Source organism: Vicugna pacos, chromosome 5, assembly GCF_048564905.1.
Source record: "Vicugna pacos chromosome 5, VicPac4, whole genome shotgun sequence".
Lineage (NCBI taxonomy): Eukaryota > Metazoa > Chordata > Mammalia > Artiodactyla > Camelidae > Vicugna > Vicugna pacos.
Window position 1 is genome coordinate 3,950,155 of NC_132991.1, and position 287,274 is coordinate 4,237,428.

General features: G+C 42.8%; 5 protein-coding genes, 8 long non-coding RNA genes and 1 other non-coding gene across 20 annotated transcripts; 7 read left to right on the forward strand and 7 right to left on the reverse strand.

The window, feature by feature from the left end:
• The first annotated feature begins 13,644 nt into the window (after positions 1 to 13,644).
• IWS1 (interacts with SUPT6H, CTD assembly factor 1) lies at positions 13,645 to 53,194 on the forward strand. 4 transcript variants are annotated; one of them, XR_004190165.2, is made up of 14 exons: positions 13,645 to 13,986; positions 16,009 to 16,124; positions 28,021 to 29,092; positions 30,170 to 30,362; positions 30,925 to 30,982; positions 33,120 to 33,217; positions 34,387 to 34,537; positions 35,739 to 35,821; positions 36,843 to 36,972; positions 37,865 to 37,982; positions 44,763 to 44,888; positions 45,508 to 45,564; positions 47,968 to 48,079; positions 52,828 to 52,895. XR_004190165.2 is itself a non-coding variant. In XM_072960797.1 (14 exons), the coding sequence occupies exons 1-14, from the start codon at positions 13,953 to 13,955 to the stop codon at positions 48,649 to 48,651; spliced, it is 2,463 nt and encodes an 820-aa protein (XP_072816898.1). In that variant the 5' UTR covers positions 13,645 to 13,952; the 3' UTR covers positions 48,652 to 51,017. The 4 variants fall into 4 exon arrangements, 3 of the variants coding, with proteins under 3 accessions (XP_072816898.1, XP_006196139.1, XP_015094352.1); XM_072960797.1 differs by lacking the exon at positions 52,828 to 52,895 and adding an exon at positions 48,523 to 51,017 and having other exon boundaries at positions 44,763 to 44,874; XM_006196077.4 differs by having other exon boundaries at positions 13,646 to 13,986; positions 44,763 to 44,874; positions 52,828 to 53,194.
• A 12,623-nt stretch (positions 53,195 to 65,817) lies between these two features.
• On the forward strand, positions 65,818 to 68,221 carry LOC140696312 (uncharacterized). Its single transcript, XR_012072463.1, has 3 exons — positions 65,818 to 65,870; positions 66,080 to 66,214; positions 67,280 to 68,221. It is a non-coding gene; the product is annotated as an uncharacterized lncRNA (long non-coding RNA).
• Positions 68,222 to 71,800: 3,579 nt separating this feature from the next.
• On the forward strand, positions 71,801 to 71,874 carry TRNAV-UAC (transfer RNA valine (anticodon UAC)). The gene has a single exon. It is a non-coding gene; the product is annotated as a tRNA-Val (tRNA).
• Positions 71,875 to 73,023: 1,149 nt separating this feature from the next.
• PROC (protein C, inactivator of coagulation factors Va and VIIIa) lies at positions 73,024 to 81,638 on the reverse strand. Its single transcript, XM_072962074.1, has 8 exons — positions 81,569 to 81,638; positions 80,042 to 80,208; positions 78,641 to 78,665; positions 78,386 to 78,523; positions 78,111 to 78,245; positions 75,870 to 76,285; positions 74,871 to 74,988; positions 73,024 to 73,716 (listed from the first exon to the last, which is right to left on the reverse strand). The coding sequence occupies exons 1-8, from the start codon at positions 81,636 to 81,638 to the stop codon at positions 73,136 to 73,138; spliced, it is 1,650 nt and encodes a 549-aa protein (XP_072818175.1). The 3' UTR covers positions 73,024 to 73,135.
• A 2,222-nt stretch (positions 81,639 to 83,860) lies between these two features.
• LOC140696311 (uncharacterized) lies at positions 83,861 to 93,852 on the reverse strand. Of its 2 annotated transcripts, XR_012072462.1 has the most exons (4): positions 93,550 to 93,852; positions 91,252 to 91,386; positions 85,070 to 85,791; positions 83,861 to 84,530 (listed from the first exon to the last, which is right to left on the reverse strand). It is a non-coding gene; the product is annotated as an uncharacterized lncRNA (long non-coding RNA). The 2 variants fall into 2 exon arrangements; XR_012072461.1 differs by having other exon boundaries at positions 83,861 to 85,791.
• A 140-nt stretch (positions 93,853 to 93,992) lies between these two features.
• Positions 93,993 to 95,955, forward strand: LOC140696310 (uncharacterized). Its single transcript, XR_012072460.1, has 3 exons — positions 93,993 to 94,331; positions 94,708 to 94,787; positions 95,501 to 95,955. It is a non-coding gene; the product is annotated as an uncharacterized lncRNA (long non-coding RNA).
• A 3,264-nt stretch (positions 95,956 to 99,219) lies between these two features.
• LOC140696313 (uncharacterized) lies at positions 99,220 to 101,489 on the reverse strand. The gene is made up of 4 exons (XR_012072464.1): positions 101,412 to 101,489; positions 101,035 to 101,248; positions 100,114 to 100,212; positions 99,220 to 99,403 (listed from the first exon to the last, which is right to left on the reverse strand). It is a non-coding gene; the product is annotated as an uncharacterized lncRNA (long non-coding RNA).
• Positions 101,490 to 102,160: 671 nt separating this feature from the next.
• LOC140696315 (uncharacterized) lies at positions 102,161 to 104,278 on the reverse strand. The gene is made up of 2 exons (XR_012072466.1): positions 103,781 to 104,278; positions 102,161 to 103,231 (listed from the first exon to the last, which is right to left on the reverse strand). It is a non-coding gene; the product is annotated as an uncharacterized lncRNA (long non-coding RNA).
• A 1,299-nt stretch (positions 104,279 to 105,577) lies between these two features.
• Positions 105,578 to 111,520, reverse strand: LOC140696314 (uncharacterized). The gene is made up of 3 exons (XR_012072465.1): positions 111,200 to 111,520; positions 110,560 to 110,670; positions 105,578 to 106,682 (listed from the first exon to the last, which is right to left on the reverse strand). It is a non-coding gene; the product is annotated as an uncharacterized lncRNA (long non-coding RNA).
• Positions 111,521 to 111,667: 147 nt separating this feature from the next.
• On the forward strand, positions 111,668 to 173,778 carry MAP3K2 (mitogen-activated protein kinase kinase kinase 2). Its single transcript, XM_072960798.1, has 17 exons — positions 111,668 to 112,163; positions 134,687 to 134,755; positions 139,188 to 139,306; positions 139,927 to 139,967; positions 141,413 to 141,512; positions 146,490 to 146,603; positions 146,978 to 147,065; positions 149,903 to 150,033; positions 150,975 to 151,054; positions 152,185 to 152,252; positions 152,426 to 152,518; positions 153,241 to 153,447; positions 154,302 to 154,450; positions 154,827 to 154,958; positions 159,132 to 159,261; positions 163,646 to 163,823; positions 164,774 to 173,778. Exons 2-17 carry the CDS (start codon positions 134,752 to 134,754, stop codon positions 164,997 to 164,999), a joined length of 1,860 nt encoding a protein of 619 aa, XP_072816899.1. The 5' UTR covers positions 111,668 to 112,163; positions 134,687 to 134,751; the 3' UTR covers positions 165,000 to 173,778.
• Positions 173,779 to 178,748: 4,970 nt separating this feature from the next.
• ERCC3 (ERCC excision repair 3, TFIIH core complex helicase subunit) lies at positions 178,749 to 200,579 on the forward strand. The gene is made up of 15 exons (XM_006196079.4): positions 178,749 to 178,847; positions 179,183 to 179,388; positions 180,233 to 180,469; positions 182,133 to 182,182; positions 182,600 to 182,735; positions 182,908 to 183,072; positions 183,502 to 183,706; positions 184,925 to 185,239; positions 187,839 to 188,023; positions 190,090 to 190,292; positions 192,732 to 192,828; positions 193,960 to 194,077; positions 196,126 to 196,244; positions 198,282 to 198,434; positions 200,111 to 200,579. Exons 1-15 carry the CDS (start codon positions 178,820 to 178,822, stop codon positions 200,240 to 200,242), a joined length of 2,349 nt encoding a protein of 782 aa, XP_006196141.1. The 5' UTR covers positions 178,749 to 178,819; the 3' UTR covers positions 200,243 to 200,579.
• Positions 198,599 to 202,645, reverse strand: LOC140696316 (uncharacterized). Its single transcript, XR_012072468.1, has 2 exons — positions 202,583 to 202,645; positions 198,599 to 201,045 (listed from the first exon to the last, which is right to left on the reverse strand). It is a non-coding gene; the product is annotated as an uncharacterized lncRNA (long non-coding RNA).
• Positions 202,646 to 218,301: 15,656 nt separating this feature from the next.
• CYP27C1 (cytochrome P450 family 27 subfamily C member 1) lies at positions 218,302 to 238,993 on the forward strand. 2 transcript variants are annotated; one of them, XM_072960800.1, is made up of 9 exons: positions 218,302 to 218,865; positions 223,219 to 223,409; positions 224,544 to 224,743; positions 225,994 to 226,203; positions 227,929 to 228,092; positions 230,727 to 230,893; positions 232,171 to 232,249; positions 232,746 to 232,949; positions 236,432 to 238,993. In XM_072960800.1, the coding sequence occupies exons 1-9, from the start codon at positions 218,584 to 218,586 to the stop codon at positions 236,546 to 236,548; spliced, it is 1,614 nt and encodes a 537-aa protein (XP_072816901.1). In that variant the 5' UTR covers positions 218,302 to 218,583; the 3' UTR covers positions 236,549 to 238,993. The 2 variants fall into 2 exon arrangements, with proteins under 2 accessions (XP_072816901.1, XP_072816900.1); XM_072960799.1 differs by lacking the exon at positions 236,432 to 238,993 and having other exon boundaries at positions 232,746 to 233,428.
• A 15,375-nt stretch (positions 238,994 to 254,368) lies between these two features.
• LOC140696552 (uncharacterized) lies at positions 254,369 to 276,528 on the reverse strand. Of its 2 annotated transcripts, XR_012073015.1 has the most exons (4): positions 276,373 to 276,528; positions 269,242 to 270,059; positions 255,532 to 255,622; positions 254,369 to 254,579 (listed from the first exon to the last, which is right to left on the reverse strand). It is a non-coding gene; the product is annotated as an uncharacterized lncRNA (long non-coding RNA). The 2 variants fall into 2 exon arrangements; XR_012073013.1 differs by lacking the exon at positions 276,373 to 276,528 and having other exon boundaries at positions 269,242 to 270,356.
• Between the last annotated feature and the right edge of the window lie 10,746 nt (positions 276,529 to 287,274).

Sequence of the window (287,274 nt, forward strand, 5' to 3'; positions counted from 1 at the left end):
GAAAAGCCACGGAGGTGGAGACCACATGGCCCCAGAGACCACTTTCTGTGCTGCCTGCGCTGGGCTCCGCGGAGACCCAGATTCTGCTACGCACTCCATTGCTGAGATAGCTCGAAGGAATTTCTATTTCGTTTTGCAGGGGGAGGTTACTAGGTTTATTTATTTAATGGTGGCACAGAGGATTGAATCCAGGACCTCATACATGCTAAGCATGCGCTCTTGAAGGAGTTTGTTTCTTACAACCAATGACCCCGTGACCCAGATAGGGAAGCGAGTTGGGAGATAACTTAAGGAAGAAACTTTTGGAGGAAGCATGGGCTCTGGGACTTTCAGCCAACCCCCAGCCCACTCCCTGCAAGTTCCATGTTCAAATTCTGCCCGGCTCCAATTAGCCTCCTGCCCCCTAAATCTTCATCCAGTTTCTGGGCCAACACTTGCTTTGGGTGGGGGGCTTCCCATGACAGGCGGCATCTCTGATTTAGAAAAATACCATTTCACTCCTAAAGGATGGGCACTGCCGATTCCAGCAGCTCTGGAAATGACGAGCTCCATACTCTGGGACTCCGGGAACCAGGCTAGGTCCTCTGTGGTGCTTATTACCCTGCCCTCTTGCAAAAAAATCGTGGAACAGAGTATCTGTGTAGAACGAAATGATTTATAAGATGTCTCTATCCATTTGGGGGGGTAGGGGTAAAGGTATTTATTTGTTTAATTTCTATCTCCCTGTGTGAGCATCTGGGCTTCCCTTGTTGGCGGTGACATCACCAGTGGGGCACACCATAGGTCTTTCATAAATTATGAAAGAATCATAATTATGATTAATTATGTATGAATTAATAAATGGCCCTTGGTTTCCTGACCTTGGAGCCCAGGGGAGAGGAATTCAGGGTAGGCCCCCATGTCTGTCTTCCACCTGCTTGTGGCTACATCCCGAGTAAATTTGGCCTCTTTGAATGGCAAGAAGGTATGGCCTGTCTTAAACAAAATTTGATAGGAACACATTTTGGAGACCTACAAACTTGTCTTCTGTTTTTTTTTCACATTTGATATATTACTGTAAGCATTTTCACTGTACTGAGGTGGGAAGCCCCATGAAAAAGACCGGCAGGATCCCCAGTCAGGGCCACTACTCTCCTGCCAGCTCCATCCGGTTCCCTGGCCCGGCAGCATTATCTTGCTTTTCGCTTCTGAAACGGCTCCTAAGAAAGTGGAACTTACCCCTAAGATTATATTAGTTCCCTGAGCTAACTCCTGATTGGTCCATTTGTGGTGCCTCATTTGCATGGAGCTCACTCCTGGTTGGTCCATTTCTATCATTCCTGATTGGTCCATTTCTACAAAGCTCATTCCTGAATAGTCAACTTTGTTATACCTCATTTGCATATGATGTTGCAAAGTGTAAACTGGCAGCCTATAAAAGCCTGTGTAAACCTACAGATGGGATCCAGAGCTTGGAGTGTTAAGTCCTCTGGGTCTGCTGGCATAATAATTCTGAGTCCTCCAACCCTCTGAGTGCTGCTTGGTCTCTCATCAGGATCCAGGTTGCTGTCACAACTGAGTTGTAACACTGAGCTGTAACACACTTTGCTGCAACAGTACCAAACTTTAACCACCAGTCTTTATTTTTTAAAATTTTTTTCAGTTGAAGTATAGTCAGTTTACAATGTGTCAATTTCTGGTGTACAGCATAATGTTTCAGTCATACATATATACACATATATTTGTTTTCGTATTTTTCATTATAGGTTACTACAAGATATTGAATATAGTTCCCTGTGCTACTGTTACAGTATAAACTTGTTTATCTGTTTTATATATAGTAGTTCCCACCCTCTTTCCCCCCAGTAACCATAAGTTTGTTTGCTATGTCTGTGATTCTGTTTCTGTTTTGTAGATAAGTTCATTAGTAATTTTCTTTACACTCTGACTAGATCATTGACTTTTAATTCTTTCAAAACATGTTTTCATTCTCTTCAACCACCAATCTTTAAAACAGCAGGTGGTCCATCCTACAAGAGCTCCATTGTTTAGGTAACCATCATCCCTGGATGAACATCAGGCAGCCAGTCTGCTGCCATCATCCACAGCACTACAGCGAGCAAGTCTGTGCTCACAGCTTTGTTTGCATCAGGTCATTACAGGGAGAGTCCAGAAGGGAACTTGTTGAAACAAGGGGCATGGACGTTTTGTCGCTAACCTTTCTCAAATGGCATGTCAAGTCTTCCCTCCCAGCAAACGGTGTCCATGTGACTGCATGTCAGGACCAGGCCTGACAGCTGTGTCACTTGGTGGCACTCGAAAAGGGGTTCTCTGAGAGCCTCGAGTTTTCTGTTGCCAGGATGCTTCCAGCCCTGGAAGTCAAGAAGAGAGGCTAGGTATCCACAGCAGGCTCTTCCCTCTCACATGTTTGCCCAAACTTGGGTTTCTGACTTGAGCCAAAATGCCTCCATGGGACAACCTGTGTTTCATTCCATCCCTGTCCAATGATCCAGTCCACTGCAGCATCACCATAGTAACTACAACAGAGCATAGCGAGTATTGTATTTCAGCTCCACCGACACATCATAAAGCGACCCTAAGAGGCTTGTTTCCTGGCGACCCTGACCCTCCCATCTGCCCTATGGCAGCCAAGTTACCCATTAACGCTATAATACAGCCCAGTTGAAAGCCCAGACCTCTGTGACCGAGACACTCCTTCTTTTTCACTTTTTTCTTCCCCCCCCTTTTGTTTGTTATTTTTGGGGGAGAGATAATTACATTTATTTATTTGCTTGTTTTTATTGAAATATAGTCAGTTACAGTGTGTCAGGTTCCAGTGTACAGCATATAATTTATTTTTTAATGGAGGTACTAGGATTGAACCCAGGACCTCATGCATGCTAAGCACACACTCTACCACTGAGCTCTACCCTCCCCTGTGAGTTACTCTTTAGAGAATTTTATAATTCTCCATCTCAAAGAGGAGTGAGCATTTAACGTGTATTTGCTATGTGCCAGGCTTGTTATATGTGCCTTCTCACTCATTCCTCATCAAAACCCTACAAATTTGGGGTGCTTAGCCTCATTTCATAGTAAGGAAACAAAAACCAAAGAAGTTGGGAAACTTGCTTAGGTCACGTGGCTAAAAGTGGCAGGGGCAAGATTTGAATTGTGGTCTCCCTGACTCCAGGGCCAGTGCCCACTGCCCTACATTACACCACACCAGCCCTAAACCAACCCGACTCCCTTCTCCACCTCCCTCAAGGATGGATAAGACACCATTTTTAGAGATTTTTCAGGGCAAGTACTTCCCCAACTTGCTCACACTAGCCCAGGATCTGAAGGGCCTTTCCCCTTTCATTTCTGCAGTTTCCGAGGTTCAAGGGCAGAGGAATATCTGGGAAGAGGCATATCTGGGAAGAGGCAGGGCTTAAATGCTCCCCTGGAAACAATTCTGCACAGTACAGGACTGTATGTCATGGTATACATTCTAGCTGGGTAGTTCAGAGCTTCTCATTCTTGGCACTGGTGACTTTTTGGAATAGATTATTCTTTATGGGGGGTTGGGAGGAGCTGTCCTGTGCACTGTGGGATTTTCAGCAGCATCCTTGGCATTGGCCAACTAGATAAACTCCCCTGGTGACGCAGTCAAATTGTCTTCAAATAGTGCCAAGTGTCCTTGGGGGACAAAATCATCCTCAGTTGGGAACAAAGGTATACCTCACAGATCCAAGCGTGATTAAGGCTGGGAGAAGGAGGCCAGCAAGGGTCAGAACAGAATGTCTTCCTGGAAGAGGTGACACCAAACTTGGCCTCCTTGAATGGCAAAAAGATACAGCTCAGAAGTTCGGGGGTGGGGGGATGACAGCCAGGGAAGGAGCTACTGGACTCGCGCTCCCTAGTGGATCTTGGTTCTGACACAAGGAGGAAATGGCTGCACCATCAGGCAAGTCCAAGCACTTGATCCTCCTCGGATCAGCAACTGTGAGTTTGACATTGCTAGAATGGGCGGGGCTCAGATCCGAAGTCCTGATGGGCCGGAGGGAGGTGGGGTGGGTGGAGTGGGCGTCCACCATCTCAGTCCAGGAGAAAACAACTCATTTCTGATTGTGCTTTATCCCCATTACCTATTCGAGTAACCCACCCAAAGGTCTGCTGGAGGCAGCAGTACGGGCACAAAATCTAAGAGCCATAAAGAGTGAATAAATCTGAGTCTTGGGCCATGGCATTTAAACCCAGGCCACTGGTCATAAACATGGGGACCTCTGCCCCATGACCAGGATCAATGGCATCCCAGTGACTAATTTGATTGCCCTGGGGATGTTGAAGGAATGCAAGGAGAAAGCAAAACCTGATTACGTGGCAACTCAATAAACCAGGAATTGATGCTGATGACGCTGATTCTGATGATAACAATACTGTGTCCAGCTCTTGGGAGAGGCCCAAGGAGAGAAGCTTTACTTCTGAAAAAAAGAAACATTAGGATGGATTTCTCTTTTTTTTTCAATTTATTTATTTTTTGTTTTTGTTTTGGATGGAGGAAATTAGGCTTATTTATTGACTTATTTATTTGAATGGGGGGACTGGGGATTGAACAGGACCTCATGCATGCTAAGCGCATACTCTACCACTGAGCTACACTCTCCCCACAGGATGGACTTCTTCTCCCAGGGCTGGAAATCTCTGCGTGTACCAAGGTCAGTTTCTTTTCCTCCTGGTCCTGCAGCTGGGATACCCTTTCCAGCCTCACTCACAATTTGGATTGGCCTCTGAATGAGAGTAAGTAGGATGTTTCACTTCCAGGCCTGGCCCATTAAAACCTCCGGTGCCTTCCCGCACTGTCTTTCTTCTCCCCTTGGCTGCTAATAGCATGCATAGCAGTGGATTCTGAGGCCCCAGGGGATAGCAGAGCCACAATATGAAAAGAGCCTGGGTTCCTGAATGACTCCTAAAGGCAGAAAACCACCTCCACCCCACCACCGACCCCACTACCCATTTATAAGAGAAAGAAATAATTTTTTTGTCTCAAGTTACTGACATTGGTTGTTGTTATACTAATTAACTCACCGTGATGAAACCTGATGCCTCTCCCATCCAAATCTGCCTTTGTCTTTCAAATATCAGCTCAAATACTCCTCCCCCAGGAAGTTGGCCCTGACTGCTACAGTTCACTCTGACTTTGACGACCTTTTAATTTCGATGGCACTTGTGACTCAAATCGCGTAATTTACCTGTCAGCATGTATTTGTTTTTCTTTCAGAGTAGGGCTTCCTGATGGATTGTAAGTTTCTACAAGTAAGAATCATATGTTAGATTTTTTTTTGTATCTTCCAAGTGCCTGATAATAATAATGACCAGTATATATACTATGTCCCCGGAATCACTATTTACAACATAAACACACTTACTCCTCATAACAACTCTATGATATAAACACTACTATTACCCCTAACTTACAGATGAGGACACAGAAGAACAGGGACATTACACAACTTTTCCCATGTCACAAGCTAGAAAGTGATAGAACCAGGATTCAGATCCATGCACTTGAGTGATGAATGTGCTTCTGGTAATTACACCATCCTCACCATAACTGTTTCAGGACTGTGAGGTTGGATGTCCAGTGAAACTGCAGCCCCTTTTGGGCAGGGAGCAATGATATTGACAATATTTGTTCTGATACCTGAAGCTATGGTTCTTGCACAGACACTGAACAAATGGAAAGAACTTGCCAGGCAATCCTCTGCTTGCTTGTCTGATTGTACTTTAAAAATTCTTATTGAATTATAGTTGACTTACAATGTTCTGGTGTACAGCATAGTGAGTCAGTAACATACATATGTTCTTTTTCATTATAAGTTATTAAAAGCTATTGAATATAGTTCCCTATACTATACTGTAGGGCTTTGTTGTTTATTTACTTTATATACAGTAGTTTGTATCTGCTAATCCCTAACTCCCAAGTTATCCCTCCCCACTACCTTCCCCTACAGGTAATCATAAGTTGGTTTTCTATGTCTGTGAATTGTTTTTGTTTTGTAAATAAGTTCATTTATATCATTTTTAAGATTCCATATATGAGTAATATCATATATTTGTCTTTTTCTGACTTACTTCACTTAGTATGATAATCTCCAGGTCCATCCATGTTGCTGCAGATGACATTTTATTATTTTTATGGCTGAGTAGTATTTCATTGTATAACTATACCACATCTTCTTTATCCAGTCATCTGTCGATGGACATTTAGGTTGCTTCCATGTCTTGGCTATTGCAAATAGTGTTGCTATGAACACTGGGGGGCATACATCTTTTCAAATTGGAGTTTTCTCTGGATATATGCCCAGGAGTGGGATTGCTGGATCAGATTGTTCTTGATCAAAGAACTCCACACATCTCCTCTTGTAAACTGGACTTGGTGACTCACTTCCAAATAATAAAGTATGAAGAAGGAAAAAGTAACTTTCCATTAGAAAAACATAGAAACCACTGTCCTAACTAAGTGTTATGAGCTGAATTATGTGCCTCCAAAATGCATGTTAAAACCTTATCTCCCCCAAAACCTCAGAATGTATTGTGTTTGGAGACAGGGCCATTAAAGAATTAATTAAGGTTAAATGAGGTCATTAGGGTGGAGCCCTAATCCAACCTGACTGATGCCCTTAGATATTAGGACAGAGACATGAAGAGAGACAAGGCAGAGACAGAGGAAGACCGTGGCTATCTACAAGCCAGGGAGAGAATCCTTAGAAGAAACCAACCCTGCTACCCTGATGATCTTGGCCTTCCCGCTTCCAGAACTGTAAGAAAATAAATCCCTTTTATTTAAGCTGCCCAGTCTGTCGTGTTTGTCACAGCAGCCCTAGCAGACTAACACACCAAGTGATCAAGTTTAACATCCTCTGTGAAGTGTCATATTCATGTGCTGTGATGAGAAGTGTACTTCACCTCTGTGATCTTCTTCCCCAAAACCCGTAACCCCAGTCTAACACTGAGAAAAACATCAGACAAATCAAATTGAGGGCCATTCTACAAAATATCTGACCAGGATGCCTCAAAACTTTTAAGATTGTGAAAAACAAGGCAAGTTTGGGAAACTGTCATAGACCAGAGGAGACTGAGGAGACATGACAAATGCAGCATGGGATCACAGATGGGGTCCTGGGCCAGAAAAAAAAAAAAAAGGCCATTAGTAGAAAAACTGGTGAAATCTAAATAAAGTCTAGAGTTTTGTTAATACTATGTATCAGTGTTGGTTTCTGGGTTTTGACAAAGATAACGGCAGATGGTAATGTAGGTTGTTAGTATTATGGAAAATTGGATGAGGGATATATGAAAACTATATTATCTTTGCAAATTTTCTATAAATCTGAAGTTATTCCAAAATTAAAAGAGTATTAGAAAACAAAGAATCCATAGCACAGGGAACTATAGTCAATTTCTTATAATAACATATAATGGAAAACAATCTGAAAAGAAAAAATACATATGTATGTATATGTATAACTGAATCACTTTGCTGTACACCTGAAACTAACATTGTAAGTCAACTACACTTCGATAAAAAATTAAATAAATAAATAAATTTAACTTTTGTTCTAAAAAAAACACAAAAAACAAACAAACAACAAAAATCCCCAAAGAATCCATTTGAGCCACTGCTTTCAAGTTTTTGAGATCCATATCAAGATTTCTTGGGTCGTATGATCATCCTATGTTTAAACTTTTTGAGGACTGGCCAAACTATTTCCCAGCAGCTGCACCATTTTCTATTCCCACTAACAACTGTTTAAGATTTCAGTTTTTCTACCCCCTCACCAACACTTGTTTCTATTATTTTGATTACAGTCATTCTAGTTGGTGTGAAGTATATCCCATGGTGCTTTTGATTTGCATTTTTTCTAGTGACCAGTGACACTGAGCATCTTTTCATGTGCTTATTGTCCACTTGTATGTCTTCTCTAGAGAAATGTCTATTCAAGTTCTTTGCCCATTTTGAAGCGGGCTGTTTGTCCTCTTGTTACTGAATTGTAGGCACTCTTCATATAGTCTAGATAATAAGCCTTTATCAGCTAGATGATTTGTCAAAATGTTCTCCCATTTGGTGGGCTGTCTTTTTACTCTCTTGATAGTGCTCCTTTGAAGTACAGAAATTTTAGTTTGAATGAAGTCCACTTTACCTCTTTTTGTTGTTTTTGCCTATGCTTTTGGTGTCATAGTTAAGAAACCATTGCTAAATCCAAGGTCACATAGGTTTGCTTCTATGTTTTCTTCTAAAAGTTTTAAAGCTTAACTCTTACATCTAGATCTTTACCCATTTTGAGTTAATTTTTGCATATGGTGTAAAATAAGGGTCCAACTTCATTTTTTTTTTTTGGTATGTAGATAACCAGTTTTTTCAGCACCATTTGTTGAAGAGACTGTTCTTTTCCCCATTGAATGGTCTTGGCAACCTTGTCAAAGATCGGTTGACCATAGATATGGGGGCTTATTTTTGGATTCTCAATTCTATTTGGTCTGTATGTCGATCCTTATGCCAATACTGTTTTGATTAATGTAGCTTTGTAGTAAATTTTGAAATCAGGGAGTGAAAGTCCTCCAACTTTATTCTTATTCAAGATTGTTTTGACTCTTCAGGTGTTCCTTGCAATTGTATATGAATTTTAGGATGGGTTTTTCCATTTCTGGAAAAAACAAAGCCACTGGGATTATGAGAGGGATTGCACTGAATCTGTAGAGGCGAAACCCTTGATGACACACAGTAGTTGCTGCTCCCACCATTCCAGTGATGTGGTGCTCACCACAAACCCAAACCAAAACAAACTAAAAACGATACAAAAACAAAGACTCCTTTTGTTACTTGAATGATTTTCAGCCACACACAAATAATTGTGCACTGAGGTAGGCTTTGCTCAGTGCAGGGCACACATCTACGGTTTCTATACAAAGCAAGACCAGAATCCATGAAGAACTCTCTGCCTGGATCATTGGGCCTAGCTATGCGGCCCAACCATGGCAAACTGGTCTGGGTAGCTTCTACACCATGGGCAACAGGAGACCAGCACTTCCAGTTTTCAAATTATGGGCTGTAACCATTAGGGGGCTGTAAACTTATTTGATATGTTGACCTACAACAATAAAACCACCAGTTAGTTCACCAGCAAAATGGGTTTATTCAGGAACAGCAAAGAATTGCAACTCAGGACATGCACTCTATGGCAAACCACAGGCAAGTCTAGAGAACAAAGGAAACGAGCGTTCTGTAACAGAGGAGAAAGGGAAGTGGGAGGGGCTGTTAAACAGAGTCCACTGGAAGGAACTGGGAGTTTGAAGCACAGTGGCTTTTCATCGGTTGAGTTGTGACCATCTTTCATTGGCTGGGCTGTTGCCAGGCAAGCAGAAACCCTTCCTTCCTCCTGCTAGGTAGTAAAGAGTAACCTTCCTGCTGGAGATGCAAAGACGCTCCTCTTTCTGTTGGGTCTGCAGTTGACATGGAGCAGTAGGGTATAAGAGCTCTCTTTTGTAATTTCCTGGCTCCATTTTAAATAATGTTCTGCTTAACAATTTTTCCAGATACAATATGACAAAATTATCACGTGGAGTAAGAGTAAGTGTTCTGTGTTATTAAAAAACTTAAAAGCTTATTCCTACTATCTTTCCTTGTCCTCCTTCCCCCATCCCCGACAGACAATTTGTTTCTTATACAATTGTTTGTTTCTTATACAATTTTCAAATTTTAAAAATATAGTTACAAGCAACAACAAATGCATGTTATCCTCCCCTGTTTACAAAAGATGGCACAGCTTAACACTGTTCTGCACTTTGCATCTTTTTACAGCTTAGAAATCTTTTTATGTATCAGTACATAAGAGAGTTTCCTTGCTTTTTGTTATAACTACATAACATTCCATTGTACAGATGTATCATAATTTTGTGATCATTCCTGTTTGCACATCTGGGTTATTTCCAGTATTTTGCTGCAGTGAATAATTCTGTAGTCAAGTATATTTGTAGGATGCATTTTCTGAAGTGAAATTGCTATGCGGACGGGCATATGCATTTGTAATATTTATAAATATTGCCAGATTGCTTACTGTAGAGGGCTGTACTAGTATATCCCCAACAGCACCTTATGAAAGGGCCTCACCAGTGGAATGTTATCAGATTTTTGCAATCTGAGAAGTGAAAAATAGTATCTCAATATGATTTTAATTTGCTTTGACCTTATCTTAGGGTGACTATCTTTTCCTGTATCTTAGAGCCATTAATATTTTCCCTTTTGTGAATTGTCACATTCTTTGCCCACTTTCCTATTGAGTCATTAGCCTTATCGATTTCTAGCAGCTCTATACTCATTAGGGAGATTAGCCCTTGGTCTATGATACAAATTGAAAAAAAAAATTTTTTTTTTTTACTTCCTAATCATTTACCTTTTGGTTTTGCTAATAGTGCAATGCTTGTGCTATGCATGTTTTTACTTTTCCTTTTTATTCTTTTAAGGTTTTTATTTATTTATTTACTTGCTTGCTTATTTATTTATTTATTTATTTATATTGAAGTATAGTTGGTTAAAGTTTTTGTTTTTATGTGGCCAAATTTTTCAATCTTTTATGGCTTTTCAATCTTTGTTGGAAAGTCCTTCCCAACTTTATTCATTTCAGAAATTTTTAGGTTGGGTTTTTGTTTGCCGTTTTGGTTGTTCACATAAATAAAGTTGTGCTGTTTGTAGTCTTCTATGACTGTTTTGTTCACTTGATATGCTCCGGCCATCCTTCCACGTGAGAGCTAAAGATCCAATTCAGTTGTATCAGTGCCTGTGTGATGTGCCTTGGTACTGACGTAGTGACTCATTATCCACTATTAATGGGCTTTCAGGCGAGCCCCACTTTTCACTATCACAGACGACTTGGCAGGACAAATCTCGCACGTGTCCTAGTGAGCTGTGAGGCCGGGATGTGTGAGAACAGCACACACAGCCGGGGAGCAGGTTTAGAACGCCCTTGTTTCACTGGTTCCTTCACCAGCAGCGCCCTCTATGGGCTCAAGCACAGGAAGGAGGGTCAGACTTGGAGACTTGGCTTCTCTGACATAGAATAATGAAACTAAGGAGACTTGAAATCTGATTCAGACTCCTTCATTTGACACAGTAAACTCAGAGCTTGACCGAGAACCCGGATGTCTCAGCTCCCAGCCTGAAGCTCTGCCGGTGCCGGACTGTTCCTTGTATCATGTGACATTTAACTCCCAGACACATTCAGCAATTGACAGGGTCTGGCAGAATAAATCCTACATCCACCAAGGGCACTCAGTGTCTCTGGGTTATCAGTCAAGGGAAAGAGAGTTCTGGAATGCTCCAAGCTCACCTCTCCCTTCCTCTCTTCTCTGCCCTTAGTATCCTTGGTGTGAAAAACAGCCTCCCTTCTGGGTGTCTCTCTGCCCCTACCAGCATGGACCAGCTGTGCTGGGGCTGGAGTCAGGTAAGAGGACTGGAAAAATGTCAAAGCAGCCAAGACTCAGAGAAGTACATGTGTGCTGCTCCAGAATTTCTCCACTGGGAGCTCTGAGGGACAGCCGGCTGGTGAAAGGGGGGGCTCTAGAAAACTCTCCTGGAGCTGTGCTTGCATTTATAAGTGCAATACTTTAACTAAGACTCTATGTGTATTTCCAAAAGTGTGCCCCGTGTCACTGAATTATTGGCTTCTTCAGTACAAAAACTAGATCTGATGCTTTCTTGCAGCCTTCTGGGGCTCAGCACATTACTGTGTGTTCAGTCTACTTCAACCTCTCCATTCTCCAAACCAACAGGACAGTTAAAATCTTTATGTTAAAATTCAGCAACTATTCTCTTGTAATTGTATTGTTTAGCCCAATTACTTTTATGGCTGTTGTCATGTACCTTTGGTGAAATTACAACACTTGTATTAGCAGGATTTGCACTGGGTTCCCTCCCACTGAACCTCTTCCTGGACTTCTGCCCTCCTCACCTTGCCTTATTTTCACGGGTACACCCTCATGCACTCACTTTGAAAGAGGGCTTAGATCCTGGTGTCTCTTCTACCAAATGGAAGGAAGTGAATATTTAAATTCTGTACCTTTGGTTCCAGACACTGTTAATTCCTTGCTCTTACGATTCTCGCAACAGCCTGAGAAGTCATCCCTTCAACTAAAGGTCAGACTTGGAATTCAAAGCTGGTTTCCCCTAAACAGGGAAAGAACGCCCACGAAATCTCTTGCAAGAAAATGAGAATTTCCAGAGAGAAAGGAGCCCTCTCTCCTCCTTCCCTTCATGTTTCCTTTTCTGGAGCCGAGAACTGGGTTCTGCCAGCATGTTCTGACTGGCTAACGAAGGGTTCCAGAATTATCAACGCTGGGATGTAGATTAACTAAGGCCATTCTGAGAATTTACAGCAGAGCTAGCATCAGAGAATCCACATATCTCAACTCCAAGATAGGAGGTGGACCTTTCAGGGCACCCCCATGAGGCCTTACAACAGGCTAGACATGCCCAGAGATTCAGGCCAAGATATATGCTTTGCCAACTAACAAAAGGCCCTATATCTGCAAGTTTACACCTCCTGGGGGATATTTGCTTACACTTCCTCTGGCTCTCCTCCAACCAAAAGGCAGTAACATTGTCCTCTTTATTTAAGACAAAAACAAACGAGCAAGGAAGTGCACTTTATTTGGGGTACTGCAATAGAGAGAGCACTCCAGATACGAAGGTCAGAGTGCCTAGGCAAGGTAGTTTTGTCTCCGGCTTTCGTAGGGAGAAAGGTGGATGATTTATAGTAGGTATTGGTTTGCAATCAGAAGTTTCCATCAGTCAGGTGAAGAGAAAATGTTTATTTCTGTATTTAGCTAGTTTTGAAGTGGCAAAGGCGTGAACAGGAAGTTGGGGGATCTGAGCTTGACCTTATGAGCACGTTCAGAAGAAAGGTGAAAGGTCTTTGGCCTTGGGGGTCATCTATAAGTCTTATGGGACTCAGAATGGAGAGTGAGTTTTCTCTAAGAGATAGGGAGAAGGATGTTCCTTGCAGTGAGCCATCCTGGGAACACTGATAGGTCAGGAAGTTTCTTAACCACCAATGTTTCCCAGGAGCTTATAGGGCTCAAGTAAAATTCAACAATATCACTCTTGCCAAGACGTCATCAGAGGGCCCTTCTGGCGGCAAAACCCTGTACTTCTTATTGTTGACCAAATGGCTTCTTAAGATGGAAATTACCTCGTTATTCTAAAGAAGAAAGGAGGAAAGAGGCCTTGACAAGGAGCCCTTTTGATCATGCGGGTTAGTAACGCATCAACCCTCCCGGCCAGTCACAGGCTCCGAACTACAAGTCCCAGAGTGCAATGCGCCACCGCCTCCCGTCCTCAGGGCGGGAATCGAGCGCCTCGCTGCATGACGGGAACGATGCTGGCTCATGGTGGAAAATTTAATTTTAGGAGTTCTTCATTTTCTCGGAAGAGTAGCTCAGAAGTTGCTGAAACAAAGGCGCGGACGGAGAACCAATAAAGTAACATCATCATCTCCACGGGGAACAGACCTGTTTCCCCTGAGGGAAGTCTTTGCCACCAGAGCGCTCCCTCAATTTCCCGGCAGTCTCCCTTCCGGCCTGGAGTGCGTCATTACCGCTGCGCCTTCTCATTGGCCGAATGAGGGGCGACTGCGCCTGCGCGCTGCGTTCTTTTGAGGGTCGCGGGTAGACTCCATTTTGGCCCCAGAGGTGTTTCTGGGAAGTAGAGCGCCGACCCACACGCCTGGCCGGCCTGCCGGGTCCTGCCTTTTGCGCCCAAATATCTAGGTCCGAGTGTTGGCGTCTGCAGTTACTGCTGTCTTCCTCTCCGCAGCCTCCAAACCCTCCGATCGGGCGGGAGCCTGTGAGCGCTGGGCCGCGCCATCGGTGGTCACCGCGCCGGGAAGGAGGTGACGGGGGCGGCGCGGGGCGCAGACACTCCCCGCCGAGAGCCGCCTGCCATGGACTCGGAATATTACGGTGGCGACCAGTCAGGTGGGGCCGGGACCTGGGGACAGGGCTGGGGGCGGAGCGGTCACTCGGCGGAGCTTGACCTCGCACCCCGCAGGAAGGGAGGGAGGCCCCGGAGACGTTCCCTCCCCGGGTTGGGCCCTTTGGGGTCTATGAGGCCCAGCGCGGACCTTCCGCCTGCCGGCTGCGGACCCAGTTAGAACCTCGGAGAGGGGATTCTAGAGGGACAGCCGTCTTCTGAATCGGGGAGGGATTTCGCTGAACTTGGAAAGCCACTTCCATGTATTTAGCGCTCACTGCGTGGAAAGTAGTGGGGAAGGTCTCTCCTGATAGGGGATTTTTTTTTTCAGGAGTTGAGTGTGTTTTTCGAGAATCCAAGGGAGGTGTCCTGTCTAGACTTTTCACTCTGAGTTGGGACTAGTTTGGTCTCGCGTGCAAACTAGTTTTTCCGTTAAAAAAAAAAAAGCGTAGAACCCTCATTTTTGAGTTGTATAAATACTTTAAGGCGCGTACCTCTGAGACTTACTGGTGGGTTTTGTGCCTTTTCTTCACCTTGAGATCTTTCTTCTGCTCACTGAAGTATGTTCTCCTTTCTTTCCTGTTTACTTAGTAAACACCGGGCCCCCCCTGAGCTAATACTGTGCTAGTAACCGGAGATCCAAAGACGGAATAAGACAGGACCTTGTGGGAAATAAAAACGTTAAGTTTGCTTTCCCTTTGTGTCCTAGTTCCACTGAGTATTCTAAATTAAAAGTGCTTAAATAATTTTCTAAACGTTAACCTCTTTTCTGTTTCGGGTTCACTTCTTATTATATGACAGCGAATAGTAATGAGTGCACATTTCCAAACATACCCTGCTGTTCTGCTTTAAACGTTTCCCTAAAGTTTTCAAGACAGTTTGCATTTCTGTTTTTAAATTATTTGGAAGTCATACGTAATACGTGTATATAAGTGCTGAAAGACATGAAAAATTAGCAGTTCCCTGACTTTTTCATTCTTTTAGCCACTTTTTGATGTTTACCTCTGTATTCCTAATTTATCCTATCTCTTGCTGCATCATTTTTAGGCATTCTGTAATGATTTCCTGTTACACTGGGACAAGATTTTAGCCTCTTCTGTACCCTCTTCTCCCCCATATTCTAACCGTTGGAGCATAATTGTTGCATTTCAAAACTTTTAACTATATAATTAAAGTATTAAATATTATATATGTATATTCTTTACTCTTTAGCCAAGTAGAGTAGCTCATTAGTATGATAGTAATTCCATTCTTACACAGTTATTTGGTTTTCCTGTAGTTGTCTGGTTCATTTAAAAATGTATTATTTTTATTAAACATCTAACCGAGTCTACCCACATCCTCCAACAGCCCTAAATTCCTCAGTACGACTTTGCTTTGTATTTTTAAAGTATCAGTTAAAAGTAGGTAGCAGTTCGTTTTGTAGTAGTATAGTCGTGTAAGCTTTACTTTAAGGAGGTTACACTATTTCTGAACTGGAGTGCCTTGTGCTCTTCGCTCATAAACGAATACTTCCTGTACATCACGTCCCAGGCAGTGTTCTGGGCTCCAGGGATTCAGCAGTGAACGAGAATCCCTGCTCTTCTGGCACTTGCATTCAAGTGAGGAAAGACCCACATTACACAGAATTAACTTGGTAAGTTACGTAGTACATTAGAAAGTGGTAAGTAAGTGCCGTGGAGAAAATAGACTCAGTTATTTTAACAGAAGGTCGAAATAGAGTGCACGCTGTTATCTACAGTTTGTTGACTTGGCCTTAGTGATACTTCTGAAGTGTCATATTCCCTTAATGATGTATTCGCTGCCACATGATTCAACAGTACACGTTATGATTGTTGTGATACTTATGATGCTTATGATTCATATAAGTATGATAGTGTTGCCTTGTTCACCACTTAGCATCGTTAGTTATGCTTCACGAGTGGTAACCTTTGCTCTTACATTGTTCTTGATTCATTGTATTCATTTCAGTTGTAGATGTCACCCATCTTACACCTTAAGTGGGTTTTTGTTTTATTTTTGAGCAGATGATGGTGGCGCTACCCCAGTACAGGATGAACGGGATTCAGGGTCAGACGTTGAGGATGATGTAAATGAGCAGCACTCTGGATCAGACACTGGAAGTGTAGAACGTCATTCGGAGGTATTGGCTGAACAACATCTTTGGGGAGCCTTTTCCCTTGCGTTCTATGAGATCTGTTTTACTTAGGAGTTGTAGAGACCCTGTCAAGGGGTCTAGACCTCAAACTCTTGAGAGTAAAGCATTATAAAATAATAGAGAACTGCTTTAAAAATAAATAAATAGGGATAGTCTGGTTATTTATGAAATCACAGGGAATTAACTTCTGATTGAGTCCCATTTCCAATATTAGGCAGTTTGAACTGTGGTTATTGATTCAGAATATAGGCCAGGCCTTTGATATTTGGCTAGGCTTCCCTATTCCCAGAATGCTGTCTTAGTGGGACAATGAGCATTTGCAATCTAAAAAAATAGCAGTTGAAATCGAAATTTATGGGGGTTATCACCTATTAAATTTGTATCAGGATTTGGACTTTCTCGATATGAACTGTTCCAATGTATATAAGTATGTAATAACAGCAAACATAATTTTAGAAGCTGTTTTTGCTTAATAATCCAGAACAGAACTGGGTCTTGTGTATAGCATTTCAACATATTTGGCCTGATACATAAACATTCTTTTTAATTTGCTTCCCTGGTTATACAGTCTGTACTGCACAATGTTAACAAAATTAAATTGGTACTTTTTCAATAAGTCGGCTGCAAGTTTTCAGTAAACACAAACTGAAACACGGAGGAATGATAAAGATGGCCAAACTTTCTTTTAAGAACTCATGCCATATATTTTGTTTGACTGCACATGCAACAGAAAATTGTCTGATTTTAAGCGGTAGATGCAGTTGTTAGAGATTGTGTTATTGACTCTGTCCCTTGACAGATCATTAGTACATGCATGTATCCAACAAATATTTATTGAGCACCTGCTGTGTGTCAGACTCCTTTGACATATCAGTGACCAAATCGGCAGGTTCCACTGCCACCAAAATCCTCTTCCTGGATTTACTTTGCAGTAGGAGGAGAAAGACATTAAGTAATGGACACTTTTTTAAATGTAGTTTGTTAGAAAATGATAAATGCTGCCGAGAAAGAGGAAGGAACAAAGTGAAGGGTGGCAGGACAGAGGGCAGGTTTTGGTGTTAGACAGGGTGGTACATGTAGGCCTTATTAAGAGAGTGACATTTGAATCAAGACGTGAAAGGAGGTGAAGGAATAGCCACGTGGCTCTGTAGGGAAGAACATTCCAAGCAAAGGTCCTAAGGTGGAAACCACTGGCTAGAGTAAGCAGGGGCAGATGAGATCAGAGGCCAGATGGACTGGGAGGAAGGCTTATCTTTTCATTATTTTGATGTCATTCAGTTTTTCTGTATGCCCTTACGCATTTAGACTGAACTCTAATTAATATACAATTGATAGGTAGAAATTATTTGATAATGTAAACATTGCTGCAATATGCTTAGTGTGTGATGTCTTAACTTTCCACTTTGGCAAATAGCATTAGGAGATTGACTCATGCTTCAGTTATAAGTGTAGTTAATGTTGGCTTTCTTTTTTTCAACTACTTTTTTGTGACGAGATGGATTCTAAATAAATAAATGTGCATGTTGAAAATTTGGAAATCATCTAAAAGTCTAAAGGAAAAAATAAAAGTCAGCATACTCCTATCGTGGAAATGACTAAACTTTTTAATGTTATTTCTTCTGTACTTTTGTTCCCCTTCTTATATATAATGTATATGTACACTTCAAGTTACTTGAGATTTTAGTGTGTATATTTCATATCTATTTTTATCTCTTCACTTAATCAGGATTACACTTAAATATTTCCTTGTGTCATTAAAGATTCTCACCAAGTGTAATTTTTAATGGTTGCATAATAGGTCGTAATATGAATGGACCATTACTGATTCCTAGTTAACATTTAGACTGTTTACTTCTTTGTGATCTTAGAGGAAAAGCTTTCAGCTTCTCACTCTTGAGTGTGATGTTGTTTTGGGCTTGTCAGATGGCCTTTATTATGTTGAGTACATTCTCTCTTTTACCCAATTTGTTGAGAGTTTTTATCATGAATCAATGTTGAATTTCGTCACTTTTTTTTTTTACATTTATTTAGATGATCATGTGATTTTTAGCCTTCATTTGTTAATGAGGTGTGTCACACTGATTAACTAGTGGATGTTTACCCATACTTGCGTCCCTGGAATAAATCCCATTTGACCATGGTGTAGGATTTTTTTAATGTATTGTTGAATTTTGTTTGCTAATATTTTGTCAAGGATTCTTGTTTCTATGTTCATCAGGGATGTTAGCCTGTGATTTTCTTTTCTTGTGTCTGGTTTTGGTATTAGGGTAATGCTGACTTCATAAGATGAGTTTGTTTTTTGGCAGCATTTGAGGAGGACTGTATTAATTCTTCTTTAAATGTTTGTTAGAATTCACCAGTGAAGCCATCTGGTCCCAGGATGGTGAAAGGTTTTTGATTGCTGACTCAGTCTCCTTACAATAATCAAGTCTGTTCAGATTTTCTGTTTCTTCTTAATAGGTTGTATGTTTCTAGGAATTTATCCACTTCTTCTAGATTGTCAAATTTTTTGGCATACAGTTGTTTTCAGTTCTTTATGATCCTCTGTGCTTATGTGGTATCTGTTGTAATGTCTCCTTTTTATAGTTTTATTTCTTTGCATCCTCTTTTTTTTTCTTTTAAGTCTAGCTAAAGGTTTTGTCTGCTTTTGTTGATCTTTTTTTTAAAAAAGGTCTTAATTTTGTTGACCTTTCTATTATATTTTTAGTATCCTTCATTTACGTCTGCTCTGTTTTCTGTTATTTTCTTCTAAAAACCTTGAACTTTGTTCTTTTTTCTAGTTCCTTGAGGTATAAGGTTGTTATTTAAGATATTTCTTTTTCCTTAATGCAGGCATTTATTGCTATAAACTTCTCTCTTAGAATTGGTTTGCTGTATCTCATAAGTTTTATTCATCCCATTTGTTGTATTTCCATTTTCATTTCTCTCAAGATATTTTTTGAATTCTTCTTTGACCCGTTGGTTGTTCAATAACTTGATGTTTTATATGTACTTAATTTGTGAATTTTTCAGTTTTCTTTTTGTAACTGACTTCTAGTATCATACCATTGTGTTCTGAAAAGATGTTTCATATAATTTTGATCTTTTTAAAAATTCATTAAGGTGTGTTTTATGGCCTAGTATATGATCTATACTGGAGATTGTTGCATGTGTGCTTGAGAATATGTACTCTGCTGCTGTTGGATGGAATGTTCTGTTAAGTCTATTTGGTCTAATGTGTGGTTTAAGTCCAGTGTTTCCTTACTGACTTTTTTTGTTTGGATAATCTCTTCATTATTGAAAGTGAGATATTAAAGTCCCCTGCTGTTGATGTATTGATATATTATTTCTTCCTTCAGGTCTGTTAATATTTGCTTTATATATTTAGGAGCTCTGATGTTGGGTGCATAAATATTTATAAATGTTAGATCCTCTTGTTGGAATAACTTTTATCATTACGTAATGACTTTCTTTGTACCTTATTGCAGTTTTTGGCTTAAAGTCTATTTTCTTTTATTATAAACATAGCTACCTCTGCTTTCATTTGATTTCCATTTACATGGAATATCTTTTTCTGTTCCCTTTTTTCAGTCTGCACGTGTCCTAAAAGCTGACTGAGTCTCGCAGGCAACATGTAGTTCAGTCTTGTCTTTTTCCAGCCATTTTGTCTTTTGGTTGGAGAATTGAGTCCCTTTACATTTAAAGTAAATATTGCCATTTCATTCAGTGTCTTCTGACTGTTTTGTCGTTCCTTTTTTCCTTCTCTTGCTCTTTTCCTTTGTGATTTGATGATTTTCTGTTGTGGCATGTTTAGATTACTTTCTAAAAAAAATTCTTGTGTATCTAATGTATCTTTTTGCTTTATGGGTTACCAATGAGGCTTACATAAAATATCTTATACTATCTTAAGCTGATAACTTCAAATACATACTAAAGTTATACATTTTTGCTCTCCCCCTTCCCACATTTTATGTTTTTGATGTTAGACTTCATGTCTTTTTACCTGTCTATCCATTAGCAAATTATTATAGTTATTTTTAATAGTCTGTGCATTTTAGCTTCTTTAATAATATTTTCACTGTATGTGTGTGTGTGTGTGTGTATATATTTTAGTGTTTACTCTAGGGTTTACCACATATAACTTAGCCAGAATCGGCTTCAGATTACAATAGCTTAATTGCAATGCTATGTAGAAATGTTAGTGTAGCTGTGTTCTTTTTCCCTTTTTATAATATTATTGTTATACATATTGTATTTGCTAATGCTTAAACCCCAGCAATATATTGTTATAATTATTACTTTACCATCTGAAGTTACTGCCTTAGTGTAATACAGCTTTGTTCCCACATACCTTCTTTGTACTGTCACTGGAAAATGTATTATACATATATTACATTCTTATTTATTCCAGGCCCAACCCTACATTATATACATGTTACTTTAAACAATTGCTATTTAAATAGTTTTTAAAAAAGAAAATACTCATTTATACTGTCTCATAATTACACAGATACCTTTACTGGTGCCCATTGTTTTTCATGCGGATTCACCGAGGTCACTTTCAGCCTGAAGAACTTCCTTTAGTAGTTCTTGTATGGTGGGTTTGCTAGACGAATTCTTTCCTTTTTTGGTTATCTGGGAAAATTTTTATTTCTTTTAAGTCTTTTTATTTTTTAAAGATAGCTTTTTTGGATATAGGCTTCTTGATGGACAGTTTTCCTTAGAGCACTTTGAACATGTTATCTCACTGCTTTCTGGCCTCCATTGTTTCCAGTGAGAAATCAGCTGTTAATCTTACTGGGTTACTCTTATAAGTGATGAGTTGTTATTTCTATTTCTGTTGATACTCTATTTGATGCAGTATTGTTACCATCTCCTTTATTTCTTTAATCATGGTTTCCTTTAGTTCAGTGACCATGTTGACAGATGGCCATTTAGAAGTCTTTTTCTGGTGAATCTAATACCTGGTTGTTTGCACAGACAGTTTCTATTACCTGCTTTTTTCCCTAGTTATAGGTCATACTTTCTTGTTTCTTTGCATGGCTCTTAATTTTTTGTTGGAAGCTGAACATTTTCGATTAATATGTTGTAGCAGCTCTGGATACTGGTCCCACCCAGGACACGGGCTTGTTTTTGTTATTTGCCTATTTGTTTAGTGACTAGCTGGATTATTTTAGTGAATTCTGTTTCCTCATCCACAATTTTCACTCTCTCGTGATGCATCTTCAGGGACATGCAGCTTGGGGCATGCCCACAGTTCCCTGGGATGGCAGCAGTATTACATTAGTAGGGCTCTCTTTTTCCCTTTCCTGACCACAATCAACTGTTAAACTCCACTGATTGCTCTGTTATTTTCAACAATGCTCCCATGGCACAAATTGCATAATTTGCTCAACAAGCAAAGGTGATCAAATTATGGATCCTTTGAAGGGATAGTTTCTGAAGTCCATGTTCTGACCCCAGGATGAGTCCTCCTAGCTGTCTCATTCCCTGGTTCTCGCCTGCAAACCAGCTGGCCTACAGTTTACCCTGTGTCTTGAATCTCCCCCCAGGCGCCTTCCACCACAGCTTTCCGTGTTACTGAAAGTGCCTTAGCCCAAACTTCCCCAGGCTTGGTTACAAATGAAGTCAGTTTCTTTGGGGGAAAAGTAGAAACCATCTGGTTTACTGCCTGTTTTCACATCCAGCAGAATCTCTGAGCCAGGGCTCTGGAGTCTGGGGAGGGAGGTGATGGCAGGTTTCTCTCTGAGTGCCATCCCAGCTCTAGACTCTGAGCTCCCACTGCAGGGTAGGGATTGGGAGCAGCCCGCAGTGCTCCTGGCTTGCCTCTTTTGGCGTAGAGCCACTGTCTCACAAACTGGGGCAAAGATGATCAAGGCCCCTGTATACTCAGTGTGCTGAGCCTCAGCTTTACCATCTTGACAGTGGGCTACAGAATTTATCATGAGGGTTAAATAAAACTTAGAAACAGCTTTGAAAGCTGTAATACCAATTCTGTTGAGTAACAGGGGAGGCAAAATTTTATCCCTCCCCATCTCAGGTTTTCAGCTTTCTGTCTTTTTAATAAAAAGACATTAACAAGAGAAAAAGAAGTTTATTAGCATGTACAGCACATGTTACAGAGCAGAAAACAGAGAGTAACTCAAAGCAGTAGCTGAGAATTCTAGCTCATACAGCATCCTCAACAAAGACTGGTGCTTTTGTGGAGAAACAGCAGGACAGGGGAAAGCAGTTTTAGGCTTCCTAGGGTGGCAGACTGGGAAAGTGAATATAAGGGAAGAAACTACTAAGTAAATGTTATTTGCTGATTCCTCCGCTGCTGTCTCTGGGCTGATAACAGTCTGTCTCCAGTCAAGGGATTATCCTGCCTTTAGGCAGAATAGGGCAGAAGATGGAGCTACTCTTGGGTTTACTGCTGATTAATCGCCTTCAGGTCAAAATTTTTATGTCAAAGAGGCATACTTTGCGGTGATGTAATCCGGTTTCCTTTAATTACCTTACGATTATCCTCTGTAGTAACTAGGCAGATTATTTCTTAGGGAGCTAGTCCAGAGCTAATCTTCATGAGGTTGAGGCCACGTTATTTTAAAGCAAGAGATTTACCATATGAAATAAAATGTAAAAGCAGTGTTCTTAAGCTTAGGGCTTGACTTTTAAAAGAAATCTATATATGATAAACAATGGCAGTAGTAAGTTAATTACGTATTTAAATTATTTGTTTTGGGTTATTAACACATTTTTGGCTAGGTCCCTAAAAGAGATGTAAGCATCATCAAGTGTATTTTTTCTACGTAGAACACTTTGAGAACTCAGAATCTTCACTCTCATGATAAGGAATATAGGGAAAGGGGGAGAGATTTTTGGTACTATTTTTGAATAGTCATCGCTGAAAACAGAATTTTTTTAATAAGGCAATCTGATCATGAATGTGACCTGGTTATAACTAGTTGCCAGTTCTGATTTTTGTAGTTTTACTTGAACAGTATGAAATTAGTTGTGGATTGTGGTCAGCTGGTTTTTGTCCAGCGCAAGTATATTGACAGGCATGTGCATTTTAAAACCCAGAAGTGTATAGATTTCACCTGTGTAGAAGAGTAGTGTCCCCTCCTGGTGTCTCAGGAGCACCGAGTGCGAGCCTGTTGGGAATGGTGCCTCACTTCTCGCTGTGTCCTGACTGCAGGCAGAGCCTTGGGGACATGACCTGCTGCCTGTGGTCCACGTTGGTGACGGCCCTGCCAACTCCATCCTAACTTGGGATTGGCTGAAGGAGGCAATCTGCTGTCACTTTCTGCAAAGATGTTGTCTAGTCCAGGGGAAGCGTTCCTCCGGGGAAGGCTCAGAGCGCCTGCAAGACTCTTCTTGGCCATTGCTGTCCTTGTTTGCCCTATTTCTCACCGGTTCTTTTGATTCCATCTGCACATCCATTGTTAGGTTTCAGCCTTTGTCTTTGAGTCTGCCAGATTGAGGAGACAAACATTATTTTGCTTCGATTCCTTTCTGTTAAGCATTGTCTTGTGGGGTTTCTGTTTTATTTTAGTCAATTTAATTTGAGTGTCATCTGTATACTGACTGTAAAAGATAACGACTTTTAAAGTGTTCTCTGACCTTAAGGTCAGTGTATGGTGAAGATAAATGTGTGAAAAGTCACCTTTCAGTGAGGTAGAGGTTTGGGGACACGAAGAAGGAATGGCTGACCAGCTCAGCCTGCACAGACAGTGTATGTGAGTTGAGTCCTGAAGGGTGAATGTTCTGTAATTAATTAGTAATTAACAAGAAATTTTGTTGTGAATGATTAACAGTGTTTACTGAATGCTCCCAGACCCTGTGCTAAATGCTTTACATACATTTGATCCTCAGAACAGCCCTCTAAGGTGTGGATACTATCCCTGGCTCCATCAGATTGACGACACTGAGGTCTTCGAAAGTTAAAATTTCCCTCGATTACACGATAGAAGGTGGCCCACCTAAGGTTTGGACCCCAGATCTTAGATTGACTCAAAAGTCCACTTAGTGAATTATCACATTCTACTGCAGAAAGTCCGTTCTTCCTAGAAAGAAAGATGGAAGAAGCTTCAAGAGGGGCTATTTTTGCCCAGCCTTGAGCTATGAAGAGGACGAGGTGAATGAAGGATGTTCTAGGCAAGGGGAGTGGCCTGCGTGAAAGTATAGCGGTGACGCAGTGAAGTTAGTAGTTCTCTGTGTCTGCAGTAAGATTTTAACATGTGGTTAGAATCACTTGGATTAGATGTCAAAATATAGATTCTTTAACCTCTTCCACAGGCTTACTGTATTAATATCTGGAGGTGAGAAGTGCAAAAATCTGTATGTTTTTTACCAAAGCTCCCCAAGTGATTCTTTCTCAGAAGTTTCGAAACGGCTGGTGCAGTGCATGGGGCTGCTGCTGTGAGAGGCAGACATGCGTCTGGAGGGGTCGGCGGGCGTTTGCTGCATCGTTAGGTACTCTTAAGCTTTGTGCAGAAATTTTCTTTTTCCAGTACTCATCAGGAGTGCTTTTGTTTTTGACTGATTCTAAAATCAACTAGCTTTTGACAAAGGAACTCTGGTATATAGCTTCATCTTATTATGTGTATGCTTGCTGTAAAACTGGAGTTTCTCCAAGTCAGAACCTTGTGGCACTGCAGAAACTACACTGGATTAACAGCATTGTGTAATGAAAACTGGGTTTCTCAGATTCTTATGCTGTTGATGTGTATTGACAAACTCTAAGATGAGAATTTCAAATATAGCTTTTGGAACTAAGGTCCAGTGAAGTGTGTTTCTGAAAACGTGCCTAAGATATTTCCTCAAGGAATTTACTGTGTGACTTGGTGCTAAATGTTTTACCAATTTATGATAAAAGGTTAGTATACAAGTTCAACAGTTTTGAGTTTAGCTCTTTGAATGGATAAGGAAGAAGCAGGTGTCTTCCTTAGTTGAGTTGTTTGGTTCTTTACAAGGACTTCTATTTGACATTCATATACTACTTTGAAATTTACAAATTGATGTCTGTTCTGTTGGAGTTTCATTATTTACTTCGCAATTTTAAAATGTTCATTATCTCTGTGTGTATGTAGCTTGACTGGTGCTGGTCCATCAGGAAGGAGTGTGTTGCTGCTTATGTGCTGAGATAAATGACCAGATCACTCATTATCTGTCACCAGTAGTTCGTTTTAACTACAAGGTGAATGATTGGAAGAGGGAGGTGTGAGGTATTACTCTTTTCCCAAATCCTATGATGTCTTCACCTAAGTGCATTCTCTAACTTGAATCTGTCGCCCGGTACTTTCTTCCTGCTGTGATTTCCTTCTTTTTTCCCACTATGCCAGGTTTTTATGAAAAAATTGATGGGAATTCGTAAGTTTCACAATCATCATATGTAACATCCTTGCTATGGTTGCTTGTTTTGGAATGCATACACCATGTGTTAGCAAATCTAGGGTAGAGTGTAGCAGATAAGTTTTGGAATCACTGCCAAGGTCATGGTATCTCTCCTTCCTTTGCGAGAGGCTCCCAGTGCTGATCCTCTGCTCTGACTGTAACCCACTGAGCCTTGGAGTCAAGACATACTCTATTGCCATGACCAGTTAGATCTTGTCTCCTGGGGATTTAAAATTTAGTTCCTGGGCACTGAAATTTAGTGTGCTGAGAGCTGTGTCATGTTACTGATTGTGCTGTAGTGAAAGGTCCTTTACATTTCCTTTTCTAAGCTGTCTGAGCTGCATGAGTTCCTACCTTAGAGGCTTTAGCCATTCATTGCACTTTCATTCTGGTAAGATTGTTCTTTATTTCCTGGAACTAACATGAGATAATTTCTGTTGTTGGCAGCTAGAATAAATCGAGTCACACACGAGCATGTCGTTAGAGAGTTGTGTCATGGGTGTGCCATGGAAAACATCCCAAAAGCTGGCTACAGTTTTCCTTTTTGCCTCCTGCTCTAGTTGCCTTTAGGTTTAGTACCTGCATGGTTCGCCTTCTGTCCCCAGTAATGTAGTTAACATCTTAATAACTCAGTTATCACAAACTAATTGCAAATACCCGTCGTCTACCCACCTTTCATAGCTCAGTCTCATATAGACCACTTTCTGTCGGCTCTTAGCTTATCACTCTTACCTTCATTATTAAGAGTGCGTAGTACGCTGTATTGTGATGTGTTTGGCTCATTAGACAGTAGTTCCTTAAGTTCAGGACTGAGACATGTTAAGCCTTGATTCCTAGCACCTTGCACACAGTAGACATTAAACAAATACTTGAGTTAACTATTCCTCGCTTTAAATTATTCTTATTAACTGCTTTATTATTCATTCAACAAATTCTTACTGTGAATTTTTTATATACCAGCCACCATTCTGTGCTCTGAAGCATAGAATGTGCCTTCTCAGTGAAAAAAGGAGACCCCCAAAATGCTTGCCTTCTTAGAGCTTACGTTCTAGACAGTTAATTTTCCCATCTGTAGTCTTTTAAAATATAAAAGAATTAAATTATGACGTATGGCCAAAAGTAAGCTTTTAGCAATATGTGGAGTATGGTACTGTATCACAAGATTCTGTGTTATTTCTCTTGTCCTAATATGCCATTTAATAGATAAATGCCAGTTTAATTGGGATAATGGGATTTATGACTAATGAGGAATCCAGTGATATGCTGTGATAAAGAAAAATACCTTTGGGAAATTTGAAAAGTTTATGATTTTAGAAAGTTTCCTGAATATGTTATATTTGAATGAATATGTATCACAGTTACTGTTACTTATGAACTCTGTGCTGTCAAGATGGTAGTAAAATATGGAAGGGAAAAACCCTGAAACTTTTATAAGCTTATTTTGTAATTTTTTGTACTTTTTTTTTTGACGTTGTAGACACAGCATACTTAATCTTCATTAAATGAGCCTGCAGCAAATCAGAGTATGGGTTTTGTGAAAACATTTTCACGCCATTTAGCTTGTCACCATATTTTCCTACTAATTATTTCATTGCATGATATGGTGGGCATGTACTTTGCTCCTTGAAAATTGATCTGTGGTAAGCTCAGGTAATGTCAGTCATATATTCTAAAGAGAAATGTTTGGTTCAGTAAATTTTTAAAGAGGAAAACTCAAACACAGAAGTATCTTCACTTTTTAAAGCCAATAATTTCTACGTGACTGAAAGTTCAGATAGTACAAGGGAAACAACTTCTGATATTCTGGTTATTAGCATTTGGGAATGTTTAGTTTTGTGTATTTCTCTCTGCATTTTGAAAAACATAGCTATAATATGCTTATATATTGGTACCCTTAGAGTTTTCAGATTATTTCACGTAACATTCTAAGTTAGTATATAGATTGATCAGTGTTTTCTGTAAAACTGAAACTTTTGTGCCAGGGTTGCTGGATGCATGACCATATTGCTCAGTCTGAGCCTCAGTTTTCTTATCATGAAAACGCCCATTGGAAAGAGGAGACTGCCAGGGAAGCCTAGTTCTCTCCCTTAAAATGATTCTTGCCTTATAAAACCCAGGGAGGCTCCTTTTTAAAAGAACTTGAGTACATGTTTGCTTGTATTTATTTGAAAAATATATTTAAGAGCTAGAGTTATATGAGAAAGTTAGGGATTTTGTTGTAATTGTCTTTTAATCTAGCTCTTCAAAATATAGGTGTGCTGTGTAGTTATCTGGGGTGCACATGCTTTACAGTTTTGGTGAAGACGGATTATCTTTCCCCCGTTTTGGGGGCTAGACCATGTTAGCCATTTCACAGATAAATGGCCTCCCTTAAAGTGGGGCGTTTCTGTATAGGTATAGGACCAGAATTCTGCATTTAAGTATGTATATTCCTATGTTTTAAAGAAATAGTTGAAATTTTTTACCATTTCTACTGCCAAACTTGTTTTGCACTTTTCCAGTGTTTTCTCCCTTGTTGTTTCAGAATGAACCTAGTGATCGAGAAGATGGCCTCAACAAAAGACATCCTGCAACAGACTCGGAGAACGAGGAGCCATCCAACCTCAACGCCAGTGACTCGGAAAGTGAGGAGCTCCAGAGGCAGAAGGACAGCGACTCCGAGTCTGAAGAGCATGCAGAGCCACCTGCGAGTGATTCTGAAAACGGGGGCCCCAGTCGCCATGGGAGCGACTCCGAGAGCGAGGAGACCCGGAAGCTGCCGGCCAGTGACTCTGAAAACGAGCAACTTCTTAATGGGCACGCAAGTGACTCCGAAAATGAAGACGTTACAAAGCACGCTGCCAGTGACTCCGAGGGTGACGAGCTCCCAAAGAGTCCCGCCAGTGACTCGGAAACAGAGGACGCGCTAAAACCTCAAGTTAGTGACTCCGAGAGTGAGGAGCCCCCAAGGCACCAGGCCAGCGACTCTGAAAATGAGGAGCTTCCCAAACCCCGGATCAGTGATTCGGAAAGTGAGGAGCTTCCCAAACCCCGGGTCAGTGACTCCGAGAGTGAGGAACCTCAGAGGACTCAGGCCAGTGACTCTGAAAACGAGGAGCTTCCCAAGCCCCGGGTCAGTGACTCCGAGAGTGAGGACCCGCCGAGGCACCAGGCCAGCGACTCGGAAAACGAGGAGCTTCCCAAACCCCGAGTCAGTGATTCAGAAAGTGAAGACCCCCCGAGGAACCAGGCCAGTGATTCTGAAAATGAGGAACTTCCCAAACCCCAAGTCAGTGACTCTGAGAGCGAGGGGCCCCAGAAGGGGCCTGCCAGTGATTCAGAAACCGAGGATGCCTCCCGACACAAAGCAAAGCCGGGCTCCGACGAGGACAGTGATGGGGAGAACAAGGGGGAGGACGCGGAAACACAGAACGCGTCCTCTCTCTCAGACGCGCGTGTGGACCGGAAACGGCTCAGCAGTTCTGACAGCGAGGAGGAGGGACCTAAAAGGCCCAAAATCGACAGTGATGAGGAGGAGGAAAAAGAAGGGGAGGAGGAGAAAGTAGCAAAGCGAAAAGCCGCTGTGCTTTCCGACAGTGAAGATGAGGAGAAAGCATGTAAGGAATTGTTGGGGCTGTATATCCAGAGCTCTGCTTACTGTCTAAGCTGATGGTGGGAAGCGGTATTTCCTTTTCTGGACTGTCAGATCTGTATTCTCATTCAGGTTTGCGTTCTGAAATACCACCAGAACACTGGTTTTCCATTGGCTGATCTTAATGTTAGATGTCCTTTGAGTTGTTCTAACAGCACGTGTTAAATTCTGGCGGCCCCAAGGTGACAAACCAGACTGAGTTGCAGTGGCAGCGTGAAAAACTTTATGGGGTTTTGTTGTTAGTTTGGGTGGTTTTTGTTTTTGTTTTTTTATTTGTTCATTTGCTGGAAAGGATACTGTTTCAAAGAAATGTGTTTACATGAAAACCCAGCTGTACCGAGACTTAGCTGTGGGTCTTTGACAGCTGAAGCCCTCCATCCCATCCAGTGACTGAGCCCCCACGGGTACCTGTCTTCCTCTGTTCAACTTTTGTTGAATGTCCAAATTCAAGGCAGTTTGTGAGGGGCTCTGTTTAGAGACTCCACGTCTCTGCAGAGGATTCCAGTCTTTACTACTAGATTACTTTTTGTGAAATATTTTTTTTTGGAAAAGCTGTAGCTCCTTAGAACCCGACAATTGTTACAGGAGAAGGAGAGAGAGGACCGCGTGTGCTGGTTACCGAGGGAGATGAGAAGGCCAGGATGAGCATAGCTGGACGGTTGAGGAAGATGGGCATTCCACAGGAGAACATCCTTTTCAGGCCTTTTCAGTTCTGCTAACACCAGGCAGCTTAAAGGGGTCCTAATCCCACACCTCAGTTTAGTCTTTCTTTCTCTGTTCCCCAAGAGGACAGGTAGCTATCGATACCCGCTTTTATGTTGATGATTTATTCTTGATCTTTTGGCCACTTTTTCCTAAACAATAGCAGGTAATTGTAAGACGACTCTGAATGAATCTTTTAGTTTAGATTTTGTTCTTGTTTTGTTTTAATTCTAAACTATGTGTCAGGAGGCCTTTGATTTCTGCCTTAAAGCACCTGCTGTACTGACTGATACAGTTACTAGGGTGGAATTAGACTAATGATAATTTTCTTTTTCACCAGCAGCAAAGAAGAGTCGAGTTGTCTCTGATGCAGATGACTCTGACAGTGATGTTATATCCGACAAGTCAGGAAAAAGAGAGAAGGCAATAGCCTCTGACAGTGAAGAAGAAGCAGGGAAAGAAGAGCTGTCTGACAAGAAAAATGAAGAGAAGGACCTGTTTGGGAGTGACAGTGAGTCAGGGAATGAGGAAGAGTAAGTGCCAGCGTAACGTGAACTTCCAAGGGTTCGGGGAAGGGGGTCCAGAGGGGTTTGTCTTTCAAGTTTTGTAAACTTGTGTTAAAGTTCCGTGTTGCTGTGTAGTAACAGTATACCTCGCCTAATCGCATGACTTTGAGGGATTCGGGATTTTAGTTACTGAACGGTCACCACACACTTCAACATGGGTGAATCTCAAACATGTTATCTCCAAGAAGTAGAGAGGACATGTCTGGTATCACTAGGGTGAAGGTCCAGAACAGGCGAAGCTGATCTGTGATGATGGAGATCAGAGTGGTGGTCGCCTGCAGGATGTTGGTGTGGGGGACTGACTAGAAAGGGCCACAAGGGGACTTTCTGGGGAGAGGGAATTGTTCTATGTCTTGATTAGGGTAACGAGTACATGAATGTGTACTTTCATCAAAACCCATTGAAATGGACACTTGAGATCTGCACCTTTCACTGTATTTAAATTATACCCTGTTGGAAAATGACTTACGGTTCCTATGCAGATGAGAAGGAAGTAAATGACAGTTTTTTATGTTTCATTCTTTTCTAGAAATCTTATTGCAGACATATTTGGAGAATCTGGTGATGAAGAGGAAGAAGAATTTACAGTAAGTATATGGTGGAAGTATTTCCTCATTGGCTGTGCCTGTTTGTTTTTTGTGGCAGTGGGTCTCTAATAGGTTATTCCAATGAGTAGAAATAAACAGCTCTGATGTAGCCACTAGAAAACTCTGAAGCAGAGGGATTCAGAAGGTGGAATAAGCGAGTCTACAAAGGCTTAAAGGAGAGTAACAGGCAAAATTGAGTTAAGGGGAGGCAGGAACACATTGAGAGACAGTGAAAGGCGCTTCTATGCTAAAGAGAGAGACAGGAAGTTATGGTACTTCGAATTATAGCAACGTGGGTGACGTAATCTGGACCAACCCTCCTGCTAAGGACAACTGCAGAAGCTGGACAGAATGTTTGAAAAATCTGCTCATCATTGTTATGAACAAGATAACAAAGAATTACTAAGCCAAAAACCAGCCAAAGGTAGAAACCTTAAAAGGTAAGCTCAGCGTTTAGAACTGCTTTTTCTGGGATGGTCACCTATTTACGCTGAGAGGCTGGATGTAGTTTTGATTGCCTCAAGGCTCGAGAGACAAAAGCTGGAGGTCAGCGACCCTGAGAACCTCTGGATTGGGATTCCTGGGATTAAGGGTGAACTGGAAGTTAAAATAGCCTTCACTCAGATTTGAGGCCAGCTTTGAGTCCTCTAGCAACATGGAGAACCTCAGTCTCAGAAATTTGATTGTAATGATTCTTACCCCATTGATCAGGTCTCAGGGACCTGGCATATGCAAACAGCATTCCTTTCGGGACAAAAGTGACATCATCGTTGCGGGGAGGCGATAGCTCAAGTGATAGATCACATGCTTAGCATACACAAGGTCCTGGGTTCGATCCCCAATACCTCCTCTGAAAATAAATAAACCTAATTACCTCTCCCTGCCAAAATAAAAATAATTAAATAATACAATGATAGACAAAATATTTTAAAAAACACAAAACCTCGCCACCCGGAAATTTAAAGAGAGAATGAAGAAGATGTATTTAGAATTTAATTCAAGATGGTAGAAAGACAAAGTAAACCTATAGAAAAGAAGAATTAATTCAACAAATATTTGAGAGCCTGTGTGTCAGAAATAGTTTGGACATTGCCCTTATGTGGCTTATACTCAGTTAAGCAACATCTTTCAAGAATAGGATGTGTTTCTCTAGTGTGGAGAGTGACATTAACTTGGTTATACGTTCAGTTCAATGAGATAAACAATATACTAGGTGAACCATTAGGAAGACTTTTCTAGGTATAAGACAAAAGTTAGAAGCTATAAAGAAAAGACTGACCATTTCAATTACACAAAAAATACTATGCCTGGAAAGCATTACTTTAAAATCAAACCGTACAGGTGTGAGGACTGTGCCGTGCCTGTCACATGGCAAGGGCCAATTTCCCTAATTTTTAAGATTTTCCATGCTAATAAGACAGAGATGCAACAGAAAAATGGGCATGAAATGTTAAGAGTTCACAGAGAAATAGTAACAGATGGCTTTTAAAGCATGAAAGACGCCCAGCCTTACTCATAATAGGAGAATGCAAAGAAAGCTACAGAGATGCCTTTTGATTTTCAGTCCAGAGATTGCAAATACCAGTGCTTGATAGCCAGCTATAGTAGCAAGATGGTGGGGGGAGCCTGGTTCATTTGTGCATGGCTGAAAGGAGAGTTAATTGGTATAACCTCTATAGAAGACAAATACACAGACCTAAATGTCAGTAGGGAAACGTATAAATTATGGTTGCAGTTTTATGGTGAAATTGTCTAAAGCCTTAAAAAAAAAATGAAGCTACGTTATGCTGATATGAATTGGTCTCCAGATTCTGTTGTTAAATGTGGAAAGTGCAGAACAGTGTCCTGTATTCAGTGTGTATAGCGTGATATCTTTTGTATAATAGAAGGGTGTTATGTAAATATATGGGTGTAGAAATGCTTCTATAAATGTAGGCTGTTTCTGGAAGGACACAAACTAATAACACTGATGGCTGGAGTGGAGGGGGGCTTTTTTGATATATATATCTTTTGATTTCTACTTAATTTGTGTTCTTTATGAATGTATTACTTTAAAAATGCAAAAGATTAAGTGCAGTCACAGAAGAGAATCTATGATGAAATTGTAATAACTCTGGCTAACTTACCCTGCCCTTAGGGTTTTAACCAGGAAGATTTGGAAGAAGAAAAAAGTGAAACACAGATAAAAGAAGCAGAAGATTCAGATTCTGATGATAACATTAAGAGAGGAAAACAGTAAGTTTGTTCTATTTTATTTTTTTAAGGGTTTTATTAAAGTGACCTTTAAAAATGAAGGTAGAGACCACCAAACTTTGTTTTCTTGATGAAGTACAGGAAAGTCTCTTCCATTTTTTCCCTCCCTTCTGCTTCTCTGTGTACAGTGCTGACCAGAAATCATTAGCTGTTGTGATTTTTCTTTCATTTGCCCTGTAATCAGCTGTCTGAATTTGTGGAGCCATGTGGTGCCAGGGTTTTCATTTATATCTCATCAAGTAGATTCTTCTGAAGATAACCTAACAAAAACTTTTTTGGGGAAGAGAGAAAGCTGATTTGGGGCTCCCGGGGTAGGGGAAGTTTTAGATACAAAATGTTAATTGATTGTATTTCATGTACTTTTGTTGAGATGGTTTGACTCTATTCAGAAAAACCTGGTGTCTTAAAATCTGCCACACATAGAATGATTTGTTTGTTGCTGTTTATAGTTGTAAAGACGATGCTTTAAAAAATAGTTTCCTTCTTAATTCCTAGTGACATGCAAGAATTAAGCCGAGTGAGTTTGACGATACCTTTGGAAATTAACGTAAATAAATTATATTTTCTAACTTACATGACAGTGGCAGACAGCATGTTAGTTGCCTCATTAAATATACAAATTCAGGGGGAAGCTGTAAGCTCTTAGCAGGTTTGTAGATTTCCATCTTTATCTCAGTTACATCATGTTTTGAGAATTATACTTCTTACCACTGAAAAAACGGCAGTTTTTCTTTTTTCTGCTTTTGCTATAAAAGACAAAAATATTCAAATGATTGAACACCAACTCTGTTCCCCCACATAAGGCAATGCAACTAAAGCTGAACCGTGGAGTGGCAGGCAGTGTTCCCTGAATGAGAACTTGAGGTTTGAAATGTTCATTCTCGGGCTGATACATGCAAGTGTGGACACAGTTTATGAAAAGTTTAGGCCAGCAGTATTTAATGTATAACAGTTGGGGTCGTGCAAAAGCTGAGCATAAAATCTATGACCACACGTTCTGGCAAAAGCAATTTTTAAAAAGTCCATTCACTTTGAAAGGAAGTGCACTTCAACGAATTAGAATTAGGAAAGTGGGTGGTTCTTCACTGTGACAAAAGGGAGTGTATTTAAAAGGGCATTTGTATTTCACTTGATTTTGTGCTGCTGCTTAGCATGGACTTCCTGTCGGACTTTGAGATGATGCTGCAGCGGAAAAAGAGCATGAGTGGCAAGCGTAGGCGTAACCGCGATGGGGGCACTTTTATCAGTGACGCAGACGACGTCGTGAGCGCCATGATCGTCAAGATGAATGAAGCGGCCGAGGTGAGACGGGGCTCCGCTGCCTTGTCTTCTCCCATGGAATTGGTCATGGGGATTGTTTAGGCTTAATCTTTGTTTGGACTACAGTAAGATTACTTTGTTTTTTATAATAATATTTACTGTTCTAAATTTTAAGAATAGAAGTACTTTCAATTTTTCAGCCATGTGCTTAGGGAAAAGATGAAAAGACTAAGTATTAAATAAAATGAGCCCTTTTAGCTGAGTGGCTTTGCTCGTTTTTTAGGGGGTGATTTTGCTCTCAGGTTTGGCTGGTTTACAACAAAGTGATGTTTTTTCACATATAAAAATTATAAACTCATGTTCATTATGTTATATGCTCATGTGTCATTCTGATCAAGAGATTACATTTAACTTGTTGCATTTTAAAATTCTCAAATGGTAAAAATTTGGCTAGGTATTATGTTTAAAAACAAGTCCTGATCTTCTAGAGGCACTTGTTGAAGTATTCATGAATCCAGTGATAACATGTCTAGGATTTGTTCCAAAATAATTCAAGGGTGAAGGGAAAAGTAGCTAGAGAGATGGCTAAAATAAGACTAGTCTTGTGTGTTTAATTGTAGAAATGTATAAGACAGGAGTTTTATTATTTTGTTTTCTATCTTGACAGAATTTAAATTTTTTTATAATTGAAAAAGTAGGGAAAAAATACCCAAGAAAATACTAAAACCCTAATAACGTATTCTGTTATCTTTCTTACAAGCCTCATAGCTGGAAAATTATTCCTGACATTAACCAAATTTTTCCATGTATAATATGTACCTTGACTGAATTCTTTGAAAACTCGACAGTTATGCCAGTGTTTTAAATTAAAATTGTTCCACTTGTGGGGTGGGTATAGCTCAGAGTTGAGAGAGTGTGCTTAGCATGCACAAGGTCCTGGGTTCAATCCCCGGTACCTCCATTAAAAAAAAATGAAAGAAAAAAGCTTAATTACCTCTCCCACCCCGAAAAAATTGTTCCACTTGATTTATAGTTGTTAAAACTAATTCTAACAGTTTTGTGGGTTTGGGCACTACAAAAAAATCTATTCTTTATTTAGTTATTCTTTCCTCAAGGAAAAATTGAAGATTCTTAGAGAAATTGCTGCTTTATTATATTTAAAATATATTGTGGTTATAATTCACTATTAACAATTGCTTTTTTGTTTTGCTTTTTTTTTTTAAATCTTTTTCTTACTGGGTAGGAAGACAGACAGTTGAATAATCAAAAAAAGCCAGCACTGAAAAAATTAACATTATTACCTACTGTGGTCATGCACCTTAAGAAGTAAGTATTCTGTTTTCTTGGGAAAATGCTTTCCTTTTAATGGAATAATATCAAAACTGTGTACTGGCGTTCTGGAGATGTTAAAGAATGATTGCCTTCTGTCAATTCGCAAAAATAATGATGACTAGAATTTCCTTAATTATGTTACTTCCAAATTTTTCTTAAACTTTGATGCCTGATGCAAATAACAAATAGCAAATTGATATTAATGGGAAGGAAAAACCTTGAAAACCACTAATTTTGTTCTTTATGGATTGTTTAGAGTGTGGTAAAATCGCATCATTTTCCCAATGTGATTGAGACAGAATGAATCCTGGGAGACTAGTTGAAGCACGTATTGTACAAGGCTCGTGTGTCCTGTTGTATCACAGATTGTGTCAGTGGTGCCTCTGCAGGATCTTTCATTGGTTTTGGTTTGCTCCCATTCCTGAGCGACTTTGACTTCTCCTTGAACCTAGCCATGGCCTACTTTTGATGGCTGAGGAAATGCATTAGTACGCCAACGAGCCATGGTCTAGGACTTTCTACTAGAAAATTGCTGCCTGTGTCCCAGCAGACAGAGTTATCTGTGCCAGATTTCAAATATATGTCATGGGATTCTCCCAGGTGTCCTGCAAAGAGTAGCACAGTTCTGGATCCTCTATCACTTGGAAGAGTTTGAAGGCCACTGTTCTCAAAGATTAAACATTTTTGTTGTTATAATAATTAGAGCTCATTCTTACTGTTGGTACCATTTGTAACAGCATTAGCCTACCTTGTATAATTTGGGGTTTGGGGTTTTTTTTTGGTTTTCAGCAAATCATCTTTGCCTTACCAAATTTGCTTCTTGAAAACAGGAACTAAATTTCATATTGCTGTTGAAATCTATGAATAGGTGCTCAGTAAATGATGTATATGAGAAGCTTTTTAAAAGCAAGTTTTGGAAACATCACTAAATATGTAAGAAAATCCAAAGGAAGCTACAGTAGAACCAACATTCATAGACTTGACTTTTTTTTTTTCCCAATTATTACTGTTACAGGCAGGACCTTAAAGAAACATTTATTGACAGTGGTGTGATGTCTGCCATCAAAGAGTGGCTCTCCCCTCTGCCAGACAGGAGTTTGCCAGCACTAAAGATTCGAGAAGAGCTGTTGAAGATTCTGCAAGAGGTTAGAGGGAGATAATCTGACTTGTTTGCTCTTCATTAACTATCTAATGTGGTTTGTGTTACCATAACCTCTGTATTTTTTCCATATATTCTTTATGTTGTAGCCTGTCAGAAGAGGAGCTTTATTAGATATGTTTATTAGGAATATACCAGATAAAATGGGCATCAAAAGAAGGCCTTTTAAAACTTCATGTAACTATAGTATTGAAGGAAAGAGGTCTTGGGGTAGCTGTGGTTTATCTGAGAAGAGTAGTGTAAAGTAGACATGTTCTAGGAGTCACTCGAAGGAGAAAGAGCACCAACTTCACCAGCAGATAAATTTGCATTTGAATCTTGATCTGGGCCACCTTTATGTGGCTTTGACACCTTGGGCAAGCTATTTAACTTCCGAAGGAATTCCCAAGGTACCTTTTATATGCTAGGTGTTTTTTATTTTTTTTTAATGTATATGTGTATATAAAATGTTCATTTATTCCTCACAACAAACTTGCAAGGTAGATGTATTGTCTCCATTTTACAGATGAGGAAATTAAGACCCAGGGAAGTTAAATGACTTGTCCAAGGTCACATAGCTAGCAGCAGGCTGTGCTTGGGTTCAGATTTTGGTCTGTTTTCTTCGGAGGCCTGTGCTGACACTTTAAACCAGTAACCTCCAAGGATGCTCAGTTTACAGTTTCTCACATTGTTTTACTTCAACTCAGTGGTGGTACTGAGCTTTCAACTCCTGATGCAAACACAAAGTACCTTTGTGTTCAGTGTGTGTAGGTCCTGAAAATGAAACTTTTTTGTTATTTGTTCTGTTGTGAATGAACCAGTTCCTGGGGGCCCTCTAGAGTAGACTGGCAGAGTGCCAGCTTCTGAGTGATTAATATGTGTGTGTTTCTGTTCCCCAGCTACCGAGTGTGAGCCAGGAGACCCTGAAGCACAGCGGGATTGGACGAGCAGTGATGTATCTGTACAAGCACCCCAAGGAGTCCCGGTCCAACAAGGACATGGCGGGGAAGTTAATCAGTATGTACCTTTTGCTTTCTGTTCATGTTTGTATAGAGAGACACCATATTTTTACCAGTATTCATTTAAAATGAGTCAATGAAATAAAATAGAAAAAATTTTGATAACTTCTTATAGGTACCCAGCTTTTTCCCCTTAGACTCAAAATGCTTCTCAGTATATTTAAGTGTGCTATCTAGTATTAAATACAGCGGGTAAAGTCATGCATTTTCTAATCATGGATCAAGAGCCTGTAGTGGGGGATTAGGATGCAGGCCTTACAGTCAGCCATGCCTGTTTTCAAATCCTGGACTCACCACCTACCTTACTGCATATCCTTGGACTAGTGATTTAAGTTCTAAGCTTTGGTTCCTTCCTCTATAAAACAGAATTATGTGTTTCGTTTGGGTGGTTGTAGAAATTAAACAAGAAGATAAAGTATGGCTTAAAACTTGCTAAGCCCTCAGGAAGTGTTAGGCTGCCGTCGCTGCTGGTTGTGTAATAGTCTTCAGAACCTTTTGTGTCTTACGATTTAACGATGCTGGAGAAAGCCAGAGGAGTTACTGTCTGTGAGTAGTACACGTGTCCCCATCGTCCTCCTTAGCTCTGCCTGTGCTTCATGTTGGAAAGGAATTTTTAAACTTCAAGGCTGGAGCAAAGAAGTATTTCTGTATCTGAATACAGTACAGTAGTTATTTTTCTGTTGAATTTTTAAGATTATCAAGAGCTTTCAGAGAAATTTACATTTTCCCCATAAACTAGAGAAGTATTACATCTTTGGTCCTGTTGATAATCTGTAGTTTATTGCCTGTTAAGTAATAAACTTTTGATGCTTCAATGCAGTGATTCTTGACCGTTTTGCCCTAGACTGAGAGAAGCAGACTGTTCCCACTGGTACCCAGGACTCACTGTGAGAGATTCTAAATCCAGGGTTGGGGACAACGGGTCAGTTTTTAAAGAGATAAAGCCCCCATGAGTCTCCTTGCTTCCTTAGTTTAACAACACCTGTGTTCTGTCTGTAGTGATCCTTTCTTATTTTGATAATGTATACAGCGCAACAGTAAGCTACATTATGTTTTGTAACTAAAAGATTAGTGGGCACCCCTGAACTTTTACTGACTAAACAGTGCACCTGTAGTACTTTTTTGTGTGTTCACCTTAGCAGCTTTCTTAGACTCAGTGAAGTACAGACCTACGCCTGCACTATCAAAATGTAGTTTTTAAAGATTTAGACCATTTTGACAACTAAGTAATAAGGGAGCTTGTTTTTGGTTAGAGTAAGAAAGTAGAAGAATTTTAAGATTTTCTGTTTTCGTTGTTTGCAAATGATGCAGCCAACAATGGGTTAATATCCAAAATATACAGGCAGTTCATCTAACTCAGTTTCAAAAAAAAAAAAAAAAACCCAATCAGAAAATGGGCAGAAGACCTAAATAGACATTTTTCCAAAGAATACATACATATGGTCAACAGGCACATGAAAAGATGCTCAATATCGCTGATTATTAGAGAAATGCAAATCAAAAACACAACAAAGTATCACTTTATGCCAGTCAGAATGACTATTGTCAAAAATTCTGCAAGTAATAAATACTGGAGAGGGTGTGGAGAAAAGTGAATTCTGCACTGTTGGGAATGTAAACTGGTGCAGCCACTGTGGAAAACAGTATGGATGTTCCTTAAAAACTAAAAATTAACTTACCATATGATCCAGCAATTCCACTACAGGAAAAAAAAACAACTCTAAATTGAAAAGGTGTATGACCCCAATGTTCATAGCAGCATTATTTACAATAGCCAAGATGTGGAAGCAACCCAGGTGCCCATCAACATACAATTGGCTTAAGAAGTTGTGGTATATGTATACAATGGCCTATTACTCAGCTATGGGAAAGAATGAGGAAGGGCTTCAAGAATGCGGAATAGAAAGTCACAGAACTCCTCCTCTCCCACAAGTACATCAAAAATACATCTACATGTGGGACAGTTCTCACAGAATCCCTACTGAACTTTGGCAGATAATCTTGTACAATTGGACAAACCTGGTAGGATAAAAGAAAAAGGAAATTGGGGCAGGACCTGTCCCCCAAGGAGGGAGTGGCAAAGGAGGAAAAGTTCCCTCACCCTAGAGAGCCCCCTCTCCAGTGGGGAGGTGAACTGGGACAGAAGAGGATTTCAGAGGCTTGGAGGAGAAAGCAGACAGAACAGAGAGAAACCAGCACAGAGGGTTCATGTGATCCGTAGCCTGAGACTTGAGCTGGCTGGTGCAGGCCGGTACTCGGTGCTGGGGGTCGGGCTTCAGAGGACAGACCCTGGAAAAGGCCTGAGGCTGACTGAGCACAGGGGTCTGGAGTGTGGTGTGGGCAGAAGCTGCGAGCGTGTGTATAACACCTGGGTTCACCATAGAAATCTCCACTGCTGACGCACGTGGAGAGAGGGGTGCAGTGCAGCTGGCCATAGCAGCCTCCTCTGCTACCCCAGAGGGTGTTGCTGCGCCACCCCATTGTTAATGTGTTCTTTTGAGAAGAGAGTTGGATCCAGACATAGTAGTCTTCTCAGCTTGCTCTGGAGGGGCACAGTCGCAGGTGGGCAGCTCCCAGGCAGAGGCAGAGCTGTCAGCTGAAACCTGGACCCATTCCCAGGGGTAACGTGATTTCACAGGTGTGGCTGAAATTTTAGTCGAGCTCCAAGTGGCTGTGGCAGATTTACTCCACTGGTGCCTTTATAAACTCAGCATGTGGAACATCTGAGCAGAATACTGGTGCACAGTAGGGGCAAGTCTGACATTGATAGCAGGTATGTGTATGTGGAGGTGTGGGTGGGGCCTGGGTTGACCCTGTTGCCCATGGTGGATCCAAATGCATGACTACACGTGCACTATAGCAGGTCCTGGTGCCTGACATCAGTGGATCTGAACTGGTGACTTTGAGCACAGAGCCTAAGGGATACCAGGGCAGGTTCCCAGCCAAGGTAGGACAAGGGCAGCTTTAACAAAGTAAACTTTGTAAGCCCGCATGAGTGACAGGGGACACCACAGAGGGTGCTTCCCAGTGGACATCTCCAGAGGAATGCTTAGAGACTCCTCTCCCAGCAGAAGTGCCCCGGTCCTGCCTACCTCACGTCGCAACTTAGAAATGGATCTTGGGGCCTCCAACAACAGGGGAGCAGACCTGGTCCCTTTCAGGGTCGTAACGATGACAGAGCAAAAAGGAGAACACACTCAACATCCAGTGCAGCCTGTGGTCACCACACCCCCAAATCACATCCCAATCATGGGGATAACAGTCAGCACACACAGAGGAAACATGTGGCAGCCACCCACACTAAAACAGCTCTCACGGCAAAATTATGAGACATCCATGGTCTACACAGGGACGCTCCCATGTAAAAACAGCTCTTCAAGACCACTGTGATACCTCAATTCACAGAGTCAGAAATGTAAGTAAAGTGAAAAAGCGGAGGAACCACTACCAATGAAAAGAACAAGAGAAATCCCCTGAAAGAAAGAACATTGAAATAGACCTCTACAGTTTGCCAGAACTTGAGTTCAAAGAGGAGATGGTAAAAGCACTGAAGGAAATGAGAGGCTATCAATAGAAATAAAGAATATTATAAAAAGGAAATAGAAACTGTAAAGAGGAGCCAGTTAAAATCAGAAAACTCAACTTCTGAGATAAAACCCGAGCTAAAGGCAGTCAATAGCAGACTAAATAATTCAGAAGGATGAACAAGTGATTTTGAAGACAGAATAACAGAAATCACCCAATCAGAACAGCAGACAGAAAAGCAAATGAAAACTAAAGAAAGCAATTTAAGAGACCTATGGAATAATACAAAGCATGCCAATCTACACTCGTAGGAGTCCCAGAAGGAGAAGAAAGAGAAAAGGGGACTGAAATGCGTTTGAAGAAATCATGACTGAAAACTTTGCAAACCTAAAGAAGCAAACCAGATACCCAAGTACAGGAAGCACAGAGTCCCAAATAAGGTGAACCCAAACAGACCTATACCAACACATACTATAATTAAGATGGTCAAAGTTTAAAAAAAAATGATTCTAAAGGAAGCAAGAGAAAAACAGAGTTAGTTACAAGGGAACCCCCATAAAGCTATCAGCTGATTTCTCTACAGAAACATTGGTGGTCAGAAGGGAGTGGCAAGATATAGTCAAAGTTCTGAATGAGAAAAATCTGCAACCTAGGATACATTACCCACCAAGACTAGCATTTAGAAGAAGGCAAGAAAAAGGATTTCTCAGGCAAGCAAAAACTAAATGCAGTGATACTAAACCTAACCTAAAGGAAGTATTGAAAGATCTCTAAATTGAAAAGAAGCAGGAATCTATTTAAAAAAGAAAAATCACAATTAGAAATGCAGTAACTATGGTGAACAACAAAAGAATAAACATGAAGATGTAAAAGAGAGCATCAGAATCATAAAATGTGGGTGAGGGGAGCAAGAAATACCAATTTTTTTTCATTCTTTTTAGGATGTGTTTGAGCCTACATGATTACCAGTCTAAAGCAAATAGATAAAGTAATGGAAAAACAGAGTAACAACAAATCAAAAGCATGCAATAGTCACAGAAACTAAAAAGAAAAGAAATCAAGCCAATACAAAAGAAAATTATCAAACTGCAGAAGGAAAAACCAAAAGAAAAATAAAGGAACAAAGAAGAAATACAAAATCAACTGGAAAACAAGGTTTAAAATGACAATAAACATATCTATCAATAATTACTGTAAATGTCAGTGGACTAAAAGCTCCAATCAAAAGACACAGAAGCAGATTGAATCATAAAATGAGCCTACAGTGCTGCATACAGGAGACCCACTTTAGGGAGAAGGACACACATAGATTGAAAGTGAGGGGATGGAAAAAGATATTTCATGCAAATGGAAATGACAAGAAAGCGGGAGTAGCAATACTCATCAGACAAATTAGACTTTAAAACAAAGACCATGAAGAAAAATAAAGAACACTATATAATGATCAAAAGAGCAATACAAGATGAAGAATTATACTCATTAAAATGTATGCTCCCAGTATAGGAGCACCTAAATACATAAAACAAATACTAACAGATGTAAAGGGAGAAATTGATGGGAATGCAATAATAGTAGGAGACTTTCACACCCCACTAACATCTTTGGACAGGTCTTCCAGACAGAAAATAAGGCAATGGAGATACTAAATGACACAATAGAACAGTTAGACTTGATTGATATTTTCAGGACATTACCATCCCCAAAAAACCAATATACATTCTTTTCAAGTGCATATGGAACATTGTCTAGGATAGACCACATACTCGGACACAAAACAAGCCTCAACAAATTTAAGAGAATGGAAATTATTCCGAATATCTTTCCTGACCACAGTGGCTGAAACGGGAAATCAACCACAGAAAGAAAAATGAGGAAGAATTGACTGTATGGAGACTAAACAACATGCTACTGGGAAACCAGTGGTAAATGATGAAATCAAAGAAATTTTAAAAAATACCTTGAGACAAATGACAATGAAAATACAGCCACACAAAATCTATGGGATGCAGCAAAAGCAGTCCTAAGAGGGAAGTTCATAGCAATACAGGTCTTCGTCAGAAAACAAGAACAATCTCAAATAAACAACTTAACCTACCACCTAAAAGAATTAGGAACGAACGCAGCATAAAGTTAGCAAAAGGAAAGATAAAATAAAGATCAGGGAGGAAGCAAATAAAATAGAGATTTTAAAAACACAAAAAATCAATCAAACCAAGAGCTGGTTTTTTGAGAGAGTAAAAAGAGTGAAATATTGCCATTTGCAGCCACATGGATGGACCTAAAGAATATTATGCTTACTGAGATAATTCAGGCAGAAAGACAAGTACTATGTGATGTCACCTATATGTGGAGTCTGAAAAATAATACAAATGAATCTTTATACAAAACAAACAGACTCACAGTCATAGGAAACAAACTATGGCTACTGTAGGGGAGAGGAAGGGGGAAAGGAACAAATTAGTGCGAGATTAACAGACACAAAATAGTGTACATGAAATAGATAACCAACAAGGATTACTGTATAGCACTGGAAATTATACCCAGTATCTTATAATAACCTATAATGGAATATAATCTGTCAAAACATGAATCTTTTATGTTGTACACCTGAAACTAACACAATATTACATATCAACTATACTTCAATTGAAAAAAAAGGTTTTCTGATTTCAGGAGAGTAAATTTAGAAATGAGACAAATAACAGCTGGTTGATGACTATCAGAGTCAGATGTTACTTTCTTTAAACCTCTGTGGTGACTACAGGTTTAAATGATCTTTTTTTTTTAATTGAAATATAATCCGTTTATAATATGTCCATTTCTGGTGTACGGCATGCAACCTAAATGTCCATTGACAGATGACTGGATAAAGAAGTGGTATATTCATACAATGGAATACTACTCAGCCATAAAAATAATACAGTAATGCCATTTGCAGCAACATGGATGGACCTAGAGAATGTCCTTCTAAGTGAAGTCAGCCAGAAAGAGAAAGAAAAATACCATATGATATCACTCATATGTGGAATCTAAACGATCTTTTTATAGTGAATGTTCTGAATCAGCTGGAGCATGTTGTGATGCTGTTGTTATGCTGTGTTGATCCTACAAAGGGTCCTGAAACAGTGGTATCTTTAAGGAAAGAATATTTTAAATACCTAAAATATGACATTACCCTCGGGTGTGATTATTTCAAGGAATGGTGATAGAAATGCTACCATATGGACTAAATAATTAATTTTCTTTGTTATAGATGAATGGTCTCGGCCTATATTTGGTCTTACCTCAAACTACAAAGGAATGACAAGAGAGGAGAGGGAGCAAAGAGACCTAGAGCAGATGCCTCAGCGGCGAAGAATGAGCAGGTATGAGGGAACAGGTATGAGTAAGTGCAGTGAATATTGTTGCCGTAACTCTGGGTGATTTTTTTTGTTGGTGGTGGCTTTTTTTGTTTGTTTTTGTTTTGTTTGTTTGTTTGGGGGGGTTTTGGTAAATAAGATCATTAAGAAACCTGCAGGATTTTGTCTTTCCTTTCAGCCTGGTGTGTCTTGTAATTCGGGTACAGTAAAGGTGCACCACCCTCGCCACCAGGCTTTCGGGCAGGATCTGGCCTCTGCCACCGCTCTGGAGGTGGTTGTGTTGTTCCAGCCACCTGCCAGAAAACCTTTCTCTTTCTCAGTCCCATTTTCAAATTCTCAAGAGGGAAAAAAAAGTTACTGGTTCAGTTTGTGTCCGTAAACTGGGTGCAGTTACATCCGGGACAGCAGGGTCATTAGTTGCAAATACAGGGGGAGCTGCTCACCGGTGCTCGGTGAGACCTGGTGCACAGGTGACCCCTGGATAAGTAGTACTTTCTACTCCCAGTAAGTACGGGGTTAGGGATCACTTTCCCTGCTCCAGTGTAATTGTGGTCTAAGTTGGATATTACATTTTGCTCTGTCTTTCTTAGTTAAAAGGTTCTAACATTCCTAGTATCTCATCAATTGCTTTTTTCCCAGCACTGGTGGTCAGACACCCCGAAGAGATCTGGAAAAGGTGCTGACAGGAGAGGAAAAGTAAGATTTTTGTATTGATTTTTCTTTTAGACAAAGTAGCGAATGTTGTGCTTGCTGCTAATTTAAGAAAAATAGCAGATTCGATGATGCTGTGTTCACATTGGCAGGGGATGATTTTCAGAGTGACATCTGTTGACTATCCACATGGTATTGGGTGCTCTGCAGGATGTAAAGAGATTGAGAAATAGTCCACTCAGTAAAAATTTTGTTGCTGCTTGCTCTGTACTAGACTGTCTGTTAAGCTCTGGAAATCCTGAGTCAAACTAAAAATAGTCCATTCTCCCAGAAAGTCTTGAGAAGGGTTCTGTAATAAGGGGAGAGATTAAGCACAGATGTGTGCAAGGCCTGTTTTAGGGACGGCAGGTAGACTGAAGTGGCCAGGTGGCGATGTGTTGCCTGAGATGGTGGAAGGTGAAATTGGAAGTGCAGGTGTTACCAGATTTTGAAGTGCTTTAAATCAGGATGGGGACTTTTCACTTCTCTTTGTGATTTCCTAGAAAGCTTTGAGCATGGACACGAAGTCACCAGATTCTGTTGGGAATACTGATATGGTGTAGGGTGGGTCGCAGGGCAGAGGGACTGAAGGCAGGGACACAGTTAAACTGAGACTGTAATGGAGAAGCAGCTGAGTGAGGGGACCAAGCAGGGCAGAATGGCCAGGAGTGAGTGGCTCACTGGGTGAAGATTCCAACCAGAATTTTAACTTAAGTAACTGAGATGGTGGTATTACCAGTCACTAAGATGGAGAGGAGGAATAGATTTGAGGACAAAGGTGACTTCTGTTTGGAGCATATTAAATACAAGATGCCTAGTGAGATAGTCCTATAAATATCATGAATCTAGAACTTGGAATTTGGGCTAGAGACAGAGACTTGATAGTTTATCATCTCCATAGACAAGGTTTTGAATCAAGGAGGTACAGAGTTAAGTTAAACTGAACAGCTTTGAAAAAGGGTGTAGCTAGAGTAGCCAGTGAGCAGATGTGGTCCTGCACGTTGGAGGGGAACCTGGAGGAGGCGGTGTTGCTGGGGGGAGGAGCAGTGGTGGAGAGGGTGCCGCCCAGGGGTCTGCGCAGTGGGAGCCGGCATCAGGCAGCACCCGGACTGCAGAAGGAGAGCGAGAAATGAGCTGGAGGGAGCAAGTGTAGTGTGCTTACAGGGAGGTTTACTGATGAGACGGACAGTGGCTTCAGAGGGAAAGTAAAAGTTCTGGGAAATTTTCTAGTCAGTTAATCTGTTCATGTATTGAAAGTTACAGAAGCTTGATGTTAAGAATAGAGTAAACCAAACAAGGAAATAGAAAAAATTTTGAAATTTTTAGTCTCCTCTTCCTCTCCACCCCGCCAGATGCACACACACACACGGGAAACCACCCAGATATCCTTCAGCAGGTGAATGGTTAAACAGACTGTAGTTTATTCATACCACAGAATACTGCTCAGCCACTGACAGGAACAAAATACTGACACATGTGCCAACTTGGGTGGATCCTTGGGCATTAAGCTGAGTGGATAAAGCCAGTCTAAAGGTTACATGGTGTATTGTTCCCTTTATATGACATTCTTAAAATGCCAAAATTACAGAAATGAATAGGCTCGTGGTCACCAGGGCTAGGGACTGGGGCACACGTGGTAGGGAGGTGGACGTGTTTATAAAAGGGGAACTGGAGGGGTGGGGTCGTGGGGTGGATGCCCGAACCTGCACGTGCGATCAGATTGCATAGAACTAAGTGCACCCACCCACCCACCGACACCCACAGATAGACCCGTGCAAGTAAAACTAGGGAAATGTAAATAAAGCTCGATGGATTATATTAACGTCAATATCTTGGCTATGATACTGTTTTGTAGTTTTGCATGTTGTTGCCTTTGGGAGAGACACTGGATCTCTCTGTATTAATTCTCACAACTGCATGCTAATTGTAATTTTCTTGAATTTTTTTAAGAAAGCTAGAAACAGATAAGGGAATTACTGAATGCATTAAGTGTGCAAAACCATGTAAGCTGCTTGATGGGCATACTCAGTTTGGGGGGTCATTTTGATTACCTGGTTTGTTACCTCACAAGTGGCCATGTGGGCGACTCCATTAGACCAGAGAAATTGAGATTCAGAGTCCTGGTGGAGGAACCAGCCTTAGAAGGGAGGGAGCCGTGGTGATTCCTGAAGCCGAGGAGAGGTGACAAGGAATCCTGAATGTGCAGAGGAAGGAGGCTTTGGGAGCAAGCTCGAGGAGTTTATAACGGCAGTAGGAGCGATGCTGGGGCCAGCTAAGACGGACGACTGGAGGGCATAGGGGCAACCGTGGGAGGGCAGAGGGGGCTGAAACAGACCTGCAGCTGGATGGGATCGGCCCCCCTCCCCGTTCTTGTCTGCATAAGCAGCGCGCTCCTCTTCCCCTTCGCAGGGCTCTTCGCCCTGGAGATCCTGGATTCTGTGCCCGCGCGAGGGTCCCCATGCCCTCAAACAAGGACTACGTGGTCAGGCCCAAGTGGAACGTGGAAATGGAGTCGTCCAGGGTAAGCGAGCAGGGGCACAGCAGGGCGGGTCTCAAGCGCGAGGCGCTGCTGGGTCTTTCCTCTCCTGTTTTATAGCCCTTAACGCTCTTCGGGCTTGTCTGATGTAAGGAGAGCTGTTTTCTGGTCTCCTGTCCGCCAGAGCAGTTACTGCTGATGAGCTTTCACTTCAGACTAAAAGCAGCAAGTTGGGAAGTTTCTTTTTATTGATCCCTGTATTTCGACTGAATCTGGACACCTGGAGTGTTCTGGTCCAGTCATTATTTTTCGAGCCCTGAGAAACAGCTCGCCTGCTTCTGCCACCTGCCCCTCTGGTTCTTCACGTTTTAAGTAATTCTGTTGTGAGTGTGCAGATGCGTCCTCTGCCATCACTGTAAATACTGTTGGTGATCCTCATTGCTTGTCAGTAATCTGTTTTTATTCTTCATTCAAACTACTCTTTCTAGCCTGGTATTCTTAAAAAGGGCCTAAGCCGATTGGAAAAGCATAAGAGGCGATTTGCAGAACAGAAACGACTCAGCAAAGTGCACCGTGCTGTCAAGTTCAGCATCGAAGGCAACAGGATGCCCCTGTAGGCCTGGCCCTACCGGAGCATCCGGGAGGTATCCCCAGGGAAGCATGCTGTGCGCACGGGCTTGAGTTGTCCGCAGCCAGAGACAGGGCAAGAGTGTGTGCTGTCGTGACCAGACAGGGCCAGGACTGCTTTTAGTTTCTGAAATAATGACCTAACAGGCACTTAGCGGCCTTCTGGTCCTCTGGAGTGTTTAGACATTGATATGGAATTCTCTTCCTTTATCTGCATCCTAGAGACTGAAAGATAAGCCTTGTGGTCTTTCTGACTGGTACCCTGTTTATTTAAAAGGTTTCTCTTAGGGCCCGGAATCATTGTGGTCTGCTTTGCAGGCGTGTCAGCTGGTTAGTAAAGTCTTGCTGGAAGGGAGGTGGCTTTTCCTGTTGTCAGTGGTGCAGTAACATGCATTTGAGAGCTCATCACATAAAGCCTGACACTGAATATTCAGGAGATACACTTAATTATACACATTCAGTACGTGGTCGGAAACGACAAATACTTTGAAACGTTCATAAAGCTGGACTTGCTGACCTGCTGTGCTCTGCGGTTGACAGTGGCCCTTTGGTGGCAGTGGACTCTTGAGAGTCTGAGCACACTTGCCCACCTTTTGTGTCTCCTCTGTAACCCCTGCGCTGGCAGCTGCTTCCACCGACTGCACTCACCTTCCTGCCGGTTCGCTTTGCTGTCAAGCTTTTGTCAAAACAAAGCACACGTTCTTACTGACTAAGACAGCACAGAGGTGGGAGAGCGCTGGCGCAGTGCTAAGAACGCCTTCCTCTGTACTTCCTGCCTTTTTCCTTACCTTTATCCATTTCCACATCCCTTGAGAGTCCTCCCCCATCCCCCGACCACCCTGTTTCTCTTCCGTCCTTTTATTCCTCTTTCATAGTACTTTTTCTTCCCCAGCACACTTATTTTTGAGAACTGAGCACTACAGTGTGGCAAAGAAAATATAGTAAAAAAAAAAATCTCCATGGGCAGTCTTCTTCGGAAGCATGCCTTGTGTCCCGAAGGGCATGTGCCTGTCTGCTGGTGTTGCTGGTCATGAGACCACCCTCCCCAAAGGCGAGGGGGGCAGGAGGGAGGAGGCAGCTCAGCCTCCCACTGGAGCAGAGAGGTGATAGCCTGAGGACAGGGAAATTCAAGCAGACTTCTTTGCCTTCACCCCACCACTCCCAGACCAAAGTAGGCTGAGATTTATCTTGGCCTGTGTCTGGCATGTCCAAAAAAATAAGTAAATAAGGCAGGTTTGGGGGGCTGGGAGTCCCATGTTTCCATAAATTGGCCCTAAACCACCCGACCCTATTTCCCAGTTCAAGACGATTCATTACGTAAGTACATACACTATAGAATAAACCCCATTCCCAGGGTCCTGTTCATCCTCCACCTAAGTCACCACTGTTAACAATTTGATGTATTAAATGTACTTTCAGTAACACTTTAAGAACACTTAGTTATTTCTGCTTCAAATTGTAGAAAATTTTGAGATTATAAAGAGAAAAATCACCCACCACTCAAAAGCAATTTGATAGAATTTTTGCCTTTTTTCTATTGATACTTTTACTAAAATTAACATTATACTGTATATAATTTATACCTTATAGATTTATCATTTGTAATGGCTGCATAATAGTCTGTCATGTGAATATATGATTTGTTTATTTCATTCCTCTGTGGTTCTGATTTTTCACTCCTAAATTATGCAGTAACCTGCTTTATATTGTATGTTTATATGTTAATTTATTCCATGGAATGTTTTTAAAATAACATTAAAATGACAAAAGCAATGCATGTTTTTATATAAAAACTTTTAAATACAGAAAGCACAAATAAAATTAATGTCACTTATAATCCCACCACACCTTAATATTAACATTTTGGATTATTTCTTTTTGGTCCTTTTTATATGTGTACATAAACATTATTACTGGTGTGGAGTTTTTTGTTGATGGTGGTGGGTGTTTTTTTAGCAGAATTGTGATTATGTTCTTTTATACCTTGTTAGGTTTGTGTTTTACTTAACTTATTCATTTGAGTAAACTTTCTTCAATGACAATATTATATTGTGATTATACCATATTTTTTTTAAAGCAAACCCACCTTGCTAATCTTGTAGGCTACGTTTGTTTTTTCACTGATAAAGCAATGCGGCATACACTTTTACTGTCCGAAGAGAGTGATGTTGGGTTGACAAATTGAGAGAGAAGTCATGGGGGTGGGGGTATAGCTCAGTGGTAGTGTGTGTGCTTAGCATGCATCAGGTCCTGGGTTCAATCCCCAGTGCCTCCATTAAAAATAAATAAATAAATAAATTTCTAAAAAAAAATTGTGTTTAATTTTAAAAAAGAGAGAGAAGTCATTGAATCTGACGTGCCAGGTACTAAGTTCTTTGTGTTTTCAAGCTGGGGGTAAGCAGGCATCTGCCAGCTACAAGTCAAGAGCTGTAACTGGGAGTAGATGAGCACAGCCTGAGTGTGTCCCAGTGGCTGAGGCTGGAGGGCTCAGACTCGAGAGAGGTCCTGGGAGTGGACAAGGCGGAGTCCAGGCTGATGTGTAGAGCTGCTGGGAGTTGGGTAATAGCAGAAATCTGAGCAGGTAAAGCTTCTGATGTGGACTGACTGCAAGTACAAAATCAGGACATACTGTGTGAAAGGAAGTCAGGTATTTGGGACTGTCCAGAAATCTGGAGTATTCAATAGGGTGATAGCTCTTTCTCATCTGATAATGAATTTGTACGCTCTCTCGGAGCACTAGTGGCAAGTATTAAAATTTGACATAAAATAATATTTGGAATTGGGATGTACCTAGAAAACCTAGGATGGATGATCAACATAGCTCTTGTTGAAGAATGACTTGGAGTTAGCTCTTGCTTATATCTGAGGTGGGAGCTGAGTCCAGAAGTGAGATAAGTCTTGGGGGACTCCCCAACTCAAAAGGACTTCACACACTGGGACCCATCCGAGTGTCTCCCAGGCTCTGCCTTATTTTAGCATTCTTTGAATAAATGAGCCTTGCAGGTGACTCAGTAGTAAACATCTGGGGGGAAGAGTTAGACAAACTCATCTCGTTTTAACCACTTAGCATCCTTAAAGATTGGAATTGTCAGCAACATTGCAGTCAGCAAGGAGTTTGCCCTGAGCTCTGACATAAACAGCAGACCTTTTCAACATTTCTAAAACATGTCGATTTCTTAGAGGCCACATCTTTTCAAGACATAGTCTTTTCAGGTTATATGAGAAATTACCTAACAAGCAGGCCACATCTTTTCAAGACATAGTCTTTTCAGGTTATATGAGAAATTACCTAACAAGGCCACATCTTTTCAAGACATAGTCTTTTCAGGTTATATGAGAAATTACCTAACAAGCAAATTATCTAACAAGCAGACTTTGAACAGAAAGGGCAAGCAGGAAGAGATGAAGTAATAAGCCCCTTGGATCAAGAGACAGTTTACTTTTATTTTTGTGTCAAACTAATGATTGTGAAGTAGCAATAATAGTAGTAATTGGTGATACTTCTTTTGAGCACTGCTTATGTGCTGGCCTGTGTGGTTGTATTTGGCATTCTTACCTGATTCACGGCTCCCAGCAGTCCTGAAGGTAGTTAAGACGAGGGGGTGACTTGCCCAGGTTACAGAACCCTGGCCAGTTTCTCATCTGAGTTTAGAGCCCCAGCAAGCACGTAACAGGTTCGCTTTTCTAATCCTCTAACCTTATTCTTATGCTTGAGGCGTTTTCTCGAGGACTTTCTCTGCCTTTTAGAAGATCATTGTTCTTTGTGCCAGCACTGTTTGAAGGTGTCTGCCTCGAATGGTTAGCCCCACGTTTGGTCTTTGAAAGGAAGGAGCATACAGTCAAAATGTAATCTGATGGAATTAGAAGGGTCACAGTTTCCGTTTCTCCCCCTTTCTCTCATCTAGCAGGTGTCCATGGACTTGAGGCAAAATCTAAAAATAAGGCACAGATAACAGTGGAATTGTGCTTCACTGAGAGAGTTTCATACGCTTTTCTAACACTGCTGTGTACGCTTGCTCTGTCTCCTGAGGTCACCAAAACATAATCTGGGTATTCCAGCGCTAGGAGCACTTCTGACTGCCAACTTACAGATAAAAGAAGATGAAAGACAGAACTAGAGTTACTTGTTTCAATAATTTGCTCTTTAATTTTCACCCCACTCTTAGTTTCAGGGGACGTCCAAGAAGGGTATCAGTCGGCTGGATAAACAGATGAGAAAGTTCACAGACATCAGGAAAAAAAGCAGATCTGCACACGCAGTAAAAATCAGCATCGAGGGCAATAAAATGCCGTTGTGACTTGGCCTGGGATGTTTCCCCATCTCTGCTAAGAAATGCGCAGTGGACTCTTTGGAGAAAGATGATATTTTAAAAAAATTTTTTAGTGTAAATGATTCAGCTTGTATGAAATGTCATAGGACTCACATTTCTCTCGGTTGTATTTAAAACCATTTGTTGTGCACTTTGTACAGAGGAATACTAGTCGTACGTGCTTCTATAAACTTTACACAATAAAATTCCATTCTGGTTTTGGGGAGCTGTGTCTTCATTGTCTTCAAGGATACTTTCTCCTTAGGAGTGAAAATTGGTTATTGGTGAGTGGGAAAAAAAAATCTTAGATACTACAGTGATTTGTGACCCTGCAGAGGTCAGTCTACCCAACTGCGGTACAGCAAGGAGTTTGCTTGGTTCCTGACAGTGAGCTTCCAAAACCCTGGGGATTTCCTGGGTGACAGGAGTGTCTTTGTGATGCTAGTGAGGTGAGTCTCGGTAGACCCTAGAAGCTGTAGGATGGGGGCTGGTCGCCAGAAAGACCTACCACACGATCAGAGGCTGCCGCTCGATGACAGGGTGATGCTCATGCTCAGATGACTTCGCTGCATCCTGGATGACGTAGCCGGCAGCGCCCAAGGAGTGAAACCCCAGTTCAAAACTCTGGACACAGCTCAGTGGAGCTTCCTGCTGGGTGAACACACTGATGTGCTGAAACGATGATGTGCCTTGACTCCACAAAGAAAAGGTGTGGAAGCCCTGTGTTTCCTCCCAGACTCCAACCCTGTGCATGTCTGCATTTGGCTGATCCTCCTCATTTGAGTCCTTTATAATAAAACTAGTTACAAATGCAGTGCTTTCCTGAGTTCTGTGAATCATTTTAGCCAGTTCTTGAGGGTGAGGGGTTTGTGGGGATCCCGCATTTGTCAGTCAGTCTGAAGTGGGGAGGGACCCCACTTGCAGCCATCTGCTCAGGGTGGGGCAGCTTGTGGGGGACTGAGCCCTAAACCTGTGGGGTCGGATGCTGACTCCAGGTGGTTAGTGTCAGAATTGAACTGCAGTGTCCTAGTAGGTGGAGGGTGGAACAAAATACTGACAACCTTATTTCTTAGTATTTCTCTCAGGGAAATTTTTAATTATTTGATTTTAATTCATTTTAATCTGTTTTCTCCTTGAGGTGTCCTACAATGAAAAAAAAGATTGAGAAATACCGTCTTAGAGGAAACATGGATGTCATTGAAAATGACTATACTAATGGCTGATAATCAGTTGGGCAATCGGGGTAAAGAAAATACAGCTTACAGGTATAATAATCTATTTTTGTGATTTTTAAAGTCATTTTAACAGTCTCTGCAGACTTATGAGGAATCTCTGATAAATCAAGATGACTAAATCTAAAAATCAGTCATTGATTTTAATTATAGAAATTTCATGATCCAAATTGTGATAGGGTTATTTGGCAACCTTGATTTTGAAAAACACCTGAGAATCTTACTGGCCATAAAAGCCTTTCAACAACCAAAATAGCATGAAATGCATTTTACTTATAAAAGAAACTGTCAGGATCTCTTTACCCTTTCAACAAATTTAAAAGGTCAAATGTAATACTTGTAAACAGCAGGTGTGTAGAGACAGCAGCTAAGAGCTAAATAACCACTAGATGGAGGCGGAAAAACTATCCTTCAACGTCGTCTTGCTTTAGATTGATAACTGCAAAAACAAAACAACAAAACGGACACCTACTGAAGCAGATGTTGATGGCCCTCATCGTTAAAAATTCTAACCAGAAAAGGAAGTAGTACTTTAAAAAGATTTAAAAATTATTAATACAGCATTTTGGCATTTACTGAGGTAAGCTCCAGTCATCCAAAAATTTCACCTAGGTAGGGTAAAACGTGCCATGTGTTAAAGTGACAGTCACACCTGAGGAATTCAAAATGTTAAAAAGTTACTAGTTTCTGTAAAAATGATTATTGGTGCTTGGTTTATTTCAGTCTCAAAGCTGGCCAACAAGAATAGCTTTTTTAAGAAAAGCAAATTGGAAATGTTAACAATTTATAATAATACTGCAAGAATGGAAAAGTAAGTTCCCCCATCCTCTTCACCTATATACACCAAGTGTTAACGTTTTGCCATGTTTACTTTGTCATGTAGGAGTAACTTGCTGACAACTTGCCTCCAATCCCCCAACACTTCAGTGTATTTTTCCCAAAAAACAAGGACTTTAGTTTCTCCCAGTGTTAATGGTGTTAACTTTGATCACTTGTATGTAATAGTGCAGAATCACATTTTTTCAGTTTTAAAAAAAGTTTTAATTGATTAATTAGTTATAAATTAATTGTGCATAAAAATATAAAATACACGTAAAATTTGCCATCTTAAGGGCCAGTTTAAGTACGCAGTTAGTGGTATTACAGGTATTCACTTCATTGTACAACAGTCACTTCCATCTCCAGAAATCTTTCCACATTGCAAAACTGAAACTGTACCCTTTGGACAGTCGCTTCTAATACCCCTCCCCTCCGAGCCTTGGTAAGCACCAATCTACTTTGTCTTTGATTTTCGACTACTCTAGGTATCTCTTATAAGTGGAATCATTGCATTATTTATCCTTTTTGACTGGCGTATTTATTCACTTAGTATAATGTCCTCAAGGTTCACCCATATTTGTAGCATGTGAAAAAATTTGCTTCCATTTTAAGGCTGAATAATCTGTTGTATGTATATATAACATTTTGTTTATCCATTCATCTGGGGTATTTTTGGTTTTGTTTTGTTTCAGGGAGAGGTAATTAAGTTTACTTATTTACTTATATATCTTAATAGGGTTACTGGGGATTGAACCCAGGACCTTGTGCATACTAAACATGCGCTCTACCCCCTGAGCTACATCCTCCTCCAATCCATTCATCTATTTATGGACCCTTGGGTTTCTTGCACCTTTTGGCTATTATGAATAATGCTGCCATAGACATGGATATACAAAAATTTCTTTGGGACTATGCTTTCATTTCATTCAAGTATATACCCAGAAGTGAAATTTTTCTGGGTCATATGGTAATTCTACTTTTAATTTTTTGAGGAACTGCCATGCTGTTTTCTATAATGCCTGCACCATTTTACATTTGCAACAGTGCACAAGGGTTCCAATTTGTCCACATCCTCACAACACACATTTTCTGGACTTTTGATAGTAGCGGTCCTAATGAACATGAGATGGTATTTCACTGTGGTTTTGATTTGCATTTCCCTAATAATTAGTCATATTGAGCATCATTTTGTATTATTCACACTTTCAGTGTCTTCTTTGAAGAAATACCTATTCAAATCCTTCGCCTGTTTTTAAAGTAAGTTTTTTCTTGTTGAGTTTTTCTTTATGTATTCTGGATAATAACTCCTTATCAGGTACATGATTTGCAGATTTTTCCCATTCCTTGGATTGCATTTTCACTGTTTATTGTACCCTCTGACACACAGTTGGTTTTAATTTTGATGTAGTTCAATTTATCTGTTTCTTCTTTGATTGCTCTGTGCTTTTGTGGTATCCAAGAAATAACTGCCAAATCCAATGTTATGAAGCTTTTCTTATGTTTTCTTGTAAGAGTTTTATAGTTTTAACTATTACATTCAGCTCTTTGATCCATTTTGAGTTGACTTGTGTTTGGTTTAAGGTAAGCATACAACTTTTCTTTTTCTTTATTTTTTGGCATGTAGGTATCCAGTTTTTCCAAAACTATTTCTTTAAAAGGTTGTCCTCTCATTGAATGGTCTTGGCACCCCTGTCAGAAATTATTTGACCATATATGTCTATTTCTGGACTCTACTCCATCAGTCTATATTCATCTTTTCACCAATATGATACTACTTTGACTACTACTGTAGCTTTGTAGTAAATTTTGAAATCAGAGAGTGTGAGTCCTCATACTTCATTCTTTTTCAAGACCATTTTGGTTATTTGGGGTCCTTTGAGATTTCATACGAATTTTAGGATAAATTGTACTGTTCCTGCAGTAAACATTGGGATTTTGATCGGGATTGCATTGTTTTGGTAGATAGATCACTTTGGGTATTATTGACATCTTAACAATATTAATCTATGAACACAGGATGTCTTTCCATATATCGTTATCGTTAACTTCTTTCAGCAACATTTTGTAGTTTTCAGGTGTACAAGTCTTTCATCTCCTTGGTTTAATCCTAAGTATTTTATTCTTTTTGATGCTATTATAAATGGAATTGTTTTCTTAATTCCCTTTTAGGATTTTTCATTGTTAATGTGCAGAAATGCAACATTTTTGTATAATGATTTTATATCCTTCAACTTTGCTGAATGTGTTTATTCTAATAGGGGTGTGTGTGTGTGTAGAATCTTGGCATGTCTACATATAAGATCATGCCTGCAAATAGATGATTTTGCTCCTTCCTTTCCAGTTTGGATGACTTACTTCTTTTTCTTGCCTAATTGCTGCAGCTAAGACTTCTAGTCCTGTATTGACTAGAAGTCTCAAAAAGTGGGCATCCTTGTCTTGTTCCTGATCTTAGAGGAAAAGCTTTCAGTCTTTCATCACTGAGTATGATGTCATTTCTGAGCTTGCCGTATGTGGCCTTTATTTTGTTGATATAGTTTCATTCTATTCATAGTTTGTTGAATTTTTTTGTCATGAAAAGATGTTGAATTTTGTCAAACACTCTGTAGCAATTGAAATGGTCATATGGTTTTTGTCTTTTATTCTGTTCATGTGGTGTGTTATGTTGATTGATTTTTGTAGTTTGAACCATCCTTGCATTCCAGGAGTAAATCCCTCTTGGTCATGGTATATAATCCTTTCAATGTGGTATTGAATTTTGTTGCTAAAATTTTGTTGAGGATTAAAAAAAAAATTTTTCTAGAAAAAGCCATGATTTTATTGTTGTCATTGGCATTAATCAGAGTGATTAAAATTATCTTCACTACTCTTTATTAATGTTACTCAAATATTCTCTTGTTTTTAGTGTTAACATTGAACTCCTGTGATACCTAATGAATATATTGTCTTATCTATAGTATATGCTATAGTCATATGATTTCTAGACTCTGGTACTGACCTTCTTGCATATTGATATTTCTTATACAACAAATAGCCTAAAAATCATTCTAATAGCAACCTGTACTTTAACTTTAATTAGGCAAATTTGTTTTTCTAGCTACTCTGACAGTGAGGCCTAATTTAATTTCTTAATTTGGTATAATGCACAATGCTATTGTATGTAGCAAAAGAATTATCATAACACACTCTTTCCCACCTCTACTGGTAGGAATAAAGGGTTAACAATTAGCCAAATATCTGTAATGAAGAAAATTCAGAATTTCAACAGCTATCTCTTATTACTCTATTCTAAAATTTAATTTCATACAACTTCTTTATTTTTGAAAATGTGATAAAATAAACAGTTTATCCACATACAAAGTTGATCATATGAAGCGAAGGCTAAGGAATAATTGTTTGATATCTTATATAACTTTGTTTTTCTTACTAACAGCTTGTTTTCTTAGTCATAATACATGTTTGAAAATAATTTGCAAGCTTGGAGAGTTTTATATGAGTCCATTATAACATGAGAAATAGATTGTCTTTTTACTTCAATAAATTTTATTTTCTTAGGGTTTGAAAATAAAAGACCATGAGCTTATGCAGTCAATTCAATTTAATAAACATTTATTTTTAGATTATGATACTTGATGATGTAGGAAATCTTAAGGTGTAAAAAGTATGACTCCAGTTTCAAGTAGTTTATAATCTTGGAAATAATTAGAAATGCCTCACTCTAAGGATAACTCTAATGGGCATCAGTTAGAAATTGTTACTTTGAACAACCTCGCAATCACCTAATACATTTTTGTTATGCCGATATTCAGAAAGTCATCTGAAGAGGGCCATCACTGGGTTACATGTAATAATAAAGGCTTACAGATTTTATTTACTTTATTATAAGACATGGACACAGGAGGAATTTTTTCACCTATGTCGAGGGTGTTTCCACTTACCTTGTTCAGTATCCCCATTTAATTTCCTTTGTAAGAATTCTTTTAAACATGTGGATCTGTTAAAGAATTGATATACTTCCTTATACTGAAGAGTGACAATTTTGAAAGCCAATATGCTTTACTTTCTTTTGCAGCATGATGGAGTGTGAATTACTAGAATTTAAGTTATTTTTAAATAACTTTTTAATATTTTAGCCTAAAGCAGTGTGGGTTTTTTTTTATTAAATATAATTGGCATACAACATTGTTTGTTTCAGGTGTATAACATAGTGATTCAGTATTTGTTTGCATTGCAAATGATCAGCACAATAAGTCTAGTTAACATCCATCACCGTACATAGTTACCATTCTTATGATTAGAACTTATAAGATTTACTCTATTAGCAGCATTCAAATATGCAATACAGTGTTATTAACTATGGTTGCTGTGCTGTACATTACATCCCCATAACTTATTTATTTTACAACTGGAAGTTTGTACCTTTTGATCCCCTTCACCTACTTCACCTATACCCCCACCCTCCACTTCTTGAGAATTTTTGAAAAAGTATTCATCAGGGATATTAGTCTGTAGCCCTAGTATGTGGGGTTGGATCCTGTGGTGTCTGGCTGAGGGAACCAGGATATCTCAGAGGTGATGTCAGCTGGCTTGGGGGCGGGACTGTGGCCCAGAACACCCCCAAGCTGGTGTTGACTTCCTGTGGGTGGAGCCAGGTTCTCAGGTCTCTGGCTGCAGGACTCCGACGGCCCCAGAGCTGATGTTGACCCACTGGTGGGTGGGGCCAGATCCCAGGGTGGCCAGTTGAGGGGCTGGGATGGTCCTGGGGCTGGTGTCCACCTGCTGGTGGACGCGGCCAGGGTCCAGAGACTCCTGGTGCTGGTTCCCACCTGCCGGTATGTGAGGCCAGGCCCTGGGGCTAGTGCCAGCTCATTGGTGTGCAGGGCCAGGTCCCAGGCCCTCTGGTGGGCGAGGTCATGTCCTGGGGTAGCTGTGGATGTCATAAGTCAGCCTGCTTGCTGGTGGGTGGGTGAGGCTGTGTCCCCACCCAACTAGTTGCTTGGTCTGAGGCATCCCAGTACTGGTGCTGACAGACTGGTGGGTAGCCTGGGTCCCAGAACGAAGCTCCAGAGAATATTCCAAAATGGTTCTTTCCAGCACCAGTAGCCACATAGTAGAATGAGTTCCCCAAAATGACCGTGTCTGTGTCCCCAAGGCAAGCCCCAGCTGCCCTCTACCTCTCCAGGAGGCGCTCCAAGCTCAGCAGATCTGTCTGACCCAGGCTCCATTCAAATTACTGCTTCTGCCCGGGGTCCTGGAGTGTGAGATTCTGTGTGAACCCTTTAAGAGTGGAGTCCCTATTTCCCACAGCCCTCTGGGTCTCCTGAATGTAAGCCCCATCGACCTTTAGTGCCAGACATTCTGGGGGTTCATCTCAGCACAGGACTCAGTCTGGGGAGCCCAATATGGGACTCAAACCCCCTTTCTCTGTGGGGAGAACCCCTGCAGATGAAATTACCCTCCTGTTTGTGGGTTGCCCACCTAAGAGTATGGGTCTTGATTGTACCAGGTCTCTGTTCTTCCTACCTGTCTTACTGTGGTTCCTTCTTTATGTCTTTAATTGTAGAAGATCTTTCCTGCTAGTCAGTAATGTTTCTGTCAGTAGCTGTAATTTTGGTGCACCCATAGGAGGAGATGAGCTCAGGGTCTTCCCACTCTTCCATCTTGGCTGCTCCCCATTTGTCTACCCTTTCACTTTCAACCCATGCATGTTTTTAAATCTAGAGTTAGTCTCTTGTAGACAGCATATACAGTTGGTCCTTCACATGTGTGGATGCAAACCCCGTTGACATGGAGGGTCCACTGTACTACACCACTCTGTATAAAGAACTTGAGCATCAGTAGACTTTGATATCCATGGGAGATCCTGGAACTAACCCCCAACAGATGTCATGAGACAACTGTAGCTGGGCTTGGGTTTTTTTAAATAGCCATTTTGGCCAATCCATGTTCTTCTAATTGGGGGTTTAGTCCATTTATATTTAAAACAATTACCGAACGGAAAGGACTTACTATTGCCATTTTGCTACTTGTTTTTCTTTAAGTCTTACAGCTTACTTTCTTTTTAGATTTTATCTTAAAAAGATAAAATAGTTTTAAGATTACAGCAAAATTGAGAGAGATACAGAAGTTTCCCATATACCCTCTGTCCCCACACATGAATAGCCTCCCTCGTTTTCAGCCTCATTCTCTGGAATAGTGCTTTTTTTTTTTAACCAAGGCTGAACCTACATTGACCCCTATGTCATAATCACCCAAAGTCCAAGCTTACCTTAGGGTTCACTCTTGGTGATGTACATTCTGAGGGTTTGGACAAATGTACAATGACATACATCCATAATTAAGTGCATACAGAATTTTCTCTGCCGTCTCTTAAAGCTTTTTATCCCTCACTTCCTGCCTGCCTTCGTGTTCAATTTTTTTGTAGTCACATATTTGATTCCCTTCTCGTATCTTTTTGTGAATATTCTATAGATGTTTTCTCTTTTTTTTTGTAAACAAAGTTTATTCTAGGAAGAGCAACTCATTAAGAGAGAAAACCATTTTAAAATTTACATACATGTACTGTTCCTGTTTCTAAGAACAGGTTAGAGCTTTAGCTTTTTAAACTTATATAGTTATCAAAGGAATAAAGCCAAGCACAAAGTAAGAATCAACAGAATGCAGTGATCCAGTCATAAAGGATAGTCAGATGTGCTTACATGTATTCAAGAAATCAGTCATCTGAATTATAAACAGTAAGTAGTTCATTTGTGTCCTTTTTTCTTTCTTTTTTTAGATTCCTCCTATAAGCGGTATCATATGGCATTTTTCTTTCTGGCTTACTTCACTTCGAATGATGATCTCCAGGTGCATCCATGTTGCTGCAAGTGGCATTATTTTATCATTTTTTTAATGGCTAAGTAGTGTTCCATTGTATATGTGTACCACATCTTTATCCAGTCATCTGTCAATGGACATTTGGGTTATTTCCATGTTAATAAATATTTTCTTTGTAGTTATTGTGGGGATTACATATAACACCCTAAAGTTATAAAATATTTTTAAATGATAACAACTTTAATCACATATCAAAACTACTCCTTTATAATTCTACCCACCTTTATGTTACTGATGTCACAAATTGTACCTGTATATAGTGTATCCCCACTAACATAGATTTATAGTTATTTTGTATGCCTTTCTATTTTAAATCCTATGAAATAATTTAAAGTGGAGTTATGAACTAAAATTATTGTCATCCTGGGATTTTATATTTGTCCTTGTCTCTACCTTCACTGGAAAGATATTTTTATATGGCTTCAAATTATTCCCTAGTGTTCTTTACTTTCAACTTGAAGGACTAACTTTGCATGTCTTGTAGAAGTAAATAAACTTATTACCTGGTGGTAATAAATTTCCTCAGCTTTTGTTTATCTAGTTCGTAGAATTAATGTAAAAAGATTTATCATAAGATTTTTAAAAAGTATTCTTGCTGCTTTAAAGCAAGACTTGAATTGCAAAGTTTGAAGGAACAGCCAGTTAAAATGCCACTCACTGCAGGAAAAGAGGGTTTGGGCCCTTGCGCTCAAGGACTAGTTAGCGCCCTCCTTACACAGCCTGGGGCCCGGGGCTCTGTCTGTGGTTGACTGCAGTTAAGAATGCATCAGGGAAGGTTCAAGATGTGTTGGGCTCTGAGTCAGCTAGTTACTCCTTGGGTCTAATTTGACTGGAGAGTGACAAGTGAAGCTTTAAGCAAAGCATTTATAGTTCTTTTGTTTGCTGTCAGCTCTTTGAGCAAACGGTTAGGTGTTTGGCTAGAGATGGTCTAGAAATAGGGTGGGTTCCCCCGACCAGTTCTGTGTGAGACCGGCAGAGGTCAGTAGGCACTGGTCTTTGAGGAGCTTCCATGGTAGTTGGCCAGGGTAGTTACGTGTAGCCATTGCAAGCTGGCCTCTTCTGGAACCCTGTGCCAGGAAGACGTAGGCCCACGTCAAAGAGGCCGTGAGCTCCCAGGGGTCGGGGCCAGGTCCAGAGGGCTGTCTCCATTCAGTCTGCTGAGCTAAGCTAACACGTGGCACCCCACATTTTGACACTGATTGTACTTCCCTTCTATGAGACAATGTCCCTGTTTTACAGATGAGGAAAATGACGCTGAGGGAACAAGGTGCCACCCGCCTAGTGAGTGACAGAGCCAGAATTCCAACTCAGATCTTCTGATTCCAGATCCCATGTGCTTTCCTGGCCATGGGGTCAACTGCACCTTTTCCACGTGGAGTAGGTGATAGCTTTTATTGTTCAGACTTTGCTTGCCTTGGCTTTTATTTTCTGATCGTTCCTAATTACTGCTATTCTGTTTCTATGGAGGAAGTCAGAGAGAAAACCACCAGTGGATAAAGCCATTTAAGGGTTTCTGGAGAAATAATGTTGCTCAGTATGGCATTTAAAAAGGAATCAAATGTGATTCAATGTCAGCATCATATTAACCTTAGAGCAGAATTCAGAATGAATTTGATCTATCAGTCGTCTTTTTAAAAACCTTTTAAAGCAGAAAAGCAAAACTTTGTAAGTCAATCCCGTAGCATAGATGGCCTTATAAGGACCATCCTGTATGTTTCTCTACTGAAAGGGATAGGGACAAAAGCTGGCCTTGTGCCTACTAGGTGTTAGGTTAATTACCTATTTAAATTTAGGTAATTAGGTTTATTTATTTATTATCATTTTTTGATGGAGGTATTGGGGATTGAACCCAGGACCTTGTGCGTGCTAAGCATGCGCTCTACCACTGAGATCTACCCTCCCCCAACCCTATTTAAACTTTATAAGAAGTCATCATTACCTTTTATTTTTTGTTTTTTAAATTACATCAGTTCCCGGTGTACAGCCTTATAGTTCAACGTCTGTCTACACTACAGTGATCACCATCATTATTTTTTAATAAGTGAGAAAATGTGTTCAAAATGAAATGACAGCCCAAAATCACACAGTAAATAGCAAGCCACCCATGGACCTGAAGTCAGTCCTGCCTCCCAAATTTTCAGTTATGCTGTGGTGTTTTCTGGGGACTTAAATAAAATTAAAAATTAAATTAAATTAAAATTTTAATGTAATTTAAAAAAACTAGGACTTTAATACATGCTTAGAGTTTTTGTGTTGGGTCGTAGTTGCTCTTGGACCTTATTAAACTGGTACCATCTGAAGTGAACACCTGTCTCCATTCTTTTCCAGGTTTTGCTGTCACTGCCCAGGCAGTCACACCTGGAATAATTAATAGACGACCTCAGGACATTGACAAAGGTAACGTCCCAATGAAAAGCCTCGATGGGTCACAACTGCATAGGAGCTGAGATTCAGCTGTCCTGGGAAATGGTTTGATGACAGCCTTCTTCAGACATCACATCCATTGGTTTTTGTTAAGGGCCAAGGATGGGGGGAAAGTACTGAACTTTGTCCATGACTGGGTTTGCTGACTGATAGGACTGCTGGGCTGGACTGGCCCACTTGCAGGGATTTGGGGAGCCCCAAGAGAAAATTCATCACGGGAAAAGAATCCGTCGGACAGAGAAAGCCCGTCTTCCCAAGAAGATGGAATGTTGGAGGCAAAATGTCATTCCAGGCATGTGTGTCCTGACCCAGCCAATTTGGAGGTAGGTTTGCTCCCTCAGGAGACAAGGGCTGTCGGCATGAGCGGAAAGCTGTGTCATTAGATGCGGTAACACTGGGGTTCAAGATGATTTGCCGGGGAGCAGCCCTGGTCACCTGTACCCATGAGGTATGCTCTCACCTCACAGGACTAGATCTCCAGGACTGAGGCACCATGGTGCTTGAACCCACTGGACACGGCTGTGGAGTCCCAGAATTGCAGCTCCTCGGTCCAGCCAACCTAGCTGATGGTGACAGGATCTCCCCCTTAGGGGAGCCTCAGGTCCTGAAGCTGCATAAGCTTGACCTGACCAGCCACAGCTGCACATTTGGGATCACGTGCACACCTGTAGGTTTACTAGAAAGACGCGAGGAGCAAGGATTTGCCTTGAGGTAGGACGTCCTACATTTGCAGAGGTGAGCGCTCAAAGCCGCTGAGATTCAGACCTCTATATGGAACAGCTGCGTTTGTACTCATGGCTGACGAAGGCTAGAAAAGTCTCCTCCTTGCAACGTTCAAAAAAAGGGCAATGGATAGAATCTTCAAGAGGCCCAAGAAAGGAATCATTGGCACCAGCTTGTATCTTCATGGAGGAATGGCTGAAGCCCACGTGGGCTGTGATCTGCACTGCCCAGCCCCTGCCCTCACCCCCATGGCCTCGGGTCTCCCGTCCTGCTCCCTCCCCATCGCCTCAAACACCCAGCACCTACTCCCTCACTCCCTCCAGATCTCTGTTCAGATATTACTTTGTCAGTGAGGCCTTTCCTGACCTTCCTATATAAAAGAGCAATGCCTGTCCCTTACTTTGTCCTCCTCTCTGCTTTATTTTCCCCAAAGCACTTTGCAAGCCCTAACTTACTACACATTGACCTGTTTATTGGGTGTCTCCCCCTCATTAGAATGGCAACTCCATGAGGACAGGAACTCCATCTGCTTTATTCACCGATGTATCCTCAGCAACCAGAACAGGGTCTGTCACATGGTACACACCCAATAAAGGTGGTTAACGAATGAATACTTCCTCCTTTTCTTCATCCATTAATTAATCAGTTCAACAAAGGCTGAGCCCTACTACGTGTCACAGTGTGGGTTGAATCGCAGAGAACCAAAATGAGCAAGGGAGCTTCTGCCTTTCATGAGGTCACAGGTGAGGAGGGACACAGATGAGCAAGGCAGTGTGGTGGGTTTAACCGGGGGCGATCAGGTGGTGGTGTGGAGCTGCCTTGTGAAAGGTGAGGCTGGTTACACATGTGAACATTTATGGAGTGCTCACTGGGTGCCATCTCTCTCTAAGCCACTTAAATACAGGATCATTCAGTGCTGCAGCCATTCTGTGACATGAGTGCTGATACCAGCTTCATCCTCAGGGGGAGGAAGCCCAAGGTCCTACATCGAGTGCTTGGTAGAGCTGTGGTTCAAACTTGGTTCTTTCTGATTCCAGATTTCAAGCTTTAACCGTGCGCTGGACAGACAAGGAGGGAAGATGTGAGCAAAAGAAATGAAATATCTCCAGCATTGAAACTCCAGTGTGTGTTCAGGAAACTGCAGAAATTCCAAGCAACACAGAAGAGATGAGGTAGGAATACACCTCCCTTTGGAGGTTTAGAAGTTTCAGCTACCCCCAAATTTGCTTCCTGGAGTCTGTCCCAAAGGACAAGGAAGTGCTTCCCCATGGGCTTTTGGTGTGAGCAGCTCCCAGACTCAGCCCAAAGGGATTCGCCGCCCTGAGAGAGGCAGCCTGAGCAGCCTACTGGCTCCTTCTTAGAACCCAAGCCCGGGTTGGGGCAGAGGTCGTATCCTGCAACATTACCAAATTCACTGATGAGCTCTAGTATTTTTCTGGTAGCATGTTCAGGATTTTCTACGTGTAGTATCATGTCATCTGCAAACAGTGACAGTTTCAGAGTCAGACAAACTTGGCAGATCCTCACTCTCTCCATACTCACTGTGTGCATTTGGGAACGTAGTTTAACCTCTCTGAGCCTTGGCCTTCTCACGTGGGTAAGTGGGAAGAGACACAGCATGTAAGTCTTAGGATGGCTTAGAGGCTTAAATCAAACACTGCATGGAAAGGACCTCAAACAGTCCTCGACTCTTAGCACAGGTCCAGGTGAGCAGGGCCCTAGAAAGATGATGGTGTGCTTTCTTTCCCGACATACATAATTTAAAATAAAAATAATTCTAAACCCCTAAGTAAGTGCAGTCAATCCCATCAAAATTCTGACTTTCCCAGGATGACTAATTTCAATGCCTTTTTTTTTACCTCTTGACAAATTCTTTTCAAACCCATTTTTCTGATTGCTTTCAGCACCATCTGTGTGTGCTTATTTGGCCCCTAAGACAGGACTGTAGCCCTGTGGGTCAAGGACAAGCAGGACGCCACCTATGGTGGCAAAACTTCCTGACCTGCCACCCCCCGGCCCTCCATGTCCGGTCCTGGTGAAGTCCCCAGCAGGCAGGCTGGGTGGGGATTAGGGCTCCAGTCCCCAAGGGCTCCGGCCAGGGCCAGTCACCTGTCCTGGAGGAGACCGCCAAGGGACAAGGCTGAAGTTGGCTAATGATTGAATCATCCCAAATATTGACAGAGCCCAGGTCCTACAACTGCCCAACCATAAATGACTCCTCTTTCTCCTCTGACCAGGCTCCGTGTCACAGAGGACACAACAGGGACTTTGGAGCCAACCACACCCGACCTGAGCTCCCCACCAGGGACCACTTAGGGACCCCCTGTAGCCTCTGTCTTCCTCATCAAAATGGGGGCAGTCAGCAGTTGGCCCGCTGGTTGCTGTGAGAAGCCTCCCCTTACACGGTCAGTGCATGAGGTGTTCAGTACGGCCACTGTCACCCTGGCCTGAGATAGCCCCGGGGCTGGCCAGCTGTCCTTCCCTGGGGCCCATCACCCTGCCCAGCCTCTCTTGGCCTCCCCTGAGACTTGCCCGCCTGTTCCTGGACCTTTGCCTGCTGGCTCCTGCCGCCACCCCACCATCTCCCCCAGCTCACTCTGGTCCTGGTCCTCTTGGTGTGAGTTTACTTAACAGCTTCCCATCTGTGCCTCTGGGCTAAGCAAGGGGGAGGGCTCCTCAGGAGGCAGAACCCCCAGCACCTCACGCCAGCAGCTCCAGCACAGAGCAATCCACACTGCCAGCTGCCGCTGGAAAACAGACCTCTTCCACCTTCGCAGTGACGTTAGCTTGTGCTGACCTCTCCCTTCTCCGGAGAGGCTGGTGATTGTGACCCCCAGTCCTGGAGCAGCGTGGAGGGAAGTAGGTGACCTCCGGGCACCGGGCCCTGCAGGTTTTTCTTTGATCCTCACACCACTTGGGGTGTAGTGGATGGGAATCCAGGTTCTTAGATAAGGAAATGAGGTTCAGGAAGGTCAGGCAACAAGCTACGGCCACTGCTGGGAAATGACCGTGGCACTAAATATAACACGAGCTGGGCACCTGTTGTTCTGTTTTATTCCTTTTGTTCATTTTCAGGGAGCAAATTTGTTTAAGCTGGGAACTTTCTGTTCTTTAAAAGTTTGGTGAATTCACACCCACAAAACAACATGTGGCTGAAGCTTTTGAAGGGGAGCAGGAATAGCTTTCACCACCACTTCAATTTTCTTCTTGCACAGTGTTGGTGTTTTGTATTTTTTCAGGATTGTATCTATTTAATCTCTATTTTCAAATTTATTAGCTGAAAATAATATAGTTCCCAATTCCCTCCCTTTTTAAATTTTATTTAATTTTTATTGAAATATAATTGACATGTAGCATTACGTTAGTTTCAGGTATACAAAATAATAATTTGATGTTCATATATATATATTTTAAACACTTTTTATTGAGTTACAGTCATTTTACAATGTTGTGTCAAATTGATATTTGTATATATTTTGCAGTGATCACCACCATAAGTCTTGTTAACATCCATCATATAGAGTTACAATTTTTTTCTTGTGATGAGAACATTTAAGAGCAATGATTTTAGCAATTTTCAAATATGCAATACAGTGCTATTAACTATAGTCACCATGCTGTACATTATGTCCCCAAATATATATATATTACATATATGTATATATAACTCACATTTTCTTTATCCATTGATAGATACTTAGGTTGCTTTATGTCTTGGCTATTGTAAACAGTGCTGCAATGAACATGGTGGTGCATATGTATTTTCAAGTTAATGCTTTTGTTTCCTTCAAATACATACCCAGAAATGGGATTGCTGAATCATATAATAGTTATATTTTTAATTTTTTGAGGAATCTCTGTACCATTTTTCCATGGTGGCTACATCAATTTATATTGCCACCAACAGTTTGTACAAGGGTTCCCTTTTCTCCACACCCTCACCAACACTTGTTACTTCTTGTCTTTTTGATAATAGCCACTCTAACAGGTATGAGGTGGTACCTCATTATGGCTTTGATTTGCATTCCCTTGATGCTTAGTGATGTTGAGCACATTTTTATGTACCTGTTGGCCATCTGTATGTCTTTTTTAGAAAAATGTCTATTCAGATCCTCTGCCCATTTTTTAATCAGGTTGTTTTTGTTTTTGTTTTTGCTTTTGACTTGTATGAACTCTTTACATGTTTTGGATATTAATCTCTTATCAGATATGTGATTTGAAAATATTTTCTTCATTCAGTAGGTTGTCTTTTCATTTTGTTGATTGTTTCCTTTGCTGTGTGGATACTTTTTGGTTTGATGTTATCCTACTTGTTTATTTTTTTAATTTAAAATTTTTTATATTTTTAATTAATTAATTTCTTAAATGGAGGTACTGAGGATAGAACCCAGGACCTTGTGTATGCTAAGCAGGCACTCTACCACCGAGCTATACCCTCTCCCCAATTTGTTTATTTTTGCTTTTGTTACTTTTGCTTTTGGTATAAAATCCAAAAAAATCATCACCAAGATTCATGTCAAGGAGCTAACGCCTTATGTTTTTTCCTAGTATTTTCATGGTTTCAGGTCATACATGTAAGTCTTTAATCTATTTTGAATTTATTTTTATGCATGATGTGGAAAAATAGTCCACTTTAATTCTTCTGCACGTAGCTGTCCAGTTTTCCCAATACCATTTATTGAAGAGGCTATTTTTTCCCCATTGTATATTCTTGACTCCTTTGTCATAGATTAATTTCCCACAAAAGTGTGGGTTCGTTTCTGGGCTCTCTATTCTGTTCCATTGAGCTTTGTGGCTGTTCTTGTGCCAGTAACATACTGTTTTGATTACTATAGCTTTGTCATATAGTTTGAAATCAGGGAGTACAATATCTCCACCTTTGTTCTTCTTTCTCAAGATGTTTTCACTATCTAAGGTCTTTTGTGTTTCCAGACGAATTTTAGAATTATTTGTTCTAGTTCTGTGAAGGATTCCATTGTTATTTTAATAAGGATGGCATTGAATCTGCAGATTGTCTTGGGCAGTATGGTCATTTTAACAATATTAATTCATCTAGACCATGAGCACAGTATATCTTTCCATCTCTTTGTGTTGTCTTTAGTTTCTTTCATCAGTGTCATAGATTTCTGACTACAGGTCTTTTGGCTCTTTAGTTAGATTTATTCCTAAGTATTTTATTCATTTTGACACAATTGTAAAATGGGATTGTTTCCTTAATTTCTCTTTCTGATTGTTCATTTTTAGTGTATAGAAATGCAACAGATTTTTGTGTATTAATTTTGTATCTTGCAACTTTAGCAAATTCTTTAATGAGTTCTAGTAATTTTATGGTGGCTTCTTTAGAATTTTGTATGTATAGTCTCATGTCATCTGCAAACAGTGACGGTTTTACTTACTCCTTTTCAATTTGATATCCTTTTATTTCTTCTTCTTGTCTGATTGCTGTAACTAGGACTTTCCAATACTATGTTAAATAAAAGTGGCAAGAGTGGGCATCCTTGTCTTGTTCCGGATCTTAGAGATAATGCTTTCAGTTTCTCACCATTGAGTATGAGCTGTGAGCTTGTCACATGTGACCTTCCTTATGTTGAGATATGTTTCCTCTTTACCCACTTTGTTGAGAGTTTTTATCATAAGTGGGTGTTGAATTTTGTGAAAAGCTTTTTCTGCATCTATTGAGATGATAATGAGATTTTATTCCTCAATTTGTTAATGTGATATATCACATTGATTGGCAGATGTTGAACCATCCTTGCATTCCATAGGATAAATCCCAGTTGACCATGGTGTATAATACTTTTAATATATTGTTCAGTAGGGTTTGCTAATATTTTGTTGAGGATTTTTGCATCTATGTTCATCAGTGATATTAGCCATAATTTTCTTTTTTGTATGTGATGTCTTTGTCTGGTTTTGGTATCAGAGTGATACTGGCCTCATAGAATGAATTTGGAAGCATTCCTTCCTCTGCAGTTTTTTTGGAATAGTGTGAGAAGGATAGGTCTTAACTCTTCTCTAAATGTTTGATAGAATTTAGCTGTGAAGCCACCTGGCCTGGACATTTGTTTGTTTGGTGCTTTTTAAAATTACTGATTCAGTTTTATTACTGTTAATTTGTCTTCATATTTTCTATTTCTTCCTGGTTCAGTCATGGAAGATTGTACATTTCTAGGAATTGGTCCATTTCACCTAGGTTGTCCATTTTATTGGCATGTAATTGTTTGTAGTCATCTTTATGATGCTTTGTATTTCCGTGATGTTGGTTGTAACTCTTCCTTTTTCATTTCTGCCCACATACCAGTGAGCAGGCATCATCCCCAGGACCTCCTGGGACCCAGCCCTGCTAACCAGTGGGCTGACACCAGCTCTGGGACACGTTGGGCCCCTCAGCCAGCTGACCCAGGATCTGGCCTCATGCACCAACAGGCTGACACAAGCTTTTGGGGACACATAGAACCCCACAGCTAACTGTGTTAAGAACTAACACCACTCACCAAACAGGCCAACACTAGTTCCAAGACCATTGATCCTTTAGCAACCCTCCCTGGAACCTGGCTTTACCTACCAATTTGCCAGCACTAGCTGCAAGAGTCCCTGGGCTCTGTAGCCAGCCTCCTAGTGACCTGGCCCCGTCCACTAGTGGCCAAAAGCCTCTGCATAAGGCAGCCTCTGGGTCTGACAACCAACTGGTCTGGGAGCCAACCATGCCTAATAGACTGCCCACAGTAGTCAGCCCACCATAACAGAAGGACCCAGGGGGAGGGTATAGCTCAAGTGGTAGAGCATATGCTTTACATGCATGAGGTCCTGGGTTCGATCCCCAGTACCTCTTCTAAAAGTACATAAACCTAATTACCTCCTCCCCCCAAAATAGAAAAAATAATTTAAAATAATTTAACAATAAATAAATAAAATGTTAATAAATAAATAAATAAGCCTAATTACCTCCCCCCTCCAAATTTTTTTTAATTAAAATGACCTGGGGAGTTTTAAAAATATCAGTGTCTCAGCTCCCCACCCTAAATCAACTAACCGAGAACCTCAACAAGTGAAATGGGACATGATGTTTTTGAAAGCCCCCCAGATGATTCAAAAGTACCATGAGGGTTGAGAAACTGCTTTCATCTCGTCTTTTCATTTTACTGATGCCCAGAGAACAGAAGTGACCTGCGGAGGCCACACAGAGGTTAGACTCATTCAGACTCGGAAACGAATGGTCTCGGCTCTGTCCTACTGCTCACTGGCCCTTTCTGTCCGGGGCACCCTCACTTCTTCCTCCACCTCTAAGTCTGGGGCCAGACGAAGCCTCTTTACCTACTGCTCTCCGTGACCAGATGACTCAGTTCTTAAACAGCTTCCCCGCCTGCAGTGTGATCTCCTTCAGGGCTGAACCAATCCCTTCTGAGGGTCTGGCGCCTTCCCACCTAGGGTGGAGTTTCCAGTCTTGGCTCCGTAGCGCAAACCTTCGAGGACCTCAGTTTCTGCCCGGAAACATGGGCCACCAGTTCTACCCTCAGAGCTGGGTTTGCCATCAGGCTCCTCCTAATGGCCTGGGAAGGGCTCTCACAGTCTTGTAGTCACACTTTTCTGGGGGTAGTAGTGGTGAGTGCTTATGTTAATTTCTATATATATATATTTATATATATTTTTACCAATGGAGGTGCTGGGAACTGGACCCAGGACCTCATACATGCTAAGCACACACTCTAGCACTTCGGACGCCACAAAACTGGGATTTGCTCCTCCCTACCCCACAGGGTTGCTGTGGGAAATCAATAAAAGTCGGTTTATAAATTGACACAACATTGTAAACTGACTATACTTCAATTAAAAAATAAATATGCAAAAAAAGAAGAAAGAAAATAATTACAAATGAAAAAGAGAGTCTGTTGATAAAGTGTGGGATGGGCAGCAGAGGCTCCATCAATGTGACTTCCTTCCAGAACAGCTGAGAAAACGAATGGAGAGAAAGACAGATAGCCACAGTCGGTGTGCTTATTCCACACCCCCTTTAATGTCCCATAGGCTGCTATTCAACAACCCACCCTCACCCCAGGGTGGCTCCTGGGGTCCAGACACACGTGGGAGGGATGCTAAGGCACCACCTGGCTCTTGAGGGGGGCCTCCTCAGCTCCAATGTGGCTATGGATCCAGTCAAGGTAACGGCTGACTTTGGTGTAAACGCCGTATTTGTCGGGGCGCCCGCAGCCCTCCCCCCAGCTCACCAGGCCCACCAGGAACCAGGTGCCCCGGAAGGAGGCGACCATAGGCCCCCCGCTGTCCCCTCCGCAGGCATCCCGTGTGTCCCCGAGAATGCCCGCGCACAGCATGTTCTCGGAGATCTCGTTCTGCATGGTCTGGACGCAGTCGCTGTGCGAGGCCAGGGGGACCTTGATGAAGTTGAGGATGAAGGTGCGGTTTCTCTTGGCCTCGCTGCGGTAGCCCCAGCCCGTCACCATGGTCTCCTGGCCAGCCTGGGTGAGCTCGCGCTCTGAGAGGCCACTGTCTGGGAGGCAGATGGGCACAATGGTTGGCGAGAGAGTGGCGGGCCGGGCCAGGCGGAGCAGGGCGATGTCATTGTCACTGGTGCTCTTGGTATAGTTGGGGTGCAGGACGATCTCTTTGATGTCCACATCCACCTCCGAGTTCTCCCAGCGCCGCAGGTCATACTCCCCTGCAGGGCGGAGGGGCTGTCAGAGCGGGCTTGGGGGAGCCTCCCCCACCGCGGGGTCCTCCTCACTCCCTAGGGGCCTCCCACAGGCCCTAGGTGGGGCGGGGAGCGGGTCCACAGCTGGAGTGGTCACCGCGCATCCCCGGCACCATCCCAGGCCACAGATCTGGACCTTAGATCCCTGTCAATGGGCACAGCCCGTCAGTGTCCATCCTGAAGGGGCAGGAAGGAGGCTGCTCTGAACTCAGGACTGGCTCACAGACGGAGCAGGGAGGCCTGGGAAGTGACCAGCCGTGCGTGGGCACTCGGCAGGGAAGCCCAAAGCTCCCTGGATACCAGACACACAGACCAGAGCCACCGAGAGAACATGGAAAGCCTGCGATTGGAGAGACACGACTCTCCGGCCAGCAGCGGCCTGGCCAGCAGTGTGTGAGGCAGGGACAGGCCATGGTGGGGGTGGGGCAGGAGCCGCAAGACCCAGATAGGAGACCCAGCAGGACACACACTCCGCCAGGGGAGAAGGATCACACACAAGACACCAGGTCTTCTCAGGCAAGGTTCCTGGAACATTGTGGGGATGGGCAGCTGGAAATTCCAAGCCGAGCCCCACGGAGGCCACTGGCCCTTGGTGGTGCTGGATGTAATTGTAGGGAGTGTGAATTCGGTTGTTCATTCTCCATAAATCTTTCCCTTCCTTTTTGCAGAAATTGTGGCGTGAGGGCCCCCCACCCCCAGAAATTGGTATAGAGTAGGGCCTGGACAGTTGCAGGGAAGCAGCTGGCTGCCTGGTAAATGCCAGGGCCCCGCAACACAATCTGTCCCTGTCAATCTGGGTGAGGCATGGCCATGAGCCAGGCCAGTGAGGCCTCCGGGGTCTCTGTGCCCAAGGGCGCTGTGGGTCCACACACACAGAGTGAGGTGCTGAGTGTGTGTGGCACCCCCTCACTTGCAAACACACATGTGGAAGCACCCAGGCACCCGATTTGAAGAGAGTCCATTATGTGCAAAATACCAGGTGTCCCGGTGTCTAAAATTCCACCCCAAGGGTAGCAGGCTAGTAGCACACAGGCCTCCTCCCCCCAGGTGCCCCAGAGACCAGGCTCCACACCTGCCAGCCCATCGGGGCCCTCTCCCTCCCTCCTGGTTCCAGCCCACACCCAGCCTGACGGTGAGCTTCTTGGGGTCGTCGAAGCAGTGGGCCGCCGTCAGCACCCAGGAGGTGTGGATGAGCACCGCCCCACACGCCAACCTCTTTTTCGAGTCCAGCAGGATCACCTGGGGGTAGGGGTGGGCAGTGACATCACAACATTGCCTGCTGGCAGCTCTGAGCCGGGGCCCCAGGCTCTCAGCACAGCCCTGGGGCTCAAGCCGGAGGCACTGGCTGTGTAAGCAGGTCTTTCCTGGGTTCCCTGCTCACACGGGCATGGAATCACAGCGCTTTCATGGCATCTTCTATTTCTGCGTGTTTGATGGCATTCACCTATTCCAGGGCATCCCCCCGCCTTTGTCTGTGATCACCCTCTGCGGCATCCAGAGAGTTCTTCCCACCCTCGGGGCTCAGGCGATGTCTTGAGACCTGCAGGAAGCCTTTGAGGCCCCCAGGCTGCCTTGGTGCCCACCTCAGGGTTCAGCCCCTGCCTGTCCTGCCAACCATCCTGGCTCTGGCTGCATCAGGTTGCTGTGCATTTAGAGGCCCAACCCTCCTGGGGGCCACGGGCTCCCCAAGGCCTGCCGATCCCCTGCTTATTGATCACTGGATCCCCCACCCAAGTGCCAGGCAGAGACAGGAATCAAATAGGTGTTAGTTCCCATGGGGAGGCTGGAGACATACTCAGGGGTCAACCTTCCCTCCGAGCCCTCTTCTGCTTTAAACACTGCTCCCCTCAGCCAGGTCTCTCCCTGAAATGCTACCAGCAGAGCATTACCTTTCCAGCTTGTTTTGAGAACGATGCCTCTCCTTCCTACACATGCCCCAGGCTCCCGGGCCCCATTAGGTTAGTGCCATCTTTCTCCAGAACCCTCCACCCTTAGCACTACCCACTCCACCATACTCCCCCCAAGGCAGCCCTTCCCTCCCCATTTGTGCGTCCTGAGCGGGAGCTCCCAGCTGGGGCTCAGGGACCCTGACCCAGCTGGTGAGCTGCGTCTGCTCTCACCTGCCAGGGGCTTTCTCCCCATCTGGTCAACTTCCCATTGGTGAGCCGTGGATCCACTTGGTCTCCTTGGTCTCTCTGGTCTCCATTTTCTTGGTCTCCTTTGTTTACTTGGTCTCCTTGGTTTTCTTGGTCTCTTTTCTTTTCTTGGTCTCGTTGGTTTTCTTGGTCTCCTTTGTTTTCTTGGTCTCCTTGGCTTTTTTGGTCTCCTTGGTTTACTTGGTCTCCTTGGTTTTCTTGGTCTCCTTTGTTTTCTTGGTCTCCTTGGTTTTTTTGGTCTCCTTTGTTTTCTTGGTCTCCTTGGTTTTTTTGGTCTCCTTGATCTTCTTGGTTTTCTCGGTCTCCTTGGTCCGTGTCACGTTTCACATTCTTGCGTTTCTTCTCTATCCGCTTCCCTGACCTCCCACAGGGGAATGTCACTGAAGGTAGGGGAGGCTGGTGAGTGCCAGGCCCTGCTCCCGAGACTGCTCCCCACCACCTCTGTGCATCTCCTGCCAGCAGCCTAGTTTGCTGTGTTGTAGGATAAATGATGCTTAGACACTATTCCATCAACCAGCACACCCCCTCGGGATGGTCAGTTGACCAACAGTGCCACTTAATGGCAAGTGTCAGACCAAGCAGCCTCTCTCCCCAGCAGTGTGCCCTTGGGCAGGCTGTTACACACTTCCAGATGGGTGAGAGCAATCCCTGAGACAAGTAAGTAAGGCCTCTTGCTGGGATGCTGCCAAGCTCCTAACAGAGGTAAGAACTTGTGGGAAGAGGAGGTGGGCTCTCCTGGAGAGCCTCAAAGCAGCTCCGAGTACAGCTGTGAGGTCCTCTGCCCAGAGGAGAAAGCACAGAACAGAACTGGCCTGCTCATGATGGACCACTCACGCTGGATGGAGAGATTTGGACTTGTAGGAACCATGGGAAACCATCAGCAGGGGGACTGCTAATGGACAGAACATGGAGACAGCAGCGACAAAATTCTAGAAGCTGGAGAGCAGATGGCCACTGTAACTGACTTGGCCGACTGACAAAGCAGAAACCTCAACTTCCAGTAGCAGATGCCAAGAGCAGCCTGCTTGACACCACAGAAGCCTGGAGGCCTCCGTGGGTCTCTGAGGATGCACTGCAGCGGGGACCATACAGGAAATATTGAGAGTTTGTAGAAGAAACTGCTAGAGCCCTAGACTTCTGCCTCAACTCCTCATCGGTGGCTTGACTCTCTGTGACCTCTGCAGAAGACCACAGGTGTGTCTTCTGCAGAGGGTGAACCAGAGACCGTGACCTGGGGACTCCAGACACCATCATTAGTGACATGCAAGGCTGACCAGGAGTCGTATAGACACCTGCAGATCAAGCAGATGCCAGCTTCTCTCCCTACCCTCTCCAAGGGGCTGGAAGCCAGGCAGGGGCCACCCAAGCACGAGCTCTCAGAAAGTGGCCTAAAGATCTAAGAAGCTCGACATCAGGGGTTCTGCCAGTGACCTGGGCTTCAGATGGCTTCACGGGGAAGCCTACGGGCTAAGAGGTCCACCAGGCATTTCTTTGCAATTTCCTGTGAATTTCTAATTATTTCCAAATGAAAAGCTAATTTTTTTTTCAGTTAAATGTTTGGAATATAAAGTTGTGGAAAGTTCGCTGAAAGAAGATCACCAAGTCAAAGAGATGTAAAATAGAAGAGATAATGAAACTAGAAGGTCAATCCAGAAGAGATCTGATTAGAAGGTGCAGAAAGAGGAACAGAGAAAGCGAAGGCCAGGTGATCACAGACATAGAGAAACGTTCCAAGAGGTAGGAGATGGGAATTTCCACATTAAAAGGGTCCACCGAGGGCACCGCGCAATGAATGAAAGAGGATCAGCCTGCTGAAATTCATCGCAAGAGCTGTAAACCCCTGACTGTTGTGTACATATATGAATGTGATAGCAATTAACATGTATAAAAAGGAAAACAGAAAAGAAGGTAGAATCACGCTTCCTGTCTCTCCTCGGAGAAGTCGGAGGTAAAGAGGGAAATAAAGCCATCCACGATAGATGGAGAAAGATGCTTGGCCCTCTACATCGTTTCTTCCTTTTGGGAGATGAGCTTCCTCTGTGCTACTGCCCCAGGAGGCGTCCCCACGGTGAGCGGCGCACCTGGAGGAAGGCGGGCAAGCCCAGGAAAGAGCCAGCAGGAGACCCGCCGCGGGCACGACCACGGGCTCCTCCCACTGGGACGCTACGGTGCTGCTCACTCACTGCCCTCCCATCAGGGGCTCACCCTGGGGCTCGCACCGCCGGTGGTCTTCCCCCAGCCGGTAGCCGGGCGCGCAGCTGCAGCGGCGCCCGCCATCCCCCTCCAGGCAGTAGTGCGAGCAGCCGCCGTTGTTCGCCGAGCAGTTGGAGAAGCGCACCTCTGCGGGGACAGGGAGGAGAGCGCCGCCCCGGCGCGGAGGCTCTGCTCGCCCGGGCCCCGCCCCTCCCGGGCTGGTCCGGCCCCGCCCCTGGTCCTCGGCCCCGCCGCAGCCTCCCGCTGCCCCGCGGATGCCCTCTCACCGTGTCTGCAGAAGAGGCCCTCCCAGCCCCGCGCGCAGTCGCAGCGGAAGCCTCCCAGGCCGTCGATGCACGTGCCGTGCCCGCAGCACGGGCTGTCGCACTGGTGCTCCGGGGGCGGGGCCTCGCACTGGTCCCCGTCTGCGGCGCAGGGCGAGGAGGGCGTCACTGGGGCCGCCAGCCTCCTCCGCGTCCCCACGGCAGCAACCCCAAGGGGCAAGGGCGCCGCACGCAGCGGGGGGCCTGGAGTGCACTCACCGTAGTACTTGGACCAGAAGATCATCTGTGGAGAGAAGGGGCCGCGTCAGAAGCCCCCGGCCTGGCCCAGGTCGGGCAGGGCAGCATCTAAGCGGGCAGTGGAGTGAGAGGCTTCCACATAGAGAGGGACAACTCCAGCCTCTGATGCAGCCGCACCCTGAGTAAGGCCAGGCCCCTCCTTGCCTCTATCCGATCTCCACCCCACATCCCTCCCTGGGGCAGCTGGAAGCCAGCCCCGGGGGCCCTCGCTGTATGCTACCACCGCAGCCTCTGAAAGAAGGGGACACAAGTCTTCCACCGAGGGCCTCTGCCTTCTTCCGGTCCAGCCCCATCGCTCCTGGCACCCGAGCACGCTGGTCTGCCCTAAGCCACGTCCTCAAAATTGGGTAACCAGCAGGATATCGTGGGCGAGACACAGACTGCTGGTTCAGAGGGTCTGGGCCAGCGAGTCTGCTTTTCTAACCAAGTCCCTGGTGGCACTTCTGCTGTTGGTCTGGGACCACTACTCCCTGAGATCCATGGCATGATGCCTAGGCCACAAGCCCCTCTGCTGGCCAGGGGGACCGGGGCTGCAGGTGGGGAGGAATGGGAAGTGCTCAGGCTATGCCTGTAGAAAATCATTTTGGCATCTGCTGAGGAAGCGGGATGGGGAAAGAGGCAGCAGGGATCCAGTCAGGGAAGTGGTGGCTGAGGGCCAGAAACGGAGCCAACCAGAGTTCCCCTTTCAGCCTTGAGAGCCCTGAGTGGGAAGGGCATCCCTAGGAGAGACAGCTTGAAGGGTCCCAGGGCCTTGGAGCTGGAGTGCCCTTGGGGGTCGAGGGGATCTGAGCCTTGGATCCGGAAGCCACCTCCCTTCCTGAGTGCATCCCACCACCTCAGTGCCACCAGCACAGAGCCTTGGGGGCCAGAGAGGACACAGACCCTTTCCCCAGATCCCCTGAGCAGTCAGATGTCACCCCTGGGGAATTTGAACTGAGGCACAGAGTGTGTGTGGACAGACATCAGGGAGTCCTGAGTCACATAGACCCCGATTGGCAGGTGCGGAGGAAGAGGGCTTTTGGTCACAGGGAGAGAGAGCAGGGGAGGCAGCGGTGGCCAGTGGCAGGTGGAGGGGGACTGAAATACCTCCATGGGACTGGGTAGGAATCCTAGCCTAAGGCTTCCCCGAAGTCTCCTTTCCAGCTAATTGCAGAATTCTGTTTCCTGCGGTCACGTGTGCCCAGACCCAGACCACAGGGCCATTCATTCCACTGACCCACCCCCAACAGGCTGGGAGGATAAAGGGCTGGTGTCCATGGCCTTCCAGGACTCCCAAGAGGACCTCAGCAACCAGGCCCCAGCCGGCTCCTCCACGTCCCACCCCTGAGCCTCACCCGGTGGACCCAGTGGGGGCGGCCTTACCGTTTCTTTCATGTCTTGGAAAATCTCCCACACCTCCTCAAAATCACAGATCTCCTCCTTGCACTCCCGCTCCAGGCTGCCGGGCCGGAGCTCCTCCAGGAAGCTGTTGGCGCGTTTGTGGATCCGCAGTACCTGGTGGGCATTCTGGCTGCTGGAGAACACAGAGTCTGGGGAGGGGGCAGGGGAGCTCATTTTGGTGGGGTGCCTGCAGGAAGGGGCCCTAGGGGGTCCAGCGGGGAAGAGCCTGGGGAGGTGTCTGTCTCGGGCCCCTTGGGATTACAATTCCAGGTAACGGCCCCCTCCCGGCTCCTCTACCCTCTTCCTCCTCAAAGCAGCGGGGCCGGCCACCGGAGGACAGGATTTGGCCATTCAGAGTGTGTGCATTGAGACAGGCAGACAGTCGAATCCAACCCGACCTCCGTGTGACCTTGAACCAGTGTCTGTACCTCTCTAAACTTTGGTGTGTTCATCGAAAAGTGAGGACAAGATCATCATAAAAAGCTTAGTCTGGGGCCTGGCACAAAAATGAGCAGCCACTGACAAATGCCATCTGCTGCTGCTGTGGTGATTATTAAACTACAAAGTTAACTTGGTCTTGCTCTCCAAATACACCTTGTGCAACCCCATCCTGATGCCATCCCTCCATCCTCCCTCTGCCCTCCTCCTCCACCTTCCCCCCTCATGGAGCGTTTTCCACGCCTGTCCCCATGGGCAGGCATGCCCGGAGAACAGCAGGCCTGTCACGCAGTGGGCATCACCAGATGTCTCCTGGGCTCTGAGAGGTATCTGCCTTGGGTACAGGGGGCAGCTAGGGTGGAGGGAGCGAGTCAGGGGACTGAGCAAGAGAGGCTCGAGAATGCAAAGGCCAGGAAGGGCATCCTTGGGAAAGGAAGATGTGCCTGATTGAACCTGGACATGGGAACCAAATAGACCGCAGACAAGAGCCAGGCAGGAGGAGGGGTGGGGTAAGGGCACCCAAAGCAGACAAGCAGTTCAGGAAGAGGCATAAATGTAAGAAACAGCCTGTTGTGGCTCAAGGAGGTGGCAGGGGGATGGTGGAGGCTACAGAATAAACCAGCTCTTTCCTCCCACAGGCCTACCCGAGCATCCCGGCCTCCAGGTGGTGGAGGCCAGGGGAGGGGTTGGGGCAGGGCAGCAGCCAGCAGGTGGGCATTTTTAGGAGGAGAGGCTGCCCCGGGGTCAGTATAGGTGGCAGCTGGGCCTGGGACTTTCACAGTTGAGGGAGTGAGGGGTGGGGTGAGAAAGCCTGGGGACTCTGTGACCTCCCCCCCCCGACCCAGGGTGAGGAAAGAGCTTCAGGATGTGACACAGTGGGGCTCTCAGCTCTGTCCCTGGGGGGCCTGCCACTGGGTTCACGGCAGTTAATTCATCCCAGGCCCCATTCCTCTCATCTCATCCTGAGGCTCAGAGGAGATGGAGGAAGGTGTGCAGGCATGGCCCTGTGTTGCCCTGGAACAGCCCCCAGGGTCCCAGGGAGGTGGGGGTGGGGCAGGAGAGCAGCCTTACCAGGAGGAGCTGGTGTGCTGGAAATTCCCCAGATGGTCGAGAGCAGGAAGAGGCTTCCAAGCTGCCACATCCTGGCACCTGTCTGAGGAGGGCTTCTGAGCGCCTGGCAGCCCCAGGCCCACTCTGCTTGCCGCCCTGGGTGGCGGCCAAGCCACTGGGCCCCCTGTGTGTGCTGACGGCCAGGCCAAAACCTGGGCTTGGGGGTCCCTGTTCAGATAGCCGCCTGGGGCCTCTGTCCCCTTCTGTCTGTGGGGCTGAAGTCACATGACCTGGGTCTGCAGGGTGAGGAGAGAAGGTGGAAAGGGAGCTGCGTCCTGGTGAAGACCTAAAGGGACAGAAGGGCTGTGGCTGGTGCACCCAGAATATTCCTGCCCTCCCTCAGCGAGGGTTCGGGGCTGGCACCTTTGCTGAATCAAAACGCCAGGCTAAGAGGAATTACCAACGTGTTCTGGCCACTCATGGTGTCTTTCAAGCATTTGTATACGTGGTTCTGAGGGCAGGCCACCAAGTCAGACCACTGGGTGCAAATCCCAGCTCCAGGACAGGAACATTGAGCAAGATACCTAACTGCCCCTCGGTGTCCTCATTTGTAAAAATGGACAGAAGAGCTGTCTTTCTGCCCCCGGGGGTTAGTGTGAGAATTCAGTGAGTGGCTCTAGTAAAGCTGTTAAGTACAGAGTACTCATTGCAGTCGCCATTATTAGTTTAGGTAAGTCTCACCGCCACTCAAGAGGTAGATATTAATGTTGTCACCCCTTTCTTTTTTTTTTTTTTTTTTGATTTTTTGGTTTGTTTTATTAAAAAAAAAATTTTTTTAATGGCGGTACTGGGGATTGAACCCAGGACCTCATGCATGCCAAGCATGCACCCTACCACTGAGCTCTACCCTCCCCCTGTCATCCCCTTTCACAGAGCGGGGAGTTGGGGCTCGTAGGAGGGAAGTAGCTTATATAAACACCCACAACCAGGAAGTGCCGGGGCTGGTGCTCAAGCCCAGGCCTGTGTGGCTCCAGGCCTGGAATCTTAACCCCTGCCGCAAGCCACCAGGGGCACCGCAAGGCCACGGAGGTAGTCCTGCTGGCCAGAAACCCAGGTGCTCCCCTCTACACCACCTCCCCATCCGATCTCACTCTCACCCTCCCTGAGTCCCTCTGAGGCTGGTTCTGACATTTGTTTAAATCAGACACCTCCGAAGGGCTTAGGTGTAGAGGTGGGGGGGGGTGGGCTGGGGTGCCTGGAGGTCCCGGGCTCCAAGCCGCCTCTGGTGATGACCCTGGGCTCTGGGGGACCTCAGCCGACTTCCATATCCCTCAAAGTCTGGGAAGAAGACCCCCAGGAACGGTGGCACCCAGGCCTGGGGAAGGCCAACCATAACCTGGGACTGACTGCTGGCAGAGCCCTGATTTCTTTTACCCCCAGCTTCAGCCAGGCCTTGAACCCCGGCTAGAGGGGTCCACCTTCAGCCCTGCTCACCCTCCTTGGGACCTCCTCCCAGACCTGCCCAAAGGGACTTACTGGGGTGGGCCGTGGAGACACCGCAAGGACTGCCGCCATGACAGCCAGGAGCACAAGTTAATCCATAACCACAAATATTTGCTCGGCCCTCAGTGCTGAGGCCGCCCTCTCCACAGATAAACAAACATGGTCCCGGCTCAGAATAGACCTGTTTGCCCCAAGCCCACCTCTGCCCACCAGTGATGTCATCCGGGAGGGACGGAGATGAGGGGTGGGCACCCTCCAAACTGTCCGCAGACGTGGTCTCATTTCAGCCCACAGTGGCTGGATGAAGGATGGACATTGTCCCTGTTTTGCAGACGGGGACACTTTTACCCAGAGGTATCGCAGTTTACCTTAGGTCAGCACAACTGGTAAGTATATTTCACCAAATCTAGGATGCCATTAATTAGAAGATGGACCTATTTTACGTGCCAGCAGAAAAGGAACATTTTCAGTTACATGCCATCCCGATTTCTGATCTTCATGGAGCAAAATACAAACTTAAATGCTTCTCAAGGTGCCTACTACATGGGTGCCGGGCCCTTGGCTAAACCCTCAGCTCCAGCAGCTCCTATAAAGGCTTCCACACAATGGCACACGATGATTCCCATAACCTCAATTTTGCAGGCGAGGATGCTCAGAAATCTTGTGTTTCTGAGCTGGTAAGTGGCAGGCCTGGATTAGAACTCAGGTCTTCCTGGCACCTCTTGGCCACTTTTGTGAGCAAGCGAGAAAAATAAACAGGATTCCGGAAAGGCTGCAGTTAAGTTCATGGACCAGATGCCAGAAAGGACAGGCAGGTTAAAGGGCTGGACGCAGAACCTTGGCCCTGGCCCTGCGGTCCATCGGCCATTTATTAGGCATCTTCCGTCCTGTACCCACGGTACCCGAGATGCCCCCATGTCTTCCATGCCCTCCCCCCTCCTTGGAGGACTTGATCCCATTCCTCAAAGTCCTGGCCCCTGCACAGGTCACATGACCCTTCCCCGCTTGCCTTTAGTGACTGCACCAGGAAGTCACCTAACCCAGGAGTCAATGAGTCTATGTCAGCCCTGAGAGGAGAGCCTCAGAGCCCTCATTCCACTGTGAGCCCTGGACTCACAGATTTTGAAGCCAGAGTCCGGGCATCTGTGACTGGGCCCAAAGCAGAGGCCACTGATGGGGAGGAAGATGTAGACATGCAGAGAGGCTGAGAACAAATGCAGAGAGGCTGAGCCCTTGAGGACCTGGAGAGTCCAAAGGAGTAGGGGGATGGGGGTGGCAGCTGACCTCGTCATGACTGGGGCACTTCCTGGCTTTGGGTTCATGGGGGTTCAGCTGCCCTCCCAGGAAGCCCCCTCTTTCCTTAAGTTCCCTTAAGTTGGCTGGAGTAGCTTGCGTTCCTTGCAACCAGATGCCTCCTACTGGGGCACAGCACTGCACCCTGCTTTGGGGTACAAGGTCCCTATGCTGTCCACACGGCCCCCTGGAAAAGACCAGAAGAACAGGGTGAAAGTCTAAAAAGGCAGGCCCTTGGGCAGAGGCCAGGTTGCAGGATGGGGACGCTCACGGAATTCCAAGGAGAGGGAAATCAGCACAAGTGGGGTGGCCAGGGAGGGCTGCCTGGAGGAGGCAGAGCTTCAGGCAGGACCCGAAGAGAGGAAGGGCCCTCAGGTGGGAGGGGAGGAGAGGGGAAGGCAAGGAGGGCAGAGTTTGGGGTGGAGCCTCTGGAAATGGGGAGTCAGGGGCTGTTTGTAGGCTCTGAGGCAGCTGCCTGGAGAAGGGGAGATGTGATCCTGACGACTCCGGCAGGAAGCATGGAGGCCGCGTGCCTGACCACACGAGAGGAGCATGTGCACAGCTGAGGAACTTGTGAAAATGCCTCCGGCACCTGTTTTCTTGTCCCAGAGTCCTCTCCCATGAGTCTGCAGCGGTCACCTCCACTTGACGCTGCCACCAAGTGCAAGGCACTGTGCATGTTCTCGGGGACCCCTGCCCATCTCCCCTTCCCTACCATCTCCTCACCTCCCACCTGCACTGTCTCTGCTCATTGTAACAGGCGTCCAGCAGGGGGCGCTGCTCCAATGCCATGGACGGGTCCAGGCGCGGGTTCAAACGTGCAGCGGGTTCAAACGTGCAGCCTCACCCGCCCTGGTGGGCTCTGCTGATTGACCTTGTCTGACTCTGGGGTTTCTCTTCCCAGGGTGAGTTGCCCCGCAGGGGCCCGAAATCAGGCAGGTCGACTCCAGATGCTGGAGCAGAACTTCAGCATCACAGCCAGCAGTGATGTCGAGCGAAGGAGGACATCTGTGGGCAGGAAGTTCCCTGTGTTCGTGAGAACGCAGGCAAAGAATCAAGAAGCAAAGGAGTGCGGGGAAAACAAAACGCCAACATGATGAGATGGCATCCAGCGGTGGGGTGTTCAAAAACCTCATCTTTGGGGTCAGGTTCAGGCTCGCTAGGGTTTAAACTCAACTTGCTGCCTTCCTGCCTGGATTGTTTAACGTCCGTGGGCCTCGTTCCTACGTCCGTAAATGAGGCCAAGCACAGTATCCTCCTCAGGTGGTTGTCACCAGGATGAAATGAAATAGTTTCTTCAAGGGGAACGGGGCCTGGGACTTAACAGGTGATCAGTCGATGACAATTTTCCCTGTGACTCTGCAGATATCTCAGAGAAAAGGTGAGGGACCACACGAAGTCGGGAGGAGCCAAGCCAAGGGAAAATGGGTGTCCCCTTTCATAACTGCCTGTAAAGGGTGGGAGAGGAAGTGTTAGAACAGGCAGAGAGCTAGATTTGAACAGAGAAAGGGAGCCACGGGGCCAAATGGCAGGAAACTACACATCTTGTGAACAACAGGGTCCTTGTGCAGACAGAGAAAAGCAGGAACCTCCAGACTGATAAGAAATCACACATTTAGGGGTGACAAGTATTCCGGAGGCAGAAAGATGTGTGGGAAAAGGCAGGAAATCTCCAGCATCCCAGTGTAACCTTTTGCTCATTATGCCTTCATTTTAATAAAATTAGCCTTGCAGATCAGAAGCACCCACCGTGCACGGACACCAGGACACTTCCCATCCAGACAAAATAAGGACAAAAATCCCTCCTCCCCTTGGGAAGATGGAGCAGGGATGGAGATCAGGGAATACAAACCCCTCTTCAATGAATATTCTGCCCATTCATTTTTACACTCTTTGTAACCAACTTGCCAAAGAAACTCAGGGCAGCTGCTCACCTGAGCCTGCCCCCTCTCCCCTTGAGAGCATCTTATTACTTAATAAATCCCCATTTTACTTTCTTGACCTCAGAGTCTCGTCTCTGAATTCTTTCTGCAACAATACAAGAATCTACTAACAGCAGAAGGGCAGCTGCATCTGTGTCGCAGCTTGGCAGCCCCCCCCCCCACTTTGAGCTTCCAGGGTCACCCTAGCTCCCCGGGGTCTGGGGTGTATGTCTACCTAGCATTGGCCTAGACTCTGGTAATAGCGGCCAGAACCCAATGCAAGCTACTCTACCGACCAGAGTGGTAGGTGGGCTGGTGCTGGTGATGGGGCACCTTCCTCCTCCCCCAGCCCCCACCCCCACCCACTTCCCTGTGCCTGCCGTCCTCCCTTCCCTCTGGCTTGGAACCCAGGCCACTCAGGGCTCATGCCAAGGAGGATGGGTACCGACCAGGATTCTCAGACTCCTTAATCAATAGAAATTGATAAGAGGCCAGACAAGAAATTCAGGCAAGGCTGTATTGGGGCTCCTGCTGCAGCAGGAGGGAGTGAAGACAAATAACAGGTGACTTTGCTCACTCCCTGAGCTGGGGGCAAGCTAGTCCCTTAAATGGGGTGAGGGTAGGGGCAACTCCAGGGATCAAGTCAGAGGGGTGGCTCAGGTCGCCTGCCCACCCCCTTGGTGGTGCTGTGTGCAGAGGTCATGCTGGGTACCCTAATTCTGCTCCTGATACCTCAAAAGTGGGAGTTGGCTTTATGGTCTTTTCGTATCTTGTTGTTCATCACTCACTCCAACTGCTCATGCACCCACTTATTTTTAGTCCCTTATAGTTTCTTTTTTGCTCCAGGAGACGTTTGTCCAGGTGCAAGCACTGCAGCACAGGGTCCCAGGTCCCAGGTCCCAGGTCCCCAGCCTGTCTCAGAGAGAGGCCCTGGGGGCTCCCCATTAAGAAGTGAAGGTGGATGGATGCAGTTCCAATGTCAAAAGCACAATGACACATTGGTTCTTTTTTTTCTTTTCAATCAAGTTTGAGAGGGGAGGGTATAGTTCATTGGCAGAACACATGCTTAGCATGCACAAGGTCCTGGGTCCAATCCCCAGTACCCCCATTAAAAGAAAAATAACAGATTTGAAGTATAATTTACACACAATAAAACTCACTCTTCTTAAATGAACAGTTCCATTTGTTTTGACCATTGTAGATAATGGCGTAACCACCACCACAATCATTACATGGGTCATTTCTGTCACCTCCAAAGTTCACCTGTGCCCCACCCGCAGGCAACCACTGATGTGATTTCTGTTGCTTTTTCTAGAATGGCATACAAATATGGAATCCTTACCATTTGTATGCCACTTAAAACTAGCTTCTTTCATTCAATATAAAGCTTTTGAGATCCATCCTTTTTGATGTGTGTATCAGCAGTTTCTTTCTTTCCATGGCTGACTAGCTTCCATTGTATAGATGGACCACAGTTTATTATCCACTCACCTGTTCTTGGCTATTATTAAATAAAAGCACTAGAATATTCACATACAGGTCTTTGTGTGGGTGTATGTTTTCATTTCTCTTGGGGAAATACCTACAAATGGGATTGCTGAGTATTGTGGTAAGTACACGATTACTTTAAAAAAAAAAAGCCAAACTGTTACCAAAGGTGTCTGGACCAGTTGCATTCCCACCAGCAACATCCATATGAATGTTCTAGCTGCTCTGTACCCTCCCCAGCATTTGGTGTGGTTAGTTTTTTGGTTTTTGTTTTTAATTTTTAGCTATTCTGTTATGTACGTTGTAGTATCGCAGTGGAGCTTTAATTTTCATTTCCCTAACCACTAATGATGTTAAACATCTTTTTCATGTGCTTATTTGCCATTCACAAATCTTCTTTGTTTATGTGACTGTCTACATCTTTGGCCTCTTTTTTTTTAATTTTATTTATTCATTTATTGTTTTTGTTTAGTTGTTTTGGGGGGAGGTAATTAGGTTTATTTATTTATTTTAATGCAGGAACTGGGGATTGAACCCAGGACCTTATGTATACTAGGCACACACTCTACCCCTGAGCTATACCCTCCCCCCCGGCCTCTTTTTTTTTTTCAATTGAGTTTTGGGAATTTTTATATGTTTTGGCAACAAGTCCTTTGTCACATAAATAAAAATTTCTTTCAGTCTTTGGTCTTTTATTGCTTAACAGTGTCTTTTGATGAGCAAATGTTTCTAATTTTGATGGAGTCCAATTATCAATTTTTTTTGTATCTTTATTTTTTAAAATTTTTTGGGGGGGAAGGTAATTAGGTTTATTTTTTATTTTTTATTTTTCTTAATGGAGGTCCTGAGATCAAATCCAGGACCAAGCACACACTCTACCACTGAGCTATACCCCTCCCTGCACCTCAATATTTTTTATGGTCTGTGTTTTTGTGTCCTACCTAAGAAATCTTTGCCTTAGTGAGATCATACAGTATTTATCTTTTTTTTTTTTTTTTTTTTGCAGAGGGAAGGCAGACATAGATGATTTATTTATTTATTTTCTAATTTATCCCCTGCCTTGGTAACCATAAGTTTGCTTTCTATGTGGGTGAGTCTATTTCTGTTTTGTAAATAAGTTCCTTTGTATCTTTTTTTAGATTCCACATATAAGGGATATCTTATGATACTTCTTTTGTGGGGGAAGGTCATTAGGTCTATTTATTTATTTATTATTATTATATTTTTTAATAGAGGTACTGGGGATTGAACCCAGGACCTCATGCATGCTAGGCATGTGCTCTACCATTTGAGCTACACCCTCCCCTGCTATCATATGGTACTTGTCTAAGTCCATCCATGTTGCTGCAAATGGCAGTATTTCATCCTTTTTTTTTCAGCTGAGTCAAACAGTATTTATCTTGAGACTGATTTCTGGATCCTAGAAGAATTTGCCAGAGTGACCCACCATCCCAGTTTATCTGAGACTGTCCTGATTTTAACACTAAAAATCAAAAACATGGGCAAAAGACCTGAATAGACATTTTTCCAAAGAGGACATCCAGGTGGCCAACAGGGACATGAGAGATGCTCAACATCATTCATCATCAAAAAAAATGCAAATCAAAACCACAATGAGATATTGCCTCACACCTGTCAGAATGGCTATCATCAACAAGAACACAAATAACAAATGTTAGCAAGGATGTGGAGAAAAGGGAACCCTTATACACTGCTGGTGGACTGTAAATTAGTGCAGCCACTGGGGAAAACAGTATGGAGATTTCTCAAAAAACTAAAAATAGAACTGCCATATGGTCCAGCAGTTCCACCCCTGAGTATATATCCAAAAAAAAAAGAGAGAGAAAGAGAGAGAGAATTCTAGTTCAAAAAGACATATGCATGCCAATGTTCACAGCAGCACTATTTACAATAGCCAAGATATGGAAGCAACCTAGTGTCCATTGACAGATGACTGGGTGAAGAAGATGTGATATACATACACAGTGGAATACCACTCAGCCATAAAAAAGAATGAATATTTGCCATTTGCAACAACTTACATGGACTTGGAGGGTATTACTCTGAGTGAAATACAAGTACTGTGTGTCACTTATATGTGGGATCTAAAAACTACAACAAACTAAGTGACTACAACAAAAAAGAAACAGACTCACAAATATTGAAATCAAACTACTGGTTAACAGTGGGAGAGCGAAGGGGCCAGATGTAATATAGAGGTAGGGGATTAAGATTTACAAAGGTATAAAATAAATAATCCACAAGGATACACTCATAGGGAATATAGCCAATATTTTATAATAACTATAAATGGACTATAACCTTTAAAAGTTGTGAATTATTATGTTGCACATGTGAAACTTGTACAATATTGTACATCAACTAACTATACCTCACTTAAGAAAAGAAAAAGAAAATAGAAGCCACTGAATTAGCTTGGGCATGCCACACGAATGAATATATTTCTCCTTGGATCATTCTATGAAACTGAGTAAAGTCACATGTCCTCATTTAGAGGCTGTACCTGAAATATCCTGTGGGTGAAGACAAGGAGAAAAAAAATTTTTAACAGCTTTATTGTGGTATAAGTCATGTACAGTAAACTACACATATTTCAGATGCACAACTTGATGGATTTTGACAGATGTATACACCCATGAAACCACCACCACAATCAAGATAGCTAACATTTCCATCACTCCCCAAAAGGTGCAAATCTCCAGCTCCCAACTTATCCCTTCACATCCTCTTTACCCTCTGGTAACCATAAGTTTGTTCTCTATGTCTGTGAGTCTGTTTCTGTTTGGTAAATAAGTAAGTTTATTTTTTTTCTTTTTAGATTCCACATATAAGCAATATCATACGGCATTTTTCTTTCTCTTTCTGGCTTATTTCACTTAGAATGATGATCTCCAGGACCATCTACATTGCTGCAAATGGAATTATTTTATTCTTTTTTATGGTTGAGTAGTATTCCATCGTGTGTGTGTCTGTCTGTCTGTCTGTCTGTGGGTGTGTGTGTGTGTGTGTGTACACCACATCTTCTTTATCAGGTCACCTTTTGATGGACATTCAGGTTGTTTCCGTGTCTTGGTTATTGTAAATAGTGCTGCTGTGAGCTTTAGGGTGCATGTGTCTTTTTGAATTATAGTAGGAGAAACATTTTGGTAACAGATGTGTTGGCCCTTCATGGTGTAGAGCTGAGTTTATCAGACTCACTAACAATCACCCTTTCTGCAGTCTGTGAGTGCTGAGTCAAATCATGGCAATAAAAACATGCTTGCCTACCTCTTAAGTACTTTCATTTGAAAAGTACAGTTTCAAATTTGATTTCTATGAAGATTTTAATGAACCTTCAGAAAAAAATAAAAGAATGTTGATGATATTTTGTACAAAGACAAGGGAAACTTTTCTCCTCTGTCATTGGCAGATAGGGCAAGTGTAAAGTTTTGCAAATTCCTTTCAGTCTATAAACTCCTGCAGAGAAAATACATTTACCTTGCACACCTTGTGCACAGCACGACTATCGGGATGTGGGTTGCTTCCTGTGATACCGAGGCTTTCATGATGAAAGGTTTGGTGACTTCTGTTTCCTCAGAACATACAGAAGCACTCAATAAGCTACTTGACGTTCTAGAAATGGAAAGAGATGGCATCCTTTAAACATGTGTCTACAAGATACCTGTCACTACTGTCAGTCACAGAAGAGATGTAAAAAATTTAGCCTGTCATAAAATCATCCTCTCAAAGAGCAGGATAAGAAGAATGTTCTCTAACTTGGAAATATTCTGAGAATGAGAATGGAGAAAAGGACGGCTGTCAGACAGAAGTTTATAAACTGTTCCTCCAAAGCTATTTGATGATCTTTGAATTGGCCATAAGGATTCTAAAAATGGATGGAACCGATGGCACCCAGGTTGTTCAATGTTATGTGTAGGTAATGACAAAAGCTCATGTAAAGAAAAAGGATTCAGTTTGGGGGAAATAAAACAAAAGACCACCAGAAAAGGAAAACCAATTTAAACAGGACTTTATCATTTCTTCACTAAAACTGGAAATTATTTGTAATTCAGCTTAAATTTCCCAAGTTCAACTGTCGCCATGCTTTTAAACCGTTTTCCCTAAGAGAGAGAGGTTTAACTGATGACATCCAGCATGATTCAAAATATTTAAAAGGATGGTCATATTAGACATATACAGTACATGATGAATTTACAGATGCAAAGGACCTGACGAACAGCTGGTCTACCCAAACCAGCCCGTGGATACAGAGCGGATGGACATTTTTGGAGAGCTGGAAAGTCATCCCTCCAAGTCTGAAAACCTGCTGTTGTAAGTAAGACCCTAACTTTTCCACGCTCGGATGATTTTGTCGAGAGGACCGTTAGCGCCATGCCATCACACTGAACTGACAGCTGGAATCAGTGTAATGTGGGCTTCGTAACAACCGACTTGCAAGCCAGAGAATTTTATGCCTGGCTGTAGTCAGTTTCATCCCCCCATAAAACAAGGGTTTCCTAAAGGCTGTAGGCAAGAAGACAGAAAGAGGTAAAAGTAGCCTTTGTATCATAGGATAGAAATGCCATGATTATTTTTATTAAATTTACATTTATATCTCCCTTTTAAAAAGTTTTACATGCTTGTATCTTATTTTAAAATATATTTTTGGAAAAAAATATGTATGTATATGTATAACTGAATCACTCTGCTGTACACCTGAAACTAACGTTGTAAATCAACTACAATAAAATAAAAAAAAAAAAACCACTTCTTTTGGTAGAGCAGTTTTAGATTCACAGCAAAATTGAGGGAAATGTACCGAGATTTCTCACGTATCCCCGTTCCTACGCATGCGCAGCGTCCCCCATTATCAACACCCCCACCACAACCGGGCATTTGTTACAACTAATGACACATCATCAGCCAAAGCCCATAGTTTACATTCGGCTTGTCTCGTGATGTAATACATCCTACCGGTTTGGACAAATGCCCAGACTGTACATGTGGTGACATATATCTATCATTATGGTAACATACAGAGTATTTTATTTTAATATTTTTGTTTTATTTGTTTCATTTTGGTGGAGGGTAATTAGGTTTATTTATTTATATGTTTGTTTATATTTTTGGTCGAAGTGCTGGGAATTGAACCGAGGACCTTCTGCATGCTAAGCACGCGCTCTACCACCCAGTGATCCCCTGCCCCCAGAGTATTTTCAGGGCCTTAAAATCATCTGAGCTTCACCCACTCATCCCTGGCGTCCCCCATCACCTCCACCCCAGCTCCCGGAAGCTACCGATTTTTTTCTCCCTCCTCACAGTTCTGCGTTTTCCAGAATCTCATGCAGCTGGCAGTCTTTCATATGTATGTAACTTAATAAAAAATTTAAGTAGCCAATGAGTTAAAACAAATCACGTATCGCAGGACATAAACATTATAAAACTATTTTTATATGTGCAGGACATAAACATTATAAAACTATTTTTATATGTCTTTCTCACACCTATTGTTTCATTAGACCTACTGTTAATTATTAATTGCCAGCGTTACTAATCCCATTGTTTTGTTTAACCAATAATATTAACGTAACAGAAAAGTAAATACAGAACATGTAATTTCAAATAAGCACCTATTTTTCACATTTTAATAAGATGCTTAATTCTAATGTATATGTATGATTTCAAATAAACTTCTTTCATATTTCTGTGTGAAAGTAACACATATACATGTACGTGTAGAATTTTTTTTACGTATTATATCACTGTGGGTATAACAAGTATAGAACTATTTTTTACCAATTATATTATCATGGGCTTGGGGTCTCTGACTCCAGTGGAATCTCTAAAGTTGGTCACCCGAGTACATATCCACCTCCTTCTTTCCCAGGGCTCTGTTTAAGCCCCAGGGACGCTGAGCCCTGAGCCGTTAGGCCCGGTCGCTGCCCTCTAGGGGCTCAGTCAGGTGACGAAGCCAGACACAAGGCCAGCACGCGGAGAGCCACTTTGAAGGTGCCAGGAGGGAGGTCTCCCCAGGCAAACTTGGGGCAGGCCCTCCCTAGCCCGGAGGAGGCCCTCTAGGAAGGCCTCCTGGAGGAGGCAAGCGTCTGCTGGACCGCGGGGGCGGAGGACGGGGCGGGGCGCGGTCGGAATTTCGAGAGGGGGCGTGTGAAAAGGAGGGCGGGGCCGGCGCGGGGCCGACGCGGGGCCGACGCGGGACCCCTCCCAGCCGGGGACCCGCCCCACCGGACCTGAGCGGCCGGGGGCTCCCTTCCCGCCCCCGCCTCGGCGCGCCCTGGCGTGTTCCGGGGCAGATCCTGCGCCCCGGCCGTCCGTCCCCCGGTGCCCAGCCTCTGGCGAGGCCACCGCGTCCGGCAGCGCAGGTTTCCCGGCTCCGGGGGGGTCCGGAGCCCGCAGAGCTGCTCCCGCGGCCGCGGCGGGGCGTGCGCCCGGCCCGGAGCTGCTCGCGTCCCGAGCGCGGCCGCCGCCACGCCCCCACCTCCGCCGGCCGCGAGCCCGCCCGGCGCCCCGCCGCCGGGCCCGGGCGGGTGTTGGCGGTGCGCCTGGCGCTGAGTCAGCCGGTGAGTCAGCGCCCCCTGACCGCCCGCCGCCGCGTCTGGGCTGCAGTCGGGGACCCGGCGCGGGGCGGGGCGGGGCGCGGGGAGCTTCTGGGGCGGGATGGAGGGAAGGGATGGGGGGAGGAAGGGAGGGAAAGGATGCAGGGGAGAGATGGAAGGAAGGGATGGCGGGGAGATGGAGGGGAAGGATGGGGGGGTGGGGGGAGGCACTTCCAAAGCAAGGGTTTACAACCTGCGGCCTGCAGGCCCTATCTGGCCAGTCTTACGTTTTTGTTCAGCCCAGGAGCTAAAAATGGTTTTTACATTTTTCAATGGTTGAGAAAGACCAAAAAATGATTACTTTGTCATAAATGAAAAGTATATAAAATTCAAATTTCAGTGTCCATGAAGCGTTTGACCGGAGCAGCCATACTCATTCTTTACGTGCCGTCCCTGGGCTGCTCTGCACGACAGTTGAGGGTGAGCTGTTGTGAGGGACCGTGCAGTGAGTGCAGCCCCTAAAGCCTGGACTGTTCACCTTTACAGAAGGTGTGCGGTCTACATCCCAAGGGCTGTTAGGCAGACCGGTCCGCGGAGAGCATGCCCTGTGTGGGGGAGGGAGGCGGGGGACTCCAGCCTGAGGGGCATCCCCACCCCGGGAACCATTCCAGCCCCAGCTAAGCTCCCTTGGGGTCTGGAGAGCCCTCTGCCCCGGCGCCCCTAGGCCTCTGTCTGTAGGGGGTTGAACTTGCTGGGTCAGAGGGCTCTGGCTGCAGCCTGGGGACCCAGGTTTATCCCACACCATGTCCGGGAGCCCTATACTCCGTGGTGTGGCCCCATGCATGCTCCCATGAGGCCGCGTACTCTCAGCTGAGTGTTTATTGCTCCCGATTAGCCATTAACCAGCTCGTCCTCACATCAAGTTTCAAGGACGTCGGGCCTGCACGTTTATTGCCTGGTGGATCGCAGGACCGTGACATGCCCTGTCACCTGCAGTCTGGGGCAAACTGTCTTGACGATCCAGGTTCTGGCATTGTGACAGTTGTACCTCAAGGCAGTGTTTTTCAAACTTTTTTTTTTAACCCTTCACCTTTAATAAGAAATGCATTTTACTTTGTAACAAAATTTCACAAAACTCTCTTTGCAGAGAGGCGCTCTTGTCATTGTCTTTTCGTTTTTCCTTTTTTCTTAAGCTTCCTGGGTGATAACATTTTTTACAGAGGCTATTGTGGCTAATCTCAAACACAGAAAAGTAGAAACAGGATAAGCAACTTCCATGTACACCTTCAGCAAGGAAAGTTTTGTTTCATCTTGTTTCATCTGTTCCCCTCCTGTTTTCCTAGAAATTGTTCCTTTCTATTTTTTTCTTAAATGATGATCATGAAACACTAAATTGATTTTATGACCTACTAATAAGTTGCAGCCAATTAGTGGAACACAAGTGTGTTTGATGGTATCCACACGTAGTTGTCTTTTTTTTTTTTTTTTTCAATTAGCAATAATCGCCTCAGGTAAACCTCTTTGGCTCCTGTGCACATCTTGTCCTTTCTCTTTTTAATGCAAAGCACAGCAACAGGAAAGGACCTCCTTCAATGTGACCCTCCTTGACTTCCCTGGATCTAAGATCGAGCCCCCAGCCCCTGCCCACACCCCCACCCCACCCCCCGGCAATAAATACAAATACCTGTTTGTTTATACCTGATGTGCATTGAATCTCTCCTAACTGTGATGACCTAGGGTTCTGGGAGGAGGGGGGAATGGAGGGGAGGAACTGAGGATAGGGAGGAGACTTACTTTTCCCTGTACCTTTTGAATTTGTCCCACATTTTAAAAAATTCTTCTCTGGGTTTTTTTTTGGGGGGGGAGGTAATTAGGTTTACTTATTTAATTTTTTTTTTCATTTAACCGGAGGTACTGGGGAATCGAACCTATGACTTCGTGCATGCTAAGCATGCGCTCTACCACTCCCCACTTAAATCTTTCTTTAAAAGCATTTCAAACCTACACAAAGGTGTCAGGAACAAACGTAAGAGTCCTGTACCCATCACCAAGTTCATCAACCCCCCTCCCCTCCCCTTCCCCACAGACATCTCCAGCCAGCCTTAGTGCCCCCCCAGTGGATGAAGCCCAAGAATGAGCATTCCGAGCAGCTCTGACAATCGACCGCGTCCAAACTTGAGTTGAACTGAAGCATTGTGCTGTACACCAGAAATTGACAATTTTAAACTCACTGTACTTCAATAAATATATATTTTAAAAAAATACAAACTTATTTACAAAACAGAAACAGACTCAGACATAGAAAACAAACTTATGGTTACCGGTGGGAAGGGATAAATTGGGAGTTTGAGATTTGCAGATACTACTATATATAAAATAGATAAACAACAAGTTTATACTGTACAGCACAGGGAACCATATTCAGTATCTTGTAGTAACCTATGGGGAAGAAGAATATGAGAGCGAATATATGTGTGTTCCTATGTGACTGAAGCATTGTGCTGTACACTAGAAATTGACACAACATTGTAAACTGACTGTACTTCAATAAAAACATATTAAAAAATAGATAAAACTCAAGTCGAAGGTTTTTGCCACACTGTAGACTGTCCTCTCCTGATGCTGTCTACTAGCACCCAGTCTACTTATTTAGAAAGTTTGAATTTACCAAAAAGGTTGCCAATATAACACCCTTTACTCAGATTACCCTGACATTAAAATGTCTCATATAACCACAGTGTAAGGATGAAAGCCAGGGAATCACAGTGTTATAATACCATTAAGTCATCTACTGAACTGATTTGAATTTTGCCACATCCCACTGATGTCCTGTTTCGGGGCCAGGGTCCCATTCAGAATCCCACATGTCCGTTAGTTGTCATGTTGCCTTAGTCTCCTCCCACCTGGGACAGGTTCTTACAGCCTTTCCTTGTCACCGCAACGCTTTGGCTGGTTATTTTGTAGGACATTCCTCACTTTGGATTTGTCTGATGCTTTTTCCATGACTGCACTGAGGTCATGCATCAGGGAAGTGAGGTTGTGCCCTTCTCGGGACACCAGATAAGGTGTTGTGGATGTGTCTAATTACAGGCATACCTCCTTTTACTGCACTTCGCAGATCTTGCTTTTTTTTTTTTAAACTGAAGGTTTGTGGCAACCCTGCCCCAAGCAAGTTTGTTGGCACCATTTTTCCAACAGCATTTGCTCATGTGTCTCTGTCACATTTTGGTAATTTTCACAATGTTTCAGACTTCTTGATCATTATTATTATATTTGTTATGGTGATCTGTGATCAGTGATATTCCTGTTACCACTCGCTGAAGGCTCAGATAGATGATAGCAATTTTTAGCAATGAAATATTTTTAAATTAAGGTATGGACTTTTGTTTTAGACGTAATGCTTTTGCACACTTAATAGACTACACTTAGTGTAAACATGACTTTCATATGCCCTGGGAAACCAGACAATTTGTGTGACTTGCTTTATTGTGGAGGTCTGGAACTCCACCCGAAATATCTCCTACCAGCACCCAGTACTAGTCATGGTAACTTTGATCAGTTGGGCAAGTGATGTCTCCCTGGGGTTTCTCACTGTAAAGTTTCTTTTGTCATTAATAAACATCCTGTGGGGAGATGCTTTATGACACTGTAAATATCCTGTTTCTCATCCTTCTTTTCCCCTCTAATTTGAGCATCCGTTGATGATTCTTGTTTGTAACAGTTATTACTGGGGTTTTTACCAAATGTCTTTTTCTATAACCATTGTTCCCCCCCCCTTTTTGTTTTTTAAATTTTATTTTATTGAGTTATAGTCAGTTTACAATGTTGTGTCAATTTCCAGTGTAGAATGCCATTTTTCACTTATACAGGAACATACATACATTCATTGTCGCATACTTTTTCACCGTGAGCTACCACAAGATCTTGTATACATTTCCCTGTGCTATACAGTATAATCTTTTTTATCTATTCTATATATACCTGTCCGTATCTATAAACTTCCAACTCCCAGTCTGTCCCTTCCCACCCTTCCCCATTTGTTAATTGGAATTCTGCTGTGAAAAAGAGTTGTCTCTTTCCTCCATTTATTTATTTATGCCATTACGTTTACATCTGCATAGACTCTTGGATGTTTGTTTCATTCTATGGGTTATAAATCATGACAGTTACTTCTTTATTTTTGCTCAAATTGTACCATATTCCTTCAAGTCTTTGATATCCCTGAGTCTTTGAATGTGCCCCCCCCTTCCTCGGAGCACTTCCTGTGGTGATCTGTGATCACTGATGCTTTTTCATTAGAAAGTAAGATCTAGGCCTGGGGCAGATTCCACTTGGTTAGGTGAAAATGCGGAACTGGGCTGGCATCAGGGCAGCTTGGGAAGGAGCAGGACAGAGTGTGCAGGGCTGAGAGGCAGGAGGACAAGCGGACTGTGAGACTGAGAGCCTGAGTGCGCCCAGGGAGGGAGGGCAGCTTGGCCACTCCAGCCTTGGCTGTGAGCACCTGTGGGATGCGGGGCCTCCATGCGAATAACAGGATGGATTCAGAGCAACAGCGCCCCCCAGTCCACTGGGCTCCACGCAGAGTTTGCCTCTGGAGTATGCACTTGGAGCCTGGGGTTGAAAGGGAGAGGCTGATTTTTATTTTCTCCCTTGAATTGGTACCGTGGGAATTTTTTTTTTTGACAATAGCATCCATTATTTTTAAAATAAGACCTACTTCGTTATTTTTTTCTTGTTTGTTTTGTTTATTTTTTCAGAATGGGGATTAGGTTTATTTCTTTTTGATATAGATACACTGGGGATTGAACCTAGGACCTCACGCATGATGTAGATACACTGGGGATTGAACCCAGGACCTCACGCATGCCAGCCACACACTCTACCACTGAGCTATACTCACTCCCATTTCTTTTCCTTTAACAGTGCCTGTATTGTTTCCTTTTCTCAAACTGAAGGACAGTGGAGAGGATGCGGATAGATTGTTTCAGTGGAGTCCACCCATCTCAAAAAGTCTGGGCGAGGCTCCGGCAGCCCTCCGAAACAAAACCCTCAGGCTTCAGGGGGAAGAGGGGCTTTCAAACTCTCCTGATTGTCACCTACAGGAAAAAAACCCTATTTTACAACATGGCCTACTCTATACACACATTTGCAGCTTACGATTTCCCAGCACCACTGTCACCCTTGTTACGTGTGACACATTCTATTTTTCGATTCCATGTGGGCTATTTCCTGCTAGTTTGATTTCACAAAGTATGGATGGACGGATCAGGACCTGTGGTTTCAAAAACAGCCCTCTAGGCCACTTTCTTATTGCACAGACAGGGAAAGTGAAGCCTTAAGAAAGGAAGTGAATGGCCAAACTACTGCAGCTTTTCAGGGTACATTTACTTATAGCCTTTAAAACAATGCTACGTTTTTACAGATGTTGGGGAGAAAGAAGTCTGAATAATAAAGGTAGATTTTTTTTTTTGAAAGGGGGAGGTAATTAAGTTTATTTAGTAGATTTTTAAAGTGCCGAGAGCTGGATGAACCAGAGATTTCTTGCCCTTTTCTTTTTTAAAATTTTTATTTATTTTATATTATTGGGGGGGTAATTAGGTTATTTATTTATTTATGTGAATGGAAGAGGTTCATGGGGATCCAACCCAGGACCTCATGCATGCTGAGCGTGGGCTCTACCACTGAGCCATACCCTCCCCCACCTCCCCTACCCTTTTTCCATAGCCTCAAGTTCCTAACGTTGGAGGCCTTAGGCTCTTTAAAATAAAACACGTTTTGCCCTTCACCAGCCCAGGCGTCCACTTACTCAGCAACGTGCGCAGCTTGTACTAGGTGGAAGCGGTCCTGCGAGGTGAGGGCTGGCGTGCTTTGCCCTCAGGGTGCTTTCAGTCTTGTTGGGAGGCATCTGTATAAGCAGCCAAGGGTTGCAATGACAGAGATGGGGGGGTACTGAGGAAAGCATAGGGGCTGTCAGTCCACCAGGATAGGAGTGTGACCTGAGAAAAGTCATTTTCCTGAGCCTCAGTTTCCTCCCCTGTAAAATGGGGCAGCTGAGACCTGCCTCCCTGAGTCACAGCGAGCCTGGGAGGCACCCAGCCCAGTGGGGCTGGGAGGGCCTTGAGTGGGAGCAGGCAGGGAGGAGAAGGCATTCTGCAGAGGACCTGCAGGCCTGAGAGGTGGGGCTGGCTGAGGATTTGGGGTCCAGAGGGCAAGGGGTGATGAGAGTGACAGGAGAGGCTGGAGATGCAGTGGCCCTGTGACTGAGGCCTAGGGCCTGGTCTGACTGCCACACAGTGGAGTTTAAATGTTACCCTGTAGGCTAGGAAGCCACAGAAGTGCTCCAGGAAGAGGACTGACACGGCGGGGTCTGGATCCTTGACTCAAGAGAGTTGTGCAGCCATGAGGAAATGGGGGTCGACATCTGACCACTGTGTGGCACTTGGAAGACACCCTTTTGGGTGACAAAGGAGGGAAAAAGGGAAGCAGAGCGCAGACAGGCTGGGGCGTGAAGGCGGTGCACCCCCTCCCGGCCAACTGCAGGGACCATCATCAGCCTTTGTCTGACAACAGAGAGAATTCTCCAGCCCTCCAGCCTCTGGGACTACCCCAGAGAATCGCTTCCAGCTGAGCCCAGACACTCACCGTCCCCGAACCCATCAGCTGGGCTAGGGATTTGAGCAGGAGGTGGGGAGTCACAGTGAAAACCCTTCCAGGGCTTCGTACGTACCCCACAGATCCAAGTTTGAATCCTGCCTTTTCCACATACAAAGTAGTTGATTTTAGGAAAGTGAGTTAACGTTGCCCTGGACTCCAGTTTCCTCATTGTCAAGTAGGGGTGGTCTGGGGAGTGTGAAGCAGTTAACGTGTTTAAACTCTGTTGTAAGCCTCCAGTAAGGTCACTCTTAACGTGATCGCGTACTCTTCTCTTACTGATGAGGAGGCTGAGGGCAGAGAGGTTAAGTGACTTGCCCGAGGCTACACAGCCAGCAGCACTAGTTGCCCAGCGGCAGCCTGCCTCGGGTTCCTCGTTGGAGCTGGTGCTGCTCCCCTTCGGTTCCACTACCAGAGCCCAGCCCGCTGCACCCGGCCCCGAGCGACGTGTACCTGTTAAGCCAGTCCCCGGGGTCAGAGTGTGCAGCGATGAGTCACCGCAACCCATTCCGGCGAGGAGACCCCTCCTCCCCAGCCCGCTCGCCGCCCTGACCTGGTTGCCAGGCAACAAGACACAACACGCGTAAACACGGTGCGAGCCCTGGCGGGAAGCCTGTTTATGGCCCCGCATCTTTTCCGCGCATCTCCCGCCAACCCCGCCCCTCAGCCTTCCCCCAGCTTCTCCTGGGGCCGTGGCTCTGACCCTCGGGCTGAGAGCTTCCGGGCCAGCATGAGCCGGGCCGCGGAGCGGGGACTGCTCGGGGTGGATGCGGGGCTGTGCCCGGGGGCGGAGGGGCCGGGCCGCGCAGGGCAGGCGTAGTTCCCGAGACCCACTCGGGGGACCTCAAGGAAGGCTCCTGCGACCCGAGTGCCTGCCGGTCTCCCAGGGGCCGGCGGGGCTGCTGCTGCTCCTGGCGCCCCGGGGGCTGTGACAGCGTCCTGGGTGGGTCTCGGGGTGGACCCTCCTCCAGACCGCGCTGTTCTCGCTCCACCTCGCTGCACCTGGTCACTCAGCTTAGCCGCGGAACGTCTTGAGGGGGCGGCTCCCCTGGGTGGCCTCCTGCCTGCACACTGGCCTGCTCCTGCCAAAGACTCTCCACGTGGTCCACAGCTATTATTTTAGGGCTCCTCTCCTACTCAGGCCCTGAACTTGGGGCCGCCATCTGTATCACTCCATTAACCCTCCCAGCGACACTGTAATGTAGGTATTTTTACATCAGCTTTATTAGGCTTAATTTACATACAATAAAATGCACCATTTTTCTGTGTACAATTTGATGAGTCTGGCTGCAATATACAATCTTGTAACCACCACCGCAAAGTTCACGACACAGACTGTTCCCTTGACGCCTCTGTAGACAAGCCTCCACTCTTGGCCCCTTCACTGCTGTAGCTTTACCTTATTCTAGATTTTCGTATACATGGAATCAAGTAAACCGTAGTTTTTTGTCTGGCTTCTTTCACTCAGCACAATGCTTTTGCAATTAATTCATATTAGCACTGGTTTGTTCCTTTATTTATTTTTTGGGGGGGGATCTTACTCCTACATTTTATTCTAAATTTTTTACTTTATTTTTATCTACTTATTTATTTTTATCTTTCTCCTACATTTTACTCTACAGTTTTTGTTCCTTTCTTTTAATCAGCTGATGAATATTTGGGTTATTTACTTTGGGGCTATCATGAAAGCTGCTGCTATGAACACACACGTACCAGTCTCTGTGTGGACAAATATTGTCATTTCTCTTGAGGAAATAGTAGGAATGGGATTGCTGGTTCATTCAATAGGTATTGCTATTACCTCCATTATATAGATGGAACGGTTGAAGCTCAGACGCCTTATGCAGCTTGCCTGAGCTCACACAGCTTGGCAGAACTTCAAAGCCAGGTCCGACCTGTTTGCCAAGGGGTCACGCATAGGTATTTTTTGAGCTGAAAGTACTTCTTTGGTCAGTAATTACTGTAGTGCTGTGTCCACGGGCTGAATTCAGCCGCATTCAAGTTCATGGCTTGCGTAAGCAGACCCACATTGAGCACAAGGTGCTGAGCACAGCATGTGCATAGGGACATAGGTCACCCTTGGAGGGCACTTCGGCAGGTGACTTCCAGAAGCCTGAGTGGCAGGGCTGCAGGGTGTTTGTTTGTTTCATTTTGTAGAGGTGATGTTTGCAGGTGTCTCCACTGTGAAGTTCTGATTTCCCTGTTGTCATTCATCATTTGAGAGGAGAAGCTTTGACGGTAAGTATCCTGTTCCTCATCCAGCTTTCCCCCACCTGTTTGAACATCCATCATTCATTTTCTAACTCCACCATTCCCTTCACATTTGTTAGGCCTTCTTCTACTGGGAGAGTTTTCCCTTCTGCCTTGTCTATGTTTGCATCACTGTGCCTCACGGGTTATTTTCTTATGCAGGATGGAACTCATTACTGTCACTGCTTTAATGTTCAGCATGTCCCAGATTTGGCCCGAAGCAGTCCCTTTCAGCTGACTCCTGTGTCCTTTTAACCTGCCCTGGTCGTATTCTGAGTACTTCCTTACTTTAGGTGTGAAATGGTCTAGGCTCTCACACAGCTGCAGCATTCAGGAAACAAGCCTGGGGCCCTGGGTATACTCATGGTGACTGGGATGTGGGACTTCTAGGCCCCTCGGGCTACAGGGTCTGAAGGCAGCAAGGTTAGGTGAATGGCAGGGCCCTGAGGCTGGACTGGTGAGCGAGGTTCTCAGCAAAGGCAGGCCCAGCCTGTCAGGGAAGCTACAGTGAGAGCTGGGTGACTGGATGGGGAACCCAAGCTGGGCCAACCACACAGGGAATCTCTACAAACCTCATACATTCATAAACCTCCAGGGGGCGGGAACATCTTTCAGCTCTTCTTGCTTTCGTGTGAATTACTTCCTGGGCAGAGGATGTGAGTGGCTGGTTCTCAAGGATGGTAGTTGAGGGGCAGGTATGGCTGGGAAGGGTGGTCCCAGGGGCTCCAGGTGGTAGATTACATTTCCCCTGGCAACATAAGGCTGAACAGACTGCTCCTGGCACTAACCCTGTGCTGAAGGCTGACTGGCCAGCAGGTTCAGGAGAGCTGGGTCATCAGAGTGACCTCCAGGCATCAGAGGTGGTGACTTATAATGTGGGGTCACAATCTCAGAGTTGGTCTCCCTGAAGATAACTGTGTCTTCCTGTCCTGTTTGGGCCAGCAGGGCAACCCTCCCTTCTGAAGGGCCTGCTGACTCTGCGTCCTAGCAGGGACAAGTGCTATCTGTTTCCAATGGCTTTCACACGCCTTGTCCTGCTGGGGTCCACTACCATCCTGGGGCAGGATGCCTTCTTCTGTCCTCCAGACGAGGATGCTGAGCTAGCCAGGCTGAGAAAAGTGGGCACCAACGTCTGCCAGCTCCAGGGTTGCTCATGGTTCAGGCTGGCCAAAGCCACCAAGCCTGGCCATGGTGGGGCAGCCACTGTCTAAGGGCCCAGGGAGCCCCACTCTCTCAGACTGCTCAGAGCAGCCTGGAGGGGACAAGGGGTCAGCTGCACTGGCTCTCGGGACACCGAACCCTGCCCCGCTCAGCTCTGGCCAGGCTGGCGCCCGATGAAGAAGCAGGCCTTCAGTTGAAGAGAGGACCCCAACCCTGTGACTTGACTGGTGGGAACCATCAAGCTGGGCTGAGGGGGTTGATGAGGCTTAAGGATGAAGATGACTCTTTACTTGCCTGCACTGGTGTCAGCCCCCTTGATGGTGTACTGACGGGGCTTGGGGTCTGGCAAAGCAGATCTGAGAGGGGGCTGGGAAGGCTTGGAATAAAGGACCAGTGGTTTCAGGAACCGCAAGGCTGAGCCTGAGACCAGAGCCCTGGTACTGAGGGGGGCACCCGGGGGCATCAGGCAATCACGGAGAGACCCGGCAACGGGGACACGGCGGGAGACATCAGGCACTAGGGAAGGCCAGACAGATGGATGTCAGTTCACGCTGCTCCATCAGGTGTCCCAGGAGCCTGGTGACAGCAACCCACCTTTCTCTGCCACCTTTCCCCCTGCATGCAAATAAGAATAATAATTCTGCTGACCCCCTTCTCAGGATGTTTGTGAAAAATAACTAATAAAACATGGTAAATTAAAGAGAGTGGGGAAGAGGCTGAGAGAGAAGGAAAAAGAGGAACAGGAAGAGAACGAGACAATATAAACAGGCGAAAGGGAAGAAAAAGCCAATCCTTGTTTTGTTGACAGAGGTCAGAAGTGAGGAGGGGACCATTGTGGGGGACGCTGCAGGAGTGGAGACCACCAGGAGGCCCCAGGCAAACAGCCAACTTCTAAAAAAACAGGTTGTCATTCATGATTTGACATTTTAAAAGCGTATCTTTTGCTGTGAGGTCTCAGAATGCACTAACTCAGATAAACCATATGATTTAAGTACCTCTGGGTCCTTTTCCGAAATAGAAGTTATCTCCCACGGGCAATCACTAGCATTCCTTTTGCATTGTAAGCAAAATTAGATAATGCTGGGACAGAGGCTAGGGGACTGTGAAACGGACAGTCATTTCCCAGATGAGTTTCACTTCCCAGAGTGACGCTGGCCCTGGGATCTCGCGTGGTCACTCTCACTTTGCCTCAAACACTAAGGCCAGAGAGAAATCTCTTTCCTCCCTCCCTCCCTCTCTCTCTGGTTCCACGGTGGCCAAGAAGCTGTCCTTAGCTCTACTCATATCCATTTTATAAACGTTTTTCATTAAATAAATTAGAATAAAGGTAAAATTTTCAGTATACATACCAGCTATTCAAATTTGAGTTTTTAAGTATGAGAAAATAAAGTGAAGCTACTTATGCTGTCTAAGTGAAAAAAGTAGAATATAAAATTGCATGTACAGGGTGATCACAACTACCTAAAAATTATCTGGAAACTTATGTAAAATTAAAAAAAAAACCTCGACAACAAAGATGTGTGCACAGAGAAAAGACTGGATGGACACAGAGCTACACAAGAAATGAGAGGTTATTTTCTATTAATATACATAAGAGAAAATATTTAACAAATATAATTTTAAAGAAATGTAGGGACCAGCAAGTGATAAAAGAATTACAGATGATCAAGATCATGGAAAGTTCAAGGTACTCCTGTTAGAAATCTTTCATATGGCCTTTTTCCACACTCAGAATAACTTCTGGTTTCCAAACAGCAGACATCTCAGAAATGACTTTTCTTTGGTTGTGCAAAGCACTCTGGATGTTTTAGCAGGAGATTTACCTTACAAGTGTTTTGCTTTTTGGAACAGCAAAGTGAGTTTCCACCCCAACTGCCCTGGGGATGATACTAATCATAGACTTGCTGCATATCATTTACACGGTACAAGATGTGCGGAGAGTCCTGCTCCGGCTCCCCGAGTCCTGACTCTCTAGGTGCTTCCAGGCAGACACCGCTGGCCACTACGCCACAGTCACCCAGCCCTCAGCTCCCCTGTACCTGAACCTGGGTTTAGGTCCAGACGTGGCTTGGCAATTTGCCCATCCCAGGCCGAGCCTCATGTGGGTTGAAGGCATAGAGTTCTTTGCAGGCACAGGCACGTGGGCCAGCTCCAGCCTATGAGATGCTACTAGGAGCAGGTTCAGCTTCCAGAGCCAGGTGTTCACTCTTCTCTCATGTGAAAGTACAGAGCCCTGTGGTCCAGACTGGGACTCCGCTTCCATTCCTGGGTGTGGCCCCCTGTCCTCACGTTCCAAGATGGCCTGTGGGTACTCTAGGACGGAGGGAGGGATGAAGACAGAGGAGTCAAGGAAGGTACCTGGATGGAAGCTTCCACTGACTTCCCTTTTGCCAGTACTTAGTCATGTGGCCATATTTAGCTGCAAGGGAGACTGGGAAATGAACTCTTTCTTATGGGGGGGCCTATGTACTCAGCTAAAATCTGATGACTCTGGAAAGAGAAGAATGAACTCGGGGACACCATTAGCAGGCCTTGCTGCAAAAACAAATGAGCCATCTTCTGGGGGGCTGATGTGAGATTGTCCTTAATAAAAACAGAATCCCAAGCACATCCAGCCTCCGATCTTCATTTCTGATGTCATTCCCCAAGAGAGGGAAACAGGGCTCCTTGGAGAAATGACGAACTCTAGGGCTGTGGCAGGAAATATTCAAGATAAATCTGGCACATCTGGAATGCCAGAAAGTAAGGCAGTGCTCGAAAAAATAAAAATATAAATAAAAGCCACAAACGCCCAAAAGCAAAAACCAAAAAGCAAACAAAAAAACCCACCAACAATGATGGGGTCACAAGGTCACAGGAGCCAATGGAAAGAGCTCCTGATGCCCAAACCTGGAGCAACTTGAGTAACAAAGTCAGTAATGTGGTATTAGATTATAACTCAAAGTGCAACATGAATACTCCTGAGCCCACAATAATGTCAATAAATAATTGCATGAATAAGTAACTGAGGGAAAAGGGACAAATCTCCCATGCAGAAGGATTCCGAGGAGTTACTGTCGATACGCTACACTCAAGGAGGTGAGCGTGACTCCCCACTCTTCAGGTGGGAGCACAGTGACTTGCAGAGAGTACAGTATGGAAGGGGGTGGGGAGAGTGGAGGAACCTGACAAAGACTGCTGCAGACAGGCAGTCAGGTCCCCCTCAACAGCTGGAAATCACGCGGACAGCATGTGTCCTTGACAGGCTGTGGGGAGACTGACACTTTACCTCTGTGATCTGCAGCCCTCAACCCACCACTCTAGTCTAAGCACGACAGAAATAGCAGACATCCTACAAAACACCTGACTATCAGTGCTCAGAACTGTCAAGGGCATCAAAAACAAGGGAAGTCATGACCAAGAGGAGCTTAAAGAGACAGGATGACTAAAGGTAATGCAGTGTCCCGGGTGGGATTCTGAAACAGAAAAGGGACAGGGGTGAAAACTAAGGAAATCTGAATAAAGAATGGAATTTATTTACTTATTTATTTTTTAAATTGGCAATGATTAAAAAAGTTATTTTATCATTTTGTAAAAATTTAAGTACAGGTACAGTGTGTCAATTTCTGGTGTACGGCATCATGTCCCAGTCATGCATACATATACATGTATTTGTTTTCATATTCTTTTCATTTGAGGTTATTGTAAGATATTGAATATAGTTCCTTGTGCTATACAGAAGAATATCATTGTTTTTTAAATGGAGGTACTGGGGATTGAACCCAGGACCTCGTGCATGCTAAGCATATGCTCTACCACTGAGCTCTACTCACAGAATGGACTTTAATGGTAATGTATCCATTTTAATGTAAGATGTTAATGATAGGGGAAACTGGGTGTGGGGTATGTGGGAACGCTTTGCACTATCTTGATTGTTCTGTAAATCTAAAATTACTCTGGCAGGGGATATAGCTCAGTGTTAGAGCATATGCTTAGTCCTGGGTTCAATCCCTCGTAACTCCATTAAAAAAAAAGCTACTTTAAAATTAAAAGTTTATTAGAGAAGAGAGGAAGACTTTCCCCCTCTTCTTGAGTGGGAGGTCATAATGTCTGAGGCGGAGGCAGCCACCCTCTACCTGCCCAGATGACAACTCACAGCCCTTATCCACTTTGGGCCCATTTGTTGGATTTTTGTAATGGGAGAAAATAAACTTCACTGTTCAAGCTGTTTCAGCCCAGATGTTTTGATCCTTGTGGCTGAACGCATCTCACCAGAAATTCTTCGTATCACTTTAGTGACCCCCTGCTGTGATTTAGCCCTTCACCTCCTTACCTGAGACCTCCCGCTGGCTCCTACACCCTTCTGTCCTAATCTCTTGCTCTCTTCCTTCTCTGCCTTTATTCCGCTCGCACCTCTTCCAACACCCTCAGGCCAGCAACTCTTGCTGTGGTCCCACACTTCCAAGCTTATGCACACTCCATTCCCTCTGCTTGGGAATGCCCACTCCTCCATTTTTATTTCTCGAAGCAAATAACTACCCTGAATCAAGTTTCAGCTCCCCGTGTGTGGTAGGCAGGATTCTCCCGTGTCCCTGAAGATTCCCACCCACCGGTGGACATGGCCTGCAAAACCCTAGGTACTGTGAATACGAGTTGTACTCCTGGGATGAGGTTATGGTGTACACTCGGCTGACTTTAAGTACAGATCATCTGGGTGGGCCTGATCTGATCATATGAACTGTTTAAAAGCAGACAGCTTTCTCTGGCTGGTGGCAACAGAACAAGGCAGAGATTCAACACGTGAGGGGGAATCAGATGTGCAAGAGAGCCTCAATCGCTGGCTTTGAGGATGGACAGGGTCACACGGCAAGGGACGCTGGTGGGCTCTAGAGGCCCGCAGCCAGCTTCCGCTGACTGCCTGTGGGGAAATGGGGGCCTCGATCTTACAACCACAAGGTACTGAATTCTGCCAACAAGGATGAGGTTGGAAGCAGGTCTTTCCTAGTGTCTCCAGGTGAGAACTCAGCCCCATTGACATCTTGCTTTGAGCCTGTCATACTGAAAAGAGAACCCAGCCATGATACTGTGCAAACTTATGCCCTACAGAACAGTGAGCTGGTAAACAGGTGTTGTTTGAAGCCACTACATCTGTGGCAGCTTAAGTTATCCTCTCAGAAGTCTTCCTTCACTCCTTGGTCACATCTGTGACATCTTTCTCTCTGCTTCTGTGGAACCTCAAAAACATCCCTGCTACAGGACAAGTCACTGGGTATTACAATGATTCATTTATCAGTCTGCTCTGCTCACAAGATTCTGAGTTCCTGAGAGGTGATGAGGACCACCACTTGTAACAGCAGGCTCAGTCAGGGCCCGAAGGCAAAGCCAAAAACTATGTGTTAGATGAAGGCCATTCAGGAAAAAAAAAAAAAAGAAAAACCCCAAGGTCACTGATTTGTAATCATATATACTAAAATAACCCCAGATGCCCAAGATTTAATGTCTAAGCAAGAGTCTCACTGAAGTAAAAAGAGAATGGAGAAAAAGAGAATGTGATTAATATACATGCAGGATGTTTCTAAGGAACCAGTGATGAATGAAGAACCCAGGTGTGGTAGGGAGGGAAGGAGTACGCACATCTCCATCTCTAGATTACTTGGTGAACAAATATTTATTGAGTGCCTGCTATGTGATCAGGTCAGGAACTGTGGGAAACAAGTTTAATATTTAAACTTGAAGATTTAAATTCTGCCCAAGCATACTGAGATCCTTTTTTCCCCTCTGTGACATACCAGGGTGGGAATGTTAGAACCAAAAGCAATCTTAAGGACCAACTTTATGTGTACATAAGCTTACAAGTCCTCCACTTTTTAAACAAGTGGGAGCAAACTGATTTTTCTACTTAGTTCTGTATTTTTGAGGTCCTCCAGGAATGGCCCTTTGTGTTGGCGGCCTAATTCTCTGCAGAGCAGATGAACCATTATTTATCAGCTCAGTCTCACAATCACTTCGATTTTCAGGCTTCAACTATTACAAAAACCTGCCAATCAACATCTTTTGTTTCTGCTCCTCTAACTGGGCTCGCGGGTCTTAACAAAAATTCCAAGAAGGGGACCCAGATATTTTGTTCTATCATACCTCCCTCTCCCTCCCTCCCTGCCCCACGGACGTCAGCTCCCTCCTCTAGGGCCCCTGAGTGGGAGCAGTTGCTTACTCGGGGCGGGTGGGTGCCAGCTCTCTCATTTCAACTTCGGGAGTGGAAATGTGGTCTGGAATAGGTAGGAAGGTGGTGGGCTCCACAACGTATCCGGAAACCTAGTAGGCGCTGAAAGAGGGAAAAAACGGCACAGGAAGTTGTAAGGAGTATTCCAGGAAAACAAGAAATGAGGCCGGAAAGATACTTTCTGGATCACAGAAGAGTGGGGTAAAAACAGTCAGAATGCAGCCCAGCCACATCACAGAGGCCTCCCACGCGAGCGCGATGAATTTGTATTTTATCTCGTGGGTGCTGGGGAGTGAACAAAGGATTCAGTGAGAGAGATTCGGGTTTTACACTCTGCCACCAACTCTGGGGGGTGGGTGGGGGGTAGTCATCGCATCTCTCTGGGCCCAGCTTCCCACATCTATTAAACTGAAAAAAGGGATACCTGTTAGGCCGACCTAGAACATCTACAAGAACTAAACAGAACTGTGAAACAGGAGGCCGACCTAAACAGGAGTGGGGGGAGTGCGGGGGTGCTTTACGGTCAGGTAGGTGACAAGCCGACAATAATTTCTTTAGTGCTTCAGAAAAAATTCTGCAGCCAGATCCAAAAATTAAGAGGCAGATGGCTTTTCGCCTGCAAATGACTTGCCATGGACTCGGAGTAGGTGGCAGCCTCTCCTTGCTCCGCTGTCCCCGCTACGCCCGAAGCCCACGCCGGAGACCCTTCTCAGGAACTGCTTTGCAGTCTCGGCGCCGAGAAGCCCGGCAGAAGCCAGGGCACCAGGTGCGTGTGCCAGTGTGTCTGTATGCGTGCGCGAGTGTGTCTGTATGCGTGCGTGCATGTGCACGCTAGCCCTCGGAGCTAGGGCCGGGGCGAGGCGAGACGGTTCAAGAGCCCAGCCTGGGCGGGACGCGGAATCCGCACCGCCAAGAGGGAGCTGGCCACGGGGCGTGCGTGGGCGCAGCGGGCCACTGCGCAGGCGCGGGCACGCCCCCTCGGCCACGGCGCGGCGCTCCCGGCGGGCGCGCGCCCGCGGCGGGTTCCGCTCCGGGCAGACGGAGGGCTGCGCGCGCACGCGCGAGCCGGCCGTGACGTGTGCCGCGCTACGCCCGACGTCACGGTCCGTGTGTAGTGGCGGCCGGGCTGCCCTCCGCAGCGGCGCCTGACGCGGGTGGTGCGCTCGCGGGGTGCGGCGTTCGGGGGTCGTGCGATTCGCGGCGGCGGCGTGGACGACGACGACCAGGAGGTCCGGCGCCTCCAGCCGCGGAGTCGCCGCTCCCTTCCCTTCTCCGGCCTCTGGCGGCGCCTGGCCCGCGGCTTCCTCCTTTCCTGCCCAGCTTCCCGCGGGCCTCGGGGCCGCGGCGGCGAGAAGCACCGAGGGGCACCGAGAGGCCCCCGCCGGCCGCCGCAGTCCACACGCCCGCCACCCCGCCCGCCCCGGGCTCCATGTGAAGGAGGGCCGGGCCTGGCCCCTCGGCCCGAGTCCGACTCCTCGTGCGCCCCTCCGACCCCTAGGGGCCCGCGGCCTCCCCGGACCGGGGGGGCGCGGTGACAGGCCGCGCGGGGGCGGAGGGGTGGGCCTGCGGCTCCCTGGGTCCCCGCGGAGCGGCCGGTACGTACGTGCGTGGGTGTGGGGGTGTGGGGGGCGGGGTGTGGGTCTGGCGGGGGCGGGGGCGCGGGCTGGACTAGGGGAGGGGTCCGCTCGGCCTGTGCGCGGCCGCGGGGGCGGAGATTTCGCTAGGTGGTTGCCCCGCTTCGGGTGGGCGGGCCCCGGGCCCCCCGCATCCTGTCCTGAAGTCCAGGTCTGAGCGAAGTGGACTTCTGGGCGGTGTAGCTGTCAGACACGTACTCTGCAGGGATTTTAGAAGGACGATCACCCCTGGTCCCCGCGGGAAGCAGAAATGTTACGTGCAGTAAGCGAGAAAGTGCTTGTCTCTGCACTGCTACATCGCGGTGTGCTATTGATGAGGGTCGAGTCCCTTTCTCTTACAGACCGTTTAGCTAGTTGGCACTTACCGCGCGCGTATCTGTCGTGCGTTGTCTCACTTCACCTCGGGCTAGTGAGGTGGGTACGTATCTCCCCATTTTACAGATGAAAACATTGAGGCTCAAATTAAGGAACTTGCCCAAGGTCATGCAGCTGGGTAATCCGGAAAAGCCTTGATTCGAATATGATGTCTTTTTCGTAGAGTTTTGTGTCTGGGTCTTGCAAACATAAATATAAGGGAAATGAGAATAGCTGGAGAATTTCTTCTTGGGAGTAAATTCTAAATACATAGGTAGAGTTTACTTGCCCCTAACGTAGGCTGTTCGATGTGTTTTGCTGCAGCCTAGCCAAATGATTTTCTTGGCTTTTTTTTGTATTATTACTTTTCAGAGGTGACTCCAAGCACCTTCATCTTTTTTTGCAGTAAGACTGACTGAACAGATATGTCTCTTCTTATCAAAAAGAAGAATATATTTGGTAAAACCCCGTATTTCTTGAAAAGTGATAATTTTACTTGTGCAGTTTATTCTTGATGCACACAGGGAACTCGCAGTTGGGTTATTTGCTTGAGATTTCCTCATTGCAAAATTTGTTGCTGGATTATGTGGCAATGGCAACACGCTTAGTAATTCGTGCATTAACTTATGCAATATTTCTGAGCAGAGTGACAAAATTTAATGCGTAGGACATTGTAAAAAGTTACCATTTAATGGTGTGATTTTTTTTCATTTGTAGGAAGTAATCAGTGTTTATGAACTAACTGAAATCTTCATTTTAGCATTGGCCTATGCTATTTCTTTGATTATGCTTAGGGAAAAAGTAAAGAGCCTTTCTGTTTCTCTTTCTAGAAGAAAGTGTTGGTGAATTATTTTAAGTAATTGAAACTTCATGCATAGTTGTAAATGTTTAAGAAATCTATTGATGCCCAGTTGTAGTACTGTATAATTTTCTTTAGTATATTGCCAGGTTTAAGAAAATTTGTAGTAGAATGTCTTTGTAATGTCTGTAGGGAAAAGTCGAGTGACGTTTCACAGATTGATCTGTTGTTTGGTGAAAATGTGAGCATGTTGAGTCTTGTTGAATTATATTGAATATGCTCTCCATGCATCTCTTTTGAAAGAACTAGCTGTTAAAAGATCTATCCTAAATAATTGGATTACATTATAGATTCAGTCTTTAAGCAGTTTTTGATGGAGCTTTCACACCTAGTTTACCTTATTGCTACCAAAGGGTAAAATGTATTTAATAGATGCTGTATTAAAATGAGGTCATGTTTGGTTCTCGACCGTTCCCACAGGTTTGGTTTCAGGTTGATTTTTTTTTTTTTCCTTGGAGTTGGCGCTCTCTATGTTCCCCACTGCCCACCCCAAACTCAGCCCCAACTTTTTATTATGAAACAATTTCAAGCACGCAGGAAGTTGGTAATAGTGAACATCCTTGTGATGACCCTCTTAATTCATTTGTTGACATCTTGCCATGTTTGCTTTATCTATAAATATGTGTGTATTATTTTTGGCCATACCACTTAAAACTAAGCTGTAGACCCTAAATATGTTGACTTGCATTTCCAAAATATGGGCATTTTCTTACATAGCCAAAATACTAGTATTAATAATTTTCTCTTTCTTTTTTTAAAAAATGTTTTTATTTAGGTGTAGTTGTTAATTTTCTTGGTTAATATTTTTATTGATAATTTGTTAATAGTTTCTTACTAATAACTTCTTAATATAATCTAATATCCATCCAAATTTAAATCTCTCCATATGTGCTGAAAGGCTTTTTACATCCAACCTCACCAGACCAGGATCCTATCAAGGTTTTTATTGCACTTGGTTGTTAAGTCTCTTCGATCTTGCCTAATCTGGAACAGCCTCACCTCCCCGTTTTTAAATGATGTTGATTTTTTTAAGAGATGAAGCTAGTTGTATAAAATGAATTACATTCTCAATTTGTCTGATTTGTTTCCCCTGGTGGTGTCATTTAGCATGTTTCCCTATTCCCCCGTATTAGCTAACTGTAAGCTAGGTTTAAGGGGTTGATTAGTTTCAGATTAAATATTTTGGGCAAGAATAATTACTGTGTTGCTGTATACTTTAAATTGCTTCCCATTAGGGGGTGTACATTGGCAACCCCTATTATTTGCGATGCTAAATCTGATCACTTGGTTATGGGGATTAAGGTGAGGTTTATTTTCCCCACTGCAATTAGCAAGTAGTCTGGTATGATAAATTACCACTGTAGTGCTAGCATGTTCTCCAATAATCTTTCACCTAATTGTTGTAGCATCTATTGCTGATCCTTGTCAAACTAACTTTTGACTTTAAGTGTTAACAATCTTTTGTTGGTCTACAGATAGTAACAAAATCATAGGAATTGTAAAAGTATTTGATTCAGCTATGTTAATCACGTTCTGATTTTGAGGATTTTTAATTATGAATTCAAGGTGTCCACTGTTACGAATAAAAGAAACCTGGCTTGAGAAAAATGGGAAAAACTCAATTCCTTTTTTCTCCTAAATTTTCTCTCAAGGAGTGTGTTTAAGTTTTTCTTAGCTAATATCTGTTGCACAGGAATAGCCAGAAATATAATGAAGGAAGGGTGGCTTTCCCAAAAAACATTTTGAGAAAACTGACTCTTTTCTGGTGTAATGCCAGGAGCACAGGGCTGAAAGTCAGAAGATCTAAACTCTGTCCTGATTCTACCGCTATATGAAGTTCAGGAATTACAAGATTTTTACCTTCCCTCTGTGTTCTTATGTCATAATGATTAAGTCAGTAAACATTTGTGAATTTCTGATTAGATGTGTTGGTTCATTTAAGGGACAAATCTCATTTTAATTAAGCCAGATAGAAATATGTCAAATACATGTAATATAAAATTGAATTTATTTCACAAGAAATTAACTGATACTTAGTAGGAGATTGTTTTAAAGAAGGGTTCATAATAGGATTCACTTAAGTAACACCTTCTCTCATTTAAAATATGATTTAAATTGCAAATCAAAACTATAGTGAGGTATCACCTCACACTAGTAGGAATGGCCATGATTAAAAAGTCCACAAACAATAAATGCTGGAGAGGGTGTGGAGAAAAGGGAACCCTCCTACACTGTTGGTGGGAATGTAGTTTTTGGTACAGCCACTATGGAAAACAGTGTGGAGATTCCTCAGAAAACTAAAAGTAGACTTACCATATGATCCAGCAATCCCACTCCTGAACATGTATCTGGAGAAAACTCCAATTTGAAAAGATACCTGCACCCCAGGGTTCATAGCAGCGCTATTTATAATAGCCAAGACATGCAAGCAACCTAAATGTCCATCAGCAGATAGCCGGATAAAGAAATTATGCCCCCCCCCCACACAGATGCACACACGCACAGTGGACTACTGCTCAGCCATGAAACAATGAAATAATGCCATTTGCGGCAACTTGGGTGGACCTAGAGATTATCATACTAAGTGAAGTAAGTCAGATAAAGGCAAATACCATATGATATCACTCATAGGTAGAATCTAAAAAATGATACAAATGAACTTACAAAACAGAAACAGACTCATACACATAAAAAACAAATTTATGGTTATCAAAGGGGAAGGGGGAGATAGCAATAAAGAGTTTAGGATTAGCAGATACAAACTACTATATATATAAAATAGATAAACAATGCCCTGCAGGCCTAAGGGTCATTTTTTGCCCCTTCATGTCAAGATTTAAAAAAAAAATCTCAGAATAATTTGTCTTATTTTTGATGGTTTGAAAAAAAATTAAGTAAATAGATAAACAAGGTCCTACTGTAGGGTACAGGGAACTATTCTATATCTTATAATAATCTACAATAACCTTTAATGAAAAAGAATCTGAAAAAGAATATATACGTGTAAAACTGAATCACTATTCTGTACACGAGAAACTAATACAACATTGTAAATCAACTATACTTCAATTTAAAAAAGTATGATTTAATTCATGAAACAGTTTACATGAAATTTTTCCACATGTCTCCTGTAAATTAGGTTCAACTGTATATATATGGAAATTTAAAAACTTTTCCCTTATTCTTAAGTGTTGTGTGAGGTATATCTCTCTACATACACACACAAACATTTATTATAAGAAACATGTTTGTATAATTTTGTCTTTTGGATATCCCTGGGGTTCATTGGCTGACTGCATTTTCAGCGGTTAATCACATATTTGCTTTGTAACATCTCTTGTAATTTGCCTTTATTGTTACTTAACCCTTAGGTTGTTGTTTAATATTTTTGTTATACATGTTTTGTCTTCCCAACTGACAGAGGAGGATACAGGTAAAATCTGCTTAGGGGTTCCCCCTGTAATTAGCTCACCACCTTTCTTATGAATGCTCAAGAGTGTTTTGCTTGCAATTCACAGTACCATAAATTAAAAAAAAAATTTATAAACTTAGGAAGGTTTTTCTAGAGATAATTCTTCCCCTATTTGTGCACTTAGTCATTTAGTATGGACTTTAATAAAGACAAATTAAAAGAATAGTTAAAGATACGATTTTGTCAGTATTCTTTTGATAATTCTCAGGTTGGGTCCAGTCATCGCTACTGCCTCGGGCAGAACGCTCCCTGAGCACTCTGCCCCTGCCTCTGCCACTGCTCTCCCCACAGGGCGCTGTGGTTGTCTCTGGGTCCTGTGCTAGGAAGTTACCTCTTCAAGGACCCAGGCAGTATTTTGTCAATTTTGGTGCCCCAGCACCGAGCACAGTGCCTGTTGCCAACAAGTAGGGACTTGACAGACAGAAGAAATCTCCTGTTCCAGTGTTCTAAGATTCTTAAAAGATGTGCCTACCTGAGTTGAGCAGGGTGGGGAAGTTCAGTATTTCCATATGTCCAGGAGAAAGTCAAGTATTTTGAACAGCTCTACCACAGAGGCAAGGCAGTGGGAAAGGTTTTGAAAATTATTTTTGAAAATTATTAATAGGAGCCAGTGAGAAAATGTGTGATGATATCTATTTATTATTTTTAGAAACCTTTTGGAACAGATCTGCAGTTTAAGGTGAAAATAGTTTTTAATTGTTTCTGGGCTATTATTTAATAGTAGTTAAATGCTCCCAAGTCATATTTTATTTTAGATTTGTGACTTGAAGATGCTTCATTATCATTATTTGATAAGTTTGTGATTACCCTAAGTGTGACTGTGTTGGCACATTTTAATGGTATTTGTGGAGTTTTAACCCAAAATATTTTGTTCTTTTAATATGATAAGGAAATGAGACCAATGTCCTCTGATTCAATTTAAGGAGAGATTAATATGATTTATACAATAGCTTTAATGTATTTTTAAGTCAGTTTAGGCATTTTTAAGTAGCCTGTTGATTCCTTTTTAAAATTAGTAATATTTAATTATACTATGACATAATGTGTGAGAACAGTATGTCAGACAGTATTTACAAACTTTCTGATTTGCTTAAATACTGTAAGGAAACAAGAGAAGGTATCCTAGCCTTAGTGTTGAGAAAGGTCTGTTTTGATAAATGGTGCAGCATTAACCATCTGGTCTGAGAGCAGTACCTGGCCGCATTCTAGTGACTTCACCTCCAGACCACAATGTCCTTGCATATATAAATCCTGCTGCGTGATTTGAGAAAAGGTACATTAGTTATATGTTGTGAGACCATGTAATGTATACTAATCAGCATCTCAAAGTTATGTCCCATTGTCATGGACTGTTGCGTACTGCCTTAGGGTTAGAAGGTTTACTCAGGGATGTTCCTGACGGGTTTCTTGCCTAGAGTTTTCCTGACGTGAGTACCACAAACTACAACCTATATTCCATGCTGTTTATTGAACAATGATGGTAGGTAGGAAGCCTGAGTTCAGTCTTAAATCTACTGTTAATTAGAAATAGACTGACAAAGTAACTTAAACACTTCTAAATTTGAAAAAGTTGCCCTAGCTGACTTCTCAAGGACCTGCCTAGCCTGTGATTCTGTGAGACCCACATCATAACAGAAAATAGTAAGGAGTTAAGAGAAATTTAAATTTTCTTGCTTGGGAGGTTGTTAAGATGAGAACAGTCCGGGGAAGATTTTTTACAGGGCAGCATTTGGAAAATAAATAGCTCTGTTTAAATGTGATTAATGTGTCAGAATGAGATCTTCTACTTAAAGGTACTTTATAGCCAGGTACATTGTGTTGAACTGTGCTTGGCCTATAGCAGGCTCTCAGTTAATGCTTGTTGAGAGAGTGAATGAATAACTTCAGGACTGATGTGACAGAAATCAGAATCACTTGTGGGACACTTTAGTGATAAAATCCAAGATAGTAAGAATTGAACCCTAGAAAATTACAGAAGAACTGTATTATTCTCATGTTATGAATGGAGGAACCAAGACGAATGAAATATGTTTTTAGAAATACTTTTGCCTAAAAAGGAGAGAAGATCTTTTTGGAAAAGAAAGAAAAATATTGGAAAAATTATACTTGCAGTCTTTTATGTCCACTAGAAATTAGTTAGGGAGATACTTGGATAAGCCCAAAATGATTACATTAAAAATGAAGCTTCAATACTTTCCAATGGAAAAAACATTTTGTACAAACCACACATCAGCACTTTTTTCCCCCCAGCATCTTTTTGTATTGTTCTTCTTATTTCTCCAACCTCACATCTCTAACCAAAGCATAGAAGTACCCTAACTGTTTTTAGCTTATTTTGTTCTTAGTTACTACGTAGGTATTGACTTTCATTAATCTGATACTCTAGCATTTTCTCTCATTTAAATCTTGCTCTTTTGTGAAAGGGATCTTTAGAATGAGGGACACCAGCTTGTTTTCAAAGATGGGCATCTCAGAACTGATAAAAGTCCTGATTGGAGGACTGAGTGACTCCTATTTGGTTGTGTAAGAAGATCCCAGAAGGAAAAGTTGCAAAGATTTGTCAGTAGGTTGAGGGGAGGCTTGATTAGTTAGATTAGGGTTCAGTCACAGAAGCAGAACTGCTGTGCTATTATGGAATAAGGGGTTTATAAAAGGAGGAAGACCTTACACAGTTATGGGAGAGACTCGGAAACGTGAATCTGTAAGGGGAATTGGTAGGTCAGAGAGAAGTCACTAATTAGCCTTCCTGAAGCAGTGGTGCAGTGGGCAGGTCAGAGTTTGCAGGTGAATCTGAGAAGCCAGGTGTGCCCAGCTGCTGGAGTGGGACCACACAGTAAAGCTGGTGGAAAGTCTATGGAAAGCTGATAACTCTGCATAGCTACCTTTTCTGTGGTCTTCAGTCAGCTTTTGGTGATGACCCTGAGGTTGCTGTTTGGTCGGCAGGATTGGCAGTCAGGAAGAAGACTTGCATGCAGTGCTGGGGAGAGCAGAGACACGGTGGAATCTGCTGGCCACTCTGTTGGTCTAACACGCATGATCTTCAGAGAGTAATTTCCTTTTTCAGAAACAGTGTGGGAAGAGAATTCTGGGAAATGTAGTGTGAACTTAACCACGTTGATGAGGTACAGACTGCCACAGCAGGTGAGAGTGAGGGACGGGGAACCACAGTGGGGGATGTGATAGTTGTGGGAGTCCATAGTGATGTTTTGTAGGTCTGCGTTCATCCTACTGTGAGAGAGCGAATTCCTTAAATTCTCCAAGCTGTCTTCTTCCTCTGTGAAATGGGGAGATAGTGTCTACTTTATGGCATTATTGTGAGGATTAAATGAAACGTTTGTAAAGCATTTAGTGGAGTGTCAGCAGTGCAGACTATTATAAGTAGTAGCCTATAGTAGTAGTAGTGATTGTAGCAGTAATAAGAGGGCTTGAGAAATAGAAAGGGTGTGTTTTGAAAAGGGAGGGGAGGAGTGGGGAGAAGATGAATGGAGGTAAGAATGAAGAAGAAGTCCTGTGTTTGAGAAGGTTACAGTCTGGCTGCATATAAAATGGTTAGGAAACTGTTAAGGGAATGTCTTTTAAGAAAGTTAACTGCCGTGATGAGTGGAGAGACAGTGCTGTCATTCCCGTGTGGCCAAGGTTAAGCGATAATGTATGTGAAATTGCTAGTACACTGGCAGTCCGCAGAGGTTAATTATTTTCCACTTCTTATCATTTATAGAAGGAAAGATGGCCAGGTAAAGGGGATAGGGAAGGCTTAAGCTGTGTCCTTAAAAGGTGGTTTAGACAAGTTGAAAAAAGGGAGGAAGGATTTCAGACAGCGGAAATAGGAGGAGGCATCAACAAGGCACGCAGGACTTCGTTAACACAACTCAGTAGCTGTTGACCCTACTCTTTGCTTTTGGTAATCCATTTGTAATCAGTTTCTGGAGATTGTGTTTGCTCCTGCTTGGGCCAGTTGCCCACCTCTGGACCATTATGTTGTGGGACCACACTGAACTGATTTGGTGGCTCTCAGTAATCAAGTGGGTGGTGGAGGTGCTGGTGGTAGGAGGGACAGGCTTCCAGAAGAAGGCCACTGTAAGCGAGGGGAGGGTGTGGCTCAAATGGTAGAGCCCATGCTTAGTGTGCATGAGGTCCTGAGTTCAGTCTCCTGTACCCTGTCTGAAAAAAATAGATAAACCTACCCCCCGCCCCCCAAAAAAAGAAAGAAAAAGACTGGCCAGAAATCAGAAGAAGGCCACTGTGGATGACTCACTGCCTTTGTTATAGTCGCTCAGTAGCAGTATTCTGCTTCTTTTCAGTTATTCGGGTTAAGCATTTTACTCTTTTTATATAATTAATATTTGTTTAGGTTTGCCATGTTTACCAAATTCTTACTAGTTTTTGTTCTCCTGGAATCACTTTCCATCTTTTTGAAGTATATCCTTTAGAAGTTCCTCCACCAAGGGTCTGTTGGTGATAAACTATGATTTTTGTTTGTCGGAAATCTTTAGGTCTTATTCTTAAATAGTATTTCAGTTGTGCGTGAAAATCTAGATTGGTGGTTATTTTTTTCCTCAGCATTTTTTCTTTTTCTCTTTCTTCCTCAGCATTTTGAAGATGTTATTCCATTTCTGTTTCTTGCCATGATGTAATCAGACCTAAAAGGCTGTATGGGTGTTTATTAATGATAATTTTTTATGTTGTTTATTAGAGAGTATGTAATTGACTCTTGAATGGAAGTATTCATATTGGTTTTTCTTTTTTCTTTCTATTTTGATTTTTAAATTCACTGAATATTGAAAATCTTAGGAATGTCAGAGGAAGTCAGTAAAATAAACCTTTAATAAATCTATCTAGTTTTAGTTGTTCCTGTGCACCGTTATTACTGAAATGTTTGGCTACCTTCTCTGGGTTAGCACTGAAGACGAACAGATTAATTAATCATTGTTTCTCTTATCATAGGGCTCCATTCTGGTGGGGGAGGGAGACAGGCATATTAAGGTGACCTCATAATTTGTTGTCCAAACTGGGCCACTTATGAGAGTGAAAGGAAGGCTGTTTTGATAACTATCCTGGAGCAATGAAAATAAATGGGAACTGTCTTTAATAAACTGGGACATATGATTTATCCCACATATGTGAAAATGAGTATGATACAGTGAAGTACGTACAAAGTACCATGGGAATATTATAAATAATGTATTATAAAATATAAAAATTATGTTAAATACAAAAGTGTAAGTAATATTCAGATACCAAAGCTATATTTAATTAAGTAATGATAGCAGTAGTACTTTTGATCTTACTGGAATGAAGAATACCTAGATGTCAGCTTAGCATAGTGAATACATAACAAAAGCCACAGTTGGCAAAAATATTTTAAGAAATTCCAAATTGAATATGTAGGAGATCATGTCCAGAAATGGGGGAAATGGGGTGCAAAGTGCTGAGTTACTTAATTGGAAAAAGTTAATGGGAAATTAAGTTAATTGGAAAAGGTTTCATGAATAAGTTGTTTCGAGATGAATGTTAGAAGTAAGAATCCCTAAAGAGGAGGGAGAAATGGGTATTCAGAAGGTGAACAGAAGCGAAGCCTCAGGAAGTGAGGGGGACGGGGGTGTCTATCATGTCCGGTGGGGAAAGCAAGTAGATTAGATTGACTGAAGCAGATGTGTGCTGTTATGTTGTGTTTGTAAGGAGATTCAAATAAGAGGCTTGTTTATTTAAGGTATTTGTTAATGGTATTTGTTAATGGTTTACAAAGTGCTTTTAGGTGCTGTGAGAGATATAAAGATATGTAAGTAATATTTCCTGCCCTCCAGGAGCTTACGGTCTAAATGAAGACACAGCCATATAACTTTTTTAAAATCATGAAATGAAAGGGATTATGGGAATTGGTTTGGTGAGCATTGGTTAGCTTTGGAGTTTTATGTTGGAGTTTGAGGTCCTGGCAGCATGTACTGACTTTAGAGTTCTGACTGAGAAGGACTGTGTTTGATATTATTTGGGAGTTTTGATTTATATGATAAGCAATATAAAGTGTTCGATTCCCACCAGCAGAATGAGTGTGGCTAATATAATCCTATTTTGACTGTGACTTTGGTCATGATTTTATTATGCCAGTATAAGATATATGTATTTGCTTACTTTTTAAACTTTGGATAGATTTTAGAACTGTAGAAAGACATTAGTATTTTAGATTTTGGTATTTTGTCTTTTTTAAAATCCAGGGGGTTAGTGATGGGAGCATGTCTCATACAGTAGGCGTGTGTTAAGTGTTGGTTGAATAAACAAATGAGAGGCAATATAATGTAGCATGTAAGAGTAGATTCTAAGCAAGATTGTCTGGGTTCCAAAGCTCAACTTAATAAAGTTAGCTCTTGTTATTGTTTTTTTTGAGTGTTCACTATGCTCTAGTATTATTCAGAGTTCTTTACAAATAATATTGCATATAAGCCTTATTATAATCAAATGAAGTAGACACAGTTTTGTCCTCATTTTATAGATGGGGAAATGGGCATTATTGTCATTCTTGTCATTCTTGTCAGTGAATTTTGAGTGACACTTTTGATTAAACAGTTAGGAGTTTTTCTCTCTGGTGCCTGATAGAAATACCAGGGAGTGACAGTCAGGGTACAAATATTTTGTCTGCACCAGCCTGTAGTGATTTGAGAGTTTTTAAAAAGCCTAAGTTTGCTAGAGTATTGATTTGCTAATAACTATTAACTTGTTTAATTTTCATGGGAATCTGGTGATGATTATACTTGTAGAAACCTTCCTATTACAGTGTGGAAACTAAGGTAAAGAGAGATTGAGTCGTTTGGCCAAGATCACGTAGCCAGTAAGTAAGTGGCAGACACAGGTTTCAAACCCAGGCACTTTGGCTCCACAGACTGAGTTCTTAACCACTGCGCTTGGTGTTTTTATTTTTATAGGGAGCATGACCCATTCAGAATTAAACTATGGGTGAGTATGAAGTAATGTTACAGGTCATAAATGCATTGTTTTTGTGTAATACCTTAAAAAGGAGACAAATCAGAATTTGCTTTTGAGTTTAATCTGCTTTGTCTCTGAGCTGTTTGGAGGAAGAAAAGGCAACTGGTATCTATTAAGTTAGACTATGTCAGTTATTTGTGTTAGTGCTATACGTATTATCTTATTCTGCACTTAAAGCAAACCTGGAGTATGAGCTCTGATATCTTCATTTCATAAACAAGAACATAGATACTTGGACTGTATTCAGAATAGCCGGAGCTTTGAACTCAGGTCCCTGTGTGACTCTAAAACATCCTTCTACAATATTCTGCTTCCCAAGGAAATGTGAAAACTCAAATTTGATTTGTCAGATAAACTGCATATTCTTTTTGAAATGTCAATTCAAGAAATGATAAAACGTTTTATTAACTAAAAAATCTTTTAGAACTTCATAATGGAAAGGAAGCAAATGCATCCAAAATATGATGATTATCATGACAACAGGGATCACTGGATGGAAATTAGATTTTTCTCTGCCTTTCTGAGGATGTGCAGGCCTGTTTACAAATGATTGCCACTTTATATGAGAGTGGCCATTTAACCAGTTTGAAGTTACATTAGATTTAGGGCTATGAAGTTATTAAGAATTAACCAAATTTATTGCATCTAGGTAAATATTTTTTAATCATTCTAGGAGGCTATATATTTATTGTTATTACATATGTCATTTCTTAAAATGTTTTGGGAACACTTAAAATTCTCTTTAAGTTTGACTTTTATATGGTATTTAGTAGATAATATGTACAAAGTTCAGAAACTATGAAAAGATACTCAGTGAAAGTTTCCCTCCCCAGCCACTCAGTTCTTAACCAGAAGTGACTAATGTCACTAAGGAAATACTCCTTTGAAATTGTCTTCAGAATTTTTGAATACCTGAAATTGGAATATATCTGATAAATGATGGAAGATTTTATTTTATTTTTTAGAGTCAGAATTCATTCATAGTCTGGCAAATAGTGGCGCTACCAGTCTGGGTAACATTTTTAAAAATCAAAAGCAAGGGGTATCTGGCAGGTAATGAGACTTGTATTATAAATTGGTTTAAAGTCAGTGGTCAGAATTGCAGTGCTAGTAGCATTATCGAATAAAATTTGTAGTTTGATGTAATTGACAGACTACACATTTAAAGTATGTACTTGGTAAAATAGAACACATGAATATACCTGTGAAACCATCACCCCATCAAGATTGTATACATATCCATCACCCGCAAAGCTTCTTCATGCCCTTTGGTAGTCCCATCACTGTCTTGCCCCTTTCAGTTGTCCCTAGGCAGCCGATGATCTGCTTTTTGTCACCATGAATTATTCACCTGGTGATGGACATTTCAATTTCCAATATGGGATGATTACACATAAAGCTGCTATGAACATTTGTGTACAAATATTTTTGTGAACATATGCTTTCATTTTTCTTTAGTAAACACCTAGGAGTGGAATGGGTAGGTGATAAGAATTTGCCAACTGTTTTATAAAGTGGTTGTACCATTTGACATTCTTACCAGCAATGTGCATGTTTTCCTTGTACAAAAATCCTTGCCAACACTTCATATGGCCATTCTTTTGGAATTTCATTTTTTTTAAACCCTCCTTTCTGAAGATGAAAACGAGAGAATTTTACTTTTTTTTTTTTGAGTAGTTTTAAGTTTACAGAAAAATTGGGCAGAATTGCCATATACCCCTCCCCCTCCCACTTTCCCCTATTCTTAACATTTTGCATTAGTGTGATACATTTGTTATATTTGATGAGCCTGTATTGATACATTCTTATTAATTGAAGTCTATAGTTTACGTTCATTTTTTGTGGTGTTCATTTTATGAGTCCTGACAAATGTATAATGACATGTATCTACTGTTATTATGGTGTCATATAGAATAGTTTCACTGCCCTAAAAACCTCCCGTGGTCTGCCTATACTTCCCTCCCTCCCTGGCTGCCATTGGCAGCCACAGATCTTCTGCTGTCTCCATAGTTTTGCTTTCTCTAGAATGTCATATGGTTGGAATCATCCAGTATGTAGCCTTTTATTTCACTTAGTAATATGTATTTAAGGTTCCTCCATATCTTCTTTATGGCTTGAGAGCTCATTTCTTTTTAGCACTGAATAGTATTGTGTTGCCTGGATGTATCAGTTTATTTCTCCACTGGCTTAAAAAAAACAAACAAACCATGATGACTCTCATAGCTGTATGGGGGCTTGGAGTGAAAATAGGCTGGTTAGATGGGCAGGTGTTGCAGTAATCCATGCAAGAGATGATGATTGCTTAGAATGGAGTGGTAGTGGTGGAGATACATATTTTTAAAGAAGAGCTAACAGGATTTGCTGACGAGTTGGAATGTAGAATGAAAATTCTGAGAGGAATCAAGGCTACCCCTAAATTTTTGTCTTGAACAGCTAGAAAAATAGAGGTGCTTTTTTGATGAGATAGTGAAGACTTGGGAGGAATAGTAATGCTTGTATTTTTTGAACTTTATTCTTATTTAAAATTTTTTCATTAGAAATAAATTTAAGCTCCAGAAGTTGCAAAATGGTTATAAAGAAGTTTTTTTTCTGATAATTTGAGAATAAGTTGCCAGCATGAGGCCCCTTCATCCCAGAACACTTTAGTTTGTAATTGCTATCAGAAGGGGCATTTTCTTAGATATCCAGAATGCAACCATCAGAATCATGAAGTTAACGTGGATAGAATAGTATATTCTAATCCACGGAACCCATTCAGATTTTTGCCAGTGGTTCCAATAATGTCCTTTTTAGCAAGACAGTTCAATCAACGATCATATTTTTGTATTTAGTTGTGTCTCTTTAGTGTTTTTCCATCTGGAACAATTCTGCCATGTTTCCTTGACTTTCATCATCTTCACAGTTTTGAAGTTTGTAGAGTAGTTAACTTTCAAAATATTCATCAGTTGGGGTTTGTCTAATGCTTCCCCTGTGATTCAATTTAGGTTACATATTTTTGGCAGGAATATCATAGAGGTGATGTGTTAGTTTTTGCCATGCATCCTATCAGGTGTGACTGATTTTAATTTGCCCATTACTGGTGATCTTAATATTGATCATTTGACTAAGTTTCCTGCCAGATTTCCACACTAAAAAAAAGGTACTTTTTTCCTTTATAATTACTAAATATTTGGGGGAAGGTATTTTAAGACTGAGTGTCTCATGCCTCATCACTTCACCCACTAGTTTCACCATTCATTGATTTTTCTTGGCCAAATTATTACTATTCATGAATGCCAAATAATGATCTTGTAATTTCATTATGTTATTGTAATTCATTACTTTACATTCAAGCACCCACGCTCCCATTTGTTGATTCATTTTTCAGTAATGTCTCTGTGTACTCATGGATTCCTTTTTTATTCAGTGGGTTGTTGTAATCTATCAATTATTTGTTTTGAAGCTCAAATTGTCCCATATTTAGCTAGTGCGAGCTCCTTCAAGGTGGTTCTTGTGTCCTTTTGACATGTCTTGTGATTCTTTGTATACTTTCTTTCTGACACAGTAAGATGTTCCAGGCTCATCTTGCACATACATCCATATTTTTAAGGAGCCCTCATTCTTCTTAGTGAATATTGGTATTTAGAAACCAACATCTTGTGGGTGCATTCATTGTGAGGAGGATGTCACTGCTTCCAGGTCTCAGTAGACAAAGCTATAAAACATATATAGGTATAAACGTGTGTGTGTGTACACAACTGTATCTGTTTCATTTCCCTGATGACTAATTGTATTAAGCGTCTTCTTGGCCAAGTGCTTATTGACTGTTTTTGTATCTTCTTTGGAGGACTGTCTTTTGAAATCCTTTGTTCATTTTATAAATGGATTAGTTGTCTTATTATTATTATTATTGAGTTGTAATAGTTCTTCATACCTTCTGTATACTAGACCCTTATCAGATATATAATTTTCAAATATTTTCTGCCGTTCTTTGGGTTGTCTTCTCACTCTCCTGTTGGTGTCCTTTGATGCATAAAATAATTTAATTTCAATGAAGTCCAGCTTATTTTTTCACTTGCTGCTGCTTTTGGTATTCCATTTAAGAAACTATTGTCTAAGGTCATGAAGGCTTTTATAACTCTATTCCCTTCTAAGAGTTTTCTAGATTTGGCTTTTCCATTTAGTCTTTGATCCATTTTTGAATTAATTTTTGTATATTGTGTGATGTAGGGGTCCAACCTGTTGCTTTAGCATGTGGATATCCAGTTGTACAGCACCATTTATTGAAGACCATTATCTTGGCAGCTTCGTCAAAAACCATTTGACTGTAGATGTTTGGGTTATTTCTGGACTCTCAGTTCTATTCTACCAGTCTCTATCCTTAGGTCAGTACTTACACTGTTTTGATTGCTATAACTTTGTAGTCATTTTTAAAATTAGGAAGTGTGAGTCTTCCAACTTTATTTTTCTTTTTTATTATTGTTTTGGCTATTCAGGGCCCCTTGTAGTTCTTTATGAATTGAAAGATCAGCGTTTCCATTTCTGCCAAGAAAGGCCATTGGAATTTTGATAGAGATTGCATTGAATCTGTAGATCACTTTGAGAGTTTGCCATCTTAAAAATATTTTCTTCCAGTCCATAAACATGGGATATCTTTCTGTATGTTTAGAACTGTTTCAATTTCTTTCAGTGCTTTATAGTTTTTAGTGTACAAGACTTGTTTATTTTTTGTTAAATATATTCCTAAGTGCTTTATTATTTTGATGCTGTTATAAATGAAATTTATTTCTGAATTTCATTTCTGTATTGTTCATTGTCAGTGTATAGAAATACAGTTAATTTTTGAGTGTTGATCTAGTATCCTGCAACTGCCCTGAATTCATACATTAGCTCTAAGATTGTTTTTGTGAGCTTCTTAGATTTTCTGTATATAAGACTGTCACCTGTGAATTGGGATAGTTTTACTTCTTACCCAGTCTAGATTCCTTTTATTTCATTTTCTTGCCTCATATTCTGTCTGGAACCTCCAATACAGTATTAAAAATGAGCAGCAAGACTGGACATCCTTGTCTCTGATCTTAGCGGGGACATGTTTGGTTTTTCATCGTTAAGTATGATGTTAGCTGTGGGTTTTTCATGGGTGCCCTTTATCAACTGGAGGAAATCCCTTCTCTTAGCCTTCTGAGTATAAAGGCAGATTTTAGCACTTGCATTTTCTATGTCTGTTGAGATGATCATGTTTTTTTTTTTTTTTTTTTTGCTTTTATTCTGTAAGTGTGGTTTATTACATTGACTTTTGTATGCTGAACCTACCTTTTTTGGGATATATTCTACATGTTCATGATGTATAATCCTCTTTTTTAATGTTCTTGATTAGGTTGCTAGTGTTTTGTTGAGAATTTTTCTATATTTGCAAGGATGTTGATCCGTAATTTTTCTTCTTGTAATGTCTTTGGTTTGGTTATCAGAGTACTACTGGGTTTAGTAATCTCTCTTTCTTGCTCTTAAAAAAATATATATATTGGTGGTAATTCTTCCTTAAATGTTTTAAGCCATTTTCTGTAGGTCTTTTTGTTTGTGAGAAGCTTTTTATTTCTAATGCAATTTATTTCATCCAGGTGATCTAATTTGTTGATGTGCAGTTGTTCATAGTATTCCCTCATCCTTTTTATTTTTGTAAGGTTAGTAGTAATTCTCCTTTAATTCCTGAGCTTAGTTATTTGTATCTTCCCTCTTTTTTTCTTGGTTAATCTAGCTAAAAATTTGTCAGTTTTATTGATCTTTTCAAAGAACCAACTTTTTGTTCCATTGATTTAAAATTTTTCTATTTTATTTTTATTTTCTAGTTTGTTTCCACTCTAATCCTTACTGTTTCCTTTCTTTTGCTTGCTTTGGATTTAATATGTTCTTATTTTTTTCAGTGTCGTAAGGTAGAAGGTTGTGTTATTGAGTTGAGATCTTGCTTGTTTTTTAATATAAATATTTACAGTTACAAATTTCTCTCTAGGTTGTACATTAGGTGTATCCAGTAAGTTCAGTATTTTTTTTTTTTATTTTCATTCATCTCAAAGCATTTTCTAATTTCCCTTGTGACTTCTTTTTTGTCCCATTGGTTCTTTAGGAGTGCTTTGTCTAATTTTCCCATATTTGTGATTTTTCCAGATTTCCTTCTGTTACAAAATTGTAATTTCATTGCATTGTTGTCAGGCAACATACTTCATATGACTTAAATCTAAACTTAACTGAGATAAGTTTTACTACATAATGTGTGATCTGTCCTGGAAAATGTTGTACATGCATTTGAGAAAAATGTGTATTCTTCTGTTCTCGGGTTGTGTGTTCTATAGATATTTATTAATTAAGTTTAGTAGTTTTATAGCATTATTTACATCTTTGTTTTCTCTTTGATTTTTTTGTCTACTTGTTTTATCCATTATTGAAGATAAGGCATTGAAATCTCCAACTATTTGAGTTGTCTATTTCAATTCTTTTTTTTCATTTGAGAGTCTGTTGTTAGATGCATACATGTTTCTAATTACTATATCTTGTTGCTAAGTTGGGCATTTTTTTTCACTATAAATGTCCTTCTTTGTCTCTAATAACAATTTTGTATTATATTCTATTTTGTTTGCTATTAGTGTCGCGACTTCAGGTCTCTTTCGGCTACTGTTTACATGGTATATCTTTTTCCAGTCTTTTACTTTCCGCCTATCTTATCTTTGAATCTGAAATGTGTCTGATGTACACAGCATATAATTAGATATGTTTTAAAGTCTGTTCTGTTAATCTCTGCCTTTTAACTGGTTTGTTCCTTCCATCTTATATTTAATATAATTACACGTATGCTAGAATTATTCTGCCGTTTTATATTTGTGTTCTATGTGTATTATATCTTTTTTGTTCCTTATTCCTCCATTACTGCCTTCTTTGTGTTAAGTAGATATTTTCTAGTGTGCTATTTTAATTCTCTTGTTTCTTTTGCCATTTAAAAAATTTTTAACTTTAGTCATTTACCTGGGGATTAAAATTAAGATCTCAGAACAATGTAGCTTGAGTTTAATACTCACTTAATTATAGTGGTATACAGAACTTTTCTTTTGTTTGACTCCGTCCCTCTTCTTTCCTTTGTGCCATTATTGTTATACAAAGTATGTTTATATATCGTATGCCCAACAGTATGCTTAAGATTATTGCTTTATGCAGTTTTTTTTAAACTTGTGTACTAGGTTCCTGTTGCTGCTTATGTAGAAAAGAGTTAACATAGGAGGCCTTACTGCTTATCCATAGAATGAACTGCTTGTGAGATCTGCCCTTGGATGGCATCTGAGAATTTGGATTTCAGGAAGGTTCCCACCTGCCTAACAGATAAGAATAACTTATTGTGTGTTGTGGGGGAGGGTATAGCTCAAGTGGTGGAGTGCATGCTTAGCGTGTATGAGGTCCTGGGTTCAATCCCCAGTATCTCCTCTAAAAATAAATAAATGAATAAATCTAATTGCCCCCTCAAGAAAAAAAAAAGACAAAAAAAAGTTACTGTGCCTAAGGTGCTTATACAAACAAAGTAGTTTATGGTGAACTCTTGCTTTTTATTTGAGAATCTGCAGTTTTGGTATCTGCAAGACAGAGGGTATCTATGTGATTAGCCCCTAATAAAAAGCCTGGGTGCTCAGTCTCTAATCTTTCCTGGTAAGTGACATTTCACGTGTTGTCAAAACTCATTGCTGAAGGGAATTAAGTGTATCCTATGTGACTCTACTGAGAAAGGATTCTTAAGTGATTGCTTTGGGCTCCTCTGGGCTTTGCCCCATGTGCATTTTTCTTTTGCTGATTTTGCTTTGTATCTTTTTGTCATAATAAATTATAGCTGTCAGTACAACTCTGTTCCTGAGTCCTGTGAGTCCTCTAGCAAGTCCTTGAAACTGGGGATGGTCTTAATTACTCCCTACGTACTGCTGTAACAGATTACCACGAATTTGGTGTATTTAAACAACGTAAATTTTTTATCGTACAGTTTTGGAAATCAGAAGACTGAAATTAGTGTCACTGAACTAAAATCGTGGTGTCATCATTCCTGTTCTTTACTGAGGCTCTAAGGGAAAGTCCATTTTCTTTCCTTTTCCACCTTCTGTCAGTTGCCTGCATTTATTGAGTCATGGCCACCCCATTCCATCCTCAGGGCCAGCAGTGACTGACCAAGTCTCTTAAACAGTGTTACTCTGACACTCACTTTCCTGCTTGTTCCTTTCATTTGTAAGGATCCCTGTGATTATGTTGGGTCCAGCCATCTCATCTTAAATTTCTTAAATTACATCTGCAATGTCTCTTTCGCCATGTAAGATAATATACACGCAAAAGGCCTAGGAATTAGGATGTGGACATCTTTAGGGTGGGCCAGTTTTGTGCCTACCACAGTCAGATAGGAGAAATACAGTTAGAAACAAAAAACACATTTATGCAGTGTTTTATCTTTACTTATGTGATTACTCTTCCTGGTGTTCTTTCTGCATGTATGTGAGAATTACTGTCTAGTGTCCATTAATTTCAGCCTGAAGGACTCCTTTAGTATTTCATGTAGGGCAAGTCTGGTTGTGATGAATTCTCTGTGTTTGTTTATCTAGGAATGTCTTATTTGTGTCTTCAGTTTTGCAGTATGTAGGATTCTTGGTTGACAGTCTTTTTCCTTCAGCACTTTGAATATGCCATCCCATTGGCTTCTGGCCTTCTCGGTTACCAGTGAGAAATCAATTGAGTATCGTTTGTACATAGTGAATTCCTTCTCTCTTGCTGCTCTCAAGATCCTTTGTCTTTCAGCAGTTTTATTATGATATGTTTATATGTGGATCACTTTCATTTTATCCTTCTGTTGGAGTTTAATGTGCTTCTTGAATGTGCAGATTGTTTTTCACCAAATTGGAACATTTTTGGCCATTCTTTCTTTTTTTGGAGGAGGGTAGGAGTTAGAGGTAATTATTATTACTATTATTATTACTATTTTTATTATTATTATTACTATTATTACTATTTATTATTATTATTACTACTACTACTATTATTATTATTACTATTATTAATGGAGGTACTGAGGATTCAACCCAGGGCCTCATGCGTGCTATAGGCATGCGCTCTACCACTGAGCTATACATACCTCCCGCCTTAGCCACTGTTTCTTGAAATAGTCTTTCTGCCCTCTTTTTTCTTTCTGGGACTTCTATTTTGCATTTGTTGGTGTGCCTGATGGTTTCAGCTATTGTACTTTCCAACTTCAAAATTTCTATTTTGTTCCTTTTTCTAATTTTTGTTTCCTAATTGATACTGTTTCGTGAGACAGCTTTCTCGTATGTTCTTAAGTTCTTTAGACATGGCTTTATTAGTTCTTTGAACATATTTAAGATAACTGATTTTATGTCTTTGTCTAGTTTGCCCACCATTTGGGCTTCCTCAGGGTCATTCTTTTGATTGCTTTTTCTCTGTATGTGGACTCACATCTTTGTATTTCTCATTTTATTTTTTTTTTCATGAAAACTGAATGTTTAAAATATTATAATGTGCCACCTATGGAAATCAGATTCTCCTCCCTCCCCAGTGTGTGTTGTTTATTGTTCTTATTTATTTGTTTAGTGACTTTTCAGAACTTGTTTTTTAAAGTCAGTATTTGTTGTGATTGTCACCGAAGACTGCTCAGTTTAGTTGTTACCCAAAGAATAGACAGAGATTCCTTTAGATGTTTGGAACCAATAAATCTCAGAGTCTTTTTTGAGAGGTTTTCTGTGTGTGTGTGTGTGTTGGAGCATTTACAACTCTACCTTATCCTCCACTTACTGCTGCACAGAGGCTCAAGTTTACCTAGAGGTGAAAGTCGAGAGCCTCCTTAGATCTTTCTTGAGTATGCAACAGCCCTGGGCATTTGTGTGATTTCTAGATTCCCAGGAATTTTTTGGAGCTTTTCAAAGTTCCCTAATGACATTTTATTCCTCAGCTTTTCTAAAAAAATTTTTTTCTTAACCTGTTGCTTGCCCCAACTGTTTTCCCCTTCCTCAGACAGTTGAGATATGTGATAGTTGTCCTTAATTGATTTCAGCAAGTACCCCAAACTCCCCAAACTTTTTGGACTGGAAGAGCTTTGAGTCAGGTTAAATAATGTGGTCTATTAGCCAATCATTTAGATAGGTCAAATTATCTATGAGTCTTGGGAATCAGACCTAGAAGACATTCCAGTTGCATTCTTCCCTCTCCAGTGGTTGCTAGGCTGCTTATTTTCGTGGTGACTGTGGGCCGTCAGTTTACATTGCCACTTCGGAGCTTGGAGTAAGGAGTAGGAAGATAGGAATAGGGAAGGTCAGAATCCCACGAGGCTCTCTTCACTGAGACTCTTGGATGCTGCCCTGATTGCTGGAAGCCTTTGGTTAATTCCTCTTTGTCAATTTTGGTAATTGTCTCTTTTATGAAAGAAGAGAATTTTTATAGGTCTTTATACTACTTTGTTGATGTCCTCCTTTTTGTGTCTAAACATGACCTTTTCCCCTTTATATCTGCCATTGCTCTGTAGGAACTTGAGTTTATTTATCTCTTAAACTTTTTGACTCTCAAAATTGTTTTTTTCCCCTTACCTTAAATAGAAAGGAACATGAGAAGTACTGAGGTAAATATAATATAACATGATGGTTTTTAGTTCATTCTCAATAATTGCGTATCTGGGAAAAATAAAGCACTTCTCCCCAGCAGTGTGTGTAAAGTATTAATATTGTACATTTCTTGTTAGCATTATTTATATTGACTTTTTTCTTTTTGTGCCTACCTCTTCTCATTCTTATTATTAACTTGTTCATTTTTTTACCCCCTTAGGCAATAAAGAATGCTGATGGGAGAATCATTTCCCTAATTTTCAAATTGTTGAGCTGGTTGCCATAATGGGTGAGTTCACACTAAAAGGATTTTTCAAAAATAAAGGATAAAAATGGGGGAGAAAAAATTGTCTATTTTTTTTATGAAGAAATTTTATGAAAAGAAAAAAAAAGAAATTTTATGATATAATGGATTTATGTTATGCTTTATTCTTATTTACTTAATAGATTTTCAATTAAAACACTTTTTTAAATTTTATAGTTTGGAAATAACAAATTTATGCAGGGCATAGTATGGACATTCAAAATAAACTGTTAGGATGGATTGTGATTTTCTTAGGAGTCTGATGGCCAGAGAGAATACTTGATAAAGAAATCTGACTTTTAAAAGATTGAATAAATAATGAGTAAATTTTTATAATTATTCAATAATGTAATAATATAAACTAAAGAAAACAGCATAAAAATAGTAAATCATAAAACTATAACAGAATAGAGCAGCACATCATTGGTGCTCAGGGAGGACGTGTTTTACAGCTCTTGTGAATTTCCTGTGGCGTCATCATGTTAACAAACGGAGGCTGAAGGATGGGAGTGGATTTTGGGTGTTCAGTTTATGTATTATTTTGTTTTCTTCTCTTCCTTTCTTCCTTCCTTCCTTTCATTCTTTCTTTCCTTCCTTCCTTCCTTTCTTTCTATTCTTTCTATTCTTTCTTTCTTTTCTTTCTTTTTTCTTCTTCTTGGGGTTGACGATTCCAGTGTGAGGCAAAGATTGGACAGGGAAACACTAGAAAGGAATGGAGCAAATGGCTCATCCTGTCCTAAATGGGGGAAAATGGATTGTGTAGTCGGAAGCTAAGTTTTTAAACTTAAAAATTATCTTATCTTGATATCTTAACTATGACATATATTTGCCAATGTTTGTTTTTGTCACACTTTCCCTACCACTTTCTTAACAAATGTATTATTCACTTTTATATGTATATACATGGTGTCAGGGCCAAAGAGCTTAAATCTGTCCATGTTCTTCAATGGAAGGGCTAGCACACTTTCAGAGTGTCTGCTTGTGGCAAGTGTGTAAGCTGAAGCTCCACCTTCCTACTTTCTGAATTTCTCTCCCACTTTCTCTTTTTGTAACCATGAGTGCAGTGCCATCCTGTGGTCCAAATTCTTCACTTTCGTCAGCTTCACCTCCAGTTCCAAATTGGATATCCTTTTACTGAATTCATATTAGCTTTTCATTTCTGTGGCTCTCACAGTCTAAACTCTGTATTAATCAAATTGATTTCTACTATACTTCTCAAATAATAATTCACTATAGTATGCAACAAAGCAAAGAACAATCATTGCTTAAAAACATTTGCAAAGGGAGCCACAAAAAACCATGAATATTTAACAGTATGAGTCACAGGGATTTGAATTTTTGATTGAGGATTTCCTCCTGTAAACACTTTTTAAGGGTAATGAATAAGCATATAAGGTACCACATTAAACATTTCTGATAAATTTTTAATTTGAAATTATTTTCCAAATATTTTCTGGTTTTATGCTTAACTAGATGTCCTTTTAGCATGTGTCAGAAATCCACTGCTGCTTCTAGGTGACTGTTGGTCAGACTCCAGGATCCTGTGGGCATCCTCACTGCCATTTGGGTCGACTTGTGACCCTCATGACATTTATAACCTGTGTAATCTTCCTCTGCCTGTAACCACTACAGAGGTGCTTAATGGAGTAAAAGAGTCTAAGAATTGTTAGAACAGTGCTTGTGTGTGTTCACCACTTTGCTTGATCTTTTGGAATTTGTTAGCTTATGTCTTGTCAAAAGTAAATTTCCTGTTGGGTATTTACCTACCATCTGATTCTTTGTCAATCCAGAAAAAGAGCACTCAGTTAAGTAGCCCTTCAGTTGTATGTCATCTCCATAAGAAGTTACTTTATTCAAGTGGCCCTCTTTACTTTTTAACAAACACATCCTGTAGAAAATGGTGCTCATTTTTTTTTTAACAAGGAAATTAGTATACATAAATGTGATGAGAGATTTAAGCCAAGCTTTTCGAGGCATTTATTTTGGTGTTGTAATATTAAACATGTAATGTTAAACATTAAATATAAAAATATCTAAATTCAAGTATTTAATGAAGAAAATAATTAGAACATAGATATGTTTAAGTATTAGAGCTCCCCCGTCCCCAGTGTAGAGCTAAGGATTTTACTTTTCTCAAGTTTACATCAGAGAATTTTATTCCAATTGAGATCATTTTTGGCTTGTTCTTTTCCTCAGGAAAGATTTATTTTTATAATAAATGACAGTCTGGCTTGAACCCATGTACACTGCACATATTGTGATTACGTTATACCCAACTGACTCAGTTACTGTTTAGCTAAGCTAATATTTTGTTGACATTTTACTTTACAAAGGATACTTTGTGAAAGATTATGATATTCTCTAGACCTGGAATTTACTAACAAAACCTTTGGAGCTATTATTTTAAATTTAGTACGCAAGTAGTTCCACTGTGGAACAGAATATATTGAGTGTTACAAAAAAATGAGCACATAAGAGAAGTCAGCTATGTGTGCATTTGAAAGACGGATGAAGCCACTGACTTGCCAAATTCTTTTTAATGATCTCCCCTTACAAGGTAAAGCGTGTTTTAGTTACTACTACTCTGAATGTAAATTATTGTTCACCAAAATGGTTATATTTTTAAGTGTAAGCTGTTAAGTCGCTCAGTTCCTTTACCGATTGTTGATTACCACTAGGTGAATTTGTTTACTAGTGAAAATCAATTAAATTGTCTCTGAAGCATTACTAGGAGTCTTACCTTTATAGTCTTAGAGAGAAATCTTTAATATATTTGAAAGAGCTTAGGAGTTCATGGTTCATGATCCTTTCATTGAATTTTATGGATTCAGTACTTTTTTCTAAGGAAGGGATTTTTCTTGCATTGTTACCTTTTAAGCTGTTAGTGGCTGAGATCATTAAATAGTCTGTTAATGTAGTCTTGTTGAACTTTATGGTGAAGAAGTTAAAAAAAAAGCTTCCAAATACCAGTAGGCTATTATCTACAGACAAAGCTTTTCTTTGTTTCTAACTTAAAGTACCGATGAAAGAGAAGAACTCTAAAGGAAATTTCATACTTTGAACATAAATATTAAATAATGATGGTATTTATAGAAATTTTTAGAATTCATGGAAATTGTTTATTTTTCCCCATTTGTTTTATTTTGGAGGGGGGAATTAGGTTTATTTATTTATTTTTTAATGGTGGTACTGGAGATTGAATCCAGGACCTTGTGCATGTTAAGCACACACTCTACCACTGAGCTGTACCTTACCCTTCCCCCCATCTTTTTAGCTGTCTTGTTGATGTTTTATTTAGGAGTCATATAAAAGAGTTTATCTTAACAGGGCTGTTTTTTTTTTTCTAATAAGACTAAATTTATTCAATACCCTAGTAAAAGTTTTGATTATAAGTATCCAACAGTATAAAAAGTACAAAACAGATTTGTAGATTTCTAATATATTAATACAAAGTGCATGACTACATACAGTACATCCTACAGGCAAAGAGAGGTGGAAAGGGGAAAAGAAGACTGTGGCTGAGGTCTAGTAATAAATAAATAAATACAGAAGTAGAGATGATCCATATTATAGTATATTCTACCACCAATACTGCAGCCAAAATGTACAAAAAAAAAAAAACCATTTCAAAATAACTCAGGAGGAAGATGCTAATTGGCTGGGATTCTTGTAATACACCTCAGAGTCTGTGGGAGCGCTGACCCAACTCACTGTGTCTGTGCATACGGCAGCTTGGAGTTTTGTTTTTTTTTCCCAAAAGGAAGAAATATAAAATTTTAAGTTTAAATTAAGAACTATAAAACTATAGGGTGCCCAGAAAAAGTGGCTCACTCCTTATTGTCACGTATACGATCCAATCTTTCAAATCCAGTTTTTTAAAAAAAAAAGCACTGAGTTGCATTATTATTACAAGGTAGGCGAACGATCCTCCATCCCTGTGAGAAGTCTGAACTGGTGATCTGTTGTTCCTGAACTGGTAGAAAAGAGGCAATGATAGTACTTTGGTTTGGGTTCAAGTAAGAGGCTTTTAATGACGATTTGAGAACTGAAGATGTATTTAGGATGTCTCATCTAACACCACAGTGTTCAGAAAGCCTGACTTTAACAGGGCTGTTTTGCCTAATCCTAGGATGTTACATCATTAGAAGAATCAGAATGGCTTTGTTTGCCTTATAAATGTCTCATGTGAACACCTAGTGTGATGCAAGTTCTTGAGTCCAGTGCAATTTTAATGTTACTTGTCTTTAGTTTTTAGATAGTTAAATTTCATTTCACCAAAATAACAGAAATGTAGGCATTGAAAATGTTCTAGATGCATTTTTGCATTAAATTTTATTATAAATTTTGTGTTTGATGTCTATGATAAATACATATTGAAATTACAATTTTGTGTATATATTATTGAACAAATCCCTAGATGATCAGCAAGCTTTGAACTCAATCATGCAAGATTTGGCTGTTCTTCATAAGGCCAGCCGACCAGCATTATCCTTACAGGAAACCAGAAAAACAAAATCTTCATCACCAAAAAAGCAGGTATTTGTCCCAGTAATGTTTTAGTAAATGTATATTGTTGTTCTGTGAATTATTTTTTTTGAGTATCCTAATCATGTAGAGGGTTTGTTTGAAGTGATTACCTTATAAGCTTTTGGATCAAATATTTTGTCATACATTTTTCCATAAGGTATCTGTCCTAAAAAATGGTAGTTTCATTTAATGTGGTAATTTCTCTCTAAAGCTGGTATTTTATCCATTATTAAGGAGCGTAAGATAAGCAAACTGTTTTTATTTTAAATAGTCTGTTATTCTGTGTATTTACAAATGGAGATCATTTTGATTATTGTAAGTAGAACTTGTTTGGGATGTCTGACATGAAAAGTGGGAACAGAGTGTTCTATATTTCCCTCCATCAGAGTTAGCAGATGCCTCATACCCATGGTGCTACCACTGACGGGTCTTGGTGCTCCTTCCTGTTGAGTCCAGATTTAGCAAACTAATTCTCAACTCACTGGTAGACACTGTCAGTTGATTGGAGTTGACACTGAAAATGGAACCTTCTTACCCTCTGCTCTGCTTTAAATGAATGACTAGGAAAATGATTTAGAAATTCTGGAAATTTTGTCAGATTTCTGAAATGATTAATCATTTCATTACAGAATGATGTCCGAGTCAAATTCGAACACAGAGGAGAAAAAAGGTAAGGAAAGAAACATTACATCAAGTTTGTTTATTTAATCAAATGCATGTCCTAGTTAAGACCATTAGAGGTTCTTTTTAGATTTACTGAAGGTTTATGGCTTGCAAATTGAGAATGAATAGTCCTTGATAACTATAACATGTACTTGGGCTTAAGATAGAATCTCTCAAAATTTAGGCTTAACCTCAGAAATGATTAATATTTTTACTTTGCAATATTAGGGCATAAGTAAGGTCACTGCATAATGCAGTTTTAAATATTACCATCTTTTATTTTTACTCAGTGGAAATGAAATATATTTCTCCTTATCATAATTGTATCATCCCTTCAGATACAGAACTTAGGTATGTAGACTTAACATTCACAATTTTGATTATTCTCAAGAGACTTCAATCATATGACCTGTATTTAATTAATAACATTGAGGAAGTGAGTTGAAATGGTGGCTGTAAGTGATTTAGCAGAGGTGGAAGCCTGGCCTTTAGCTGGTATCTCTGTCTGAGTGGAATGGGGGAAATGCAGGGTGGTGGCTGACAGCAGAATTGCTAACGAGACCTAATAGGAGTTAGAGAAGATGGGATTGTGTTTCTACTATGACTGTCCTGTTAAATCAACTTAATGAAAGAGCTGTCCATTTTAAGGACTTTAAAAAGGCTCACAAATCATATAACCTGAAGATGTACCATTCAAGTATTGTCCAATCTACTTTTTTCCTGTTTACAGTTCTTTTATGGATATTTTCTCGATTTCCTTTTTCATTCATTGAACACTATTTTTTGAGTACCTACTATATATGCTGGCCTCTGAAGGGAATAAAGTGAGTGAAACAGTCACAGCTCCTCCCCTTAAAAAACTTAGTAATGGAGTGGTCTCTAAGTTTAGGTGCATGGTCCCCAGGGGCAACACAGTTCGATTCATTGTGATGTTAGAAGAAAATCCTAGAATTAAAAAATTTTAACCCATTAAAAATACTCAGGTGGGGAGGGAATATTCTTACATGATATATATGTATTAAAAAATGTCGAGTTGATGAGGGTGCAGTAATCTAAATTTACATCCTCAAGGAATGACTTTATTTTCTTACAGTTTCATTGCATTTCATTGTATGGGTATCACATGTTAAAATTTAATTGTTTTCCTCAGTGAACATTTTATATTGCTCTTTAGTGTTCATATAACACTTGCACTGCAAATTATAAATGGCAGAACATTTTGAGAATTCCTTTTTATAGTTTTTATTAGAATAGAACGAACTTCAGAGTTTTAAAACTTTATTTTGAGGTTTAGTGCACTTGATCAAAAATTGGCCATTGTAGTATTCAAGTAGAGTGAGTGTTTACATTTTAACTTAATTTTGTATTTCTCTATCCAAGAGGTAACTGTTGGAAGTATGTTATTTAACCATGCCTAAGAAAATAAAATATATTAAAATTCTGTCCATGTAGAATCCTTCAGTTCCCCAGACCAGTTAAACTGGAAGATCTGAGGTCTAAAGCTAAAATTGCCTTTGGACAGTCTATGGATCTGCATTATACCAACAATGAGGTAAACATGTACAGTTTAACTTTTAATAGTTCTTATTTTGGAAAGTAGTGTGTTTGTTTAAGAGATTGTTTTAGGGGGGTTGTGCTTTTATTTAGGGATTGATAAGGAAGGATATGGTATGTTAATAAGATATCAGAAGTAAATTTTAACTTATTAAAATAAAATTTCTTGTGGAAAAATAATGAATATTCTGTATAAATTGAGATTCTGCTAAAGGAGGAAAGTTATTACTTAAAGATTTGCTGCTTATTTATGTTTCATTTTTACTCTGTGTACTTTATTGATGAATTCTCTTTTCTTCTAAAACTATACTTGCTTACAGAGACAACAGAGCTTTGGTAGTGGGATGGTTTAGTTAAATGTAAACAATTATTTTCGTGTTGGTAAAGAAATGATTCGATTGTTACGTTTACGTTTGGGAGTCAGTACATGTAATCTGAAGGGCTCGCTGTGACACTGAAGAGCTCTGTGTTCTGGAGAATCCCCTTTTGAACCTTTTGTAAAAATTGAGATTGCATTAGATTATTTCTGAGATTTCTTCCTGATCCTGTGATCTCAGATCAAGATCTGGGGATCTTAAAATTTTCAGGGACAATTTAGTTAATTGGTTAATTTGCCCCTCCCCACCCCAGAAAATACTTGTTGAATTTTCCAGGCATAATGGCTATGATTTATGAATTGCAGCCCTTCATGGAGTTTATAGACTTGTGGTAGAAGCAGACAGTTAATAAATGAATTGTTTAAATATATGAAGTTCCTTGAAAGAAATGCATGGAAGTATTGTGATAAAGGATTAGGTAGTACTAAGGAAGAGCTAACTGAGGTAGTAATACTTACTGGTTGAGATTTGAAGTGTGAAAAGCCAACCCTGCGAAGAGTTTGAGGGGCACAGCATTCCTGATAGAGCAGCTCGAGAGCAGTGCACACAGAGATCCTAAGGTGGGACAGACCTGTGTGTTTCAGGGATAGAAAAAGTGTCAGTGGGAATGGAGTGACTGTGGAAAGCTTAGTAAATAGTAATTTGAGAAAACACTGAAAGTACTTTGCAAATGTTAAAGCATTGTGCAAATAAAAATATTTGAAATATTACCTATTCAAATCAATTATTATGGGGAAGGGTATAGCTCAAGTGGTAGAGCGTGTGCTCAGCACCCAAGAGGTCCTGGGTTCAATCCCCAGTACCTCCTCCAAGCAGAAATCAGTGAAGAAACCTAATTATCTCCCCCTCAGAAAACAAAAAGTACAATAAAATGAATTATTATTACTTTAAAGCAGAAGAACGTGCTGTTGTAGCTTGTACAAAGAAACTACTTACAGCTGAAAGAGGAAAATACATTAGTAAAGGAAAAATCCACATCCAGAGAACTAATACTCCTGAACAAAGTGCTGAGTGCTGTGCCGTGGTAATACCTTGACATTTTATTTTTCAGATACTTTCTGGAATATCAGTTAGCCATGAACACCTGTTGTTGCCTGACCCTGTCTTGGCACCTTATTTCTGTTAGTGCTGGCCTGATTTCCAGCTGCCAGCTCTTGAGACTCTGAGGGCTTTTCAGAGGTGTGGGCATAGGGTGTAAGCTGAAGTACATATAGGGGATGGGGATTGGCCCTGAGGCTCAAGGATGTGGTGGAAGGTGGTCTTCCCTTGCCCATGGTGGTAACATGCAACATAATACACCCTTTAGGGGCCTTCTTCTCTTCCCTGTCTTCCCATTTCTCTGCCACTATTGATATTATACTTGTCCCAGCCCCCAGAATTGCTGTTTCTTTTCTGAGTTCTCCCAATTTGTTTACAGGCATACCTTGGAGATATTGCACGTTCATTCCAGACCACCACAGTAAAGGTGACTACTGCAATAAAGCAAGTCACATGAATTGTTTGGTTTCCTAGTGCATATAAAAGTTATGCTTACACTATACTGTAGTCTCTTAAGTGTGCATTAGCATTATGTCTAAAAAAACAGTGTCCATACCTTACTTAAAAAATACTTTATTGCAAAAAGATGCTAACCATCATCTAAACCTTCAGCAAGCTGTAGTCTTTTTGCAATAGTAATATCAAAGATCACTGGGCACAGATCACCATAACAATTATAATGATCATGAAAAAGTGTGAAGTATTTGCAAGAATTACCAAAATATGACACAGAGACACAGGGGAACAAATGCTGTTGGAAAACTGATACTGATAAACTTGTGGCAGGGTTGCCACAGACCTCCAATTTGTAGAAATCAGAGTATCTGAAGTACAGTAAAGTGAGGTGCACCAAAACGAGGTGTGCCAGTGTGTCATTTTTTTCTAGGGTTTTCTTGAGGATCAAGAAATTAACTGATTTGTAGTTTCAGGAACCCTCTCCCATTTTCTAAAAATTGGAGAATTTCTCCATTTTCAGTTTCTTTTTGTCATGTTTTCTGAAGGGTTTCTGAGAGTGGTTTTGCCATTATATATGGGTGGCCTCTTGGCAGGAATGTGATAGAGGAGGCAGCAGAGTAACATTACATTGTTTAAAATTTTCTTGCAACTCAGTATCTGTGCGAATCTGTGATTCTTTGGGTTAACTATGTCCTGATTCATGACAAGCCCAGTGCATGACCTTGGACATGGGAGCTACTAGGCAAGACGTATCAGGGGCGTTAGTTTTGTGGACCTGTAGGTAAGCAGAAAACTCATTTGCACTGCTTATTATTCTGGTTCTATAAGTATCTTTTCCTTGTATAACATAAACTCCTCTGTTCTAAAAGAATCATTATTCTATAAACTAGTTTGCCCGAATTGGAACAGCCAGTAAATTTGAGCTAAGATTGGTTGGATTTGTTAGTTAAGCTCCTCTTTATCTAAGAAAGTGTCAGGGGTGTATGTTGTCATGGTGGGTAGACGTGGGGGTGTGCAGCAAAGTAAGACCTCTCCCGTTTTAGATGGGGAAGGGAGGAAACCTTTCTGTGGACTGTTCTCATGTTTCACTATGTAAAGTCAGGAAGATAATTCACTTCTTTCAAACTTAGGTTCTATTTAATGGGGTTTGGGGCTCAATTTTTAGTTTCCTTTCCAGAAAGGGTTTTTATTAACATACAACTGACTTGTCAGTAATAAACCAGAGGCAAATATTTTATGAATCAGGCTGAAATGAATTCACCAAGCAGGAAAATATTGGTGGTTTATATAGGATAATTTAGTCAAGGTGGGACTTGTTCATGACTCTTAGTCCTCATGTTAAAATTTATAATAGATGATCTTAGTACACATGAGGGGTCAAGTCAGAACCATAGGCAGTCGTCCACACTGCTGCTTCAGGTTCTCCTCCAGAATGTCCAGGTTCACTGTGGCAGACTGAGGAAGAGCAGAATCATTTATTGATGTTTTGTTACTGTGATTTTAACCTGTGTCTTCTCCAAAGGCAGCAATATCTTGGAGAAGTAAACAATCCACTTATAAATAATGTGCAGTTAAAGTAAATATTCAGGTTTTCCCCTCAAATCAAAAATTGTCAGAACAATCCTCATCATTGCCTTAAAATACTTCCTAGTGCTTAAAAATAATTTAAAAACTGTTAAAAATGGGAACAAGATGTACCAGTGTGGTTCATAATTGGTAGGAAAATGAAAGGAATTTAATTAAGTAGGTCAGACTTGTTGTATAATACCAAACAGTTAATATTTTTTTTATTAGAAAAAAATTGTCACAGAGAGAAAAGGGACTTGGTAGTAGATAAGTTGTAGTAGTGTAAAACTAGCTACCAGCAGAAACTGGGAATAGAATTTCAAGTACCGGGTAAGTATTGTAAGCAGATTGTATGCTGGAATTCACGTCGGTCTTGCTTTATGCTTGTGTCTGGCAGCCTTTCTTAAAGTGAGGAACGTTTTCATAAAGAAATCTGCCGAGAAAACACACACCATGGCAGCTAGTGTGTTTGGGTGCAAATGAAGCTTTCACCCTGTGGTGGTTATTAAACAGTGTTTACCAAGTGTTTGTTTTCTGCTGTGCTGTGTGTTCATTACTGGTTTTGGGGTCGGGGTGGTCCTTGTCTTCAAGGTATTTATACTCTAGAGGACCCTTAACTAACTAGGCCTTTACATTTGAATGGCTAGATTAGTGTGTTAATTAGTATAGGGTAACAGGTATAGAATATGTTCTCTTATTTTATTCTATCCTTTCAGTGAAATGTTGTATACTTTGACAATTATTGACAGAGTCGTCTTAAGCTACTAAGTTTACATTAAAAAAAACAAAACCAACCTCTTTTGTTTTCTTAGGTTGTATGAACCATGCTTTTTCCTCATTGATGGTCCAGATGCTTTTGTTCCTGATGACATCTGACCCATGAGAGGACTAATGAAAGCACATGTCAGCAGTCAGGGTGCACCAGGGGCTGGCTCACCCATTTAGCTCGTTTGTTTTAGACTGCAGTGGTCAAGTCCCCAGGATCAGAGAGAGGAGCCCCAGGTGGGCTTAGATTGCAGGGGCATCACTGGAGGTACCCTCCACGCATCCATCACCGGTGCGCATTGTATTTTGTGTGTTGGTGGGTACCCCGGGTAAGAATGCAAATCTGTGGTTACTACAAAAAGGCAAAAGTTTCCTTAATGCAGATGAAAGATAGTACCTTTTCTTGTTTCAGTATGGTTTTTTTTTTGTGTATGCTCCTTAATGCTGTTTTGGGGTGAAGATACTATAACATAAGTTTAGCAATATTACGGCAGTATCCTGAAAAGTTGATCTTTAATCTTTAAATGTGTTTTTCTAGAAGAACTTAATGTTTAATGAAGCAAAAGTATTTATCCGTATCCATCCTTTGATTTTAGAGATGGTGGGATGGGAAGAGCAGGACAATCTAGACACAAGTGTTCAGTCAGAGTCGTGGTATGCCGGCAAGTCAGAGCAAGGGGCTTTGAGATCTGTATTCTGCAGTAGTGGAGGTGCTCCTGGAGGACTTGGCCGCTGAGATGGCTGCACCATTCCTTATGTTCCTTTCTGTTTAGTTGGTAATTCCATTAACCACCCAAGATGACTTGGACAAAGCTGTGGAACTGCTGGACCGGAGTATTCATATGAAGAGCCTCAAGATACTGCTTGTAATAAATGGAAGTTCACAGGTATGGTTTGGGTTTTTTTCAGGGAGGATTATAGGATTTATGCCTGTAAAAGTTAATATATGAAACATAGTTACATTCTGTACTCACCGATGTATTTTCAATATGCTTAAATTTAAACTTGTATATTGTAATTGCTATAGTTTAATATCCTTGTTCCTCAAAGCTATATAGCCAAAATTACCACTGTCATATACTGTACATATGAAACTAACAGAAACTGAGAACTTGAGAAAAATTATATTAGAATTAAAATTTCAAAGAGTAGATTTGCAAAGACCCACAGACAGTGTAGATTAGCTTGTATTTGGTAGGGGAAAGGATTCTGTTTAAAGCCGGAAAAGGGAAGAGTGGCATTAATTTTCCTTTTTTTGTAGGCTGCTAATTTAGAGCCATTGCCATCATTAGAAGATCTGGATAACACAGTATTTGGAGCAGAGAGGAAAAAGAGACTTTCTATTATAGGTAAGGAAGCTAGTGTCTGAGTCATGCAATGGGTGGTTTCTCAGTTTCATCTCCATCCTTTACTGTAGGGCAGCCCCTAAACATAACCCAGATAGAGAGCAGCCTGTCTCTGTACTCTTTGTAACTGACTCAGTTACCTGTGCTCTAGTGTTGATGTCCCTTGAAAAGTTTTTCCAGGATTAACAGTCTCCAACTTAAATGTTTAACAAATTAAAATAAAACCTCAAGAGTTTTAATAGTACAAATAAACTGAAGGGAAAAAAATTAAATAATTCTAATATGTTAAAATTAGTGGATGGGCTAAGTTCATAAACCTTTCTCTAAATTGTAATTATTGCCAAGGATGCTATCAGAATAAAGATTGCTAAGAATTTCCAGAGTATGCTTTATTATTACTTTATTAGTCATTAATAATGCACTATTACAATCAAACTTATGGTAAAAAGAGAAATGGATCCTGTGTTCTGTTCTTTTTAAAGGAGGCCTGTTAAAGAGGCATGGGCTGGGCAGAGGTGCTCTGACCCCCGACTTCTTCAGTTTGTATAAAACATTGATAATCTGTATTTTCATATGATTAAAACATTACATTGCTCCAAAAACACTGGTATAAATGTTTTTAGCAGATAGTGAGTCTGGGCATTAAAGAGCATGAGAATGTATGTGAAGGATGGGTTTGAAGAGGGGAATTGAAGAGGAGATGAAACGGATGAATAGGGAGGAGGTGGGAAGATGGAAATCTGAGGATGGTCATAGAAGAAGACTGTTAATAATGGAAGAAAAAATAAAATTGGCATGTGAACCAACCCAAAAGTCCATTATTCATCTTCTCTTTTGGTCTCCAGAAGCTATTTTATGTCCACTTCCTTCTAAATGTCTGTCTTACTTGGGTTTCAGAAATACTGAAAATGTGAACAGCATAGATAATATACAAGTAAAATAAAAATGCTTGTCTTCACTTGGATATATTTTGATACAGTTTAAAATTTGGGTGGAAGAACATTAGGGATACCTGAATTCAAGTTCCAGCTCTTCAGTTAACCTGAGACCAGTAACATTGTCCTCATCTTTAAATCATGGTATTGTTGTAGCAGTCAGATGAGAAAACACCTTTAAAGTACATTTTGCTTTTCAAACTAGAAAGCGTGACTACTATTAATCATACATTTCTTTCTTTATTTCCTTTTCTTATCATTATAGTATCTATCATTTTAAAGTAAAAAATTGACAGTTCATTTTACTTGAATTAGACAGAACAAGCTAAATGCATTAAATTGACATTTTAAATTCATTTTGAATTAAAACTGTACTGAATACCTCACTCTTACTCTATGAATAAATACCCTTGTTGTTTGACTTCAGTGCCAACATAAGAAGAAACTGGAAATTATAAAGTATAAAATTACTAGTCATTTCTTGGCACCTCTTTAAACTTGGAATGGCTTTGATAAATATGACCATTGTCTTTTTTTCTTACATATTGACCATTATTTCCTTTAATTATTTTCACAAAAGGTAGAGGAAAACTTCCTTTGGGATGAGAGTATATGCTGGTGTGAAGGTCTCACCCAAGAGTGCATGGCATACTTGTTACTAACAAAGGTTCCAAAAAATGGGTAATCAAATAAGGAGGTGAAGAAATGTTTAGAACCTTTTTTCTTCCCTACCTCCTTTGATTAATGAGTGTGTTTATCTTCTTTTATACATAAGGGCACATGGAAGGAATAAAAATATTAGGGACATTATGATCATAGTTGTTACAAAGCCTGAATCAACCCCTGGCTCAAACTTGAGTGCCTAATAATTTTGGAGTCAAGGGTAGAAAGTTATCTTTTTTATGCCCATCTCTTGGTAATCATTTTGTTCTCTTTGTCTCATCACTAACAAATGCCAACATGTATTTACAGTGACTCCTTTCCATAAGGTAGAAGCCTTTTTTGCCTTAAATCTGACCAGAACTTAAATGCTCACATAACTTCCTCATACTTGTTTTATAGTTTAATCTCGAAAAAGGAAGAAGAGAAACTGTGTTAATAATAAGCACAGCATAATTAAATGAACTATATTAGATTTTCTAAACTGTGAAGAAGTTTTAATTCCAGGAATATGGCTTGCCAAAAATGTCTAATTTTTAAGTACCCAAGAATAAAATCCAGGATTCCAAGTTGGAAGCACTCTAATTTGGGCAGAATGACTAAGAAGTAATCTCACTTTGGGTTTCTGGAGATTGAAGAGGGAATGGGAAGAACATCATGTAGACAGATGTGTGTAGTGTGTTCATTGTGAGTATTTTTACTGTCACAGCACCCTGCAAATGAGAGATTCAGTCCCGTGTTTACAGATGAGGGAACGGGTTCATGGAGATTGGATAACTTTCCCAGAGACACACAGCTGGTATTTAAACTGAGGTCAGACTCCAGAGTCCATGTTCTCTTCACTACATTGTGATGCCTTCCATAAATTACATTAAAGGGTGACATATACCAGAGCACAAGTGACCTTTGGAAGTGCAGAAGCAGTGTCGTTTATCTAAAATTCTTTATTATATTGTCCACCTCATAATGTAGTTGTCAGCAGTCAGAAGAACATACCATCTAATAAGTATAAGTGCATGTTACAGTAAGTTAATACTTGTAGTAGGGTAGGAGTTTAGAAAGGAATAAAAATATTTGAAGTTTTACAGATATGAATGCTCTGATAAGTTTTAATAAAAACTGGACTTCAGTTGCTGAAAGTATTCGTACTATAGTCCAGAAATTCTGGGTGTATATTTAATGAAGACAAGAATTAGTTCCCTGCTGGAATTTATTTATAAAATCATACAATTTTTCTCCTTTAAGGTCCCACTAGTAGAGATAGAAGCTCCCCTCCCCCAGGATACATTCCAGATGAATTACACCAGGTTGCCCGGAATGGGTCATTTACCAGTATCAACAGCGAAGGAGAATTCATTCCAGAGAGCATGGACCAAGTAAGCAAAAGTTGGACGTGGTTTTTCATTTCAGTTCATGGGATGCTGTCAGGGGCTAGTGTGATTTGGCAGGTGTATTGGGGCGGGGGCCGACGGGGGTGGTGATGTTTGCTTTACCTCTTCTCCAGTCCCATTATCTATAGCTTTTTAAGTAAACAAAATGGTAAAAATGTAGAAATGTGGGAAAATACCCACTACTTAACAAGTGCCTGTGATCACTCATGTATAAAGGAGGAATAAGGCTGATTTTCTTAGGTTGCTCATTTGTAAATGAATGAATGCTTTTGTTTATAATTCTGGGACTAACATTCAGATTTTTAAATTAACATTTGAAAGATAGAATAAAACTACAAATATTTAACTTTGTGAAGCTGAGGTTTGCCTCCTTTCTAAACATTTAAAAATGGTTTTTAAAGTTTCATGATGTTGAAGTATTCTCATGGAGTTGCTGTAGTTTCCGTGACATTGCATCGGCTGCTGAGGTCGTTGCAGGAGTTTACATTTTCTAATAATGTAGCAGTCATGGTGTCATTAGTTTCTACTTGGGTGGGGCTATTGAGTTTTCAGTAAAAAAAGTTATATGATATCTTTCAGCTTTTAATTATTTAGCTAGTTATCTGGAGAGAAAGAGTGTTTTTCTGTTATAAACTTTTGAAGTTGTAGCCTGCCTATGGGGGACGGCTACTTTTACAACATTTAAAAATGAGTCAACTCGGGACGACTGCTGTTAGTTATTGGAATTTTTGGGGGGAGGGTACAGAAAGTGTTCTGAGCTTGTGATGAGGGTTACACTCTCTCAGTATTAACCACTGAATTGCATCGTGTGCTGTAAATGAGTGAATTTTATGATATATGAATTTATATCTCAATAAAGCTGTTTTAAAACCAGAGTAACTTCTGGTTATATTATGTCGAATCAAGGTGGACTCTTCTTTTTCTAGATGCTGGACCCATTATCTTTGAGCAGCCCTGAAAATTCTGGCTCAGGAAGTTGTCCATCACTTGATAGCCCTTTGGATGGGTAATGTTCATTGTGGCTTTTGTTTTTCAATGTATGTGGGCACATATGCGTAGGTATAGCATGTTGAACTATCAACTCTTTTGTTTTACAGTCAGAGGAATGTAATGATGCTGATTTATCTTTACCATGGCAAAGTGGTTTTTTCACAATTTGGAGAAATCCCTTAACCTCATGAGGCTCAATATCTTTATTAGTTAAAATGATATCTGATCACAGTATTTTGAATTTCCTTCTTGCCTAAATTGTGTGTTTGAAACTTAAGTGCAAACTTAGAAGTTCTGTATACTTTTAAGCTTGCGATGATGAAACTGCTGTCAAAATTTTTCATAATAGGATTGGTTTTGGAGATTCTTGAGTTATTTCACCTGTTCAGGATTACGTTCATTTTGGCAACAAATTATAAAGAGTGTACATTCTTGGAAATTGTGGCCCGGTGTGTTGGTTGTCATTTAAACTTTAAGTACTTTATTAAGATCATTCCCTATTTAATCTCCTCTGGGATTGCTTTATGAAAGCAGATTCTGAAAATAAAACTAATACTGGATGAAAATATACATTTAATTTTTTGTTACCCGTATATGTGAAACCTTTATCTGTGCCCATGTCTACCTCATGATAGATACTTAAAACAGTTGAAGTCAGGGAAATAGTAATGTGAAAGCTATATAATGAGTACTTAATATTTAAAGATACTGTCCTGAAATAGATAAATGTGAAATTGATGAGTTAGACGTTATTATCTCCTTGTTATAGATGTGGAAAGTCTCAGAAAGGTGATTTGCCAAGGTTGCAATAATTAGTTTAAGTGGCAGAGTTAAGATTGAAACAGATGTTTCCATACATCTGTAATTCCAAAGCATATCATTCTTACTACTGTACTCCATGGGTTAATTTTAAAAGCCAAGCTTTCTGCATACATGTACCAAATAAGTGTTTAAAAACAAGTTTCTCTTTTTTCAGTTAACATTTCAGGGTAAGCACCTGCATTTATTTATATAGGTATATTTATATATATTATATACGCATATGTGTATATCCACACACACATACAGGTACTGATATTGTGTGAAGATTTTTTAAAATGTTTTAAGTACTTTCTCTTAATTTAACGTGACATTTTCTTCTTTTAGAGAGAGCTATCCAAAGTCGCGAATGCCTAGGGCACAGAGCTACCCAGATAATCATCAGGAATTCTCAGGTCAGACTGTCCATAATCTAAGTGTTTAAACGTTTATGTCATTGAATAACGTTTTGGCTGGGAGGAGGAGGGAATTTTCTTAAAAAATCAAATACAAATGTGTAAATGTGTTTTTCATCATTAGAAAGATTTGATTTTTTTACAACATGAAACTTTCTTACGTATCTTAATAGACTATGATAACCCTATCTTTGAGAAATTTGGAAAAGGAGGAACATATCCAAGAAGGTATCACGTTTCATATCACCATCAAGACTATAATGATGGTAAGTTTCTGGCAATTATATCAAACAACAGTTTGTTAAAAATCTCAAAAACAATAAAAATAAATTTGTTCCTATATCACTTAGTTTTCTGCTTAAGTTTTTTTTAAAGAAGTTGGATCATAACTAAAACTGTAGTAACATCTTAGCTTTATGCCAAGTTACCTCATAATACTTATCTTCCCCAGAGGAAAGGAGTAATTAAAAATGGTATTAATTAGAAAATTACTCCTTGATGATGAAATTCATACTTGCATTGTCCTCTTAAGAAAACAAAATAACTGCTACCTATACATTTTGCAGTTTTTGTTTTATATTTTAAATTGTTATTGGCAGTGAGAATAAAATATACTTTTTTCTCCTTTTTATCCAAAATGAGGGAGTTCTATGATTTTATGAAAGTGTGTGTGTTTGTTAACATAAGAGGTTATCTGAATCTGTATGCAGATTCTTTTTCTTTTTTCCCCACATTTCACTTCTGCTTTCACCTTTCTTTTCTTTGTTTTTATTTTTGACTTCATGATTCATTGCTATCAAGGATATTTCCTTGAACTCTTTTAAAAAGTACCATTCTTAAGTTTGAACATACAATCAAATAATCATTGCTATTTCAGTTTTTTAGTCTAGTCACAGAACAAATTTGTTCCATATGTTACAAATTTTAGATACTTTCAATTACAATATATTGATAAAAGTTGCAAGGTAATTCTGTTTTCATTTTGTAGGTCGTAAAACTTTTCCAAGAGCTAGAAGGACCCAGGGGACTAGCTTCCGGTCTCCTGTGAGTTTCAGTCCTACTGATCACTCCTTAAGCACTAGCAGTGGAAGCAGTATCTTTACCCCAGAGTATGACGACAGTCGAATAAGAAGAAGAGGAAGTGACATAGACAATCCCACTTTGACTGTGATGGACATCAGCCCACCCAGCCGCTGTGAGTAATAGATATGGGCATCGTGAAATGTACAACAGAGCCTCTGCAGAATTTTATAGTTATTAGAAGGAATAAGTACGAGCCAGTCATCAGGGCGAGACCAGCTTCTCAAGAAAGGTGAAAATGGTATTTCTAAAGGTGGTTCTAATGATGGGTATAAGCATAGTATGACCGCGCTGATTACTTTAAATGATCCTGTCCTTCCTTTCATTAGGAAAATTGTTACCGTTTAGTCACTGATTTCACATATTCTTGTTGAGTGCTTAGCAGGGAGATTTCAGGTATGACCTGCAAGGTGTAGTCTAACGGGGACACTGATGTGTGGAGAAATAACTACAGTATAGCATTTAATCCGTATCTTTAATGTTAGTAGGAATTCACCAGTTAAGAAGGTGACAGGTGCAAAGAGCCGGGACGTATTCTGAAAGTGGGGGAATAGTTCGTTTTCGGGTGACGTGGAGAATATCTTACTTGAAGCAGTGGAAGTAAGACTGGAATGGTAACTGAGACCAGATAGTACTGCAGTAAAGATTAGAAATAGTGCATTTTACAGTCAGTGGCATCTTAAATTGAGTGAAAGATGCTATTACATTTGTAGTCAGGTAAAAACAATAATCTCATGGGGAAAAAAATGAGTCACTGGGATATGAACCTTGTTTGGGTTTAGAATTATAAAATTTACTAAACAGAAAAGTTTTCACAGATGCTGATCATTGTGAATTTGTATGATTATGTTTTTCCCTTAATATCCAAGCATATTCAGTTAAGGATATCACTACTGCAGTGTTCTCATCTAGTCCTTCACCATTGTGTGCCATGTGGCTATTCCATTGTAAGAAAATGTTGTTTTTTAGCACCTCGTGCTCCAACCAACTGGAGACTGGGCAAACTGCTTGGCCAGGGAGCCTTTGGCAGGGTCTACCTCTGTTATGATGTTGATACAGGAAGAGAGTTGGCTGTCAAGCAAGTGCAGTTTGACCCAGATAGTCCTGAAACCAGCAAGGTAAGAGTCACCTGAACAAGCTACTTTACCACATTTATAAGAAGCATTTTTACTAAAATAAATGTAACACACAGTAGAATTTTTTGTTTTTCCTTAGTGCAAATTATTTGCAAAACAGAGAGATAATCAAATATGTTTACTTTGTACCATGGATTTTTCTCTTTTAGTACTCAGTTGTATTCCCAATCTGATTCAGTGTTGCTTTAGCGTACCATCAAGGACTGCTATAAAAGTTATTGTTTAGAGCCTTTAAAATGTTTATTTTGGGAGAAGTGAAAATTTCAGAGTGAAATCACCTTGATGATCCATCAAATTTGAATTTTTTTTCCTTTACTAACAATGCTGTAAAGACTTAACAGTGAGTTCTGTCTTTCAGGAAGTAAATGCACTTGAGTGTGAAATTCAGTTGTTGAAAAACTTGCTGCATGAGCGAATTGTTCAGTATTATGGCTGTTTGAGGGATCCCCAAGAAAAAACACTTTCCATATTTATGGAGTATATGCCAGGGGTAAGTTAGTACATCCTTTGAAAATAGAGATAGTCTATTTAAAGTCTTAGTTGAGGAAAGAACAACAAAACTTTGATTATAAAATGTGAAGGGTATTTCAGAAGCGTTTTAAATTAGAGGATGGGTAATAATTTTATTTTCTATCTTCTTCGTCTGTCTTTGTATTTTTTAACTCTTTTTTTAAAAATGCTAAAGTATACTTGTTGCAGACATCACAGCAGTCTACACTCAGATTTCCCTAAATGCTCTAAAAATCACTCATAATAGCTGATTTATCCAAACCAGGATTCAGGCCAGGACCACACATTACATTTTGCCAAGTCTCTTACTCTTTTAATCAAGAACGATTTTTACATGACATAGATTTGACAAAGAGACCGGGCTGATTGTTTTGTTGACAGTCTCATCTCACAGATTTCTCTAATCTCATCCTTGTGGTGTTTAGTTTGCTCCTTTAGCCTCATATTTCCTGTAAACTCCGAGTTAGATCTAAAATCTAAGTAAGGTTCAACTTCAGCATTGATTAGCATGAATCCTAAATGATGCGTGCACTTCATGTTCGTCTCATTAGGAAACATACAGTTTCTAGCTGTCCCAAGGTAGTGATGCTGAGATGGACTGGACCGCTAGACGAGGGCGACCAGCATCCTGATTCCTCCACTGTAAAGTTTTGTTTTTCCCTGAAGACCAGAAAGTAATCTAAGCTATGGCAGCGGCACATAGAAATATCCATTTCCTTTTAAACCCTCCACCTAATGTTTTTAACATTATTTAATAATATAACAGATTGATAATCATTGCCTGAGTCAATAATTTCAAAAGGAAGTGAAGCAGAGAAGGGTATAGCTCAAGTGGTAGAGTGCATGCTTGGCATACATGAGGTCCTAGGTTCAATCTCCAGCACCTCCTACAAAAATAAATAAATAAGTAAGCCTAATTACCTCTCCCTCAAAAATTAAAAAATTAAATAAAAAATGTGTTTTGTAAACTGTCATTCCTTTTATTGTTATTTTTATTATTTGTAGAGTACAGTCTAATACTAATGATTTTCAAGTTGGTGGTACATTTACTCATTTAAAAACACATTCGTTCCCATAATAGGCAGTGTACGTTAGAAGGTGGTTTGCTTTATGGGTCTTTAAGAACCGCTTATTAGAATTGTATGTAGAATGTACAGGTTGCAGTTTAAGCTTATGGGTCAACCGTGTATAAGTATCTGATATGATAGTACAGTTGTCCCTCAGTATCCCCTGGGAATTGGTTCCAGGACTTCTACGGATACCAAAATTCAAACATGCTCAAGTCCCTTATATAATGGTGTCGTGTTTACATATAACCTAAGCACATCCTCCCATGTACTTTGTCATCTCTGTATTACTTATCATACCTAATACACTGTAAATGTTATGTAAATGGTTGTAGCTACAGTGTAAATGCTATGTAAATAGTTGCTAGTGCAGGAAATTAAAGTTTTGCTTTTTGGAACTTTCTAGAATTTTATTTCCCAAATATTTTCAGTCCACAGTTGGTTGAATTGCAGATGTGGAACCTACAAATACAGAGGGCTGACCGCAATGGGATTAACCATCCTCAGTCTTACAGGAGCAACAGCAAACTCTACTTTGTTTTTTATCTTCATGAATAATTATTTATAGTGACACCATCGTTACTCATTGTTGCTACTTTTTTTAAAAATTTTCAAATATTCTCTTGGCAGTGTAAATTGGTTTTTTGAAAAAAATCCCCTTTTGGAAAACACATTGGTGGGATGTATTAAACGCCATAAAAGTATTGAAGGCTTTTGACTTGGTAATCTCATGGAAAGTTATTCTACCAAAGTAACCCAAAAGAAGGAAAAAACTGTATTGCTTTATTTTAATATCAGTTGTAATGGAAAAAATGGAACTGTCAGTGCCCCCGGTGGAAGTAAATTATGATGGCCGTGCCCAAGAGAATATATATTAAAAATTAAAATTGTGAAGGCCATATAGCAGAGATGGAGGAAATACTTATAATAAGAGAAGAAAAAAGAATATAAAGTGTTTTTAAATGATGGTTATGATATTTTAAAAGTATGTGTATTTGGACAGGAATGAAAGGAACTTAGAAAAGTGAAAATGTGTTATGTTGGGATTGTGATTGATTTTTCTCTTACTCAGATTTCCATTACTGTTTGCAATAAATATTTAAATTAATCATAGAAAATAATTATGAATAAATGTGAATAGAGACCCAGATTGTAAAATTAATCAAAATGCTTCATTGGTTAGAACCAGTTAACATCACAAGTAGAGGTATGGGTCATCTTTATATATTTAGCAATATTAAGACTAAACTAGGACTGTCCAGGAACAGGTGTTAGATCGCATTTCTCATTACCTGTGCTTGGTTTTGTAAGGGCAGCTATCTCTTCAAAGTATGGGTTATCATTCCTTGAATTTGAAAAGCATGTTACTAAATTAATAATAGTTCATTGACAATCTAAATGAATTATATGTATGGCAAGCTCCTGGCATATCTCGGCTGGACGTAGATGTTCCTAGACTTTCCTGAATCTCCAAGTTTGTGGATATTCTGTATAATTTCTCTCATTAAATTTAGTAAGATGGACCCTACTCTGCCCTAATTCAAGCTTTGCCAAAACTGTACACACACACACACACACACACACACACCCAGTTTTTATCTGGCACAGTCCTTCCCAACCCATTCCAGTTGTTCACACTGAAGAAGATAACATTTTTATGGCACACAACAGTAAACAGACTGCTGGAGCTGCCCGAGGGCCCAGAGCATCCTTAAACCTATCCTTCGTTTGCAGCCTACAAGTATTTGGGGGCTTATTGTGTGGGAAGATCAGTTCTAGCTGTGTTATTTTGTGCATTACTGTACAAGTAGACACAATAAGTTGCCTGAACAAACAAGCCACTTTGAATTATGTACGTGTGTTTGTCTGAGTTCACTCACTGCCTAAGGCTCTCCACATGTGTTTGCAAGTTTGGGTCAGCAGAATTGCATCTTGTTGTCCCTTCAGGAATTGCTCCTGAATAGAGCAATTGATTAAACCTGTAAAATCCAGGGCTCTTCTTTAATATGACAAAGTATACAGTTTACCAAAATTAAAGGAATATTTGAATATATTATCTCCTTAAAAGAAAAGATTTTTTTCCCTCAGGAAGCATTTTATTTCCATCTTTTAAAGTGGTGATTATTTATCAGATTTGCACATTGGAATCATCAGGGAAGCTTTTTCAAAATTCAGGTTGCCTGCGTCTCACCTCAGATGGGTTCTCTGTTCTCAGAGGTAGCACCTCATCCTGCCTTGAAAACACTTAAGAAAATTAGAAATTTCTCTTTAATGTATTTTCTCATGTTTTGAACTAGAATGTTGAGTATATAGAAGAAAAACTTAAAAATCTCATGTGTGTTTTGATCGTCTAATCGTACCTATTCTTTCTCCTGAGAAGTAAATCAGCAGATATCAATAAAGCTGTGTTGTAAAAACAGTAAGAACAAAATAAAATGAAAGCAGGACATATATAGAAGATTAAGTAGGAAACACTATATTCAGGGAGAAAAAAAGCAAGATAAAAGTGCTGGAGGATATTTAAAAATATGTAAGGAACAGGAGGTAGAGCCAGCATGGTCATAGAAACAAGGGTGTCAGTCAGAAAATAGTTTTAAAGGCTTCCTTTGTCTGTGACACACACACTGCCTCGGGTCTAGTCAAGGAGCATAGTAGAGCTTATGTTGAATTAAGGTACGGAGTGTCCTTATTGAGAATTCCTGTGCTCTCCAGCTGTAGCCTCCCAGTCCGAAGTAGGATTCCCCAAATTAAAACTTCCAGTTATAAAATAAATGAGTCACAGAGATGTAATATGCAGCATAAAGAATATAGTCAATAATACTTAATAACTTTGTATAGAGATAGGTGTTTACTAGACTCATTGCAGTGATCATTTTGTAATGTATTTAAGTATTGAATCACTATGTTAGACACCTGAAACCAACATGACATTGTATGTCAACTAAACTTCAATTAAAAATAAATAATTATTTTCAGTCAATAAGAATAATAAATACACACACAAATCTTTAAAAATAAATATTTACTTGCAGTAGTTTTCATTTCAGAGCATACTATAGTTTTCTTTTGTTTTTCTTTAATCCTAGGGTTCCATTAAGGACCAATTAAAAGCATATGGAGCTCTTACTGAGAATGTGACTAGGAAATACACCCGTCAGATTCTGGAGGGTGTCCATTATTTGCACAGCAATATGATTGTTCATAGAGATATAAAAGGTAAGTTACAAGGTATTTTTTTAAGTACACAGTTTTTTTTTAATGAAACAAGTAATATGGTTAAGAAATTTAACATTTAAATTAATACATTTACATTTAAAATACCATCGGAAAACAATTCCAGCTAGTCCTGATGTTCAGGTTTCCACAAGAGGGAAGCTTCCTGTGGGGCTCACAGAATCAATAAAGTTCAAATGATCATAAAAATGAGACCATATTTTCATACATAGAGCATAGGTATTAGAATATAATGGTTAAGAGTAGAGCTCTTGACACCAGATGACCTGATTAAATTCAGGCTTTATCCATCACTAAATCTGTGACCTTGGACAAGACACTTAATCTCTCTCTGCCTCAGTTCCTCATTTTTGAGGAGGGTGATAATAACATATAACTCACAGGATTCTTATAAGGATTAAATAAATTAATGTGTATTACATGTCTGAAACATTGCCTGGTACATAGGAAGCACTCAGAGGTTAGTTAGGATGGTGAAGTATTTCATGTGCAGATCATATTTAAAGCCGTGGACATGGATATCACTACCTAAGGAGAGAAGACGAGGAGAGCCCAGACTGAGTTGTGATGAACTCCAGTTCAGTGAGTCTCACTTTTTAAATCTCAAAAACTCAACTGTTTTCAGGGATCAGGCCCGTAAGGTAACTGCATGGAGCGACACAAACTCCAGTGGTGGAGATGTGTACGTTTGAGAGTCTAAAACTGTACTGCAAAGATGCTAACTTTATTCAGTCGATGAGAATAATGAACAAATACACAATATAGGTAATAAATTAAAAACATTTTTTTCCATTGGTCTTTCTGGGGACCGTATAAGCTACCAAAAATTTACTTCCTTTCTGTGGTGTGTCACATCCCGAATATGGCTGTGTTCAGGCTAAAGAGAACGTTCCTAACCAGTTCCTGGTTGTAGAGCAGAATGCTGCAGAACGTCTGAGCCAGATCCCATGTGCAGAATGGAGCTTACCTGTGAGTCTCAGACAGTGACGACATGGCTCCTGATCTGAAAGAAGTAGGAGCTGGTCTTTCTCCTCAAGACCTACCCACTTGTCAAGTACAAAACCGAATAGCTTTTAAAGAACCACGTGAAGTGTGATGTATAATGTATAGAAATATTGAATCACTGTGTTGTACACCTGGAACTAATATAGTGTTGTAGGTCAAGTGTAGTATACTTAAATTAAAAAAAAAAGCCACGAGGAAATGATTTGATTGCGAAGTATTCTATTAGGAGTAATCTCCATTCAAGCTAGTTTCTCTTCAGCATTCATGAGGAGACAAAGGAAAGGAACTGAGGGGAGCCACCCCAAGTGGGTCCTCTTCTAACCCTGCCAGTAAAACGAGCAGGTTGGAAGCAAGCTGCTTTAAAAGCATTTTAGGGCAAATAATATTGATAAGAAAAACATACAATATAAAACTGGATGTGTAGTATAATCTCAAGTTTGTAAAATTAAAGTATGACCTAGAAAAATTCCCGTGTGGTTAACAGTGGTTACTTCCAAGTGGCAGGATGAGTGATCATTGTTTTTCTTCTGCATACTTTTTACTTTTTCTGTATTTCCTAAACTTTTATAACAAGCAATTGCAAGGGAGAAAGAAAGATAGTTGATTACTTTTAAGTTTAAACCTGGGAGTTCATAAAGAAACCTAGGATAAAAGTTAATTGATTACCGTTGCTAGGAAACCAACTAATTTTGTAATAGGGTTCCTTTATTCTGCCTTTCTTTTATGAAATATACTACTGAGGACTAAATAATGGATGAAAGAAAATTTATATTTATAAAAATATTTTGGCCAATAAATGAAAAAGGAATGATAGAATAGTACCATTTTACAACTGCTAATGGATTAATAGATAAAATCACTAAACATTAACAGTTGCTGACTTCACAGAATCTAGCATTACTTACTTGATAGTCATAGACTATGTCTTCATCCACAAAGTAGTCCCCCCCACGCCCAAAATAATTGAACCTGAATCTGATCAAGCTTCTAGATTCAGCTACCAAATTGTAGGATTATAGAACAGCTACATAGGACAGATGAACATGTTAAATGACCTCTTGGAATAGACTTAACAAAATTTAGATCATAAGAAAGCTGTAGGTAGACAACTTAGATTCTTCATAAATTGCGAAGGGAAAAGAAGATTGGAAAGACCTTATTTGGATTCTGATTTTTTTTTTTTAAAGAAAAACTGAAGAATCACTGGATGTGTATTTAACTGTATTGAGGAGTTATTGTCTATCCTCTTAGGTGTGTGACAGTACATATCTTTAAAAGATAAGGACTCCTGAAGTGTTTATTGATTGTGATCTCTTTAATTTGATTTAAATCATATGCGGAGGGAAGGGGAAGTGGCTGCTAGTGTGGCTGGGAGAGATTGCCCCGCTGGTGGTTGGGGCTGGGTGACGAGTTCATATACTATTCTGTGTGCTTCCCAAGTCTGTTTGAAAAGTCTCCTTATTAGCTTACTTCTAACATATCCAAAATAAGTTTTTTAAAAATTAGGTAACTATATTGGGGACTTGGCCTTACATTTTCTCCTCAGCCCTTTGTATGGATTGGCATTGGTTTAGCACTGGTGATTACTCCCCAGAGATGGCTCTCCTTGTCTGTGACTTGCCTGGGACTGTTCCTTCCCAGCTGGTAACCAGTAAAATCTGGCTCATTTGTTGTCCTTCCCTAGGTTCAATATTGTAGACACAGGGCCTTTTTCTGACATCTTTAACTTTTAGCCAGTGAGAGATGTTAAACAGGCAGTGCTGTCTTAGAGACAAACCAGTCATGCCACACTTGGGCTTATGGCGTGCAGAGAGTGGGTCTTTGACCCGCCACTGGAGAGGGGCTTTGTAGAGCCTTAATTGACTAGACTGGGGAAGCTGCTGGGAGAACAGAAAGACAGGTACAGAAATTCATGGTGAGGATGGACAGTCTGTATTCTCACCAGTATTTTCTCCACTATTCACTCTCCTTAGAGGCCAGTAAAAAAAAAAAAAGATATGAAAAATAAGTAACCTTTTTTTAGTATAAAATATGGTTAAGGCTATGGAAGACTTAAAAATAAGAATTGAAGTAGAATTTAAAAACTAAAATTAGATAAGCTAATAAAGTAAGTTGCTTATTTAAAAATAGTTTATAGACAAAGCTAAAAATGAGAATAGAAATAATTTATATAAGAAGAAAGACTTATAATCTCAGAAAAAAGACTAATAAAGGAGATAAAGGGGAAAATAAAGAACAAAAATAAATGAACCTAGCGCCTTGATCTTGATTTCTGACACCGTTCTCCACTGAGTGGAGCCAGGGCTCCTTAGACAAATGGCTGATTCTGGGACTGGTGCGCAGAATACACAAGGCTTGGAGCACCTTCTAGTACCAGCAAATAAGACAGTGCTAAAAGACAACAAACGAAAAAACACCCCAGAGATCCAAAACAAGCAAGAACACAATGATTGAGGGACGGCAGAGGGCCGCAGGAGCCAACAGAGGGAGCTGTGGACAGCCAAAGCTGGAGCAACTCCAGCAAAAACATAGTCGTTGGATTACAACCTAAAGTGTAAAGTAAGTCTCTGTGTGTTCATACTGGTTGAAGTGGGTAGTTGAGTGAGTAAATGGGAGAGAGGAAACAAATCAGTACAGAATAATTCGAAGTAACGTATGCAACTGCTGAGCCTGGAGCAGGCTTCTCACTCCTTACTGGTAGGCCGCACATAGTGGACGTCTGCCCGGGAGCTTAGTGTGGAAAGGGGGCGCTCGCCCGTGGAGAACTCTGCTCGTACACACACCTCAGCTGGGTGACCAGAGTCCGTTTATAAGAAATAAAATTTAAAGTTTACTATAGGAGTAAATGAAATTGTAAAACAGAAACCTCAAAACTTGCTTAGAATAGATTTAAAATATACTGTATAGAAATGAGGAACGCAGAAGGAAGAATTTTGATTGTGAAGGTCCCTCAAGAAGTGCCTGCGGAGGGAGATAATCTCTGGATTATCTTGGGCTCTTGCTTTGTGACAGAGAGACCGGGCCAGGAGCCTGCAGCTGCTTCTCCACCCTTCCCTGCACGTTTTGTTCTTAGTCCTTTCCCCCTTTCTCTTTTTTTCCATGCATCAATCCTTTTCAGTGGCAGAACCTTCTCAGGCCCTGAGGCACACCCCAGTGACTCTAAATACTCAGTGTTCACATGGTAAATCTTTAATGCGCACCGACTGTGTGACTGGCATTACCCCAGGTACCGCTCAGAAGGTGAAAAGTACCCTGATTTTGGAGTAGATTGAAGGGTCTACAAAGTAATTCTCTGTGTTCTTTTATATTATATTCCAGACTGCCGGTAAACATAATGAAATGAGGATATTTCTTGTTTCAGGCGCAAATATTCTGCGAGATTCAACAGGCAATGTCAAACTAGGAGATTTTGGGGCCAGCAAACGACTTCAGACCATCTGTCTTTCGGGGACAGGAATGAAGTCTGTCACAGGCACACCGTACTGGATGAGCCCTGAAGTGATTAGTGGAGAAGGCTATGGCAGGAAAGCAGATATCTGGTAGGTTTTGATGGGGAAGTGGGGGTGGTGCCTGAAAACACCTGCCTTCTTACTTGTTTCCACCTGAGAGAGAAATTACTGAGCTGGATTTAAAGTATCTTTTGTACTTTTGAAATAGGATGTCAGGATTGCAAGGATTATCATCATTTTAACTATGCCTCTTTTTGAGTGTTCCCCATTTATTTCTACAACTGTCAGAATTCATTCAGATTTAGAATCCAACATGATTTTCTTTTAAGAATGCCTACATAATATACTTCCCCTAGAACTGCACTATATCCTTAACACATCCCGGCAGGGAGTTTCAGTGATGATTGTAGACATTTATCTTTAAAACAGCTTTACCTCATTTTTCAGGTTTGGGAATGATGTTACATCAAGTATGGAAAATAACACTTTTCCTTAAGAATACATAAATTCAAGGGGGAGGGTATGGCTCAGGGGTAGAGCGCATGTCCTGGGTTCAGTCCCCAGTGTCATAAATAAATAAGTGAATGAATGAATCCATCCATCCATCTAGTTACCGCCCCCACCCCCTCAAAGAATACATAAATTCACTTAAAAGTGTCTCCTCAAACTCAGAAAACCTCATTTCTTCAGCTCCTCCTGTCAGGTCTCCACGTCAGTCATTGTTAACACTTGATTCTTGCCCTGAGGCCACCTGGTCTTGGGTGTCTGCCAGGTGGTAGGTGGTGAACCGCCCTGCCCGCGTAGGCTGCCCGGAATGTGGCGTTGTGAAAGTTATGGGGCCAGAGCCACTTCTGGGGCTAGTGGAATGTCCGCCGCCCTGGGGCCTGGGCCTTGGAGCCTCCGATCTAAGCGAGTTGTATGTAGACGCCTTTCAGGGAGACTTGACACTTGACTCAGTCGTGTTAATCGCCCATGTCTCACTTCCTGCCAGTTCCCTCAGCCCTCGTGGTGGCACTTTTTGTAAGGCCCTCTCTTTTCAGGAGCGTGGGCTGCACGGTGGTGGAGATGCTGACTGAAAAGCCCCCCTGGGCTGAATTTGAAGCCATGGCTGCTATCTTTAAAATCGCCACCCAGCCCACCAACCCCAAGCTGCCGCCTCACGTCTCAGACTATACCCGGGATTTCCTCAAACGCATCTTCGTGGAGGCCAAGCTGCGACCTCCCGCTGACGAGCTTCTCCGGCACACGTTTGTGCACTATCACTAGCGGCCTGAGACCTCTCCCGTGCCTCCGCCCAGCGCCCATCTGTCCGCTCACCTTCTCTCTGACTGCACTTTTCTTTTTTATAAAAAAGAGAGATGGAGAGAAAAAAAGACAAGAGGGAAAGTGTTTCTCTTGATTCTTGGTTAAATTTGTTTAATAATAATAGTAACCTAAATTTTTTATATTTAATCCTTTTTTTCCCTTACAAGAACTTGAAACTTTTTTTTAATTTTTATAATGTACTGATGTGGTTCAGAGAGATAAAGCACTTTAGTACATAGTCACTCTTTTTAGTACAAAAAATCATTTGGAATGCCTAAAGATTGTAGAGTCTTTCCCTGTGTCACTGACAGATGGATGGTGATGGGGAGACACAGACAACAAGGAGAAGAAAATGATGTATAATTTGTAGTTTTTAGTGATAGTATTTGAAATAGGGTCTCATTTGTGAGGTCGAGCCTAAACTTGCGTTTAGGGTAGGCACTCAACTTAAAGAATATAGGTTCCTTCTTAGATCTGTGTTCTTTAGATCCTAACCTCTGTCTACCAAGCTTTTTGCTCAGTAGGAATCTTGATAGAAAATATGACTCTCTAAGAGGTATGTTTGTTAATCCTAACCAGTATAATAAGCAGATACACTATAATAGATCCAAGTTACTGGAATCTGTAAACCTTGAGGGATAGCTTTCTGCTTTAAAAAAAAGATACTGTTTTATTTTAGAGCAGATACGGGAAGTCAATAAGCAAATCCAAATTAAAAGACGAAAGGAGATTGCTCTAGTTAAATGTGTGAGCAGTAGACCACATTTGCCAATCATCAGAAATCATGAAATAGTGAAAAGAAGTCTTGTTTAGTATATTTTAAACTATGTTCTGTACCTGAGGGGGAAGGTCTGAAAATTAAGAGAAAGGAGAAATGACCAGAATCATGTGTATCTTCCTAGTTCTAAGCTCCGGATTCCCCACAGATAACATACTTTAGGCACTGAGAGTTTGATCCACAGTAGCCATGTGTTAAAGCCTGTGTCATGAGATAAAACCCTTGTTCTTGGGATCACAGAATATTGAAGCACCTTGGAAAGCAGTTACCGTGTGAAACGGTGGTTTTCAACAGCAGGGTGGGGATGATTTTGCTTAGCCTTTGGCAGTGCCTGGAGACATTTGTGGTTGTCACAAGATGCTAGAAGCATCTAGTAGGTAGAGGCTGGGCATGCTGCTAAACAGACTGCACTGCACAGGACAGCACCCCCACCCCGAGTGAAGAATTATCCTGCCCCAGCTGCTAAAAGTGTCGAAGTTGAGAAACCCTGATGGAAATACCAGCCCCAGTTATAAACTGAGAACAGCCATTTTCAAAGCAATTTCCTTGCAAAAAGTAATTTTTAGAGAGAAAGTGATACGACATGTAACAAGGGTTTTACAGGAGCAGGTACCACTACTTGAAGTCAAGGACGAATGATCTCAGCAACAGCAATCCTTTCCTTACGACTAAATCGGTGACTTCTATCTTAGAAACAAAATGAACATAAACACAGAGCCTACTGAACTCAGCCGTCTGTGCATATGCTTTCCTTAAAAGTTAATTCATAATTGTGGGAAAAGAAAAGCATATCAAAACAAAGTATTAACTACTTTATAGGAAGGTTAAAAACTACCAGGAGTTCCTGGTATAATGCATCCACCAAGAGCAAGGCCACAAGCAGAGAGAGGCAGCTGGGAAGCTCGCACTGTCTCCAATGGACTTGTGCTGTTGAAAAACGTGATTGATACCAGAATTTGGCCACTTGCAGTTTTTTCCAACATATTAAAGCAAGTGCTGAGTACTTTGTTTTTAAAGTTCTAGAATATAGTATTCTTCCTGGAGGCCCTAAATGTGATGCTTTTTATGGGATTCGTAGGGGACTCGGGTATTTTATTTTCTGCTAAAAGATGTGCTTATTTAGGAACTCTTTTAAGGTACTTTGTTTCTGAAGTTAGGTAGATCTTGGTTTCCCGTATCAAGGTCCTATCTGGCATTCCCTGTAGGAATATTTGAAATTCCACTGGCTAGTGTGAGAAGAAGTCAAAGCACAATGTAGTTGTTGAACCTTCTGCCATACCCTTATGACGAAGGGAAGCAGCTTGCAAGGAAGACCATGAATCAGTGGCATCCTCCCCCTGGAGCATCAGCTGCCAAGCCTTGTGCTGTAGACATAGTCCCCAAGGATGTGGATCTATTATAAGTTCTTTATCTTCTGTGAGTGAAAGCATCTCTTCTACTTGAGCAAGATCATGGTATCTGGACCAGTGGGCTTTTCCTTTGTCTCTTTGTGTTGTGTGGTTGTGATTTCCTTTTGGCTCATTTTTGGTCTGTCAGGGTAATCAGCAGTGTAGGATATGACATGCGTGTTCTTCAGAGAGAAATCTCGGGAGACTGTGAAACCCGAAGCAAAATTGTTTGCTTTTTTCAGTCTCTTTTTTTTTTTTCTTTTCAAAATGCTATAGAAAATAAAATCACCTGAAAAGAAACTACTACCTTAACACTGCTGCAGAAGACCTTTGTTTTATAAGAAAAATATTATTAGCTGTGGGAAAGTATTCTTCTTTATGTAAAGACTTAAAAATAGACTAATAGTTTACAGAGTTTATAAAATGTGATGTGAATTTAGTTCAGACAAGATGTAAAGGTACCAAAAACCACAATAAAAGTTAATATATATAAGAAATACTAGAACAAAAAAGCTTAATGTGGGGTGAGGTATGGAAGACCAAAAGTAAATTTAAAAAAGAAAATTTTGAAAGGAAACACCTCTATCAGTGGCAGTTAAATACAACACTCCAAATTTTTCCTTCTAATAGTGGTATGGATCAACAAATGAAATTTGAACTTTTTGAGATGACTCTAAATGTAAATTTTGTTTTTTAAATGCACAACTGATTCTTCTATACTGTAATGTTTCTTTGCTGAGGCTGGAAAATGGCCAGGCTGCTGACTTTGTGCCTTTAAAATGCGCTCTGCTTTGACAGTGGCAGACTTTTTGGTGCTGGAGAAGATTCACTAGCAGTCTTTGTATGTGCTTTTCAGGAAATATCTTTCTACTTAGGCCTTGAGAGTTTCAGAACAGCATGACTTAGGCTTGGACCAAATATAAGATCTTTTACATTGCAAACAAAGGGTGTTGAGTAAAAGGGTTGAAGAATACCATAATGACTAATGGAAATTGTGATGGTTGGTAATTCTCTAAAACATATATAAAAGTATACAGACTTTAAAATTTTCTGTATGACTATCTTGAAAATTTTTCAGTTTTCCTCATTTACAAAATATGTTTCTAACCTGAAAAATGGTTAAAGACTACTGCCTTAGAAAGTTTTCAAAGGCACAGTCAACCTTACATAATTTATATAAGATTGAAATGTTAATGCACAGGCTGAATGGTAAAAGAAAAATTACAGCTTATTTCATAGTAAATTGAATTGGCTTTTACTTGAGAGAGTCTCTGTCTTATTCCCAGTAGAGACTACAGTAAAAAGGTGAAATGATTTCTTTAGAGTAGCTTTCTCTGCTACTTCAGCTCTTACACATGTCAGGTCTGGTCTGTGGTATTTCTGAGATGGAGTTGTTATGAGAGACGTGCAATCACCAAAAAAAAAAAAAAAAAAAAATCAAATCTGAGTAGTTTATAGGGACGACCAGGCTTGGGTGCAAAAGCCAAGAGGTTTGCCAGATGCAGACTCCTTGGCCCACAGCAGAGTTCTGTGCCAGTGATTTCATTTGGGGTTTAGGGACCAGTAGCTTGATACAAACTCACCTGGTGTCAATAAGTATCAGAATCTATTGATTTAAAAAAGATAGGGTGAATGTTTTCCATTTGCTTACCTAATATTGTGGCTTATTATGTCAGGTACTAAATATTGTGGCTTATGATGTCAGGTACTAAATTAACTTCTCTTTAAGGAGGTCACAGTCTAGGAGGAAACATGGGCAGACAGATAGTTACTTGTTTTTATGGCATATCCTAACTGAAAGTTCAGCAATGATGTTTTAAAATGTTCTTATTTCTTTTGAAGTGAGGGGAAAGCAATTTTGGGTAGTCGTTGGCTGTTATAAATACTAAAATGTCATTAATAACCGAGACTCAAGTATCCCCCAGTTGGAGGGATCCCCATAGGGCAGGCAGCCTCTCTCTCAGGACTCCCTCTCTCAGCCTCTGCTCAGACAGTTCCAGTGGTGCGGGGCATTGATTCCACAATGTAGTTATTTTTTCCTTGCTTTTTCTTTTAAAGGAAAAAAAATTCTTTTGATCTAAGTGGTTAAAATACCAAAACATTTGATAGAAATTGAATTCTGTCAACAGTGTTACTTATACAAAGATCAGGAAAATTTCTCGAGACCTATTGTTTTATATGAAATTTGGCCTTTGTTAACAAATGTAATGTTCATATTCATTTGAATTTTAAGATTGGTTAAAATGTTAATGAAAAGCAATTTGTTCATTTTTGGTAGTGCCTTTTTCCCTGTATGCCTTAATTTTGTTTTATATCAATAATAATTGAAGTTACCCACCGAAATGAAGGTTTTTCCAAAATCAGTAGGCTTCAAGAGTTCATTTGGCCTTAGACTGTGTATTGGCCCTTAAACATTTCTTCATGCCTGCTTCCTCCTCCTACCCTTTTCTACCTCTTTTTTTTTTTAATATGTTAGAAGAAAAACATTAGTCTATGATAGACACACTGCAGTCTTTACTAGACATAAATTCCTAAGATAAGGATAGAAAGAGGTATTCTAATTCTAAAGAGACAGTAAATTGTTTTCCAGGTTGATTACTTGGTTTTCTATCACATTGGCAGTGTTCAAGTTCTACGTATATCATGGTTCAGTTATGATTTTCAAAGCAGATCTAGAATGGTGGTTTTTGCCCGAAAGAGGTCGTTTAAATGGCTTACAAATGTTAAGGCAATGAAACTTAGGGCAATGAGCAAGAAATCCAGGGACAGTGAATTCTAATCCTTACTTTTAAATGAACATTTTGGCTAAATCTCTAGCTTTTCTGTGAAGTGTGCATGCTGTGTGTGTGTGTGTAGCTGGGACAGGGGTGGGGAGGAAGGAAAAGTATGAATGTCCAATTAGAGTAGTCTCTGTTCTGGGAAGAACAGCTCAAATGTGTATGACCTAGTGATGGATGAGTGTGCCCTCCTCGGGGAGGAGTGCCAGCACCTTTTCCACAAGTAGCTGGTACAAGTGATTGTCTAATAAAGATATTTATTGTAAATTGCCAAGCTCTTGGTTGCTAAAAGTAGATTAAAATTGAACGTGTATGTGTGTATGATATCTTATGTATAATTCTTAAATAGAAAGTACTTGGTTTTGCATAGTTCTTCATGAGCTCTTTGGAATAGAAATTCTGCCAGATATTATCAAAACAAGCTTCCTTAGCTTACCAACTGTTAAAAAGGAAATTGTTTTATACCTCTTTTTGGTTGGCTAGGGAAGATGTGCTGTGAAGCCACTGTTCCTACTTCATAGTTGTCTTTAGCTTTGCTCTGCCTTCTGCCTCAGTCTGGACAGGATGCCATCGTAGGTATGGAAGTGTCAGGGCCAACCATCTTTCAGAGCCGTGGAGGGCAGTGAGCTCTCAGGGTGTGGCTAGAGAATCTTCTCTCGGTTATAGTGAGAGCAGACATGGTTTAGTTTCAGAAAGTTGAGGGAGGAGTCATAGCTATAGTAAAGAAGAGAATAAATTTTATCTGTTGCCCGTATACAGTGTCTCATGTACTTCTTAGTATTTTTCATAATTGTGCATTTTAATTGACAGTAATATGACCTTTTGTTAGTAACAGCAAAGGCATTAAATCAGTGAGTACCGCTATTCCCCCTCTGCCTGGTGACTTCTTGTTTGTATTTACAATCTGTGTTACAGAATCACTGTAAACCAAAGCTTTTTTATTCCCTCCACACAGCCAAAATGATTAGCACTGTTACTTCTGCCCACCTGTAAGCTAACAGTATAAAAATGACAAAGCAGGTACTAGCAGGATTTGTATCTCAGTCTAGCTTCCAAGTTAAAGGACAGGTGCTCTGTGTTTGCATCTAGACACACAGAATTTACTTCAACTATCATGGAACTGTATAGACATTACGAACTTGAGCTTGTCCGCGTGCCAATCTTATTAACGTCACTTGACCATAGATGTATATACATGTACATTAACATGTGATGCCTCAGGCTGGTGGCGTACTTTCCTCCTAGTGTCTTAACATTGATAAACTTGCGTTTGACCTGCGGGGCATTTCAGCAAAGCTTTGAAGAAAAGTGGATTATGGACTTTCTGTGCCATAGACATTTTGGAACGAAAGGAAGTCTGCTCGCCAGCACACATTGCAGAATTTGTCCCCAAATAGCATTTCTGAGTCCCTTCATGTCAGTTGAGGACAGTAAAGTTGGTGACTATACTGGAAAGCATTTTTGTGTTCACTCTTCATGTAACTAAATTGGTGATTTCAGCATTAGCATTACTTGGAGGAGAGAGATAAGTAACGAAATTCCATCTAAACTCTTATTCGATACATAGGCTCCAAAATGTATTTGTCTATGTTCTCAGTTTTTCCCAAAGACCTTTTTCCCACCTGGAATAAGGAGAGAGAACTGGTGGAAACATTTGAGCTGGAAAGGCTTACAGGCAAAAGGAAGCCGGGCAAACGTTTGCAGTCTGCCCCATTCCGGTGAAAGTACAGTGTCTAAGGATAAGAGTACTTCTTTCAAAACAAACACTTGTTTTTAATACAATCTTAATTAGTAAGTTAAAGGTTTACATTTTTTCTATTGCTGTTGGTTTTAAAATTTGCTACCCTGCGTTCCGAAATATTATAAAAGAGTTAATACCAAAAATACTTTTAATGTCTGACATCTCTTACATTTCACGTGGTTCTTTTTATTCAAATATCATTGTAAATAAAAGTAGACTTGGATAAATCTGAGAATAAACTTTTAATTGTTGCAAACTACGGTTATCAATTTGTAAATTTACCCTTTGACCTAATGTACATTTTACAGTGTAACCATTAAATTCTCTATATTTAATCTATTAGTTCCTCTCTGTAAACGTTCTTAATCTCAGTTGAATGCTGGGCAGTTTATAATTATGTACAGAGGTGTTTTTTTCCTATCAAGGTTGACTTTTTTGCACATTTTTGGAAATGTTTAATTTGTACACTGATCTACTACTCTGACCAATAATTGTTGATGGGTGTGTGAGCATCATGAATGCGTGCATTGAACTACTGTCTGTGTCTCCACGTTTAAACTTCTTTCAAGATGTAGCCATCAGTAACTGCACTGCTATTACTGACTTCAATGAACTTTCTTGCTTTTACAAAGTACACTTCTCTATGGTTCTATCTTTGTTGAAGAACTCAGGAGTTCAACATCACTTTCTGATTTTATATGTATTCTGGAACCCATGACTCAGTTGAAAGTATGCTTGTAACTCTGTATCAGGGGACGTGTGTGTGTGGAAATGTCTTTTTCTGTCTGTAGGCACATGTATATATCCCAGTAATTTCTTATTTTCATTTCTACATTTTTATGAACTTGTTTTATAAGGGTACTGTTTAGTTAGAATAATTAAATATATATAAAGCTTTCTGAGAGATTATTTACTATATGAATATATTTTCAGCTGGCTGATCAAAAATATTTTTTTAATTTTGTTTTTAACCATTCAAAATGTATTTGTATTTCCACAATTGGATGCAGATTTACTTAGATATCAATTAAAATACTCTTGCAAGGGAGAACATTGAATTCTCTTTGGGAGTTCTATGAAATGCAAGTTAAAAGGAAAAAAATAGGTTTTAAGCAGTAGCAAAAACACTGTCCACTCTAACAGCCTTTGAATTCTCAGAACTATGAAAAAATGTGAGAAGCTAAATTGTCTTGAAGAGATGTCAAGATTTTTATATCTCCAGTTGCTGTTGGCCTGTCCTACTGTTGTTTTTAATATTTCTTTTATTCTACCCCAAAGATTGCAAGTTTTTGTTTTTCTCTTACTGGGCAAGGTCACACCTCATTTATAAAACAATACATTGACATGTTATGAGTCTCTGTAATGGACTCTTAATTGATTTAGAAATGTTCAAACATACATTGTGTCTTTGTACTGTACTGTGTATTTTAAGTAACTGGCAGAAAAAGAATTGGGAATTAAATTTCCAATTTGACAGTGTTATCGTGCTTAAGGAAAACCTTTTTTTTTGATATGCGGTACCATGTAAAATGACTCATGTTAGGAATAAGTCCACTGTTGAAGTTGAATGTCACTAAGCTTATTATGTTACAAGGAGCCGGTATGATTAGAAAAACCTACAGAAGCCAGATACAGTGTGGTATGTGCCACATTTCATGCACATTTTGACTTTGTGTTCATTCAAAATTGTGCTTGTAAAAATGTAAAGAATTTCTGAGTTTTACAGTTTTTATGTACTTAGTTTTTTTCTTGCTGGTAAATAGCTTTTTTTTTTAAATCTAATGTGAAAGAAACCATGTTTATATTTTGTTAGTGATCAATGACTTTGTTTATATGGAAATTTGTATATTGTTGGCACACATCTTTGTTTAGATTTATCGTGCATGAAGGCCTGCAATAATTAGCACAATGAAAATTGCTTTTTCTTACATGTTAGTTCATTTTTTGAAAGATTGTGGTGCAAAGGCTTACTCTAAGTAACCTTCTGGACTATGGAATGAATATAAATGAATGGCACTTTGAGTGTTAATAAAGCTGATATTTATTTCCACTGTGATCACTTTGTCCAGATCTGTTCTTAGACACAGTGCCTTCCCAGTTGTCCCTCCTTTGCCCGAGTTGATCGCTTTCTAGACGAGTAACAGCAACCTAGAAACATTACAGCTACGTCTTCCCAGGATACAAGTCTGCAGTGTTCTACCCAACATGCTCTGGCATATTTCTCTGGACACTCTGATGACCCGAATCAGAAATTAACAGTGATTAAAACAAAGCCTACTGTCAGAGGGTAAGGAGTGGGTGTTCCCACAGAATTGGAGATCATGTAGTTAATACCTTCGTGTAGAGGGCAACTTAGTCGCAAGTCAAAACCCTCAGGGCCTTCAAAGACACAATAAAGTTGCATCTTATAGACTATAGGCAATAAAGCTAACAATAAACCTTCTTTAACACAAACCATGTCAAAAAAAAAACCAAAAACAACCCAGAATCTTGTATATCCTATGACCCACCAATTTTGTGTGTAGGAATGTGATTGCAGATGTGCTAAAATGTACCCATAAAGGCTCAAAATTAACATTCTACATGTCCAACAATGGGGGCTATTACAACAAAGTACCACAAACTAGGTAGCTTGTAACACAGATTTATTGTCTCAGCTCTGAAGGCTGTAAGTCCAAAATGATGTCAGCGGGGCCAGGTGCCCTCTGAAACCTGCAGGTTAATCCGTCCTTGCCTCTTCCTGGCTCCTGGTAGTCCCAGGCACTCCCTGGCATGCAGCTTTACCTCCAGTTTCTGCTTCCTGTCTTCATGTGGTCTCGCTCTATGTGTTTCCCAGACATACTGGATTAGGGCCCACCCTAATGACCTCATTTTAACTTGATGACCTCTGTAAAGTCTGTATTTACAAACAAGCTCACATTCTGAAGTACTGGAGGTTAGGACTTCAAAATGTCTTTGTGTGGGGAACATAAACCCATTACAGTCTGCCCTATGGCCTCTAAAAATTTGTAATTTTTCCCACGTGCAAAGTACTTTCACCCCATCCCAATTTCCCTCAAAGTCTTAATCGTTCTAGCATAAGACTAGGTCCAACATCTCATCTAAACTTTATCAACTCAAATCTCATCTTCTAAATTATACAAATCAGTTATGGGTAAGAGGTATGATTCATGCTGGAGCAAAATTCTTTTCCATCTGTGAACCTGTGAAGCCAGGTTTTTTAGATTCTACATATGAGTAACATCATACAGTATTTGTCATTCTCTGCCAGACTGACTTCACTTAGCACACTGCCCTCAAAGTCATTCGTGTTGTCACAAATGGCAGGATCTCCTTTCTCATGGCTGAATAATACTCCATTGTATACATAAACCACATATTCTTTTTCCATCCATCCATTGACAGACACTTAGGTCCATAGCTTTGCTACAGTGAAAAATGCTACAATGAATATGGAGTGCAGACGTAGACCCTACTTTCATTTCCTTTGGAAATACACCCAGAAGTAGGACTGCTGGATGATATAGTAGTTCTGGTTTTAATTTTTTAAGGAACCTATACTGTGTTCCACAGTGGCTGCATCATCTTACATTCCCAACAACAGTGCACAAAGGATCCCTTCCCTCCCCATCTTCACCAGCATTTGTTATCTTGTCTTTTTGATGACAGCTGTCCTAACAAGTGTGAGCTGACATCTCATTGAGGTTTGGATTTGCATTTCCTTGATGAATCATGTTAAGCATCTTTTCACGTATCTGTTGGCCATTTGTATGTCTTCTTTGGAAAAATGTCTTTTCAGATCCTCTGCCCACTTTAAAATTTGTTTTGTATTGAGTGAGATGAGTTCTCTATATATTTTGGATATTAAGCCCTTATCAGGTTTACAAATATTTTTCCAGTTCTGTAGGTTGCCTTTTTATTTTGCTGTTGTTTCCTTTGCTGCACAGAAGCTTTTAAATTTTTTTTCCTGCTTTTTTCTTGGTGGGAGGATATTAGGTTTATTTAAATAGAGGTACTGGGGATTGAACCCAGGACCTCACGCATGCTAAGCACACACTCTACTACTGAGCTATACCCTCCCCACTGCACAGAAGCGATTTAGTTTGTTGTAGTCCCATTTATTTATTTCTGCCTTTGTTGTTTGTGCTTTTGGTGTCATATCCAAAACATTGCTGCCGAGACCAATGTCAAGGAGGCTTTTCCTTTTTTTTTTTCTCCTAAGAGTTTTATAGTTTCAGATCTTACAGTTAAGTCTTTAATCCACTTTGAGTTAATTTTTTGGAGTGGTATAGGATAGGGGTCCAATTTCATTCTTCTGCATGTGGTTACCCAGTTTGCCCAACAAAGTTTATTAAAGATTATCCTTTCCCAAGAATATTCAGTGGTATTCTTGTCAAATACCAGTTCACAAAAATATCCTAATTATGAAAACGTCAGATTAGCTGTTCTTCCTCATCAACTCCTTCAGTAAAATTAACCAGTTTTGGCAGTTAGAACTTAAACAAAGGCCGTATGTTTAAAGCCATAATTTCTATTTCTCAGAATTTGCCTTAAAAAAACAATTGAAGATGCTGTTTAAGATTTATATCCAGGGGAGGGTATAGATCAAGTTTTGGCGTGCATGCCTAGCATGTACAAGGTCCTAGGTTCAGTCTCCAGTCCCTCTTCTAAAAACACAAACAAACAAACCTAATTACCTCCTCCCCCCAAATAAAAGATTTATATCCAACGATACTCATTACAGAGCTATTTATAATAGGATAACCTGGAACTAGTTCAATGCCCCCAAATTAGGGCTTGGCTAAATAAATTGTATTACCATAAAATAGAAAAATTCAATAGTCACTGAACATTCATTTTAGTGACAGGTGAACAAAGCTTGTTAGGAGGATATAAAATTACATGTCCAAGGAAAATCTCTTGGTGTAAAAATACCTACTCATAGAAAAAAAAGCCTGGAAGAAAAGAAACCAAAATGTAGATAACTAGGGGTGGTGTTATGTGTGATGTACATAATAGCCTTCACTATGATTTTCTCGTTTTCCAAGATTCTCAGATGGCATGTGTTGCTTTAATCAGAGGGAAAACATAAAAATGCAGAAGTCAGTTTTAAAGGTGTGGTTCCTCCACTTCTTTTTTTCTAATGGAGGTACTGACCTCCCCCACCTTCCTCTGCTCCTTGAGGAAGTGAAATTCACTCAGAGTAGGGAACAGCAAAGCCTCAACTTTCTGAAGGGCATTTAGCTGAGATGCGATCTCTACATTGCATATTCTGTGGCTGAGCCTTAGCTTCAACTTGCTCCGCTGATCAGCAGCATCCAACACAGCCCATCACCTCCTCGATCTTGAAATGAAATAATGAATGAAAGCAGGACTTCAGAACTCCCAATTTTCCCACCTCACTGACTATTCTTCAGCTGGTGCATCTCCAGCCTCTTCACGGTAAAATGTTTCCAGATGTTTTCTTTACCTACCTTCGTTCCCTAGGTAGCTGCAATCTGTTCTACCGTTTCCACACTGCAGATATGATGGCAATTCCCAAACTTATATTTCTAGGTCCCTGAACTTCACTTTTATCCAGCTGCCTGCTTGACAGTTCATTCAATTGTCTAATAGGCTACTTCTATGGATTGAATTGCATCCTCTCCAAAATTCGGATGTTCAAGCCCTAACCCCCAACATGACTGTATATGGAGACAGAGCCTGTGAAGAGGTGATGAGTTAAATGTCATGAGGGTGGGGCCCTGATCTGACAAAGCTGGTGCCCTTATGGGAAGAGGAAGACATCAGAGAACTTGCCCTTCCTTCAATTCCATGTGAGGACATATCAAGAAGGTGGCCACCTGCCAGCCAGGAAAAGAGCAGGACCTTAGCCTTCCAGCCTCCCAAATTGTGAGAAAATAAGTTTCTGTTAAGTCTCAGAGTCTGTGGTGTTTTGTTATGCCACTCAAGCAGACTAATAAAGCCACTCACATTCAGTACGTCCCAAACCACCCTTCAAATCCATACCTGCACAGCTGTACATCCTTTCTGCAGTTGCTCCAGTCAAAAATCTTGGAGTTATCCTTCACTCCTCTCTCACCCTGCACGTCTAGCCAGTCAGCAAATTTTGCGCTATCTTTCAAATATATTCACAACAGAACCACTATTCATCACCCTGACCCCCACCACCCTAGTAAAGCCTGCGATTTCTCAGCTGGAGTGCTACAGCAGCTGCCCTTGACCTCGTAAAGTCCATCTTCCACCCAGTTGCTAACGCAGAGTGATCCTCTAATATTAAATCGCATCATCATTTCTCTGCTCAAAACTCATAGCTTCCCATTTCATCACAAAACCCAAAGTTCTTGCCATGTCCTACAAGGCTCCACAACGGCGGTTCTCAAACTTGAGCATCCGAATCTTCTGGAGGGCAAAGTTGTTGCGCCCACCTGCGGAATTTCATGATTCGGTATTTTGCATTTGTGCCTTTCTAGTCAGTTTCAACTGGTTTCCGTGTGTTGAGGCAGCCAGGGGACCCCATTTTGAGAATCACTACACGTACTGGACCGTCTCCTGTTCTGCGCCCTCCCGGCCACAATGCTCTCCGTCTCAGCTCCCTCGAGGCCCACATTGCTCCTTCCTGGAATTTACATAGGACGTCGTCTCACTTTCTTGATATTTTGCTCAAACAACGCCCCTTCAGAGAGGTATTCCGGGCCTATCTGTTAGAATAGCCCTGCCCGCCATTCGGGGCCTGTTTTCTCTCTCCTTTGAGCGCTCCACACATCTTTCTCTGGCCGCATGTCTCCATTACAAGAATTTAAGCTCCAGGTTTCACTTTGTTCACGCTGCTGAAACGACAGCGCCTGGACGATCATAATAGGTGTTTAATGACTACTTCATTGACTGACCAGGAGTAAACAAGGGGAAGAATGGCCCTCGATGAGTACACAACACTCTCAGGGATCACCCGGCTCAGCCACCCACGCCGGGACCGGCGCCCAGGGGCGGGACTTCCTGTGTGGTCGCAAAATAGCTTCCGGGGTGAACCAGAAGTCCCGGAGAGCGCAGCCGCCTCACTGAGCCGGCGGCTCAGGCTGTGTGGTCCCGACGCCGCCATGGGCAAAAGAGACCGGGGGGACCGCGGTGAGACGTGGCGCGGGCACACTGGGGGCTGCCTGCGCCCGCCGTCCCCGTCGTCCTGTGTGGTAGCCGCTCCGGGCTTCTTGGCGGCGGTCGACCTCGCTGTCCGGACGGGCCGCCGGGCGGGGGGCGACCCCTGGCCTTCGGGCAGCCTGCGCCCCGGGCCGGGTGGGCAGCGATTGAGGGAGAGCACGCCCGCGGCGCGCAGGTGGCCCTGTGCCAGGGGCGCTCGGCGCTGGGGACATCCGGCTGCTGCCGGGCTCCCCCGAGAGGCGCCTAGTCAGTGCAGGGGGATCCCGGGGCTCCTGCGGGGCTCACTTCTGTGTCCGTGTCTGCAGATAAGAAAAAGTCCAAGAAGCGGCACTACGAGGATGAGGAAGAAGAGGAAGACGACGCCCCTGGGAACGAGTCTCAGGAAGCGGTTCCCTCAGCGGCCGGGAAGCAGGTGGATGAGTCCGGCACCAAAGTGGATGAATATGGAGCCAAGGACTACAGGCTGCAGATGCCGCTGAAGGACGACCACAGCTCCCGGCCCCTCTGGGTGGTAAGCACCCCCTCCGCCTGGGCCGGGCCCCGCAGTTGGCGGAGCCCACATCGAAATGCAGGGTCGTGCGCTTCAGAGCCGGCTGGGAGAGAGCTCTCCTAGACGCGGTTTGAAAATGGCCCGGGGTAGGAATGGGCATGTTCTCAAACCCACGGCCGGCTAGACCTGGGTTTCCTTTCTCTCTGACCCCTCCCCTAACTCCCCTTTCGTCTCCAGTTCTTCCACATGTTTGGAAATAACTTTTATCTAAAAAGTAAATAACGTTTCTTATGCAACATTTAAATTCCCCATTAAAAAAATTAACTTGAGACATTAGGTAGGCAGCTCTTTTCGCTCAACTTTGTAATTAACATTCTAAGTTCGTCTGAAGTCCAGCGAGATGGATAGCGAGTGAGGTGGGCTTTTCCTATGAAGACTAGTGGGGAGCAGTTGCTGACTTTGGAAACCTTTTCTTCTGTTCTCTCTAGAGCTTGTATCTGTTTAAAGTAACAGATTCCACAGTTTGGCTGAACTACTGTATACAAAATATGTGAACAACAAGGTCCTACTGTATAGCACAGGGAACTATATTCAATAGCTGTAATAAAAAAGAATATGAAAAACATATATGTGTAACTGCATCACTGGGCTGTACACCAGAAACTAACACAACATTGTAAATCAACTATACTTCAATTAAAGAAAAAAGAATTAAACAACCCCCCAAAATATCCCTGGTGTTGGTTAGCTTAAAGATCACTCTGGGGGCAGCTTATCCTTCCTAGGTAATGATACTGGAAGGAGTCGAATGGTCTCTGCAGCTCATTATTCTCCTTGTCTCTTGTGCCCATTTGCTGTTTGTCAGGCTCCCGATGGCCACATCTTCTTAGAAGCCTTCTCTCCAGTTTACAAATATGCCCAAGACTTCCTGGTGGCCATTGCAGAGCCGGTGTGCCGACCAACCCACGTGCACGAGTACAAGCTGACTGCCTACTCGCTGTATGCAGCTGTCAGCGTGGGGCTGCAGACCAGCGACATCACTGAGTACCTCAGGAAGCTCAGCAAGACAGGAGTCCCTGACGGAATTATTCAGTTTATTAAGGCGAGTGGGGCTACGGCTGGCACTTGCGCCTGCCTTCTTGATGTAGTAATAGGGGGGCCGGGTGCTAAACGTTGTTACCCTGCGGCAGTCACAGAAATGCCGCATTCAGATCCAGCGTTGGGGGCTTGAACACCGATTACCCCAGCTGCTGTCCCTGCTAGGGCCACACTTCTCGTGCACTGCTCTTAGCCAGTGGGTGCTAACACAGTGGGGTTACAAATTCAGGCCCGTTCTGGCCAGGGTTATTTGGGAATACAGCCCAAAGTGAATGGTGTTATAGATAGAAATATGCCCCCTCCAGAGTTTGTGTGTTGGGGCCCCACCCCCTGAGGTGATTGTATTTGGAGTCAGGAAGAAATTAAAGTGAAATGTGGTTATAAGAGTGGGGCCAGTAGGATAAATTAGTTCTGTATAGGACAGGAAACCAGAAGGCTTGTGCATGCTCTTTCTCTTTGCATCTGCATGAGGAAGAGGTAATGTGAGCACACAGTGAGATGGTAGCCCTCTAAAGCCACGGAGAGAACCTTCACTACAAATGGAATTGCTGGCATTGTGATTGTGGACTTGTATAAATAAGTTTCTGTCATTAAACAGCTCAGGCTGCTCTGTTCTGTGTGGCAGCCTAGGCAGACTGGTATAGTCTAATACTGCCTGAGTACTGGCATGAGACCAGTAGTCAACAACTTCCGGTAGGAAAAGTTAAAAATGACCTCAGATGTCGAAGTGGACAGGTTCCATGTGAGGAGCACATGAGTGTGCTTGGCTTTGTTCTGAGAGTTGGTGACAGCTATCCCAAAGGGATGGACAGTGGCTTTCATTGCCCTCTGCTGATCTACAGGAAGTGGGGTTCGGACCCCTAAAACTGGAGTAGCAGGTAAGTGCCACAGGCATCCAGTACCACAGTGAGTCCAATCTCAGAGAAGCTGGCAGGAGCCCTGGAGAGAACCGTCTCTCTCTCTGATGTGACAGGGTGCCTGGGGAGAAGGGCTGGCACCTCTCTGGGGTGAGCCTGTGTCGGTAACCGGGCTGTTCTCAGTCTCGGCTGGGGGCTACCTGCAGGAATGCGGGGATTGGTCATTGTGGTGCTGGGTCCGGGAGGGCAGCAGTGGAGGCGGGCAGGAGCCCGAGATCTGCATTGTGAACCTTCGTGGCCACTGCACAGCCTCTGCTGCACTCCATCCTGGGAGGATTTTCTGCCATCTGGAAGCTTTCTTCTAGTTGGGGAAATAGAAACATTGGTCAGGAGGCCAGGAGGCTTCGTGTTTCATTTACGCAGCAGTGAACATGTACTCTGTGCCAGCCTTGTGCTGGGAGCTCTGGTCATAGTGATGCAGCAGAAGGAACTTCTGGGTTAGGATGGGGCCTTTGGGCATGGAGAAGGAAGGGAAAAGGAAAATAAAAGATTTTAAGCAGCATTTTTATAGATTGAGGGATGTGCATCAGAGATAGCCAGGCAAGAGGAAGGGAGGTTTTGCTCTCAAGCAGAGGCTCGTAGAAAAGGCTCAACTTACGCAGATCTGGACCCTTTTGGATGGCAAAGGGGACTTCCCTGAATTCGAGTAAACACTTGGTGGATGGGTAGTGGGAGGAGCCGGGAGCGACCGTGTTCTCAGTGAGCTGCATGTTGCTAACTTTGCCCGTGTGATGCTGTCGCTCCTTGCAGTTGTGCACTGTCAGCTACGGGAAAGTCAAGCTGGTCCTGAAGCACAACAGGTAAAAGGGCCCTGTGACGGGCCCGTCCAAGGCACCTTCACCCTCTGCAGGCTGGGTGGCGGGGAGCGGCCGTTTGTAGGCTGTCTGCTACGCGCTAACAGAGCAGGGATCAGCGGGTAGGAAGAGTAGTGGAGTGATGTGGCCGAAATGGGAAACTCGTTCACCAACCACTGTGTTCCCCTGAGCAGTGGAGCTGGGTTCAGATCCCGCCAGTTTGTCTTCAGAGCAGGGCTTTGCCTACAACCCTTGTGTGTTACATCACGGCCACTGGCTCAGTGCTCAGACTTGGCAGCAGGGTTGGGGGACAGTGAGAGAGTAGAGGGATATGTGAGGCCACTGTCTCCAGACCCTCTGGTAGAATGTGCAGTGGGACCTTCTGAAAACAGTGTGCTGGTCCTCCTCCCTCCCCTCCTGTAGGTACTTTGTCGAAAGCTCTCACCCTGACGTCATCCAGCATCTCCTCCAGGACCCAGTGATCCGGGAATGCCGCCTGAGGAACGCTGAGGGGGAGGCCACCGAAGTCATCACAGAGACCTTCACCAGCAAGTCTGCCGTACGTGGGCCCCAGTGTCACCCCTGGGCTGAGGGCACTGAGGATTTTAGTTCTGTCAGGCCCAGCACCTGCAGCCTAGGAGTCCTGCAGTCTCCTTTCAACCTTGGCTGTTGCTTGCTCACAGCAGGCTTAAATGTTTTGTGCCAGTGCATTTCCCACCTTCCTCCTACAGATTGCAAAGACGGCTGAGGGCAGCGGGGGGCCCTCCACTTCCCGGGCGACAGACCCACAGGGTAAATCTGACATCCCCACGGACCTTTTTGACTTCTATGAGCAAATGGACAAGGATGAAGAGGAAGAAGAAGAGACACAGACAGTGTCTTTTGAAGTCAAGCAGGTGAGTGAATGTATGCCATCCTGGTTCCCTGTCTAAGCAGGTGTCAGTGGCTGGTCTGACCCTGTGTGGGCTGTTTGGTCTGTGTGAGAGAACAGCTCCCCATCTGTCCCCTGATGTTGGTGTCTGTGCACTTAGCATCGGTCTTCCTGATGGGGTTAGATCTCAGTGTCCTGTTCCTCAGGCTGGTGGGTCAGTGTTCACAGTGCCTGAGGGGCATTTTTGGTGGCCGACTGGATTCAGTTTTGTCCATGTTCTTAGTTTGGGGTGCTTTTCTGTGCTTTAACCCAGCTGTTATCAGGCCAGATCTGAAATTGCAGAAGTCTAGGTAAACTTTTTTTTTAATCATTAGGCCCCTTAGAACTTGTGCCGTTTTTGAGTACGCTTTGGAGTTAATAAGAGTGTAAAACCTCCCTGGTGCTCACTCTTCAGGAAATGATTGAGGAACTCCAGAAACGGTGCATCCACCTGGAGTACCCGCTGTTGGCAGAATACGACTTCCGGAATGATTCCATCAACCCTGACATCAACATTGACCTGAAGCCCACTGCTGTCCTGAGGCCGTATCAGGAGAAGAGCTTGCGGAAGATGTTTGGGAACGGGCGTGCGCGTTCAGGGGTCATTGTTCTTCCTTGTGGTGAGTGACTCCTGAAGGCAGAACACGGCCAGACTGCTCAGTCTGGTGTGCCCGCTAGCTTATGCTCTCCGGAGCGCCTTTCCCTGGGTCACAGCTGGTCAGGGACCAGCCCAGGTCAGGTGGCTACCCAATTCCTGACTTGACAGACACTTGAGGGCTTGTTCCATGCGGAGCGCTGGTATGATGGGGACATGATGGGGCCCATTCTGGTAGGGGACAGACTGACAGTAAAAAACCAGCCAGGCCGTGTACGAAATCTTGGGCAGTGAAGAAAGACAGTGTCATGGGGAAGGGTGCTGGTTTATGTAGCAGGGTTAGAGACTGGTTCTTTGCAGTCAGTCCTGTGAGTTGTGTGTATTTGGAGGTTACCTAGCTCAGAAGCTCTGTTTGTTCCTAGGCTCCCTATTCTAGTGTGCATGTCCGAGAGAGGGCAGGAGCAGCCCTGTGCACCTGTCTGGTACCATTTGTCCTAAGGTGTGTCAGGTCTGGCCTAGGTTGTTGGCCAGAGGTCACAATCGACTCAGCTGGGGGTCCTACCCCTGGACTTAAAAAGGCAGAATCTCCAGGGCCTGTACTTCAGATTTTTTTTTAAAGCTCCATGGGTTATTTTGATGCACGTCCCTGGTAGAGAAGAATGGCTGTTTCAAAGACTAGCCTGACTTTTAATCTGGATCTTCAAATGGTGGATATCAGTAATCTCAGAAGCTCCCGGAGTCTCACCTTCCTGTGTCTCTGCTGGTGCTGCTCACACGTAGTGCACTCCCGAGTTCTCAGGCCAGTTTGTGGTGGAGCCGTATTCGCTGTCTTTACTGAGCCCCTCCCCTAAGTAGTCTCTGGGTTAGACACTCGGGACCCCAGCGGCACTGCTCTCCCACGGCCTTGGGGACCTTACACCTGGGCTTTAGTTTGCCCACGTTTAAAGCAGCAGAAGTAGGGGAGTGGCTTGTTAGGACAAATGTTGTCTTTCAGCATTTAAACAACATGTGTGTAAAATGCTTTAATAGGGCCTGGCACTTGTCTTAATTTTCACGTGTGTGTGTGAAGCGGGTGTGCCTTCTTTTTATAAAGAAGAAAAGAGAGGTTTTGAGCAGTAACTGCCTTCATAACATTAGCTGTGAGGGTCATGACAAGGAATTCTGGCCAGACTCGTGCTGACAAGTCCTTCTGTCTGCCCTGTCCTTCTTTTCGACCTGGGGGTTGCCCTCTGGGTCCTCAAAGGTGCCGGGAAGTCCCTGGTGGGCGTGACTGCTGCGTGCACGGTCCGAAAGCGCTGTCTGGTGCTGGGCAACTCGGCGGTGTCTGTGGAGCAGTGGAAGGCCCAGTTCAAGATGTGGTCCACCATCGACGACAGTCAGATCTGCCGCTTCACCTCTGACGCCAAGGACAAGCCCATTGGCTGCTCCGTCGCCATCAGCACCTACTCCATGCTGGGCCACACCACCAAGAGGTCCTGGGAGGCTGAGCGAGTCATGGAGTGGCTCAGAACGCAGGAGTGGGGCCTCATGATCCTGGACGAAGTGCACACCATCCCGGGTAAGCAGGCCGAGCACTGAGCTGCCCACTCGTTGTACAGACAGAGATTGACTTCCAGTTCCTGGGCCAAGGGGGGCTGGTGTGTAGTGTACCCATCTTGCTGGAAAGACTTGCTCCGTGAAGCTTTTAAATAAGTCATAAGCACGTGTGGGGCGGGGTTAGTGGCGGATGGGTGTACGCACTGGCAGCGTCCCTCATCGCTGGCCCAGCGTCCTCAGTTAGAAAATGTAATTTTCTTCCTCCCTTCATCTTAACTGTTGAAGCTCAGCTTACCCTTAACCCTCCCCCCTCCTTTTTATTTTTTTTTCACTGGTCCTGTGAAAATTGGACTAGGAGCACAAAAAAGTCCTTGCACTGTCTGTTTTACTTGAAGAGTATTGATCCTTAATATATTATAGAAGCCCTCCTTTTCCAAGTATTCCAGGCAGTTCTTCTCTTAAACAGCCGTATTGATGTAATTTGGATTGTAAATTGATGATGTAGAGAGTCATTTCCTATTGGTGAGTTTGGCATTGCTTTGTAGCAGTTTAGTTAGAGGCTGTGTTTGGAGCCTGGGAAGGCTGGAGGCTTTCTGCTCGAGGATGTATTTAGTACATGTTGATGTTCCTTTCCAGCCTGGATCTCAGTCCCAGGCTCTCCTCGGCTCACTGGATCAGTTTGTTTAGGTAAAAGAGGGAACCCAAACATCTCTAAAGGGTTTTGAGTTCAGGCCTGGTGAGCCCCATGGCCTGGCCGTTCTCACTGGGCCAGAGAGCGGATGTTAAATAGGAAGTTCTAGCGAAGCAGAGTAAGACCCTGCTGTTAAACATTTAGCACTTCAGATTGGGAAGGATGAGAAATCTTTGGAAGATTTAGGTTTATCTCGGAAGATGAAGACTGCTACATTCTCTTACAGATCTTCCGAAAGGATTCCTGTTAGGTCACTGTATTAGTAAGACATTCTCCTTACAGTACTCGCACATGTTAAGTGCTTCCTGCATGTGAGGGACTGTGTCACTGTCATTGTTTCAACAAGTGTTTATTGAGAGCCCATTAAGTACTGGGCACTATGCTTGGCACCAGAGACAAAGTGGGAGGGACAGTCAAAGAACCACGTGTGTAAATGTCAGATGACAGCCGTATCGTGATGTCCAGTGAAACGAGCCACATGCAGAAGCTCGTACTGTGATCCCACTTGCAGGAAGCTGAGCAAAGGGGGCAGACGTGCTGTCTGACGACTGAAGTGGAGTCAGGCTCCCCTGGGGCGCGAGAGCTGCTGTGGACTGGAGGGGTCAGAGGTGAAACTTCTGGGTGCTCCGAACATACGTATCTTGTTCTGGGTGGTTCCTCAGGTGGGGCCAATGTAAAAACTTACTGAGCCATATGCTTCATCAAACGTGTGACAGCTGTGGTGCTGACAGTGGGACGTGACCTGTTTGCAGGGCAGAGGCCCCGGGGAGGGCTCGTTTCTGGCTGCGGAGTGTCTAGACAGGGTCCTGACTTGTGCGTACTTTGAGTGGACGTGCCCCTGGGCGGTCCCCAGTGCAGCCTCCTGGGAGCCCATGCTAGGTTGGTGTCTCCATTGCCTTGGCTGCTTTATCCTTCTGACGTGGGGAACCTGGTCTGGGGGCCTTAGCTACCCTTTTTTGGAGCCGGCATAGTCCTTGGAGGTCACCCTGACCCCGGTTTTTTGTTTGTTTGTTTTCCAAGTGTGTGTGAAACTCTGTAAAACCTGGATGTTTGCTTGGAGTTAGACAGCCCTCCGTTATTTTGCTGTTCTTATGTGTTTGGTTTGTGATTTGTTGAAGTCAGCCCTCTCTTTGCCTGAGATTGTCATGTCTGTTTCTGAAGTACCGCTAACCTTACCTTTCATTGTAATACAAAATAAGTATGACTTAATGAACATTTTAACCTTCATTCCGAGTATTAAAATTTTTAAAAGATGAGCCCGTGGAAAAACCCATACATGGATTTTTAAAAAATGAGTGTCTCATACCCTTTTATGTGTTTGTTTAATTTAATTTGATCAGTCAGAATTGTAGCATTCAAAAAAAGGAAGGCAGAAGAAGTTGCTAGTTAGCCAGGATGAGTCCAATCAGAGACTCTGGAGGGGGGCCCCTGGAAAGGGGAGTGGAGCCTGGGGTCCCCTCGCTCCCTGTTTCCTCCTTGGTTTATGGGGAGGTGATGGGAAGTGGAGCAGACCTGGCTCCTTTCCTTCCTCTGACTCACCAGCTGCCCCGCTGTCTTCCTGGTAACCGAGGCACGAGTTTCATGGTGAACAAGTTCTGGTATAATGTGGAACTTGGTGGCATTTCAAGTGTCGTAGATCATGTTTCAGATCAACAGCTGAGCTGAGGTGGGGAGAGTACTGGGGTTTGCTAACTTGGCGCTTCCCCTGGGTTATCTCTCCCCCCCATTCTCCTTCACCCTCCTTTTGAACAGGTCTAGAAGTGACAATTAAGTGTTCTCGCTGAGCCTTCCTTGTGTAGGGCTAGGCTCCTGATCCAGGAGCCCGGGGTGAGCCCCTGTGGGGTCATGGGCCAGGGTTGAGTCCAGGTTGTCTGTGGGACCCCGAGCGCTTGGAGCAGGGGTAGCAGGAGCACACCAATTGTCTCCTCAGCCAAGATGTTCCGGCGGGTGCTGACCATCGTGCAGGCCCACTGCAAGCTCGGCTTGACCGCCACCCTCGTCCGGGAAGACGACAAGATTGTGGACTTGAATTTCCTGATTGGGCCCAAGCTCTATGAAGCCAACTGGATGGAGCTGCAGAACAATGGCTACATCGCCAAAGTCCAGTGCGCTGAGGTACCCCGCCCCGTGGTCTCTGGGGTTCGAGGGGTGGGGGTCGGGTCAGCTCCTTGTGGGCAGTACACAGGTCAGGCCCTGCGCAGAAGTGCCATCCCCTCACCCTCCTCCATCCCCTGTGGGCTGGGCGGTGTCTGCCAGCTCCCACCTCCGGGGCGCAGGAGGTGGTGGCAGCGGGAGGATCCCTGAGGCCGGGTGGGCCCCAGAGTCCCTGCTTCACCTCCTTTCTGGGAGCTGGGACCTCAGGGTCATCCTGCCCTGCCTCTCCCTGAGGGATGCTTGGTGGCCCTGCATGGGCAGCCCACAGGCCACCCCCAGTGCCAAAGCCTCTGGGTTCTCCTGCCCCCAGAAGGCACATGTGGGCCCTGATCATTTTATTTCTCAGAACACATTTTTTCAATATTGTTCTGTAATGAATACCTGCACAGGTGCCAAAGGTAAGTCTTGTTAAAGGGTGAGTCTTCTCAGAAGGGACAATAGCAGAAATCCTTTTTGACTGTAACATGACCGTTGCTCCCTGGCTGGAGTTGGGTGGGCTCTGTCCTCCAAGGGCTGATGGGATTCTTGAGTAAACTTGAGTGTGAGGCCAGGGTGACCACGTCTTGAAGGTTAGGTTTATCACTGTCTTGATATTATTATTTTACTTCCTACGTATATTTCCCTAAATATTTGTTGTTTAGCTTTGCTTTAAAAAAAATCTTTATGTATATGCAGATGAAATCAGGTTACATGTGTTCTTGTATGACTTCTGTCTTTTGCTTAGTATTTTTATTCCTTGCATAAGGCATTGTTTTTCAATGATAGGTGTAGCTGTAGTTCGTTCCTTTGAGTTCCTCTCTGGTATTCCATTGTACAGATATACCACAGTTTGGTAGGTAATGGAATATTATAAAGCAGTGAAAATAAAAATATTCTCTAATGTTGACAGACATTTGGGTTGCTAAGCTGGTTGTTTTTTTTACAGCTTTATCGAAGTATAGTTTATGTTCCATAACTTTCACCTGTTGTAAGTGGATATTGTGATTTGTAACTTCTGTGATTTTAGTAAATGTAAAGAGTTGTGGAGCTGTACCCCAAGCCCACCTTTAGAACATTCCACCCACCCAAAGTTCCCTTGTGCCTGTTAGCAATACCCTGCTTTGACGCCCAGCCCTAGGCAGCCACTGGTTTGTTTTCTATGAATTTGGAGCTTAGTTTTTTGCTGTTAGGGCAGTATTGCTGCAAATTTTTTTTTAAAATGTATTTTCCATTTCCTGGGGCTTTTGTGTTAGAGATTTTCTAAAGCAGCATTGTCCAGACTGTGGACTGTGACCCTGTAGCAGATGGTGACATCACTGCAGTGGGTCATGACCAGGATAGAATAGAATCTACCAGAATGTGTCATGCGTATTGTTTTGTAAAACCATGTTTGTGTGTGTAAATGTTTAGTTTGTGATGTAAAGGGTCTCAGGTTTGAAGGCCACTTCTCTGGCAGATACCTTCACAATTAGCATTGCTGGGACAAGGGCTTTCTAGGTGTTCACTAGTCGTGTTGTGAAAACCTCTGTTTGCCACGGTGGCTGTGCCCGTGAGCTCTCATTGGGTGATTGAGACTGCTCCACGTCTCCAACACCTAATATGGAGATTTTTTTTCTTTTAATTTTTTGCTAACCTTGTAAGTGTGACATGGTATTTTTTTAAGGGTCTTAATTTGTGTTTTCACGTTTACTAACGATGTTGAGTGTGTTTTCGTATGTTTATTGGGCATTTGTGGTGCATACTCTGTGAAATGCACCACTGGTAAGAATCTGATTGTCCTCACTTGGAGCTGGTGTGAAAATAATTCCCTGGTTATCGATATGTTTAAAAATCTTTGTTAAGTGACTAACATGTGAGAGTGTCCTGGTTCCACACTGGGTATTAGATTTTGTTTGTTTTGTGTGTGTGTGTGTGTTTCTAGTGTTACTGAGATGTAATTCACATACCATTGGTTTTATCTTGATTTGTTTGAAAGCTAATTTGCTGAAGTTTCTAATTGTGTGATGTTTAAACTTGCATACTGAGCCCTGATTCTCTCTGTATCACAGGTTTGGTGTCCAATGTCACCTGAATTTTACCGGGAGTATGTGGCAATCAAAACAAAGAAACGAATCTTGCTGTACACCATGAACCCCAACAAATTCAGAGCTTGCCAGTTTCTGATCAAGTTTCACGAGAGAAGGAATGACAAGATTATTGTCTTTGCTGACAACGTGTTTGCCCTGAAGGAATATGCCATTCGGCTGAACAAGTAAGAATGCAAAAGTTAGGGTTGCTTCCAAAGCCAGTTTATCTTCCCCTGTGAGAGTACAGAAGGTGCCAGTTTTGCCCTTGAAGCTCTCAGGGACTTCTTGGGATCTCAAGGTCTAGGTCTGTAGTCGCAGGGACCAGGTGAGACAGAGGGGCATGTGGTCGGAGTCAGAGGCTGGAGCGTATAGAAAAGGGAGTCTGGTCACAGTGAGCCCCCAGGGGGCTGAGGCTAGAGTCCTGCTGCTTTGGAGCTGGGCTCCAAACATAAGCATGGTTGGCATCTGGAGTATCAGGCCAAGTGGGCATGGTGGCTGGAGACGAGGTCAGACTGTGTGGCCAGGGGCCAGGGACGCAGGGCATCCCAGATGTGGCCCGGCATCTAGAAGGAGGTGCTTAGAAAACACCCACCAGAGTCCTGCTTAGCCTACAGCCCCGCCGAGATACTTGTGCCTAAAACCTGGCTATTGTAAATCCCCTGCCAAGTAGGGAGAAAGAGGCCTGTGCTTCCTTCTACAGATACACGGGGCTTCGGGTGCCGTGAGTGCTGCAGGAGGCAGGGCCCTCTGTGAAGATGGGCCTTGATTCATGTCTGTGGGGTTGGGATGGAGACAGACCAGCTTCTCTTCAGTCGTCACTTCGGCCTTATGAAGTCACTCTATTGTTCCTATTTTATAGATGAGAAAACTGAGACACGGGAAGATTACATTTCTCAAATTTCTACAATTGTACCTTTTTTTAAATTTAGGGAAGATTTTACTTTTTATGAAAGTAACATAGGTTATTATGAAAATAAGCAATTCCTTGCACCTCTCTTCTCATCCACAGTTCCTGTTCCCCTGAGATAGCCACTTTCAGCTCTTCTCTCTTTACCTTCCTATTTCTGAGTAATAATTTATATAGTAGTTTCTTGATTATTAACTGTAGATTGACTATTAATTATTAATCTATACTTGATTATTAATTATTTCTATTAATTGTAGAAATTGCCTATTAACTTCCTACCATGGGCATTGAGGATTTAACTCTCTGACATATGCTGCTCCAGCCTCCCACTCCATCCTCCCAATACGTTCTTGGTTAAGTTAGTATTCAGTGTTACATTGTTTTGACTGAATAATAAGTATCGTTCAAGCCAAGGCATATAGTGTACTATGATTATATTTTCTTTTTTGTTAACATTTGTTTTTCCTGGAGTTAATAATTGCCTCTCCATTACTTTTGCTTGGTTTTCTATATACTTAATAATTACTCCATTTCAGACTCTTAATGCAGTAGTAAACTCTGTCTCAAAAGGGTCAGACCCATCAGGCAATCTCTCAGTTCCCTTTTACTTTCTTTCCCTAGTGGAATCCTTACCAGTACTCCATCCTCCATCCTCCTCCCTCCTCCTCCTCCACCTCCTCCTCCATATCCACCTCCACCTCTTCCTCCATCTCTTCCTCCACCTCCATCCACCTCCTCCTCCTCTTCCACCACCTCCTCCTCCATCTCCATCCACCTCTGCCTCCTCCACCTCCATCCACCTCCACCCATCTCCACCTCTTCCTCCACCTCCATCCACCTCCACCCTCTTCCACCTCCTCCACCATCTCCTCCACCGTCACCTCCTCCACCTCTTCCACCTCCACACACCTCCACCTCCTCCTCCACCTCCACCCTTCTCCCTTTTCCACCTCCACCTTCTCCTCCACCTCCATCCATCCTCTTCCTCCTCCATTTCCACCTCCATCCATCTCCACCTCTTTCTCCACCTCCTCCACGTCCTTGTCATCATTGTCATCACTGTCACTACTGACCCTTTGGAAACTACAAAAACCAGGTCGTTACGAGAAAAGCAGAGGAATGGCCTTGGCAGGTGCCAGGAGGTGATAACCAGTGAGGTTGTCAGACAGGCTTGTGCCTCTTGGTAGACAGCTGGGAACTGAAGAGGCAAGTTTTGAACTTAGTGTTACAGGAGGTCAGTGGGGAAAAGTCTGGAAGGGGCTCTTTTTTCTTGGAGAATGCCTGTGTCATCAGGAAAACAGTTGCCTCCACACTTTTGTTTGAAAATAGCAGTGTTTTCTTGGCCACTCCCATTGGGCTTCATGAGGGGGTGTTTTGTCTTGTTGAGTCACTGAGCTTGGAGCGAGAGATGTTGAAGCAGGAAGGAGCAGAGTCCAAAACCAGGGAAGTGCAGGAGGAAGCCCTGGGGAGAGGGGCTGCCTGCACCGCGGAGGGTGATATGTGTGCGTGCGTGCGTGCGTGCGTGCGTGTATGTGTTGGAAGCCAAGTGGGAGGGCCTGTAGCCACTCAGTTTTTTGGTCTCCTCCTGATACTCTCGCCCGACAGAGGGCTTTCTGGGAGAGCAGCCTTGCAGGAACCCCCTTGCTCTGTGCCATGCTGTCAGGACCACCGAGGAGGGATTTCATGGTTTTCCTAACACTGCTTTGTCCTTCTCTAGACCTTATATCTATGGGCCTACGTCCCAGGGAGAACGGATGCAGATTCTCCAGAATTTCAAACATAACCCCAAGATCAACACCATCTTCATATCCAAGGTCTGTGTGGCATGTGGCAACCCCAGGGCCTCTGGGGGACACTGGGTGACTTCTGTACAGTGAATTGGTGTTTGTTGAAGGAACTTTCTGTGTCAGTTTTCAGTCCCACGTGTCCAGTGTCTGGAGGCAGGAGGATGTTGCCTGCCAGGTAGTGGGAGAAGCAGATTAAGGATTTTAATGTGCATAATCTGTACTCCTAACTCAAGGGCTGTGTAATCTATAAAGTCCTTTTGCTTGACGAAAGTTTCTCCCATCTGTTTTTGGGATACAGGGATTTTAAGTTGTATTTTCTTTAGACAAAGGAAAACGTTCGTCGCCTACTCTGGCAAAAGTAGGCATTTGGATGATGTCCTCTTTGTGGCTTTGGGGAGTCCTGGGGATGGTGGGCAGCCTTTGTCCCAGCTCCTGGAGGGCCTTGCTGGTGGGTAGGGAGTGTAACCGCAGTGCAGACTCACATAGGCCCGGCTTGGTGATCGTTTTAATTTGCAGGTAGAGGTGGTGGCCAAACAGTTTAGAACAATATTCAGGTTAGAACCCCCTGGAAGCCTGGTTTCTTATAAAGTGATCATGGTTGGGTCAGTAAGTGCCAAGCTTTGGTTTCTGCATCTGGGAACCTTGATGGTTGGATCCCCTCCTCTGCTAAGGCAGCTACCCTGGGCCAGAATCCAGCCCACTGCAGGCTGTGGCTGCTACCAGGTCACGTGCCTCACGCATGCTGCCGGCCTTAGTGGCCTCCAGTTAAGACTGTGGATGGTTTAGTGCAGACCTATTTCTGTAGCCAAAAATAAGAATCACTCAACAGAGAGATAAGGCTTCTTGCCTTTGGGCCCCTGGCAGCCCACTCCAGGAGCGTTGCTGAGACAGAGATGCCGCACGCCTGTGCTCCAGAGGCCCCATCCGGGCCCAGGAGAAGCCTGTCCTGGCTTCTTCAGGACAGCTCTCAGGAGCGCACACTGGGGCCTGGAGGCCTGCCTGTGTCTGAAGGACCCTGACACAGACTGAAGACGATCGTTACTGCTTTCCTAAATGACTTAAAGAGCTCGTTTAAATTTGAGGCTAGTTGATTTTTTTTTCTCTTTTTATCTCATATTTGAAAACCTTCCCAAACTCCCAGTTGTTTGTTTTCTGTAGGTGGGGGACACATCGTTTGATCTGCCAGAAGCCAACGTTCTCATTCAGATCTCCTCTCACGGTGGCTCCCGGCGGCAGGAGGCCCAGAGGCTGGGGCGGGTGCTCCGAGCCAAGAAAGGTAAAGACGGTCTTCCCCCTTCTGCTCTAGGAGGCCTCTCCCTTCCAGCCGCTTTGGGCAGGAAGAGGGCAGGGCTAAGCTGCCTGTGTGTTCCTGAGGGCAAGCTTGTGCTCCGGGGCTTGGCAGACTCTGAAGGGCGGGGGTCCCAGAGCAGAGATCCCCGAGGACCTCCTTGGCCCTGGTGATTTCTCACGTGTTGGCTGAGTGTGTGGATGTTCTCCATGGCAGCCGCCTGGAATTCACACTCTGAGCTCTGTGTGGGGTACAAATACTTGTATGTGGAATCAACAAAAAAAAACCAAAAAAGCAAAACCTTACAGAAAAAGATACCAGATTTGTGGTTACCAGAGATGGGGGTCTGGGAGTGGGGGAGCTGGATGAAGGTGTTCCAGAGGCAGAGACTTCCAGCTGTAAGGTAAATGTGTACTGAGGCATAGAAAGTCCCACAGGGTGACACAGTTAACCTCGCTGTATGCTATACTTGAAAGTTGCCAAGGCGTAAATTCTAAATGTTCTCATCACTGGAAAAACCTTTTTTTTTTCATTTCTTCTTTTGATATTAATATGAAATGATGGATGTTAACTAAACTTACTGAGTAATCATTCCATAATATATGTAAGTCAAATCATTATGCTGTGTACCTTAGACAGTGTTGTATGTCAGTTTTATCTCAATGAGACTGAAAGGGAGGAAAAAGAGAAAATATTTGAGGTAAGATATTTGGCCCTTTTCTTTGCATCACTGAGCTCTTGTAAGACGAGGAAACAGTTGAAGTCAGAAGCAGTGCATCGATACTTACTGGCATTTGAACTGTGAAGCAGAGCAGGTTTTTGGTTTGTTTCTAAAAGATTGGGTTTTATAGGCTATGGTATTTTCTCCTACTTTCTATGATAATTCTCTTGTTAATAGGTTTTCTCTCTGAGCTTTTTTTTTTTTAGTAGCTTTGTTGAGATATAATTCATATACCATACAATTGATCCATTGAAAGTGTACAGTTCAGTGGCTTTTAGTCTAGTCACAAGGTTGTGTAACCATCACCACGGAATTTATGTTCAGGATATTCTCATCACCCTCAAAAAGAAATCCTTACCATTTTCTCCTGCCACCCAGCCTGCAGCCCCAGGCAACCACTCAGCTACTTTTGTTTCCATAGGTGTGTTCATTCTGGACATTTTATATATGTGGAATCATGTTGTTGGGGTCTTCTGTGACTGGCTTCTTTCACTTAGCATGTTTGTAACAAGGTTAACCATGTGGTAGCACGTGTTAATGCTTCATTCTTTTGTATGGCCATGTAACGTTCCACTGCATGGACATGCCACCTTTTTTTAAATCCATTCCTCTGATGATGTGGGTTGTTTCCACTTTTTGGCTCTTAGAATAATGCTATTGGGAAATTCATGTGCAGATTGTGTGTGGACATAGGTTTTCAGCTCTCTCGGGTACAGATCTAGGAGTGAGATTGCAGGGTCATGTAGAAACTCCATGTTTAACAATTTAATAAACCACCAGACTTGTTTCCAAAGTGGCTGCACCATTTTACCTTCTCACCAGCACTGTATGCGGATTCAGTTTCTCCATATCCTGACAGCAGCTGTAGTCACTTTTTTTTTATTCTGGCCATCCTAGTGTGTGCCAGGTGGTACCTTGATTTGCATTTCCCCGAGGACTAATAATACTGAGCTTTCTCCCTGTGCTCACTGGCACGTGAATCTTCTGTTTCTTCAGAGGAATGCCTCTTCAGATTCTTAGTTCTTTTTACAATTGGGTTGTTGTCTTTTCATTATTGAGTTGTGATCCATTTTCACATAACCTAGATGCACATCCTGTATCAGCTGTGTGCTGTGTGAATGTTTTCTCCCACTCTGGGGGCTGTCTTCGTACTGTCTGGATGGTGTTTTAATTTTGATGAGGTCCCTGTGCAGAGTCAGGGCAGCGACCCCTCTGACCGCAGAGCTCCCCCACTGCAGTCCTCGCTTTTGAGCCCCGCCCCCTCAGTTCCTGCGTCCTGACATCGGATGTTGTCCTCTTTCCCGCCCTCCCCCAGGGATGGTCGCGGAGGAGTACAACGCCTTCTTCTACTCGCTGGTGTCTCAGGACACGCAGGAGATGGCTTACTCCACCAAGCGGCAGAGGTTCCTGGTGGATCAAGGCTATAGCTTTAAGGTACGTATCCCTTTGGCCTCTGGTCAGAGTAGGACCTAGGCTTTTTTGGTACCCAGTCCTCCAGGAGAGGTGGGGGCCACTGTCTACACAAGCAGTAGATACAGATGACAGGCAGGCACAGAACATGAGGGGACCAGGGGCCCCGCCAGTCCCAGACTCCCTTTGTCCTTGTGTGAATTGGGGATTGGGGGCTTTGAGAGAAAAGTACTGGGGGGTCCCCTCCTGCTTCCAGCTTCTCCTGGTGGATGGTAAGAGAATGGGGCCTCTGGAGCACAGGCATGCGGCGTCTCTGCTTGTTAACTCTTTCCAGCTGTCTTATAAAAAGAACACTGCGTGCTGGTGGGGAATGTGCTAGCCTGGTGGGACTGGATATGCCGAGGGGCTGTGGCTGAGCCCCTCGGGGTTACTTCTCAGGGGTGGCCCCTCCAGGTGGCTGGTGAGCCTGGCCCCAGTGGGCATCCCAGATGTCAAAGCCACCGGATACTGAAAATCTGGTATTTTAGTGATTCGGGAAATTCTAAAGCTTTGGTCAGCTTTTCATTGGCTGAGGCATTTGCTTTCTTTCCTGTTGACACAAGTAGCAAGTTAATGTCAGGATTTAGTGTCCCAAAGGCTTTGTGTTGTGGGATTTGTGTTTATAGGGGTGAGGGAGGGTGCTGGAAGCAGGATTGGAAGAGCATCTCTGAACATGTAGGTTCCCTTGTTCTTTTTTTTCCAATCAATATTTATTCTTGGTTTTTTTGGGGGTAATTAGGTTTATTTATTTAATTTTTTTATTATTTACTTTTAATGGAGGTACTGGGGATGGAACCCAGGACCTTGTGCATGTTAAGCACGTGCTCTACCACTGAGCTGTACCCCCTCACCCCGAGTCTTGATTTATGAAGGACCGTGGGCTGCCTTTTCAGATACTTTAGATTGTGTCTTTTTACAGATGAGTTCCCTGTATTAGCCTTAGACAAGAGGACAGGGTTGTCTGACCCCTCCTCTTTTAGCCAAAGGCAGTGACGCTTCTCAGCCTTCTCGTGTGGAATTCTAGTTCAGGACACTTGAAACAGTTTTTTGGAGGAGTTTCATTGTGACCTTTTTACCCGGCTGTAACATGTTCGTGCTGGTCACAGCATCCACACCTCCTGATTCCTGGGAGGGCCGTGAGGGTAAGACAAGCCCCGGATCAGGAAGTGCTCTGGGCCCCTCGGCAGGGGGGCTTGGCAGGAGGTTCCTGAGCGTGTAGTTGTGTGCTGGCTGGGGCTGCCTTTGCCTTCCTCGCCTTCAGGGCTGCCTGCTGAGAGCAGCCAGGTGAGAGGTCCCAGAATCATGCCCCTGGAGTTCCAGGAGGGGTGACTGGGCCGGAGCAGAGGTGTCCTGTATCTGTCATCCAGATCTGTGATCACCTGAGGGGCTCAGCCAGGTCGCTGCTTCTAGGAATTTCTTTTAATTCGAATTACGAGAAGAACTGGAGGAGAGGGGGAAGTTCCCTTGATACGATCAACCCAAGCTTTCTGCAGGGATAGGTAGGCCTCATGGGAAGTTATCCCCAAGGAAATGTAAACCGCATCCCCACCACGCTGCTACCTTGCTCTTTTAGAAAAATGTATAGATGTGTCCTCAGCGTTCTGTCTGCTGTAAGGCTCCCTCCAGCTGGAGGCCCTGGGCGCCTGGCCCAGGGGCTGTAGACCCACTTGGAGGGCAGCAGGCTGTGCCTTTCGCTCACGTGGTGCCAGACGGGAAGACTACAGACGGCTGTTTTGAGGTTGCCAGGATCTCTGGCGATCGTTTGTAAGGGATCGTTTTGCTGCTCTGTGTTGGCAGCAGACTTCCCTAGAATTTCCGAGACCTCTCCCGCCTTGCGGTTGTTAACTAAGTTCCTTGTCAGAGGCGGCTCCTGGAGCTAGCCTTGGACTGCTGGAGAGGAGCCCCCCACCATGAGCTCCCTGCTCACGGGGGCCAGCACGAGGGAAGTGAGCAGAGCACGTGGACCTGGCAGAGGGCGGGATGGGGCCAAGGGCAGGAAGACGAGAGGTTTCTGCGTTGCAGGTGATCACAAAGCTTGCTGGCATGGAGGAGGAGGAGTTGGCATTTGCAACGAAGGAGGAGCAACAGCAGCTCCTACAGAAGGTCCTGGCCGCCAGCGACCTGGATGCCGAGGAGGAGGTGGTGGCAGGGGAATTCGGCTCCAGGTCCAGCCAGGTGAGTGAGCGGCTGAGGGTCCAGGGGTCAGGCCTCCCCGAGGACAGGATCTTAGACGCAGGTCACATGCCCAGTTTTGTGTGTATGTGCACCTGTGTGATTTTTTTTAACTTGGAAAACACAGGAAACTGTAGAGAAGAGAGTAAGAGAAAAACAGCGCCTGATGGCTTTTCTGTGCATTGGTTTTACGTGTCTGAGCCCACAGTGGCCTCTGCTGGTCCCTGCTCTGTCCTTGTAACGTCCCTGATTCGATGTTTATTAGCATTGGGATGTTGACCCCACAGCTGGCTTTCTGTGGGGCTGCTGCAGGCGGGAGCCTGACGAACCCGGGCTGCCTCTCTCTGCCGGGCGGGTCACTGCATCTGTTTCCGTCTCAGTGACAGATGGAGAGCCTTCCCACCTGTAGGATGGAGTTGAGGATCAAGTCATGTTGCAGCTTCAGTGCATTAAAAAAATTTTTTTTGAGGTGGGGGTAATTAGGTTTATTTATTTAGAGGAGGGACTGGGGATTGAACCCAGGACCTCATGCATGCTAAGCATATGCTCTACCATTGAGCTATACCCTCCTCCCCAGCTTTAGTGCATGTTTTGAAAACTTCAGAGTTTTCTGAAAATGCTCAACTTCACATTTATTCTGCAGATACTTACTGAGGTCCAGCCGTGTGCCAGGCAGATATAACACGGTGTAACTAGTGAAAGGATCATTGTGAGTTCTTCTCAGGCCTTTCCAGGGAGAGAAGGACAGTTTAGTCAGGGGCTTCTGAAACTGGGTTGGTTTTAGAGCCAGAAGGAGAGCAGTGGCTGGAACAAGAGAGAAGGAAGCAGTGTCACCTGAGGAGGGGCTTCCTCCCCGCGCCTGAGGCCTTCTGGCCCCTAAACCCAGGGTTGGGGCTGGACCTCCTTCTGGGCCCTCTCCACGGAAGCCCCAGGGAGACTGCCTATTTCTGACTGCATCTGAAGGTGACGTCTGCTCAGTTCCATATCACAGTGGGTCCCCTGAGGTCAGGCTGTTGGAAGCATTGCTTCAGGGCCTGTCTACATCCTTCGCTTGTAATCTGGTGTGAGTGGTGTGCCAGGCTCTGGGTCAAGCCCTGGACTTGTGGGATTTCTGTTCACAGCACAGGAGTCGAGGCAGTTGTGGTTATCCCCTTCTGACAGATGAGATCGTTGAGATGTAGACACTGAGTATTTGCCCAAGGCCACCCAGTGCGACATAGAGCTGAGATTCAAGCCCAGGCTTTCTGGGTTTCCGCATGATTCAAAGCCTTTTGGTAGGGTCTCAGATTCTGAGGGACTTCTTCCCTTGCTGTTAAAACATTCTGTTTAGACCTTGTCCTGAGAGAGGCAGGGTGTCATTGTGGAAGCTGAAGTTGAGCACTTGGGTTCAGGCCCCATCTCTTTAAGACTTGTGTGATCTTGGGCACATCACTTCATTTCTCTGTGCCTTAGTTTCCTCTCCTGTAAGATGAGGATGATAATGGTTGTGAGGGCTGGGTGAGTTAAGACATGTAGTAGAACGGGAGAGCAGTGCCGGAGACGCAGTAAGTAGTAAATATTATTTTAAAAGTTATAAAATGTATTACACTTAAACATTTTGTAAGGTGTGTTGTGGTTGTAAGTGTCACAGGAGGAAAGTCTTTCCCCTTGGAAACTAACAGTGGGCCGGGTCCCCGCAGGTGTCCCGGCGCTTCGGCACCATGAGCTCCATGTCTGGGGCCGACGACACGGTGTACATGGAGTACCACTCGGCTCGCAGCAAGGCTGCCACCAAGCACGTGCACCCGCTCTTCAAGCGCTTCCGGAAGTGACACCCGCAGGTCCCGAGGGCAAGGCTCAGCACCCACACTGGAACGGGGTTTAAATGTAGCCTTATCCCTCCACATCTACGTTCTTTCCGGTGGCGTTGGTCAGACTGACCTAGGTTCCCTGTTGACTGTGTTGAAGACAATGCATCAGGAGCTTGCTTCCGTCTTCATGGGTCAAGCAGGGTTTCAAAAAAGTGGGAGTGGGGGACTCTATTCTCCGGTCTTTTCAGACCACTTTTCAGGCTGGTTGGGGAGTGGTCTTCCTGTATATAAAAATTTGTGATATTTAAGGTGTATTTATCTCACCGTTCTGCTGAATAAACAGCAATGGGACGTTTAACGACTCTTCGTTATAGATGGTGCCCTGCCTGGCCGTGGACCTGGCTTACATCTGAGTGGCAGACCTCCATCAGGGCCCACCTGGTGGCAGGACCAGGGGAGCGAGGTGGGGCCCGGCCTCGGGGAGGACAAAGGGAGACTTGCCAGTGTTGACTGGGAGGCCCCGGGGAGGTTGGGGCACGAGCAGTTTGCAGTGCTGCCCAGGCCGTTTGGCTGGGGTGGGTTGCGTGCTCGACGGCCACAGCTGTGGTCCTCTTGGTGCCCTAAAGGCCGTCGCCTCAGGGAGCCACAGTGCACACAGCTCCCAGGGGTCGATATCTCTGAGAGGACGATCTCTCATTTCTCCCCCAGATACCTTTCTGATGTCCCCGGGAGGCTGGATTCCACTTCTAATAGCGGTTTAGTGCCTTGGATCTTTCATAGCTGCTTCCTTTACTCTGAAAAGTGTCCTCTTGTCTTGTGCAGCCCTGGTATGAAAGGAAAGATGTTGGGGAAGGTCACACAAGGCAGGCCTGCTTCACAGGGGACGGGCGCACACGAGGCACAGGTCACAAAGGAAGGCTTGTTAGTTTGAGGTGGCTTGTTCAGGTAGGCAGCAGCTCCTGCAGCCGGGACCAGGGAAGCCTGTGCTTCCTCGGCCTCTAGACCTGAGGCCCTGCCGTCCCCACTCCACAGCAGCACCCTGTTCCCTGTGAGCACCAGGCACTGCTTGTATTTTCCTGTTTGCCCAGGTTGCTGCCATTTTCTTGTTCTCTAACCTGTCTGTGGACAATGTTGAATTTTACCCAAGCCATGGGATTCTGGAAAACAGGGACTATTAAGGAAATCCCCCATCTTCTGTGCTCTGGAGAACAGCTTACTGCCAAGAAGCACCTCCCCCCACAGGACTGAGGTAAGACTGACGGACGTCCTCCTTGTTTGCTACTGACAACACCCAATGCATACCTTCCAAATTCCCATTCTTTGCCTCAAGTGATTAGCTGAATTGCTTATTCCCTTGATCAACTGCAGCAAAATGCTTGTTAACCAAGCCTTGGTTAAGATTCTCTCCTGCCCCCAGCCCCTGAATTTTGGCCCAGCCTCAGCCTGCAGCCGCTCCTGAGAGCAGGCTGGTCTCAGGGTAAAACAACATCTGATCTGCTGTCTGACACGCTGCTGCATTCACCCCACTTCCTCACACCCTCCTTCAGCTTACTTCCTCCTCCCTGTACAAGAGGGGCTTTTTTGCCTAACCCTGGAGAAACTTGCAGATCTTAGGGTCAGTGTGTTCTCCCTCTTGCAGTAGCTGCCCTGCTCCCCCACCCCCTTTGCAGTAACCCTTTCAGATAAACACTCTCCTTACCAAACCTGGGTTAGTTTTTTTGACACTAAGTAACAAATTCCTATTTGTTCTGTAAAAGTAAATGGAGGTATCATCTCCAGGAAGCCTAACTCCAGCTCCTGTCCTAACAGGATTTCCTCTACTGTGCTCTGTTCTTAATGCTGTCCTTTTTTTTCTCCTTTGAGGTGTTTACATTTGTATCCTATCAGTTATTGGACAGATTTGCATCCTGTCCCCCAATATCTGGCATAGAGTAGGTGCTCTCTGACTACTGAATTGGACTCTCCAAAGTTTATGGACTTAAGTGGAACCCAGTAACCCTGCCAGCTTAAGGAAGCTGTGACTGAACTGCTCACTGGCAACCGTCTACCCCGTTAAACCTCCCTCTGCCTTTTCCCAGAACTGGCAGATGGAATTCACAGGATAGAGCACCAAGTAGGAGAACTGCACAGAGAAGTACAGAGATCTGCTCGGGGTCCCTTGAGTCCTCCATGGAACATTGGTCAGGACATGCATGTAAAGAATCTGCCCACAGCTGGGGAAGAGCCACATGAAAGGACGAGGGGGAGGTTGTCCAGGGCCTGGCCTCTTCCTGTTCCCACCAGCAAGAATCAAGAACCTCGTCATCCACAGAGCATCTGGTGGGGGGGGGGCGGGTATTCAGCAGGGTTTGGCTTCAGTACCGTGGAAAGTTGGATGCAAACTAATGCTGCATCAGTCCTAACAAAGTTTAAAGCAAGTCCCAAAAGGATCCAGCTGTTTCCAAGGAACTTAACCACATTCCAGAACAAAGCTGATTGTTGTGACACAAAGATGCCCAGCAACCAGCGAGGTCAAACTCACGGCGTCTGACGTCCGGTCAGAAATTACCAGGTAAGCAGAGTCAAGGGAATACTACTTATAGTGAGAAGTCTTGTTGCCGCCCTCTCTGACGTTTCTTGTTTGCTTGCTCTGACTAAGTGAGCTGCCCAGTGGAGTGGCTCACGTGACAGGGAATGGATGGGGGGGCCTCAGTCCAGTGGCCCACTGATGGACTGGATCTTGCCAACAACCTGTGAGTGAGCCTGGAAACAGCTTCTCCCAGCTTGAGCCTGAGATGACTACAGCCCTCACCTACCCCTTGACTGTATCCTATGAGAGACTTGGAACCAGAGGACCAGGCTAAGGGCTGGATCCCTGGGTTCCTGATGCACAGAAACTGTGAAATAATAAATGTTGCCATGTTAAGCCACTAAATTTTAAATTTTCAACAATTAAAAAAATATATTTTTCTGTATTATTTATGTCTCTTTTTTAAAAAAAGAATCAATTGCTAAGTCCTGGCCATGGATAGTGGTCATGCCTGCCCATGGTTACGTAGCAATAGATAACTGATACATAGCTTTTGGTACCAACAGTGGGATGCTGTTGTAACAAACACTCAAAAATATAGTAAAGCTTTGGAACTACAAAGTGGCCAGAGGCTGAAAGGATTTGGAGAAACATGTTAGAGAATGCCTGAACTGCCTTCAGGAGACTATCAGTGCACATCTGCACTTTGAGAACACTGCCCGTGAATGCTTAGGAGGAAGTGAACAACCTGTTACTGGAAGCTGAAGGAAGAGGATCTCTGTTAACACAGGGGCAGAAAACAGAGTGGCACTATCATCTGCAGTTATATGTAGAGCAGAATGTGTCTAACGAACTTTGTGATCAGGATTTGTGAAGATTTGTAAGCACAGTGTTCAAGGAGCTACCTGATTTCTTTGTTCTGCTTAGTAAAATGCAAAAGGAGAGAGAGCGAGTGAGGGCAGAACTGTTTTTAAAAGGGAGCCAGATCTTAATGGTTTAAAAATTTTATAGCCTCTCCCCCAAATAACCGATAACTGAAACAGTGGGAATTTTGGAGATTAGGTGTCATTGGGGGAAATATTAGTGAACTTGAAAACACGTCAATGTTAACGTCCAAAGCGAAACAGAGAAAATGAAAGAGAATAAACAGAGTAGCAGTGAGGTACACGTGCCTGGGTGGCTGATAGGTATGTATTCAGAGGCCTTGAGGCTGAAGAGGGAGAAGGGAAGTTAGGGGAAAAAAGATTGAGGAAATGATGGCTGATTAAAACTATAAACCCCCAGTTCCAAGAAACTCAGTGAACCCCAAGCATAAGAAATTCAGACACCAAAGTGCATCATAGTCAAGTTCCTTAAAATCAGTGATTAAAAGAAAAAAAAGGAGCCAGAGAGGAGGATTTTTGTGCAGGGAAAGACAAAGATGGCATACTAAGTTCTGTGACCACAGTGGAATTAAATTTAGAATCAATAAAATAAAGATCTCTGGGGAACCCCCAAATGTTTGATAAAGTTTCTTATTAAAAACCACAGAATCAATTCTGTATAGCACAGGGAACGAAATTCGGTATCTTGTAGTAACTTATAGTGAAAAAGAATGTGAAAACGAAAAAAAAAAAAGCAGTCAAGAAAGTCAAGAAGACAACAGAGCACTATCTTTAAGTACTGAAAGGAAAAAACCAATCACCTAGAATTCTATACCCAGCAAAAAGTTCTTTCAAAAACTAAAGTGAAGTGAAGTTCTTTGGATATAGGAGTCCTGCAAGAATTCATCGCTAGCAGACCTGCACTACAAGTCATGTTAAAGGAAGTCCTTTGAGGAAAGGAATATAATCCTAGTTAGAAAATTGTGTCTACACAAAGGAATGAAGACCACTACAAACTACATTGGTAAATATAGAAGATTTTCGTATTATTTACATCTTTTTTTTTTTTAAGGGGAATTGATTGCTAACTTCTGGAGACAAGTAGTGGTCATGGTTGCACAACAGTGTGAAGTACTTAATGCCACTGAATTGTGCACTTAAAAGTGGCTAAAATGGTTAATTTTATGTCACATATATTTTACCACAATTAAAAAAGAAAACTGTTTAAAGCAAAGAAAATGTATTGTGGAGTTTATAACATGTTAATGTAAAATGTGTAACAACAGTACAAAAGCCAAGAGGGTAGAAATGGATGTGCTGTTCTAAGGTTCTTGTGTTAATATGTGAAGAAGTATAATATTACTTAGAAGTAGCCTGTGATAAGTTAAAACAACCCCCAAAGCAACCACTGAAATAACATAAAGGATTATGGCTAGTAAACCAATATAGGAGATAAAGTGAAATCATGAAAAATACTCAATTCTAAAGACGGCAGAAAAAGGAAGAAGGAAGTGAGCAGATGGGACAACCAGAATAAATAGGAAATGGTCTAAATACCCTCAAAATCAAGGATTGTCAGACTGTTAAAAGAAGAACCAAATTATGTTGCCTATAAGACTTAATATTAGGATGCAAGTAAGTTGAAAGAATAGGAAAATACACATTATGCTAACACTAAGCAAAAGAAAGCTGGAGTGGCCATGCTAATATTGGGCAAAGTAGATTTCAGAGCAAAGAATGTTAACAGGGTTATTTTATAAAGAGGTCGATTCACAAAGACTAAGAATTCTAAACACTTATGCTCCTAATAACAGCTTAAAAATACATGAAGCAAAAGCTGATGTACTGCAAGAAATAGATACTGAAATCTCTGAATTGTGAATTTGTCTTTCTCTCAATAATTGACAGAATAAATCAAAGATCAGTTAAGACACAGAAGAGTTAACACTATCAGACAACTTCTCCTAGTTGACATTTGTAGAACACCACCCGGTAACTTCAGAATACATATTCCTTTTAAGTTCATGCAAATCATTTACTAAGACAGATTTCAGTTCTGGGCCATTCAGCAAGTTACAATAAACTTAAAAGGATTCAAGTCACACAAGCTATATTCTGTGACCCCAGTGGAAATAAATTAAAAATCAATGAAAGATCTATGGGAAACCCCCAAATATTTGAAAACTAACACAAGTCTAAATTTTAAAAAGATAATAAAAGGGAAATTAATATTTTGAATTAAGTGGAAATTAAAACTCTTGTTTTTGTTTTTAATTTTCTGTATATTATGATGTTTTGACACCTTAAAAACTGTTCTGGGTGGGAAGAGTCCACCCCAGCTGAGGCCTTGCCTGCAAGATTTAATATTAGGATGCAAATAAGTTGTGCAAATTGTTGTGCAACCATGATCACTACTCATTCTTGAGATAGCAAAGGGCCCAACCAGAAGTGTGTCTTTGATCTACACCAGTCCAGAGCCACACCCCTATCTGGCCCACACACCCCAGGAGGCGATATTCCTCTACCTTAATCACCCCGGGCCAGATACCAGGCAACCCTTACAGTGTAGAGCCTGCTGAAATTATTCAAGCTAGCCAGTCCTACACTGTCCATCCTGCCCTGCCTTGCTTGTCCCACAGAAACTCCAGTAAAGATTCTGGGGTGAGGGTATAGCTTAAGTGGTAGAGTGCATGCTTAGCATGCAACATGTCCTGGGTTCATTCCCCAGTACCTCCTCTAAAAATAAGCCTAATTACACTCCTCCCAAAAAAACCAGTACAGATTCTAACCTCAGCCTTCCCCTCGTTCCTACTTTCTGCAGCTGAACACCCTGTATGATGGTGTGGTATGCTGTGCATCTTATTTCTAGGACCGGGGAGCATAATTAACTTTTGCTTTCCTGAGCCTTTCCTCTGTCTCCTCTTGTGGCTGCACCTGACTGATGATCACATAAAAGAACATGAAACAAAATTCAACACATCAAAATTTGAGGGATACAGTCAGTGGTGCTTAGAAATGTATAGCATTAAACTATGTTAGTAAAGGGGGGGAGGGTATAGCTCAATGACAGAGCACATGCTTAGCATGCACGTGATTGTGGGTTCAATCCCCAGTACCTCTGTTAAATTAAAACAAAATTAATCCCCCTCCAAAAAACTATATTAGTAAAGATGAAAGATCTGAAATCAATTACCTCAGCTTCTAATTTAAAAAACTAAGAAGAGCAAATAAAACAAAAGCAAGCAAAAGAAAGGAGATAAAAATCAAAGGAGAAAAATCAATGAGATAGGAAACAACAATATAGAAAATCAACAAAAACTGAAAACTGTTTCTTTGAAAAAATAAATAAAATTGATAAACTTAGCCAAACTGATCAGGAAAAAAAATGTACAAATTACCAATATCAGGAATAAGAGAGGTGACATTACTACAAATCTTACAGATATTAAAAAGATAGTAAGTGGATACTGTGAACAACTACACATTCCTTCCCCCTAAAAATCATTCTATGAAGAGAATTACTTTGATAATGAAAGACAAGGATAGGTCGAGAAGAAAATTACAGACCAGTATCCTTCATAAACACTGATGCAAAAATTCTTAACAAAACGTTGGCAAATCAAATCTGAAAATCTATAGTAAGGATAATACATCATGACTAAGTGGATTTTATCCCAAGATTGCAGATTGTTTTAACATTTGGAAATCAATCTCATTCACCATATTGAAAAACCATCCAATCATCTCAGTAGATACAAAGAAAGCAGTGGACAAAACCCAACCTCCCTTCATGATAAAAATTCTTGGAAACCAGGAATAGATGAAAACTTTCTTAAATTGATACAAAGCATCTACAAAAAGCCTACAGCTAATAGCATACTTAATGTTGAATGACTGAATGCTTTTCCACTAAGGTCAGGGACAAGGCAAGGACATCCATTCTCACTGATTTTATTTGACACAGTACTGGAGGCTGTAGCCAGTGTAATAAGGTAAGAAAAAAAATGAAAGTCATACAGATTGGAAAGGAAGGACTAAAACTATCTTTATTTGCAGATGACTTGATTATCTACATCAAAAATTCTCCTGGAATCTACAGAAAAATTTCCTAGGACTAATGAGTGAGTTCTGCATGGTTGTAGGATATATGAACGTATAAAAATCAATTACATTTTTGTGAACTAGCAGCAAACGATTGGAAATTGAAACAAATACTGTGTATAATAGCATAGAAAATATGAAATCCTTAGGGATTAATCTGCCAAAAGATATCAATTCCACCTATATTAATCTATAAATTAAGCCTATTTTAAATCAGATTCTTTACCAGGTTTTTCAAGGGAATTTACAAGCTAATTGTAAAACAAATATAAAAAAAATGTTAATGATAATTTACAAGAAGAGTGCTATAGGCACAGGAACAGGAAAATGCACCAACAGAGTGAAGTAGGGAGCCGGGAAAAGGCTCATTATTGAGAACTTGATCTTTAATAGGAGTAGCATAATTTGAGTTTATATATCCATTATACACCCAGCTATATCCATTTCAATGTTATTTATCTAATGTCTCCTTTCCTCCCTCCCTCCCTTCTCTTGCTTCTATCTGTCTCTCTCTCTCTGTCTGCCTATCTATCTATCTATCTATCTATCTATCTATCTATCTATCTATCTATCATCTATCTATCTATCTATCTCCCATGAGTTCATACTGAGAGCTGTAATTCCAATTCGAGACACAGGGTTTATTTTATTCTTCCTTTCATATTTACAACTCCCTTCTCTGACAGAAAACTTGCTTCCACTTTTACACAATTTTTTTTTTAATTTACTCAGTCCTAGTATGTACATAAAGCAGCTTCAGAGATGTTAATTCTTGCCTCTGTGAAAAAGAAGCCTACTAATTAGAGCTCAGTGTTTAGAAATGTTCTAGGGTTTTAGCCTCAGGAATATAGTGCAAATACTGTCTTCAAACATTACCTAGGTTCTTTCCCCAATCTGCCTTCAGTGTGGTTATGTTATTCATTTGATATGCAGTTTGGTTTCTTTGCAGGTAGGGGTGTGTTAAATTTTAGTTTTATTAAATTCTCCCCATCCTTGATGGCTTTACTTATTTCCCTTGTTTGAGTGTGTGAAACAACTAATTTACTTATTTTCCTTTTTTGAGTATGTGAAATACTAACAAGGTTCCAAAAGTCTGGATTGTATTAAAAATTATATTCAGATAAGTGTCTTTTTCTCCCACTCTTACTTCTTCTGTACCATCCATTTCCTGACATGCCTTATAGGTAGCCAATTTCAGCTTCTAATTTACCTTGCCTGTGTTTCTTTATGCTCAAATGAGGAGATGCATGTATGTTTTCTTACTTTCTCCTTCTTTATTAGTATTTCTTGTTTCTTATCCAATAGGTAGTATACTGTAGATAACCTTTTGCACTTCGCATTTTTGTTGTTAGACTTAATAAATTCTGGAAATCATATCAACTCATAGAAAGCTGTCTTAAGATTTTGAAATTTAATTTTGAAAATTTCTTTAAATCTGTTCTATTATGGTAAAATTGGCTTATAACACTACACATGTTTCATGTATACAATATTGTATTTCTGCTTCTGGGTACACTACAGTGTGCTCACCACCAAAAATTTAGTTTCCATCCCTCACCATACAGATGAGCTCCTTCACCTGCCCCTCACACCCCTTCTCCTCTGGTAACCACTACCAGAGAGAGAAATACTCATATGTGGAATACAAAAAACAAAAACAAAATAGAAGGACAAACCAAATCCTGTCCTTTTTTTTTTTTTCAACTTCCATTGTGCAAATGTACCACTGTTTATTTAACCACTGTTATTATGGGCTGAATGTGTCTTCTCAAAATTCCTGTGTTGAAGCCCTAACCCCCGTTGTGATGGTAGTAAAAGGTGGGGACCCTTTGGGAGAGGACTAGATTTAGGTGAGGCTGGAACCCATCATGGTGCTCTTAAAAGAAGAGGAGAGAAGGAAGAATCACAAGAGTGTTCTCTCCCTGAGCCTGTACAGAGGGAACCCTGTGAGCCTCCAGAGACAGGTGGTCATCTGCAGGCCGGGAAGTGGGTCTTCACCTGCCGGCATGGTGACTGGGGACCTCGCAACCTCCAGAACTGTGAGAAAGCAATTTCTGTTGTTTACCACTCAGTCTATGTTACTACTTTACAGTGACCGGAGCAGACTAAGACAGCTGTCTTAAGCCTGGCATGTAGATTGCTGAAAATATTCAGCAATTGCAAACAATACCTCAACAATACACATTGTGCAAAGTATTTTCTTACTGTTGGAAGTACATCTTCAGAGTAAATCCCTAGAAATGGGATTGCTAATTCACAAGGTAAATGTGTGAGTAGTTTTGTTAGATACTGCCAAATTACCATTTACAAAGGTCATACTAATTCACATTTCCTCTAGCAGTGTATGAGATCCTGGTGTATCCATTCCCTCACCATCAGAGTGTGTTGTAACTAAAATTTGCTAATGCAATAGGTGAGAAATGGTATTTCAGTGTCATTTTAATTTGCTTTTCTCTTATGAGAAGTTGAAAACCTTTTAATATATAATTTCTTGAATTGCTTATTATCTTTTGCCAGTTTTCCTTCGTTTGTATTTTAGATTTTTTCCTCTTTCCCCCTCAATTTTAGATGCAGGCATTTGGACCCTTTATCTGTAATAGATGTTGCAAATATTTTCTTCTAGTGTACTGATTGTCTCATGATTTTGCTTATTTTGATATTTGCCATGAAAAACCATGATTTTTTATTTTAACTTGTCAAAAAATTTTAGGACATTTCGTAAATCTGGATTTTAAGTCCTAATTAGCAAGCCTTTCTCTATATGCAGATTCAAGAGAAATTCACCTAGTTTCCTTCTAATATTTACATGAATTCAGTTTACGTTTAGATCCTGATCATTTGGAGTTTATTGTTGAATATGGTGTGAGGTATAGCTCAATCTTATCTTTTCCCCAAATGGCTAACCAACTGTTCCAGCCTCATTTATGAATTGTTTCAGCCTCATTAGTGTTTTCCTTGCTATTCTTGAATTGCATGTTTATTCTTCCATATGAAATCTAGCATCAACTTGTATAGTTCTATTAAAAAATCTTATTGTTATTTTTATTGGGATTACATTAAATTTATAAATTAACTTAGGGATACCTGACATTTTTTATAATATTGAGTCACTTTATCCAGGAACAAGAAATGTCTTTTCATGTGTTCGTCTACCTTTAATTTTGAAGTTTTCCTCATGTATTTATTTTTAGATTTCTTATTATATTTATTCCTGAGTAATTAATTTTCTTTGTTGTCATATAAAAGGGATTTTCTCTATTATATACTCTTACTGGTCATTGCACAGTCGAAGGCTATTGATTTCTGTATGATAATCTTATAGCCTGCTACTTTATTGAAATGTTAGTTTTATCCTTGATTCCCTAGGAGTTTTCTGGGTACATTCATATCATTTGCAAAACAGAGATGGTTTTACTTTTCCTTTTCAAATCTCATGCCTGTAATTGATTCTCTTGTCTTGGCTGTTACCTCCAGTATAACGTTGAATAGTAGTGGGGATGGGGGGCAAACTTGCCTTGTTCCTGATCTTAGTGGAAATTTCCCAGTGTTTCCCGTTATATGAGATCCTGGCTTTAGAACAAAGATGTGTGTGTATGTGTCTCTCTGTGTGTGTACATGTGCACATATATGTATTTACATGTTAAAAAGTATCCATCAATTCCTATTTTTTTCAGTCTTTTGAACAGGAATAGGAAATGAATTTTGTCAAAGGCTTTTTGCACATTTGTGGGAATAAACACAGTTCTTCTCCTTAGATCTATAAATACAGTGTGTTATTTCATTTATTAATACATAATCAACTTTGTATTCCTGAGTAAGTCCCCCTTGGATCTGTTGTGTTATTTTCATAGTGTGATGTTGGCTTCTGTTCATTACTATGCTAATTAGAATGTTTCATGCATATTTATGAGGGATATTTATAATTTTCTTTTTAAAATATCTTTATCAAGCGTTGGCATTCTCCCTCTTGTACAAGAAGAATTATGAAGTTTTCCTGCATTTTCAATGTGCTTGAATAATTTGTGAAGCACTGTGACTATCTGGCCTTTGAAATCTTCAAAGAAATTTTGGTGAAACCTTAAGACTTGGCTCTTTTTTTATGTGGAAATTTCTTGATAATTTTCTCTATTTCTTCTAGGGAGATTAGTCCGTTTAAACTATCTCTCTCTAATGGAGTAAATTTTGATGAATTATATTTTCATAGGAAGTTATCCACTTCATACAGGTTTTCAATATTTTCATAGAGGTCTGAGAAATGGTCCCTTAGGATTTTAAAAATATCCTCCGTTTCAACAGATATTTCTCCTATTTGTATTTCTTATTTTGTACATTTGTACTTTATTTCTTTTTTCTTGAGTAAAGATAGGTAGCAGTCTATTTTGTTAATTCTTTTCTAAAGAAATAGGATTTTACTAATCAGATCTATTGTTTTTTGATTCTTCAACTCATTAATTTCTGCTTTCAGTTTCATTGTTTCCTTTCTCTTCCTTTCTCCTTTTTTAGCTTTTTGCACTAAGAATTTAATTAGAAATCATTAACAGAAAAATATCTACAAAACCCCAAGATACTTGGAGATTAAACAACAAATGTCTGAATAATTCATGGATCAAAGATGTCTCAAGATAAATTTTAAAATAATCTCAAACGATATGAAACTAAAAATACATCTTATGAAAAGTTGGGGGATGTAGTGAAGGTAGTGCTTAATGGGAAATGTATAGCATTGAATTCGATATATTAGAAAAGAAAGAAGATTTTTTAATGAATAATGTTAGTTTCCACCTTAGGAAACTAGAAAAGAAGAGCACATTAAATCCACAAAGAAATAATAAAAGAGCAGAATGAATGCAACTGAAAACAGGAAATCAGAAGAGAAAAATCAATGAAACCAAGAGCTAATTCTCTAAAAAGCTCTCTCTGAAATCCATGAGGATTGATATTTCCAAACCTGACCGGGACTTCTACCAGTGCATGGATGGGAAGAGGCTGGGCAGGTAGGTGGGGAGAGTACTGGACTAGGGGTCAAGAAACCTAGAAGGGTCCTGGCCCCTTGCCCACTGGATGACTCTGGGCAAGTCACTTGAATAATCTCCAGTCATCTGTCATGGGTCTGTCTAGCCAAAGAGCTGTTGGGCAGGTCCCATAGAAATAACATCTGTTGCAAACTATAAAGTATTGTACACAAATCGGGTATTAGAGTCGTTAATGCTATTGCATTTTCAAATAGGGAGCATAAGGGTCAGAAAAGAATCCTAAAGTGAAGCTCATCCTCTGCCTGTCTCAAGTTACAGGGAAAGTTGGTATTCTTTTTTTTTTTTTAATTGAAGTCTAGTTGATTTACAATGTTGTGGTAGTTTCTGGTGTACAGCATAGTGGTTCAGTTATATATATATGTATGTATATATATTCTTTTTCATTATAGGTTATTACAAAATATAGAATATAGGTCACTATGCTATACAGTAAGTCCTTGTTGTTTATCTATTTTATATATAGTAGTTTGTATCTGGTAATCCAAACTCTTAATTTATCCCTTCCCATCCCCTTTTCTCTTTGGTAACCATAGTTTGTTTTCTATGTCTATGAGTCTGTTTCTGTGTCATTTTTTAAGATTCCATGTATAAGTAATATCATATGATATTTGTCTTTCTCTGTCTGACTTACTTCACTTAGTATGATGATCTCCAGGTCCATCCATGTTGCTGCAAATGGTGTTATTTCGTTCTTTTTTATGGCTGAGTAGTATTCCATTGTATGTATGTTACATCTTCTTTAGCCAATCTTCTGTCTATGGACATTTAGGTTTCCTCCATGTCTTGGCTATTGTAGAAAGTTGATGCTCCTAAAAGGAAAGCAAGCCCTGAATGAGGCATCCCAGCTAATTTAGAAGCCACCACAATATGAGCCTTGCAAGCTACTTAACCCATGGGAGCCTCTGTCCCTTATTTGTTGTAGGGAATCTTTGTTCGGCCACAAAATGTTCACATATGAAGCACGTGCATCCTGTGTGCCCATCAGGACCCACGCAGGGCAGACAGGAGCGGGTCTACGGAGCTGGTCAGGCCTGAGGCAGTGGCACAGTCATTCTGGAGGATAGGAGGAAGCCCCAAGGCCCTGGCCTTGGTCTCTACCAGTCTTGTTCAGTGGACTGTGGGGTCACATGTTCCTTTAACTACTGGAAAGTAGTCTGGCTAATGTCAAAGTCTTACTCTCGCAGGAAGTGTTTCCCTGTGACAAACAGATGGTTTGTGGTTTAGATCTCTCAGTAGAGGTGACTGGATTTCTTTATTTTGCTGACTGAAACAGAAATTTGTCTAGACATTTTTGAGGATCACTATGTTAAGTCTCAGCTCTGTATTAGGCTTGTGGGAGTCCAACCCCGAGTTAGGCAGCCCCAGCTCTCAAGTTGTGCATAGTCCTAGACTCAGGCTAGGAAACCATTATGTAACCAAGCAGGTCCATGAAGGACTCCAGATAACTTTATTTCCAGTGTCCACAGGGAAAAGATAGGCTGGGAGGGTCAACTGCAATGTTTGCCATGAGAGTTCTCTCACCTCCTCCTGGGGCATTCTGGAGACCACGGGGGACGTTCTGCCTTCTTCCTGGGATTGACTACAGAGTCTCATTCTTTGTTATCCATCACAGCATCCATCAGTCAAGGTGAATGCTGTGCGCCCTGCCTCTGCAACCAGAGCTAGCCGCCTTCCGAGTCCCTTCACTGACGTGCAAAGCAGGAACTCGGAAGCTGACTTGATTCAAATGTTAACTTTGTTCTTCCTAACTCAACTCTATGGAGCAAGTGTCTTGAGCCTGTTTCCTTCCATAAGAAAATGAGGAAAATGTGCCCACATCAGAGGGTCGTTGTGAGGATGAGATGGATTATGGGATGCAGAGGTGCCTAGTATGCTCAGTACACGTTTGTTAATGTATTTATTAATATATTTGGCTTGTATTAAACATACGTATTTAACGCATGTATTTACATGCATGTACATATAAACATGTAATTAAGACTAAACGACACATATTAAACATGTATTTGGTGGGCAGAGCTCAGTGGTAGAGTGTGTGCTTAGTATGCACAAAGTCCTGGGTTCAATCCCCAGTGCCTCCGTTAAATAAATAAATAAATAAATAGCCTAATTACCCCAAAAAACAAACAAAAATTTTTATTTTATTTTAAACAAAATATTTAAAAATATAGAAGTAACAAGATCACAGCATTATTCTTTTTTTTTTTTTATATCATGGATTCTTCAAATGGAAAATGAACCCAGCCAGTGGCAAGGAGTCAGAGCCCAGGGAGCCAGCATGGGTGAGAGAGAGTGCCCCAGACCACAGGAAGCTTGGGGCGCTGCTCCTGTCCCTCCATGACCAGCAAGTCTGGGTTCTGGGATTCAGAGACGGGCTTCCTAGAATGTCTTGCCCAGTGGTTCTCTCCTCTGAGATCCAGTTTGATCATCCCTGTTCTAGTCCAGGAACAGACTTCACTGAGCTCTCCTTACCTAACGGCCCCCACGTGCCAGTTCCTGAGACTGATTGGAGGTCACCTTGACTGGAGGTTGGGGAGACGTTAAAGATTCTCTCAGTGTTACTTCCACAGATGGCTAATTCTTTGCGTGGAGTTTATTTGTCTGACTTTTAGAAGGTAATCTTATTTTCCTTTCTGGAGGGTAAGGGTGGCTCACTGCTTCCCTACAGACTGCCAACAAACTGCTTTCCTCGAGGGCAAACATCTGTACAAAGTCTGGTTTCCGGTCACACGGGGACAGATGGTGCTGTTCTGCCTGCTTAAAGTCAGAGTCTCAGTTCTGTTTCCCTCGCTCACTGGGGGAGAAAGGAACAAACGCATGGATGGCATTTTCCTCTTTTGGAAAGAACTTTGTCACTTTTTTTTTTTTTTACTTACGTTTAAGATTCTTAAAACATTCCATCCTTTATTTCCTCCCCGCTAGACTTTCCCACAACTATGAGAATCATTCTTTTTAAATAATCTTTTTTTAAAAAATATAAAACAATATTCACTAGAAAAAACCTAGAGAAGGCGGAGGAGGGTGTAGCTCAGTGGTAGAGTGTGCGCTTAGCATGAGGAAGGTCCTGGGTTCAATCCCCAGTACCTCCATTAAAAATAAATGAGTAAGTAAACCTAATTATCTCCCACCAAAACAAAGCCTTAACAGTTACTTTTAAAATTTCTTTTTGATTAAAAGAAAGTCTCCCAAACCGAATGATTTATTCTATGTCTGGGTTCATACATGTTTTCTACTACTAATAAGGAGCTACAAACAGTATACTATCCTACTGCAGAATTTCAGCCTTGGGGTTACTTTTCATTAGCTCTTGAGGCCAATGTCAAGAACGGATAACTTTATTTGTATCCACAGTTATCAAATGAGCTTTGGAAGTCACCAGAAAAGAAAGCCCTGGACCTAGAACAGGGTTGCTGTATGAACACCTGTTTCTTTACAGGTGTTCAGCCTCTATCTTAATTAGCCCTCTAAGAGAATGAGCTACATTTTTTTATTTTTATATTTTTATTTTGATGGAGATGCTGGGGATTGAACCCAGGACCTCGTGCATGCTAAGCACGTGCTTTACCGCTGAGCTATCCCTTCCCCCGACAGGCTGCATTTTAAATCATTATATATATCATCTCTCTTTACCAGTTCTGTGTCTAGAACGGACTGAAGTGCCTTTCATGTATATGGTTCTTTAATAATTTCTTGGTTCCTGAGGACCAGTCACCCTGAGAAATACTTCAAAAAATCCCGAGCGAAGTTATGGTGCCTTTTGGCTGAATTGCTGCCCCAATTCTGCCTATCGAAACGCAGCCGTCTCTTCAAAACCCTACCTGGAAAATCTTTCTTCTCCACCACCCCTTCCCACCCCATAAGCAGTTGTGATGGCTGCTTCCCACAAATTCCAATCATATTCTGGAGCAGCTTTATGGCCCTTATGCTAAGCTGGTTTGTCTTTGTGTAGTTTTCTTCTTCTTATGTTCCTTTAAAAAATTTTTTGTTGTTGTTGGGGAGAATTAGGTTTATTTATTTACTTGTTTTTTAATGGAGGTCCTGGGGATTGAACCCAGGACCCCGCGCGTGTTAAGCATGAGGTCTTCTGCTGAGCTACACCATCCCCCTCCTTCTTCTTATGCTCCTTAAAGGCAGGTTTGATGTCTTACTCTTTAAGTCCCCTGCAGCTATAGTGCCTTACTGATAAAAGTTGCTACGTATTTATTAATCAAATTCTAGAAACTGAATACCTATGGTCTTCTTTGCTTCCCGTACATACTGACAGTTATTTAGATGAAATGTACATCAGCAGAGCTGTAAAAGTGTAAACCACTAATCAAACGTAACAACACTTTGGGAGTCCTAACTCTGAGGAGTAAGAGAACAGTCATTCTTCAGTAGATGGACATTATTATGAACTTGACTGGGCCCCACCCCGCACCAATTAAATATACATCTGTGGATTTGGTGCCTACTCACCAATACACATTTTTTAATTAATAAAAAAATTCAGGTGATTTTAATGTGCAGCCAGGGTTGAGAACCATTACAGAGCAGTGGTTCTAAACGTGTGGTAGAACCACATTTAGCATCACATGGGAATTTTGGGGAATGCAGATTCTCTGGTCTAATCCTGATCTACTGAATCAGAAACTCTTGAGGGGTGGATCTTGGCAATCAATGCTTTATCATGCCCTTCAGGTGAGTCTAATGCCATAAAGTCATATAAAGAGTTGCAATTTTTCTAATTAATTAATATGAATAGGATTTGCTCTTAACAAATTACAACCTCAAGGTTACCTTGCAGATAAGAAACACACCTAATGTTTCTTTTGTATCCACCCACAATCTAGATAAATGTGTAAAACATACATTGAGTTCTTAATAAATATGTGCTGGTTAACTTGCCAAAAAAAGTAACAATACTTTGTAGACTTAAAAAAGGCTTTTAGATGTGGGAGTATGAACTGCGTGAAATCTTTAAACAATGATCTAAGTTTTCAGAGTAAGTTGAGCGACTAGTTCAGAATCTGGGCTCCCTTCCTGAAACCAGATGACACACTCCTTGCCCTCCCATGCCAGGTCCCCGCCCTCCCCCTTCCCTTCTGCAGCTGGGCTCTGAGATCTGGACCTCAGTCGACAAACTCCTCTCTTCTCATCCTCACAGAGAAGTCGTTCATTTTCCTAAGCGTGCACAGCATGACTCATCCCTGTGGGACACCAGAAAAACAGCAAATGTTAAAAAAGAACTCACTCACTCGGTGCTCACCACCAGTCCTCATTAGCCCTTCCAATGTGTATGTACCCTGTGCTGGGATTAAAATTAAGAAGACTCATAAAAACCGATTGAGACAGCATAATTTTCATCACGGAAATTTGTGATAAAATAATAATGTGGTCATGTTACAATCCTGCGAACTACGGGCCAAGTCATCCAACATTGTTGTTCTCATTTTTGTGCACTGAGTTATAATCGTAGGACTTGAAATCACGAGCTGTTTCCTTGATATACTCTATAGTAATCTTTCAGGAAGGAAATAATTTTTAAAGTCCCAGTAGACTTTTCTTTTTTGGGCCATTGTTGGAAGTGGGGTTGACCTTAAAACTTTGTGGTCTCGAAGAACGCTTAATTAATCTGATGTGAAGAAAAAATAATAATCGCCTCATTTTCTTGCGGTCTCATCACAGACCACCCCCTTTTCCCCAGCCTTAGGGGAGGGAGCGTTTAATAATGGTCTGGTGTAAACTGATGCTCGGGCCGCGTGAGTTCCAAGGAGCGCTGCTGGTACAAGTTAAAACGGAGCAAGAGCCACGGCAAAGGGCAGCCCCCGAAACAAAAAAATTGCTCAAACAAACCAACCAACGCCAAGGACCGCCATGGCTCTGCTGGCGCGGATCCTGCAAGCCCGTCTGAGCCCCGCGCCCGAGCGGGGCGGGCTTCGGGGCGGCTGCACCCCGCTGCTGCCCCGGCGCGAGGGCGCCCGGCTCCCGGCGGGGGCGCGGGCCGAGGACAAAGGAGCGGGGCGGCCCGGGGCGCCGCGGGCCGGGGGCCGGGCGCAGGGACCCCGGAGCCTCGCCGCCATGCCCGGGCCGCGGACCCTCGCCAACCTGGTGGAGTTCTTCTGGAAGGACGGCTTCAGCCGCATCCACGAGATCCAGGTAGCCGCGCGCTGGGGCCGGGAGGGCTAGCGGCTCGCTGTGGGGGCACGGCGCCGGCGAGGAGGCCCGGGGCGGGGGGCCGAGGAAAGGGTCCCCAGGAGGGAGCGCCGGGAAGGGGACCCGGGGAGGGGATCCCGGGAGGACGCTAGGGAAGGGACCTGGGGCGGGAGGACCAGGGAGGCGACCGGAGGAAGGGATTCTGGGCAAGGAGCGCCGGAGGGAACCCCGGGGAGAGGGGCTCTGGGAGGAGGCGCCAGGGAGGGGACCGGAGGAGGAGACCCTAGGGAGGGGGGACAGGGGACTGAGGAGGGGATCCCGGGGGTCGCCGAGGAGGAAGCGCCGGACCTGCCCAGGAAGGGCGAGCTGGGGAGAAGGCTGCAGGGAGCGGCGCCCGGGAGGGACCCCAGGGCCGGGGCATCTTGCAGGGGTGCCCGAGGAAAGGACGCCGGGAGTGTTTCCTGGACAGGGCGCGCGGGGGAGAGGGCTTTGAGGAGTGATCCGGGAGGGGTCCCGGGGGAGGGGGTCTCGGGCAGGAGGGGCCCCGGGGGTGGGGGTCTCGGGCAGGGGGTGCCCCGGAGCCCCTGGGCCGCTCGCGCTGTGGGCTCGGGCGGGCGGACTCGAGGCAGTGGGAGCCTCCCTGCCTCTCCACGAGGTGGGCCAAAAGGTCTGTGTCTTTACGCGGCGAGGACACGTTGTGTCTGTTTTTAGTCCTTTTTGTTGGTGTTTTATGACTGAAAAACAAAACACAAAGTAACAGCGGAGGTTTGGAGGCTCCAGGTTATGTAACCCCTAAGTGATGGGAAGACAGGCGAACATTCGGCGTGGAGCCAGGACTGGGCAGGGACCGGGAAGAACCCAACCGGTCCAACCACCCTGTCGGGGTGTTGGGACCCACTCATTCTAAGGTGTCTCATCTTCATCCTGCGTTTCCTCCTTTGCTCACCCCAGATTGACTCTGTCATTGCCAGGTGACCCTGCACTTTTCAGCGTCGTCAAATCTGGGCCTTCTCACTTGCCTTCGTGGTTTTCTCAGGGGTCCTACCCCAGCCCATGCTCTTATTTCTGGGATCTGGGCCTTTTGACTTATTACAAGAACACCCTCCTCCTCTTTTGTTCAGAGCTTACCCTTTAACCTCCAGATCACAGAGGAACCCTTCGGTAACCACCTACCTGGGTTTTGGTCTTTCATTCATTCCCTCCACCGTTAGCACACATGGTGGTGCCGAGGCCACGGGCTGTGGTTGAAGCAGAAACTTCATTCATAGAAAAAAAGTGGCTCAAGAGGAGCAATTTTCACTCTACTGAAATTCCAGCTGGCCCCTCCTCTCCAACCCCAACATCATCCCCACCCAATTTTTGCCCAGATGTGTTTCTAGGGCTCAAAAGTTATTTTCTCTGTTTCATGTGGAATCTGAACCTGAGATATCAGAATGATAGTTTTCAAATATGGTAAAAAAATATTTATTTAATGACAAGTTCAGTACAGCCTGATTTTTTGTTTTTGTTTTTATCCACCTCTGTGTCCATCTGCTTTTTTTTTTTCCTTCCAGTTTTAACTTCTGTGCTAGTTAAGTAGCTGGCTTTGCCTGAGAAGTGGCTCATCTCCCAGTAGTTCCTGTTAACAGCCGTCTTATCTCTTTTGGGGTCCTGTTTGTTAGGCAGGGTGATCCCTTGGCACAGGACACATGCCATTTGAGTCTTGGTGTCTCCATCTCCAAGCAGGAGGACTTAACTAGGGCCATAAAGAAGCAAACAGCTTCTACCTGAAGGCAGAATAGTAGAGAGACAGCCGACCCTGTGGCCTGCTGTTTCTGATGTTGAGAGTTGGGGTGGTAAGAAATGTTAGCAGATGCCAAAGAGAGACATGGTCATTTTCCCCATGCTCAGCCCTGCCTGTGTCCTACTGAGCCATGCTGGGTGATACTTTCTTCCTCCATTCCTTCCTCCCCTAATTATTAACTGGACAATTTAACTCATTTATATTTATTGTGATTTCTTTCCTTTTTTTTGGTTAACTTTATTGAGATATAATTCACATATCATACAATTCATCCACTTAGAGTATACAGCCATCACCACAATCAGTTTTAGAACATTTTCATAACCTTAAAAAGAAACCCCATATTGTATCCTTTAGCTGTTACCCCCACCACTCTCCCATTCCCCCAGCCTTAAGTGACCACTAGTTGACTTTATGTCTTTGTAGATTGGCTTCCTCTGGACATTTCATATGAATGGAATCATATAATATGTGGTCTTTTGTGTCTGGCTTCTTTCACTGAGCACCATGTTTTTAGAGTTTGGCATGTGGTAACATGTATCAGTACCTCACTCCTGTTTATGGACAAATAATATTTCAGTGTATGAATAGGCGACATTTTGCTTACTCATTCTTCAGTTGATAGACATTTGGATAATTCCCACCTTTTCCCTGTAATGAATAATGCTGCTATGAATATTCAGTGCAAGTTTTTGTGTAGACATATGCTTTCATTTCTTTTTGATAGATCTCTAGGAGGCGAATTGCTTGGTCAAATAGTAACTCTGTATTTAGCTGTTTGATGAAGACTGTTTTAATGTGGCTGCATTATTTTACATTCCACCAGCAGTGCAATAGGGTTTTGATGTCTCCATATCCTTGCCAATACTTGTTATTACCTGTCCTTTTGTTTTAAGCATCCTAGTGGATGTGAAGTGTTCTCTCATTGAGGTTTTGATTTGCATTTCCCTAATGACTAATGATCTTGAGCTTCTTTTCATGTGTTTATTACACATTTGTTTATCCTCCTTGGAGAAATGTCCATTCAAATAATTGCCCAGTTTAAAAGCTTTTTTTTTTTTTTACTGTTGCATTGTAATACTTTAAAAATATATTCTAGACATAAATGTGTGCTTTGCAAATATTTTCTCCATTCTAGAGATTGTTTTTCACTTCCCTGGTAGTGTCCTTTGAAGCACAAAATTTTTAAAGTTTGAAGTCCAATCATCTGTTTTTTCTTTTGTTGCTTGTCCTTTTGATATCATATCTTAAGACACCATTGCCAAATCCAAGATCATAAAGATTTGCTCCTATATTTTCTTCAAAGAGTTTTATGGTTTTAGCCCTTACATTTAGATCTTTGGTCCATGTGGAGGTAATTTTTGTGTGTAGTGTGAGATAAAGGTATACATTTATTTTTTGTTTGTGGCTATCTAGTTTTCCCAGCATCATTTATTATACTGCTCTTTCCCATTTAATTGTCTTGGCACCTTTGTTGAAAATCAATTGACCATTGATGTATGAATTTCCTTCTGGACACTCAGTTCTATTCCAATGATTTAGATGTTCATCCTTATGCCAGTACCACATTGTCTTCGTTACTTTTATAGAATCTTTGAAATAGGGAAATGTGTCCTTCAACTTTGCTCTTCTTTTTCAAGATTGTTTTTGCTATTCTGGGTCCTTTGCATTTAATTTTTAGGATAAGCTTGTCAATTTCTACAAAGAAGCCAGCTGGAATTCTGATAGAGATTATGTTGAATCTGTGGATCAGTTTGGGGATTATTGCCATCTTAATAATACTGTCTTCCATTGCATGAACATGGGATGTCTTTCCATTTCTGTAGGTCCTTAATTTCTTTCAACGATCTCTTGTAGCTTTCAGAGCATAAGTTTTGTACTTCTTTTGTTAAATTTACTCCTAGGTATGTTATTCTTTTTACTGTTGTAATGGAATTGTTTTCTTAGTTTTATTTTTGGATTGTTCATTGCTAATGTATGGAAATGCAGTTGATTTTTGCATATTGCTTTTATATCCTGCAAGCTTGCTGAACTTGTTTATTAGTTCTGATAGTTTTTTAGTGGCTTCCTTATAATTTTCTATACACAAGATCATGTCACCCATGAATAGAGATCGCTTTACCTCTCCCTTTCCAATCTGGGTGTCTTTTCTCTCAGTTTCTTGCCGGGCATATTTTATAGGTCCGTTACAGTTTGCCCACAGCAGCTCCCTTCGTGGGGCGGGCACAGGGAGCTGTTGGGGGCGTGTGGGAAGGGGTTTCAGAGCCTGTTTGGCTCAGGATGGTTAAGACCCTGCAGTTCATCTAGGTCCGCATTTCTCTCTTGTGACTTCACACATCTAAGGGGTTTTTAAACGCATATCTTAAGTTCAGAAGACTTCTATAAATGTGATTAATGATGTGAAAATATTGATCTCAGGAATACTTAAAGTTACCGCCCTGGTTCAGCTCTGTATAACGTAGTGCTTCCTCTTCCCCAGTTTTCTGCCCCCCTTAACCCACAGGAATGTCTGTGTCAAAGGTATGTCATGTCTGTGTATTTTTCCCTTTTTCGGTCTCTCCATGGTATTGCAGCAGAAGCACACTCGGGAGTACGGAAGAATCTTCAAGTCTCACTTTGGTCCTCAGTTTGTAGTGTCTGTTGCAGACCGAGACTTGGTGGCTCAGGTGCTGCGGGCGGAGGGGGCTGCGCCCCAGAGAGCCAACATGGGGTCCTGGCAGGAGTACCGAGACTTACGAGGCAGATCTACCGGGCTCATCTCGGCGTGAGTACGTGGGGCCGGGCTGAGCACGAGCAGGAAATGGGAGCCCAGGGAGGCCCCCTCCCTGAACACTGGGCTCCTAACTCCTGATGGAAAAGTGTCAGGAGAGCCTCTCGTGGGATCCCCTGAAGTCAGGCACCAGAGCCCAGCTGGGGGCTCTCTGCTTCCTCCTGTGGGAAGAGATGTGGTGGCAGGGACAAGGTGGGGGTCACACTAGCCCAGCGATGGGGAGGGGCTGTTTTTCAAGCATTGCTTTGTGGCTTTTGGTGTCCGTTCAGTGACCACCAAGGGAGCTGAGCTCACAGTGCCTGTCTGTGGACAAGGGATGAGGTTGGTTGAGCTGTCTTAGCAGACCCCCTGGAGGGGCTACGAACTTCCAGTGTCCATCGCCAAGTGATGGTTTTCCTGTCTCATAACAGACTACAATGATTATACATCTTTGTGCCTTCTAAGAGCTAATTGGCACTCTCACAGACAGAGAGGAAAATATGAAGCATCTGCAGATCTCCTGGTCCAAATCACTTGCGTTTAGAAATTCTATTTTTGACTCTTTTGATATGTATGTCCTTATACATGAACTGGGGAGTAGTACCATCAATTTCTCAAATAAAGGAAAAAGAAGTTGTGGTTGGGTGTCACCACTGTCCCTCAGTTTCTGTCCTAAGAGTAGTAATCAAACAGCTTCTCTCCCTTTGTCCAGCCCCCAGAGGGCAGGGGACAGTGCTCTGTGCCGTCACCAGGGCGTCTCGGCGCTGGCTGCAGGCTCAGGAGTGTAGGAGTTCAGATCAGTTCAGGATCTGGGAGTTTACTTGTGTAAAGTTTGTTGTCCTTCGCTCATCAGAGCAGTCTTGTGTCTCTTTACTATAATACTGTTGCAAGAGTTTCAAAGGCAGTGTATTACTTTTGATAAAGATGCTTCCTGGTGGCAGTTTTTTCCCTTAAAGTTTGCTTCAAGGGCAACAGCTCAAGTGTTAATGAGACTCCAAGGCTGAGGTTACCCCTCCTCTTTGCAATGTCGGCCCTGCTTTCATCCTATGTGGATGGGCAGGTGTGTTGCTTCTTTTCTGCTGGGGTCCTCTGAATTCCTTCCCAGATTACCAATACAAGGAAAATGACTGGAAATTCACTTCATTCTAGGGAGGGTGACCAGTGGCTCAAGATGAGAAGTGTGTTGAGACAAAGAATTCTGAAACCAAAAGATGTGGCCCCCTTTTCGGGAGAAATCAATCAAGTTATTGCCGATTTAATTAAAAGAATCTACTTCCTCAAGAACCAGGCAGAAGATGGAGAAACTGTGACCAACATCAATGACCTATTCTTCAAATATTCCATGGAAGGTGAGGTGAAGTCAGGAGGTGGGAACGATGGAAGAATGGACGTTTGCCAGAAAATAGTCATTGTCACTCCTTGGGGGTTTCCTGTGCCCCAGGTGGTGTGCTGAGCCCCAGACACACATCCATGTAATCCTCGCCATGCTGACGGAACCGGGGATGTCTATAAATGCGGCAACCGAAAACTACCCCCGTTTTTAGTGGCAGAAACTTAGTTTCAAATACAGGTCTTTTGAAGGGTGGGTATAGCTCAGAGGTAGAGTGCGTGCTTAGCATGCACAAGGTCCTGGGTTCAATTCCCAGTACCTCCTCTAAAAATAAATACACAAATAAACCTAATTACCTCCCCCCCGCCCTGCCAAAAGAAAATTGAAAAAAAAAATTCATGTTAGTTGAGTAGAATTCTCATGGTTCAAAGATCAAAACCAAAATATTCATTGGAAAGTCTCCCTCTCTCCTTACCCAGCTAGGTCACCAGTGTCTTCGAGGGATGTTATATGCACTTACAGAGAAATGCATGCGAATATTTTTTGCGGGCACAGGGAGAAGTCGTTAGGTTTGTTTATTTATTATTATTATTTTGATGGAGGTACTGGGGATTGAACCCAGGACCTCATGCGTGCTGAGCACACTCTCTACCCCTGAGCTGCACCTTCCCCTGTGAATATTCTTTTTACTTAAAAAATAAGTGGTCGAATACCACACATTCTTTTCTGTATCTGGCTTTTTTTTTTTTTAATATATAAAGAATTCTATCAGCTTTCCTATTTTAAAAGGTGAGTTTAACTTCAAATTCAGTTTTTTAAAGTTCAGATATGCACGCTCTCTGAAAATAGTAAGAAAATCAACAGAGAAGAGAGTTGTAAACCCACCAGAAAATCCCGCTCTTGGTGCTTGGAGGCCCTTTCCTCGGCCTTCTTAGCTCTTGGACTGGGGGCTCCCCGATGTGTGGCCAGGAGGAGCCACCTTTCAACTCCCCACAGTTGGGCGGAAAGGTTGGGGGGTCTCGCCTGGTAGGTCTTGGACAGACCGTTGAGCTGGGGGTGTGATGGGGCAGAGGGTCTGTCAGCTCTGTGTGCACGGCCCCCGGTGCATCAGGACCTGGTGGAGGAGACCTCTGGTGATGGAGCGGCAGGCCTCATGAAGGGCCCCTGGACCACTTTAGAAAGTGATTTCTGTGGCCAGGTATCGTCTGCCGATGCTGTGACCAGTCTATGTGAAGAAGGGCTTTGAAATGACACCTCTCTCCCGTGCAGGAGTGGCCACCATCCTCTACGAGAGCCGTCTGGGCTGCCTGGAGAGCAGCATCCCACAGCCCACGGAGGACTACATCCAGGCCCTGGGGCTCATGTTCAGCATGTTCAGGACCTCCATGTACGCAGGCGCCATCCCCCGGTGGCTCCGCCCGCTCGTCCCCAAGCCCTGGCGCGAGTTCTGCAGGTCCTGGGATGGACTCTTCAAATTCAGTAAGAGAAAGTGGGCGCCACTTCTGCACACGCAGGTGGACCTGACTTTCCAGCTAGTTGTGTGTCTAATGCTCATGCGGACAGTGGGTCTCCCTGCAGAGGATGACCCGATGTCCTTATGAGCCATTTGGGCTCCAGAGCTTTTAGATCAGTTTCTCCAGTGAGCATAAAGCGTGTGGGTTGTGACCACAAGCGATGGGACCGATTTATCACTTTTAAACTCTTTATTTCAATACACATCCTTGCAGTGATACATAAATGTCATCTGTGGGAGGTGACACCTTTAGTCCAATAATTCTGTCATTGCTTAAAAGGCAGATAGAATTTCGGACCTGTGCAAGTTCATTTGAACATTCTCAGTGGCAGCTTTGGGGACAGAGAAATTCATTCGTTTCTCACTTGGTGGAAAACAAGCTAGGAAAAACCGTTTTGTTCAAGCCCGAGGTGAGACTGCAAAGCAAGATTAGTTTTCTTATGTGGCTAAAAATTTTACGATAAAAGAATTTCCAAAACAAAAAAAAGAGATTTCCAAAATGTTTAGAACAATGTGAACAGTGAAAGACGCATCCCAGGGTGTCCTTTGAAGGCATATATATCCATTTGAACATATAAGTTTCATATAAGTTCTTATATATTCATTGAATGTATAAGTTCTGATGTATATAATATCCTGGCTTCTTTTTATGGTAACACAGTCTTTTCGCTCAGTTCATTCTCCCTTCTCGAAGCACAGCAGGAGAAAAAAGAATCTGTATTCTTGTCACTCCAAAGCTTTTTTTGGCTGTTTCATCAGTAAAGCAAACATTTACAAATATCTTATTTTTAAAAAGGAGGACATATTTAGCTTATCTTTAACTTTTCCTTTTTTTTTTTATTTTGGAGTAAACTTAAGGATCTAATTGTCTTTCTTCGATGATTCATGAATTGGCAGCACCCTGTCTAGCAGAGAGAAGGATGTGCCCAGCTTTCATTCATTTATACCAACAAGTGTATGAATGAAGTTCCAGAGTTGACAGGAAATCCACTGGGTCTTGTCTGGCCTCTGAACCTGCCACAGACTGAGTTAAGTTATTGAGAGGATGAAGAAGGAGTGCAGACTAAAGAGACTCTCCTTTTTTTTTAAACTGAAGTCTAGTTGACTTACAATGCTGTGTTAGTTTCCGGTGTACAGCGTAGTGACTCAGTTATACACATACATGTATATATTCTTTTTCATATTGGTTTTCATTATAGGTTATTACAGGCTGTTGAATATAGTTCTCTGTGCTTTACAGTAGGACCTTGTTTATCTGTTTTATATACAGTAGTGTGTATCTGCTAATCCCAAACTCCCAGTTTATCCCTCTCCCTACCTTTCCTCTTTGGTAACTGTAAGTTTGTTTTCTATAAGTCTGTTTCTGTTTTGTGAATAAGTTCACTTGTGTCCTTTTTTTAGATTCCACATATAAGTGATATCATGATATTTATCTTTGTCTGACTTACTTCACTTAGTATGATAATCTTCAGGTCCATCCATGTTGCTGCAAAGGGCATTCTTTCATTCTTTTTTATGGCTGAGTAGTATTCCATTGTCTAAATACAGCATGTCTTCTTTATCCAGTCATCTTCTGATGGACATTTAGGTTGCTTCCATGTCTTGGCTGTTGTAAATCGCACTGCTGTGAACATCTGAAGTGATTATTCTTAACCACAACTTTTTTCAAAAGAAACACTGTTTTCAAACAGGCCAAATTCATGTTGACAACAAGCTGAAGGCAATACAGTGCCAAATGGACCGAGGGGAGAGAGTGAGAGGGGGGCTGCTCACCTGCCTCTTCCTCAGTCAGGAGCTGACGCTGGAGGAAATCTACGCAAACATGACGGAGATGCTCCTGGCCGGCGTCGACACGGTGAGTCGTCGGTTGTCCTCTTCTCTCAATAGACAGAGCACACGGTGGCCTTTCTGGGTAATCTGATGGGTGGCAGAGATGTTGAGCCCCCGTACATGTTTGTATGGCTGAACGTCTGCGTTGCTGCTGCAGGTCCCCAGGAGAAGACCATTTTCTTTTTTTTTTAATATCTGTAACGTGTAAAATTAAGGTATGTAGTGGATTCTATAAAGAACATGACCACAATCTCTTATCATGCACACAAAGTAAGAGTTCACTGTAAAGTTTAAGAATCATTCCTTATTTGCAGCCATTTGTCCATTGTTTCATAATATCAGAAATGAAGAGGGCACAGACATAAAAACCCTTTTATTCAGGGGAGAGGATTGAACTCAGTGGTAAAGCATATGCTTAGCATGCACGAGATCCTGGGTTCAGTCCCCAGTGCCTCCATTCAAATAAAAACAAACAAACAAAAAAACCTAATCTCCCCCCTGCCAAAAACATATCTGAAACCAGAGATGAATTGAAACTAAAAAATAAACGAAACAAAACCCTATTATTTGTCTTTTAAAATATTCCAGCCCACGGAGAACTCCCCAGTTCATTTTATAAAGGCAGCCTAACTTTAAAACCAAAGCCTGCCAAAGAAGCATAAAGAAAGAAACGTTTACTAAGCAGTTTGACTGATGAATATGTGTGTGTATCAACTCTAAATAAAATCCTAGGGAGGAGATTCAATTAGTGTAGCCAATGAATAATATATTATGATCAAGAGGCCTCAAGAGTAGAATGAAACAATTATACTATACAGCACAGGGAAATATATACAAGATCTTGTGGGAGCTCACAGTGAAAAAAAATGTGACAATGAATATATGTATGTTCATGTATAACTGAAAAATCGTGCTCTACACTGGAATTTGACAGACAATCAATTATTGGTGATTTATGTAAGAAAGAGAACATGCATTCCAATGAATAGATTTACATTTGAAGAAAAGACTTAAGCTTTAAATGAAAATATTGGTCAACAACAACAACAAAAAGTAGAATGAAACAAATCACTGCCAACTGATTTGAAGGGAATTCCGTACCCTATTGTGAAGTTAGCATAAAAGTCAACTCATGTATAAGCCAGAGTGACTTCCAGACCTCAGTATCATGCAAACTCATAGACGCGGTCAGTGAAAATTCTGCATGAATGCGACGTGTGGGTTTGTTGATGGTGAATGAATGGAATGACTCAGACGCACGGTGCTCTCGCCCCCTGGTGGTGACCAAGAGCATCACCACGCGAACCGTTCCTCGGTGGAGGGAACATCCCTCAGGTGATAAAACGCTTGCAACTTCATACTAATTTAAAAAGAAATGTTATTTTAAAAAATCAGCTTGATTGAAGTATAATTTATGTGCAATAAGCAGCATCCATTGAAACCGTACAATTCGACACGGGTTGTTGGCAGATAACAGTATAAGCACAGATGGAATTGTTTTTGAAGCCAGCACCACAATCGCAATCCTGGATTTACCATAACTGCAAGTTCCCCCCTCATGTCAGTCCATTCCTCCCCAGACCCCCGCCCCCGCCCCCGGCAACCACCGATCTGCTTTCTGACACTCTATGTCCGTTTGCATTTTTCTAGAAATATGTATAAATGGAATCATACAGAATGTATTCTGTGTCTGGCTTCCTTCACTCAGCAAAGTGATTTTGAGATTCCTGGATATTACTGCACCTAAGAGTAGTTTATTCTTTTTTTTTTTTTTAAATTACTGAGTAGTATCTCATTATATGGATAGACCACATTTGGGTTTTACGCGGAAATGTGATTTTAATAGAAAGGTTTTGTTCTCATAATAGAAAGCATCTAAATTATTTCCTTATCATTTATAAAAGAAGAACTTGCACGTTAAATTATGCATTACAGGAGAGCTTGTTCTCCAAAAACATATGGTATCTATTATAGAGAAATAATATCAATATGGCCTACTTAAGTTAGATTAAAAAAATTTTTTTAGGGGGAAAGTAATTAGGTTATTTATTTATTTATTTATTTATTTATTTATTTATTTATTTATTTATTTATAGAGGAGGTACTGGGGATTGAACTCAGGACCTTGTGCATGCTAAGCATGTGCTCTACCACTGAGCATACCCTCCCGCAAGTTTTTTTTTTTCAGATGAAAGAAAGGGCATCTATACTATGGAATTTCTTGGTTTACAAGACAGTGAAATACAGTCATATAGATAACAGTGTTGATTTTAGTGAAAATCTTGGAACCTAGGATATGAAGGTCACAGAAAGTTCCAGGCACCACCTCCAGGCATGACCAGCATCCCTGTGTCCTGTCAGGCTCTGCTGATGGGGCAGACGGCTCTTAAATGATTTCTAAGAGTTCCAAAATAATTTTTCCTGTAACTCTTTGCTGAAAGAGCCCGTGACTACTTCCCAAAAACATTTGGTAGCTTTTTTCTAGGAGGAGGTGAGGGAAGTCATCTTTAGTTTGGGGATGACCAAGATGCTCTGGTAGCGTTGTCGGAGTGTGACTTTGCACCTACGCTTTTTGCCACGTGACTCCTCGTCTGCTGTTTCCAGCTGCTGGAAACCTTGGTTTTCCTCACCGACGTACGTGCCTGTGTTTCTTTCTCAGACGTCCTTCACCTTGTCCTGGGCGGTGTACCTCCTCGCGAGGCACCCAGAGGTGCAGCAGACTGTGTACCGGCAGATAGTGAAGAATCTGGGGGAGAGGCATGTTCCCACGGGGGCCGATGTCTCCAAAGTCCCGCTGGTCCGAGCTCTGCTTAAGGAAACCTTGAGGTAAAAGGCTCGCCCGAATTCAGCTGGAAAACCATGTCCCTTAAGTCTCTGATTCTGTATCATAATGATTGTGCTTCTGACTTAAAAACTGGCTCCTAAACAGATGCTCCATCTCCCCTCAGTGGCTGGAAGGTTTAGGAAGGAGGTCCTCTAGGCCTTCGCTGTTTCCTCTCTGCCCTGGTCAGGGCACAGAAAGGCTATACTGTTCCACAGCTGGAAACGTGAATTTCTTCATAAACATCTTTAGCGACATCATCAAACTTTGCATCCACGCTAGTCCTTGGGCTCCCCTGGTGCTTTCCAGGGGGCTCCTCTGAAGCTAAAGCAGAATAAAAACTGATCGTCAGGAAATGTTTGGGGCTGTTTGGCTGGTTACCAGACTTGCTTACAAAGCCCTGTGTTCCCTGTGTGAATCCGTAGTTGGATTGGAGAAACCCAGTAGTGAGGCTTCTTTACTCCTGGACGGGGCTCTACTGACCCTGGGAAAAGCCGGCACGTGAGGGATACACGTAGCCTTGGGCGCATTTGGATGGGAGGTGGGATCAGGTGAGGGGTGAAGTGTCCTCCTCCTCTGAGGGTCAGGATCCTGTACACAGCATCCCTCTGTGGAGGACATGCCATGACAAGGAGCAAAGATTCTTCACAGAGGACACACTGAAATCATTCTTAGAAACCTGACTTAATGATATTTCAAATTGTGTGTCATCCTCAATCACAGCACGCTGTTTAATCTCAAAACAAAACAAAACCCATAACGTTGTAAAACAACTATTCTTCAGTAAAAAATAAAATAAAATAAAACAGAACAATGATACTCTTTAAAAAAAAAGCCAGTTGTGTTAAGTGGTATTTGTCAATTCAAGTTCTGTTCAGAGTGTTGGCAGGCTTGCCTCCCAGAGATGATCTGAAAACTGAAGTAGCATTTCTCAGAATGTATCTCCTGGAGCCCTGAGTCCTGTCAGCTATTCCCTGATAAAGGGGGTCTCATGTGCGTGTAAATTTCACAAACTCGGAATTTTTCCTCTTGGATGCACAGTGGCACATTAAAGCCTTTGCCTTGTGTTTTGAAAACTCTTTTTTGACCTTTTCCACATTCCCCAGGATACTTCCCGGGCAAAGCTAAGGAGCCGTGAAGGTCTTTGCAAGAATTCCTGATTGAAACCGTATCCTGTGTGACTTTTTAGAAAATGAAATGGCAATATGGCCAGACTTTGAAATGTTTATAAAGTATTTCGAAAGTCACCCCTCCCTTCCCTTCCCCGCTGGCTTTTTTCCAGGCTGTTTCCAGTGCTGCCGGGGAATGGCCGGGTCACCCAGGAGGACCTGGTTGTCGGCGGGTACCTGATTCCCAGAGGCGTGAGTGGGGCTGACTTGGCGGGGCGGGGCTGTGCAGGGGTGGTCGGGTAGGAAATTTGCTTCCATGTTAAGGAGTCCTAGTACTGAAGCAAATACCTCTAGGGTTCCTTCTCTTCTGTTTATATTTTTATGATGAAGGTCAGGCTTTGGGAGCCTGGAGAGGTGCATGGTGCTATTGCTCTGGCAAAAACAAAGCCGGGTATTTCTGTACTCCCAGACCTGTTCCAGCCCCGTCCCTGGAGGCCTGAGTCCCAGAAGCAGCAGGTCTCCCCAGGGAGAGTTTCTGAAGGGCTTGATTGCCTCCTGCGTGGCTGCACTGATGCGCATTCAGGGTGGGGTGTGGATTGATGGAGCTGGCATCCTGGGTCTACGTCTTTGTGGCTCCTTCCAGCCAGAAGCATCTTGGGAGGGACCGTCCAGTTGGGGCTCCGGCCCCTGCCCCGCTTGCCCTTGATTCTGGTCCTTCTTCCTTTTCTGATGAACATCGTTTCTGCAGACCCAGCTGGCCCTCTGCCACTATGCCACGTCCTATGAGGATGAGAACTTCCCTCGGGCCAAGGAGTTCCGCCCGGAGCGCTGGCTGCGGGAGGGGCACCTGCACAGGGTTGACAATTTTGGATCCATCCCCTTTGGCTATGGAGTTCGCAGCTGCATCGGGCGGAGGATTGCAGAACTGGAGATCCACCTCGCCGTGATCCAGGTGGGGCCAGGGGCCGGCCTGAGGGCTTGGCCTCATTTACTGGGCTCCCATGAATCAGGGTTTGGGGGAGAAAGGAAACAAAACTTTGAAAACTTTAAGCTTCAAATTAAATCCCTTTTATAGGTTAACCCCCGCCACCCACCCAGGAGCCACCTTTAGCCCCAGGGTCACCTGCCCTGTTTCTTTCCTCCTTGGACATGTGTGTAGCTGTGGGGGGGCCCACGTGCTCACGTGGGGGGTCCTGCAGAGAGGTGAGTGGGAGGTGTCCTGTGAGTGGCCTTCAAACCGTATGAGCATCCTGTCTCCAAGGAACCCCTCAAAATGCAGGTTCCTGGGTCCTGGCCACAGAGAGAGTAACCTATTTATGGGTCTGGGGTGGGGCTCTGGGCAATTCTGGTCCGTGGGCTGCGCTGGGTCTAAGACAGTGCACCTGGTGGGGCACAGGGCACCTCCACCCGCTGTGGTGTCTGCGTCTGTGGTTCAGGCCCCCACCTCCCGGGTGTCTCTGTGGAGGAAGTCCCACTTGTCCTCTGACTGGGCACCCAGCCCCTCACGTCACCCAAATGAGCCATTCACACAGGGAGGTGGTCCTCAGCCTGTTTGTTGGGTTTTGAAGCATCTGGAAGGCTTAGTATTTTATTAGAGAATACCTTGCATGCTAACCCCTATATAGCAAAGTGTACACTTGTGTGCACATACAGTGTCTGAGTTCTGGCTGCAGCAGGAACTCAGTCCTGTCCGAAGGAAAGTTTATAAGAGACATCTGTAGCAGCGACATATCTGCCTGTGCGAACCTCTGTTTGCTGCAGGAAAACTTGGCCCGAGATTCGGGAGTTGACATCCTTGACTCCAAGTGATAGAGGCATGAGGGGGTCACCTGGTGACTCTGTCTCCCCATTTTGCTGGTGGGGAAGCTGAGGCTGAGGGAGTTGGAGCCACTGGCTGCAGTCCCAGTGGGGCAGGTGCAGGGCCCCTTGTGGATGTGGTGACTCAGCCTTGCCTTCTCCCCACATGTCACGAGGTGCTTCCTGTGGGCTCACCCGGCCCAGGGCAGAGCACCGGGGGGCTGGGACCTTTATGGATGTTGGCATCAGAGAGCATACAAGATGGGGAGGCCTGGCCAGCCTGGGAGGGATTCTGGATGGTCAGTGTGGGGAATGGATGGGAGGCGGTAGGAAGAAGGCCAGAAACTGGTGTTTGGTGGTGGCGATGGGGATTTTATTTGTTTGCTTCTGTTCACAAATGCACCAGCTGAAGTTTTTGCTTCGAGTCCTCATTTCTACTTGTGCAAATGTAGAAGGGGAACACTATTATTTGTAATTGCCAAGAGAAGAAAAAAAAAGAGAAGACACAAATAAACAGTTCAGGAAAGAGATAGGAGACATACTGACTAATGCAGTAGATAATGTTTTTTTAATCAAGAAAATACTGCAAATGGGTTTTTTTAACCAATAAGCTTGAAGACATAGATCAAATGTACAGTGTACTAGAAAAAAATGTGAATTACCCAAACTGACTCCAAAGAAAGAGAATAGACCTCAGATATTGAGTGCATTGACTCGGTGGTAAAAAGATCTACCCCTGAAATGTCCGAGGCCTGGAGTTTTATTGCGAGTTGTATCAAACCTCCACTGAATGGGGGATAATCATCATCTTGTGCAAAAAGACTAGAAAAAGGAAGTTACATTTTTATGAGACTTGCATACCCTTGGTAGCCATAACCTGGGAAGGATAGCATAAGAAAGGAAAACTACAGGCCAATCCGATTTATTAACAAAGATGAAAGCCATTTTAAATGAAAAGTTGGGCAAATCAAATCCAGCAATGGAGGAAACAAATGCACCATCACCAGATCGGGTGCATTCAGGAATGCAAGGATGGCTCACCTCAAGAAAATGTGTCAGTAGAATTCACCACAATGACAGATTAAAGGAGAAACGTTATATGACCGTCTCTTGAAATAATTGATGAAAGTTAACCCTCATTCATGAAGAAAATCTCTTAGCTCTCCAGTAATGGGAGGGCTTTCCTTAACCACATAAATGGGGTCTAGAACAGCAAGCTTGCCTGTGGCCCCCCTGGGAAGGGAAGGGACAGCTTTAATGGTGCAATATTCATGTGTTTCTTTAAGGTTGGGAACAAGACGTTCCTATTGCACAGAGAGTGTCTAGAAGACACACCCCTGCCCCTTGGGAGCTGGAGACTTGAGGTGGAAGTTTGAGGGGGGGAGCTTTGTTTTTTGCTTTTATGTCTCGTGTAGGTTTCACTTTTCAGTGAGCACACATGGCCACTTAGAAAGGAAAAAAGTCCATGTCGTGTGTTGGCCTCATAGTGAGGGGACCGATGTGTGGGTTCTCCCTCTGCCACGTGGGAGTGTGCAGGCAGTGCTGGGAGGCCAGGACAAAGGGTCAGGGGTTGGGTGTGGAGGGGAGGTCATCTTGATGTCAGAACGTTCTCGAACTACCTAAGTACGGGTCATTCAGCTCGGCTCTCTAACAATGACAAAGTAGTGAGCTCAGCCTGTGTCCTCATTGCAGCCCTCTCCCCTGCCTGACCCCCACCCCCACCTCCAGACCTCAGCTCCCCTGAGGACCCATCAGTGGGTCCTGCTGCGTTGCCTGGGAGATGAGGCTGGAGAGTCGGAGTTGGGTGGGGGGGTCTGCATCACAGGTGACAATGTCTGTTCTCCATCACCGACACCCTGTTGGGTGGTTGGAGCAGGGGAGGGGTCAGGGCTAGTCGGACACCCTGCACTGTCCTCACGGGCTCATGAGCAATGCCTTGCCTCCCTTTCAGGAACCAACGTGGTTTTGACATGGGTCTTTAGAGCAGGTTGCCTTTTATTCCCTAAGCCTGGAGGTGACCTTGAATATCAGCCCGGGGCCAGTTGGTGAAGAGATTGGTGCTTTAGGCTGATGGATACTTAGTGGTTCTTTAAAACTGGTCCTGTAGATAATTTTCGGTTTCCCCCAAGAGGTCAGGGTGCTTCTTCTGAACTGCAGAAATGAGAAAAGTGATCAAAGGTGCAAAGTAGGAATATTTAGATTAGGGACCGTGACAGCTGAAGCCTGTTTGGATGGTCTGCCTCTGTCTGACAGCTATGTCCCCCCACTGTGTCTGTACCACATATGAAGTGGCCGCAGGTTCACTTTGTTTCTCTTTCCTCCTTGCTCTTTGGATTCTTTCTTTCTCTCGACCTACAGCAGGAGCAGCAGAGTTAGAATTAGGCCTTTGAACATTCTGCCTGCATTTCTTTGTCACGCTGGCCTCAGAGTTGCTCAGGGGACCTGAAGGCTCTCGGGGACGACTCAATGCTCTGTTTCCCAGTGACCGAGGGACTCGGTGCGATGTCCAGCACGACACCCACATCTCTCTCCCTCGGCTCCCCGGAGCCCTGGCTGGACGGGAGAGCAGGCACTCAAGCAGGACTGCAGATTTTCTGCTGTCCCAGTGGTGAATCTCTTCTCTCTGTTTCTCTTCAGTTGCTGCAACATTTTGAGATCAGAACATCTCCTTGGACTAAAACTGTTCATGCAAAAACCCACGGGCTTCTGATGCCCGGGGAGCCCATCCATGTGCGTTTTGTTAACAGAAAGTGAGCCTGGAGTGTTAACCCAGCCAGTGGACCGACACAGACTGGGCGTTCCTGTGCCCCCGATGACCGCGGCGGAGGAGGAGGACCACTTTTAGGGCTGTCTTGGGTATAGACTGGCCTCCTGGGTTCCGGGAGGCTTTTGAATCTTTACCCAAATAGTGTGAGAAAATTGTTAGACTTTTGCCTACCAGAGTTGCCTTTTCTTTGGAGAAACAGTTGTTTAAAAGCCAGGGGCACCGAGTTCTCCTGCCTCATACAGTGTCTTACCCTTGGGCTCAATGTTTGGTCTCCTATGCGTTTGTGCCAAGAAACGGCACGCTTACAAATTCAGTGCTCGAATGTACATCCTCTGATCCTGCTTCAGGACTCCGTTTGGACGCAGTTATCAACTTCTCATTTTTTAATTTGAAGGGAGACCATTAAGAATGCCTCTGTAATACCGTAATTATGGGAAGAAAGCACCACAGGCGACACAAAGCACCAGATTTAGCTCCTGTGAATGAAAAGGACCATGCTCTTATTTTCCTCTCCAAACCAGTGCTTCTTGTTCTAATCTTAGCTGCTGAAGAAGGCGAACCTTACTTTTTTTGTTTGAAGAAAATAATCATGAAGAAATAAAATTCCTGGCTGAGTCAAGAATCATCACGGTTTCTAAGCAAATCGAAATCCGAAGCACATGTGTAAGAATGGAGAAGCTGAGCATGTGAAACTTCGTTGCCTACGGTGAGAAAACGGAATTAAACGAGGCTGGTGGAAAACAGTGTAACTTCAGAACATTTTCATTTCAAGGAAAAATAAATATCTAAAAGGACACGCTAATAGAGAAAATAATATTTTTCTTCTTCGTAGTCTTATTTTAAATGTCCAAACTGGAAATGTGGTCCAGCTGTTGGTGCTGACATCAGGCTCGACTCTAAGGAGTCTCTGAGTGTCTGTTCCCGTTCATGCAACTTGCTGGTCACCAATAAAAGCCCAATTTCATAATACTCTCCCTGCACTGTCGTGCTTGAAACTGCCTATCCTCAATCCCATAATTCTCTTTACATAATCCTTATCCCCAAGTCACTTTCCTACTAATATATACCATAAATCTCTCTTCCCCTCTTTAGTCATTCTGCAAGATAATCCTTGTATAAAGTAGAAATGGGGGGTGGGGGTACAGCTCAGTGGTAGAGCACACACGTGCTTGGTGTGCATGAGGTTCTGGGTTCAATCCCCAGTACCTCTTAAGGGGAAAAAAAGGTAATAGAATAAAATAGAAGTAATATCCACTTCACATACCATGTTTGTTCAAGTATATAATCATGTTGAAATCTATGTGATGATGGAATAACTGTAATAGGAGAGCTGTAAAAACGTGTACAGTTACATGTGAAATTATGTCATAGTAATTGACAAGATGTTGGACTACAGGGGTATAAACTTTTATAACTAGATGCAATTTTATTCTGTTCCAGACTGACATTTAAAAATCTGGAGACTAAGTAACTTGAGGTGACCCCTTATTCTCCAAGGCAACCTCTAGGGAAGTATAGCTCTACCCGGGGTTAGGGTTAGTTCACACCTGAGCCCACTGCTTAGTCTCCAAGGACAGAAAGAGAAGTGGCCGGGCCTTGGGAGCCTCCTGGTGTGACCAGCGGGACGTGCACAACCCCACCTGTGACGCATTCTTGCCAAAGAAAGTGAAAGCAAATTACTTAATTCTCTAGATCCACGACCAGTGTATAGGGAGGGAATACAGGGTATAGAGGGACATGTGAAAACTCCACGTGGACGCAACAAGCAAAATCCAGAGTGCAAAGTCTACAGGACAAATAACTTGTTTTATTCCTTCAACAAATCAGTGACAAGAAAGAAGAAAAAAAGGAAGGGGGAACTGTTTTAGACGAGATTTTAAAAAAAAATTTATTTTAAGTTTTTTTTTCTGGGAGCATACCCTTTTTTTATTTTTTGCCTTTTTTTTTTTAAATAGAGGTACTGGGGATTGAACCCAGGACCCTGTGCATGCTAAGCACGTGCTCTACCCCTGAGCTATACCCTCCCCCCAGATGAAGAGATTTAAGAGCTAAGTAAGAAAATTTGAACACTGTGTATTTGATGATATTAAGAATTATTGTTACATTAGCAGGAAAGTGCTCTTATCTCTTGGAGATGTTTCTTTATTTTTTTAATCATTTTTTTTTATTGCGTTATAGTCATTTTACAATGTTGTGTCAAAGAGATGTTTCTTAAAGATATAAATATGTAACATTTATGGACGAAATGTTATGACATCTTGGATTTGCTTTAAGATAGCCCAGCTTGCTGGGGAGGGAGGCTGGCTTGTGTGTGTGAGTTGGGGGTGGAGATTGTGGGGGAAGAAGAGAGACTGGCTTGATGCTGACAGCTGGTGATGCTGGGGGAGTGGGTACGTGGAGGATTCGTGTCTCCATTCTGTCTCCTTTGTGTACATGTGAACATTTCTATAATAAAAAGTGTCTTCAAAAACCAAAGGCTGGGTTGGTTCATAATCTCATAGTTCATTTCTCTTTTATTACTGTTCACAAACCAGCAAAATGGATATAAATTAGGTTCTTCAGGGAGCTCTGCCTTCTATTTCAATAATTGTTGGAAGTGATCAATTTAATTAACTAAAGTACAATTGTTGTGATAGGATTCGGGTGACCTGCCGGACAGGGGTCAGCTAGCCTTTGTGGCTGAGACGCCAAGGCAGAGAACAAATCCATAGGCATCCGTAAGGGAAGGAGGAGAGGGCTGGGCACCGCCACCCAGGGCGGGATCCAAGAGGGTAAAAACACTGGGTGTGAGACAGTAGGGAGTGGTGGGGTCTGTGGAGTCTGCTCCCTGCCTGAAGGTTTTCAGAATTCATTTCTGCGATGTGCTGGCCGAACAGAAGGGGTCAGCAGCTGGCCGGGGCTGAGAGATGGCCAAGGGCAGGGAATCAGGTGAGAATCTGGGCAGGCGCCCAGTGGGAAGTTGCTCCAATTCCCCCTTGAGGCCAAGGAGCCATGTCCACGGGGACTGTGGCTCACAGGCAACAGGCTGAATAGGGGGTGGCGGGGCCAGTCACCAAACTGAAGGGAGAACTGAGCAGCCAGAAACCCGGAGGGACTGAGCAAGGACCGTCATTGCTGGATCTCTGAGTACTGGATCCCCATCTCCAGGTTCAAGGTTTACCTTCGCCAAGGCATTAGCCTGGCTCAGCTGGGATTGACAGGCGCCCTGACCAAAGGAGGAAGGAGGGGGAAGGATGCTGGGCTGGCAGAACCAGAGCGGCCAGCAGACTAGTATCTCCAGCTCCTGGCCGTGCCGGGTTCTTAGGGTGAGACTGAAAATGGCCTTTCCTCTCTCACTGCTGTCCCTTCCAGCCTGTGCTGTGGTCACTTCCAGCCTCACATGAAGCCTTGGGCGGTTTCCAGTACATTTTAGATCACTCCTAGAAAAGGAAAAAAGCTCGAGTTACTTTCAGCCTCTGTAACACTCTCAGTGAATAATGAAAATATCCAGTCCCGTGTAATAAACATCTCAGAAAATCACGTGAAGGCCAGCACTTCTGCTTCCCTGGTTCTGGACGGCTCTGGCTGGGAGCCTGTGGAGGGGACCGGGCTGGGGGTTGGCTCCCCTCCCTTCTGCCTTGTCCCCCCTCTCCTCGCCCACCCACTCCCACAGCCAGGCTGTCTGGCTTCTCTGTTTGGAGCTGGTCAGGAGGAAGGAGGGAGGGAAGAGGGGTCCTTTCAGATACAGGAGATCTGACATCAGGCTCTTTGGCCTGGGGGTAGGGAGTGGCGGGTATGCAGGGCTGACTCCCCCTCCTTTGGGGTTTAAGGACCCTCCAGCTGTACTCTCCTCCCCAGGTGGCTTCATGACAGTCCCTCTGCCCTTGGGCATCCAGGGTCTAGTCCTCCTGTCTGGGTCCCACAGCCCCTCCTGCTCTGAGACAAGAATCTGACCCTCTGACTGACTTCCTGTGTCCCCGTCATTGGCGGGTGTGGCTTCCTCTCCATGGTCCCCTCCTGCATGGGGACTCTTTCAGAGTGAGGTGGGCACCAGGCTCTACCCCATAGACTCCAGGTGACCGGGGCCAGGCTCCCTCTAAGTGACTAGGAAGCCCTCTCCCTTGGCTGGGGTTGGGAGGGGAATGTGGGGTCCCCACCACCCACTGCTCTATTCACAGCCGTTGCAGCCTTACCTGAAAAGAGGCAGTCGGGTGAGAAGGTCCTGGTCCCTTCCCTTGAGATCGATGGATGTGTCTCTTACGTATCTTCTAGGGGTCTCTTTCTCTTCCTCTTTCTTTGCAAAAATTTCCTTCCAATTTATTTCTTGAAGAAATCAAGGTGTCTGCCCTGTGCAATGCCCCAAGAACTGGATGGCGCTGATCCTATCCTGTGGTGTCACCCGGCAGGTGCTTCTAGCCCGTTTCTCCTGTATATTTGTAGCTGGATCTAGAGGTCACCTCATTTTTTAAAATTGAAGTCCAGTGGACTTACGATGCTGTGTTAGTTCCTGGTGTACAGCATCGTGATTCAGTTATGCACATAAATATATTCTTTTTCATAATCTTTTCATTATAGGTCATTGTAAGATATTGAATATCATTCAATATGGGACCTTACTGTTTATCTATTTTTTATATTGTAGTGTGTATCTGCAAATTCCAAACTCCTCATTTATCCCTCCCCCGACCCCCTTTGGTAACAGTAAGTTTGTCTTCTATGTCTGTAAGTCTGCTGTTTTGTAAATAAGTTCATTTGTGTCATTTTTTACATTGCACATATAAGTGATATCATGATATTTATCTTTGTCTGACTTACTTCACTTAATATGACAATCTCCAGGTCCATGTACATTGCTGCAAAGGGCATTATTTCATTCTTTTTTATGGCTGAGTAGTAATCTATTGTATAAACATATCACATCTTTATCCAGTCATCTGTCGATGGACATTTAGGTTGCTTCCATGTCTTGGCTGTTGTAAACAGTGCTGCTATGAACATTGGGGTGCAGGTAGCTTTTTGAATTAGAGTTCCCTCTGGATATGTGCCCAGGAGTGGGATCCCCAGTATATCTTGTGTGTGTTTGGCGACTAAGTTTGTGGTCATTTGTTATGGCCCGTGACAGGAAACTAACAAACATGCTCTCCAAAATGTTTGGCCTTAAGTTGTTTTACTTTTCTTGTATTCATTCTTGCCTTCAAAAGGGTGTTTCCAATACCTGCCTCCACCGCATTTCTATGCGGTGATCTACCACACTGATGCTAGAAGAAGCCCTGCCTTCACTTTGGAAAGGGTCAGTTTATCTTTCACTCCCAGGCCTTTTTCGTTTGGGTCCCTGCAACGTATTCCTCGTTCCCAGTCCCCGAATGTGTCCATCACAGGAGCATAAGGACCGAAGAGGAGAAGGACCCCCCCGCCCCCGTTGGGACAGAGACAGGTGTAGGCAGCCAGGGACGCCACAAACCAGAATGACCTTGACGGGTCCCAAGGTCGGTGTGTCCCGTGGCGGCCCTGGTGAAAGGCCGGTGCTGTGTGTCTCTCAGGATGACTGTAGGAGGGGAGGAAGGTTGTAGTCACTGCCTAATGCCTTGTGTTGCATCAAGGCTCTGCTTGAGCTCTCGGATAATAGAAACCTTCTCTAGAACTCCCTGACGTGTGCCACCCTTGGACTCTGTGACAGCGGGTTCTGGGTGGGTGGGGAGCAGAGGTCCCTGCAGAGAGCTGGCCCTTGGGGCAGGTCATTTTGTGACTATGATCAAACCACGAGGACTCCCGGTCCCCAGCGTGGGTTTTAAAATGCCAGGCGTGTGGTAGGTGGTTCTGTTAGTATTACACACGGATTCCTTGGCGAAAACTTGGGCTCACAGCCTTTTTGGCAGAGGCCATCTGGGTTCCCCGGAGCCTGGGTGGGACCAGAGAGGCCAGACCGGGATGGGGCCGCTGCTGGGAGGCGATGTTGAGTCAGCCCCCAGGGCCCACGGGGTGTTGGAAATTGCCTTCTGTGGGAAAGGAAGTTTGGCCAGAACATTTTTCATTTCAAACTGTGCTTTTCAAAGGGAAACGAAACAGTGTTGGGGCTTTGGGTAGAGATGGAGAAGTACCACCCTCCTCTAGGGGCTGGAAGTGATTTCCATAAACAGATGATTTCTCGTGGGTTCCCTGAGCAAACAGCCCTGCCTCTGGGAGGGAGGCCAGTTGGCAGTGCCAGGCAGGGGACCCATCTCGGGAGGCAAGTGGCATCTGCTCAGCCCTAGAGTTTGGGCCCCCCCAGCCCTCTGCCACTAGCATCCTGACCATCACTACCACACGGGTTTCCTCCAGCCCTGCTCCCATCCCCCCAGCCCGAAGCCCCTGGGATGAGTTGTCAGACCCCTGAGATGCCTCCCGCCTTTGGTGCAGAGAGATGGGGCCTTGGGTCTGTCCAGACCTCAGAGCTGTCCAGCGATGGATCTTGGCAACCACTCGAGGACCTTGGGGTCTTTGCATAAACACAGGGTCGCTACTCTGCCTGATAAATATTAAATGAGATAATGTATATGAAGCTGGGGCCCAGAGCTGGGACTCAGGAAAGGTTAACTCTGTGGGTCTTTCCCCACATTGCTTAGTGAAGAGGCCTCACAAAATATTACTGCTCGATACAAACTGCAGCTGGGTGTACACAAGGGTGGGGAATAGTCTGAATGCTGAGTTCCCAGGTCAGTGTGGCGGATCTAAGCCACAAGGAACCCAGGACAGGAATGTGTGAACCGTTAAGGTTTGTCCTGGGGGACTGAGCTGTTAGAGCAAGCAGACAGCCAGATATGAGCAGAGAAAGGGGGACACAGGCCAAATGGCAGGAATTGGGTAAAAAAAATGGGACATGGGCCAAGTGCAGGAAACAATACATCATGTAAACACCAGGAGTCCCCGCGCAGACAAAAAAAAAGCAGGAACCTCTGGGCTGATTGGAAATCACACATTTTGGGGTGACAAGTAGCCTAGAGGCCAACAAAGAAATGTGGGAAAGGCAGGAATCTCCAGTGTCCAAATGTAACCTTTTGCTCATTATGCCCTCATTTCAATAAAATTAGCCTTGCAGATTAGAGGTACCCATCGTGCACTGATGCCGTGACACTTCTGATCCAGACTAAATAAGGACAAAAATCTCTCCTCCCTTCTGGAAGGTGGAACTGGGATGATAATCAGGGAATACGACCCCAAACCCTTCCCTCCCCAGTGAATATTCTGCCCATTCATTTGTACACCCTAGGGAACCAACTTGCCAAAGAAACTCAGGGCAGCTGTTCACAGGAGCCTGCCCGCTCTCCCCTTGAGAGCGTACCGTCTGTCTCTTAATAAATCCTCACTTTACTTTCTTAACCTCTGTGTCCAGTCTCTGAATTCTTTCTGCGACTGAATAAGAACCTAATCACTGGCAACAGTCAGTCTAGATGGAAAGTGAGGTCCCGGTGGTGCTGGAAACCCCTCGCCTGGGGTCTGTTGACAAGCTGCAGGACTTTGTGAAGAGACTGGACCATCCAGGCCCTGGGCTCCCCAGCTGGTAGAACGTCGACCTCCCACAGCTGTTCTTGCCCGATGTCTGGTCCATGGGAGGAAGGTTTGTATTATCCCAGCTCTCCGGGTCTGCCTCTCTCCTCCCTCCTCCCCTCCTGAGCATCTTTCCTCTGCCCCAGAGCCTCTGCGACATGGCACCTCTGCTCCCCACCCCTCTCCCCTTGTGGTCCTGATACTGCCCCCGGTCTGTGCTCTGTCCAGCACCCCTCCACCAAGGCTGGAGATGCTGAGCCCTGGCTCCCACCCGGTTGTGGGCTGGAGCTGTTTTGCACCACAAGGCTCACAGCTGATTGTATGTTTTACGCTAACTTTGAAATCAGGCATGGTAGGAGTATTTACAAGATGGAAATCAGCAAATACTACTGCAATGGCTTCTGACACCCACTGCCCGATTTGGGCCAGACGTCCCAGGTCAAAGGCACTGTCCTCCACAAGACTGCCCTCGCTTGGGCACCAGCCGCAAGTTCCAGGGTCCCCAGGCCAGCCACTCTTCTGACCAGCGGGCTACAAATCTGGGGGTTCTCACCACCCCCTCGGCTTTGGTAATTTGCTAGAACTACTCACAAATCTCAGGAGAGGCTACGCTTAGGGTGACAGTTTTGTTATACCACAGGAGCAAAAATCAGAACCAGTCAAAGGGAGAGATGCCCTGGGGTCAGTTGTCCCCAGGACACATTATCTTCCTGGCACGTCCAGGTGTGACCACATGCAGAGTATGGCCAACCAGGGAAGCTCCCCTGAACTTTGGTGTCAGACTGTTTATTGAGATTTCATGACGTATGAGTGATTGAATCGTTGCCCACATGACTCCATCCCTGCCCCCCACCCCAAGGTCAGGCTGAGATGACGTTGCTCGAAGTTCCAACCCTTAGTCACCTGGTTGGTTGTTCTGAGTCACCTTGTTAGTGTTGACCATCAGGTGTGGTCCAAGGGATCAATCATGGATAATGCTCAGGAAATCCCAAGGGTTTCTAAACCCTGGCTCCTTCCCAGGAACCAGGGACGGAGGCCAGTCAAATTCTCTATTACAGAACAAATACAAATTCTCTATTCCAAATCAGTGTCCACTCTGCCCCAAACACCACCCCACCACATCCTTTCCTGGTTTCCCACCTCTCGTTTCCGAGAGCCAGCACTGGGCAGACCAGACTCATCTTCACCCGCAGGCGAGGTCACAGGTCAGTAACGAGCTTCTGGTCACTGGTCCGGTCACATGGGTGGGAAGGGGTTAAGGGGGTGGGATCACAAGACGTGAACCGTGACCACCTAGTCCTCACCTTTAGCTAAAGCTGCACACAGGCCCACAGTGGGGCTCCCGGAGCTGGGGAAACCCCGACCCTCGGGAAACCCCGACCCGTGGGTTTGCAGCATCGGGGAAGGGATGTTGGATAAGGGACCAGGTGGGGCGGTTCTCATTCTGGCTCTTTGAAGTCCTCGGCATCACATTTTTCTTCCAGGGGAAGCTGATTTTTTTTTTCTTTTTTCATTTTTAAAAATTGAGGTATAGTTGATTTACAGTGTTTCAGGTGTACAGAAAAGTGATTCAGTTATCTATTTATCTATCTACCTACCTACCTACCTATTCTTTATCAGTTTCTTTTCCATTGTAAGTTATTAAAAGAAATTGAATATAGTTCCCTGTGCTATACAGGAGGGCCTTGTTGGTTATCTGTTTTGTATATGTTAATCTTAAACTCCTAATTTATCCCTCCCCCTCCCCCTTTCCCCACTGGTAACCATAAGTTTGTTTTCTGTGTCTGTGTGTCTGTTTCTATTTTGTAAACAAATTCATTTGTGTCCTTGTTTTAGATTCCACGTACAAGTGAGATCATACGATGTTTGACCTTCCTTCACTCTGAATCTTCGCCACCGCCCCCTGGAGGCTTTTATTACCCTACTCTGCAGAGAGGAAAACAGAGGCTCAGAGATGTGCCATAGCTCGCTCAAAACTCAGAATGACCGTGAGTCCCAGGTCGGGGTTTGGAGCCCAGTGGTCCACGCAGTCAGCGGATATTTACTGAGCACCTGTTGCTTTCTGTCTGCCTCCAAAGCCCTCTTTTGTTTTACGCTACCTACTGCCTCTCAACTGCTGCCCAAGAGCGGGTCCCACGAGGGGCCTGAGGTGGGGATGGGGTGGGGTGGGTGCCAGGCCGGCGCGGAGGTGCTCATGCCGGGTCCCACCACTAGGTGGGGCTCCTGTCCCGGCCGCCCAGCAGGCCTGCGCTGCCCAGTGATCCCTGTGAACAGGACTGCCCGGGCCATGCTTGGGGAGCTCTTTAAAGAGGTCCAGCAAGCCACCGCGAGGAGTTCTCGCTGGTGGAGCCCGAAGGGTTTGGAGACTCCTCAGCTCCCGTCTTGCATTTTGTTGTCGTTAGTTTTGTTTTGCTGGCGGGGGGTAGGTAATTAGGTTTATTTACTTATTAATGGAGGTACTGGGGATTGAACCCAGGACCTCGTACATGCTAAGCACGCACTCTACCACTGAGTTGTGCCCTCCCCCACCACATCCAGCATTTTGGTGTCTCAGACACTGCCGCTGTGGAAAACTCCGAAAGCCTAAAGAAATGCTTCTGCTGGCGGAAGGTCGATAGGGCTCACCTGGGAAGCTGGGATTCATTTTTAGGGCTTTTTTTCCCTTGTAAACTTATTTTTGAAACATTTCAAGCCTATAAGAAGAGCGGAAAAAAATAGTACAATGAACACCCATTTCTACTTCACCTAGATCACTATTTAACAGGTGGACACGCCTGCTGTGTCTCTTTCTCATGTGTGCTCGCATGCACGTGTGTATGTGTATATGTGCACTCGTGTGCACACGAGCCATGTGAACATTGACAGGACATGCCCCCCTGGTCACTTCAGCCTGCCTCTCCTAAAAGCAAGGTGGTTCTCTGACAGAACCATGATGCTGTTCCTGGTGGTCTTACTTTGTAAGAAAAGGAAGGAAGGGAAAATGGATCTGGCTTAAAAACCTGAAAAATCACTGGGATCTGGTTGCCAGGAGTGAAACATTAGGAAGCATAACGTTTAAGAGATTCCGCCCTCCTTCACTTGCTTACAGAGGTTTTCGGCTGGACTGTGGACCGTCCCACAGTCAGAGGGTGATTCACAGGAGACACAGCCCCCAGGGCTCTCGGCTTTGGTAATTTGCTAGAGCCCTGGGGGCTGTGAATGCATGCTCAGGGCTCTGTGAATGCAGACAGTGCCCACGGCGGCTGCCAGGAGCAGGAAGACACTCAGCTGCCCCCAGATTCCAGCACAGGGCCTGGGAGGGTGATTCTCTGAGCAAATGACAGCTGGGGCAGGGCATGGAGAAACGTCCTTTTCCGTGTCAGAGAACTGGGGTGGGGACTGATGTTCAGCCCAGTGCTAACAGTGCTCCTGCCTAAAGGAAGTGGAGAGTGGGACCTCTGGAGAGGGGGTCTGAAGCCAGATTTTCCTGGTGGAGAAGATGCGGGGAGAGGGCAGGGCGCAGAGCTGGGCTGAGGCCCACTGTCCCGGGGCCCCGGCTGGAGCTGCGCTGCACACCAGAGGCGGAGCAGAGCTGCTGTTTGCTGGGAAGAAAAACTTCTATGTAGCAGCCAGGGACCCCAGCTTTAGTGGAAGCTGCTAGGGGCAACTCCCCAAAGCATCTCCCTGGCCATCAGACTGTCTGTTACAACAGCCGGGGCCTTGATAGAGGACAGGGGGGCCCTCAGGAAGTCAGGACCCCTTTGATGTGTTGCTCCTTGCATGCTCAGTGACCTCTGAAAGGAGTTTCTGTTCCTTCAGTCTATCCCTCCCAATAACACACCATGAGGCAAAGCCTGGTCGGATCTGGTGACATCTAAGCCCAGACCAGATTGAGTCTGGCCTTACTGCCAGGAGAGGAAAATATGCGCTCAGACCGTTCTAGGAAAAAGGAAGGAATACACAGATACAGCCGGGCATGCACCCAGGCATTACAGAACTTCCAGGAATTGATTCAGATGCATTGGGCATTGACTGGCACTGATTGGGAAGGGGTCTTGGTGGCGTCTGCCCCAACCCTGGGTGTGGGGACCGGAGGGATGCCTGGTCCACGTGCTTCATCTCAGCCTTCCAGGGGCTCCGACTGACCATTGGTGGTCACCTCTCCTGGGCGATGCTGTTAGGACGCGGGCCCGAGCCTCCTGGTGGGTCCTTTTCCAGCTGAGTCATCTGTGCTCTGAGGCAAGGTGATTCAGGGGTCCTTGATCTCAGAAAGAGCCGGGGATGAGGACCAGCTGGTTGCCTCCCCTTCCTCTACAGCCCAGTCTCCTATTTCTTTGGAAACATAGCACCATTTACTTTTGCCCACCAAGGGTGATGGCCAGACCAGGACGTAATTCGGTGACAATCTTTCCTGCAACCACGTCTTGATGGGCCCGGCAGGATGGACATTTAGGGGCAGACAGGTGACTCGCTGTGTGAACCTGGGAACGACAGCCCTCCCCTCCTTAACACTTGAGGTGAAGCTGATGGGTAATCCTGGTGCTAAAGTGACACCTAAGGGCGACTGACAGCTGCCACCGAGGACTGATTCTCTAATTTTTTGGTCTCGGTGGTTCATTAAACGTTTAAAAAATTTAAAAGGCACCAAAGAGCTGATGTGGGTTATAGCTAAAGATACTTAGCATCTCAGAAATTAAAACAGAAAATTTAAAACCATTCATTCCTGGGGTATAGCTCAGTCGTAGAATGCGTACTTAGCATGCGCGAGGTCCTGGGTACAATCCCCAGTACCTCAATTTAAAAAATGAAAAATAAATAAATAAACCTACCCCCCCCCCCAAATCACCATTCACTCCTTTCACTGAATACTTTATTTTCTGACCCTTGGAATCGTCAGCTGCTTTCCAGCACTTCCTCTGCCTCGATCACTTCCACAGTCTTCTCCGAAGCTGTGGGCTCTAGGCTGCTCCACCCCACCTGCGCATGCGCGCGTATTTGCACAAGGTTTGCTCCTCCAGTGCCTCTGCTCAATGTGAGGAAAAGCTATACAGGGTTCACCTGTGTATATCTCACTAAAGTGTAAATGACTGCCAGCTCCATCATAGCTAGGAAAAATCCGATCAGAAGAGGAAGCATGCCCATACAAATACTCCTCTCCCTCTTTGGCTTGTCTAGCATTGTGACCATAGAGTGGACGTTCTACTCACCTGGGGGAGTTACTGTGGAGTTTTGGGACTCCAGATTCCTGGACTCTCTCTGCTTTTCTGAGATGCTTCTACTCTTCCACTTCTGGGCCCTTGAAAGGATTCTCCCAACTTCCTGGAGTCACTGGGGGCTCCAACAGTGCAGGCAGCCCCAAGAAGCGGGGCTTGAGAGCTGTCTTTCTCCAGAGCCTCAGAATCGAGCACCACTGTTTCCCATCTGTGGGGCTGAGCCCCGACCTGGGCCTTGACATGTCTCGTGGTGAACGTGTTTGGCACCCAACATACGGCCCTGGAGGGACTGAGCCAAGTGCCCACCGTGTGTGTCAGGATGTCTGTGAGGGCTCCCTGGGCATCACCCTTCCCCGATGGATTCAGGTTGGCATTGAAGCTGCAGGTCTCCAACGTTTTGGTCTCAGGATTCCTTTTCAGTCCTCAGAATGATGAAGAACCCCAAGGAGGTTTTGTTTAGGTGGATTATATCTATTAATATTTCCCCTGTAAATAAATGCTGGTGAGGGCATGGGAAGAAGGAAATCCTCCTACACTGTTGGTGCATCCATTATGGAGAACAGTATGGAGATTCCTTAAACAACTAAAAATAGACTTACCCTATGATCCAGCAGTCCCACTCCTGGACATACATTCAGAGGGAACTCTAATATGAAAAGATACAAGCACCCCAATGTTCACAGCAGCACTATTCACAATAGTGAAGGCCTGGAAGCAACCTACATGTCCATCGACAGATGACTGGATAAAGAAGTTGTAGTATATTTATACAATGGAATACTACTCTGTCACAAAAAATAATAAAGTAATGCCATTTGCAGCAACATGGATGGACCTGGAGATTGTCATACTAAGTGAAGTAAGTCAGACAGTGAAAGAAAAGTATTATATGATATAACTTATATGTGGAATCTGAAAAAATGAGACACATAAACTTATTTACAAAACAGAAACAGACTGACAGACATAGAAAACAAACTTACAGTTACCAAGGGGGAAAGAGAGTGAGGAGGGATAAATTGGGAGTTTGGGATTTGCAGATACTAACTACTATATGTAAAATATATAACACAACATTGTAAACTGACTGTACTTCAATTAAATTACAAAAGTATATACTTACCCTGTTTGAAACTGGGAACTTTTTCAATATTTATTAATGTATTAAAAAGATAGAGCTATTGCATGTGAACATAAATAACATATTGTTGTGGAAAATAACTATGTTTCAAAAATCAATTTAGTGAGAAGAGTGGCACTGGTTTACATTTCTGGGCGTCTCTTTGGAATCTGGCTCCTTGGAAGACGGCTGGGCTCTTCTGGTCACTGCAGACATCAGTGTGTTGCCGTAGGTTGTTTTGGTTGAAGTGTTCCAACGCAGAGCTCCTGGGCTAAGGGGGTACGTGGTCTTTCATAGCCTTTCCAGGTAGCTGGTCGTCTGCTTTGTTGTCATGGCACCAAAACATAACAGGTAGTTTTTTTTTTTATTGAAGTGTAGTTGATTTACAATGTTAGTTTCAGGTGTACAGAAAAGTGATGCAGTTATACATATATATACATGTATATTTTTTTCTTTTCAGATTATTTTCCATTATAAGTTATTATAAGAAATTGAATATAGTTCCCTGTGCTCTACAGTAGGTTCTTGTTGTTTATCTGTTTTATATGCCATAATGTGTATCTGTTAAGTTTCTTAAAGGTTAATTTCACCGTGGAATCTGAAACCATTTATGCTCCGTGTGTCTCTAAAGCACTGGTCCAAACTGCACTTTGAACAGATCTGTTACTCAAGCATGTAATGTCACCCAGATTCACTGAGTGACACATTTTCCCCAATGTACACACACAGTATTAAAAAAAATCACATTGGTAATGTAACCACCAATCCCTTCAGAAAAATCCTCAAATATTCGGAGGCTGTCAAGCTGAGGTAGCAGGGTCGAGTCTTGCCAATTTCTCATTTTTGCCTGAATGCTCAGATTTTTTCAGTAGTTGCAAATACTGTCATTGTTTCCCTCGAAGTGACAAGCTCGCTTTGTTCATTTTCGAAGAAACTTCTGTCAAATACCCGAGGCTCAATAGCCATTGTTTGTTGGTCCATCATTCTTTTAAGTAAAATGAAATTTCACTCTTGCAAGTAAAAATATTATTCCCTGAAAAAGCATCCATTCAGATTGGCTCCCACTGCAAACAGTCCAGCAGGGGCTTTTCTCCAGAACCATCGTCCTGGGGTGGCCAGAGGAGACCTCCAGGCCAGCTTGAATTCCACACACTTAATACTTTTTTCACTGCTTCATCAGGCAGAATGCTAAGAGGAACAAGCCCTTGCAGTGGAGAGTCACGTGACCACCGCTGCCGTTTGGGTGGTGCAAAGGCTGGCAGCTTCACCCCCACTGTTTGTGCTCCAGCAATGCGAATGCCAGCAAAACTGAAGAGACATTTACTTCAGTGGGATCATGAAAATAATCTTTACTTTATGGACTCCCACTAGGGGCTCATGAATTTCCAGCTTGCCTGGGCAGTGCTTTGGAAACCTGTGGCTGGGAGCGTCCGAAACTGCTGTGTTCTCGCGGTGTCGTCTTCTTTTTCAAATTGAAGTATAGTCAGTTTACAATGTTGTGTTAATTTCAGGTGTACTCCATAGTGATTCAGTTATACATACATATATTCTTTTCAGACTCTTTTCATTATAGGCTATTATAAGATATTGAATATAGCTCCCTGTGTTATATGGTAGGACCTTGTTTATTTATTTTATATACAGTAGTTAATATCTGCAAATCCTGAGCTCCCAGTTTATCACTCCACCCTCCCCCTCCCCCCCGGTAACCAGAAGTTTGTTTTCTATGTCTGGGAGTCTCTGTTTTGTCAATAAGTGTCCTCTTAGCACGGCTCCCAGGTCCTCAGAAGCTCCCTATGTGCCCGCTTGCTGAAGGCGTGGCATTTCTGTGAGGCAGGTTTAGGGAACAGTCTGGATACAGGAGAGATTAATGCCCGGAGCCTGTGGGCTGCTCCCTAGAGACTAATTGGCTTGGGGCAGTGCCTAGGCATTGGTATTTTAAAATATTTTAATTATTTTAAAATCCTAACACCAGAAAACCAACTTTAGGGCTGTGAGGCCAGGAACACGGATGTATCCCAGCAGCAAGGGGTGAAGCCACAGGCTTCTAGAACAGTCTAGAAGGGGCACCCTGACCTTGGATCACAGGCCCTGGGCTATGCGGCTGGGTAGCTTCCAGGATCTCCTGAAGTACATGCTCTCAGGGGCCCAGAAATGGACTGCGGGCCCTGGCGCCACCAAGTACCTTTGTAATCACTGGGGAACGGGTTCTGACCCCGGAAGGGATCGGACCACAGAGTTTTGGAGCTGCAGGGCAAGGTTAGGAGGCCTGGGAGCTGTGAGCGCAGCCCTGCCCTCTGCCCCTCTTCCATCAGGGATCTCCCTGCGTTTCTCACTCTGAGAGCGCTCTCCCCCCTCGCAGGGACCCTCTCTCTGGCCTTGCGTCTCCCCAGGGGACTCTTAGGAAGTCACCAGTGTTTCCTGGAGCAGCAGTGATTCTACCTCTGGACCCATATGCCATCCCGGGACAGGCTGACCAGCTCCACCCTCCGTGTCCTCCAGCCCTGGGCACGCTCTGTCCTGGTACAGGGGTCAGACTGGAGCCCCAAGTCTCCACCATCCATAGTCCACCCGTGAGCCTCCCTCCCAGAGTGTATCTGTGGCTCGGAAGAGGTGCAAGTTCCCTGAGAACAAGGCTATCCTGGTTCCAGGAGATACTTTTGATTCCCTTTTTGTGAGTGTCCCCTGCCCTCCAGATAGTGACCCCTGGGCTCCTTGTCTGAAAAGCTTCCCAGGTTATTCTAATCTATGGCCTGGGGAGAACCTGGTTTTGTCTGTTATTTATTTATTTATTGAAGTATAGTCAGCTTACAACGTTGTGTCGGTTTCTGGTGCACAGGACAATACTTCAGTCATATGTATACACACCTATGTTCCTTTTCATATTCTTCTTCATTATAGGTTACTATGAGATATCGAATATAGTTCCCGCTGCTATTCAGTAGCAACTTGTTTTTTTATCTATTTTATATATGGTTGTTAGTATCTGCAGATCTCCATCTCCCAACTGGTTTTGTCTATTTTTTTGTTTGTTTATTCCTTAATATCTACTATTCCGCAGGGAAGCTAGGGAAGATATTTTGAGATCTAGGTGGGAAGTCCAGATATGTACCCCACCTAAGGTTAGACCATAAAAAAAAAAAAAGGCAGTATGTTTCTGGGTAGTTCGTATCTATAGATGATCAAGCCAGAACTGTGTTTCATTGATTGTGTTATCTTTCTGGGATCACTTCCAAAAGGGTATCTGGAATCTTGAAGACCAAGTTTCTCAACAGCACTTCGAGCTTCTAAGAAGAGCAGCATTATTTGATTATGTTATAATGAGTGTGGAAAATCTGATTTTTGTATTTCTGCAGGCTTACTGATTGAATTTTGCTGAAACTTGGAATCCTGGGTGTCTTAATCTGCCTGGGCTGCTGCAACAAAATACCACAGACTTGAACAAGAGAGATTCATATCTCATGGTTCTGGAGGCTAGAAGTCCAAGATCAAGGTGCCAGCTGATTCAGCTCCTGGTGAGAGCTCTCTTCCTGGCTTGCAGATGGCCACCTTCTTGCTGTGTTTTCACATGAGGGGGAGAGGGAGAGAGAGAGCCTGCTAGTTCTCTGGTGTTTCTTTATAAGGGCACATGAGGGCCCCATCTCATGCTAGGCATGCACTCTAACACTGAGCCATACCCTCTGCCCCAATTCTCACTTTTCTTGACAATCTTATAAAATCATGTATACATGCACTGCTGGTTTGCAATAAGCTGTTGGAGCTCACTGTTTAAATTGTTCTTTGGAGCTGCTGCGATCTGAATTCAGAGAATAGATATGCCTGTGAAAATAGTCACTCTCTACTTGATTTTATTCATGTTGAAAGAAGTGTATCTTCTGGTGGCTCCAGAGGCTTCTAACCTAGAATTTCAAGACAGTGATTCCCACCAGGAAGCCTGTTAGAGCTCACTGCAGAGAACACACAGTTTGGAAACGACCATGGTTTATGTCAGAGCTTAGAACAAGTATTGAACCCAGTCTAGTGGGCTTATCCATCCCCAGGTATGATTGGATGACCCTACCCAAAGTTGGGACAGCCAGATAAATGAGAACGAGGACCATTCATTTTGGTTCCACATTTACAATTGCCCTATTTTAAGATCTGGGCCAGGCACAGTTGACAGAGATGAAGGCTTCTTGGCTCTGCACCCAGGGAGGTTACAGTCTGGTGGAGGAGAAAACACATAATTAGCAAGTTATAATGAACTCTGCTTCTTTAGAGTATGCTGGTGGGTATGCGGTCCCAGAATAGATGCAGTGTATCTTTCCAGAGAGTTGATTTCATTCCACAGGAAATAATTTAAAATCAAATAATGTCATCATGAAACCCTTGGGAGAAAAAACCCACCTGGAAACACTGTGGAGTAGAATGCAAAATATGAAGTGGATATTGGTAAAAATTGTGATGTAAGGACTTCTGAGGTTTTTCTCTATAACAGCAATGAGAAATGCTAGAATCAACTTCTTTTTTTTTTTTTTAGAACTCTGGAAATTAACCACAGGATTGCAGAAATCTAGGAAATGCTTATTCAAGAAAAGTGACAGCATCTTGGTAAGAGCGGTGAGCTTTGTGGCATTTTATTGTCCTCGTCCTTCTCCCTATATCGTAGCCTTGAAAAACAAGTCACATTTGCAGCGAACTTCAGCAGCCTGGAAGCCCCCGAAGGGAGCAGAACTGGCCTGCAGCTCTTTCAAAGCCTCATTAACAGAGAACTCTCATTGTTTGACCAGCTGGTGGTTCCCTGGAAGACCCCTCTGACAAGGCTGTCTGTATCTGACCAGACTCTGAGCACTCACAGTGGGAAAAGCCCTGTCCCAGGAAGAATTTGTTAAAAACAGTTACAGGCAATTGGTAACAGCTGGGTTAAATAATAGATACTCAAAAAGATTAAGAGGGAGGGCATAGCTCAAGAGGTAGAGAGCACGTGCTTAGCATGCATGAGGTCCTGGATTCAATCCCCAGTATCTCCTCTAAGAATAAATAAATAAACCTAATTACCTCCCCCCAGCCAAAAAAAAAAAAAAAAGATTAAGGGCGAAAAGCTGGGAAATGAGATGTCTATAGGGGTGTTGAAAAGCTCTAAAATATTCCTAGGAGTCTAGAAGGCCATGCTCACGTGTAAGGAGGTAAACATGCCCAGGGCTGTATGCAGACTTGAGAAAGCCTGGGGAGCCTCTCAGCTCTCACCTCTGGCTGATCTTGAGGCTCTGTGAAAACAGGAAGTGAAGGCTGTAAGAGTTGTAAACTGCGTGGCGGAGTGTCACATGCATGTCCAATGCACACATACACATGCACACACTCACAGCTCTTCTGCACAGATTGGGAGATGTACTGGTCCCAGGTATTTAAGGAAATCTCTGTCCAGTCATTAACTGATCACTAACTGAGAAGAAACTTCAGAGGCCACATAGGACAAAGAATACCTACTATGTAGAATTAGTTCAAAAAAGGCACTAAACAAACAAAACAAAACTCCAAGTACAACAAAGAACAAAAACAACAAACCCTGGGGAGAGGGAGAACCTGTTTTTCAGAATATGTATATGTCACAGCATATTATTTGAAATGTCCAGTGCTCAGCAAAAGACTGTGAGACGGTTTATAAAGAAATAAGAAAATACAGCCCATTTGCAGGAAAAAAATAATCAGTAAAAAGTGAGGAAACCTAGATGTTGGATGTTGGACTTACTAGATAAAGACTTTAAATTAGTTATTTTAAAGATGTTGAAAGGACTAAAGAAAACCATGCCATACCAAGAGAAAAATTTATGTATTAATTATATATAATTTCTCTTTATTGGTTTTCTCTATTTTTTGTGACATCATTCTTAGGCTTTTCTTTACTATGAGCAATATATCTCTTTATCTATCTATCTATCTATCTATCTATCTATCTATCTATCTATCTATCTATCTATCTGTCTATCTATCTATCTACCTACACAATAATATAAAAATGTCACCAGAAAGGCTCAACAGCATATTTGAGTAGACAGAAGAAAAAAAGTCAATGAATTTGCAGGTAGCTCAGTTAAGATTATCCTAGTCTGAGAAGGTTCAACAGAAAGAAAAAAGAATGAAGAAAAATTAACAGCACCTCAGAGACTTGTCAACATCATCAAACCAGCATATGCATAATGAGAATCTTTCAAGGAGAGGAGAGAGATCTTTGAAGGAGAAGAGAGAGACAAGGGGACAAAAAAATACTTAAGATATACTGGATGAAAATTTATGAAAAATATCACTTTATGTTTTTCATTTTGTATACAAATATGCCTAAAAAACTTCTAAGTGCTCAGAAAACTTCAAGTAGGGTAAATTCAGGGATCCACACCTAGACATGTCATAATCAAATTCTCGAAAGACAAAGACAAAGGCAGAATCTTGAAAACAAAAAGCAAGAAATGATTCATCATTTACAAGTAAGCCTCAAAGAGATTCAAAGCTGATTTCCTATAAAAAACAATAGATGTCATGAAGCAATGGGATGATCTAGTCAAAGTGATGAAAGAAAAAAAAAAAAACCTGTCATACAAGAATTCTACATCGAGCAAAACTGTCCTTCAAAAATGAAAAGGAAATTAAGCTATCCCCGTGTAAGTGAACACTGAGAGACCTCATTGCTAGGAGACCTGTCTTCAAGAAATATTAATGGGGATCCTTCAAGCTAAAATAAAAGAAACACTACACAGTAACTGGAAGCCTGTGAAGAAATCAAAAGGCTGGTAAAGTAACTACATAGTTAAATATAAATACAGTATAAACGTATATTGTTAGTAACTCTCTTTTTTTTCCATCTGGCCTAAAAGACAATTGCATAAAGCAATAATTAGAAACCTGTGTTAATGGTTACAAAATGGATAAAGATCTAATTTATATAGAAATAACACCACAAAAACAGAGGGGAAGGAATGGAGCTTTATTAGAACAAAGTTTTGTATACGATTGAAACTAAGTTGGTTTTAAATTGAACTAGATTAATTTAAATTAAGATGTTAATTGTAATCCCTAGAGTAACCCTTAAGAAGAAATTTTGAAAATATATAATAAAAGAAGCACTAAAAGAAAAATTGTTACTCTAGGAAATATCTGTTTGATACAAAAGAGGGCAGTAGCAGAGTAATAGAGAAACAAAAGACATATAAGAAATGTCAAAAACAAAAATAAAAGGGCAGACGTAATTCCAACCTTATCAATCATAACATGAAATGTAAATGGATTAAGCAATCCAGTCAAAAGGCAGAAATTGTCAGACTGGATTAAAAAAGAACAAGATCCAACTGTCTACAGAAGATATGCTTTAGATTCAAAGATACAAACTGATTATAAGTAAAAGAATGGAAAAAGATGTAGTGCAAACAGCAAAGATGAGAAAGATGAAGTGGCTATACATGGAACAAAATAAACTTTAAAATGTTACTATAAATAAACAGGGACATTTTATAACAATGGAAGTGTCAATTCATCAGTAAGATGTAACACTCATAAATACATATGTACCTAACAGCAGAGCCCCAAAATACATGAAGTGTGACATATTTAGAGGGAGAAATAGAGAATTCAGCAGTGATAGTTAGAGAATTCTTGTGCCGTATTCAATAATGGATAGAACAAAGCAAACAATAAAAAATAAAAAAATAGAAGACTTGAATGTCACTATAAACCAACTAGAACTAAGAGCATCTTTAGAACTTCCACCCAACAACAGTAGAATGTACATTCCTCTCAAGTGCATATGCAACACTGAAGAACACATCATATATTAGACCAAAAAGCAAACCTAAATAAATTTTGAAACTGAAATAAAAGGATATCTTCTGACCACAGTGGTATAAAACCGCAAATCAATAACTGAGAGAAATTTGAGAAACTCACAGATATGTGGAAATTAACAACACACTTCTAAATACCCAGTGGATCAAAGGAGAAATCACAGGCGAAATTAGAAAAGACTTTGAGATAAATGGAATGGAGATACAATACACCAAACTTATAAACTGCAGCTAAGGCAGAGTTTAGGGGGAATGAATAGCTGTAAACGTCTATGCTAACAAACAAGACAGATCTAAAATCGATAGCCTGAACTTCCACTTCGGGATACTAGAGAAAGAAGAACAAACTAAACCTGCAGCAAGCAAAAGGAAGGTAATAATAAAGATTAAAATGAATGCGAGTGAAATAAAGGACAGAAAACAACAGAGAAAAATCAATAAAACCAAAAGTGTGTCCTTTAAAAATACCATCAAAATGGACAGATATAACTGCTTTGACAAAGAAAGAGGGAGAAAACTCAAATAATGAAAATCATACATGAAACTGAGGATATTACTGCTGACTTCATAAAAGCGAAAGGGACTACCAAGGAGTACTGTGAACAATGTATGACAGTAGATTAGGTAACAGGTGAAATGAATACATTTTCAGAAAGATACAAACCATCAAAACTGACTCAGAAAGAATTAGACAACCTGAACAGACTTAAAATAAGAAAAGAGATTCAATCAAAAAACAACAAAACAAAACAAAGAACTATTCACAAAGGACAGCTCAGGCCCAGATGGCTTTATTGGTAAATCTCACCAAAAAGCTAAAGAAAAATTAATATCACTGCTTCACAAATGCTTCCAAAAATATAGAAGAGGAACACTTCCCAAATCATTCTACAAGGCCAGTATTACTCTGGTACCAATGCAAGACAAGGCCATCACAAGAAAAGAAAATTACAAGGCACCGTCTCTCCTGCCTATGAATGCAAAAATCCTCAACAAAACACTAGCAAACCAAATCAAGCCACGCATGAAAAGATTTATACACTATAACCAAGGGAAATATACCCCCAGAAGGAAGGTTGGCTTAATATCCTAAAACAATTAACGTAGTACACTATATCGATAGATTAAAAACAAAAACCACATATTATCTTAATAGAACAGACAGCAAAAAACCAATTTAACAAAATTCAGACCCTTCCACGATAAGACACTGAACAAAGCAAAGATAGAAGGGAACTTCCTCAGCCTAATAAAGAGCATCTACAAAAACAAAACAAAACAAAACAAAACAAAACAAAACAGAAACAAAACCCCCAAACCCATAGCTAACATCATGCTTAATAGTGAAAGAATGGATCCATTTCTCCTAAGATCAGGAATGAGACAAGGATGTCTGCTTTCACTCTTTCTACTCAGTCTTGTACTGGAGGTTCCTGCCAGGGCAATTGGGCAAGAAAAGGAAATAAACAGAACTCAGATTGGAAAGAAAGCATAAAGGTAGACGTGTAGATGAATGGAACAGATGAGAATCTGGAAATAAACTCTCACATCTACAGTCAACTGATTATCGACAAAGGTGTCAAAAAATTTCAACAAATGGTGCTGGGACAGCTGGCTTTCCACATGCAAAAGAAAGACAAAGAATCCGTATTTCACACTATATACAAAATTTAACTCAAAATGGATCAAAGGAAGTGTTAATGTTATAAAAATTTTAGGAGAAAATAAAGGCGTGGCCTTTGTAACTTTGGATTTGGTAGTGATTTCTTAAGTTTGATACCAAAAGCACAAGAACCAAAATAAAAAGTAAATACTTTAAACTGCATCACAATTAAACACTTTTGTACTTCCAAGGGTCCTTTGAAAGTAAAGGCCATCCAAAGAATGAGAGAAAATATTTGCAAGTCATATATCTAACAAGGGACTTGTATCTAGAATATATAAAGATTTACAACTCAGTAATAAAAGGACAAATAACCCAGTTAAAAATGCACAAAGAGTCTGAATAGGTAGTTCTCCAAAGGGGTTACTCAAATAGCCAAAAAGCACATGAAAAGATTTTCAGCATCATCAATGATCAGGGAAATGCAAATCAAAACCACAGTAAGATACTACTTTGTACCTACTAGGATGGTTATCATAAGGAAGACAGTTAACAATACCGAGTCCTGGCGAAGATGTGGAGAAACAGGAATCTTTATACATGGCTGGTGGGAATGCAAGATGACGCAGCCTCTGTGAAACAGGCGGGCACTTCAGATGTTCCCCTCTGAACTAATTACTGAGGATAAGAGGGATCTGAGGGGGAGGAGCAAATCCTTCAAGGAAGAAGGTGCTTTTCTTAGAAGAAAGAGGGCAGCACTGAGCAGAAAAGCAAACAATGTTCCTTGCCTGGACCTTACTGGATTCTTTGATGCTGAAGCTCTTCGGGATAGTAAATCCTGGGGTAACTGAACAGATTACCATTTTATCCAGCAATTTTACTCCTAGGCATACATTCAAGAGAAATGAAAACATATGTTCAGATAAGACTGGTACATGGAATTTCATAATTGCATGATTCATAATAGCTAAAAAGTAGAAACAACCCAAACATCCACCAATGGATGAATGGACAGAGAAAACGTGGTAGGTTCATACGATGGAATATTAGTCAGCCATTAAGATGTCCTGATTCACGCTACAACATGGATGAACTTTGAAAACGTTCTCAGTGAAAGAAGTTGGTCACGAAAGGGAACATATTGTATAATTCCATGTGTAGGAAATCTCCAGAATAGTCAAATCTATAGAGACAGAAAACAAATCAGGGCTACAGGGGATGGAGCAGTTGGTGGAGGTAACAGATTGAAAGGTGAGGGGTTGAGGGGTATAGCTCAGTGGTAGAGTGCTTGTTTAGCATGCATGAGGTCCTGGGTTCAATCCCCAGTACCTCTATTAAAAAAAAAAGGTGAGGGGTTACTTTTGTGGATGATGAAAATGTTTTAAGATTGATTGTGATAGTTGCATGACTGTGTGAATATATAAAAACTACTGGATAAACTGGATGGTCTGGGAATTTGATCTTTATAAAGCTGTTAAAAATGCATAGGAATGCTTTAGGAGAAAACTCGAGATCACAGGAAACCGTGCCCTGGTGGAATGCTCTGACAATCTGTACTTCCTAGACATTTCAGCAAAGATATCTGAGAATTTTTGCGGGTCCTGGAATGCACGCTGCAAGAGGGGCAAGTCCAGGATGCCAGGCAAGGTTGGTGTGATGAAGATTAACTTGTTGGTGCGGATTGGCTTGGGGTGGTGGGGGCAGGGGTCCTTCCGAGCTGCCAGGATGCATCAACTCCCTCCATCCCTTGGGCTTTTTGAGGCATGTCAGCCTCTCCGGCACTCTCAAGAGACGCCTCTTGGAGCCCCTCGGCTCTAATCCCCTCTGCAGTGTGAATCAAGTTCACGCTGCTAAGCTCACAGGCTCAGCGGGCCAGCACAGCTGAGGGCTAGCTCATCTTCCCCCAGGACGTGCAGCCGCAGGGCTCCCGAGCCCTTCCTGAACCACGCACCACAGGCTGCTAAGAATAGCCAGAGTACAGTATGTGTGCCTCGGAAGATCTTCCCATGGAGTCGGGAGGATTTACAGACCTTCTTGGGATAAAGGGATCTTCAGTCGGCAGGATTGCTTTGAGAGTGCCCTGTGGTCTCTCCCTTCAAAACCCAGCCTTGGGAGGAGGGTGTAGCTCAGTGGTAGAGCATGTGCCTAGCCTGCACGAGGTCCTGGGTTCAATCCCCAGTACCTCCATAAAGAAATTGAATAAATAAGTAAACCTAATTACCACCTTCAGGAAAAAAAAAAAATCCAGCCTTCAGTTCCCCTCCTCCAGAAGCATATCTTGATTTACGAAACCTCTCTGACTGAAACTCGAATGACTACACTTGAATTTGGCTGATGCCTAGGCCATGAAGAGATGACGTCTGTTGGGCTTTGAGGAAGGACTCGGGCCCTAGCACTTCCTTTTCCACCTACTTATCCTCTTTTTGGGTCAGTTGATCTTGAACGTGAATATTAGTTATTACTCTTGATGGTAAATGACAGAATCCCAGCCCCAGACTTGGGTAATAGCTGGGGCGATGGAACCAGGAACTCAGGGCTATGGGGGAGGGGCAATCTTCTAATGAAGGAAATGCCTTTTTTTGAGAAATGGAAGCTGTACTGGGCAGAAAAACAAACGATGCCTGTTGCACGAGGCTGCCCTGAATCTTTGATGCCGCAGGTGCCTCCCTATAACAAACTGCTGGGATAGCAGACTGGAGAGGATATTTACCATTTCTTGCCTGTCCAATAGCCACTCCCCACTTCCACAATGACCACTCCTCTTTCCTCTGGGAAAAGATCTTACTCCTGCTCCCAGCCCATGTGTTGGGCTGAGACCCGCCCCCTACCCAAGCCAGACTGGCCAGTCATGTAGTCCAGTCCCTGCAACCATCCTGATGGTCCCTGTGAGGGTCTTGAGCACCAGGGCAATGTGTCACTCAGTTGTGGGCCCCCCAGAGCAGTGGTTCCCCGACCCAGATGACCTGACGGACACCCAGGGACCCCTCCCCAGATGTACTGAATCTGCACAGCTGGGGCTGGTCCTGGGCATCTTTATTTTTAATAAGCTGCCAAGGGAATATGGGTAAGTAGTTTTGGGAATCATTTCCCTCATAGTGTTTGTATACAGTCAGTGCTTTATAGCTGCTGGTGTAATGGAAAGGTGAGAGACCTTTTCCAGGGGTGATCACACCAGCTGTCTTTGAGTTGTCCATGGAAATAGAGCAGCCAGGACTCTCTTTGCCTGTTTGGAGGTGGTCCTGCCTCTTTTGGCTGGTTATTCACCCCTTTCCTGGTGGTAAGATGGCACTGGCTGATGGGAACAAGGTCTCCCGTTCCAAGAGCGGGCAGAGCTCCAGGGGTCTGGGACACCTGAGAAGACAGCCTGAAATGGACTCCCCCAATCTGTTCCAATCGGGCCACCTCAGGATGACTCAGAATGTCAGGCCTTCTAAAATTAATCTGTGGCCACATCTAAAATCAGCACCTTGCTTAGAGTCACCAGCCCCTCCCTGTCCCACAGAGGGCTGAGGAAGGTGGGGGAGCTGGCCCTGGACCGGCTCCATCTTTTGGCCCCTCAGACATTTGTCTGACTTTAGATTTGCTAACAGACAGTTTTCCTTCTGCTTTTCCCTTTTCTTTTCCTTTTAAAAATCTCTCCCTTCTAACTGCAGGCAAAGGCTATTTTTATGACCAAGGGTTTCATTTCTCAAAAGGAGGATGACAGGCAGCAGATACTTTAGTAGCATGTCCTTAGTTCTTATTCATAGAATTTAGGTACAAATGTAATCCAAAATATTCAGAGCTCTTTTTTTTTTTAAAAGATTTTTTAAAGTATTTTTTTAAATTAAGTGTAGTCAGTTATAATATGTCAATTTCTGGTGTACAGCATCATGTCCCAATCATGCATGTATATATAAATATATTCTTTTTCATTAAAGGTATTACAAGATATTGAATGTGCTATATAGAAGAAATTTGTTTTTCTTTTTTATCTATTTTTATATATAGTGGTTAACATTTGCAAATCTCAAACTCCCAAATATACCCCTTCCCACCTCTTTCCCTGGTAACCATAAGATTGTTTACTATGTCTGTGAGTCTGTTTCTGTTTTGTAGATGAGTTCATAGTGTCCTTTTTTTCTTTAATTTGCACATATGAGTGATGTTATATGGTATTTTTCTTTCTCTTTCTGGCTTACTTCACTTAGAAAGACGATCTCTAGTTCCATCCATGTTGCTACAAATGGCATTATTTTATTCTTTTTTTATGGCTGAGTAGTATTCCATTGTATATATCTACCACATCTTTAATCCGGTCATTTGTTGATAGACATTTAGGTTGTTTCCATGTCTTGGCTATTGTTTATAGTGCTGCTATAAACATTGGGGTGCATGTATCTTTTCAAATTAAAGTTCTTGCTGGATATATGCCCAGGAGTGGGATTGCTGAATCAAATGGTAAGTCTATTTTTAGTTTTTTGAGGTGTCTCTATACTGTTTTCCATAATGGCTGCACCAGATTTTTCTTTTTCCTGATTAAGAGTTGACTACAGTCTTGTAAAAAAAATTCAGATAATACGGAAAATTCTACAGAAGAAAGCAATAATTACTGAAAATCTCTCATGTAGAGAGAAGCACTCCTTGGATTGTTGGTGCATTTCCTTCCATTTTTAAAAACAAATCCCTAAATCCCACAGATTAAAACAAATTTGAACGCATACTTTGCACATATAGAAATAAACATGAGGTCTAAGAAAGTCCCAGGTTCTTTGTGCAAGACATTCTGCTGGAGGGAAGAAATCAGATATTTCACTAGATTATGAACGAAAAACTTCTAGAAGGCAATTTGAACTTATGTGTAAAGAACGAAACCTGCCTACCTTTTCATGCAGCAAATGCAATTCTAGGGGTTTATTTTAGAGCTGAGCTTTTGAAACTTTCTCACTTCTTGGTGAATTTCAGTGTCTCAGAAATTTTTTCACAGCTCTTCCTAAGCCAAAAGAAGCAGCTAACAGTCCCATTTATTAAGGAGTTAGGTCCAAACAACGTATTTTCTTCCCAAGAATTCAGTAGTCAATTGAAAAAGTAATACACATAATTTGAAAAAGAAATTTTAAATTGGTTTTAATTGATGACAGCAATACTGGTAACTAGAAAAAGGTAAAGGAACACTGTCTTCAAAAATTCTGAGGGAAAATGATTTGCTCAGGGATTGAGCCAGAGAAGATGCTCAATGAATCTGTACTGAAGAAATGAATGAATGAACAAATAAATGAGTTTACAGGGCCTGCCAGTTTTCAATTTTTCTTCAAAGTACTTGGGGAAAAGGGGACCTATCACTAAAGGCAGAGCCTTAGAAGGTCTGCATCAGAGGCCTGGGGGAGGGGGTGCGAGAGAGCGGATATGCAGACACCCCAGGATGTACCCTATGACAGTTGGGGAGGGGGCGGAGGGCCCGAGGGTGCAGGCATAGGAAACAAATGGCCCTTTGCTTTCGAAGCCTGGGTTTAAGCGAGTATGACTGGATAGACATAGGGGACCAGAAGACCCGATTTCAGAGTCTCCCTCACTGACTCAGTGAAATTGAATGCAAAACAGAAATATTAATAATACCTATTCTCATAGTGAGAATAAATGAGTTTAGCAGTATCCTGGCATACGATTAGCACTGCATAAATATTAGCTATTAATATTAGTGGTTACTGTCTTAGAACCACTTTCTCGACTCTGAAATGGAATCACATCTTGCTCACAGTAAGGATGAGGGACGCCGCTAAGGCGGTGCGCACGTTCCGGGCTCTCCGGGGTCCCCGGAGCAGCGTGGCGCCTGCCCGCACATCAGTCCCCGGCGGGGAGACTCGATCTGTTCCCCTGTACTTCTCTTCGTGTCCCCGTCTCTCTCTTTCCCTTCTCTCCCACCCCTCCTGCTTTCCAAACCAAAGAGGAACAGGAAGTGAAAGCAATAAAAGTAGAAAAAGAGAAGGACCTTTTTCTGTAAATTTGGGATGTCTCCTGGTGCGCTGGGGTCGCTCAGCCCTGATCTTGGCTTTGAGGGCCTTCCTGTGAGTTCCGTGGAGAATTCCCCAGACGGGAAGGCTTAAGAACTAGCTCCTGTGAGATTCCGGTCCCCGCCAGCCTTACTCGGTCTAGAGCAGAGGAGTCTGACTGACCCTCTCCCTCCAGCACCCAGACTGCTCACTCCTGGAAAACCCCACCAGCCCAGGTGCTTGGAGAGCGTAAGGGATGATGGCAGGAAGAAGCTGGTGACCCTGGATTCCACTTAGCTTGGAGCTGGCTCTATTTCTTGAAGGACAGAGAAAAGGAAAACAGATTCATAAAGCAAAGGCATTCATAAACAGATTAATATCAAATGCAACTGCAGCACTGCATGATGGATTATCTTCAGAAATCCAAGGGAAAATTATTTGAACCAGTCAAGCTATCAGTCAAGTGTGAGGGCAAAACATATAAAGGCAATTTCAGGCATCCAAGGATGCTAAGAGAGATCACCTTTGTTCTTATCTGTGAGAGGATGTATGTACTCCAATACCATGAAAACAAATCCAAGAGAAAGCTACAGGATTTAAGAAGCATACACAAAAATTAACTCAAAGTGAATTAAAAAACCTAAATGTTAGAGCAAATACTATAAAAATTTTAGAAGAAAACATAGGGGAAAGCCTTTTAACATGGATTTGGCAATGATTTCTTGGATATGACTCCAAAAGCAGAGGCAACAACAGTAAAAATAGATGTAAGTTGAATTATATCAAACATAAAAACATTCATGAATCAAAGGGCACAGTCAACAGAGTGAAAAGCCAGTCTACAGAATAGGAGAAAATATTTGCGAGTCATATATCTGAAAATGGTCTGATATCTAGAATACACAAAGAACTCCTACAACTAAACAACAACAAAACAAACAACCTGATTAAAAAATGGGCAAAGGGCAATGTTCACAGCAGCGCTATTTATAGTAGCCAAGATGTGAAAACAACCTAAATGTCCATTGGCTGGTTACTGATAAAGATGTGGTGTATATATACATATATATATGCACATACAATGGAATACTTCTCAGCCATAAAAAAGAATAATGCCATTTGCAGCAACTTGGGTGGAATTGGAGACTGTCATTCTAAGTGAAGTAAGCCAGAAAGAGAAAGAAAAATACCATATCACTTATATGTGGAATTAAAAAAAAAAGACTCAAATGAGCTTATTTACAAAAGAGGAACAGACTCACAGACATAGAAAATGAACTTATGGTTACCAGGGAGGAAAGGAAGTAGGAAGGGATAAATTGGGAGTTCAAGATTTGTGGATACTAACTACTATATATAAAATAGATAAACAACAAATTTATACTGTATAACACAAGGAACTGTATTCCGTATCTTGTAGTAACCTATAATGAAAAAGAAAATGAAAAAGAACATATATATGTATATTGATGATGGAAATATTATGTTGTACACCAGAAATTGACACAACATTGTAAACTGACTATATCTCAATAAAAATTTAAAAAAATGGACAAAAGGCTTGAATTCATCTGAGAAGATAATGTAAGTGGCCAATAAGCACCTGAAAAGATGCTCAACATCAGTAATCATTAGAGAAAGGCAAGTCAAAGCCACAGTGAGATACCGTTCCACACCTATTAGATGGCTACTGTTAAAAAAGAAAAAAGAACAAAGGAAAAAACAAGTGGTGGTGAGGAGGAGGAGGAGGAACTGAAATCTTTGTACACTGTCAGATGCAAAATGGTGCAGTCATTGTGGAAAATAGTATGGTGGTTTCTCAAAAATTTTGAAAAACAGAAATCTCATTTCATACAGCAATTCCACTTCTGCGTATATACTCCAAAGAATTGAAAGCAGGGGTCTCAAAGAGATATTTGTACACCCATGTTCATAGCAGCATTATTCACAACCAGCAAAAGTTGGAGGGAAGCAACCCAAATGCAGATCAACAAAGGAACAGATTAAAAATATGGCCTATGGAATATTGTTCAGCATTAAAAAGAATGGAAATCCCGACACGTGCTGCAACACGGATGAATCTTGAGGACATTATACTGAGTGAAATACGCCAGCCACAGAAAGACAAATACTGAATGACTTTAATTACATGAGGTCAAATTTGCAGAGAAAGAAAGCAGAACGGTGGTTGCCAGGGGTTGGGGAAGGGAGGATGGGGTGTAGTAGTTTAATCGGTAGAGAGTTTCAATTTTGCAAGATGAAAAGAGTTCTGGAGGTTGGTTGCACAATATGAAAGTACTTAACACTACTAAACTGTACACTTAAAAATGGTTACGATGGCAAATTTTATGTCATGTGGATTTTCTCACAGCTAAAAATAAAAAAATAACTGGGAATGAAGAACTTTTTCACTTACCATATTGCCAAGAATAAAAAAGCTCAACAACATACTAGATTGGAGAAGCTGTGGGGAAATGCCTCATATTGCTGGTGGGAATATACTCTGGTGCAGCCTCCGTGCAGGGCAGTTTGGCAGCTTCTACCAAGCAGTTATCCTCCGAATATACTTGGAGGCATGAAAATGACGTGTGGTCTAGGTTATACATTGTAGCATTGCTGTAATAGCAAAGAGTGGAAACAAGACAGCCTATCCAATTTCATCAGTAGGAATGAATTCAAGAAAATACGGTACTTTCTTAATAGAGACTACTGTGCAGCCGTAAAAAAGAAGGAAGCCTTATATGATCTTTATATAAATGAATGTAGAAAGCCTGTCAAGATAAATTAGGTAAAAAAAAATGTACACAATAATGTGACAGTATTATACCTCTGGTGGTTTAAACACACATTCTTTGACACTCCTCCCATTGAGAGGAGAGGTCTGTGCCCCATCCCTTGAAACTGGGCAGAGCTTGGTGACCAACTTTTTTTTTAAAAAATCACTTACAGAGTTCTGTAAAAGCCAGATCCCTTCCATATTTTTATTCTTCCACCCATTCAACACACATATATTCAATATATACAGTACTTGAGATGACATTTATAAAATTTGATTTATCAGAACATATCCTAATCTTTTTTTAATTGAGGAATAGTCAGTTTATAATGTGCCAATTTCTGGTGTACAGCATAATATTTCAGTCATGTATGTATGTACATATGTTCATTTTCATATTCTTTTTCTTTCTTTTTAAAAAATTTATCAAATTATTTTTTATTATGGATATTGTTATAGCGGAATATAAAAATGAAATGATAAAAGTTTCTTCTAAGAGTACAACTTAACTTCATCTTTAGAAAGTTCAGCTATTTTTAAAAAACTATACATACTCAGGTAAAAAAGGCTCTAAACTTAATGACTTCAAATTAAATTAGAAATAAATGCTATGGCCATCTTAAAGTTTATATTGACAAACTGCATACATTTTAAAATTATAATGCAATATTTGTACACAGAATAACTATATATACACTTCACTTACATTGCTGATATATAATAGTTACCCAGACTGTCTTGAGAAATGAGGCTTAATAGAGATTCTAAATAAGTAGATCTGTCTCAATTACAACATTTCTTTCACAACTAATAAGAGATAATCCAAACATTTGCTGAATATAAAAAAAGTCCCATGCTTCGTGGTGTGTTCAGGGAATTCCAATGTATTTTAGATGAGAGATGTTGACCATGAAGGAGCTCACTGCTGTGCTCACTGGTAAAGCTGGAGGAACTCTGGTCCAAAGGAGGGGACTGCCCTCCATCCACTGGCCTCAGTGCAGCTCAGGTGGAGACCTGACTGAGTGGGTGAGTGCAGCCTGGCAGACTGGGGGGCTGGAGGGGAGGGAACAGCACAGCTTTAATATGAGGGCCCAATCCTGGGAAAGGGGCCATCAGGACTTGGTGCTCGGTCCCCTGGTTGGCTTGTAAAAGCCCCTTGTGATGTGCTGATTCTTGTGACCTCCTCCAGGAACTGGAGCACCTTCAGCATCTCGGCCATCTCGTCTTGTATAGACTGCAGGAATCTCCTCTCTCTTCAGTTCTTGGACGAGAAAATTGATTTCCTTCCTCGAGCTCAGGTTGACCGTCATCAACTTTCTATAGGTGTCAGTGAGGCTGGGTGTACTTACTGGCTCCTTCTCTAGCCTGGCTTTCTTTACAGTTGTCTTCATCCCGGCACACTCCTGTTTAGCCATATAAAGCTTGTCGATGAGGTGGCACTTCTCTTTGATCTGTGCAGCCAGTGTTTTTGCCAGTTGCTTTTCATGTCTTCCATTAAGCTGACTTCTAACAGACTGAATAAGTCTGAAAGTAAATAAGACACCCAGCATTAAGGTGAGGACAGGCAAACTCAACGCTGTCTCCCAGCCGAGGGGGAACATGAGCTGAGAACACAGGCCGTTGGGCAGCAGCAACACCAGGACCGCACTCAGCTGCCTAAGGATCAGCCCAAAGCCAAGCTCCACAGAGGACGGCAGCCCCTCCATGGCACTGACCCACCCAGGGCTCTGCCCAGTTACCGTGGATCCACCAGCCACAACAAGCCCCAGGGGACACCCCAACATTCCACCTGGAACCCAGCCAGCAACTGACATCCCGGATTGGTCAGTTACCTGGTCAGTGTCAGTGGAGAGGAGGGGGCGTTGTCAGAGGAGAGGTTTGTAACTAAAATGTCATTTTCCTCATTATTGTCTAATGGTAATTTTTTCTTACCTCTTTTTTTTTGTGTCTATATCTGTATACAATAAAAATATAGTGAAATGTGTCAATGTAAAGTTTATGATTTCACAAACCTTTCAAATCCCTAACCCTCGACAGTATAGGAAAGGTCAGTGTATGAACCGTATGCTTGAATCACATCCATCAACACAGAATATATACCCTCTGTCACATTTCAACTGAAATACACACACTCTCACGACAGCATCCATCAGTCTGATGGTGGTTGAACTTGATAAAAGTGAAAAAAATCACAACGTATACTTTGATGTCTGTCTCTTTTGCTCTAAGTCATGTTTTCAGAGCTACACGTTTTTATTTGAATATGCCATTCATTCTGTTTGTAGGAGTGAATAATTTGACCTTGCAAGATTATATCACAAAATATTAATCCATTCTCTTAATAATGGACGTTTGGTTTAGTTCAAGCGTGGGTTACTATGAATAAATATTTTTGTATATATATGCATGCATCTTTTTTCTAAATATCTGTTTTCATTTACCCTGTGAGGTGAATACCTGGGAGCAGCTCTGTTGTATAGATATGTATTAAATACTCCTTCATTTTGAAAGAGACTTCTTGAGGTATAATTTACATGCCATAAATTTACCCATTTAAATAGAAAATTCTTTGGTTTGTGTGTGTGTGTGTAAATGTGCAGAGACGTGTCTCCCTCACAATCCCATTTTAGAACAATTCTATCACAGGAAAAACAGATTTCTCAACCCACACTTTTCTTTATCGGCTTCATTTGACACAGTCAGTCTCTCTTTCTCTTTGAAATACTTCCATGATATAGATTCCAGTTAAATGCATTCTACCATTTTTATAATTGTTTTTGTTGTTGGTTTCTGTTTTTTTATGAACTGACTAGACTTTCCTTCTGTGACTACAATGATGGTTTCCACTTTTCTTCCAAACGCTTTAGCATTAGTTTGACTCAGGAATTAGTTCTTTTTTTTTTTTTTTTCATAGTTTACACTTGGGGTTTACTCTTGATGTTGTACATTCTATGGGTTTTGACAAATGCATAATGACATATAGCCACTATAGTTTCATACAGAATAATTTTATTGTCCTAAAATTCCTTGTGCTCCATCTATTCATTCTTCTCTCCCTCCCTCTCCCCAAACCCCCAGAAACCAGGATCTTTCTATTGTTTCTGGAGCTGTGCCTTTTCCAGAATGTCATTTGGTTGGAATCATACAGTTTGTAGCCTTTTCAGACTGGCTTCTTTCATTTAGTAATATGTCTTTTAAGTTTATGTCTTTCATGACTTGATCATTTTTTTACTGCACATATATCTTTTAATTTACATATATGTACTGTTCATTGTTTCTAAGAGTGTTTACAGATTTAGCTTTTTAAACTTACATAGTTATCAAAGGAATAAAGCCAACCACAAAATAAGAATTAACCCAAAAAGATACAAACACCCTGCTATTAACAGCAAAATTATTTATAATTGCCAAGATATGGAAGCATTCTAAGTGCACATCAGTAGTTGAATAGAAAAGGAAGATGCAGCATATGTATATATATATATATATGAATACAACTCACCCATAAAAAAGGATATTTTGCCATTTGCAACCCTTCATTCACCTTATTTTTCACTTCAAAAACCAGAATTTTATAACTGGTAGAGACATTTCCATTACATCAAAAACAACAAAATACCTAGAAATAAACTTAACCAAGGAGTTTACTTATACTCTGAAAACCAAAATGACACAAAGAAATATAAAGATTTCTTGTGCTCTTGGATTGGAAGAATCCACACTATCAAAATGGCCACACTACCCAAAGCAACCCACAGATCCAATGCAACCCCCATTAAAATACTCGTGACATTCCTCACAGAACTAGAATAAACAATTCCACAATTTATAAGGAACCACAAAAAACCCCAAACAGCCAAAACAATCTTTTGTAGGTCTCTTTTTCTCTCCCTCTTTCTTCTTTTTATTCTCTATTCTTATGATCTGATGACAAGAGAAGGTCCTTTAACATTTGTTGTAAAGCTGATTTGGTGGTGCTGAAATCTTTTAGCTTTTGTTTATCTGTGAAGCTTTTGATTTCTCCACCAAGTCTGAATGAGAGCCTTGCTGGATAGAGTATTCTTGGTTCTAAGTTTCCTCCTTGCATCACTTTGAATATATCTTGCCACTCCCTTCTGGCCTGTAGAGTTTCTGCTGAAAAATCAGCTGATAACCTTATGGGAGTTCCCTTGTATGTTATTCATTGCTTTTCTCTTGCTAATTGTAATATTTTCTCCTTATCCTTAATTGTCAGTTTGATGACTACGTGCCTTGGTGTGTTCCTCTTTGTGGGGGTTGATTCTGTGCGGTGCTTTCTGTGCTTCCAGGACTTGGGTGACTGTTTCCTTTCCCAAGTTGGGGAAGTTTTTGGTTATTCTCTCTCCAAAAATTTTCTCAGGTCCTTTCTCTCTCTCTCTCCTCTTTCTGAGACCCCTATAGTGCGAACAGTAGAGTGCTTCATGTTGTCCCAGAGTTCTTTTAAACTATCCTCATTCCTTTTTATTCTTTTTTCTTTTTTCTGTTCTGAAGTAGGGATTTCCATTAATCTGTCTTCTAGCTCACTGACCCATTCTTCTGCCTCATTGAGTCTATTTTTGGCTCCGTCTAGTATATTGTTCATTTCAGTGATTTTATTCTTCAACTCTGTTTGGGTATCCTTTATATTTTCTAACTTTTTGCTAAAAACTTCACTCTGCATCGGTACTCCTCTTGAGTTCTCTGAACATCTTCGCCATCATTACTTTAAACTCTCAGATTAATTACCTAACTCCTCATCACTTATTTCTTCTTCTGGGATTTTATCTTGTGCCTTGGCCCGGGAGATATTCCTTTGCTGCCTCATATCGTCTATCTTTCTATCCACAGGCTTTGGGATTATTGTTTTCTTATTTCTAGTATCTGCCCCTGGTGGATGAGGCTGGACTAGAGGCTTATGCAGGTTTCCTGGCAGGAGCAGCCGGTGCCTGCCCACTGCTGGGTGAATCTTGGTCCTGGACCCCTGGTGGGCAGGGCTGTGTCTAGAGGCCTTTGTGGCTTAAGAAGTCTGCTGATGGGTGGGGCTGTGTTCCCACCCTGTGTGTTGTTTGGCCTGAGGCTTCCCTACAGGCTGTTGGGTGGGGCTAGGTCTTGGTGCTAATGATCCAATCAAGATGTCAGCCTCCAGGAAAGCTCATGTAGATTAACACCCCCGGAATGTCTGCCACCAGCTTTTATGTCCCCTGAGTGAGCCGCAGCCATCCCCCACATCCCCATGAGACTCTCCAAATCCAGCAGGCAGGTCTGGCCCAGGTTCCTATGAAATCACTCCTTCTGCCCTTGGACCTGGTGCACATGAGTTTCCATGTACCCATCTCAATGAATGTGGTCTCCATTTCCCCCAGTTCCATGAGCCTTCTGGAGCCAAGCCCCCGGCCTTCAAAACCAGACGTCCTGGGGTCTCCTTTTCCCAATGCCAGGACCCGAGCTGGGGAGCCTGACGTGCGACTGAGAGCGCTCACTCCTGTGGGAGGGCCTCGGTGATTTAACAAATCTTCTGCTTGTGGGTTGTCCACCCGGGGGCTATGGGGCCCAATTATATCACAAGCACACTCCTCCTACTGTCCTGCTGTGGTTCCCTCTTTATGTTTCCAGTTGCAGAAGATCTTTTTTGCTAGGTTCCAGTCTGTTTTTGATGGTTGCTTAGCATTCAGTTGTGGTTTTGCTGCAGTTGAAAGGAGAGGCAAGCTCGTGGTCCTACCACTCCGCCAACTTGACTGGAAATCCAAACCATCTAGCATTTGCTCTTGGATACCTGGAGCCTCCATGCTGTGAGGGAGCCCAAGCCACCACAAGAGCCCACACTGGGACATCTGGTCACCAGGCCTGACTGACCCCTAACCATTGGATCTTTCTTGTAGAGATCCCTGACTTGGTTGGGGCAGAGGTAAATGAATGCCCCAGAAGCCTGAAAAACTCCTCACCCAGACTCTGGCCTACTCCAAAGGTTGTTATTTTATGGGCTAAGTTTGGACTATTTCATTCCCCAGGAGTAGAAACCTGGAAGATTACTTCCATGGGGAGAACGCATTTAGGTATTTGTATGTACATGGATTCTTTCTAGAAGGGTTCCCTGGACACAGAGGCTACTCCCAGGGAAGGGACCTGGGTGATTAGGGGGTAGAAGAGGCTGCCTTTCCACTTTGGTGTCTCTTAAAACAGATATTCCTTTGACCAGAAAAGGAAATAAAAAGCATAAATACTGGATAGAAGAAGACAAAACTTTTCCGTTCAGAGATAGGTAACCCAAGAGAGTTATCTGGCAAATGATTAAAATGAATGAGAGAATTCAGCATGCTGGTCAGGTTATAATGTCATTAAGCTAACATAGGTCTTCCCTCTGTTCCAGGAATAATCAAGCTGAAAATGCCACAACAGCAACAGAAACAGCAACAAACCCCATCATTAGTGATTTTAGTTTCTTCACTATACTGCCCCTTTTAAAAGGAAGCCCTTCAGGACAGTATGGAGGTTCCTTAAAAAACTAAAAATAGACTTTCCATATTATCCAGCAATCCCACTCCTGGGTGTATATCTGGAAAAAACTCTAATTTGAAAAGATACATGCACCCCAATGTTCATAGCAGTATTTACAATAGCCAAGACATGGAAGCAACCTAAGTGTCCATCGACAGTTGACTGGATAAGGAAGTTGTGGTATATTTATACAATGGAATACTACTCAACCATAAAAAGGAGAAAATAATGCCATTTGCAGCAACATGGATGGGCTAAGAGATGCTCACATTGAGTGAAGTAAGTCAGAGAAAGACAAATATCATATCATTTCTATGTGGAATCTAAAAAAAATGATACATATTCTATTTACAAACCAAAAACAGGCTCACGGACATAAAACAAACTAAGGTTACCAAAGGGGAAAGGGTGGGGGAGGGACAAATTAGGAATTTGGGATTAACAGATACACACTACTGTATATAAAATAGATAAACAACAAGGGCCTACTGTATAGCACAGGGAACTATATTCAATTTCTTGTAATAACATAATGGAAAAGAAAAAATATGTATGTATGTCTATGTATAACTGAATTGCTTTGCTTTCCACATGCACCTAACATTACAAATCAACTACACTTCAATAAAAAATGAAGTTAAAAAAAGAAAATAAATAAACTAAATTCTCCAGGAAAAAAAAATATTAAGAAACCCTTTAGAAAAGCCATCTTTAACTCCTCATCACTCAGGCTGAATGTCTTTTCTCCAGAGAAGATGCAGCAGGTGTGGAGAAGGGTGCAAAGAGCCAAGGGGCCGCCTTTATGTTGCCTTGAATCTCGCTCCTCCTGGAAGGTTTAACCAGGACCACAGCTGGCAGCACAGAGGAGTGCTTGGCCAGCAGGGAGAGGGCTAGGAGGACAGAGGGAGGTTAAATAATGACCAGCTCTCCGTGGTCTCCTCCCGGCCTCCGCCTTCCAGGGCTGAAGCTCTCTCCGAGCCACGGCCCCGCATGGGACAAAGTCCGAGGAGTGAAGGGTTAATGCCTAAGCCAGTGGTTTTCAACCTTTGGTAGCTCCAGAGCCCCTGGGAGTAGAGGTGCAGCAAATGCAGATTCCCAGGCGCCCCTCTCCCCCGAGCCTACCTCACCCAATGGGTCCGGCCCAGACCTCGCGCACAGGCAGGGCCTGGGCTGCTTCGCCCCGCTGGCCCGCGGGCAAAGGCTGGGAGCCGCGCTGCCCGCCGCAGGGCCCGGCTGCCTGTTGGAGACAGGACACGTGGGATTTGCTCTCCGTAAAGTATCCCCTCGCGGGGGCGCCGCATCCTCAGATCCCTCTGCCCATCTCTTGACTTTGTTTTCTCATCACCTTCTTATCTCCACCACTCGTCACTGGAACCGCCGAGTTTGTAAAATCCCAATGTCCATGCCGGCCGGCACCTCAGACCAACTAAGTCAGAATCTCTGGGGCCGGCAGTGGGCTCAGGGTGTCCAGAGCGCCCCAGGGAACCCAGTGCGCAGCCAAGACAGCCATCACTCTAGGGCGACCCCATCTGCTTGTCTGTGATTGGTTCAGGGATGGGCATGTGACCCAGTTCTGCCCAATGAGAGGTGAGGAGAAGTCTTGGGGGCGAAGCTTTGGAAATTCTCAGTTCTGAAAGATTATTCCGTCACAAAAAAGGAGTGAGACATTGTGCCCTTCAAAACCATGATGCTTTGAGCACTATTGACAATAGCCAAGGCATGGAAAAGACCCAAATGTCCATCAACAGTTGACTGGATAAAGAAGATGTGGTCCATATACACAATGGAATACTGCTTAGACATAAAAAAGAGTGAAATAATGCCATTTGCAGCAGCATAGATGGACCTGGAGATTGTCATTCTAAGTGAAGTAAGCCAGAAAGAGAAAAATGCCAAATGATATCACTTGTATGTGGAATCTAAAAAAAAAAAAAAAAAAAAAAAGGACACAAATGAACTACTTATTATTTATAACTTAGATGATTGATTTCTTGAATATGTATAAGCACATTTGGCTGTCCTTTATGATTGGATTATCGCATTCTGTTGATTCTTATTTTGTGGTTGGCTTTATTCCTTTGATAACTATGTAAGTTTAAAAAGCTAAAGCTCTAATCTGTTCTTAGAAACGATGATCAGTACATATATGTCAACTAAAAAAAAATTGTGAGGTATATTGTGTATATGTATTTACATGCAATATAATGTATATGTGCACTCAAATTGTAATAATTCTACCTAATAAAACTGAAAAAGAACCCCCAAAACCCCATGATGCTATGTTTAAAAGCCAGTCAAAAAGGCAACATCTTGTATGAGTCCACTTAGATAAATGTCCAGAATTGGCAAATCTATTGAAACAGAAAGTAGTGATCTTTCTAAGGTTGGGAAGAGGAAGAGGATCAGGGAGTGTCTGCTTAATGGTTACGGGGCCTCCTTCTGGGCTGCTGGAGGTGTTCTGGGACCGCATGGGGTGATGGTCCCGCGACATTGTGAATGATGAGGCTTCGCTAACGGTCACCTTGGTTACGTGTGTTTTATTGTGCACATGCAGAGTTCGTTTGTTCCCTAAGAGACGCAGGGAGAAGCGGCACCTCTGTGTCAGGGTGAGAGGAAGTGGCTGTCTGGGCCCTGGGAGCAGCCTGAGGAGGAAGCCACCGCTGGGAAAGGCGGCACAGAAGATGGGGCCAACCTGGTCTCAGGTGTCGTGGCTGAGCCACCGAATCCGCGCCCCTGGGGTCTATCCTACCTCCAGGCCTTGTGGTTTAAGGCAGTTGGGATCAGGGTTTAAGATCAAACGTTTTAGATCTTCCCCTCATTCGTTGCTGCTGCTGCTTGATTGGGCTCAGTAGGTCTGCCGGTGGCCCACAGTAAGCAGTGATGTCCATCTCACCCAAGACGTGGAGCCAGACTTCCGGAGAGCCTGCAAGGGAGTGGTCCTCCATCTGTAAGAGGGGCTGAGTAGGACAGGCCACACACACCGCCCCCCGCAAAAAAAAAAAAAAAGGCCAGGAGTGACCTCTGGGAGTCACCTGTTAGTGACTGCTGCTGAGAATTCCCACAGGCACACCTGAGTTCTTGGTGCCAGGGCTGTCCCTCAGACCCTGCCCTTAGGCACACAGCGCATCTAGACCCAGCTGAAGAAAGCGTGTGTCATGAAAGGGGCAGTTACAAAAAGGGGATCACGGCTCCTGGGCATATATCCAGAGGAAACACTAATTTGAAAAGGCACATGCACCCTATGTTCACAGCAGCACAATTTGCAGTAGCCAAGACTTAGAAGCAACCTAAATGTCCAGTGACTGGATAAAGAAGTTGTGGGATGTTTAAACAACGAAATTCTACTCAGCCATGAAAAGAATGAAATAATGCCATTTGCAGCAACATGGACGGACCTAGAGATTATCATACTAAGTGAAGTAAGCCAGAGAGAGAGAGAAAAAAATACCATATAATATCACTTATATGTGGAATCTAAAGAAAATGGCTACAAATGAACTTACTGAAAAACAGATAAAGACTCACAGATACAGAAGACGATTTCATGGTTACCAAAGGGGGAAGGTGGGAAGGGATAAATTAAGAGTTTGGGATTAGCAGACACAAATTAATATATATAAAATAGATTAAAAAAACAGCCATCACTGTATAGCACAGGGAACTATATTCAATAACTTGTAATAATGTAAAGTGGAAAAGAATATGAAAAGGAATATATACATGTATAATTGAATCACTATGCTGTACACCTGAAACTAACACAACATTGTAAATCACTAGACTTCAATTTTAAAAGAGAAAAAAAAAAGAGATCAGCCAGTGAACTCGGGCTTTGGCCTCTGTTGGGGGGTCCTTAGCCCACAGGTCTGCCCTCCTGGTCCTCACAGCAGGCCACACTTAAGGAACACATCGGGGTGATATAGTTCTGGACCAGGGCCACTGAGCTTGGCCACTGATGTGCCAACCTCAGGGAGGGGAACTTGGCCCCTGGCAGCTGAATTTCTCACTGTCAATTCAAATACTGGTGTCTGTGAGGAGCCCCTGGACCTGTCCCCTGTGACGACTGAAAGGATAATGTTAAGTTAATTTGGAGACTTACTGAGGACTATGGATCAGGTGACAGCATCTCAGTAGCTCTGAGGAACCGCTCCCAAGAGGAAAAGGAGGAGTCAGGATATGGATGATTTTTTTTGCTGGGAAAAATATGTAGTCAAGCATCAAAAGATAACAGACATCTCAAGTGAATGATTTTAGTGCTTTTCCACATATGGGATGATGCAAGGTCTGGAGTCATTTGAAATTCTTCTTTAAATATGCACCGTGACTATCTAAGGGTCAATATATCCAAAGCGTGAAATGTTTCCTGTTTTCCTCCATCCTGAATTCCCCTCGGGGCTCACTGTCAGTGGACAACGGCAGTGGTCTGATCCCTGTAGAACTAGAAAGGCAGACGACATTTTTTTCCTCACACCTGGGACTGGGTGACATCAGGTGGCTTCAGGGACCACCTCCACGTGATATGCCCACCAGCTCCCAGGGCCGCTCCACCCCTTCCGGCTCTCCTGGGCCCCGGCCTCTGTGCTGCAAGGTTTTTGCAATAGGAAGGCACTTTATCCCTGGAATGGAGGGGCTGGAGCCTCCTCAAACTGCCTCCTGTTTCTCTGGAAGGAGAGTAGCTTCAGTCTGATTCTGCAGGATGAGATGATCAGTGGGTCCAGACGTCAAAGACTGAAGGGAAAATCGCCTGGAGACTCATGGCCAGCTGCCACTCAAACAGGGCCTCGTGAGTGACCTAGGCACCTGGGGAGATGCCAGCTGGAGTCTTCCCAGCACTGCCAACACCATCATGGCTTTCATACCAAGAGTGCTTCCAGGTCCATTCTGGGAGAAGCTGTGCCCACTGTCTTGCAGGTGAGATCTCCTTCCGACAGCCTGCCTCCTACTCCCCATCCAGGCTGCATGAGCAACGTCCAAACCCCGCAGGGCTCCTCTCTGCCTGTTTCCCACACCTATTCCTTCTCCTCTCCAGGGGTACTAAGGTGTCCCCCCTTCTCCAACCCCCAGGAGTTCCTCTCCTGTTGCTAAGATATGGCTGCATCGTTAACCCTCAGGTCGACTTCCGTCCCTTCCTTTCCACAATGGATGTAAACGGACACTAGACCATTAGGTGGACCACCCCTCCCCCACCCAATTCCATGAGGGGGTGGACATGCCCTGCAGACTCCTAGCCTCCCTCGAGCCCCCTTCAGGCTCTTACTCCTCCTTCCCCCTGTATCCCCCTCACCCTTCCTCCTCCACTGCTCATCTCCCAAGGTCCCATCCTCTCTGTCTCCCCCATTTATTCCCCAGCCCTAAGCCCTTCTCGGTTCACTGATGCTCTGGTCTCTCCATTTAAACCAGTGCCAGTGTTCGGGATCCATGGGCATCTATTCTCAGGGCCTCACTCCCACTTCACAATTCCCTGACTCCCCACCTCCACGGCCTGCACACTGGGCAGGTGGCCCTTGCTTGCCTTACCTCATTTTACTGCTTCACTACAGACTCACGGGGAGGTGCTGTTTGTGGGCTCACACAGCTGGAATGAACAAATGAATGTCTGCCTTCCTACAGGTGTGCGTGTCTCTAGGGCCTCTGCCTCTGGCTCTGACACACAGTGAGGCCCCGACAGGGATGGCTGATTGATTGGTGAACCATTCCATGGTACTAGACTCAGTTCCCGGGTTTCGGGGATAGGGGATGAGAAGGCAGAATGACTTGTCAGGACAAAGGTGGCTGATGGGATGAGAAGCCATTGTCCATGATCACTTCCCTGGGCTGGCAGCTGAGATCCACTGAGCCCTTCCTGTCTATCCATCCACCCATCCATCTATCCACCCATCCATCCATCCATCCACTCATCCATCCACCCATTCATCCATCTATCCATCCATCCACCCATCCACCCATCCATCCATCCACTCATCTATCCATCCATCCATCCACCCATCCACCCACCCATCCACCCATCCATCCATCCATCCATCCATCCACTCATCCATCCACCATCCATCTATCCATCCATTCATCTGCCTATCCATGCATCCATCCATCCATCCATCCATCAATTCATTCATGTAGCTTGGTGCAGCTGTCCACAAGACAATGTGGGTACCATGGGTAAGTGGAGGTCAGGAGGAGGCCCAGTGGGCTCTGATGAGGACTGGGAGAAACTAGGGAGCAGCCTACTATTGCCAAGAGGAAATGTGGGCCCAGTGGGGCCTGATGCCCTGAGAGAGAGAATTCAGAAATGAGAGTCTTTATATAAACTCTCCTGATCATTAAATGTTGACAACTAATCAAGTTTAAAACACCAGGCAAGCCTCAGTTGTGCGAGTCAAGCCAAATATGGGTAGAAGGTGGAATTGGCTGAGGGGCCACCAGTGTGCAGTCTCTGGCATGAGATCCAAAACACAGGCTTCAGAGTCAGAGGTATAGCCTTCTCTTCCACTGGCTGACTGGCTAGTCACCCAACCACTCTGAACCTCAGTTTCTGTAAAGTAGGGTGAGATCTACCCACCTCCCAGGGTGGGTGAGAAGCACCACGCGCAGCACCTCCTTGATGCACCCGCTCAAGATGGAGGCTGTGTCACTGTTTTCATCACCATTGGTGAGAGTCTGCTTTGGGCCTGGCCCTATGGCCATGAGGATCCTCCTGGAGCAGCCTCTGAAGGCTCGACGGTGCTGGCTGCAGGCGGGGTGGCCTCCCGCGGGCCCTGAGGACCAAGAGGAGGACGAGGGGCCCCCCAGCTGGGACTTCCCCATTTCTGTCCTTCCACCTTCCCCTGGCATCCTTCCCTGGTCCTCTTCCCGTATGTCTGCTGAAAGTGAAAAGAGGAAAGGGGGTTTTTAAAAAAGCAGAACAGAGGTTTTGGTTATAGTTTTTTGTTGTTGGTTTGCTTTCGAAGCCTATTTGAAGTCCCAGTTTCCAGAAAAGCCATAGGCCATGGGGTAAGGGCAGGGGGTGGAGGTCGTCTTCGCGGGGCTCAAAGCCTCTCAGAAATTTCCTCCTCCAAGTGTCTCTGCTCAGTGGAGAAGAGGGGCTGCAGTGAGGAGGCAGGGGGCGGAGCGAAGGGAGCGGGGACAGGAGGGCCCCTTGATTTCCAGCTGAGCATGTCATAGATTCTCCTGGTGGCTTGAGTTGCCCTCAGTTAGTTTCTGTCATTTGAATCCTAGATGGAGTTGTTTCGGTTTCTGGGAGCAGAGACTGACCCACATTCTTATAGGCCAGGGAGTGTTCACTGTGGGTCCCCGGTGGTTCTCCTCTGGGTCTGGGCCCCCCAGGGCTCTTGTTGCTTCCTTTGGGGTCCCTACAGCTGCTGTCTCTCCTGTGATGGCTGCTGGTCCAGCTGCCTGTCATGGGGGTCAGTGGGCCATGGTGGGCGCCTGGGTGGGCCTGGGTCCTTGGTGTAGCTTCCACTCCCACACCTGTGCTCTACCCCCCACCCCTCCCATCCTTTCCTCTCAATCTCTCTCTCTCTCTGCATCCACATGTCTTCTCTCACTCCTGGAGGGTTTCCACCTCACGAATTCTCATCTCAGCATCCATTGCTGACCAGCTAATCTTCTCTGGGTTTCCCAATTCAAAGAAAAAAGAACCCTGCAGGGAGGGGTCTGAGAGCACTTCTGGTCACTTGGGTTCACCATCATTGTCCATCATGTCTTTCGTTGCTGGCTTGCTCCTGGATAGATTGCCCTCTGCAGGCCAGGTGTCCATTTCAAGTGCTGTGTGACCTTGAGCCAAGTCCTTCACCCTCTCTGAGCCTGCGTTTATCCCGCCTGCCAAATGGGGACATTAATGCCAGTCTTACAGAATCGTGTGACCCACAGGAATGTAATCCTGGTACTGTGAATTCCTTGAGGTCAGGGACAATGTCTTACTCATGTCTAGACACTTAGATTCAGGTTCATAATAAGTACTCTAAATTTCTATTGAGTTAAGTTGTTTGTAAGTGGTTAAGTATGTATCAGTTAAGAATGCTTTTTGCTATAAGACACAGCAAATCCTCCTTACAGAGGCATAGTCAAAAAGCAAGATTCTTCAGATCAGGCAACTGCTTGTTAGTTCAGCCACTTACATCCTTGTAAGCTTACCTGCCAAGTCTCTTACTTATTGCCTTGTGATCACAAAATAGCTGCTGTGGCTCCAGACATTTGATTTGTGTTCAGCATGAAGGAGGAAATGCCTCACATTTCCCTTTAAACCAGAAAAACAGAATCCTCCCTCAATTCCAGAAAAATTTCACATTTCACAGAGCTTTGTCAAATGTCTGCGTAGTTTCAGGGAAGGTTGGGAAAGTGAGCATTTAACTCTCCCAGCCTCTCTAAGGGAAGCAGCAAGGACCAGGGGCAAGAAATCCTATTGGTTTAGCCAACTGCAGTCTGCCCTAGTCCTGTTTCTTCTCCCCTCCTTCTGATGCGATTGTGGGATAGAGGCATTTTTTGAGCTAATCAGGATTGTGTCTGGAGTAGGAGGGAGAGAGAGAGAGAGTCAAGTACAGGATTCAGGGATTCAGGCCTGGAGGCAGGAGGTTTGTGTTACAGCAAGCATGGCCATCAGCTGGTCCATATCCCTCTCTGGACTTGGGCTTCCAGGCTCCCTAATGAGGTGACTGGACAAGGTGGTGTCTGAGGGCCTCCTGGCTCGTGTGGTCGTGCTTCATGTCATCACTGTGCGAAGGCTGGAGAGGAAGGAAGAACAGAGAGGGAACAGGGAGTTGGAAACAAATATGTGTGTCTGTGTGTGTGTGCGCGCGTGCATAGCTGCACATGCGTTTGCAGACGGTAGGAACTGAAATGCTGGATTGCAGCATCCCCTGCCCCAGGCCAACCAGGACGGAAGTGAAAAAGCTGTGGGTTACTGTGTGTGTCAGTCCCCCAAGGCGGGCAGTACCCCCAGGTGGCACTACCTCCAGACAGACAGTACCCCCAGGCAGCAATACCCCCAGGTGGACAGTAACCCCAAGCAGCAGCACCCCCAGGCAGACAGTACCTGGGCCTCAGAGATGGTTCCAGCTCCCTGGGTGGACAGACTGTGGGGCAGGGAAGGTAGTATGACCAGCCCTTCAATTTCTGTCCTGAAAGTCAGAGGTCTGGGACTCCTTCATCCCACATCCTTCTCGGGAGGCACTTACCTATCACTGACTCTAAAACAATAAGGACATCGACTCTTTCTCGAGCTTGTCTTTGTTTTCTGCTTTTCTAAAAGCTGGGTCCAGGCAGGATTTGCCATCTTTTAAAGGAAGAAACTCTCTCTCACCCCAAGTGTGGACTTAAATTATATTTTTAAGGTAGCTTTATTATTTAATTATTTTTTTTTAGTTTGTGAGAATGATATAGGCTTATAAAGAAGTCACTCATTATAAAAAATATAAAAACTGAATTTCTGAATTTTTGCTGTTTTTCACTAACTTTGTACATCTCCTTGCTGTTCAAGAAAGAACAGCTACATCTGCCTTCATTGTGAGATCTCTACCCAAAACTAAAGTGTTTTGATTATAACATTTCTTAAATATATACAAATATAAAATTAAGTATACACTTTTTATGCTGATAGCTCTTAAACCCAAAACAAATTTAGAAATCATATATGAACAACATTATAAAATCAGTAAAATTCAAAATAACATTAATATAACATGAAAGATGATGGTGTTTTTCTGAGAATAAATAATAATCTACAGTATTACTGGGAGGCAGAAGACTTCACTTTTGCTTTTTGTTTTGTTTTTGACTTTGCTCAGCATACCTATACTTCTAAGGACAAAGGAATTGAAAACAAATCTTAAACTCTATGTAATAGTTTTAGTCCTCCAAGTAATACTAGAAATGCAATTTTGAAATTGATGCATATTGTAGAAGAAAGTAAATAAATACATAGTAATTGGAACCAAGATTTTCAATTTAAGGGGAAAATATACAAATATAATCTCAAAGAAGTTAAGGGGGAAAAACCCGGTAATATTAAATTTGAATAGGAAATAGCAATAAGAACATATATATCTTTTTAAATGTGAGTTTTCTAGCTCAGCTCACTGAAAGGGCCCAGGAGCAATCATATCTCAGTCGCAATGAGCACACCTAGCATCCAGGTTTTGGTTTCTAATACCATTTCCACTGAAAGCAATTGGAACTCTTGGAGAAGCGGCTGACTCCAGGGATGGAGAGAGAAAATACAAGGTGAGCTTGGAATATCTAATGCCAGAAAGAACTTTTGTGATGGTAAGTTTTATCTGTTAACTTGGCTAGGCTATGGTGCCCACTTGTTTGGTCAAATATGAATCTAGATGTTGCTGTGAAGGTGTTTTGTAGATGTGATTACATCTATAATCAGTTGATTTTAAGTAAAGGAGTTTACTCTTGATAATGTGGGTCACCCTCATCCTATCAGTTAAAGGCCTTAAGAATAAAAACAGAGGTTTCCTGGAGGAGAAAGCATTCCACCTGACTGTAGCAGAAAAATCCTGTCAGAGTTTCTAGTCTGCTGGCCTACCCTACAGATGGTAAACTTGTCTGTCTGCACAATTATGTGACCCAATTCCTTAAAAGAAGCCACACACACACACACACACACACACATGTATATAAAACATGTTTTTATTGGTTCTGTTTCTCAAGACAACTCTGACTGATACACCTTGAAAGACTAACAGGGACATATCAAAAAGACAAGAAACCAGCTAAAAGGGGCTCCAACTGGCCAAATCTGGGACAATTTGAGCATCTAAAAAAATAAGGACTGAACTGATTAAAAACATTGAATGAATAAAAGACCACGAGTCCATAGCAATGTTTAAAAAGAAAGAGAAGAGAGAAAAAAATCCCACCTCACTTACTGTCATCAATGACTCATACCAATTTCTGATTCTGGAAATAAAGAGAAAGAATTAGGCATTTATCCTATCGTTTTAGCTGGAAATGTAGAAGGCAAGGTAGAGTTAAAAAAAGCAATCATTTTGCAATCCCTAATGGAATAATTGATTTGGGAACAGATCATCAATGAAGACTAAAACTCCATTAGCTGAAAGTGTGCTAGATCGGGATACTTGCATGGTGCCAAACTACCACCCTGCCTCCCGTCTGCTAACTGCAAGATAAAAACACACCTTCACAGTGGGAGGAGCAGGCTGTCGCCACTTCAGTCAAGTGGTCCAACTGAGCATCTCTACCAGTGGGATCAGATGACATTAGGTACCACCCATAGTGATGTGGTGTGAAGTACAGAGCATTGCCTGTCATGTGAGCCTGCCAAAGAGTGTTTAGACTCAGCGTCCAGTTTGTGAGAAGTCCAGGGAAGCAAGGCAAGCCAAACCCCGAGGAAACACAGTTCAGAATACGGGACATCCTATAAGACAAATGAGCTGGTTTCTTCAAACAGGCAATATCACATCCCCCCAAAAGACAGTGGGACTCAAATGTCCCAGCAGCAAGACCAAGACGTGAACATTACTTGAATCCCATTTATGAACAAACAAACAAAACCCCCGTGTAGATGTCTCTTCTTTCTGTTTGTTGTTTTTTAGGGGGAGATAATGCCATTTATTTATTTATTTATTCTAATGGAGGGACTGGAGATTGAACCCAGGACCTCATGCATTCTAAGCACATGCTCTACCACTGTGCTATGTCCTCTCCACTAAACGTCTTTAAATATACCTATATGTCTTTGTGGCAAGTGGTAAAATTAAGTTTAATTTAATATGGATTGGATGTTAGATGGATGAAATTAGATATACTATTGTTTAATTTCTCAGGCATGACAATGATAGTGTAGTTTAGGAGAATTCCTTATTCATTGGAGAGGCACTGAAGTTTCATGAAGGATTGAAGTGTCATGATGTCTGCAGCTAAATTTCAGAAGGTTCATATATATTACATGAAAATATATGTAATATATAAATTATATAGACATTATATATAATATATACATGGCTTATGTATACATTTGTATATATGATATACATTATATGTAGAGAATGTATATATAATTTTTTTACTACATATATATGTGGCAAAATGTTCACACCTCTTGCATTGAAGTGATGGGTATATGAGTGCTATGTTATTCTTTCCACTTTTCTTTATGTTTGAAATTTCCCATTGAGAAAAGTCGGCAAAAGCTGTAAAATCAATAAGATCAAAATAACAGCATAAATGTAATGTGATGGAGGATGTTCCTACTTTGCTTGTAGCCCTTGGAGGCCAGCTCTTG

Bases quoted from the DNA above. Each gene is read 5' to 3' on its own strand.
- MAP3K2 (XM_072960798.1), top strand. The intron at 154,959-159,131 runs GTAAGTTAGTAC...CTTTAATCCTAG, and splicing joins TTATGGAGTATATGCCAGGG to GGTTCCATTAAGGACCAATT. The intron at 163,824-164,773 runs GTAGGTTTTGAT...CTCTCTTTTCAG, and splicing joins GGCAGGAAAGCAGATATCTG to GAGCGTGGGCTGCACGGTGG.
- ERCC3 (XM_006196079.4), top strand. From the start codon at position 178,820: ATGGGCAAAAGAGACCGGGGGGACCGCG. The intron at 192,829-193,959 runs GTCTGTGTGGCA...TGTTTTCTGTAG, and splicing joins ACACCATCTTCATATCCAAG to GTGGGGGACACATCGTTTGA. The intron at 194,078-196,125 runs GTAAAGACGGTC...GCCCTCCCCCAG, and splicing joins GGTGCTCCGAGCCAAGAAAG to GGATGGTCGCGGAGGAGTAC.
- PROC (XM_072962074.1), bottom strand. From the start codon at position 81,638: ATGTGGCAGCTTGGAAGCCTCTTCCTGCTCTCGACCATCTGGGGAATT. The intron at 74,989-75,869 runs GTGAGAGCAGAC...CCCTACCCCCAG, and splicing joins GGGGAGAAAGCCCCTGGCAG to GTGATCCTGCTGGACTCGAA. The intron at 73,717-74,870 runs GTGTGGGCTGGA...TCCGCCCTGCAG, and splicing joins GAAGCTCACCGTCAGGCTGG to GGGAGTATGACCTGCGGCGC.
- CYP27C1 (XM_072960799.1), top strand. From the start codon at position 218,584: ATGGCTCTGCTGGCGCGGATCCTGCAAGCCCGTCTGAGCCCCGCGCCC. The intron at 224,744-225,993 runs GTGAGGTGAAGT...TCTCCCGTGCAG, and splicing joins CTTCAAATATTCCATGGAAG to GAGTGGCCACCATCCTCTAC. The intron at 232,250-232,745 runs GTGAGTGGGGCT...TCGTTTCTGCAG, and splicing joins GGTACCTGATTCCCAGAGGC to ACCCAGCTGGCCCTCTGCCA.
- IWS1 (XM_006196077.4), top strand. From the start codon at position 13,953: ATGGACTCGGAATATTACGGTGGCGACCAGTCAG. The intron at 16,125-28,020 runs GTATTGGCTGAA...TTGTTGTTTCAG, and splicing joins GTGTAGAACGTCATTCGGAG to AATGAACCTAGTGATCGAGA. The intron at 48,080-52,827 runs GTAAGCGAGCAG...CCCCACTCTTAG, and splicing joins TGGAAATGGAGTCGTCCAGG to TTTCAGGGGACGTCCAAGAA.